The sequence below is a fragment of the Dendropsophus ebraccatus genome, chromosome 4, assembly GCF_027789765.1.
Source record: "Dendropsophus ebraccatus isolate aDenEbr1 chromosome 4, aDenEbr1.pat, whole genome shotgun sequence".
In the NCBI taxonomy this organism is placed as follows: Eukaryota; Metazoa; Chordata; class Amphibia; order Anura; family Hylidae; genus Dendropsophus; species Dendropsophus ebraccatus.
The window spans coordinates 165,194,761-165,429,129 of NC_091457.1; the positions used below are offsets into that span (position 1 = coordinate 165,194,761).

At 45.0% G+C, this 234,369-nt stretch overlaps 2 protein-coding genes across 7 annotated transcripts; one reads left to right on the top strand and one right to left on the bottom strand.

Annotated features, from left to right (window-relative positions):
* Positions 1 to 65,442: 65,442 nt before the first annotated feature.
* On the bottom strand, positions 65,443 to 167,117 carry HFM1 (helicase for meiosis 1). 4 transcript variants are annotated; one of them, XM_069967653.1, is made up of 41 exons: positions 167,015 to 167,072; positions 164,120 to 164,207; positions 161,240 to 161,362; positions 146,132 to 146,206; positions 143,606 to 143,712; positions 136,007 to 136,283; positions 131,896 to 132,122; positions 129,519 to 129,560; positions 128,188 to 128,258; positions 125,534 to 125,666; positions 123,770 to 123,921; positions 122,268 to 122,345; positions 120,093 to 120,236; positions 119,446 to 119,646; positions 119,271 to 119,359; positions 117,441 to 117,484; positions 116,212 to 116,313; positions 113,159 to 113,304; positions 112,485 to 112,579; positions 111,187 to 111,320; positions 110,905 to 110,952; positions 109,323 to 109,403; positions 108,554 to 108,645; positions 106,995 to 107,101; positions 103,085 to 103,132; positions 99,130 to 99,227; positions 98,525 to 98,656; positions 96,948 to 97,033; positions 96,786 to 96,869; positions 95,889 to 96,046; positions 95,677 to 95,780; positions 93,875 to 93,994; positions 92,679 to 92,762; positions 90,731 to 90,849; positions 88,788 to 88,870; positions 87,272 to 87,360; positions 81,420 to 81,632; positions 76,090 to 76,183; positions 69,104 to 69,203; positions 68,370 to 68,485; positions 65,443 to 66,424 (listed from the first exon to the last, which is right to left on the bottom strand). In XM_069967653.1, exons 4-41 carry the CDS (start codon positions 146,191 to 146,193, stop codon positions 66,367 to 66,369), a joined length of 4,218 nt encoding a protein of 1,405 aa, XP_069823754.1. In that variant the 5' UTR covers positions 146,194 to 146,206; positions 161,240 to 161,362; positions 164,120 to 164,207; positions 167,015 to 167,072; the 3' UTR covers positions 65,443 to 66,366. The 4 variants fall into 4 exon arrangements, with proteins under 4 accessions (XP_069823754.1, XP_069823753.1, XP_069823756.1 ...); XM_069967652.1 differs by lacking the exon at positions 164,120 to 164,207 and having other exon boundaries at positions 167,015 to 167,117; XM_069967655.1 differs by lacking the exon at positions 164,120 to 164,207 and having other exon boundaries at positions 166,977 to 167,043.
* A 41-nt stretch (positions 167,118 to 167,158) lies between these two features.
* Positions 167,159 to 198,562, top strand: CDC7 (cell division cycle 7). 3 transcript variants are annotated; one of them, XM_069967657.1, is made up of 11 exons: positions 167,159 to 167,325; positions 173,823 to 173,897; positions 174,890 to 175,025; positions 176,789 to 176,882; positions 178,615 to 178,757; positions 181,089 to 181,314; positions 181,781 to 181,873; positions 190,616 to 190,791; positions 191,582 to 191,664; positions 193,566 to 193,715; positions 198,086 to 198,562. In XM_069967657.1, the coding sequence occupies exons 1-11, from the start codon at positions 167,301 to 167,303 to the stop codon at positions 198,475 to 198,477; spliced, it is 1,593 nt and encodes a 530-aa protein (XP_069823758.1). In that variant the 5' UTR covers positions 167,159 to 167,300; the 3' UTR covers positions 198,478 to 198,562. The 3 variants fall into 3 exon arrangements, with proteins under 3 accessions (XP_069823758.1, XP_069823760.1, XP_069823759.1); XM_069967659.1 differs by lacking the exons at positions 167,159 to 167,325; positions 174,890 to 175,025 and having other exon boundaries at positions 173,820 to 173,897; XM_069967658.1 differs by lacking the exons at positions 167,159 to 167,325; positions 173,823 to 173,897; positions 174,890 to 175,025 and adding an exon at positions 175,638 to 176,169.
* The last annotated feature ends 35,807 nt before the right edge of the window (positions 198,563 to 234,369 follow it).

Consider the following 234,369-nt stretch of genomic DNA (forward strand, 5'->3'; position numbering starts at 1 on the left):
GTATAATAACCCTCTGGTGCACCTCAACACTAACAAACTGGGCGCCTTAGAACAGAGATGGGCCTCGTGTCTGGCGAACTTCAGCTTCACCATCAAGTACCGCAGTGGCAAGGCCAACGTGAATGGTGATGCACTATCCCGTTTACAAAACGGCGAAGAGCCGTCATCTGAAGATCAGTAGGAAGTTGTTGAGATGCCACCCTTCTATGACTGCTTCGCTTGCCAACAGGTTGTAACTCTGGTCAAACAAGAGAAAGAAGGTCCTAGACTTAACCCTCGTCGTGACCTGCCCAAATAGAAGCTACTCCAGGCAGAGAGCCGTATGCTTGGGGAACTCCAGGATAACCTGCTTACAGGCAAGGTACCTGTCCGATTGCGCAAAACTCACCCAGACATTAAGATACAGAGACTCTGGCAACAAAGAAAACTTCTCTTTTTGCAGAGAGGCCTACTTCTCAGGAACTCCTTAGATCCTGCCACAGGAGAAAGAGTTCAACAGATCCTTATTCCCAGGCGAGATGCCAAGATGTTTTTAGATGCCTGATCAATTTGGCCACTTTGGAGTCCACAAAACAGAAGCTACTATCTGGAGAAGGTTCTATTGGGTCGGTATGAAGACTGACATTGAAGGTTGGTGTCAAAATTGCCCTGATTGCAGCATTGCCAAACGAGGGAAGACAGATGCCAGAGCCCCTCTACATCCCCTCAGCACCTCAAGACCAGAAGAAATCGTGGCCATAGACCATGTGAAGTTGGCCCCTACCAGATCCGGCTATAGCTACGCCCTGACCATGATTGACCACTACAGTAAGTGGGCAGTAGTTGTCCCAGTAAAGGACTTGACAGCAAGAACCACAGTTGCTATGCTTTATCATCGGGAAAGCAGAACAATCACTGGCACTGCTACCATATAACCCTTAATAGGCCTTGGATAGACTGTGGAATTGCAGTCAAATCGCACCGGGGTGCACCTCTTAAAGTATACGTAATGCAAATGAAGTAAGTAAATGAAAGCCGAGGGCACTCACCGGATCGTTGCGATACTTCTTTATTTCAACACGGTTAAAACCTTTCGTCACAGGACGGCAGACTCCACAATCCTGACATGTACAACACACACATGACGGCCATTTCACGCGCATGCGCACTTCATTAGATTAAGCCCTTCCCGCAGGTCACAGGTAAATACCTTCAGTGACGTGTACAGAATGGGCATTACTAAAACCGGGTCATAGACCCCTAGATATATCAAAAACAAAGTTAGTTAGTTGTATACACTTAAATTCTGTGACTCTTGAACTGTAACCATTTTCTTTATTGCACAAACATGCCTAATTCTATTTTATCGTTAAGGCCAAAGTTTCCCTGTGCTTATGTAGCCAGTATAAGACGTGCTTCTGTTTTTAACAATTGTGCATTTACATCTTGTCCTGCTACGTTATAAATTCTTTTTAAACCTATGAATTTAAGGCAACCGGCATCAGCATTGTGATCGGCATTAATGTGTTCTATAATTTTAGTTGCGGCTTTTTTATTTTTTATGGCATAGACATGTTCATAGAACCTGCGATTTAATGGTCGTAGCGTCTTACCTATTTAAAATAGGCCGCATACACATATGATGGCATAGACTACGCCTTTTGTTTTACAAACTTCTGATTTTTGGACAACGGAATCAGATTTGTCGTCAACAGATGAAAAAATTGGAAATACACAACAGCGACAAACTTAGAACAAGCAACAAGGGGACAGACTTAAAGAAAAATGCAAATACTTACCAGATAACTCCACAGGAATATCGGGGAGAAGTGCGATAAAAGGTAGCCAGCCTAAAAGCAACACAAGAGAATTTGATGTCACAGAACAAAATAACCCTTTAGGAAGCAAACAAGAAGAGGAAGAGGGAGAAAAAACAAAAGAACAAAGAGAAGGTGCCAGGAGGAAACAAGTTACATGGAAACAACCATAGACAATAGCAATGCCACACAAGATCCAACGATAGAGATCAACTTGACAGGTTTAGGGTTTATTTTAGCGACATCAGAGATAGAACCTGTCTAACTACCTTATTAGAACTGACCGAAGAAAGAAGTGATGGTTATGGTGATGATTTTTCTTTTCCCTCCCCTTCCCCCTCGCTGTCTTTTTTTTACAGGAGGTGTGAAGTCCACGTTTACCCCCCTGTCGTGCCAGGTAGTAATATTGACCTTTTCCAATTTAAAGTTATGGAAGATATGAGGGCACTGCTTTATCCGGAACCCCCGTGTAACCTTACCCCTGAAGAAAAAAAGGCACTACGCTTGTCAGACTAACACAGACACAACCAGACAGTGGGCCCTATCTGAACCACCCACTGTCCCTGCCTAATTGCCTCAGCCGACCCTAGGCGGTCGCGGACAACCACGGAGACGTTCCCTGCGCTATATACGTGATATACAAAACAATACGGACAGACAAACAAAATAAGGAATAGTAAACCAGGCCGGGTCAAACCACACGGGCAACGCAGTACAAAATCAGCAATCCAAAAGAGTAGTCACAAGTCAGACGGGAGGTCAGAATAACGAGTCGAGCAGTAGGAGGGATAGGACGGGGAACGCAGGAATATACAAGGGAGAGCTGGGACCAGGAATACACCTAATAGCCAGCGATCAGTGAATGACCGCTGGCTCTTTAAATACAGGACCAGGAGCCCAGACCAGGATGTGATTGGTCCGGACTCCTGAGTCCTGATCAATTCACATGTGTAGGCTTCAAGCCGGGTGGCAGAGGCGTCTGCCACTCAGCTTGAGCCTAATACTACTCAGCTGAGCATACAACGCGCGTCATCGGAGCCTGCGGCGTCCCTGGTAACCAAGGACGCCGTCGGGTCTCCCTGACGTCACCCGGCCCAGGAGAGGAAGGCGGCGCTGCGCGGTTCCTGACAACGCTGGTTACAAAATAATAAAAATATTCAAGTAAAAAGTGGAATGTGGAAAGTGGAGTGGAAGTGATAGGGTCAATGTTGAAAAAAAAGTGATGACCTTGTGAATTTCATTTGTGAATTTATTTTAGAAAACAACGCTTTTGTTTTTGATGACGTGAGGGACCAACAATAAAATGGTACAGCGATGGGTACTCTGGTCGCATGTACCCTAGAGAATTTATTTTTGGGAGAGTTTGAGAGTAATATGATTTTCAGTACTAGGAACCCGTTCACATTAGCGATAAGTGCTTGTTATCGCTATGTGGACAATATTTTTATATGGAATGACACTCCTGAGGATTTTGGAGATTTTGTTAAATATCTAAATAACAATGAATTTAACATGTCCTTTACAAGCAAAATTAGAGTTTTTGGATACAACTGTAAAAATAATAAATAATAATCTTCTAGTTACCGAAAACCAACACCATGTAACTCCGTCTTGCACCACACAAGTTATCATCCCCCACATGTCAAAAAGGCTATGCCGTATGGACAGTTCTTGCGCCTAAAACACATAAATAGTTCAGATGCTGCATATAAGGAAAAAACAAGAGAACTCATGTGCCGCCAGTTACAGCGTAGTTACCCACAACATGAACTTCGGAAAGCAGAGGAAAAAGCTTTTAAAAAAGATCAAAAATCATTACTGTATAACAAAAATAAAAACCATCGTAAAAAACAACAAAAACAAATTTACTTTTTCGTTCAAATATAGTCTCATGGCGGAAAAAATAAAAGTAATCACTACAAATTGGCATCTGATCAATAACGATTCAATATTGTCCCAACACTTTACTGAAAGACCAACAATAACGTATAGAAGGTGTAAAAATCTAAAAGACATGTTCGTTCATAGCAAATTCAAAAATAAAAAAAACATCCCAAGAACTTAACTGGCTTAACTCTGTAGCACCAACTTGGATGTTTAGATGTGGAGGTTGTTTGTTCTTGGTGCGAAGAAGCACTGGTCACTAAAACAATAACATTAGGGGGCATAAGATGTGACATAAACGACTTCATATGTTGTAAAACAAAAGGTGTAGTCTATGCCATCGTATGTGTATGCGGCCTATTTTATATAGGGAAGACACTATGACCATTAAATCACAGGTTCTATGAACATGTCTACGCCATAAAAAGCCGCAACTAAAATGATAGAACATGTTAATGCCCATCACAATGCTGACACTAATTGCCTTTAATTCACAGGTTTAAAAAAGAATTTATAACGTAGCAGATGTAAATGCACAATTGTTAAAAACAGAAGCACGTCTTATACTGGCTACAGGAGCACAGGGAAACGGTGGCCTTTAAGTGGTCCTGCGTTTGAGTCTCAGCTCTTCCAAGAACTCTGCCACTACCACGAGTGCAAGAAACTCAGAACCACAGTGTATCACCCCCAGATTGTGTGAACGCATGAATCAAGTGGTCATCAAAATGCTGAGAACAGCTGCAGTATCCAAGCCAGGTGAATGGTCTGATCTTCTTGGACAATTAGTTGTAATCTACAACAACATTACTCATTGTTCTACTGGCTATACCCCTTTCTACTTAATGTTTGTGCGACAAGGTCAACTACCTAAGGACCGAGCCTTAGGCATCCAATTTACAGATTCTCCTAACCTGCTACCACAGGCAGACTGGGTTCAAGAACACCAGCAGAGAATCCAAGAAGCCCACAATATAGTCAACTGTAGAATGAAAGAAGTTCATCACCGCCAAGAGGAAGAATATAACCGGCGTGCCAACGCCCTACCTCTAAAAATAGGTGATAGAGTCTTGGTTGCAAGATGGTCATCGTTCTGGTAAACTTGATCCACTATAGGAGGAAGATCCCTATACTATCATCGCTATTCCCCATTAAACTACTGGTGTATACCAGATCCAAAAAACTGTGATATTGCCTATGCATGTCCATTGCAACAGGCTGAAACTGCAGCAACAGAGATTTACCCGTTAAATCCTTGGCTGCTGAACCTGCAGAAAAACATCCTATTCCGGCTCGCCTGCCTTTAATAGGAGAAGTGCTTCTGAACACAGAGCCCCTCTATCTGCCTTGCAGTCTAACTACTGGTCCGGTTCCAGCAAAGATTCCATATGGTTAGTCAAGAAGCCCAGATCACCTCCCTTCCTATGATCCGGCAGACAACCACCAAACAACTAAGAAGATCCACAAGATCAACCAAAGGTCAACCTCCTGCTCGCTACCATGGTTTATATTTAGTTTTGCCCCTCGATTTATTCTTTCCTTTATAGTTGTTAGTAGTGTAGTTAACTTTAGCCTAGTTAGTTAGGGATTTGGAAAAGAAACAAACAAGCCATGGACTAAATGCTCTCAAGGACTCTTGATGACCAGTTATTTGCACTATGGCCAATTGAATTATTGCCGTTGCACTGCTGTTATTGTTGTTGGTGTGAAACTGTTGTTATATATGCTTGTATTTTATAACCCATGCTGTGCCTTAACCAAACGTCCAGTCTTTTTCTCAAGGTGTTACGCTGTGGATGGTTTTTCTCAAGTGGGAGAGTATGTGGTATCCCACCACGGGTGTTTCTAATGGTTAAACCCTTTGCAAAAGCATGTACCTTCTTGTAAGTGGTGATGTAGTAGTGATAATGTTTTGCCACAGGATGTCACTATTGTAAGTATATGTACTTAGATGCTGCACAGCTGAAGGATGGAAAGGGTATTGTTTGCTTGTATGTTACATGGTTCTATGAAGCAATGAGAGTGTCTTCTTCTGTCCTATCATCCTCTATTTTACCTCTTCTATATGCACTCTTCACCCATTCACAGCACACCTTACAGGGGCTGTAGATAGGAAATCACGTGGGTAGAAGAAGTGTAGAGTAGTCTTAGTCTAGTTCCTGCACAGTGAGGAGGCAAGACAAGATGCACCTGACGGTTTACTCTCATCATAGATCTGGATGCTGAACTGTTACGTGTCCTAAGTATAAAGTACTCTGTCAATGTAAAGCTGTATGTTCTGCTGCACACCAGTACTTCCAAAGTAAACAAGCTTTTATTTATGGTAAAAAGACTCTGTGATCCTTCGTCCTGCACCAACACAGCATACACATATTCCTTGGGTCATTTCCCCTTTCTATGGGTGGCAAATAGTCCGGGTGGGTCACTTCTCCACTCCGGGCCACCATGATAACTACCCAAGGGACCTCGTAGCGACCTGGAAGGTCACTGACCACAGGAGAACATGGTGTAACCGACCCTTTAAAATAAAAGCAGGTGTGCCATCATACCTGTGTGCCCAACCGGCTCTGGCATCACAACTTAACACCTTAGGGTCCGACTAAATCTCGGCCAACCACCATAGAGCTGGTGTCACACTCCACCACCTAGCAAGTGACCGGCTGTACCTCCGCCATAACACCACGGGGCACACCACACTGTGATGTCCTGTCTGTATACTCTGTCCGGTCCTGTCTGTATACTCTGTGATGTCCGGTCCTGTCTGTATACTCTGTCCGGTCCTCTCAGGTCCCCGTCAGCTATGAATGAACAGTCCTGGCAGATCACAGATCCCCAGCACTGGGGACATATGGGGCCCTATATAAGAGGCTCACACATACAGACTCATGGTTAATCCTCTTTGGTGTTAGTATTTTCCCTTCTCATCTGGTGTAAAGTAATGGTAGCATGTATATACTAGAAAATGTACCCGGCGCTGCCCGGGTATAAAGTGTCAGTGTGTTAATTACATTTGTTCCAATCTATGCCCTTGTTTTTTTGTTGTTTTTTTGTTTAAGGGGAAATCACCAGGAGCCATATATAGCCCTTTATACACTATATACCCCAACAGTTCTGCACTGTTTATGTAAATTGTAGCGTATGCACATTAGAAATTAAAAACTTTAAACATCCTAAATACCTAATAGCCAAACTGAGATGTCATGTGATCAGACTGAATACAGAGCCTGGTTATATAAAACATTGTCAGTGTAATATACAGCCTGGTTATATGCAACATTGGCAGTGTTATACAGTATACAGCCTGGTTATGTACAACATTGGTAGTGTTATACAGTATACAGCCTGGTTATGTACAACATTGGTAGTGTTATACAGTATACGGCTGGGTTCACACTACGTATATTTCAGTCAGTATTGCAACCAAAACCAGGAGTGGATTGAAAACACAGAAAGGCTCTGTTCATACAATGTTGAAATTGAGTGGATGGCCGTCATATAACAGTAAATAACGGCCATTATTTCAATATAACAGCCGTTGTTTTAAAATAACAGCAAATATTTGCCATCAAATGGCGGCTATCCACTCAATTTCAACATTGTGTGAACAGATCCTTTCTGTGTTTTTAATCCACTCCTGCTCTGTATACATTACCTGTCCTCGCTCCACGGGGTCCCGGCGTCCTGCTCTCCCGCCCGGCCAATCAGTGGCTGCGGCTGGGCAACACACTGATTGGCTGGGCGGGAGAGCAGGACGCCGGGACCCCGTGGAGCGAGGACAGGTAATGTATACAGAGCGGAGCGGGAGGTGGCCGGCATCAGAAGGGGTTAAGCGGCCGGCAGATTTACATACACGCAGCGTTCGTTCGTTATTAACTCTGCGAGTCGGTAGGTGTGAAGGCACCCTAACAGTGTTATACTGAGCCTGGTTATATACAACATTGGCAGTGCTATATGCAGCCTGGTTTTCACAACATTGGCAGTGTTATATACAGCCTGGTTATATACAACATTGGCAGTGTTATATACAGCCTGGTTATGTATAACATTGGTAGTGTTATATACAGCCTTGTTATATACAACATCGACAGTATTAGTGGAGGTCCTGTATACCTGTAGTATATACTTGGTGGAGGTCCTTTATACCAGTAGTGTATAGTTCTGGGGTCCTGTATACCGGTAGTGGATAGTTTGCCCCCCCCCCCCCCCCGCTGACTGCAGACCATAAGTGTGTGTGTGTGTGTGTGTGTGTGTGTGTGCAGAAAACCTGCAGCTTATAATAAGTGCATACATCATCCTGTATCATAATCTGGCCTTCTTGGGCACTACCTTTCATCCTTGGTGAGGACAACACAGAAGAGGTTTCAAAGTTTCTAATATTGTATACACCCCCCTTGCAGGTAGCCCCCATACTGTATACACTCCCAACTCACCCCCCCTTGCAGGTACTTCTATACAATATACACTCCCTCTCTGCAGGTAGCGCCCATATTGTATACATTCCCCACTGCAGGTAGCCCCCATACTGTATACACCCCACCCCTGCGGGTAGCCCCCATACTCTATAGACCCCCTCCCCCTTGCAGGTAGTCCCTATACTGTATACACTCCACCCCCGCAGGTAGCCCCCATACTCTATACTCTCCCCCCTTCTTGCAAGTTGCCCCTATACTGTATACACTCCCCCTCTTCTTGCAGGTTGCCCCCATATTGTATACACTCCCCTCCCTTGCAGGTGGCCCCCATACTGTATACACCCCCCTTCTTGCAGGTTTCCCCCATACTGTATACACCCCCCCCCCTTGCAGGTAGTCCCCATACTGTATACACTCCCCCCCTTCTTGCAGGTAGTTCCCATACTGTATACACTCCCCCCCTTCTTGCAGGTTGCCCCTATACTGTATATACTCCACCCCGCAGGTTGCCCCATACTGTATACACTCCCCCCCCTGCAGGTAGCCCCCATACTATATACACTCCCCCTTGCAGGTAGCCCCCATGCTGTATACACTCCCCCCTTCAAGTAGCCCCCATGCTGTATACACTCCCCCCTGCTGTATACACCCTCCCCTTCAGGTAGACCCACATGGTGTATACACTCCCCCCTTCAAGTATCCCCTATGCTGTTTCCCCCCCCCCCCCCCAGGTAGCCCCTATGCTGTATGCATTCCCTAACACCCCCTTACTGTATACATTCCCCAACACCACCACCCGGCAGGTAAGCCCCTTACTGTATACACAATGGGGGAGATTTATCAAACATGGTGTAATGTGAAACTGGCTCAGTTGCCCCTAGCAACCAATCAGATTCCACCTCTCATTCCTCACAGACTCTTTCAAAAATGAAAGGTGGAATCTGATTGGTTGCTGGGGGCAACTGAGCCAGTTTCACTTTACACCATGTTTGATAAATCTCCACCTGTATATACACTGTTAAGCTATGTTCACACAATGTTTTCATAAATGTACAGCCGTTGTTAAAATTGGCAACAACGGCCATACTTTGTACGGAAACATACGTTGTCCTTTCTCCTATGGGACCCCGGTTGGAGTGTATACACATAGTATACATTCCGTCCGGGATCCCTTGCGGCGCCGCAAAGAACTGACATGTCAGTTTTCTGCGGCTGCTATTTAGTGAATAGCGGCCGTAGAAAACCCTGTCAGTTCACACAATTCAATTCAAAAAGTGACCTTGTATATTCTATTACCTCGTATAGTCATTACATACAGAGAGAACTTTTTCTAGCGTTTGTTTCTGTTAAAAAGTCTGTACAGTAAATGCCCCCAATACTTGATCGGGCACCTTCTGCATGAATGACACCATCAATGCGGCATTGTGGCATGGAGGCGATCAGCTAATCACTGCAGAGGGGTTAGTGAAGCCCAGGTTGCTGTGATAGCGGCCTTCAGCTCGTCTGCATTGTTGGCTTTGGTGTCTTCCATCTTCCTGACAATACCCCATAAATTCTCTATGGGGTGAAGGTCTGGCGAGTTTGCTGGCCAATCAAGCCCAGTGATGCTGCGGTTAGTAAACCAGGTATTGGTACTTTTGGCCGTGTGGACAGGTGCCAAATCCTGCTGGAAGATGAAAATTCCATCTCCAAAAATCTTTCCAGCACAGGGAAGCATGAAGAGCTCTAAGATGTCCTGGTAGACGGCAGCGGTGACTTTGGTGTTGATGAAACCCAGTGAAGCTCCACCAGCAGATGACATGGCTCCCCAAACCATCACTGATTGTGGAAACGTCACACTAGACCTCAAGCAGCTTGGATTGTGTACAGCCTCTCCACTCTTCCTCCAGACTCTGGGACCGAGATTTCCAAATTAAATGCAAAATTTACTTTCATCTGAAATCAGCCGCTTGGACCACTGATCAGCAGTCCAGTTCTTCTTTTCCTTGGCCCAGATAAGACGCTTCTGGCCTTGTTTCTTGGTCAGGAGTGACACATGGGATGTAACGCTTGTAGCCCATGTCCTGCAGACGTCTGGATGTGACGTCCACTCAACTTTCCATTAATATTAGTGATGAGCGAGCATGCTCGTCCGAGCTTGGTACTCGATCGAGTATTAGGGTACTCGATGGTACTCGTTACTCGAGAAAATCTCATCATCCGTTTCCTGTAAGTTTGGGCGCTATTTCTCAGCCAATAAAGATGCAGGAGACTTTTCGGTACATCCTGCGATGACGTGGGACCCATACATGTCGATAGCAGCGATTGGTTGGCCAGATCAGATGACCCTGCCATATAAAAAGCGCGGCCGGTAGTGCTGGCTTCAGACGTATGCTGGAAGAGATTAGGGACAGAGCTGCTGCTGGTCAGGGAGAGTGTCAGTGTAGGATTTAGCGTTCCAGTAGGCAGGGTATATACTAGCAATATAAACAAAATTTTTTTTAATAATATTACTACAGACTGCTGGCTGGGTCTTGCAGTGCTGCTACCACGATTTAACCAGCACACTGTGGTGATCGGCTGCTGGCAGAAAGGGGACATTAGGTGTTGCCGCAGCTCCGACTCCTGAATTTTATCAGGACCGACTCCGACTCCAACTCCTGCTCCTTCATAAATGGCCGGTCATATACCAGGGGAGTTATTTATCACACTGGCTCAGCAGCTTCTCCCTAATGTCCTACATGATCCTGGGGCGACTTCTGAGTGAATAAAGAAATACTGTATATAAAGCAGCTTCTCCTGTGTGTGCAGTGGGTGCAGCCAGGCTCCAGCCTCTATGTCCTGAACTACTCACAACTAGACTAGATGGAGCAGGTGGTCTTTTCCTGCTGACAGTCTTCTATGTTTCTAACTAAATATTCACCATACACACAGAAACACTGCTAACAATGCCAGATACCTGTAATATAGAGGTCAGCCATAGTGATATACAGGGGGTCACACATAGTGATATAGAGAGGTCACACATAGTGATATAGGAAGGGGTCACACATAGTGATATAGAGAGGGGTCACACATAGTGATATAGAGAGGGGTCACACATAGTGATATAGAGAGGGGTCACACATAGTGATATAGAGAGGGGTCACAAATAGTGATATAGAGAGGTAGAGGCGGATTATAATAAGGGCAATCTGGGCAACCGCCAGGGGCCCGAGCTCCAGGGGGGCCCAGAGAGATTGCCCCCATTATAATCCGCGCAGGCCAGCAGCATCGCTGCTGCTGGTGGCCTGCACCAGTCCCCTCCCCCCCCCCCCCCCCCCCCACACACAGTGCTGTTATTATTAAGGGGCCCTGTGGCGAGCTTCCGGCACAGACAAACAGTTACACACCGTGTCAGGAGCTCACTGATGCAGTCCTAGTGCCCGCACTCAGCAGCTTCTCCCTAATGTCCTACATGATCCTGGGGCGACTTCTGAGTGAATAAAGAAATACTGTATATAAAGCAGCTTCTCCTGTGTGTGCAGTGGGTGCAGCCAGTCTCCAGCCTCCATGTCCTGAACTACTCACAACTAGACTACTCTTCTATGTTTCTAGCTAAATATTCACCATACTTAAAGAAACACTGCTAACAATGCAAGATACCTGTAATATAGAGGTCAGCCATAGTGATATACAGGGGGTCACACATAGTGATATAGAGAGGGGTCTCACATAGTGATATAAAGAGGGGTCACACATAGTGATATAGAGGGGTCCCACATAGTGATATAGAGAGGGGTCACACATAGTGATATAGAGAGGGGTCACACATAGTGATATAGAGAGGCAGAGGCGGATTATAATAAGGGCAATCTGGGCAACCGCTTGGGGCCCGAGCTCCAGGGGGGCCCAGAGAGATTGCCCCCATTATAATCCGCGCAGGCCAGCAGCATCGCTGCTGCTGGTGGCCTGCACCAGTCTCCCCCCCCCCCCCCCCCCCACAGTGCTGTTATTATTAAGGGGCCCTGTGGCGAGCTTCCGGCACAGACAAACAGTTACACACCGTGCCTGAAGCTTATTGATGCAGTCCTGGTGCCCGCACTTCTCTTCTGCTCGGCAGCTTGAGGACGTCATCGCGCTGTCGAGCAGATGAGAAGTGCGGGCACCAGGACTGCATCAGTGAGCTTCAGGCACGGTGTGTAACTGTTTGTCTGTGCCGGAAGCCCCAGGGCCCCTTAATAATAACAGCACTGGGGGGGGACCGGCCTGCTGCTGCTGCAACCCCCTGGCCTTCCACCACCAGCTTCTCCCTCCTGACCCTGCCCCCCCCAGCTTCTCCCCCTGGCCCTGCCACCCCCCAGCTTCTCCCTCTGGCCCTGCCACCCCCCAGCTGCTCCCCCCTGGCCCTACCACCCCCAGCTGCTCCCCCTGGCCCAGCCACCCCCACAGTGGCTCCCCCCTGGCCCTGCCACCCCCAGCTGCTCCCCCCTGCCCCATTACCCTAGCTGCCACCCCCAGCTGCTTGCCCGTGCCACCCCCCAGCTGCTCCCCCTGTCACCATAGCTGCTCCCCCCTACCCCTGCCACACCCAGCTGCTCCCCCCTGTCACCCTAGCTGCTCCCCCATGCCCCTGCCACCCTAACTGCTCCCCCCTGCTTATGCCACCCCCAGCTGCTCCCCCGCCCTGTCACCCTAGCTGCTCCCCCTGCCCTTGCCACCTCCAGCTGCTCACCCTTCCCTGTCACCCTAGCTGCGCCCCCAGCTGCTCCTTCCTCCCCTTATCACCCTAGCTTCTCCCCCTGTAACCCTAGCTGCTCCCCCCTGCCACCCCAAGCTGCTCCCCCCTAGGTGCTCCCCCCTGCCCCTGTCACCTCCAGCTCCTCCCCCAGCCCCTGTCACCCTAGCTGCACCCCCAGCTGCTCCTTCCTCCCCCTGTCACACCAGCTGCTCCCTTAGCCCCTGTCACCCTAGCTGCACTCCCAGCTGCTCCTTCCTCCCCCGTCACCCCAGCTGCTTCCCCTGTCACCCACAGCTTCTCCCCCTGCTCATGTCACCCCAGCTGCTCCCCTTTCACCCACAGCTGCTCCCCCGGTCACCCCAGCTGCTCCCCCTGCCCATGTCACCCTAGCTTCTCCCTCTGCCACGCCCAGCTTCCCCCCCTAACACCCCCAGCTGCTCCCCCTGCCTCCCCAGATTCTCCCCCTGCCTCTCAAGATTCTCCCCTGCCCCCCAGCTGCTGCCCCTGTAATCTCAGCTGCTCCCCCTGCCATCCCCAGCTGCTGCCCTGCCCCTGCTCCCCTTCTGCCCAAGTCACCCCCAGCTGCCCGCCTACAGATGAGTTGTGGTCGTAGAAGTCTTTATGATGGCGCCAGATGGAGAAGAAACCGAAAAGTGAGCGACTGCAATCAGAGAAGCCTTCACCTGTGAGTCATTAGTAACTGCACTGTAATCACTTCTATTGGTAATATTGTTCTTGGTGTAATGGATTGAGTTTCTAAGTGTGACGGTATGGTGATAATATGGTAACAGTGTGACGATATGGTGATAATACGGTAACAGTGTGACGGTATGGTGATAATATGGTAATAGTGTGATGGTATGGTTGTAATATGGTGAGAATATGGTAGGGGGGGTAGATGTTTTTGTTCTGTCCTCTATTAGTGCTTTTGTGGGGTCACTTGCCTACACTGAGCCCCCACAGATGCACCTAGGACCCAACTACAACAGCTGCAGGCACTACAACTCCCAGCATTTACTGACAGTCTGCAGCCCTCAGGATATGCTGGGAGTTGTAGATGTGCTGCTGGACCTTCAGGGCTGATGGTTGTCACCTACAGATTGCAGCCACCAGGAGACTCTGCACACAGTGATTTATTAAAGGGTTGTCCAATCAAAGACTACAACTCCCAGCATACCCTGAAAGCTGCATAAATGTAGGGTGTTCTGAGAGTTTTAGTTTGACTGAAAATGTTATTTACAAGGGATTTGTCACAGATGCAATAAAATCCAGGAAAAGGAGCGGATTAGGATGTCGTGTCTCACTGGTCTTTTATTGGTGGACCAGTGAGACATGACATAGATATATAGATAGATAGATAGATAGATAGATAGATAGATAGATAGATAGATAGATATGAGAGAGATAATAATTAACTGCAGAGGACATTGCTCTGCCACTTTTCCTTAGTTGGAGCGTGGCTAGCAGGGGGCCCACAATTTCTGAACTGCCCTGGGGCCATGGTACCCTTAATCAGCCCCTGGGGGTCACACATAGTGACTACTTGGCAGTAAAGGCCCAGCAGTAGTCAACATGGATGCCAGTAAAGGCCCAGCAGTAGTCAACATGGATGCCAGTAAAGGCCCAGCAGTAGTCAACATGGATGCCAGTAAAGGCCCAGCAGTAGTCAACATGGATGCCAGTAAAGGCCCAGCAGTAGTCAATATGGATGTCCAATACTGCTCTGGTCAATCCTGCCTTAAAAACAGCTACAACATCGAAAAAAGGTAGAAGGTACTGGTGAAAGAATGGCAGAGGACACCCGTAAGATAAGATGACATCCACAGATAATATGGTTCGAAATGGAGAAGACAAGGAAGGTAAATTGAATGTGACTATGAATTTGACTGCAGCAGTTGGGGTAACATTCCCTGCATCATGTGACTCCCCACTTCTCTCCCCCATCGTTGTTTTGTGTTTGAATTTGACTTTGAATGTGACTGTAGCAGTTGGGGTTAGTTTAACTGGTTGACTTGCGGAAATGCGCACAGATGCGGTGCACCTTGGGGTAAGTTTTAAGGAAGCGCAGCAACACTAGGTTGAAGACGTGGGCCAGGCATGGTACATGTGTGAGGCTGCCGAGTTGCAGAGCCGCCACCAGGTTCCGCCCCTTGTCACAAGCAACCAAGCTCACTGCTAATTACATACGAACCCGGGTGCTGACAGCTAACTGGCTAGGCCAGCTGTCAGTCACCATCAAGGGTACACCTGATGCCTCTCGACCGAGGGTGGTGAAGCCACGGCTAGACCAAAAAAAAACAAAAAAACAGGTGGCTGGTTGGCGGGAACGCGATTGGCGGGCCCCCGGCAACCAGTCCCACTCCTCCGCAGATGTAGTGTGTGACGTCAGAGCATGGCAGTGAGGACACAGAGAACAATACAGTCTTCTTTAGAGGCCCGGGAATTAAAACTAATACACTTTCAATCCTTTAAAGCAGGGGTGGGGAACCTTTTCCATGTCGAGGGCCGGTCGGGCATTAATAAAATCATTCGAGGGCCGCATACCGTGCGCGGCAGTTAGTAGCGGGGGTTTGCAGCACCCAGGGCAAGGCAAGGTATTGTTCGCCTAGTGCCCCTGCTATTGTAGTTAACCCCCAGCCATGTCCCTGGTAGCCTAGTTAACCCCCCCAGCCATGTCCCTGGTAGCCTAGTTAACCCCCATCAGGCATGTCCCTGGTAGCCTAGTTAACCCCCATCAGGCATGTCCCTGGTAGCCTAGTTAACCCCCATCAGGCATGTCCCTGGTAGCCTAGTTAACCCCCATCAGTCATGTCCCTGGTGGACTAGTTAACCCCCATCAGTCATGTCCCTGGTAGCCTAGTTAACCCGCATCAGTCTTGTCCCTGGTGGACTAGTTAACCCCCATCAGGCATGTCCCTGGTAGCCTAGTTAACCCCCATCAGGCATGTCCCTGGAAGCCTAGTTAACTCCCATCAGTCTTGTCCCTGGTAGCCTAGTTACCCCCCATCAGGCATGTCCCTGGTAGCCTAGTTAACCCCCATCAGGCATGTCCCTGGTGGCCTAGTTAACCCCATCAGGCATGTCCCTGGTAGCCTAATTAACCCACATCAGTCATGTCCCTGGTAGCCTAGTTAACCCCCCATCAGGCCTGTCCCTGGTAGCCTAGTTAACCCCCATTAGTCATGTCCCTGGTGGCCTAGTTAACCCCCAACAGTCATGTCCCTGGTGGCCTAGCTAACCCCCACCAGGCCTGTCCCTGGTGGACCAGTTAACCCCCATCAGGCATGTCCCTGGTAGCCTAGTTAACCCACATCAGGCATGTCCCTGGTAGCCTAGTTAACCCGCATCAGTCTTGTCCCTGGTGGACTAGTTAACCCCCATCAGGCATGTCCCTGGTAGCCTAGTTAACCCCCATCAGGCATGTCCCTGGTAGCCTAGTTAACTCCCATTAGTCTTGTCCCTGGTAGCCTAGTTACCCCCCATCAGGCATGTCCCTGGTAGCCTAGTTAACCCCCATCAGGCATGTCCCTGGTGGCCTAGTTAACCCCCATCAGGCATGTCCCTGGTAGCCTAATTAACCCACATCAGTCATGTCCCTGGTAGCCTAGTTAACCCCCCATCAGGCCTGTCCCTGGTAGCCTAGTTAACCCCCATTAGTCATGTCCCTGGTGGCCTAGTTAACCCCCAACAGTCATGTCCCTGGTGGCCTAGCTAACCCCCATCAGGCCTGTCCCTGGTGGACCAGTTAACCCCCGTCAGGCATGTCCCTGGTAGCCTAGTTAACCCACATCAGTCATGTCCCTGGTAGCCTAGTTAACCCTCATCAGGCATGTCCCTGGTGGCCTATTTAACCCCCATCAGGCATATCCCTGATAGCCTAGTTAACCCACATCAGTCATGTCCCTGGTAGCCTAGTTAATCCCTCAGTCATGTCCCTGGTAGCCTAGTTAACCCCCCATCAGGCATGCCCCTGGTAGCCTAGTTAACCCCCCATCAGGCCTGGCCCTGGTGGCCTAGTTAACCCCCATTAGTCATGTCCCTGGTGGCCTAGTTAACCCCCAACAGTCATGTCCCTGGTAGCCTAGTTAACCCCCAACAGTCATGTCCCTGGTAGCCTAGTTAACCCCCAACAGTCATGTCCCTGGTGGACCAGTTAACCCCCAACAGTCATATGCCTGGTGGACCAGTAAACACCCAACAGTCATGTCCCTGGTGGACCAGTTAACCCCCAACAGTCATGTCCCTGGTGGACCAGTTAACCCCCAACAGTCTTGTCCCTGGTGGCCTAGTTATCCCCCCCCCCCCCCAACAGTCATGTCCCTGGTGGACCAGTTAACCCCCAACAGTCATATGCCTGGTGGACCAGTAAACACCCAACAGTCATGTCCCTGGTGGACCAGTTAACCCCCAACAGTCTTGTCCCTAGTAGCCTAGTTATCCCCCCCCCCCCATCACTCATGTCCCTGGTGGACTAGTTAACCCCCATCAGTCATGTCCCTGGTAGCCTAGTTATCCCCCCCCCATCAGTCATGTCCCTGGTAGCCTAGTTATCCCCCCCCCATCAGTCATGTCCCTGGTAGCCTAGTTATCCCCCCCATCAGGCATGTCCCTGGTAGCCTATTTAACCCCCAAATAAAAAAAAATAAACATCCCTCTCACCTTTCCTCCGTTCCCACGCAGTCCAGGTCCTCTTCTCTCCCAGGTCCTCTGTGCCGGTCTTCTCCTGCAGGCGGCGCGCGATGAAATGACGTCATCGCGCGCGGCCCGCAGGAGACTGAAGACACGCGCCGCTTTGGAGGAGGAAGGAGCCGACACAGACAGCACGGCAGCTGTCACAGAGGATGCTGTGTGCGCCAGCTCCTTCCTTCCTCCAGAGCAGCGCGTGTCACAGGGGAGCCGCGGGCCGCGGGCCGCATCGGGAGGTCTCAGGGGCCGGATGCGGCCCGCGGGCCGGAGGTTCCCCACCCCTGCTTTAAAGAGTCTCTAAGAGAGGGCAAGTGCGTTAGCCTGTGTATTAAAAAGACCTGGTCAATCCTGCCTTCAAAAAGGCTACTACAACATCCAAGGAAGGAAAGAAGCTACTGGTAAAAGGCCTGGTCAATCCTGCCTTCAAAACGGCTAAAACATCCAAGGAAGGTAGAAGGTGCTGTTAAGCAGTTTGAGCACCGCCTGTTGGCGCTTACCCACAGCAGTGCTGCTGCGCCTAAAACTAAAATAGCCGTATTATGGCTAGATTTAGCCTCACACCCTCATGCAGTTGTGCGTGAGAGGCATCTCTTTGGAGGTAGGGACGAAGAATAACAATACAGTCTTCTTAAGAGGCCCCGAGCAAAAAAATGAAAGGACAGCAGAGAACACCCGCAAGTTGACATCCACAGATTATATGGTTTGAAATGGATAACACAAGGATGCTAAATTAGGATCCACCATTATCACTGTCTGTTCCTCTGAACAGTGGTGTGTATCTTAGAGATACAATAGATGACCAGACAGCCCTGCAAAATTGCACTTGAATTGAAGTTGATTTGATTTTAAAATTTAAAGTGAAGGTTAGAAAATAAAAAAACATTAAGTGGCCATTACCGGCCTTTAGATAACGCAGGCGTGGAACCTCTCCAAAATTAGGCCTGACACTGTAGAGTAAGAGTAAAAAAAAAAAAAAATAAAACAGCTGGCTGGTTGGCAGGGGCACGATCGGCAGGCCCCCGGCAACCAGTCACGCTCCTCCGCAGACGTAGTGTAACGTCAGAGCATGGCAGTGAGGACACAGAGAACCATTAAAAGTGAGGTAGCAAGTGAGCCTCCCAAAAATTAGGCCTGACACAGCATGGCGGTGAGGACACAGAGTTTCATTAAAGCAGAGTTAGCATTTGAACCAACCCAAAATTTTGCCTGACACAGCGTGGCGGTGAGAACACATGAAACCATTCAAACACCGGTAGCATATGGATTACCCAAAAACTCACACCACAGACCCGGACCAAGATGGCCAATATAATTATGGCTAGATTTAGCCTCACACCCACAAGCAGTTGTGCGTAAGAGGCATATCTTTGGAGGTAGGGACGAAGAATAACAACACAGTCTTCTTAAGAGGAATTTGATTTGAACGAATGAATACACTTTCAATCCTTTAAAGAGTCTCTAAGAGAGGGCAAGTGTCTATTAAAAACACCTGGTCAATCCTGCCTTTGAAAAGGCTACAACATCCAAGGAAGGTAGACGCAACTGGTGAAAGGCCCGGTCAATCCTGCCTTCAAAACGGCTACAACATCGAAAAAAAGGTAGAAAGTACTGGTGAAAGAATGGCAGAGGACGACCCTAAGATAAGATAACATCCACAGATAATATGGTTCGAAATGGAGAAGACAAGGAAGGTAAATTGAATTTGACTATGAAATTGACTCTAGCAGTTGGGGTAACATTCCTTGCATCATGTAAATCCCCACTTCTCCCCCCACTGTTGTTTTGAGTTTTACCTCGTCCTTGACCCTTACCCCTGGGGTTCACCATTTTATGGACACTGCACAGTATGGAACTTAGATAGGCCCTGCGTATGAAATACAGAAATCAGGAAAAATACTTGTGCTCCCACAAGTTTTGGGGGGGCTGTACGGTACAATCTGGTACTGGCTGGACCTAGATACACGCTGTGATACCCCCTTACAATGAGCAGTGAAGTGCGATGCAAGATGTACTACAAATCCCAGCAGTACAGTGTAGTCCCCACGAGTTTAGGGGGTGCTGTATGGTACAATCTGGTATTGGCCGGAACTATACACACACTCTCTGACACCCCCTTACAATGAGCAGTGAAGTTCTATGCAGGATGTACTACAAATCCCAGCAACACAGTGTCGTACCCTCAAGTTTAGGGGGGCTGTACGGTACAATCTGGTACTGGCTGGACCTAGATACACGCTGTGATACCCCCTTACAATGAGCAGTGAAGTGCTATGCAGGATGTACTACAAATCCCAGCAATACAGTGTAGTACACCAGGACCACCAGCCACAAAATCATATAATAGTACTGAGCACTTCTTATGGGTGTGTATGCAACACCTAATGCCCCCTTTCTGCCAGCAGCCGATCACCACAGTGTGCTGCTGAAATCGTGGTAACAGCACTGCAACTCCCAGCCAGCAGTCTAGTAATACTATTAAAAAACGATTTGAAGCCCTGAAAAGGGCTGTTTGTTTATATTGCTTGTATATACCCTGCCTACTGAAACGCTAAATCCTACACTGACATTCTCCTTGACCAGCAGCAGCTCTGCCCCTGATCTCTCACAGCATGCGTCTGAAGCCAGCACTACCGGCTGCGCTTTTTATATGGCAGGGTCATCTGATCTGGCCAACCATACGCTGCTATCGACATGTATGGGTCCCACATCATCGCAGGATGTACCAAAGAGTCTCCTGCATGTTTATTGGCTGAGAAATAGCGCCCAAACTTACAGGAAACGGATGATGAGATTTTCTCGACTCAGACTCCAGCCCAAACTAGCTCCGACTCCAGCCAAAACTAGCTCCGACTCCGACTCCAGCCAAAACTAGCTCCGACTCCGACTCCAGCCAAAACTAGCTCCGACTCCACAGCCCTGCTAAGAAGTGCTCAGTAGTCTTTTAGTTTTTTGTGGCTGGTGGTGCTGCTGTACTACATTGTATTGCTGGGATTTGTAGTACACCTGCATAGAACTTAACTGCTCATTGTAAGGGGGTATCACAGAGTGTGTATAGGTGCAGCCACTAGCGGATTGTATCCCATAGCCCCCCAAAACTAGTGGGACCACAAGTATTTTTCCTGATTTCTGTATTTCATATGCAAGGTCTATCTAAGTTCCATACTGTGCAGTGTCCATAAAATGGTGAACCCCAGGGGTAAGGGTCAAGGATGAGGGCGTGGGGTTCCAAGCGGTGCAGTTAGCGTGGTTCAGGGCAGGGTGACACAGCAGCACCTGTTGAGGAGGTAGCAGTGGCACACCGCAGACGTCCACTCCATAGCTTCTTTGCCCAACTTACGGGGTCTCATGGTAGGCCGATATTGAAACCGCAGCAGTGTGAACAGGTGATCACGTGGATAGTGGATAACTGGATAATGTGTGGATAATGTGTCCAATAACTTATCCACCACCCAGTCTTCCACCCACGCTACCCAAGGGAGTGTAACCCTTGCTCCAGTAGCTCAGCCTCCTTCCCCACAGCCTGGCCCCTCCAGGGAAAGGAGGGATTCAGATCCACAACCATGCTCCCAGGAACTCTTTTTTGGACCCTTCCCTGAGTCTGAGCAACCGGAGCAGTCGATCTGTCCCGATGCCCAAACTATGCAGCTCACGCAGTCAGTGGGTGATGAGAGTGGGTACTTGTAAGCGGGGTTGGAAGAGGTGTCTGATGATGACGATGAGACCCGGTTGTCAGACAGTGAGGTTGTTGTCATAGATGTAACTCAAAGTGAGGAGGAGAGTAAGGAGCTGATGGATGAGGACGAGGTGACTGACCCGAGCTGGGTGGATAAGCCTAGTGAAGACCGTGCTTCTGAGGGGGGGGGCAAGCTCACCCGCAGGACCGGTTAGAAGAAGAAGAGGGGTGGGCAGAGGGAGAGGCAGGGGCAGAGCGAGTAGATCAGCAACTGTTTCACGGAGTCAAACTCCCATGGCCAGGCCTAGATGTTCCCAAGTCTGGAGGTTTTTTAAAGAAAGTGCGGATGACCGACGGACTGTAGTGTGCAACGTGTGCCATGCCAGGATCAGCAGGGGAGCCACCACTACCAGCCTAACCACTAACACCCCACTCAGTGGAACTAAGGCCGTTCAATGACTGCAAGTCGCACCCCTGCTCTTTCCCCTGTGTCACGTACTGGCTCTGTCAGTCCCCCCGCCCAGGCCCCAGGCACAAGCGCCTCCCTTCCCTACACGCACCCCTTTACCTCCACTATGCTCCACACCCTCCAGCAAGGTGTCCAAGCGCAGCGTTCAACTGTCCCTGCAGCAGACCTTTGAACGGAAGCGCACTGTACACTGCCACTCACCCGCATGCACAAGCCCTAAATGTGCACATAGGAAAACTGCTGAGCTTGGAGATGCTGCCCTATCGGCTGGTAGAAACAGAGGCTTTTAGGAACCCCATGGGGGTGGCTGTCCCTCGGTACTCTGTCCCCAGCCGCCACTACTTTTCACGGTGTGCCGTCCCAGCCCTACACCAGCACGTGACGGATAACATCATCCGTGCCCTGACCAACACGGTCAGCGACAAGGTCCACCTAACCACAGACACGTGGACAAGTGCTGGCGGGCAGGGACACTATATCTCCCTGACGGCACATTGGGTCAACTTGGTGGAGGCTGGGACAGAGTCTGACCCTGGTTCTGCTCATGTGCTGCCCACACCGAGGATTGCGCGGCCTACATCGGTCGCGGTCTCTCATGATTTGTATACCTCTTTCTCCTCCTCTTCTTCCTCCTCCTCTCTATTACCCTCCACGAGCACGTCGCCTTCATTTCGTAGCGCTAGCTGCATCAGCACTGCGGTGGGTAAACGCCAACAGGTGGTGTTGAAATTGCTGAGCTTAGGCGACAAGAGGCACACGGCCCAGGAGCTGTTGTAGGGCATCACGGCGCAGTCAGATTATTGGCTTGCGCCACGGAGCCTCAAATCAGGAATGGTTGTGTGTGACAACGGGCGAAACCTGGTGGCGGCTCTGCAACTCGGCAGCCTCACACATGTACCATGCCTGGCCCACGTGTTCAACTTAGTGGTGCAGCGGTTCCTTAAGACCTACCCCAATTTGGCTGACTTGCTCACCAAGGTGTGGTGCATCTGTGCGCATTTCCACAAGTCAACCACGGATGCTGCCACCCTTAGGGCAGTGCAAAGGCGCTTGCAACTGCCGGCTCACAGACTGCTGTGCGACGTGCCCAGGAGGTGGAATTCCACCTTCCAGATGGTAGCCAGGGTTTACCAGCAACGCAGAGCCATTGTGGAATGCCAGATGTCAACCTCTGTGCGAAGCGGTAGTCAGGTCAGTCAGCTACCTCAAATCTACAATGAGGAGTGGACGTGGATGTCTGCTATCTGTCAGGTACTGGGCCCCTTTGAGGAGTCAACACAGATGGTCAGCGGCGATGCCGCTATCATCAGCCTCACCATCCCGCTGCTGTGTCTGCTTCAAAGCTCCCTGCTCAGCCTGAAGTCTGAGACTTTGCCTTCGTCTCAGGAGACGGGTGAAGAACATCCGCCGCTAGATAGCCAGACCACCCTGTCCCTGACTTCAGTTTCTCACCACAGAGTAGAGGATGAGGAGGATGAAGAAGAGGAAGAAGAGGAGCAGACTGCTGCCGCCACTAAAGAGGGAACCCATGCTCAATGCTTAGTTGTTGAGCATGTGTGGTCTGAAGAGGAGGAATTGGTGGAGGAGAAGGAGGACATTGAGGCTAGTCAGAAGAAGGAGTTCTTGCGTGTTGGGACCCTGGTGCACATGGCTGACTTTATGTTAGGCTGTCTTTCCCGTGACCCTCGGGTTAAAAAATTTTTACAACACAGATTACTGGGTGTTCACCCTCCTGGACCCTCGGTACAAACAGAACTTTTCCACTCTCATTCCTGCCGAGGAACGCAGTATGAGAGTGAATCAATATCAACAGGCCCTGGTGCAGAAGCTGAAAATATACTTCCCATCTGACACCACTAGCGCCAGAGGACGTAGTTTTGTGGGCCAAAGAGCGGGGGAGAGAAGGGGTGGAGAAGACAGCTTCTCAAGGGGCAGGGGAACACTCTTCAAGGCCTTTGACAGTTTCATGGAACCCCAGCAAGACTATGCCAACCGTCCCCAGTCTAGACATAGTAGGGGGGAAGCCTTCAGGAAGAGGGTGAGGGAGTACCTTGCTGACCATACCACCGACCTTCCCGATCACTCTGCTACCTACAACTACTGGGTTGCAAAGCTGGATACGTGGCCCGAACTGGCGCTTTACGCCTTGGAGGTGCTGTGCTGCCCTGCCGCTAGCATGTTGTCAGAGAGGGTCTTCAGTGCAGCTTGTGTCATCATTACTGATAAGGGCACCCGCCTGTCAACTGACAGCACTGACAGGCTGACGTTTATAAAAATGAACAAAGCCTGGATTTCACCTGAATTCAACTGTCCACCTGGGGAAAGCAGCTCAACATGAAGATTCTTGGTATCTTCTCTCCTCCTCCTCCTCTTGCTCCTCTTCCTTCAATTCTCAGCCAACAGGCAAGTCTTCTTCCGCCATGCTGTGTCTGGCTTAATTATTGGGAGGCTCAATTGCTTCCTCACTCACTTCTAATGCTTCTCTGTGTCCTCACTGCCCTGCTCTGATGTCACACTACGTCTGTGGAGGAGCGGGACTGGTTGCCAGGGGCCCGCCGATCGTGCCCCGGCTAACCAGCCAGCTGTTTTATTTTAAATTTTTTTGTCTAGCCGTGGCCGGCACCTCACCACCCCGGTTGAGAGGCATCAGGTGTACCCTTGATGGTGACTGACAGCTGGCCTAGCCAGTTAGCTGTCAGCACCTAGGTTTGTGTCCACAAAAAATCCCAGCCCCTGGACTCACTTCCTTTATCACTCACTTTTAATGGTTCTCTGTGTGCTCAATGCCATGCTGTGTCTGGCCTAATGTTTGGGAGGCTCACTTGCGTTCTCACTTTTAATGCTTCTCTGTGTGCTTAATGCCATGCTATGTCTGGTAGAATTTTTGGAAGGCTCAATTGCTTCCTCACTCACTTTTAATGGTTCTCTGTGTGCTCAATGCCATGTTGTGTCTGGTATAATTTTTGGAAGGCTAACTGGCTACCGCTTCTACCTTGTTCACTCTGTCCTCACTGCCATGCTGTGTCAGGCAAAATTTTGGGGTGGTTCATCATATGCTACCTCTGTTTTAATGGTTCCCTGTGTTCTCACTGCCATGCTCTGTCAGTTTTTGGGTGGTCCATATGCCTACCTCTGTTTTAACCAGGCTGTTGCACAAAATTAGGCATAATAGTGCCATTAGGCAGCCTCAGAGGCATGCATACATGCTGCCCCTGCTGTTTCCTGTCCATTTTCGTTGTGTTTCCATCAATTTCTGAGGTTGACAGGTTTTTACATGACCTTCCCTCTACCGAACCTGAGTCTCCTGCAAAAATGCTCGAGTCTTCCATTGACTTCAATGGGGTTTGTTACTCGAAACGAGCACTCGAGTATCGGGAAATACTCATCTCGAGTAATGAGCACCCAAACATTTTAGTACTCGCTCATCACTAATTAATATGCTTTGTCCAGCACTCTGAGAACAGCCAGCTTCTTTAGCAATGAACTTTTGTGGCTTCCCCTACTTGTGGAGTGTGTGAATGACTGCCTTCTGGATACCTGTCAAGTCAGCAGTCTTCCCCATGATTGTGTTGCACACTGCACTAGACTAAGGTACCTTTTGTAACACTTAGGGCCCTATTCCACTGGACGATTATCGTTCAGATTATCGTTAAATCGTTCGAATCTAAACGATAATCGTTCGGTTGAAATGCAGTTAACGATTAACGACCGAACGAGAAATCGTTGATCGCTTTATAAGACCTGGACCTATTTTTATCGTTGCTCGTTCGCAAATCGTTCGCGTTGAATAAGACATCGTTCGGTCGTTCGCAATAGATACGAATGCAATAGCGAATAAATAGCGAAGAAAAAACGATCGCAATTACGATCATAAGTAACGATTATCGTTCAATGGAAATGAGTGAACGTTTTCAGGTCTTTCGCAATAGTGGTCGTTTGCGATCGTTAATCGTTAATGATATGCAAACGATAATCGTCCAGTGGAATAGGGCCCTTAGGGAGCCACTGCAGGTGTTTGGGGTTAATTAATCTAATTTTCTGAAATACTGACTTTTGTGTTTTTCTTAGCTGTAATCCATAATCATCAACTTTAACAGAGATAAACGCTTGAAAAAGTTCACTCTGTGTGTAATGTCTCTATAGAATATATCAGGTCACTCTGTATGTAATGTCTATAGAATATATCAGGTCACTCTGTATGTAATGTCTCTATAGAATATATCAGGTCACTCTGTATGTAATGTCTATAGAATATATCAGGTCACTCTGTATGTAATGTCTCTATAGAATATATCAGGTCACTGTATGTAATGTATAGAATATATCAGGTCACTGTATGTAATGTCTCTATAGAATATATCAGGTCACTGTATGTAATGTATAGAATATATCAGGTCCCTCTGTATGTAATGTATAGAATATATCAGGTCCCTCTGTATGTAATGTATAGAATATATCAGGTCACTCTGTATGTAATGTATAGAATATATCAGGTCACTCTGTATGTAATGTATATAGAATATATCAGGTCCCTCTGTATGTAATGTATAGAATATATCAGGTCACTCTGTATGTAATGTATAGAATATATCAGGTCACTCTGTATGTAATGTATAGAATATATCAGGTCACTCTGTATGTAATGTATAGAATATATCAGGTCACTCTGTATGTAATGTCTATAGAATATATCAGGTCACTCTGTATGTAATGTATAGAATATATCAGGTCACTCTGTATGTAATGTCTATAGAATATATCAGGTCCCTCTGTATGTAATGTATAGAATATATCAGGTGACTCTGTATGTATTGTATAGAATATATCAGGTCACTCTGTATGTAATCTATAGAATATATCAGGTCACTCTGTATGTAATGTATAGAATATATCAGGTCACTCTGTATGTAATGTATCTATAGAATATATCAGGTCACTCTGTATGTAATGTCTCTATAGAATATATCAGGTCACTCTGTATGTAATGTCTATAGAATATATCAGGTCATTCTGTATGTAATGTATAGAATATATCAGGTCACTCTGTATGTAATGTATAGAATATATCAGGTCACTCTGTATGTAATGTATAGAATATATCAGGTCACTCTATGTAATGTATAGAATATATCAGGTCACTCTGTATGTAATGTATAGAATATATCAGGTCACTCTATGTAATGTATAGAATATATCAGGTCACTCTGTATGTAATGTCTCTATAGAATATATCAGGTCACTCTGTATGTAATGTCTATAGAATATATCAGGTCACTCTGTATGTAATGTATATAGAATATATCAGGTCACTCTGTATGTAATGTCTCTATAGAATATATCAGGTCACTCTGTATGTAATGTCTATAGAATATATCAGGTCACTCTGTATGTAATGTCTATAGAATATATGTGGTCACTCTGTATGTAATGTATAGAATATATCAGGTCCCTCTGTATGTAATGTATAGAATATATCAGGTCACTCTGTATGTAATGTATAGAATATATCAGGTCCCTCTGTATGTAATGTATATAGAATATATCAGGTCACTCTGTATGTAATGTATAGAATATATCAGGTCACTCTGTATGTAATGTATAGAATATATCAGGTCTCTCTGTATGTAATGTATAGAATATATCAGGTCCCTCTGTATGTAATGTATATAGAATATATCAGGTCCCTCTGTATGTAATGTATAGAATATATCAGGTCACTATGTATGTAATGTATAGAATATATCAGGTCACTCTGTATGTAATGTCTATAGAATATATCAGGTCACTCTGTATGTAATGTATATAGAATATATCAGGTCACTCTGTATGTAATGTATAGAATATATCAGGTCACTCTGTATGTAATGTCTATAGAATATATCCGCATGGTGTGAACTTGTGTAAAGAAATGCTTCTGTATTACTAACTGGTGAGGGATACTTTGCCCTTTCTATATAACAGTATTGTAACCGCTATAGAGATTGTAATTACAGTAGGAAACATGTTATGGGAATTAGGTATATATTAGCATATGATATCTGTTCTTATTCCGCACAGTCCGCTGACCCTTTGGGTGGAGTTCCCCTACTAGCCCAGGTGAGTAGCCGTCTGAGTGGGGAGGAGGAGTTACATGATGTGCGCTGAGGGCCTGTGCCTATAAGATGTGACTTTCCCAGATGGAGTTTAGCCATGGTTAAGGTTGCGTTTAGCAGCTGAAACGCGTTGGCGTCTGTTTAGGGGTATGTCGCATGTTGGTAGGCTGGATAAATGCTGGAGACGGAAAACTGCACATGTTGGAGTCAGAGCCCGTGCTGTGAGGCCGAAGATCAGAGCGGTAAGCTGGCTATTTCTTCTCTTTGTACAATAATAAGTAGACGTAAATCTTTAAGAGCATGGGACAGAGTTTGCAAAATAACAAAACATTGCATGCACTGGAGCCGAAACATTATCTGATATTATGAGGATTCGAAATTCACATCTAATCCTAAATGTGTCTAGGACAGGGGTCTTCTATCTGCACACCATAGGCTCGCCAGCTCTGCTAGAGGTTTCCTTCTATCCAGTCTGTCACCAGCAGAGGGCAGCACTTCTTTCCTTTATTCCCGCAGATTTCCCTTTGTTCACCATTTACTATGTCGGAGAGCAAATAAGTGATTGAAATATTTGAGATCAATATAAATTGTTTCCTTATTGTTGCGATGTCTTGAATAATAGTATATACCTACATACAGTATATATACAGCAGTTTAGTTATGTCTTGTGTGCTCTGGTATTAGGAGCCTGTTCACATGAGATGTTTCCCCTGTATATAGAGACAATGGTGATTTTCAGCAAAATCTGAAAAATTTTAATCCAAATGATCAATCGAAATATGTGCCTGGTGTTCTCCTATGAGCTCAGCACTATTGTATATGCGGGAAGTTCAAGGGGCTGTTCACAAAAAAAAAAAAAAATCTTTTTTTTAGATCAACTGGTGTCAAAGTTACATAGATTTGTAATTTACTTTTATTAAAAAATATCCAGGTCTTCCAGTACTTATCAGCTGCTGTATGTCCTGCAGGAAGTGGTGTATTCTCTCCAGTCTGACACAGTGCTCTCTGCTGCCACCTCTGTCCATGTCAGGAACTGTCCAGAGCAGCAGCAAATCCCCATAGAAAACTTATCCTGCTCTCCAGACTAGAAAGAATACATCACTTCCTGCAGGACATGCACATAGTTGCTAACAGTCCCAGTTTTGCTGGGACTGTCCCAACTCTGGAGAGACAGCCCTGACAAAACCATGTCCTGGATGTGTCCCGCCCCCTCATGATGGAGGAACATGAGTATAAGGGGGTAGAAGTATTATGATGGAGGTGGTAGTAGTATGATGATTAAAGGGCAAGAGGATGATGAAGGGGGTAGTAGTATAATTGAGGAGCAGAAGGATGAAAGGGGTAGTAGTATGATGATGGAGGGGCATCAGGATGAGGGGGTAGTAGTATGATGATAGAGGGGCAGAAGGATGAAGGTGGTAGTAGTATGATGATATGGAGTGCAGCTGCATCATATGGGCACAAAACACTGGGGTGTGTAATATACTGAGAACCTGATACAAGGGTGTGTAATATACTGGGGACCTGATACTGGGGTGTGTAATATAAGGGGAACCTGACACTGGGGTGTGTAATATACTGGGAACCTGACACTGGGGTGTGTAATATACTGGGAACCTGATACTGGGGAGTGTAATATACTGGGGACCTAATACTAGGGTGTGTAACATACTGGGTACCTGACACTGGGGTGTGTAATATAAGGGGAACCTGACACTGGGATGTGTAATATACTGGGAACCTGACACTGGGATGTGTAATATAAGGGGAACCTGACACTGGGGTGTGTAATATACTGGGAACCTGACACTGGGATGTGTAATATACTGGGAACCTTACACTGGGGGGTGGAATATATTGGGGACCTGACACCGGGGTGTGTAATATACTGGGAACCTTACACTGGGGGGTGGAATATATTGGGGACCTAACACCGGGGTGTGTAATATACTGGTAGCCTGATACTCGGGTGTGTAATATACTGGGGGCCTGATACTCGGGTGTGTAATATACTGGGGGCCTGATACTCGGGTGTGTAATGCTCCTTTTGTGTTGTTCTTAACGTAAAATTCTAGCTGGAAAATTTTTGGGGAAGAAAAAACACTGGTGACAAGCCACACCCACAATAAGCCACACCCCTTGTTAACGCTAAAGTGTCCCTGGAAAAAAAAAATCGAATGTTGGCAACTATGCATACAGCAGCTGATAAGTACTGGAGGGCACTTTCTGGTACCAGTTGATTTGAAGGTAAAAAAATATAATAAATATAATCTTTTCTCCAGAAACAGTGCCACTCCTGGCTATAGGGATAGGCTTAGATCTGTAGTTCCGCTCAGCCCTATATACTGCAGATCCAACATATAGACAAAGGTGCCGTTGCTTTCGTCTAATCCTAGATAACCCCTCTAAAAGGGCACTCCAGCGAAAATCTTTTTCTTTCAAATCAACTGGTTTAACAATGTTATAGAGATTTTTAATTTACTTCTATTTAAATATCTTAAGTCTTCCTATACTTATCAGCTGCTGTATGTCCTGCAGGAAGTGGTGTATTCTCTTCAGTCTGACACAGTGCTCTCTGCTGCCACCTCTGTCCATGTCAGGAGCTGTCCAGAGCAGGAGAGATTTTCTATGGAAATTTGCTGAAACCAGTTGATTTGAAAGAAACAGATTTTTGCTGGAGTACCCCTTTAAGGGAGCGGCCTCCTATGTTACGGAAGTGGCCGCACAATGGGGATCGGAGCAGCATAGTGCAGGAGCCTGGGAGGTGTATATTATACAGTGTATGTTATTTTTTCACTTTATCCAGTTATCCATAAAAACACAACAGCTTTCTTTCAAAAACAGCGCCACCCCTATCCTTAGGTTGCACGTGGTATAACAATTCTTCTCCATAAACTTCAATGGAACTGAGCTGCAATACCAGACACAAACAGAGGACTGAAGTGGCGCTGTGTTTGGAAACAATCAGCAATGTCTTTCTAATCCTGGTTAACCCCTATAACCCCCAGGCAGGCATTGGTGTAGGATGTGTCTATCCTTATTTTGGTGGCTTTCCCCGCCAGCTTCCCCGCACGCTGTATGTGGCTGTCATAGACTGTGGTGTGATTGCTATGAGGCTGCCATCTCTGTACAGTGCCAGGGACTATGTCAGCACCATATAAATCATAGGGCATCTATCTCCCCAACCACCGCTGTGTATCTTGTATCAATTGTCGACGTCATCCATTAAAGCCTCCACGCGGTTCTTTATCTGATCGGACGGACACGGAACACGTTCATTATTTTTTAAGATCTTTGTTCATTTTAGCCCCATGCTCGGCGACGGACGTCGCACGGCCGGTCATATATTTCTACCTATACGGAGGGAGCATTTTATAGAGACAAGACAAACTCATTAAGAAGCTGTCATGGCGGCCGGCGGCGGTGACTGGCGTCCCTGCATAACCATCCTCCGCACCCGGATAAATCAGCTTTATGGAGGAATAACTGGGATGGCGGCAGACGCCATAAATGAGGCGTTTGTGTTTTATTCGTCGTGTCACGCTTTTCATTCTTATGCACAATTGTAATATTTAACTAAAGAGAGCGGCGTCGGCAGCAGGATGAGTCGGGGAAAGCCGCCTGCGTTCTGGGAGGAGGCGCTCTGCTCCGGTTATTAGTCTTCAGGGGTCTTGTTATAGATGAAGGGCGTCTTCACACTGAATACAGAAGGACAGCGTAACCTTTTCCACATTAATGCCAGGGTAATTAAAAGAAGAAGCGGCGGTTTTGGAGTTTTGTATATTGGCCGCGTGGAGATGCGCTGGACCAGAGCGCCGGGTCTGGGGGTTTCAGGTAACAAGCGTCCGAGTGATATTTATAGGCCGATAATTAGAGCTCAGGAAATCTGGATGGTGCCGGTAAAGGCCGAAGCGCAATGCAGATCACTCGCCTCCTCTGGATGTCACAATCCCGAAAACCTGCGAGTAACGTAGCGTAGTGTAAGGAAAGCCGAGAAGAGCCGGGATGTGCGGAGTCTGAGATACACACTGTGCCGCTCAGAGCTAATAACGCGTGGTATAATCAGAGATGAGCGAGACTGGAGCAGGATGGAGTCCGATCGGTCGGAATTAGATTACTGGAGGCTAAAGAAGTCAGATGCTGCCCTAGGGAGTCCGCTAAAACATAGCTACAGCCTATGGTGGAGTACAGTGCAACCTATGGCCTATGGCAGTGTATAGTACATCCTATGGCAGAGTACAGTACAGCCTATGGCCTATGGCAGAGTACAGTACAGGATATGGCAGAGTACAGTACAGGCTATGGCCTATGGCAGAGTACAGTACAGGCTATACTAGAGTACAGTACAGCCTATGGAAGAGTACACTACAGGCTATGGCCTATGGCAGAGTACAGTACAGCCTATGGCCTATGGAAGAGTACACTACAGGCTATGGCCTATGGCAGAGTACAGTACAGGCTATGGCCTATGGCAGAGTACAGTACAGGCTATGGCCTATGGCAGAGTACAGTACAGGCTATACTAGAGTACAGTACAGCCTATGGAAGAGTACACTACAGGCTATGGCCTATGGCAGAGTACAGTACAGCCTATGGCCTATGGAAGAGTACACTACAGGCTATGGCCTATGGCAGAGTACAGTACAGGCTATGGCCTATGGCAGAGTACAGTACAGGCTATGGCCTATGGCAGAGTACAGTACAGCCTATGGCAGAGTACAGTACAGGCTATGGCCTATGGCAGAGTATAGTATGGCCTATGGCTGTATCCATGTTTTCCAGGACTAGGGCTGCATCTGACTTCTTCAGCCAACGGTTATCAGATACCAAATGATCGGACTCCAGCGCGCTCATCTCTAATTAGAATATAAGATGCAGCTCTTGTATTCCGGATGTTTATGGATTTCTCAGGTTCCTCGTTTCCTATTCATCTTGGTCCTCTCCTTGGAGATGTACATGTTCTATTTAGACTAAGGCTGCATTCACACGCTCCGTATTCTACATGGAACACGGACGTGGAATGCCTGTAACAGACTAGCCCCCGCCCGGGCAGCATCTGTGATAAGATGCTGGGAGCGGGGGAACTGTACAGATATGCGTGGCGCTGTAATGTATCAGCCGCCCGGCTCTGTCATTACAGCACTGCGCATATCTGTCCAGTTCCCCCGCTCCCAGCATCTTATCACAGATGCTGCCCGGGCGGGGGCGAGTCTGTTACAGGCATTCCACATCCGTGTTCCGTGCGGGCCTTAGGGTCCTATTACACAGAGCAATATTCTGCTTTAGTAAAGACAACAATCATCGGCCGCGGGGTGTGCATAGTCAGGGCCGCTTCTGCCATGAGGCGGAATGAGTATTTCACCTCAGGTGGCAGATTCTGCGGTCCCTGAGGGGGCGGCAAAGTCTTTCCTGCTGCTGTCCTTTTTGTTAAGCCAGCAGCCACTCACCTCTGTCCTTGCTGTCCCGCCGCCGATGCCCACTGATGTCCGCACGTCCCGCAAGGTCCAGTCGTGATGTCACCCGCATCACGCATCTCTGCCTTTCTCCTTGTTGAGTACCCAGAGGGCAGGGCTCATGCCGGGGGGGCATTAGTGATCCGACGAGCGGTTAGATTATGGGCCGGAAAGGTGGATGAGGGGGTGATCGGGGGAAGGGGTGGGGGGTTATCTGAGGTGTGATGGGGCGGCCTCAGGCGGCAGAAAACCTGGAATCGTCCCTGTGCATAGTTACGTGTAATAGTGATGTGTGGCTGACGGCTGATGAATATGTAAACCTATGTATACATACCTGTCCACGCTTCCCAGTACTTCTGCCCACAGCTGCCGATGGAACTCCAGAATCGCTCTCTGAAGTAACACTAGCAGCTGCAGGCGGAGCAGGGAGAACACACCAGGAGCGGACAGATGCACCGGGGAGCGTGGACAGGTATCTATATATCTTTGTTAGTTTACACTTTAAGGCCTAGTTCACACACAGTAAGAAGTGAAATTCATCCCGCCAGGTACTGCATTTGTGTGTGCCCGCATCCTAGTTCACCATAGCACACAATGGAGCGTGCGGCCGGAGCTGCACTTTACATTGTGTGAACTGACAGTTCTGCGCTGCCGGAAAAGAAAAGACTTGTCAGTTTTCCATGCGGCCGGTAGGAATCCCGGCCAGAGTGTATACTATGTGTATGTATATATGTACTATGTGTATACACTCCGAACGGGATTACATTTCAATGAATGCGTATACTTTAAATTAATCACGGCCAGTGTTGCAATTTGCAACAACGGCCGTGATTAATTCAAAATATATGTTGTGTGAACATAACTTTAAAGTATATATATAGATACAGCCCTTGCTGCACGATTGTTGAGCCGTGTAATAGGCTCAGGAAACGAGCGCCGATCTAGAAGATTTACGTTACTGATCGGGCCGTGTAATAGGCTCAGTACCTTACTCATCGGGCAGTGTAATAGGCTCTGTACCTTACTCATCGGGCCGTGTAATAGGCTCAGTACCTTACTCATCGGGCAGTGTAATAGGCTCAGTACCTTACTCATCGGGCAGTGTAATAGGCTCAGTACCTTACTCATCGGGCAGTGTAATAGGCTCAGTACCTTACTCATCGGGCCGTGTAATAGGCTCAGTACCTTACTCATCGGGCAGTGTAATAGGCTCAGTACCTTACTCATCGGGCAGTGTAATAGGCTCAGTACCTTACTCATCGGGCAGTGTAATAGGCTCAGTACCTTACTCATCGGGCCATGTAATATGCTTAGTACCTTATTCATCGCACCGTGTAATAGGCTCAGTAGGGGGGCGTGGTTTGCCACTGAAGGGAGCAGTCGCACACTGCTGGAGCTCCTGCACAATCAACAGCTATCCAGTGACTCCACAGTGAAGCTGGGTTCACACTATGTATATTTCAGTCAGTATTGTGGTCCTCATATTGCAACCAAAACCAGGAGTGGATTAAAAACACAGAAAGGATCTGTCCACACAATGGTGAAATTGAGTGGATGGCCGCCATAAAACAGTAAATAACTTCCATTATTTCAATATAACAGCCGTTGTTTTAAAATAACAGCAAATATTTGCCATTATATGGCGGCCATCCACTCAATTTCAACATTGTGTGGACAGATCCTTTCTGTGTTTTTAATCCACTCCTGGTTTTGGTTGCAATATGAGGACCACAATACTGACTGAAATATACGTAGTGTGAACCCAGCCTCCAATTTGGATTTGTTTTACACTTTGGGGGTCACTCGAACTCCCCAGCTCTTCCCTCGTGATGAAGACCATCTCGAGGAGGGCTTCTGCAGCCGCCAAACGGAAGATTCTTTCATCTATGCCGTCGGCCAGAAAACAGCAAGATGGCGCCGGCTCCTACATGAGCTACCAGCGGGACCTGCTCTATACGGACATCAGAACTGCGTGGCAGGCTCCTCTGACGTCTGATTCATCAGGCCGCTGATCAAAAGCACTCAGACTCTGCAGTACAGCATCAGCAGCAACATCCTCTATCTCCGTATGCTGCCCCCTTCCCGATGCCTCCCTTTTCACCGCTTGCCGATTATAAGTGCCAACGGTCACTGTCAGACTTATGCCTGCCAGCCCTTTTCTCAGATGATGTGAGCACATCCTCTTGCCTTGCATCAGCTCCTTCATTTGCCGATAATTTCCAGGAAGCCACGCAAATGACTTTAATGCCCACACCACCTTTACAACAAGGGTCACCTACATCAGTTAAGCATGACCCTTTGGACGACATATTCTATAATATGGACCCCTCAACTATGCTCCCATTAAAAAAGATGCTGTTAGCGCTTCGAAATTCTATTCGCGCTGATTTAGACCGAGCCATCTCAGCAATTTCAGACTCAAAAAGGATCCAATGTCTGGAAGACACGCTATCCTCTGTCATAAATGAACACAACTCCCTGATTGCCTCTCACCATCTTCTAGAATCTGAACTGTCCGCTGTTAAACATAATTTGGCTGCAGTGGACAATCGTACCCGGGACCAAAATTTCAAATTGAGAGGCGTCCCTGAGGTTATCCCACCTGCTGAGCTGCCCAATTTTACACCGGGTCTTATTCAACACATGGTACCATCCCTCAAACAAGAGAAAGTACTTATTGACTGGGCGCTCCGTGTTCCCAAGCCCAATCACACCCCCTTGGAGGCTCCACGGGATGTCATCGTAAGGGTGCGCCATCTCTATGTCAAAAACCACCTCCGAGCAGCTACCAGTAAACAGACTGCTACATCCCCCAGGTACGCCCATATCTCGGTTTTCCCAGACCTTTCTGCCTTTACCTTGGCTACACGGAGGCAGTTCTCTCCAGTTACCACTGCCCTAAGAAAAAATGGGATCCTATATAGATGGGGGAAGACGAGCGGGCTTGTAGTCAATCATGAATCTTGCTCCACTTTGCTTCCCGATGTCAACGCTGGCCTCCAATTCCTAAGAGATTGCAATCTTAATCAACGAAACAAAGAAGACACCTCGATGCCATCTTACAGGGGTGCTGCAGCCTATTAAGAACCCTTCGCAACATACAGGATTGTGACTTGCCTCCTACTTCGTGCAGGACCCACAATGGCAGACTTTCAACTACAACTCCCAACTTCCATGCCTTCAGTTTAAACTGGACTAATTTCCCCTCCTGGTTTGTCGCTGCGTAAACCCCATGACACCGGACTATCCGCAGCGTTTTGTTTTATGTGCCTTGTTCTATATGCCTTATTAATGCCTATAACTACCTTGAGTGTGTTCCTTGCAGGCTATACCACAACTGTTCATAATCTATTTCATTACCTGTAGCAACAGACAGGTCTTTTCAAACACATCCTCAGTTAAAGCAACTATAACATTTTGGGATAATCCCAATTTAAGCGTGTTTCAACTCTCACAACAGCTCTATGGCATCGCACTCTTTTCTTATATCTACTATTTAACACATACATTAGGCTCTTGCGCCTCGCACAGACTGTGTTAACTCTCTAACTACATTTAAATGACACGACTGTTAACGCTACCTATTCAGTGGACAGGAATCTGTTAGAAGCATACGCACATACCTTATCTTTCTTAGCGGATTGTTAATCCTTCCACCCTACATTGTATGTCTTACTGTTTTATGCTTCTATATCTGCATTATTACTCTGTACTTTGTATCCTAGCCACATTATGCATGCAACATGTAAATAAAACTATGTTAAAAAACCCTAATAAAAAACATTGAAACGTAATAGGCTCAGTGCCTTACTCATCGGGCAGTGTAATAGGCTCAGTGCCTTACTCATCGGGCAGTGTAATAGGCTCAGTGCCTTACTGATCGGGCCGTGTAATAGGCTCAGTACCTTACACATCGGGCCGTGTAATAGGCTTAGTATCTTACTCATCGGGCTGTGTAATAGGCTTAGTATCTTACTCATCGGGCTGTGTAATAGGCTCAGTACCTTACACATCGGGCTGTGTTATAGGCTCAGTGCCTTACTCATCGGGCAGTGTAATAGGCTTAGTATCTTACTCATCGGGCTGTGTAATAGGCTTAGTATCTTACTCATCGGGCTGTGTAATAGGCTCAGTACCTTACACATCGGGCTGTGTAATAGGCTCAGTACCTTACACATCGGGCTGTGTAATAGGCTCAGTACCTTACACATCGGGCTGTGTTATAGGCTCAGTGCCTTACTCATCGGGCAGTGTAATAGGCTCAGTACCTTACTAATCAGGCTGTGTAATAGGCTCAGTACCTTACTCATCGGGCCGTGTAATAGGCTCTGTACCTTACTCATCAGGCCGTGTAATAGGCTCAGTACCTTACTCATCGGGCAGTGTAATAGGCTCAGTACCTTACTCATCGGGCAGTGTAATAGGCTCAGTACCTTACTCATCGGGCCGTGTAATAGGCTCAGTACCTTACTCATCGGGCAGTGTAATAGGCTCAGTACCTTACTCATCGGGCAGTGTAATAGGCTCAGTGCCTTACTCATCGGCCCGTGTAATAGGCTCAGTACCTTACTAATCAGGCTGTGTAATAGGCTTAGTATCTTACTCATCGGGCTGTGTAATAGGCTCAGTACCTTACACATCGGGCTGTGTTATAGGCTCAGTGCCTTACTCATCGGGCAGTGTAATAGGCTCAGTACCTTACTAATCAGGCTGTGTAATAGGCTCAGCACCTTACTCATCGGGCAGTGTAATAGGCTCAGTACCTTACTCATCGGGCCGTGTAATAGGCTCAGTACCTTACTCATCGGGCAGTGTAATAGGCTCAGTACCTTACTCATCGGGCAGTGTAATAGGCTCAGTACCTTACTCATTGGGCAGTGTAATAGGCTCAGTACCTTACTCATCGGGCCGTGTAATAGGCTCAGTACCTTACTCATCGGGCCGTGTAATAGGCTCAGTACCTTACTCATTGGGTCGTGTAATAGGCTCAGTACCTTACTCATCGGGCCGTGTAATAGGCTCAGTACCTTAGTCATTGGGTTGTGTAATAGGCTCAGTACCTTACTCATCGGGCAGTGTAATAGGCTCAGTACCTTAGTCATTGGGTCGTGTAATAGGCTCAGTACCTTACTCATTGGGTCGTGTAATAGGTTCAGTACCTTAGTCATCGGGCCGTGTAATAGGCTCAGTACCTTACTCATTGGGTCGTGTACTATGATGTAATATGACCCTTAGGCTCTTTTTACATTATGTTGATTATGGGCGGCAGGAACGCTCACTGTCAAGAATTGGCCCCAGTAAAAGGGCCAGCAACAAGGGGTCTCTTCTGTACTGGCTGATGACATCTATGTGCAGACCTTAAAATCACCTTGTGTGACCGGCTCATCTTCCTGTGGAAACGGAATATACAGTTGACTATTATCATGATAATAATAGGTCACACAAACAATGCACAAATCATTCCTGCCAAATGGCTGCACAACGGAGACTTTTGTGGCTGTGTTCACACATGCAGGAATGCACTGAAAATGGAACATGAATGCATCACTCCATTGCAGTAATAAATCATTTATTGCCGACCGTCCACCGGTCCACCCAACCTTCACTTTGTTAGCGCAACAAGACTCCAAGGTGTGTGAACATCCCCTAAAGGTTCTGCAAGCAGGTGCTGATCAGTGTATGTCCGCAGCGCGGAGATGGAGCAAGACCCCCCCCCCCCCCCCGGTGACAAATGGACCCATTAGTTGCATACTATGCAACCATCTGAGCTGATCTATTACTCTGCGCTCTATTACTTTTGGGCCACCAGGGAGTGGAGTCTAAGTGGCCTCTAGGTCTTCACCCTTTAACCACTCCTAGACTTCTGCAACTAGAGGACTCCAAATAACTGGTGTGGGTAGCAGCTGGCCCTCATTGACCAAACTGTGCCGGTGCCAAGTAAGGGTTGCCAGCAAGCCGGGGCGTTAGCAAGTGAGTCAGGGCTTTACTGGGGATGAGATGGACATTGTACACAGGCAAAGGATCAGGGCAAGTGGCTTCAGAAGCAGGTCAGGCAGTCCGAGTCGGCAACAGGAGAGGCAAATAGAAAAGACAGGGGTCATATAGGAAAGCGTAATCCGAGGAAAACCTAAGGGTCAAAATACACCTTCACTAGGAATTCAAGGTTTCAACAATGCCCAGGCAAGGAGGAACGCGAGTAGCAACCTTAAATAGGTTCAGGTGGAACAGATTTGGTAGAAGGCAGAAACAGGTGGAGACATGCTGGCCCTTCAAATCCACCGTAAGCGGCTGCACACACACACCCTAGTGGATAGAGGTGGCATTGCAGAGAATTATTACATTTAAAGAAATATTAGAAATTTAGTGAAGCACTTTCATTAAAGTAATGTTTTTTTCCCTATTATCATTGGCTGATGAGCTGGAAAACAGATTTTCTATCTATTCCATAATAATTTATAATACTACTACTTACTGTATATAATATATTAGATTGAAGGTCTACAGCTAGATACACACATTCAGTCAGTCGTTTCTCAGGATCGCCTATACAGTGGTGCCTTGGATTAGGAGCATAATTTGTTCTGGGACCGGGTCTGTAATCCAAATCCACTCTTACACTGAAGCAATTTTTCCCATAAGAAATCACTGATCTACAGACAATCTGTTCCAGACCCCCAAAAATAATGATTTTGTTTACTCTGAATAACATGTAGAAGAGATGAAACAATGAGAAAAAGCTGGATATGTGATATATAAATTACTGTACAGTATAGCAATCAGCATGTGGTGTATAATGTATAGTAACTGTATAACCCTGATAACACAGCAGCTGGATATGTGATATATAAGTTACTGTACAGTATAGCAGCATGTGGTATATAATGTATAGTAACTGTATAACCCTGATAACACAGCAGCTGGATATGTGATATATAAGTTACTGTACAGTATAGCAGCATGTGGTATATAATGTATAGTAACTGTATAACCCTGATAACACAGCAGCTGGGTATGTGATATATAAGTTACTGTATAGTATAGCAATTAGCATGTTACATAGTTACATAGTTAATACGGTTGAAAAAAGACACATGTCCATCAAGTTCAACCAAGGAGGGGATGGATACAGGGAAGGGGGAGGGGTGATAGGTTCTATACATATGCATTTATATTATTTTGGTCTAAGAACTTGTCTAGCCCTGTTTTGAAGCCCTCTACTGTTTTTGCTGTGACCAGATCCTGTAGTGATTGTTCCACAGATTCACAGTTCTCATGGTAAAGAAGACTTGTCGCCTCCGGAGATTGAACCTTTTTTTCTCCAGGCGGAGGCAGCGCCCCCTTGTCTCTCCGGGCGGAGGCAGCGCCCATTGTCTCTCCAGGCGGAGGCAGCGCCCCCTTGTCTCTCCAGGCGGAGGCAGCGCCCCCTTGTCTCTCCAGGCGGAGGCAGTGCCCTCTTGTCCTTTGATAAGGTTTTACCTGGAACATCTTTTCCCCATATTTCTTGTAGGGGCCATTTATATATTTAAATAAGTTAATCATATCTCCCCTTAAACGTCTCTTCTCCAGACTAAACAAATGTAACTCCCCTAATCTCTCCTCATAACTAAGATGCTCCATTCCCCTTATTAGTTTAGTTGCCCGTCTTTGTACCCTCTCCAGCTCTAGAACATCCTTTTTATGAATCGGGTTCCAAAACTGGACGGCATACTCCAGTTGAGGCCGCACCAAGGCTTTATAAAGCGATAATATTATATCCCTGTCCCGTGAGTCCATGCCTGTTTTAATGCATGACAATATCCTGCTGGCCTTAGAAGCAGCTGACTGACATTGTGTGCTGTTCTGTAGTCTATTATCTACAAGTACACCCAGATCCTTCTCCATCAGTGACTCTCCCAGAGTAACTCCCCCCAGGACATATGATGCTGCAGGTTATTACTCCCCCCAGGACATATGATGCATGCGGGTTATTAGTACCCAGGTGCATAACTTTACATTTATCCACATTGAACCTCATTTGCCAAGTGGACGCCCAAACACTCAGTGTGTCTAAGTCATCCTGTAACATCTGCACATCCTCCATAGACTGTACTGTACTACAAAGCTTGGTGTCATCTGCAAAGATAGAAACATTGCTGTTAATTCCATTCTCAATATCATTAATAAACAAGTTAAACAGAAGAGGGCCCAGTACTGACCCTTGGGGTACACCACTTATTACCGGGGACCATTCGGAGTAGGAATCATTGACCACCACTCTCTGGGTAGGATTATTAAGCCAGTTTTCAATCCAGTTACACATTAAATTTTCCAAACCGATAGACTTTAACTTACCCATCAGACGTCCATGAGGAACTGTGTCAAACGCTTTTGCAAAATCCAGGTACACGATATCCACAGCTGCGCCGCCATCCAGGCTTCTACTTACCTCTTCATAGAAACATATTAGGTTGGTTTGACAGCTTCTGTCCTTAGTAAAGCCATGCTGGTTATCACTTATAATACTATTAGCCACTACATATTCCTGGATGTAGTCCCTTATAAGCCCCTCAAATGGTTTCCCCACAATGGGCGTTAAGCTTACAGGTCAATAGTTACCTGGGGAAGTTCGAGAGCCCTTTTTGAAGATCGGCATTACATTTGCCTTACGCCAGTCCCTCGGCACAATACCAGTAAGCAAAGAATCACGGAATATTTCATACAAGGGTAGAGAAATTACAGAACTGAGTTCCCTAAGAACTCTGGGGTGCAATCCATCAGGCCCTGGAGCTTTGGTTACATTGAGTTTGTTTAATTTATCTTGGACCATATCTATAGTAAACCAGTTCAGTACATTACATGTGTTAGCAGCACTGGCCCCACCCACCTCAGTAGTGGCCCCACCCACCACAGCTCCATCCTCTTTTGTATATACAGAACTGAAGAACCCATTAAGTAACTCAGCTTTCTCCTGATCCCCAGTTATTAATTCCCCGTCACCATTATTTAGGGGTCCTACATGCTCTGACCTTGGTTTTTTTGCATTAATATATTTGAAGAATTTTTGGGGGTTTCTTTTGCTATCGATGGCTACCTGCCTTTCATTGTGAATTTTTGCTGCTTTTATTACATTTTTACAGGTTTTGTTGACTTCTTTGTAATGTTTAAAGGCTACAGCTGACCCCTCTAATTTGTATTTTTTGAATGCCCCTTTTTTCTCATTTATAGCCCTTCTAACCTCGGTTGTCGCCATGTGGGATTGGATTTTAACCGTTTATATTTGTTACCCATAGGAATATATTTGGCAGTACAGTTATGTAATGTGGATTTGCAGATTTTCCATTTATTAGCTGTATCCGTATGTGACAGCAGCCGCTCCCAGTCTATGCCCTGAAGTTCTGCCCTTAACCCAGGAAAATTGGCTCTTTTAAAATTAAGAGTTTTTTCCCTCCCAACATGTTTTTGTTTTCTACACTTTAAGCTAAAAGTCCCTATATTGTGGTCACTATTCCCCAGGTGTTCATGGACAGTGACATCCCCAACCAGCTCAGCGTTGTTAGAAATAACCAGATCCAACAAGGCATCACTTCTAGTTGGCTCCTCCACAAACTGGCCCAGAAAATTATCCTGCAGGAGGTTAAGAAATTCCCTCCCCTTTGTGGTTTTAGCTGAACCGTGACCCCAATCTATATCTGGGTAGTTGTCCCCCATTATCACTACTGTTCCCTCCCGGGCAGCCCGCTCTATTTGTCTATTCAACTGGCCATCTACCTCCTCAGTAATGTTGGGGGGTCTATAGATTACACCAAGAATAATTTTTTCACTCTTTACCTCCTTCTGTAGTTCTACCCATAATGCTTCCACATCATCACAGTCATCTCCCACTATTGCATATTTTACACTCACTTTAATATCATTTCTAACATACAGACATACTCCTCCTCCCCTTCTGCCCACCCGGTCCCTTCTGAACAACGTAAATCCCTGAATATTGACAGCCCAGTCATGTGAGGAGTCCAGCCATGTCTCAGTCACACCAACCACATCAATGGACTCCTCCAGAACCAAGGCCTCCAGCTCCCCCATCTTGCTGGCTAGACTTCTGGCATTAGTAACCATACACTTTATATTACCATCGAGTTTAACCGCTTCATTATAAGAAATGGGATTTATTACTGTGCTGTGGCTACAATCATCCCCACTGCTCATCCGCAACATATGTATCTCCCTATGCACTGTTTTTATCCTCCCCCCACAGGACCCTTCTCCTCCCTCCTCATTGTTCTGTCCCCTCTCTAACCTATCTGCCACTACATTACATACTACATTGTCCTCCCTCCACATCCCTAGTTTAAAAACCCCTCCACCCCTTCTAGGATTCTCTCCCCCAGCACAGCGGACCCCCTTCCATTAAGGTGCAAATTATCTGCGGAAAACAGATTGTACCCCAATGAAAAGTCAGCCCAGTGCTCTAAAAACCCAAACCCTTCTTCTCTACACCACGACTTGAGCCATGCATTTAACTCCCTAAGCTCCCGCTGTCTTTCCTGCGATGCGCATGGCACAGGCAGTATTCCAGAGAATACCACCTTGGAGGTCCTTCCCTTCAACTTAGCACCTAGTTCTCTAAAATTATTTTTAATAGACCTCCACCTACCTTGTATCCTGTCATTGGTTCCCACATGGACCACGACAGCTGGGTCATCTCCAGCCCCCCCAAGTAATTTATCCACCCTTTCCACCACATGCCGAACCCTGGCACCAGGGAGACAGCAAACCATTCGGTTGAGGCGGTCTTGGCGACAAATTATTCTATCCGTCTTCCTGATTATAGAATCCCCTACAACCACTAGCTGTCTAGGCCTACCTACAATACCATCCCGCCCACTACTAGTTGGACTGTTCCCCCGGCTGTTAGGGAGAACAGGTTCCACTAGAGCTGCCATTTCTGACACGGATGCCCTTGCATCATCACCTAACTTGGCAATTTTGCTTGGGCATATAGTAGGAGAAGTGGCCTTCCTTTTCTTGGATCCCTTACTGGTCCCTCTAACTACATTAACCCAGCTACTTACTTGGGCCTCCTGATCTATATCACCACCCTCCATCTCTAACCCACTAACTTACTGCTCAGTGAGCAGAAGTTCCCTCTCAAGGTGGCCAAGTTCCCTCAGTGTTGCAATATGCTTCTCCAGATCTCTAACTGAGCTTCTAGATGGGCAACATGCTCCCATCTGTCACAGCGGTCGTCACCCTGGAACTCCTGCTCCAGTTGTGCGTACATGCGGCAGACTGCGCACTGAATGAATCCTTCCATCTCGCCGGCCATCATCCTCAGTGCAACAAAAACAGTGAAAAAGAAAGAGATTTAGCACTTACCAGAACTTGTAACTCCTTCTTTCAACTCCTTTTTTAAACTCCACTTATTTTCAACCACTTGTCAGCAAGTACAGTGAGCAAGCAAGCATTATATACCAAGCATGTGGTATATAATGTATAGTAACTGTATAACCCTGATAACACAGCAGCAGCTGGATGTGATATATAAGTTACTGTACAGTATAGCAACATGTGGTGTATAATGTATAGTAACTGTATAACCCTGATAACACAGCAGCTGGATATGTGATATATAAGTTACTGTACAGTATAGCAGCATGTGGTGTATAATGTATAGTAACTGTATAACCCTGATAACACAGCAGCTGAATATGTGATATATAAGTTACTGTACAGTATAGCAGCATGTGGTGTATAATGTATAGTAACTGTATAACCCTCATAACACAGCAGCAGCTGGATATGTGATATATAAGTTACTGTACAGTATAGCAGCATGTGGTGTATAATGTATAGTAACTGTATAACCCTGATAACACAGCAGCTGGATATGTGATATATAAGTTACTGTACAGTATAGCAGCATGTGGTATATAATGTATAGTAACTGTATAACCCTGATAACACAGCAGCTGGATATGTGATATATAAGTTACTGTACAGTATAGCAATCAGCATGGGGTGTATAATGTATATTAACTGTATAACCCTGATAACACAGCAGCAGCAGCTTGTAGGTACAGGATGGAGCTGCAGATCCCCATAATGCAGTAGCGTAGTACAACAGGCTAGAATAGAGAAGCAGCTGTCAGAGGTCTGTCTGGTCACATGACAGCAATGGGGAAGGGGGTGTGTTCAGCTTGGACCAATCAGGAAGTGAAAAATCAGCTGTGCAGGAGGACAGTGACTGAAACTTTATATACAGCAGTGTGAATGGCTGAATGTAAGTGCAGGCACATTATAGCAGCAGTGTGTATAGCTGAGTAGGAGTGCAAGCACATTATATACAGCAGTGTGTATAGCTGAGTGTAAGTGCAATTAGGCTGGGGTCACACTGCGTTCATGGAGTCCATTTAAAGTATACGTTTTCTAGGGGGAAAAGGATGCAAAAACAGACGCAATTGTGTGCAATTTGTTTTGATCCGTTTTCCCATTGACTTCCATTATAAAAGAAAAACGGGTCAAAACGGATTTTTTTCCCTATTTTTTAGTGTACATGGTTGACCGCATTTTCATGTACATTCAAAGTAACCATTTAAAAACGGATCCATTGAACGTGCTGCAAAAATGCAGTGTGAACCCGTCCTTACAGTCTGTACAAGAGCTTGACAGTCAGTTTTGCAGATACGGACAGTGTGAACAGCCCAATAGAAATCAATGGGCTCTAATATTGTCTAACAAAGCTCGGTAGGGTGTGAATGTGGCCTTATTCCTGTTAGGAGCTGTGTGCTTTATTTCCAGGGCTATGAGTGGAATTTGCATATGACAGCGCTATTGAGTGGCATTCTTATATTTCTTCTCCGCCTCAAGATGCTAAAAAGATGTTTACCCAGGAGGATTAGAGTCGGCACCAATGTATTATTTTAATTGGATGTATGTTAAGATTTATTAGTGTCCTAATATAAAATCCGGCGAGTTGTATTTCTCTAAGACTGCACTTCATTCTCACATCAAATCCCCGCGCATTAGAATCAAAACCTATTTAATCCAAAATTACATAAAAAAAAACAACTTTTTATTTACTTGTGTCTGGCAGCCGTGACAACAATAAATTACATGAGGAGATGGGATTTACATCAGATGAATAGTGCCGGCTGCTATATTTATATGGCGTTCCCCGTCCGTCTCTGGCGCATTACTCACTGCAGTGCATCTCCGCCTCATTAATGGGGGCGACGCCATTGTAGCCGCCATCTTCTCCTCTCATCAGACCTTTCCTGAGTGACACCTGAAGAAAACGCTCAGAGAGACAGACGGGCGTTTTGTAGAGTCGCCTGAAGCTACGTGAAGAGTTAGAAGCGTGATATGACGGGGAGCGGGTCCAGACGGAGCGGGCAGGGAGGCGGCTCGGATGTGAGAACGCGCCGGGACTTCTTCTAATTGCTGATTTGCAGTTTTCCTGTGTGAATCTGAGATTTCTCTTATTAAATATTCAGCGTTCTCTTAATCTTCCACCAGTCTATTGGAGTTTTTTGTGTTTCATACGGTTTAGCAGCTTTGTATATGGAGGGAAGTGTTGGAGACCTGGCAGACGGCTTATGGGTCCTCCTGGTCACAAGTCCAGGGTGGGGTGCACAGCACGCAGCCTGTATGGCCACAACCAAGGGGCACCACAAGCACCAGCCATCTGGGCTCCGAGCTCTATCAGCTCCAGGTGTATCTGCAGACGCAGGGCAGTAGAATGGCAGAACCAGAGCCATCAGCTCACTGCTCCCTCATTAAGGGCCCTGTTACACAGGACGATTATCGTGCAAATTATCGTTATATTGTTCAAATTTCAACGATAATCATTTCATGTAAATGCAGCAACGATCAAACGACCAACAAGAAATCGTTCGTTTGTTTGTTTGGTGCCGACACCAAAATCAATGTCAGTGTAATTCCACATCGTTCCATCACTTTCTGGGATCAGATGGAGTAAATGATTACAGTAGCGATCGCAAGTGACGACTATCGTTCTGGGGAGTGCAGTGACTGATTTCAGGTTAACATTAAACAATCTCGTCTATCGTTAAAAATCGCTTTGTCTAATCTTATGCTTAGGCATCTTATGCTATGTTTACACGGAGCGATAATTCGCCCAATCGATCGTTTAACAATTTTGAAGCAACGATTTGGTTTTTATAACGATCAGCGTTTAGACAGAGAAAAATCGTTAGAAAAATCGTTATTGCGATCGTTTTTAAGATCACTTAAGCCCATCTCACACATAGGGTGAATCTTTGAAAGACTGTTTACACGAAGCGATCTGCAAATTTTTTGCGAACGACCAACGACCATTTCAGAACATGTTGATAGATCACAATGAATGACTTCTCGCTCGTCGCTTGATCGTTCGCTGTGTTTACACGTAACGATTATCGCTCAAATGCGAACGTTATCTCGACAATTAGACCGATAATCATTCCAGGTAAAAGCAGCAATAGTCCCATAGGATGCAGCGGGTTCAGGCCTACGATCCAAGCCATTGCGGGTGTAAGGATATGGGGTGTAAGGATATGGGCGTCTTCATGCCTCCCTGGGGATCTACTAGATCGGCGCTTGTTTACTGGACCTATTAGACGGCTTGATAACGGGCAGTAAGAGCTGCATGGACATTGCTAGCGATGTCCATGCAAACCCCTGATACCGTACCTCTTCCTGCTCCTGATCTTCTCTCCTGTGCTCTGCACTTTCCCGGTCCCGGCAGCAGCAGCGTCCTGTTAGCTGACAGGCCGCTCAGACACTGCAGCCGCCCTAACTGGGAAGCTGCGGAGCACAGGAGAGAAGATCAGGAGCAGGAAGAGGTATCAGGTGTTTGGGCAACCGTCAGCCATGGGACGCGCATCGCTATTACACAATTTCTGGATACATTTGGATACCTTTCCTGTTCCTATCTAAGCCTGTCCCTTTAATGCAGCCAAGAACATGTATGACGGGGCCCCTGGGTGTTTACAAGGATTCTCGGCCTGAGATCACAGGGAGAACCATCCTCCATGTGGCCAGATTGTTCAGCGTGACATTTCGCTTATACCAACATGAAAATGCGCGTACATTATAATAAATCAGAGAGCGGCGAACACATAGACCACATTTCCCATTTAGCACGGGTCATCAGTAACCATGTAAGACACAATGTGGCGCTATGGCCCAATGGAAGGCGACTGATCCGGTGGAGATGATGCGGCATTAGGCACAAAGTTTGCCTCCGGTTGCGGCATTACTTCTGCTCCATTACGTCCATTAATCACAAGCAGCGAAGTGACACGCTCTCGTCTCCCCAATCCGGGCGGATTGGCTAATTATACAATTCATAGCCGGGTTCCGTCACCTTTTCAAGCAGCGGTAATGATATTGTATTGTTAAAATCTTTCCGTCAGCCACTTTTAGCCATTTTAATTTGGAGTCTGGGAGAGGCGAGCCTTACCTGCGTCAGCCTTGATATACCTTGTTGACCTCGGTGAATGCAATTATTTAGCAGTTGTATTTCAACTTGTTTGTATTAAAATGGATCTTCTCTGAGAGTCGAACACTGAAACAGACTAAACATAATTGGATTTTGGTTATATGGCGTTGTCATTGATATGCAACATGCTTCTCAAAATGGCAATGTATAACCTTAATATTTGTGAGTCTATCAGGAGCTCGGCATAAAATGTATATTTTCTAATATTCTGTCGTGCACTGAAATGATTTCATTTATATGCAAATGAGGCGGCGCCCGGCACCTGCTTCTTGTTTCTTACAACTATGGGAATTATTTGCACTTAGTAATAAAATTCCATAAACTGAATTTGTCACCGACATCCGAGACGCCGAGGAAATACATCTTTTTTTTTTCACAGACACATTCTTATGTGTTTTTTTTTTTTTTAGTTTGAAAGATGGCGATTGTCTGCGAGTTTTGTTTAAATAACGGAGGAGATGTGTAATTTCTCGGCTTCGGATTGTGCTTTGCTCTTTGTCTGGTAGAGAGATGATGGACGCCGGTATAGAGAGTCGCACGTAAGGAAGTCGCTGTGGTGTAACCCCACGTGGAAACAAATGATGAGGGAATAGTCCTCCTCCCGCCATATACATCACTTCTCAGACCGCACATGGGAGGGGGCTGGGTAACCAATGGGAGGACTACAGGGCCCAGAAAGAGATGGCTGAAGGGCAAGCTAATAACTATGTACAGAGATCTCTCTATTTATACCCAGGACCAGGGGCGTTGCTAGGGTTCTAAAACATTCGGGGCCCGAGCCCTCTGAGTGCCGTCATAAGAGGTTAGCGAAGGAGCCCAGTGCACAAGCTAGTAACCCCAATGACCGCTATTGCCGCCACTCATAATAACTGCAACTAAGCAGACACAGGCAGTTCCTTCACAGCTCCCCCTGTGCACACAGCCTCTGGAAGGTCTGCCCTAACTTCTATCCTCTAGACCAGTGTTTCCCAACCTTCTCTACTTCAGGGAACTTATACCAGATAAGATTCTACAAAATTCAAAAACCTTTATACTGACTACAAGATGGTGGGAAAGCTGGGTGACCATATCATGCTCAGTATAAGATGCTTGGAAAGCTGGGTAACCTCCATCATACTGATAACAGGATACTGGGAAAGCTGTGTGACCTCCACCATACTGATAGCAGGATACTAGGAAAGCTGGTTGACCTCCATCATACTGATAACAGGATACTGGGAAAGCTGGGTGACCTCCAACATACTGATAACAGGATACTGGGAAAGCTGGGTGACCTCAGTTATACTATATACTGGATAGCTGGGTGATCTCAGTTATACAGTATATACTGGATAGCTGGGTGATCTCAGTTATACAGTATATACTGGATAGCTGGGGGACCTCACTTATACAGTATATACTGGATAGCTGGGTGACCTCACTTATACAGTATATACTGGATAGCTGGGGGACCTCACTTATACAGTATATACTGGATAGCTGGGGGACCTCACTTATACAGTATATACTGGATAGCTGGGGGACCTCACTTATACAGTATATACTGGATAGCTGGGTGACCTCAGTTATACTATATACTGGATAGCTGAGTGACCTCACTTATACAGTATATACTGGATAGCTGGGGGACCTCACTTATACAGTATATACTGGATAGCTGGGGGACCTCACTTATACAGTATATACTGGATAGCTGGGTGACCTCACTTATACAGTATATACTGGATAGCTGGGGGACCTCACTTATACAGTATATACTGGATAGCTGGGGGACCTCACTTATACAGTATATACTGGATAGCTGAGTGACCTCAGTTATACTATATACTGGATAGCTGGGTGACCTCACTTATACAGTATATACTGGATAGCTGGGTGACCTCACTTATACAGTATATACTGGATAGCTGGGTGACCTCACTTATACAGTATATACTGCATAGCTGGGTGACCTCACTTATACAGTATATACTGGATAGCTGGGTGACCTCACTTATACAGTATATACTGCATAGCTGGGTGACCTCACTTATACTATATACTGGATAGCTGGGTGATCTCAGTTATACAGTATATACTGGATAGCTGGGTGACCTCACTTATACAGTATATACTGGATAGCTGGGGGACCTCACTTATACAGTATATACTGGATAGCTGGGGGACCTCACTTATACAGTATATACTGGATAGCTGGGTGACCTCACTTATACAGTATATACTGGATAGCTGGGTGACCTCACTTATACAGTATATACTGGATAGCTGGGTGACCTCACTTATACAGTATATACTGGATAGCTGGGGGACCTCACTTATACAGTATATACTGCATAGCTGGGTGACCTCACTTATACAGTATATACTGGATAGCTGGGGGACCTCACTTATACAGTATATACTGGATAGCTGGGAGACCTCACTTATACTATATACTGGATAGCTGGGTGACCTCAGTTATACAGTATATACTGGATAGCTGGGTGACCTCACTTATACAGTATATACTGGATAGCTGGGGGACCTCACTTATACAGTATATACTGGATAGCTGGGTGACCTCACTTATACAGTATATACTGGATAGCTGGGTGACCTCACTTATACTATATACTGGATAGCTGGGTGACCTCACTTATACAGTATATACTGCATAGCTGGGTGACCTCACTTATACAGTATATACTGGATAGCTGGGTGACCTCAGTTATACAGTATATACTGGATAGCTGGGGGACCTCACTTATACAGTATATACTGCATAGCTGGTTGACCTCACTTATACAGTATATACTGGATAGCTGGGTGACCTCACTTATACAGTATATACTGGATAGCTGGGTGACCTCAGTTATACTATATACTGCATAGCTGGGTGACCTCACTTATACAGTATATACTGGATAGCTGGGAGACCTCACTTATACAGTATACTGTGTGACAAGCCGGTTCTGGGGGCGGGGCTTGTCATCAGGGGGCGGGGCTTGTCGGGATATCCCGGGGACCAGCCAGGGGGAAGTAAATCGTCGGTCAGTGGCCCCCCAGCATTTCAGCAACTCCCCCCCCCCCTCTTAAACCCCAACCCCACTACCTGCATCTGTGGTGGTGCTCCCTGGCCTCCTCGCTCAAGTCCAGATTCGGCCACCTGTCGGCCAGATGCTTCAGCAGCCGCTGTGCCTCCTCAGCTCCCCCACACACAGAGCCCGCAGTGCATGTACTGCAAGGTGACTGGAGCCCACAGGAAGCTGCTACAGTCTCTGCACCGCAGCACACAGCTTCCTCCTCCTTCCCGACCACCACCAGCCTCACGCTGCTGCAGCATACAGGGGAGCTGAGGCACAGTGCACAGACATGTGCGCCTTCAGACCCTTCACTGCCGCTCCCGCACTTCTCCCAGCACAGCTTCTGCGTACCCCCTCAACCTGCGCTGTACTACACCACCTGGCCCGCCCGCACACCCCGGTTACAATACTCACCAACTTGCAGTAACTGTCAGTGGCAGGAGAGAGGCTGGGCAGGAGCTTGCCGGGTGACTGTCGGGGGCAGAAGAGAGGCTGGACAGGAGCGTGGCGCCGCTGTGGACGGCCGCGGCACACGCATCCAATGATGCACAAGTGACGAGTGACGTCACTAAAGCTACGTCTCAGCGGTACCAGCGCGGCCAATCCGAGGTGCGGGTCAGGCCAGACGTCAGAGGTCACGGCTGCTGCTAGTGCTAATTCGGCGCTGGCGTAAAAAAAAACTTTCGGGGCTAGGCAAAATTCATTCGGGGCTTAGGCCCCGAATGATTATGCCTAGCGACGCCACTGCCCAGGACTGTACAAAAACATCTCTACACTATCACAGAATATTACAGATTCTTTACTGGAAGAGCAGTGAGACTATGGAGCTCTCTTTAGATTCTTTACTGTAAAAGCAGTGCGACTATGGAGCTCTGTATGGAGTCTTTACTGTAAGAGAAGTCATACTGTGGAGCTCTGTATAGATTATTTACTGTAAAAGCACTAAGACTATAGAGCTGTCTAGAGATTATTTACTGTAAGAGCAGTGAGACTATGGATTTTTTATACATATGCTTTGCTGTAAGAGCAGTGAGACTATGGAGCTCTGTATAATTCTTTGCTGTAAGAGCAGTGAGACTATGGAGCTCTGTATAATTCTTTGCTGTAAGAGCAGTGAGACTATGGAGCTCTGTATAATTCTTTACTGTTAGAGCCAGGGCAGCCATCAGGAATTTCAGGGCCCCATACAGCTGAAGTGTCTGGGCCCCCCATTAACAAAACAATCTGAGACGTATCTTTACTGACGTCTCCGGAGCGGTGTGCAGAGGCAGATGCCACTGGAAGATTGTTTTTTTTTCGGATATGTCTCACACCAGCCAATTTCCATGCACAAGCCCTATTATATAAGTACAGATATGCACATATTAGAGCTGCCAGTTTCCTGTTACCTGCATTGCATTTTCTAGGTGACTAGGAATGAGGCGGATCTATGACACTGTTCACACCCGCCCAGCTCTTGGACCACTGCTCTGCCTCCAGACCACCCTCCAAGAATGATTGGCAGCTGGCTGTGCAGGATTTCAATTTAGCCAAAGATGAGCCGGCTGTCAATCGTTTTCGGAAGCAGCAGCATAATGACAGCGCCATAGTTGAAGAGCAGGGTGGGCACAGTACCACAGACCCACCTGACACTGTCACAAACAATGATAAAGGTCCCTACACTGACCAGATATCAGACACTGCCAGTTACCATGTGACTCAGGCATCTGCAGGACAAGTACATGGAGTTACATTGCCATGAGTGGATGAGACTCCACACGTATCGTCTCACTAAGTCATAAACTAAATTGGGTCCATTATTTACACAGTACCGCAATAATAATTTACAATGATTCTACAAACCTGTGTGCGGTCAGTGTACAAGCACCATGGGGGAGATTTATCAGACATGGTGTAAAGTGAGACTGGCTCAGTCCTCCCCGGCAACCAATCAGATTCCACCTTTCATTCCTCACAGACTCTTTGGAAAATGAAAGGTGGAATCTGATTGGTTGCCGGGGGCGACTGAGCCAGTCTCACTTTACACCATGTCTGATAAATCTCCCCCAATGCTTCTAAACGTGTCATCCGTATATTCCCACAATATCGGGGAATTGGTCAATGCCCCCAAAAAAGATGGTTCTCTTCAAACTGTATATGCATGTATCAGACTCAGAGCATGTCCAAGGGCAATAATAATGATACATCAGACCAGAATATGGTGCGTATGAGAACATAAAATATAGGGAACAAACCATTCATGGCACAATTATATGTAGCAGGTAGGGATATCACCAGAATTTTGCGTTTCATACCGACACCATCTTTTTTATTTCAATGCTTGATACTAGGGATGGTCCGAACCTGAACTCTCGGCAATGATTCCCGCTGTCTGTCTACTCTGTGGAGCGGGTGGATACAGCTGGAGGACCCCCTGGAAAACTGGGATACAGTCATAGCCATAGGCTGTATCCACGGAGCAGCCAGACAGCGGGAATCATTGCCGAGAGTTCAGGTTCGTACAATCCCAAACCTCGGCAGGTTCGGACCATCCTTACTTGATACCAATTCGATACTTAATAAAGCATACCTCCTTGTGCACAACTACTCCTAGCATACCTCCTTGTGCACAACTACTCCCAGCATACCTCCTTGTGCACAACTACTCCCAGCATAGCTCCTTGTGCACAACTACTCCCAGCATAGCTCCTTGTGCACAACTACTCCCAGCATACCTCCTTGTGCACAAAAACTCTAAGCATACCTCCTTGTGCACAAGGAGCTATGCTGGGAGTTGTAGTGAACAGAAAGGTATGCTAGGAGTTGTAGTGCACAAGAGGATATGCTGGGAGTTATTGTTGTATGGGGAGGCTGCTGCTGCACAACTGCAACTCCCAGCATACCTCCTTGTGCACTACAACTCCCAGCATACCTCATTGTGCACTACAACTCCCAGCATACCTCCTTGTGCACTACAACTCCCAGCATACCTCCTTGTGCACTACAACTCCCAGCATACCCTCTTGTGCACTACAACTTCTAGCATAACTCCTTGTGCACCACAACAGTTGTAGTGCACATGAAGGTATGCTGAGAGTTGTAGTGCACAAGAAGGTATGCTGGGAGTTTTAGTGCATGTGAAGGTATGCTGGGAGTTATAGTGCACAAGGAGGTATGCTGGGAGTGGCAGTTGTGCAGCAGCAGCCGCCCGACACAACTCCTGGCATACCTCTTTGTGCACTACAACTCCCAGCATACCTCCATTATATGCTGGGAGTTGTTGTGCTGGGAGTTGTTGAGTTGTTTTTTTTGGGGGGGGGGCTGGGGGTGCGAGGGACAGCAGGCTACTGTGACGGTTCCAGGGGAGGATGGGAGTGCAAGCGATCGCTGGCTGCAGCGGCAGATCCAAGAGGGAGATGATAGGGGACGGGACTGCAATGGTTAGATGATCGTGGGCCACAGTCATCAGCAGTGGTGGGTGCTTCATATGCAGCAGACCCTTGCTGCATATGAAGCTGCTCAGGAGCGGTTAGAGGCCGCTGTCAGTTGTGATAGCCGCATGCACACTGTAAAAGGATCCTGGATGCAGAATTTGGTCATTGGGTTCTTTTGTTTGTTATGGAACCAAGTATCAGACTTATAGTGAGTTTTCTGTATGGATAATAAAGCTATACATGGTTTTGCTGAGTTTGCTTGGATGTACATTCTTTGCTGTGTGCTTATGTATACACATGTATATCATCCATCCATCATCCACACACAACACACATGTATATCATCCATCATCCACACACAACACACATGTATATCATCCATCCATCATCCACACACAACACACATGTATATCATCCATCCATCATCCACACACAACACACATGTATATCATCCACACACAACACACATGTATATCATCCATCATCCACACACAACACACATGTATATCATCCATCCATCATCCACACACAACACACATGTATATCATCCATCCATCATCCACACACAACACACATGTATATCATCCATCCATCATCCACACACAACACACATGTATATCATCCACACACAACACACATGTATATCATCCATCCATCATCCACACACAACACACATGTATATCATCCACACACAACACACATGTATATCATCCATCATCCACACACAACACACATGTATATCATCCATCATCCACACACAACACACATGTATATCATCCATCCATCATCCACACACAACACACATGTATATCATCCATCCATCATCCACACACAACACACATGTATATCATCCACACACAACACACATGTATATCATCCATCCATCATCCACACACAACACACATGTATATCATCCACACACAACACACATGTATATCATCCATCATCCACACACAACACACATGTATATCATCCATCATCCACACACAACACACATGTATATCATCCATCCATCATCCACACACAACACACATGTATATCATCCATCCATCATCCACACACAACACACATGTATATCATCCATCCATCATCCACACACAACACACATGTATATCATCCACACACAACACACATGTATATCATCCATCATCCACACACAACACACATGTATATCATCCATCCATCATCCACACACAACACACATGTATATCATCCATCCATCATCCACACACAACACACATGTATATCATCCATCCATCATCCACACACAACACACATGTATATCATCCACACACAACACACATGTATATCATCCATCCATCATCCACACATGTATATCATCCATCCATCATCCACACACAACACACATGTATATCATCCATCCATCATCCACACACAACACACATGTATATCATCCATCCATCATCCACACACAACACACATGTATATCATCCATCCATCCATCCATCCATCATCCACACACAACACACATACACATGTATATCATCCATCCATCATCCACACACAACACATACACATGTATATCATCCATCCATCATCCACACACAACACATACACATGTATATCATACATCCATCACACACACATGCACATGTATATCATACATCCATCATACCCACAAATGCACATATATATCATCCATCCTTCCATCCATCATACACACCCAACACATGCTGTATACACTACAGTCACACTTTACACAGATTTATGCACTTATGCACAATACATATCCATGATCCATACTACTGACACACACACACACACACACACACTATACTTACTCAGCAGGGAAGCTACAGGGGGTCCATGTGGTGCAGGTCTCAGCTTCAGCTCTTCTCCTCACAGCCGCTCCGGGCCCCTCCCCCTCTTCTCTCCCGGCATCATAGAGAGCAGGAAGCTAGCAGAGAAAGTAGTGAGTGTGTGGGGGAGGGGCCCGGGGGAGTGAGGAGGGGGCCCTGCTTGTGTCTACACCTCCCTGTCACCCTTCTTTCCTGTCTCTTTATAGTACGATTACTGTATAGAGACAGTGAGCAGGCTGACAGGGAGCTGCAGTGTGCGGTACAGCTGGCAGGAGTCTCTATGCAGGGAGGCTGGATGGCCGGGCCCCCCTGATTCCAGTTTTGCCTCGGGCCCCTGACAGCTGTACCGCCAATACTGCCCTGATGGCGGCCCAACTTAGAGCAATGAGACTATGGAGCTCTGTATAATTCTTTACTGTAAGAGCAGTGAGACTATGGAGCTCTGTATAATTCTTTACTGTAAGAGCAGTGAGACTATAGAGCGCTGTATAATTCTTTACTGTAAGAGCAGTGAAGCTAGGGAGCTCTGTATAATTCTTTACTGTAAGAGCAGTGAGACTATAGAGCTCTGTATAATTCTTTACTGTAAGAGCAGTGAGACTATGGAGCTCTGTATAATTCTTTACTGTAAGAGCAGTGAGACTATGGAGCTCTGTACAATTCTTTACTGTAAGAGCAGTGAGACTATGGAGCTCTGTATAATTCTTTACTGTAAGAGCAGTGAAGCTAGGGAGCTCTGTATAATTCTTTACTGTAAGAGCAGTGAGACTATGGAGCTCTGTATAATTCTTTACTGTAAGAGCAGTGAGACTATGGAGCTCTGTATAATTCTTTACTGTAAGAGCAGTGAGACTATAGAGCTCTGTATAATTCTTTACTGTAAGAGCAGTGAGACTATGGAGCTCTGTATAATTCTTTACTGTAAGAGCAGTGAAGCTAGGGAGCTCTCTGCCAGTGGAAGTGGTCACAATGAACAATAAAAGGGTCCTGGATGCATTCCCGGAGTGTAGTGATATTGCAGGTTATAGTCACTAGATTCTGGAAGTGTCGCTGATCCAGGGATTTGGCATCGGGAAGGAATAAAATGAGGAAATGTTTTGCCATTTCTCTTGTCATAACTATGAGCTGGGTGTCTGGCTTCTGTCATCCTACTAAGCTACGTAACTGTATACATCATATTTACATGGTTTCAGTGTATGTGTGGAGTCTCTTTATCCCTCTGTGTTACTCTGCCTCACACGCTCCAATCTTCTATTCAATTCCATCATCTATCTATATCACTGGCTGTTTTTGACATCCACCATAGAGCGCTGATAATGATTTTAACGGCCACACAATCGCAAGATCACCAGATGAGCAGGTATTTGCTGACTTCTGTCGGCTGAGCGCCGGCTCTTTTCCGTGCTCCGATTGGATGAATGAGCGTTCTTAGGAATTATTAGCAATAATTAGTTCATGTAAGGGGGTCACCCCAAAAAATTTCTTTCAACTCAACTGTTGCCAGTAAATGCCAGAGATTTCTAATTTACTTCTATTAAAAAAAAAAAAAAACACTCTAGCCTTTCAGTACTTATCAGCTGCTGCATGTCCTGCAGGAAGTGGTGTATTCTCTCCAGTCTGACACAGTGCTCTCTGCTGCCACCTCTGTCCATGTCAGGAACTGTAAATATTGTCTACAAAATTCCACAAAAAACACCTAAAAAGGACTCCTGTAATAAGTTTTATTTTGCTATTAATAGGATTCACAGAATGAGGAATTATGAAGAGATGTCAGCTGTGCGGGCAGACGCCATGGTACCTTACCGCCTGTCAGCCCGGACAGCTACAGCTTACTCTCAGTAACATGTGAAGCAACAGAGAGGAGAGACTCAGCGGACACTGATCTCCAGAGAAAGATCAGGCAGGAAGAATCCCTCTAAGTCAGGGGACTAGGTGGCCCCATCTATAGACTTAACTCCTTAGTGACCGAATTTCATTTTTGCACTTTTGTTATTTTCTTTCTATGTTTAAGAGGTGAGAGCGCTCTCATGTCTTCGCCTACGGACCCATCTATCGCCACACCAACTCTACTCTGTAATCACACACTTATTTCCATAATATAGAAGAAAATATTCAAGGCTTTAGCCAGCACTGCGGTATCCAACTATACGTGTCCCGGTGCATGGACCAAGCGGTGAGCGGGGAGAGGAAACCTCTGCACTCGGCCGTATATAGATGCATAGGAATGGAAACCACAAATCTCCTCAGTATAAAACATATCACAATTTTATTTCAATGCCTTTGTAATGCCGACGCGTTTCAGACCCAACGTTCCTTCATCAGGGTCCTGCGTGCAGCGCTGCGCATTTCACACAAACCATGTCAGGTACATCGGCCTAATATAGTATGGTGGAATATGTATTATTATTGATCAGCAGGTTAGACCAATCCAAGCTGCCGACATGTCCCTGCTGAGCCCAGGAGACGCTGAGGGTGAAGGGGTCTCTTACCTTAATCCTCAGCGCAGTTTCCATGTATTTAGTAGTTATATCCTTAGGCTAACACTGAGGGTAGAAGCAGCGATACTACCCTGGCTGGCCCACCCCTAATGAATATCAATGGAGCAGGCTGGCCGAGGGCCGTCCCTAGTGTACCAAAGTAACGTCCAATTAGCCTGTAGATATGGCTACTAAATACATGGAAACAGCGCTGAGGAGGAAGGTAAGAGACTATAAGACTTACCCTCATCCTCAGCACCTCCTGCACAATAGGGAGAGATCAGCAGGTTAGAATCGTCTAGAATGTTAAAAGGAAGGTGTGTTCAACTTTTAATATGGAAAGGGATTTTTTATATCTGAAAACCTTGGGCTGTCTGTGGAGCAGATCATCTCTCTGCAATAACATCACGAGAAGCCGATTGCCGAATGAACAGTGAATGACGGCCATTTACATGGTTATTAGCCCAGTATAGCCAGGAGCAGCCGTGTATAGAGTTCTGAGCATGTTCATGACGAGAAAGTGGAGTACAGGAGAACAGCGACAAGTGACACCAGTATATAGAAAACATAGACAGGAACACAGTGACAGGTGACACAAGTATATAGATAACACAAGACAAGAGGACAGAGACAGGTGACAGCAGTATATAGATAACACAAGACAAGAGGACAGAGACAGGTGACAGCAGTATATAGATAAAACAGACAGGAGAACAGTGACACCAGTATATAGATAACACTGACAGGAGGACAGTGACAGGTGACACCAGTATATAGTTAACACAGACAAGAGTACAGTGGCTGGTGACACCAGTATATAGATAACACAGATGGTAGGACAATGACAGATCACACTAATATGTAGATAACACAGACAGAGAGAGGTAACACCAGTATATAGATAACACAGACAGGAGTACAGTGACACCAGTATATAGATAACACAGACAGGAGTACAGTGACACCATTATATAGATAACACAGACAGGAGTACAGTCACAGATGATACCAGTATATAGTTAACACAAACAGGAGCACTGCTACAGGTGACACCCATATATAAATAACACAGACAGGAGTACAGAGAGAGGTAACACCAGTATATAGATAACACATACAGGAGAACAATGACACCAGTATATAGATAACACAGACAGGAGTACAGTGACACCAGTATATAGATAACACAGACAGGAGTATACTGACACCAGTATATAGATAACGCAGACAGGAGCACAATGACGCCAGTATATAAATAAAACAAACAGGAGTACAGTGACAGGTGACACCAGTATATAGGTAACACAGACAGGAGTCTAGTGAAAGGTGACACCAGAATATAGATAACACAAACAGGAGTACAGTCACAGGTGACACCAGTATATAGATAACACAAACAGGAGTATAGTGACAGGTTACACCAGTATATATATAACACAAACAGGAGTATAGTGACAGGTGACACCAGTATATAGATAACACAAACAGGAGTACAGTCACAGGTGACACCAGTATATAGATAACATAGACAGGAGCACTGCTACAGGTGACACCAGTACATAGATAACACAGACAGGAGTATACTGACACCAGTATATAGATAACGCAGACAGGAGCACAATGACACCAGTATATAAATAACACAAACAGGAGTACAGTGACAGGTGACACCAGTATATAGGTAACACAGACAGGAGTCTAGTGACAGGTGACACCAGTATATAGATAACACAAACAGGAGTACAGTGACAGGTGACACCAGTATATAGATAACACAGACAGGAGTACAGTCACAGGTGACACCAGTATATAGATAACACAAACAGGAATATAGTGACAGGTGACACCAGTATATAGATAACACAAACAGGAGTACAGTCACAGGTGACACCAGTATATAGATAACACAGACAGGAGTACAGTCACGGGTGACACCAGTATATAGATAACACAAACAGGAGTATAGTGACAGGTGACACCAGTATATAGATAACACAGACAGGAGTACAGTCACAGGTGACACCAGTATATAGATAGCACAGACAGGAGTATAGTGACAGGTGACACCAGTATATAGATAACACAGACAGGAGTACAGTCACAGGTGACACCAGTATATAGATAGCACAGACAGGAGTATAGTGACAGATGACACCAGTATATAGGTTAGGGCCCTATTGCACGTGACGATTATCATGGAAATTATTGTTTGAATTTAAACGATAATCGTTTTGTGTAAATGCAGCAACAATCAAGCGACCAAAGAGAAATTGTTCATCGTTCTTTGATGCTGAAACCAAAGTCATTGTTAATCGTTGGCTGTATTTCTGCATTCGGTCACTAGGTGTTCAGTGTAACTCCACATTGTTCCATCATTTGCTGGGATCAGATGGAATAACCCATCGCCGTAACAATGGTAACTAACGACTATCGTTCTGTATAATAGGGTAAACGATTTCAAGTTAATGATAAACAATCTCGTTTGTGGCCGTTTATTGCTAAAAATCGCTTTGTCTAATAGGACCCTAACACAGCATACACACCATAGCTGTGGCTCACAACTCCTCCCCTACAGAGCATGCTCACAATGTGTCCCATACTCCTCCCCCTACAGAGCATGCTCACAATGTGTCCCATACTCCTCCCCTACAGAGCATGCTCACAAAAGTGTCCCATACAGGAAATGGGGTGTGCAGATATTCATTGTGTCTATATCCATGAGGCGTGCCGTAAAGTATGGCACTAAATGCTGGTAAAAACAGCGTAGGCAAGATGGCTGCCCCCATAATACTGTACTACAAATAAAATGATAAAAATTATAGTCAGAGAATAAACATACATTGGAAAAAAGAACATGTTCCAGTATTGGGATCTAATTAGTAAAAGCAATTGTAGGCCGTACCGTCCCTTTAAGTCTATTGTGGGATCCTGACTACTATGGTAACCTCTTTACCTGTAGCCAATATGTCTCTTCCTGCTATTTTACCTACAGATCCCTTCATCACCTACACGAGCAATGAAATACAATTTATTCACAGTCAATTTTCTAAGCAGTTTCCCCCCCAAAAAGGAGCCCTGTGCTGGCACTTGGCATCTTATGTTATAGTAATAGGATATGATACACAGCTCCGCTCTATAAGCTCCCACCCTGGGGAATAATTCTGATGTTCTCTGCCAGAATAAGCGCGATGACACGCGGCTCTGATGTTTCCAGTTGCTTTGTGGGTTTATTTAGCAGCTCAGAAGAAGAGCGGAAACCGCCACAAAGCGTGCGGCCGAAATCCTATTGTTATAAAACAAAAAGAAATAGAAAACTATTTTTTTTCTTCTTCTTCTTTTTGTTTCTATAAATTAATACACTGGTAGAGACGGTATACAGTGCAGGATAGATGGGCAATGTGCTGCTTTATTTGCTTCCTTTCTGCTTGTATGGACAAGAGTCACTGCTGATGCCAGATTCCTACCTATTCAGTTACAGTGTATGACACCAGTATATAGATAACTCAAACAGGAGTACAGTCACAGGTGACACCAGTATATAGATAACACAGACAGGAGCACTGCTACAGGTGACACCAGTATATAGATAACACAGACAGGAACACTGCTACAGGTGACACCAGTATATAGATAACACAGACAGGAACACTGCTACAGGTGACACCAGCATATAGACAGCACAGACAGGAGCACTGCTACAGATGACACCAGTATATAGATTGCACAGACAGGAGGACAGTGACAGGTGACACCAGCATATAGATAGCACAGACAGGACGACAGTGACAGGTGACACCAGTATATAGATAACACAGACAGGAGCACTGCTACAGGTGACACCAGTATATAGATTGCACAGACAGGAGGACAGTGACAGGTGACACCAGTATATAGATAACACAGACAGGAGCACTGCTACAGGTGACACCAGTATATAGATTGCACAGACAGGAGGACAGTGACAGGTGACACCAGCATATAGATAGCACAGACAGGAGCACATCTCCACTCCAAACTGCTAAACTGGTTGTCAATAGTATTATAATAGAAGCCTATGGAACTTCCTGCAATTCTGTCTACCGGAAGTTCCATAGGTGTCCGTTATAGTTCCGCCACTGCTAGTTTGGTGCGGAGATGAAGGGGCAGAGTGCAGGCTCAACATCCGGACCCCACCGATACACACTTCTCACACCGTTGCTATAACATGTCAGAAGTTTTTTTTAAAATAATAGATACACTTTATATATTTGCTAGGGTATTTTCATTTTTTATGTCATGACAGGTACACTTTAAGGCTATGTTCACACGTTCTAATACAACGGCCGCTGTATTGTGCGTTTCTCTGGCTGATAATGCATTATCAGACGTAGAAACATTCTTTTCCCCCATAGAATCTGCTGGCTGTATGGGCATAAATAACACCAATTATTTAACCATTGACACTGCGGCCACACAGCGTATGAACAGTCTATTTTCTATACCTGTTGTTTGCGAACTGCAGCCGTAGAAAATAGACACGCACATTATTTTATATAACGGCAGTAAACAACGGCCGTAGTTGATGCACTCTGTGTTGTCCTATTGAAATCAATAGAAATGAATGAATTCAGAAACCCAGGCAGTTGTATTCAATGAGCACTCCGGCCCTGGGTTTCTGAATTCATTACAGTGTGTGAGCATAGCCTAAGTGTAAGCTGGGTGCAGCCACTGGACGCACTCGGTGTCTCTGCCCATTCGACGAGTCTCAGAAATATATTCCACCCTGGATGCCGACAAAATTTATAAGCAGGTTGTGCTGAAATGTGTGACAATAACTTAGGTGATGCAGTATAACTACCATGTAACTAGGTGCATAATCCTAATCGCCATGTAAATAGGTGGAAGACATAATCACCTCCAGAGATATTACCCTGCCAGTCAGACTCCTTATTATTATTATACACAGGTTTAAGAAAGTGTCCTTTAAAACCAAGAATCTAATAGCGGAATAAAGTGTCACCGATTTGGGGGAGGGAAGAAACGCGTCGGCTCTTTACGATTATAAATGTTACGTGATTAAATTGCGCGCTTTAAGCTAACATTTGGAACATGTTGTTAACATTGAATCCCATTGCAGAAAATGATCCCATCATTCAGAACACATTGCTCTTTGGTAACAAGAGCTTAAATATCAGCATTTACACGACTTTTCCGAGGTGCTTTCCCATTATTCAGAAGAGATTTTGTTGTTTGGGTAAATGACACACTTGGATTTATTTATACCGTGCAGTTCTCCAGGAACGGGCTTAAGCCCCCCCCCCCCCCCCCTTCCCATCCTCATTTAATGTGAATTAGATGAATACATTAAGGCTTTAAAGTTCTTTATTGAGGTTTTTGCATTGCTTACAGGCGGCCTGATGCCTCCATTTGTTTAGAAATGGCTAAAAACCCATAACGGAGAGGCTTCTATGCTAATACTAGTAATAAAGGTGCAACGCTCGCCAACACTATATAAATGAAGGGATATCGCTAATGCCGGATAAAGCTGAAGAACACATCCAAGGCGCATTAAAAATAAGATGGAAACGGCATTAAATTGATTTAATTGGATTTGTGATTTACATATAGGGATGTTATGCAGATGAGGCAACGAATGCAGCAACGTGTGAGTGTATTGTGTATACATGCTATTGTGCTAGTAAGAGCCCTAATACACAGCCCGATATTAAAGGGGAACTCCAGCAACTTTATTTTTTTTCCAAATCAACTGGTGTCAGAAAGTGTTATAGATTTGTAATTTTAAAATCCCCAGTCTTCCAGTACTTATCAGCAGCTGTATGTCCTGCAGGAAGTGGTGTGTTTTCTCCAGTCTGACACAGCGCTCTCTGCTGCCACCTCTGTCCATGTCAGGAACTGTCCAGAGCAGCAGCAAATCCCCATAGAAAACCTCTCCTGCTCTGGACAGTTCCTGACATGGACAGAGGAGGCAGCAGAGAGCACTGTGTCAGACTGGAGAGAATACACCACTTCCTGCAGAATATACAGCAGATGATAAGTACTGGAAGACGGGAGATTTTTAAATAGAAGTAAATTACAAATCTAGGTAACTTACTGAAACCAGTTGATTTGAAAAAAAGATTTTCACCAGAGTCCCCTATTACACGCACCGACAGCAAGCTGGGGGATGTAAAGATAATCCGGGTGGACCATACAAGATAGCGGCGATCTACTGCCGCCACTTCTATTAAATGGAGCAAGTAAGGCTGATAATCATTAAGTGTAATAGGGCCTTAAGTCGGGTACTAACCTCAAGCCATTCTTATGCATCTTGTGTTATGTCATAAAGAAAAGAAAATAACATTTTGAACAATGAACGTTTCTAAACCATGTAAAACTAGAACCTGTCTGCAGCAACATGCGCACTTCTTTATGAGACCTATATGGCGGTATCACAGCTTCTGTATGAGACCTATATGGCAGTATCACAGCTTCTGTATGAGACCTATATGGCGGTATCACAGCTTCTTTATGAGACCTATATGGCGGTATCACAGCTTCTGTATGAGACCTATATGGCAGTATCACAGCTTCTGTATGAGACCTATATGGCGGTATCACAGCTTCTGTATGAGACCTATATGGCGGTATCACAGCTTGTACAGACGCCCTGCTGGTTGGCAGTGATAGCATTCTGTAGAGCTCTACTCTCTACATCTCTACAGAGCGTAGACAGATGCGCTTTACTCCCCGGCTCATATTATCAGTTGCAGAAATTTCTCCGACAAATGTGACGTGTGTGATCTTATCCTAAACAGTATATACTATACAGGGGCTTTACAAGAATGGATAGAGGAGGATTCATGGCGCAATACACCGCGGCTTTTATAACACAAACCGATAACGAGAACTATAACAGCATGACGTCCGTATTCCCACATCCTCGCTGGAAGAGCTGAAGGTGCAATACTGGAGGTTAAAATATTCCATCAAATATTCCAATGAATGCCTGGGCTTCTGCATCCTGGTCTCCACTAAAAGGCAAAGCACAAGGATAAAGCACTGAAAGTAAACTACTACTACTACTACTATTATCTACTACTACTACTACTATTATCTACTACTACTACTACTATTATCTACTACTACTACTACTATTATCTACTACTACTACTACTACTACTATTATCTACTACTACTACTATCTGCTACAGGACAAGGCACATGGGTGAATATGGTGCTGCTACTGGTCTTACTGTCAGTATGGGGCTACACTCATGTGCTCAGTGGTTTTTCAGGACTGTATATGATGTCTGCAATCCGCTAAAAAAGTGCTTCATGTGTGTTAATTGCTTCACAATGTGTTATTGCAATCCATCTTTTTCATCTGTTTTAAGCAAAAAACTAATATATTTGTGTGCATCCGTTTGATCCGTTTTTTTCATTGACTGGGATGGTTGCGTTTTATCCTGTGAAAAACATTCCAGATTTAGGCCTCATTAACGTTTGGTAATTTTTCTGGACCGCAAAACCTCTCGCTATTTTCACTCCGTGGTCCGTATAAATTCATCCGTATTTGCTTCCGTTTCCGTAAAATGTGAAGAGTAATAGTTTGCATATATTTACGTATCCCATAGACTTCTATTGGTAATCTGTACCGCAATCACAATCCGCACTAGAGCATGTTTTGTTTTTGTTTTTTTTACGGAACGGATTACGGATTAAAATTAACACGGACTGAAAAGCCCAATAGAAATCAATGTGCTCTAAGTTGAACTGTGATAACAGATCCGGAAAAAGGAAAACTTTACTGAACGTGTGAATAAGGCCTTACTGAAGGCGATGGGACACAGAAGGTGTCCATGTTCAGCAGATGGACCATAGTTCCTAGTAGATTACATTTGGCCCCACTGTGAGTGTACAATATCAGTGTTGAATGATTACACTGTGCAAGATACAAAAAACCCAGCTAGACAAAGGGTAAAAGTAGGATCAGGGAGTGCTATCTAAAACTTAACTTTTGTTAGCTGGTAAAATGGGTACTCTGGGTAAAAAATAATTTCAAAGTAATTTACTCCTATTAAAAAATCTACAGTCTTCCAGTACTTATCAGCTGCTGTATATCCTGCAGGAAGTGGTGTATCCTCTCCAGTCTGACACACTGCTCTCTGCTGCCACATGTCAGTTTTTTGTGGCCGCTATTCAGGAAACCCTGTCAGTGCACACTATGGAGTGTGCGGCTCCAGCTGCTCGCTCTATTGTGTGCAGTAGGGAGTTACAATAAATGAACATACTTTATGGATTACTGTGGCCCATACTGCAAGTGTTCCACTATTTATAGCCTAGAGATGTCGATAGGACGCGCCCAACGCAGTTCTGTTGCATGTGGTAATGAACTCATCAGGGGTGATGAGCTAATATATATATATATATATATATATATATATATATATATATATATATATATATGCTAAAGACTGAGTATATACAGTATGTCCCAAAGTAAGATTAATTTAGTAATCTCATACAAAGCATATTGTATGGACATTGGATAGTATGACCCAAAAGGGGACATTATGACAGCTATACAATGATCTGTCCGCTTATGTGCCACCGTTACCCACAATACCCAGATGGCACACTACCATGAAGGTGTCCTCCTGCATACGCAGTGACAAGCAAGGGACATTATGGTGGTGCACAACAGGTAAATATGCTGCCGATGGATGTGTGCGGCCCACTGTAGTGTTGTCCTCTGCTGTTCGGAGTGATGTTTTCCCGCTGTCTGCAGTGGCAAACTGTGAGTATAAAGCTGTATACCTTTATGTTGATATGCAAATGTATACACCAAACATATGGCCTGTATCTGATGTAAATGAGGCCTATTAGGAAGTCATATAAATAAATAAATAAATAAATAAAAACACATAAAAATCAATTCTTTACTAGTAGGACGTCTGTAATGTGCAGGACATTTACCTTTCATGGTTGGCGCTAACAAAAAAGTCACCGGAGTGGTACGCTCTATAGGAGAGGGGAGAATTCAGTGCAGACTCCTGAGTCCTCGCTGAGCATTGTCCTTCATGTGCAGCTACCTACATAATAAAATGATGGTTATTTTGGTGCGCTTACACAGAGAGATTTATCTGGCAGATTTTTTAAGCCAAAGCCAAGAACAGACTATAAACAGGGAACAGGTCATAAAGGAAAGCCTGAGATTTCTTCTATTTTCAAATCCATTCCTGGTTTTGGCTTCAAAAATCTATCAGATAAATCTCTCTGTGTAAACGCGCCATTAGTATATAATAAGGGACAACAATTAAAGGAGTACTCTGGAGACTATTTATTTATTTTTGGTAATACATACAATACAATACCTTAATAAAGTTATATTACCTTGTCCTTGCGGGACCTAAAGCATCCATGCCCCAAGCCTGCAGCTCCTCTTTCTTCAGCACCTCACAGTCACAGTAATCCATCCCAGGGGTGTAGCCAAGAAGATGAAAGGTGAAGAAGAAGACAGAGGTGCTGCAGGCCTAAAGCATGAATCCTCTAGGCCCCGCCTCCTTGACACTTCTCCGCCTGGGCATGGACTGTTACTAGCAATGTAGCGCTACCGGAGGTTAGGGGGGTATGGTGTTGCCTACAGATTCTCTATAGAGAACGGACAAGTATGTGTTTATGAGTGTAAATGATACAAGACATTGACTTACTAGTTTATCTGCTTTTGGTCCATATTTTATAGTTGGAGACTCCAGAAGATCTACTTGTTTTTGAGCATTTATATTCCGATCCGTTTTAAGGTTGGGAGATCTACAAGAAGCCGTCAGAAATATTACTGAAGATCACATAATAGTACATTACTCTGTGATTTTATTTATTTTTCATGATTTATCACATTTTAGAATGAAAAAGAAGAAAAGAAAAGGAGCCAAGCGGTGTATGATAGGAGTTATACCAGTGAACATGCCGCCACGTCGAGGTGGTCAAATAAAAAGCAAAACATTTTATCTGACTATTGATCCCTGATTGTTCCCATGATCTAAACACAAACACCATACCAATATATATATATATTTTTTTAGATCCCCTCATCATGTGTAGTAGCAGAGTAGCAAGTGCAAAGTTAGCCTAGACAATCTTTAAAGGGGTTTTCCAGTGCTACAAAAACATGGACACTTTCTTCCAGAGACAGCACCACTGTAATTAAAGGAGTACTCTGGCGGCCTCGTCCCCGCCATCTTTGGCCGCCGTCCTTACTTTCGGGTCTGGGTGCAGTGAATGGGAGAGAAAAGGCTGCTGATGCACATGCGCAACGGCAGCCTTTTCATTGGCTGAAGCGCATCACATGGCCAATCAGGGCTGAGCAAGTGTGCACCAGCAGCCTTTTCCTCTCCCAGTCACTGCTGTGGAAGACAGTGAAGAGGAAGAGGACCAGGACCACCCCCTGCTGTGACGACAAGATTGCGCCCAAAAGAAGAGGACGGGGTTTACAGTGCTTTGGTATGTATACCTTATTTACCTTCGGGGGGGAGGGGCCAGACAGCTTATTGACACACGTTATATAACTTTGTAATGTGTGTTAATTAGGCAGAAAAAGAAAATTGCCGCACTACCCCTTTAACCCCTAGACGACCCTGGACGTAGGGTTACGTCATGGAAGTCTGTCCCCAGACGACCCATGACGTAACCTTACGTCATGGGTGTTATTCCCGCTATGAAGCGCGCTCCGGAGCGGAGCGCGCTTCATAGGAGGTGGGGGCCGGCTGCAGTGAGCAGCCGGGACCTCACCGGTAATGACACGCTGCAGCGATCGCGCTGCCGCGTGTCATTAACCCCTTAAACGCTGCGATCGCTGCGCGACCGCAGCGTTTAAGTGTAAGTGACAGGGGGAGTCCCCTGTCACTTACCGATCGGGACCCCCGCAGTGTGACTGCGGGGGTCCCGATCGGTAAAACGGACCGCCGGAGGTCTCTCACCTGCCTCCATGCGGTCCGATCGGCGATCTGCTACACTGAGCCTGCACAGGCAGGCTCAATGAGCAGAGCGCCGATAACACTGATCAATGCTATGCCTATGGCATAGCATTCATCAGTGTAGAAATCAGACTAATCTATGTACAAGTCCCCCAAAGGGACTTCAAAAGTGTAAAAAAAAAAAAGTTCAAAACACTAACACACTACCCCAAAACCCCTCCCCCAATAAAAGTCTAAATCACCCCCCTTTCCCATTATATAAATAAAACATATAAAAATAAATAAATAGATAAACATATAGTATACCGTAGCGTGCGTAATTGTCCGATCTATTAAAATATAACAAGCGTCATTGCGACCGGTAAACGGTGTACACGAAAAGAGGGGAAAAAGTGCGCAGATTACCGATTTTATGTTACATTATATATTTAAAAAAATCAATAAAAAGTGATCAAAACGTCCGATCTTCACAAATATGGTATTAATAAAAACTAGAGATCATGGTGGAAAAAATTACGCCCCATACAGCCTCATAGGTGAAAAAATAAAACCGTTATAAGCGTCACAATAGGCCCATTTTATTAATATTTAATTGCCAAAAAAAAGGATTTCATAAAAAAAAAATATATAACATTAGAGAATCTGTGTGACCTGCATATGGTTGTGTTCAGACTGACCTATAGAATAATGGTATCATGTCGCTGTTACCATATAGTGCATTACGTAGACACAGGAACCCCCCAAACGTTACCATATTGCATTCTTTCTTACGATTTCACCTATTTATATCTTCATAAATAATAGATTTGGAATTCCGTCATACATGTTATGGTAAAATGAAAGACGCCATTACACAGTACAACTACTCCTGTAACAAACAAGCACTTACATGGCTTGTAGATAGAAAACTGAGAGTGCTAGAGCTCTTAGAAGGGGAGGAGGGAAAAACGAAAGCACTAAGATCAAAATTTGCGCGGTCCACTGGGTCATTTTGGGCCTGGTCCTCAAAGGGTTAAGCTCCATTCACTTCAATGGAACTGACTTACTAAACCTGCACCCAAACTGGAGACAAGAGTGGGGCTGTCTCTGGAAGAGAGTGGCCATGTACAGCTGGATAACCCCTTTAAGGGTGCCTTCACACCGACCGGAGCCACAGCGGATCTCACTTCTGCGGATTCGAAGCGAGAACCGCTGCGGATCCGATACCATTCACCCCTATGATAGCACATATTCGCAGCGGGATTAACATCCCGCTGTGAATATGTGCTTTGACCCCTCGCTGTCAGCTGACTGCAGCCCCGCCGCCGCATTAGCCCATCCTCGGCCGCATCCCCCCATCCCCCGTCGCCGAGAGCATAAAGTACCTGCTCGGCGGCGCAGCTGCTGTGAGGCTCCCGGCTCCAGTCGCGCTAATGAGCAGGACCGTAGCCGGGAGCCTCACTGCAGCCCTGCCGCCGAGCAGGTACTTTATGCTCTCGGCAGCGGGCTGCAGGATGCGGCTGGGGATAGGGGATGCAGGCTGCTGGATGCGGCGGGGGATGGGGGGATGCGGCCGGAGATGGGGGATGCGGCCGAGGAAGGGCTAATGCGGCGGCGGGGCTGTGGACAGCGAAGGGGTTAAACCACATATTCACAGCGGGATGTTAATCCCGCTGGGAATATGTGCTATCATAGGGGTGAATGGTACCGGATCCGCAGCAGTTCTCGCTTCGAATCCGCAGAAGTGAGATCCGCTGCGGATCCGGTAGGTGTGAAGGCACCCTAAATGTGCCGGAGTTATCAGGCTGTTTGATAAATCTGTTGCACTTAAAGACTGTCTAGGTATGTTTGTGCATAGTTTACACCATCTATTACTTGGCTTGACGTCTGCCAGAATTTTTTGCCAGATTTAGGTGCATTTTTTGGGTGCATAATAGACCGTGCCCCTTTTTTGTACCAGGCAGACATGTGAAAGTGGTGGAAAAGTGTCTAAAATGTATAATAAATGTGGAGAAAAGTCCCCTGCGCCACTTTTTCAGCCAAAATTCTGGTGGAAACACTAAGTAAATGTGGGTGTGTGACACAAAAAAGCTGTGTAATGGAGGAAAATCTGCGGGACGCAATAGAGCTATATGAGCCTAGGCTCCAGATAAATGCACTGACTGTAGGAGACAAGGCCCATAGAATAGAGTCCTACACTCTCTGCACCTGCAGACAGTATACAGACCCTTTACTACAGTTATATGCAAGCGGCCTAAGCCTTATCCAACGCTGTTACAGGACCCCAGAACTACAAGGCTACAGTGCTAACCACTGAGAAATAAAATAAAAATGCACAATACATTTTAAACACATATTTTCATGCTGAGTAAAACGCCTAAATCTTACACTGCATGGGGGGGGGGGCTTATTCTATTATTATTTCATTCTGTTTTTTTGCACTCCTGATGCTTAGTGATACAGACTTGTACAGTCGGCGTGTCCTGGACTGTGTGATCCCGTGCCTTGTGCTGTGTTCACACTCTTACATCAGCAGTATGCAGTATATATTTTTGCAGATGTGCAGAAAAAGTGCATGTGGTGGTATATAGCAGCATGATTTACACCGCCGGCCTGTGAACATGTACTGTACATACGCTGTATTTTTTAGCGATCTGATGACAGACCTCATCCTGGTGCTGATCTGTATAACACCGCTGTACTGTTGTCACTGTGAATGCTAATGCTGACGCCTGCTCAAATTATATATATACAGTATAATGTACAGATGTATCAGAAAGCACATTACATGCAATCTATGGGGCAATGGGACATAGATTTTATATATATATATATGACCCAGTGGACCGCACCAATTATCATTTTTGCGTTTCCGTTTTTCCCTCCTCCCCTTCTAAGAGCTCCAGCACTTTCAGTTTTCTATCTACAAGCCATGTGAGGGTTGTTTTTTTCAGGACTAGGTGTACATTGTAATGGCGTCTTTCATTCTACCATAACATATATGATGGAACCCCCAAAATTTATGAAGATATAAATTGGTGAAATTGGAAAAAAGAATGCAATATGGTAACGTTTGGGGGGTTCCTGTGTCTACGCAATGCACTATATGGTAAAAGCCACATGATACCATTATTCTATAGGTCAGTCCAAACACAACCACATGCAGGTTAAGGTTATGTTCACACAACGTATATTTTCGTAAAATGACGTCCGTTGTACAATGGCCGTGATTATTACGAGAATTTTCCTTCCATTGCTGCCTATGGGATCCTGGCCGAATACACATAGTATACGCTCTGGCTGGGATCCCTCGCGGCCGCAAACAACTAACATTCATTGAATAGCGGCCGCAGAAACCCATGTCAGTGCACACTGTGGAGCGAGCGGCTCCAGCTGCTCGCTCCATAGAGTGCTGTGGGGAGTTCTGATGCGGGCAAGCACGGATGCGCCTGCATCAGAACCCTGCAGCCGAAAAGATCATCCGGCCGGTACTGCAGGGTCACTGAACAGCCGGTCTCTTACGCTATGTGAACATAGCCTTACACAGATTTTCAAATTTTTTTTTGCAATTAATTATTAATAAAACGGCCTATTGCCATAGGCATAGCATTGATCAGTGTAATAGGCGCTCTGCTAATTGAGCCTGCCTGTGGCCTGTGACAGGCTCAGTCAGCAGGGAGCTAATCGGACTGCACAGAGGAAGGTAAGAGACTTCCGGCGGTCCAACACAGTCACACTGCGGGAGTCCCGATTGGTCACTTACACTTAAAAGCTGCGATTGCAGCGTTTAAGGGGTTAATGACAGGCTACAGCGTGATGGCTGCAGCCTGTCATTACCGATGAGGGCCCGGCTGCCCCCACCTGCTATGAAGCAGAGCAGAGCGCGCTTCATAGCTCATCAGTGACTCAGGACGTACGGGCATGTCCAGGGTCGTCTGGAGACAGGCGGCCAGGGCGTACTTGTACGTCCTAGGTCGTCTAAGGGTTAAGCTTTATTAAACCTTATTTCATCAACAATTTTGTATGTATTTATTTATATATATATATATATATATATATAGAGAGAGAGAGAGAGAGAGAGAGAGAAAGAAAAAGACCAAGGGCGCCTCCATTTGCAGTTAGATTCTGCCTTTGGTCTCTTTTAAAAGGATCTATGTAAATTCCTGGCAGCTTTCATGTGTCTGTTAGCGTCCATTCACACTACAGAATTGGTGAAGAATTTCAAGGGGAGTCCGCCTGTACCATTCATTTAATAGGATGTCTCATGCGCACTCCGCCATCCGCTCAAAGAATTGACATGAGCCGTTAAAGCTGCTGTGCTCTGGGCAACTTTTGTTGCATCAGAGATGTGTTTGTCTCCATGTCCAGATCTGCTCCTCCGCACAGTCCTGTCTCTGAGCCCTACAGGCAGCTCTTTCCCCCTACACACAGTCCTGTCTCTGAGCTCTACAGGCAGCTCTTTCCTCCTACACACAGTCCTGTCTCTGAGCTCTACAGGCAGCTCTTCCCTCCTCCACACAGTCCTGTCTCTGAGCTCTACAGGCAGCTCTTTCCTCCTCCACACAATGTTGTCTCCGAGCTCTACAGGCGACTCTTTCCTCCTCCACACAGTCCTGTCTCTGAGCTCTACAGGCAGCTCTTTCCTCCTCCACATAGTCCTGTCTCTGAGCTCTACAGGCAGATCTTTCCTCCTACACACTATCCTGTCTCTGAGCTCTACAGGCGACTCTTTCCTCCTCCACACAGTCCTGTCTCTGAGCTCTACAGGCAGATCTTTCCTCCTCCACACTATCCTGTCTCTGAGCTCTACAGGCAACTCTTTCCTCCTCCACACAGTCCTGTCTCTGAGCTCTACAGGCAACTCTTTCCTCCTCCACACAGTCCTGTCTCTGAGCTCTACAGGCAGCTCTTTCCTCCTCCACACAATCCTGTTTCTGAGCTCTACAGGCAGCTCTTTCCCCCTCCACACAATCCTGTCTCTGAGCTCTCCAGGCAGATCTTTCCTCCTACACACAGTCCTGTCTCTGATCTCTACAGGCAGCTCTTTCCTCCTCCACACAGTCCTGTCTCTGAGCTCTACAGGCAGTTTTTTCCTCCTCAACACAGTCCAGTCTCTGAGCTTTACAGGCAGCTCTTTCCTCCTCCGCACAGTCCTGTCTCTGAGCTCTACAGGCAGCTCTTTCCTCCTCCACACAGTCCTGTCTCTGAGCTCTACAGGCAGCTCTTTCCTCCACACAGTCCTGTCTCTGAGCTCTACAGGCAGCTCTTTCCTCCTCCACACAGTCCTGTCTCTGGGCTCTACAGGCAGCTCTTTCCTCCGCCACACAGTCCTGTCTCTGGGCTCTACAGGCAGCTCTTTCCTCCTACACACAGTCCTGTCTCTGAGCTCTACAGGCAGCTCTTTCCTCCTACACACAATCCTGTCTCTAAACCCTACAGACAGATCTTTCCCCCTGATGGCTTGGTTGTTGCTTGGATGCATTGTCAGCTCTGAGTCCCTAAATAGACAGGAGCAGAGTACCTCCACCAGTTACTATCAATCAAGGTGCAGAAACATCTCAGAGATAAGGAGAAACGTGAGGAGCTGAATGTCATGTGTCATATTTATTTTCCATTATGGAGTAATAACTGTAGAATGATGGAGGGAACCAAATAGTGCAGAATAGGACTATGAACACTTTAAGGAAATTGCATAAAACATATTATTGCTGTAGTCGTAAGTTATAACAAATAACAATACTCACTTATAGTGATGCAGGGAGTTCACCCCAGACTCTTGTTTTCCTCCTATATCTGCACCTTTGGATTGCTTTGTGTAATATGTGGCGACAGTCAAACCTTAGGAAAAGTTATGATGAGTTACACACCCTGATAGATGATATTACATTCACCTCCACGTTACAATATAATTGTGCTAACAGTCTAAAACACTTGCACAGATACAGTGATAAGAATAACATAGGGAAGCGTCCGTCTTCATCTACTGTGTCTCCATTTCAATGAACATGCCACATCACTCATTTACTATTATTGTTTGTTCACATACTGCTATCATAGGCCTCAGTGCTTTAGGCTTGGCCTACACACACAAGGCTGCTCCATTCACTTTCTATGGGAGCTGCTGGATATAGTGGAGTACTCAGCATCTCTGGCAGCTCCCATTTAAGGGAGGAATGGACATGTTATGTTGCACACCATATTAATGGGTGACATTGGACCTTGTTCTTGAGATTATGGGTGGGGGAGGGTCTACGCACTTCTAATAGAGGGACAATCCCTTCAAAGCAGAACTCAGGAAAAAAATCTTCAAATTCAAAATCTTTCAGATTAACTGGTGTCAGAAAGTTAATTAGATTTGTAATTTACTTTTATTTAAAATTTTCTTCTCTTTCAGTACTTATCAGCTGCTGTATGTCCTGCAGAAAGTGGTGTATTCTTTCCAGTGTGACACAGTGTTCTCTGCTGCCACCTCTGTCCATGTCAGGAACTGTGCAGAGCAGCAGCAAAACCCCATAGAAAACCTCTCCTGCTCTGGACAGTTCCTGACATGGACAGAGATGGCAGCAGAGAGCACTATGTCACACTGTTAAAGGGGTACTCCAGCGGGGGGCACTTTTTTGCTGTGACTGGGGAGGAGGTGGTCCGCTCAGATCCCGCCTCTGTCACTAATCCCCGATCCCAGCAAAAAAGTCCCCCCCCGCTGGAGTACCCCTTTAAGAATACTTTACTTCCTGCAGGACATACAGCAGCTGATAAGTACTGGAAGATTGTAGATTTTTTTAAATGGAAGTAAATTACTGATCTGTATAACTTTTTGACACCAGTTGATTTAAAAGAAATATAGAAATATAGTAATAATATTATTATATGTTACAACTATCCTGAACTGGATGATATCGCAGTCGCTTTATCAGCTTAGAATTAATTATTCTGTTTGCAAACAAATAAGAATCTATACAAGATGTTTAATCAGGAATCAGATGTATAGAAAGAAAACATCCCATGTATAATTGGGAGATGTTTTATGTGGCGGCGGCGGCGGTGCATACACACCGGTGTCACTTCATAGCTGATAATTAGGCTTCAATGACATAATTCTATCCTGTATCTTACAGCCCCTTCAAAGTGACGCTTACAAAGAAACATTGTTAATGATAACGCGGCGGCCTTTGCGAGCCGGGGAGGAGATGTGACAGCCTTTATACGCACACAACACCATTGTATTTTCCTCATTGTAATCATTTCCATTTATATTTCAAAAGGAACCTTTCTCTGCCTGGAGATGGTCTTGAAGTGCGGCCCTTTTAATGTATTAATGCATCATTTAAAGCTCCTTGCTGAACACTGTGCATTGTCACTGCCTGTAATTTGGGTTACACTTTTATTTTTGCAGCAAACCCAGAAATGCATTGACGCTCGGTCCTCACCCAGCACTGAGGGATGGCAATGGCTGCTGTGCCAAACGCTGCAAAATTCTGCTCCATCCACTTTGTGAGCAGTAAAATTGCACACAACATTTAGTAAAATAGATATGTTGTTCGCCTAAATGTGGAGTTAGGTGGGATTGCGCCACACGAGAAGCTTTTCCCAAAAATTTTTTTAGAATTCTTTAGCTTTTCAGGAGGAGATAAACAATGGCGCTCACAGGACTACACTGTGTGTGCATTAGAGGCAATGGGAGTAATGCAAACTAAGGCTGGGTACACAGTACGTTTTTTGAAATCCGTTTTTCTGCAAAAAAAACATGTATTTGTGTGCATCAGTTTTGATCCGTTTTTTTTTTATTGACTTCACTTATAAAAGAAAAATGGATCGAAACGGATCAGTTTTTTTTAACATACACAAAAATGTAGTCGACCTTATTTTGTGTTCGTTCAAAAAACCGGATCCGTTTTTTCTTATAATGGAAGTCAATAGAAAAACAGATGAAAACGGATGCATCTGTTTTTTGCAAAAAACGAATGAAAAAAACGGATTGCAAAAACATAGTGTGAACCCCATTAACAATTAAGGATCACAAATTAGTTGGCTGAACCTGAAATCGTTGACCATATTACACAGAACGATAGTCGTTAGTTGCGATGGTTACTACGATCGTTTACTACGATCTCCTGTGATGTGCGCCGCTCTGGTGGGGCAGGAGCCGGCATACACAGCATCCTCCTGTGACGGCTGCCAGATACAGGAGGATGCTGTAAGTGCCTTCCCCTTCCCCACCAAAGCGGCGCACATCTTCCTTCTCCTGTGGGCCGCGCGCGATGACGTCATTTCATCATGCGCCGCCTGCAGGAGAAGACAGGAACAGGCTAGAGAGGAGAGAAGAGGACCTGGGCAGCGTGGGAGCAGAGGAAAGGTGAGTGGGATGTTTATTTTTTTTATTTGAGACAGGCACTGGGGGTTATCTAGAGCCACCAGGGGCATGACTGGGGGGGTTAACTAGAGCCACCAGGGGCATGACTGGGGGGTTAACTAGAGCCACCAGGGGCATGACTGGGGGGTTAACTAGAGCCACCAGGGGCATGACTGGGGGGTTAACTAGAGCCACCAGGGGCATGACTGGGGGGTTAACTAGAGCCACCAGGGGCATGACTGGGGGGTTAACTAGAGCCACCAGGGGCATGACTGGGGGGTTAACTAGAGCCACCAGGGGCATGACTGGGGGGGGTTAACAAGTGCTACCAGGGGCATCACTAGGGGGGTTAACATCAGCTACCAGGGGCATCATTGGGGGTTTATTAAGACTACCAGGGGCATCACTAAGGATTCACATGAGGTACTAGAGGCATTACAGAGGGTTAACTACAATAGCAGGGCCATTAGGGGAGCAATACTTTGCCGTGCCCCGGGTGCTGCTAACCCACGCTACTAACTGCTGCACACAGTATGCGGCCCTCGAATGATTTTATTAACGCCCGACTGGCCCTCGACAGGGAAAAGGTTCCCCACCTCTGGTACTTCATCTGATCCCAGCAAATGAAGGAACGATGTGGAATTACATCAATTATTTTGGTGTCAGCACAAAACAAACGATTTCTCGTTGGTTGTTTGATCGTTGCCTGCGTTTACTAGAAACGACTATCGTTGAAATTCGAATGGTATAGCGAAAATTCGCACGATAGTCATCCCGTGTAATAAGGCCTTTTAGAGCGAAAAATTTGTCAGCTGCGGTAACCGTAAACGATCGCCAGTCAGTGAGATGTAGCGTTTGCAGGCCTTTACAAATCGAGTGGCTAGGCTGCATGAACAATCCTTGTATCGTTCGTGCAGCCTTGGTAACTTCTAGCACAGATATGTATATAGGATATACTGTACATATAGGATATGTATATATCTGTGCTGTTAGTTTTCAGAACACAAGCAGCAGTGTATACTTACCATCCGTGCTGCTTGTGATCAGGCATTTGACTCTCCAGTCCTTTGACTGCATCTTCAGGCTCCGCCTCCTCCAGATGCCAGATCACAAGCAGCACAGATGGTAAGTAAAGACTGCTGCTTGTGATCTGGAAACTGACAGCACAGATATATCATATACATATCCCAGACTCCTATATATACATATCTGTGCTGTCAGTTTCCGTTTATCATTATCGGCCACACAGGACCCGATTAATACAGAAAGACGTGCGGCCGACAACAATAAATTTAAACGCCTGTTCTAAAGAAACGATCAGCCAAGGATCAGACGCGAGGCTCAGCTGATCGCTGTCACTTTTACACAGGACGATTATCAGCCGCAGGTTTGTTTCTAGCAACACTCCTGAACGATAAAGCTCAATGTAAAAGAACCTTAAAGGAGAAGTCCAGAGAAAATAGTAGTTTTCCAGCAGGCAGGGGATGGGAGGAAGATAATAAACAAGCCCTACTTACCTTTCCCTGTGCCCTACAGCGCTGCTTTAATGCTCCAGTACTCCCGCCAGGCTCCTGGATCTCCCTGTCCAGCGATGTCATGACTCGGCTAATAGATGGCCTGCTCAACCAGTCAGTGAATGGACATTACTGCAGTCATTGATTGGCTGATTTTCCACCAAGTCGTGATGACATCAGAACTCGGTGGAAAATTCTGGCTGGGGTCCTTGAGCCTGTGAAACTGCCCTGCGGAGGTATGGGGAGAGGTTATTAGCACTTGTTTAATATGCTCCCCCTGCCTGCTGACAAATCATCATTTTCTCTGGACTTTTCCTTTAACTTCCCTGGCAGCTTTTGGCTTCCTGACTACCTCCAGCTGCTGCAAACAGACCCGGACGGGACCTGGAAGCCAAGATTACGAGATGGGAATCCCCCTTTAATGGGCTAGATGAATTAATACTGTCGAGGGGCACGTTCACACCATACAGAAAATGATATCCCAGATTGAGCGCAGAGTCCACCATGCTGATACCGGTGGTGATCCATCAGTGTCCATTGTGCAGCAGAATGGCCAGACGTGTTTTCTGCTGCAGAACAGAATCTGTGAGGGGAGTCCCAAAACAAATTCTACAACTCAGATGCGGACCTAGCCTAAAATGGTGTCTTTAGTTTAGACCATCTATTAATTATCTTACGTTACACCAAAAGTTTGATTGACACACAAAGTCTCACATATAAGCCGAACCTCTTTCCATGTCAAAGTATCATAACTGCGATACAAGACACGTGAGCCAATCGTTTTGGTTTTTATTGCTCTCAATGCTCCTGACAGTGGTGTAGCTACCATGATGGCAGTATTGGGGCCCAGAAAAGTTTCTACCCTCCTGATTTCAGAACCAGTGCCCTACCTATCACCCTGGGAGGTCAAAACAAACCCGATTGCAGAACTCTCCTGGCCGCGCAGTGTTCTGGCACTCTATTAGCCTTCCTGGCACATGAATGACGTCACTTGTATGCCAGGGAGCTGTCAGAATGACGGGCCAAGTAAGTGTGAGGTTCTGAGATGTCAGGCCGACCAGATTCATGGGGCCCCATGAATTCTAGCGCCGCCCCTAGCTCCTTACATGCATTGGCCCCCTCTCTTCCTTGAAGCTATACTCCTGAGGTGGCCAGTGGGAGCTTCTCATAAATCACAAGTATGGGGATTATTTTTCTAATGTTCTTTTACCAGGAATATCGTCCTCCATCGCTGTACTACTGGCATCCAGCAAATTTTCATCATCAAAGTCATCCCAGACATCATCTTCCGAATCAAAGATGGCGTTCCCAGGTTTGTGTGCCCACGAGCTATACTTGTCAGCATCCGTCATATTGTTGTGGTATTGGCTCGTACTTGCTCTTTGCTGGATTACACCTTCCCTCTTTCCAAAGTACGAACATCCTGAATATGTAACAATGCAAAAGAATAATAGTAATATTAATAGGGACTACTAAATAGTAGTAAGGACTGGGAGTGTCACAAGAGCTTACACACTAGGAGGACTGGGAGTGTCACAAGAGCTTACACACTAGGAGGAGTGGGAGTGTCACAAGAGCTTACACACTAGGAGGAGTGGGAGTGTCACAAGAGCTTACACACTAGGAGGAGTGGGAGTGTCACAAGAGCTTACACACTAGGAGGAGTGGGAGTGTCACAAGAGTTTACACACTAGGAGGAGTGGGAGTGTCACAAGAGCTTACACACTAGGAGGAGTGGGAGTGTCACAAGAGCTTACACACTAGGAGGACTGGGGGACACACAAGAGCTTACACACTAGGAGGAGTGGGGGGGGACACAAGAGCTTACACACTAGGAGGAGTGGGGGGGGGGACACAAGAGCTTACACACTAGGAGGAGTGGGAGTGACACAAGAGCTTACACACTAGGAGGAGTGGGGGGGACACAAGAGCTTACACACTAGGAGGACTGGGGGTGACACAAGAGCTTACACACTAGGAGGACTGGGGGGACACAAGAGCTTACACACTAGGAGGAGTGGGAGTGAAACAAGAGCTTACACACTAGGAGGAGTGGGGGGGGACACAAGAGCTTACACACTAGGAGGAGTGGGAGTGACACAAGAGCTTACACACTAGGAGGAGTGGGGGGGGGGACACAAGAGCTTACACACTAGGAGGACTGGGGGACACACAAGAGCTTACACACTAGGAGGAGTGGGGGGGGACACAAGAGCTTACACACTAGGAGGAGTGGGGGGGGGGACACAAGAGCTTACACACTAGGAGGAGTGGGAGTGACACAAGAGCTTACACACTAGGAGGAGTGGGGGGGACACAAGAGCTTACACACTAGGAGGACTGGGGGGACACAAGAGCTTACACACTAGGAGGAGTGGGAGTGAAACAAGAGCTTACACACTAGGAGGAGTGGGGGGGGGACACAAGAGCTTACACACTAGGAGGAGTGGGAGTGTCACAAGAGCTTACACACTAGGAGGAGTGGGAGTGTCACAAGAGCTTACACACTAGGAGGAGTGGGAGTGTCACAAGAGTTTACACACTAGGAGGAGTGGGAGTGTCACAAGAGCTTACACACTAGGAGGAGTGGGAGTGTCACAAGAGCTTACACACTAGGAGGACTGGGGGACACACAAGAGCTTACACACTAGGAGGAGTGGGGGGGGACACAAGAGCTTACACACTAGGAGGAGTGGGGGGGGGGGACACAAGAGCTTACACACTAGGAGGAGTGGGAGTGACACAAGAGCTTACACACTAGGAGGAGTGGGGGGGACACAAGAGCTTACACACTAGGAGGACTGGGGGGACACAAGAGCTTACACACTAGGAGGAGTGGGAGTGAAACAAGAGCTTACACACTAGAAGGAGTGGGGGGGGGACACAAGAGCTTACACACTAGGAGGAGTGGGAGTGACACAAGAGCTTACACACTAGGAGGAGTGGGGGGGGGGACACAAGAGCTTACACACTAGGAGGAGTGGGAGTGACACAAGAGCTTACACACTAGGAGGACTGGGAGTGTCACAAGAGCTTACACACTAGGAGGACTGGGAGTGTCACAAGAGCTTACACACTAGGAGGAGTGGGAGTGACACAAGAGCTTACACACTAGGAGGACTGGGAGTGTCACAAGAGCTTACACACTAGGAGGACTGGGAGTGTCACAAGAGCTTACACACTAGGAGGACTGGGAGTGTCACAAGAGCTTACACACTAGGAGGACTGGGAGTGTCACAAGAGCTTACACACTAGGAGGACTGGGAGTGTCACAAGAGCTTACACACTAGGAGGAGAGGGGGGACACAAGAGCTTACACACTAGGAGGACTGGGGGTGACACAAGAGCTTACACACTAGGAGGACTGGGAGTGTCACAAGAGCTTACACACTAGGAGGAGTGGGGGGACACAAGAGCTTACACACTAGGAGGACTGGGAGTGTCACAAGAGCTTACACACTAGGAGGACTCGGGGAACACAAGAGCTTACACACTAGGAGGACTGGGGGGGACACAAGAGCTTACACACTAGGAGGATTGGGGGTGACACAAGAGGTTACACACAAGGAGGGGGACTGGGGGGACACAAGAGCTTACACACTAGGAGGACTGGGGGGACACAAGAGCTTACACACTAGGAGGACTGGGGGGACACAAGAGCTTGCACACTAGGAGGACTGGGGGTGACACAAGAGCTTACACACTAGGAGGACTGGGGGGACACAAGAGCTTACACCCTAGGAGGACTGGGGGGACACAGGAGCTTACACACTAGGACTGGGGGGGACACAAGAGCTTACACACTAGGAGGACTGGAGTGACACAAGAGCGGAGGACTGGGAGAGGATACAAGAGCTTACACACTAGGAGGACTGGGGGGGACACAAGAGCTTACACACTAGGAGGACTGGGAGTGACACAAGAGCTTACACACTAGGAGGACTGGGGGAGGATACAAGAGCTTACACACTAGGAGGACTGGGGGGGACACAAGAGCTTACACACTAGGAGGACTGGGAGTGACACAAGAGCTTACACACTAGGAGGACTGGGGGGGGACACAGGAGCTTACACACTAGGAGGACTGGGGAACACAAGAACTTACACACTAGGAGGACTGGGGGTGACAAGAGGTTACACACTAGGAGGACTGGGGGGGACACAAGAGCTTACACACTAGGAGGACTTGGGGAGGATACAAGAGCTTACACACTAGGAGCACTGGGGGGACACAAGAGCTTACACACTAGGAGGACTGGGGGTGACACAAGAGCTTACACACTAGGAGGACTGGGGACACACAAGAGCTTACACACTAGGAGGACTGGGGGACACACAAGAGCTTACACCCTAGGAGGACTGGGGGAGGATACGAAAGCTTACACACTAGGAGGACTGGGGGACACACAGGAGCTTACACACTAGGAGGACTGGGGGTGACACAAGAGCTTACACACTAGGAGGACTGGGGACACACAAGAGCTTACACACTAGGAGGACTGGGGGACACACAAGAGCTTACACCCTAGGAGGACTGGGGGAGGATACGAAAGCTTACACACTAGGAGGACTGGGGGACACACAAGAGCTTACACACTAGGAGGACTGGGGACACACAAGAGCTTACACACTAGGAGGACTGGGGGACACACAAGAGCTTACACCCTAGGAGGACTGGGGGGGACACGAGAGCTTACACACTAGGAGGACTGGGGGTGACACAAGAGCTTACACACTAGGAGGAGTGGGGGGACACGAGAGCTTACACACTAGGAGGAGTGGGGGGACACGAGAGCTTACACACTAGGAGGACTGGGGGTGACACAAGAGCTTACACACTAGGACTGGGGGGGACACAAGAGCTTACACACTAGGAGGACTGGGGGTGACACAAGAGCTTACACACTAGGAGGACTGGGGGGACACAAGAGCTTACACACTAGGAGGACTGGGGGTGACACAAGAGCTTACACACTAGGAGGACTGGGGGACACACAAGAGCTTACACACTAGGAGGATTGGGTGACACACAAGAGCTTAAACACTAGGAGGACTGGGGGGGACACAAGAGCTTACACACTAGGAGGACTGGGTGACACACAAGAGCTTACACACTAGGAGGACTGGGGGTGAAACAAGAGCTTACACACTAGTAGGACTGGAGGACACACAAGAGCTTACACACTAGGAGGACTGTGGGAGGATACAAGGGACCTCAACCAATCAAAACTTTTGACATGTTGATATGTTAAGAGGTTTTTTTTAATGACTATAGTGCCTATTTAAGGAGAAGACACATGTGTATGAGTGTCTGTATTTTGAAGTGTGTAGATTTGTGTTACTTGTTTATCTTTTTAGAGTTCTGCAGTTTTTAGCAATTTTGACAATGTGGTCTCACATGTTACAGTTATCACCAGGCTCGCTGTGTATGGGCCCCGCAGAGCTGTCAGATCACACAGGACATGGCAGCTTGCAGTGTATGGGCCCCGCAGAGCGGTCAGATCACACAGGACATGGCAGCTCGCTGTGTATAAGCCCCGCAGAACGGTCAGATCACACAGGACATGGCAGCTCGCTGTGTATGGGCCCGCAGAGTGGTCAGATCACACAGGACATGGCAGCTCGCTGTGTACGGGCCCCGCAGAGCAGTCAGATCGCACAGGACATGGCAGCTCGCTGTGTATGGGCTCCGCAGAGCGGTCAGATCACACAGGACATGGCAGCCCGCTGCGTATGGGCCCCGCAGAGCGGTCAGATCACACAGGACATGGCAGCTCGCTGTGTATGGGCCCCGCAGAGCAGTCAGATCACACAGGACATGGCAGCTGGCTGTGTATGGGCCATACAGAGCCCATGTGAGCCCCATCCAACACCAATAGCGTCTACAATGAGCACCAGTAATGGAAGAAGGTGGTGTCTGGTCTAATGGGTCACATACTCCATCATGTGGACAGCCGGGTGCGTGTGTGTCACTTACCTGGGGAGGAGATGGCACCAGGATGCACTATATTCTAGGTAGAAGACAAGATGGCGGGGGCGGTGTGATGGGCAATGTTCTGCTGGAGACCTTGTGTCCCGGCATCATGTGGATTTTACTGTGACACCGACCACCTACCTAACCATTGTACACACCAAGTCACCCCCTTAATGGCAGCAGGACCCCCTAATGGTAGCGGTCAGCAGGATAATACCCGGGGCCGCAATGCAGACATTGTCCAGGAATGAGGAACATGACAAAGCGATCAGGATGGTGACTCGTCCTCCAGATTCCCCAGATCTCAATCTGATCCATCATCTGTGGGATCCATGGAGGCCGCACCTCACACTGCACAGGATCTGCTGCTAAAGTCTTAGTGCAGATACCACAGGACAACTACAGAGATTATTTAAATTGTATGGCTATTGAGGGTATACATTTACAGGATAGATAGATAGATAGATAGATAGATAGATAGATAGATAGATAGATAGGAGATAGATAGATAGGAGATAGATAGATAGATAGATAGATAGATAGATAGATAGATAGATATAGATAGATAGATAGATAGATAGATAGATAGATAGATAGAAGAAATAATAATCATGTAAGATATTGTCCACCTGAGCATGTACAGCACCATCTTTTGCGCAGGCGGCACCTGACACATGACATATAAGAATCTGTTTTCTTGTGATTATTATTGGGATATTCTGTTGGGATGAGAGCTCTCAGCACTGGTAACGCTCGGCTGGTACTTACATATCTTATTTACAGTTTGTTAAGCTCAGTTTTATAACCACTTTATAGATTGTGTCCTTCAGGATTACTTTTTAAGAGTTAAAATTAGTTTCTTTACATTAGGCTGACAGATTCACTGACATATTAATCTTACGATCTAAGAAATGAGGAGAATAAATTAAGCGGTAAGTAACTTCCTATTGGATGAATAGCTCGTCCCGTCAAAATAAAATCAAATGTTTATAATGAAATAAATTCACAGTCAGTGGTTATTACGGCGTCATTAGCTCCTCCAATAACTCAGTGTATATGTACTGCACTCTACCATCTCCTCTACCTACCGGCGCCATCTTGTGGCTGCTGTGTGTAATCTCTGCTTTCAGGAAAATCCTGTTTTTGCAAAGGTCTTTGTACAGATATGGTTTTGGAACTGCAAAGAGGAAAATTATTGATAGATTATGTACAAGCAATATACAATATAACCCACTGCTGCAATAACAGGAATCACTGTGCTGGTCTGTATGTTCAGTAACACTAACAAAGGTGCAAAAACAGAATAACATTAATTCTTCCACTGTGTATATCAGGACATGGAAATGATGCAAATAGATGGTGCAAAAATCAGAGCCTGAAGTAATGGTATTAGGCTTTCCTCACACATAACTTTTTGGGGGCTGAAAAAAAAAAAAAAAAAAAAAAGTTTTTCTGGCATTTTCTCATTTTTGTGTAAATTACTGTAGTCGTTTTTATCTTTGTTGTTTTATCCTTTAATTTTATTTTTTTTTCTTACATTTTACCTCCACCCACTTCACAGAAGTCTATAAGGCTGGGTTATCATGTTTTTTTTTTGCATCCGTTTTTGCAAAAAACTGATGGAAAAATGGATGCATTTGTGTGTATCTGTTTTGATCCATCTTTTTAACATACACAAAAAACTGATGCGTTTTGATGCACACAAATGCCTTAGGTTAGAATCATCGGGCGCTGAGGATGAAGGTAGTTTTCTTATCTTGACACTCAGTGCCATTTTCGGGAAACTTGTAGGTTATTTTATATGTGCCTTATTGGTGCCTCATTGAATGATCCTGCCTGGCTGGCCCTCATAATGAATATAGGGGCTGTGCTTTGCTAATAATAGTTAGGAGGGGTGGGCCGACCAGGGAGGGAGGTAGTCCCGCTACCAGTGCACCAAAATGCCTAATTTGCATATAAAATCGCCTACAATATACCAAAAACGATGCTGAATATCAAGGTAAGAAACCTACCTTCATCCCCAGCACCCTATGTGCTATAGGGACATATCAGCAGGTTAGTTGCTTCTAACCTGCTTAATCTTTTTCTTTACTTTTTATGCCAGTCCCAGCTTGTAGTGAATTTTTGTAAACTGTTGGAAAACCCCTTTAAGTATGGTAATGGTGACAGCTGCTTTGGTTCTAAGGTGAGAAATTGACAGACTGTGCAAGGAACAATGCATAATGCTCTATTTTATTTGTGCACACATGGGGGGGGGGACATTTATGAATTTAATTTATCAAATTAGATTAAATTAAATTCAAGCCTCTTAGTGAATCTGGCCTGACCTGTATCTGCCGTATGGTGGGTGAAGAAATCTACACCAGCCCCTGAGCAGGTGTAGATTTCTGCCATGTGAGCAGGTGTAAATGATAGTAAATCAGGTGCAGGAGGAAGCCACGCCTTCTCCCCAGCCCCTCCCCCTGCCCTCCCAATGGGTGAGCAAGGGATACAGCTGCCGTACACGATGGAAAAAAAGCGAATCTGCACCTTCTCCCTGGCATACGCCAGAGGCACAACAATAGTAAATGTCCCTCTTAGACTTATACTATATTTTGAAATTACCTTGAAAACTCTGTTGTGGAAACTTTAGGTGTGAAGGTAAACTTTTCCAGATTCACATTTTTTGATTCATTTTGCATCAGCATCTAGGAAATATAATGGTTCATATTGTAGTGAAAGTGTTTACATCTGAAACAAGACTAACAATGTAAAATAGGAGAAGGTTAGGGATGTTAACTTGGAAAGTATAGTATAAACATTGCTGCTTTTTCTATGTTTAGTCCAGTTTCATTAGGGATATTTGCAGGGAGAGTAAAGCCCCTATTCCAGGGGCCGACAGTGAGAAGCAAACGAGCGCTATCGTTTGCTCCTCGTTCCCAGCTCGCTGCCGCCACTATTCCTTAGCAGGTGAGTGCGGGAGGGGCTGCACGAAGCTGGGGGGGCTGCCCGATTGATCGCTAGATCGTCCGGGCAGCCCATAGAGGATAGTGGCGGTCTGCTGCCGCTGCTCCTATTCCACGGAGTGATGGCAGCAGATCGCTGCTATAACAGTCGTTTGTTTTTCAACACGTTTGAAAGACAAATGACGCAACGATCAGCCGATATGAAAGATGTCGGCTGATCGTTGCCTTCTATTCCACAGGATGATTATCGGCCATAACGGCCGATATCGGCTGAATACTGCCGATAATCGTTCCGTGGAATAGGGCCTTAAAGCTTGGTGGTGTTAGATTAGCATTAAGGATTAAGGACAGCTAGCCAGGGGCAATTCCTGTTTCATGTGGTCTGCTTTGTGATCGCCATTGTCATTAATTCTTCATGTCATCATCCATCTTAAAGGGGAATTATCAGCAGGTTAGATGAATCTAACCTGCTGATATGTCCCAACTGCACCGGAGACGCTGAGGAGTAAGGTATGTCTCTTACCTTTATCCTTGGCACCTTTCCGGTGCAGTTACTCCTGTGCTCCACGGTCCAGTGAGACCATTTGGGGTACCGTTAGGAGCACTGCCCGCCCCCATAGCGCCAATCTGGCCTGCCACATGTATCATCATTAGAAAGGGAAGGGCCGGGTGGGGGCAGATTGGCGCTATGGGGGCCCCAGTGCTCCTGACGGTCTAACTGCACCGGAATGGCACAGAGGAGGAAGGTAAGGGACCTGTGCAATAGGAACATATAATCAGGTTACATTCGTCTAACCTGCTGATAGTTCCCCTTGTCATCTTCTAGCTGCCTTTCCTTTGTTTGTTACCTGCCAGTGTTGTATATGTGCTTTGTATGTTGTTCTTTTGCCACTGTCTGCTTGTCATATTATCCTGCTCTGAGATAAGTATTCGGGTATATGAGTGCTTGAAACCACTTTTAAGACCCAGGAAAGGTGCTTTTAGTCCAAGTCTACCATCTAGTGATCCGCTGTCATCACTGTAAGCATGCAGCTCTAGCACACATTGTGGCACAATGTCAATGGACTGCCTGAACTATAATATTTAATATATCATCTGAAGAATAGGATTTAGAAAAACGAAAAAACAAAAATAGCCCAGTAAAATTCCATGCGCCGCTGGAATTTTTTGGACTCATTTGTCATTGTTGTTAAAGCATTTATTATACGGAGCGTTGCCATATTTTCTTAAAATTAGGATGATGCAGCTTCAGCCTTTGTTCTTGTTTTCCATTCTTTTTATCATTCAGTGAAATTGAGTTCACAGACATGAATTAAAGGAAACAATTACCGCTCTGCCGAAAGATAGCGAGCACAGAGACATAATGTGAGAGACGTCTCCAGCTCATAAACATCAGATAGCCGACTCACGCTGTTGTGGATGCCACAGTGGGGGTCTGCTCTTCCCCATAGCACGCTAGCTGCTCTCTCTGCATGACGTTAGTTTAACTATCCCAGCTAATGTAAGATTCATTAAGTAATCCATGTGCTGATGTCGCAAAAGCCATTTTATGTAATGACATGTTCTTTGAATTTTCTCATCCTGCCTTTTTGATCATGTTACCTTTAGTCTCTTTACTGGTGGAGCTGATGAAACTGAATTTCGACTCCTTAGATCACTTAGATATGAAGAGAAGTCTGAATTAGTTTTACTGTCAGCCTTATAAGAAACTCCGGTTTTACCTGTTATTTGTAAATAAACAGATTCGATTTTTCATGTGTAAATGCCAGTCTGTCTCAGTTTGTAACCAGAATATCTAAGATGGTCTAAATAAATACACTAAATCTTATAGAACCATAAATCTCAATATTGTCTCTGCCTTACAGACTACGTTTAAGGGAAAAAGCAAACAGAGCCGGAACATTGTCAGAATGGGAGCGACGCCTTATTCCCCATTCTGTTAGAACGCACCCCCAGACATATCTGCCCTACATTCATAATACTGCAATAATAAGTCAATGAATGGGGGGGCAAATGTATAATGTAGACTCTAATGTATGAAATGCAGTTCAGAGAAAAGCTGGAACATATAGTAATTTGCGGCAACCGACCAGAATTCTGTTTCGGATCGGCCTCTTTGGGCTATGTGGCCACTTCTTTTCTGCATTTTTACCCAAGACTGTAAAATTCTAGTAAAATCACTACCGTATTTTCCGGCGTATAAGACGACCCCCAACTTTACCACTTAAAATATAGAGTTTGTGATATACTTGCTGCATAAGACTACTGCTCTTCCTACACACACCAAATAAAAACTAATAAGAACCATCAGACAGCAGCGAGATCTGAGGTACAGTAATAATGGTAGGATACAAGGGCGGCCAGACGGGTGAAAGAGCAGTGTTTTTCTGGGCACAGCACCACTCTACCGTATCACTTTTTTCCTTACCTCAGACGCCTGCAGCTCGCTCTGCCCTTCATACGGTCGCCGCATACGTCAGAGATGCGGCCGCTTTTTAGCTCCCCCACCGTATATGGCGACCGCAGATTCTCCAGTCCAGTTCCAAAGTATTTCAGCACTTGAACTATAAGATGACACCCAGTGTATAAGACTACCTCTGACGTTTTGTGAAGATTTTCCGGATTAAAAAGTAGTCTTATACGCAGGAAAATACTATGAATAAGAGACAATGAGTACACACTTGTTCTTGTTCTTACTGTAGTGAATCCTCCCCAAAAGACCACCTCTGAGAGCAGACTACCCACTTATCCAGACAGATTTTATTTAGTCAACCATACATTTTGCATTGTAGTAAACATTTTCTTTAAAGGGGTTGTTAGCCAAAATGTTCCATGTCAGGAACTGTCCAGAGCAGGAGAGGTTTTCTATGGGGATTTGTTGCTGCTCTGGACAGTTCCTGACATGGACAGAGGTGGCAGCAGAAAGTTGCACCTAAAGCAAGTCTCACTGTGACCCCAAAATAGCTGCAACCGGGATCCGGCAGTTGCAATAAATACATCTCAGATAAATTACTTACGACCCCAATGTCACATCTTGAACTTTTTTTCTGACAAAATCCTGGGTTATTTCAAATAAACGTTGAGTTACATTTTTTTTTAATGGATTTCAGTTTCTGAGCTTGTGATGCTGTTTCTACACTGAAGACTATTAAGATATTGTAATAGTAATGAACCTTTTTACAACAGGCCAAGTGCTGGAAGTGTAACTCATCTGTTATCCTAGAGTTGTGGTACAATAACACCCATTTAAAGGGTGTAATGGTACCCCAGTAACAGCAGGAAGTGGTGTATTCTTTCCAGTCTGGAGAGCAGGAGAAGTTTTCTATGGGGATTTGCTGCTGCTCTGGAGAGCACTGTGTCAGACTGGAGAGAATACACCACTTCCTGCAGGACTGGAGATTTTTCAACAGAAGTAAATTACAAATCTCTGGCACTTTTGGCACCAGTTGAATGAAAAAAAAAAAAAAAAAAAAATGTGCCTAAAAGTGACCAATATTTTTCTGTACAGGTATTAAGACATTAGATGCAATGGGTGTGATCAGAAACTTACAGCATTCATGTCCACAAGCTTCCTTGTTTTTGCAGTGATGGTTGCATTCTCTTATTCCTATTCTTCTCAATGTCTGCGAGCTTCCTACAAACATGCAGTAAAAGAAACAACAGAACTTTTTGTGAGGGACCTTTTAAACTATAGAGATTCCTGCATGCTCAGAGCTTCTATATCTATAATGAATAGATGTGTTGCATGTTAAAGGGAAATCAGCAGGTTAGAAGAATCTATGTCCCTAACGTCCCTATTGTGTACAGGGAGCTGAGGATGAAAGTACGTGTCGTACGTTTATCTTCGGGCCATTTTCACGCTATTAGTAGCTTATCTCCTATGCTAATGAGGTGTTTTGGTGCATCGTGGGACTACCACCTTCAGTGCACCGATCTGGCCCGGCCGGCCTGTCCCTTCTTTTAAATATTGCGGCAGGGCTTTGCTGATATTCATTAGAAGGGCGTGCCAGCCTGGGGGCGGATTGGTGCACTGGGGGGTGGGGGTGGTACTCTCATCCCCAGTGCACTAAATTGCTTAATTAGCATACGTATTAAACTGCTAATAACACATGCAATTCTGGAAGCCCCCATGGGAAAAATCCTGAAGGGTATCCATTCCAAATAGACCCGTATGGGTTTGGAGCAGGGGCGTAACTACCACTATAGCAGTCATAGCGGCTGCTATGGGGCCCGCCGCATCAGGGGGCCCCATGGCCTGCTCCTGCAATACACTGGGCCCCCTGAGCCGTCATCATTTGCAGCATCGGGTGGCCCTGCTGGTCTCCTGCGTTTTGCAAATGTCCCTTTAACTGCAAGCACTCCTGACCAGAGCTAGCAGTTATGTAGTTTGCTATGGGGCCCAGCAATTTGTAGTTACGCCCCTGGTTCGGAGATTCAAATTCGGATTTCCTAATAAGAAATCAAGATAAATTTACTGGGCGTGTAAAGGAGCCTAATAGGGGGTTAACTGATTTTTTTTGTCAAAGTGTTTGTGGCCCTAGAGGGAAGTCAGTGTAACACTGTATGACATAAGCTGCAGTGGTACCACAACACCCTACTAGCCTGCACTATACCATCATCTGCAGAGACCCCGGTCACCACATAATTCTAAGATGATTTGAGCAAAAAAAAACAAAACATAAAGATAATTTTGGTGATAGATAAATTTTATAAAGCTGAAAGCAAAAAGATCATTGGTGACATTACTAGGGTTAGGTCTTTCATTGCTTTCATCTGAGAATGTATCTTCCGTTTTCCACTTGTCCATGTCACTTCGCTGGGGCACGGCATAAAGAACTGTGAAGTTTTGCTGAATGTCAAGACCAACTATTCAAGACAAAAAAATACAAGAGTTTGTATTAGTAAAGTAAATGATGGCTCAGGGTTTATTTGCTTTACATAGTTCCTGAAGTTCCTGTGTTTATAGCTGGACGGGTATTAAATATACTTTTATGTTTAGAAATTTAGGATTACCGTAACTAAGAAAAAGTAAAACTTCAAGTAAGAAGGCTCTGGCGGAGTTTATTATTTACACAGTGGACTAAATGAAATGTTATATCATCTGGCCCAAACGGTGCGGTTTCTGTAAGTCGTCTTCTATTATGTGACATTGGTTTTCAGTTTGACAAATTATACGGACACTTTTTCAGATTGAATTTATATAAATTTTAAAGTTAAAGTAGACTAGAGAGAAAGTGGTCACGGCTTAGATGGAAGAGGCACAATTTAATATACGACTATATACGATTTTCAGACTATGAGTGCCTGGTCTAAGCTTCCACTTTCTATGTATTACACATGACTAGTAATTCAGGCCCAATGTCTCTGGGGCTGCATTCACATCACATTTTTAAAGAGGAACTATCAGCAGATTATCGGATTGTCCCTATGGGGGTGGGCCGTGCTCCTAACGGGTGCCCCAGTGATCCTAATGATCTCATCGGACCATAGAGCACACAACTAACTGCACCGGAATGGTGCAGAGGAGGAAGGTAAGAGACATACCGGAATGGTGCAGAGGAGGAAGGTAAGAGACATACCAGAATGGTGCAGAGGAGGAAGGTAAGAGACATACCGGAATGGTGCAGAGGAAGAAGGTAAGAGACATACCGGAATGGTGCAGAGGAGGAAGGTAAGAGACATACCGGAATAGTGCAGAGGAGGAAGGTAAGAGACATACCAGAATGGTGCAGAGGAGGAAGGTAAGAGACATACCAGAATGGTGCAGAGGAGGAAGGTAAGAGACATACCGGAATGGTGCAGAGGAGGAAGGTAAGAGACATACCGGAATGGTGCAGAGGAGGAAGGTAAGAGACATACCGGAATGGTGCAGAGGAGATTCATCTAACCTGCTGATAGTTCCCCTTTAATTTCCTTTTCACGTATATGTGAGATGTATACCATTAAAAAACATAGACAAATCTATGCACACCTTTTTTGGCATATTGATTAAACATATAGGGGGACAGTTATCATTATTGCTCCCCCAGTGTACACTATGTAGAAGGCCCAGACTCTTACCATCCCCGTGGTGTACACCAGCTGTAACAGAACGGCAAGGTGGGTAGGAGTCATGGCCTTCTCCTTGCCTAATCTCTCATGCGCACCTGCTAGCAGGCGTAAATCATGGCAGAATTCTATACCTGCTCAGGTGACTGGAGGTGGGGCCTCATTTAAGAATCAGGGTACTTAATAAATATTCCCCATAGATATACATCTCTATATTTACTTTTTTTCCTAAAGTTGTAGAATTCTGAACTGTGTTACGATGCATAAGCGCAAATTAGAAAAAGAAAAAAAAAAAGTATATGTTGGGTATACATTTTCCGTGAAGCACAGTAAAGCCTGGTATGCTCTGTTACTGTATTTCATCTTACAAAAATACATTGGCATACCATGTAAGCATCACTTTTTGTCAGAATGCCATGATATACCCTGAACATACTGTCAATGGTGATGGTGAAATGGTGAACAGCTCTCTAATGGCTTTTGGTAACATGGCGTCTTACCATATTCAGAACTTATTAGATTTACACTAAGTTGCTCTGATGTCGAAACTCTCTTGACTTCTATTTTTCTCGTCCAAATTCCTGACTTCAACAGGATAGAATCCCTGAAAAGTAATAAATTATAGTGGCTGGCACACATAGCTGAATAATGTATGTATGTAATGTATGAGGTCCAGACCAACGCTGCCATCAGAACATCTCCTATCACTCACATGATTCTCTGCTTGAACACAACTTGGTTATCCGAGTCTCCGATAATAAAAGCGACGTGATGTGAGGCCGGTGCTGTTCTTCTTTTCTGTAGCTGCTCAAAGTTTGTTAACTTAACAGTGAGGAGGATTTCGGCCGTTGTAGAGCTATATCTTCCAACCTGACAGACAATAAGGATTAGTCATAAACAATAATCAGTGATTTATATAGATGATCAATACAAGGTAGCAGAAGGTGTCACAGAGCCTGCTGCCACACACATCTATTAAAGTGCTTGTCCACGTTTTACAACCTCTTTAAAAAGAACCAGAATAAGGAAAACTGGGACAACAAAGGTCCCCAGGCGTTAATTAGTTAGAGCAATGGTCTACGTTACAAGGAAGACCTTGATGGTCGCTGTGGTTTTTGCACTCGGTTTTGCAATAAAAGCTTTCATACTACACTTACTATAGGAGGCTGCTGGACTCCGTCACCTTTGTCTACTACTAGTTCGCATTTATGATCGCTGACATTGCAGCGTGCATCCACTCCTCTACTTGCCCACCTGGACCTGGTTTCATGGTGCTGTTGGACTTTTACATTTTAGTATGTCCGAGAGACATGTCAAAAGTTTTAATTGGTCAGGATCCTGAGTGTTCAGACTGCGACCGATCTGGAGAACAAGCCAGGAGAAGTCACACTCAGCTCCTTCCTCTGTCACTATGTGAGTAGACAGCCTCATAATGTCTATGGGGCACTTCCTTCTCACATGGCTGGACAGCCAATGCCGGCCCAAGCATGATGGGATTTGTAGTTTTGTAACACCTGAACAGCCAAAGATTCCCCGTTGCTGCATTATATGGAGGAACTGTAAGGAAACAACTAACATAAATAACAAACATAAAGTGCTGATACTAGACCTGCTCCATGCTGACTCCATACTTGGGAAGATATATTACAGATTCTTTTATCTGATTTCCAAATGGAGGATGTCTGTTCACAATCTGTGAATAAAGAAAAGCAAAAATTATTTGTCAAAACTAATACATATTTGTATAAACTACTGTACAAGTGTAACATACCAACTCCAGCTCTCTGGCATTAAAATCTTCAATTTTCTTGAATGACGTTAGGCCGGCATTCACCATGGCATTAGCTAAAGTCACGCCTAAGAAAAATGTACAGAACCATTAATGGCAGAGAAGACATACCCAGGAAATGGAAGGTGTTATATGGATATAATATATATACATATACACACTGATAAACCATAGCATTAAAAACGCCTGCTTATTATTGTGTAAGTCTAATATTGTGCAAGACCTTGCCATGTCCTGTGTGGTCTGACTGCTCTGCGGAGCCTGTACACAGCGAGCTGCCATGTCCTGTGTGATCTGACCGTTCTGTGGGCCCCATACAGAGCGACCCGCCATGTCCTGTGTGATCTGACCGCTCTGCGGGGCCCATACACATCGAGCTGCCATGTCCTGTGTGATCTGACCGCTCTGCGGGGCCCATACACAGCGAGCTGCCATGTCCTGTGTGATCTGACCGCTCTGCGGAGCCTGTACACAGTGAGCTGCCATGTTCTGTGTGATCTGACCGCTCTGTGGGCCCCATACACAGCAACCCGCCATGTCCTGTGTGATCTGACCGCTCTGCGGGGCCCATACACATCGAGCTGCCATGTCCTGTGTGATCTGACTGCTCTGCAGGGCCCATACACAGCGAGCTGCCATGTCCTGTGTGATCTGACCACTCTGTGGCCCCCATAGACAGCAACCCGCCATGTCCTGTGTGATCTGACCGCTCTGCAGGGCCCATACACAGCGAGCTGCCATGTCCTGTGTGATCTGACCGCTCTGCAGGGCCCATACACAGCTCTGGAGATGATCTGACCCCGATGTCTACACATCACTATTCACCCTGGTCGCAGTCACTCATATCTTCATAGTTCCCCATTTTTGCTGCCTATGGGGATAACATAACATACAGCCAATTTTTACCTTTCCACGCTCCCCTAGTGTCCTCTCACATCATCTTCAGGTCCCTAGGTGAGAGATTCTGCCTCCACTTCCAAGACGGACTTGTCTAAGGGGGCTAGCCCACTTAGCCAATCACCAACCGAGACTGCACAGAGCCGCAGCCAGTGATTGGCTGAGCCCCCCCAACCAGTCCATCTCAGAAATGGAGGCGGGATTGGTCAGCTACAGAGCTGAAGATGATGTAGAAGGACACTAGGGGAGCGTTGAAAGGTAATAACATGCTGTTTGTTTTGTTATCGCTTATAGGTAGCAACTAGAGATGAGCAAACCGGGTTCGGTTTCGAGTCGATCCAAACCCGAACGTTCGGCATTTGATTAGCAGCGGCTGCTGAAGTTGGATAAAGCTCTAAGGTTGTCTGAAAAACATGGATACAGCCAATGACTATATCTATGTTTTCCGCATAGCCTTAGGGCTTTATCCAAGTTCAGCAGCCACTGCTAATCAAATGCCGAACGATCGGGTTCGGATCGACTCCAGCATGCTCCAGGTTCGCTCATCTCTAGTAGCAACATATGAAAAGATATTTTTGAGAGGAATATCCCAGAAACCACTTTAATTTCCAGTTCAGTTTTTTCTCTAATGCTTATCAATTCCTTATATTATATACACTTACCAATTTTATCCAGTTGTTTGGACACGTGTAATGAGTTCTCCCATAGTTTGCACCTGAAGCACTTGGTCAGAATCATTGCATTGAGAAAAGCAGTAAATTTCTTTTCTTGTAATGATAAAAATTCAGACAGACCTGTGATCACAAAATCATAAACTGGTTAAAAGCTAGACAGAGAAAACAAAAACCTCCCGGTAACACAGATAGATAGATAGATAGATAGATAGATAGATAGATAGATAGATAGATAGATAGATAGATAGGAGATAGATAGATAGATAGATAGATAGATAGATAGATAGATAGATAGATAGGAGATAGATAGATAGATAGATAGATAGATAGATAGGAGATAGATAGATAGATAGATAGAAGATAGATAGATAGATAGATAGATAGATAGATAGATAGATAGATAGATAGATAGGAGATAGATAGGAGATAGATAGATAGGAGATAGATAGATAGATAGATAGATAGATAGATAGATAGGAGATAGATAGGAGATAGATAGATAGGAGATAGATAGATAGATAGATAGATAGATAGATAGATAGATAGATTAGATTAGATTAGATTAGATTAGATATATAGATAGATAGACATACATTTAGCCACTCTTGTGCCATGTCTGAAAATCTTTGCCATATCTTGCGTCAAGGAAAAATCTTGAACAGGAAGACATCCAAGCTGAGCCTGTATGAGACTATAAAGGAAAGGATGAGAGAGAATTCTAGATGTTATATCTGTAAGAAGCTCAAGTATAACTATTGATACAATTTATCCTATAAAATCTAATAAAAAAACTCTCCTTACATCATATTATTATTTTTATATACATACACTTTAATGTTTAATGTTCAGATTTACTAATCCCACCTAATACACTAGAAAGTCTAAGGAAGTGGACAATTCTTCACAACGGCCTATGCTGTCTGATAAATCCAATGCATTTTAGGACATGTTCATACAATGTATTTTATTTGCTAAGAACGGCCATTGTTGGTGATTAAAACAACGGCTGTTCTTGTAAAAAAAAAAATCTGTATTGAACTCCATGACAACAGCGGACATTGTTCCCACTCTGTGAACACAATATATGGCCGTTCTGATGGCCGTATACTGCACAGAGTCCTATGATTAATTGGATTGCAGGCACACCCAAATGTGCCTGCAATCCAAATAGAAATGAAATTATTTTCCTGCAGCTGATATGACAGTAAGACAGCGGCCATTGCTTGTACACAGTATGAACATAGCCTTAAGGGTAAATTCATACATACATTATCCAATGCAGAGCTCACACTATGGAAAATCTGCGGCAGATTCTATCTTTTTACTTCAATGGCTCCACAGGGAGCATGGAGAAGCAAGCATAACTTCTTTACTACAGAGCCAAGACAAGGAGTTTTGGTGCCCTAGGCAGAGAAGGCAAATGGTTCCCCCCAGTGTATAGCCCCCACATACAGTATAGTCTCCTGGCTGCCCCCCACATAGTGTATAGCAAGGGTTCCTAAACTTTTTACACAGGGGGGCAGTTCACTGTCCCTCAGAGCGGTGGAGGGCCGGACTATATGCTGCTGCTATATCTGGTCCGCAGGAAGCCGTTGCCGCTGGAGGATGACACTGTCTCTGCCCATGAGGAGAAGGTGGAGTGGAAGCTCATACTGCTCATCTGTCTCTGGTCCAGGACAGGAGCATTGGGAGTGGCTTAGGATGGTGGAGTTGAAGTTCTACCACAGCCACACATGAGCATGCTGGAAGTTGTAGTTCTACCATAGCCACACAGGATCATGCTGGGAGCTGTAGTTCTACCACAGCTACAGAATCATGCTGGGAGTTGTAGTTCTACCTAAGTCACACAGGAGCATGCTGGCAGTTGTAGTTCTACCACAGCCACACAGGATAATGGTGGGAGTAGTAGTTCTAACAAAGCCACAAAGGAGCATGCTGGGAGCTGTGGTTCTACCACAGCCACTTAGATGCATGCTGGGGGTTGTTGTTCTATCCAAGCCACACAGGACCCTGCTGGTAGTTGTAGATCTACCACAGCCACACAGGATCATGCTGGAAGTAGTAGTTCTACCACAGCCACACAGGAGCATGCTGGGAGCTTTAGTATTACCACAGCCACATATGATCATGTTGGGAGTTGTAGTTCTAGTACAGCAACACAGGATCATGCTGAGAGAGTTGTAGTATTAACACAGCCACACAGGAGCATGCTGGGAGCTGTAGTATTACCAGAGCCACACAGGAAAATTTCGTGAGCTGTAGTATTTCCACAGGCACAGAGGATCGTGCTGGAAGTTGTAGTTCTCCTATAGCCACACAGGATCATGCTGGGAGTTGTAGTTCTACCTCAACCAACAGAATCATGATGGGAGTTGTAATTCTACCTCAGCCACACATGAGCACTAACACACACACACTCCATTAGCACACAAATACCACTAACACATACTCACACACTCCATTAGCGCACGCACACACATACAGATACATGCATATACATATACTCACTGACACAGCAATAGCAGTGGAAGATGACACTGTCTGAGCGGAGAATCATGCGCCTCATCTGTCTCTGCTGGGAAGGTTGCGGCATCTGTCACTACAGTTGTCCCTGCACTTCTCCCCTCTCCTGCTTGGCTCCGGATGTCATGTGACATTGGTCAGAAGTTTATCTTCAGCTTTGGAGCCAAGCAGAAGAAAGGAGGAGAGTAGGTGCCTGCCGCCGCAGGGCTGGAGGTGGAAATTGTGCCCCCTGTAATTTAGCAGGAGATGGCACCCTAGGCCAGTGATTTTCAACCTTTTTTGAACCGCGGCACACTTTTTATACTTAAAAAATCCCGGGGCACACCACCAACCAAAATGGCACAAAATGACACTAAAACAGTACATATTATACATATAGTTAATAATATAGATTCTAAATGTATGTATACTCACTCAGTGTGAAACCTGGGCCTGTTTTCTTCTCCCACCTGTGCTTCTCTCCACCATACTTCTCCCCCTACTTCTCTCCTGTGCTTCTCTCCACCATACTTCTCCCCCCTGCTTCTCTCCTGTGCTTCTCTCCACCATACTTCTCCCTCCTGCTTCTCTCCTGTGCTTCTCTCCACCATACTTCTCCCTCCTGCTTCTCTCCTGTGCTTCTCTCCCCCATGCTTCTCTCCACCAGTGTGAAACCTGGGCCTGTTTTCTTCTCCCACTTGTGCTTCTCTCCACCATACTTCTCCCCCCTACTTCTCTCCTGTGCTTCTCTCCACCATACTTCTCCCCCTGCTTCTCTCCTGTGCTTCTCTCCACCATACTTCTCCCCCTTGCTTCTCTCCTGTGCTTCTTTTCACCATACTTCTCTCCTGTGCTTCTCTCTCCCATGCTTCTCCCACTTGTGCTTCTCTCCACCATACTTCTCCCCCCTGCTTCTCTCCTGTGCTTCTCTCCCCCATGCTTCTCTCCTGTGCTTCTCTCCACCATACTTCTCCCCCCTTCTTCTCTCCTGTGCTTCTCTCCACCATACTTCTCCCCCCTGCTTCTCTCCTGTGCTTCTCTCCATCATACTTCTCCCCCCTGCTTCTCTCCTGTGCTTCTCTCCACCATAATTCTCCCCCCTGCTTCTCTCCATCATACTTCTCCCCCCTGCTTCTCTCCTGTGCTTCTCTCCACCATAATTCTCCCCCCTGCTTCTCTCCTGTGCTTCTCTCCATCATACTTCTCCCCCCTGCTTCTCTCCTGTGCTTCTCTCCACCATAATTCTCCCCCCTGCTTCTCTCCCCCATGCTTCTCTCCACCATACTTCTCCCCCTGCTTCTCTCCCCCATGGTTTTCTCCCCCATGCTTCTCTCCTGTGCTTCTCTCCACCATACTTCTCCCCCCTGCTTCTCTCCTGTGCTTCTCTCCCCCATGCTTCTCTCCTGTGCTTCTCTCCCCCATGCTTCTCTCATGTGCTTCTCTCCACCATGCTTCTCCCCCTTGCTTCTCTCCTGTGCTTCTCTCCCCCATGCTTCTCTCCTGTGCTTCTCTCCACCATACTTCTCTCCCCCCTGCTTCTCTCCACCAAACTTCTCCCCCCCTGCTTCTCTCCGCTGTTTATCTCCCCCATCCACAGGTTTCTCTCCCCCCTTCCTCCTCACCTCCTCCGAGATGGTCGCCGCTGCTGTCCACCTCACCTACTGGCCGCCCGTAGGGCCCGGACGTGCTCCTCCAATCAGCGGAGACCGGGAGTGTGGTGCACTGCTGCGGGCCGTAGCGCACACGTTGATGGGATGCGTGCATCACGGCCCGCCGCAGCGCACTACGACCATGTGTCGCGGCACACTGGTTGAAAATCACTGCTCTAGGCCATCGCCTACCCTGGCCTACCCTTTGTCCTGGCCCTGCTTTACTATTTGCTATATACCAATGTCAGAGTATCATCTATTACATGGAACGATGCATGGCAGGCGGCTGAACGAATCCGCTTTTTTAACATACACAAGAATGTGGTATAAAAAAAAATGATAGCAAAAACGTAGTGTGAACCCAGCCTGACTCAATACATAAATGAGCATCACTTACCAATTCACTTTCATCTCCCTGGATTTTATCTTCCCTTCCATTGGAAACCTACATATTTAAACAAGAAAGATAATAGTATATAATGTAATTTAACAGCAATGTTGCAATATATAATAATCATGAAAATTACTAAAAATATTTCTAATTTTTTTTTTTTGTTGATGAGGAGACAAATACATAAGACCCCATTCATACAAAATATTTGTTGTCTGCCACTGGTATACAATGGTGTCTGTAGTAGTATATAGTATATACTGGCATAAACATACCAAACATAGTCACAATTAACCTATTTAAAGTGACTCTGTACCCACAATCTGACCCCCCAAACCACTTGTACCTTTGGATAGCTGCTTTTAATCCAAGATCTGTCCTGCGGTCTGTTCGGCAGGTGATGCAGTTCTTGTCTTACAAAAATACTTTTAAACTTGAAAACCCGTGCCAAACGGGAGTATCTGTGCCCTAACTTTGCACCACCCCTCCGTCCCTCCTCCCCACCCTCTTCATCATTAGGAATGCTCCAGGCGGATTGCCTCCTATTCCTCACCTGTGGCAGCCCGGCACATGGGCTGGATCGTTAAAGGGGTAGTGCGGCGCTAAGCAATTATTCACAAAATAACACACATTACAAAGTTATACAACTTTGTAATGTATGTTGTGTATGTGAATAGCCCCCTTCCCCGTGTTCCCCCCCACCCACACGTCATCAGCTGCTCAGCCGCGATTGGCTGAGCTTAGTTATGCTCAGCCAATTGCGGCTGAGCAGCTGATGACGCGGCAGAGGGGGGCCGGCATGAAGGAGGGCTGGTGCAGTCCGGCCAGCCTCCCGAAGACGGCGTCATTGTCCAAAGATGACGGTCAGGGTCGACATGAATCAGGTATGTATAAGTGCACTACACTTCCAGGGGTGGGGGGGAGGGGGCCATTCACTAACATAACATACATTACAAAGTTGTATAACTTTTTAATGTGTGTTATTTAGTGAATAATTTTCTAATGCCGCACTACCCCTTTAAGACACCTGTGCAATGTTCAGCATGAAGAAAATTTTTCAGTGGCATTCCTAATGATGAAGAGGGTGGGGAGGAGGGACAGAGGGGTGGTGCAAAGTTATGGCACAGATACTCCCGTTTGGCACAGGGCTTCAAGTTTAAAAGTACTTTTTTAGGACAATAACTGCATCACCTGCCGAACGGACCCCAATCTATGTTTTAATACATTTACAATAAGAATCTGATGTACACTGGTGGTAGACAGTGACAGCAAGTGCAAAAACACCACAAAAAATACAACATGGACTTTTTAAATATCAACAAAAGCGAAAGGCAACAGACCGGCGTTACCCCTGTAAAAACAAAGACACAACACAGACACATGTTCTAAATGCTATTATTTATATCTACCCAGCGGTTTAGATATCAGCTAGTGATTATCACAACACAGACAGTCAATATCAGGGTTTGATCGGGTTCTTGGGACAAGGGCTGGACAGCTGTCTCACACACAGCACAGAGCTGAGACATAGGAGGGTGTTGGTAGGTAAGAGATAATTTTCTTACCTCCTTGGAGCTACAGTCTCCCCCCCACCGTATGTGTCAGGTCGGCGCCAATGGTGCTTTCATGGCGGCTGTTCATCTGGAATATTTCGCTCCTTGGCCCCCATTGGGCGACAACTGTTATGGATGCACCTCAAGAGTGCTGTCATATTGACTGTGTGTTCCAAATTACAAGTTATAAGTTTATAGTGCGCACTGAGCATCAAACACCCTGACACACTGATGGTTAAAGTGGATCTCCTTTATTCAAAGATGGCAGCCAGTTTATATATCCTGGCGGGCATGGATAGTGTTTACTAACGTTAGCTATAAGGGGTGTAGCATCTCTACCTGTAGAAGGTCAGCGCCATATTGTAATGGCTTCACTAAATATACAAAATATCCTATCCTTAACACCGTCAGTTTGGTAGGTGGTAAGGGGGTAATATACTCTCTTTCTTCTTTTTTTTTGCTGTCACAAATCCTATTATATAATTTGCAAACCACCCATTATCTGGGATATAAACAGCCCATAGCATATAAAAGATGTGAAGTTTTCTCTGGGGATAAATAGAAGTAAATTGTAAATCTACATAACTTTCTGTCACCAGGTGATTTGGGGCTAGGCGGGGGGGGGGGGGGAGGAATCACCTTTAAATCTTATTAATGTATCTTTCAATGATTTAATTTTTTTTTTGTAATGTGTGTTTTTCCAGACATTTTTCAAATCCTGTAGATGGGATTCCTATTAAAAAGTGCACGAAACAGCCAGGAAAATGCAGCGTACTCTACATCACACTACACTTGTCCAGGGTTGTATTTGGCCTTCCAGCTCAACTTTATTCACTTGAATAGGGATGCTCTGCTATGCTAGACACAGACTAAGGGCAAAAACGTCCATGTTCCAGAAAGATTCTAGGACAAAACTAATGTTTTACAAGCATATGTGCAGAATGACAAGGTGAAAATAAGCCTATGGAGGTAACATATTAGTGAGCCATGTAACAAGAAAAATAATAGTGTGAGCGACACAACCACAGGGAGTAATGGAGGAATGGACGTGGATGTAGGAAAAAGTGACAGGCGTATACTACATGTACTGACAAGAAGCTCAGAGACAGCAGTGATTGTAATCTGCAAAAGAATAGATTAACTATTACACCAAAAACAAATCTATACACTGTATATTGGGTTTAGGTCCAGGTCATCTGATGCAGCGCTCCATCTCCCTCCTCTGACATATACTGTAGCTCTGACATAGCTTGGTAGCCCTGCAGGTGAGTGCCTCTATTTAGCTTCTCCGAGAGGTTGGACAAGACAACTAGGGCATCAACTTCAGATCACAAATGTTTTTTGGTCATTATCAGTTGTGGTCATTAGACCCAAGATGGGACCAGGACTTGCGGCTGTAAATATGGAAGCAGAAATATGACTGGATTATGTTCTCCATGAACTGGCCTTAGGAATAAAGCTTTGCTAACCAGTGAAATGGCTATTACAGATAGGCCAGCAAAGCCCTGAACACATCTCTCATTGTGAAGCACACATGCCGGCGTCTCAGGTAGCTTACAAACCACTGTAAAGAACACCATCACAACACTAAATTTAGTCTTATTTAAAGGGAATCTGTCACTAGGTTGCTGGTGCCTTAAAGGGAACCTGTCACCAAGACAATGCTATATAATATATCGCGGTCATGTTATAGAGCAGGAAGAGCTGAGCAGATTGATATATCTCATTGTGGGAAAAGGTTCAGTATAACTTGCAAAATGTTGATTGAATTCCCTGATCATTCTGTGTTAAGTCCAGTGGGCGGAGTCACTCCATTGACTGGAGTCTTTAGCAGGAAAACATCATTCATAAACTACAAGGTATACTAAATTTATTCCCATAAATGCATATATCAATCCGCTCAGCTCCTTCTACTCTATAACATGATGCTGATAACTTAGGTAGCATTTTCATGGTGACGTGTTCCCTTTAAATGAGGGCAGCATAAATTAGGGACATAAATGCTGAACAGATTGGTGTAATACTCCCATCATTCTGTTCAGACGTTCTCCTAATATGCAGCAAATTGTGCTTCCTGCTTCATCACTCTCCCCACCCTCTGGCTGCTAATAGAGAGCAGGAGCTGGTGGGCAGAGGGAGCTGGTGCTCATGAATATCGAGGACTACTGAGAACACACACATAATGGAGAAGACTACGTATTGTGCATGTTATTCAGGAGGAGATCTCTGGATCAGCTGCACAGAACAATGTAAGTGATACATCATTCTGTTCAGCTTCTCTGACACTAGTTTATGATACCCTGAGATAGGACACCATAAATCTACTGACAGTCTCTTTAAATCATAAAAAATGCCAATGTTACCTGATGGTTGCTCTGTTTTTATCCTTATTCAATGAGTTTAGTATTTTCTTCTCACTGGCTCTTAGTTGCACATCTGAGAATTCTTTACATGTAGATATCAGAATGACCTATGGTCAAAAAATTATATTATTACCTTATAAATGCAGAAATGTAAAAGGAGAGCTCATATTTTTTGCATGTGGGACTTCCTATTGCTCTGGAACTATCAGCTTTATATTTCATGGCAGAAAACAGGAAAAATTGTTTGTTTTCTCACTTATGTCTCAGATATGTCGCAGACTCGCTTTTAGTGAATTAAAGGGGTTGTTCATTAAAAAAAACATTCTTTCAAATCAACTGGTGCCAGAAAGTGAGATTTGTAATTTAATTCTGTTAAAAAATCTCAAGTCTTCCAGTACTATATGTCCTACAGGAAGTGTTAATATTTCCAGTCTGGAGGGTTGGAGAGGTTTTCTATGAAGATTTGCTACTGCTCCAGACAGTTTATGACATGGACAGAGGTGGCAGCAGAGAGCACTGTGTCAGACTGGAGAGAATACACCACTTCCTGCAGTACATACAGCAGCTGATAAGTACTGGAAGACTGGAGATTTTTAAAAACAAATTACAAATATCTGGCACATTCTGGCACCAGTTGATCTGAAAGAAAAAAAAGGTGAACAACCCCTTTAAAGGGATTCTAAAGGATTAGAACACCATAGCTGGCTTTTTCCACAGACAGCTCTTCTCTTATCTACAGTTTGTATGTGGTAGTGCAACTCAATTGTATTGAAGTGAATGGGGAAGAGTTGTAACACCACACACAACCTGGAAACAACCTGGGACAAATGTGGGGCTGTTTTCCTAATCCTGCACAGCCCCTTTAAAAAGTAGATTTAGGCAGCAGAGGTTGAAGGAGAAAGTCATCATAAAAGTAATGTTATATACAGATCTAAGGGCAACATTACGATTTTATTTGTCACTGCTTTACAGACAACCAGTAATGGCGGATCTCCTAGTGTCCATAGAGCATCCTTTTCTTCACACATTAATCGGTATATTAATATATAATAGGAAAAAATACTTTTAAAATGTTGCTCTCCTTATAACTTTCAAAACCTAAATCAATAGTAGATGTGATAAAAAAAGCAGGTCTGCAATTTATATTCTTTTTTTTTTTTTTTTACTTCTCAGGTTTTAAAACAAAGCTTTAATTATCTGTATCCTGGTCCAGTTTCCTGAAGCTTTTTAGTCTTGTGCTGAATAAAAAAAAAGACTAAACACATGGGGGGACATTGTTAAAGACCAGCGTATTCTCACACCAGTCTTAAATCAGGGCCCGTCCCTGCCCCTTAGTGAATCTGGCCTGACCTGTGCCTGCGGGCGCAGATATCTCAGGAGCAGGTGTAGAGTCTTGCCATGATTTTGTAAATCATGATAAATCATGCACGTGAAAAGTGCTACACCTCCTCCCTGCCTTGCTGAATCCCACCCCCTGCCCGTCCATTGGTCTAAACACAGGGACAGGGACACTTTAAGTGTACTTTTTACATAGAATAACATATTGAAAATAAATTTACCAGCTCAGCCAGTGTTTCTTTTCCTTGAATAGTGTTAAATAGTTTTGCTGTGTCAAAGGCAATATAGTACGAGGCCATCAGTTTACCTTTTTCTAGTAAAAAAGTAAGAAAAAAAAAAGTAAATGGTATGTTTTAAAAACTAAAAGAAAAAGAAAAAAAAAGCATAAGGGTATTCCGAAGACTTTTTTTTTTTTTGCTAACAAATTGCTTTAATAAAGTTATGTTGTTTTTTTATCTGTCATGTAACTTCCATTGAGTAGCAGCAGTAAGGGGCAACACAGGCCTCTCTGTTGCCACCAATGTTCTTGTTGGGAACTGTGGGGCTGTCTAAGGGCCCTTTTACACAGAAAGATTATCTGACAGATTATCTGCCAAAGATTTGAAGCCAAAGCCAGGAATGGACTATAAACAGAGATCAGGTAATAAAGGAAAGCCTGAGATTTCTCCTCTTTTCAAATCCATTCCAGGTTTTGGCTTCAAATCTTTGGCAGATAATTTGTCAGATAATCTTTCCGTGTAAAAGAGCCCTAAGCCTTGCAGTTCCTGATCTCCTGCTTTTATCCCATCTCCCTCCCCTACCCCTCCTTGCACTGCATGATTGATGTACATGGCTCTGATTCCAGCCCTGAGCTCTATATATATCATTCAATCAAGCCACTAAAAGTGGAGAGAGGAGGCATGCATGCTGTGGCTTGGCAGCTCCCTCTTGACATTTTAGAAAGATAAAGAGCTAGCAGATTCCCCTTTATTCACCGACCAGCCATCTTACCTGTAGGCTTAAAATTGAGATCTTCATCCATTCTAATTAATCCAACAGATGATAAATCATTCAGGTTCCTCAAGCAAAGCTCTGTTACAAATACATGTGTGCACCATCAGTCAGCGGAGATAGAAAGTGTTAATGCAACTATTTGCCCACCATTGAGAATACATTATCCATTGACTCAATTTGTTAGATAGATAGATAGATAGATAGATAGATAGATAGATAGATAGATAGATAGGAGATAGATAGGAGATCGATAGATAGGAGATAGATAGGAGATAGATAGGAGATAGATAGGAGATAGATAGATAGGAGATAGATAGGAGATCGATAGATAGGAGATAGATAGATAGATAGATAGATAGATAGATAGATGATAGATAGGAGATAGATAGATAGATAGATAGATAGATAGATAGATAGGAGATAGATAGACAGATAGATAGATAGATAGATAGATAGATAGATAGATAAATAGATAGATAGGAGATAGATAGATAGATAGATAGATAGATAGATAGATAGATAGGAGATAGATAGATAGATAGATAGATAGATAGATAGATAGGAGATAGATAGATAGATAGATAGATAGATAGGAGATAGATAGATAGATAGATAGATAGGAGATAGATAGGAGATAGATAGATAGATAGATAGATAGATAGATAGATAGATAGATGATAGATAGATAGATGATAGATAGAAGATAGATAGATAGGAGATAGATAGATAGATAAATAGATAGATAGGAGATAGATAGATAGATAGATAGATAGATAGATAGATAGGAGATAGATAGATAGATAGATGATAGATAGATAGATAGATAGATAGATAGATAGATAGGAGATAGATAGATAGATAGATAGATAGATAGATAGATAGATAAATAGATATGTCATAAATATATATAGTTAAAGGACAACTCCCACAAAAATTTTTTTTTGCTCATTTAACACACATTACAAAGTTATATAACTTTGTAATGTGGTTAAATACCCGGCCTGGCCCCCTTCCCCCACTTTCGGACCCCCGACCCCCCACCCCGGAAGTTAAAGAATGTATACATTACCTATTACGATCGTCACGGTCCTCTTCTCCGGGGCGGCATCTGGTGACGACGACGTCAGAGCCGAGGGGCGGTCCGGGTCTTCTTCCTCCTCGGCGTCTTCATGCAAAGTGAATGGGGATGAAAAGGCTGCTGGTGCACATGCGCACCAGCAGCCTTTTCATTGGCTGGAGCGCATCACATGGCTTCCAGCTTGCTCAGCCCTGATTGGCTGAGCTTGCTGGAAGCCATGTGATGCGCTCTAGCCAATGAAAAGGCTGCCGGTGCGCAAGCGCACTGGCAGCCTTTTCCATCCCCTGGACCCGGAAGTCGGAGACATCGCTGGATGGCGGACGGCGGCGACGGAGAGGCGGACGGCGGGCGAATCGAGTGGCGATCGTCACCGGAGAGATGGTGAGTATGGTGTCTGTGTGTGTCTGTGTTTTGTTTTTTTTTGGGGTCCCCCGGGAGTTGTCCTTTAACTGTACAAAGTATAAAAACATAAAAATAATGCAAAGAGACTGTTTAGCATACCCTGCAATTTAGCTTCAATTCCTATTTTATCCAGTCCTTGTGGGAAACCTAAAATAATAGAAAGACTTTTTAACAAGCATATCCCCCGGAAGGCCATCAATATGAGAACAATGGCGTCTTAGGGTATGTTCATACTACAGATCAGGCAAGGAATTTCAAGCGGAATTGTCAATTCTTTGGGCGGATTGAGGATTGCGCATAAGAAATCCTATTGAATTAATGGGACAGGCAGAATTTGAAGCGGAATCTGCAGTGTGTTTCTGTACAGATACGACAACATACCATAGTGAGCAGGATTCTTTAAGGCTCTGATGTATAAGAAGGTCGATCTTATCCACTCCAAAGCAATGTTCACATCAGTTATAGTGTGCAAAGTTATTTCTGCATTTAGATGTTCCACGAGATGCTTGTGCAGGCTGAGGAAAGAAGAAACACAGAGCGGTACATTAAAGTGCACGCCGTATTACATAGGGTGGGACCTCGCGGCTCGTGAACGCTATTGAGTCACGGATTATCTGCAGAAGTTTCACTGGTAAACCTGCGTCATCAAGTCTGTCCCAAATATGTGGATTTTAAGATCAGGTCTGGTGTGGAGTTGTTGCCGCACACAACAATGAATTTAACATCATGTGGATTTTGATGCTGATTTGAAATTGCTGCTGCTATAGAATATGGTAATAGAAAAAAATATCTGTGCTTGAAATCCAGAGTTGTGGATTTTGGTATGATGCACAGTGCTGTGAATCTGCAACAAATCCTCAGAGTATCCGCAACATATACTGATATCTACACTACAGGTACATTTCTATGTGGATTGTCTGCAGATTTTTTTTCATGGCACAGAAGAGACTTCTAAGCTGTTACTATAACATGCTGTGAATTTTCTGCATAAAAATCCACTGTGGAAAATTCAAACAATATAGGGTTAGTTAACTAACATTTTTTATTTCAAATGTTAAAATTAAAAAATCTCCAGTCTTCCAGTACTTATCAGCTGCTGTATGTATGGTGACATCACCATGTTATCCAGGAAGTGACATCACCATGTTGTCCAGGAAGTGACATCACCATGCTATCCAGGAAATGACATCACCATGTTATCCAGGAAGTGACATCACCATGTTATCCAGGAAGTGACATCACCATGTTATCCAGGAAGTGACATCACCATGTTATCCAGGAAGTGACATCCCCATGCTATCCAGGAAATGACATCACCATGTTATCCAGGAAGTGACATCACCATGCTATCCAGGAAATGACATCACCATGCTATCCAGGAAATGACATTACCATGTTACCAGGAAGTGAAGCCTTGATGCAGTAGTAAGTGCAGGGAAAAAGCACTTTATAAGCATGTCCCATAATAAATGTATATTGGGGATTTGTATAACTTTTGGGGGGCAATACAATACTTTAATAAACATTTTCACCGGACTTCTCCTTTATCATACTGATCTCTTCTGCCAGAACAGAGTCAGCCCTTCATAAATATACAACAATAATAATAAGCATTTCATACATATATATTTTAACCAAGATGGGTGGATTAAGCCTACTTTGTGCCTATGATAACTGACCTGCTTTCAATGGTGTCTGCTCCATTTAGCATGTGCACATACTTCTCCTTCGTACTTAACCTTGTCATGATAACCGCTATGGCTGTCGTATCAAACTAGAGACAAACAGTGGTTTAAATATATGAACAATTATTACCTTCTATAACTATATAACTATACTATTACTATGAGAGATACTATAACTACCTCTATAGCTGGGTATACACATACAACTGTCCAGAGAAGCAGCAAATCCCCACAGAAAACCTCTCCTGCTCTGGACAGTTCCTGACATGGACAGAGGTGGCAGCAGAGAGCACTGTGTCAGACTGGAGAGAATACACCACTTTCTGCAGGACATACTGCAGCTGATAAGTACTGGAAGTTGATTTGAAACATTTTTATAATTTTACAATATTATAATATGAGGCGTTTTAAAAAGTGTACCACTTTCTTCCTCAGATCGAGGACCTGAGGAAGCATGTGGTACACTTTCAAAATGCATCATCCTATAATAAAAGCAACCATCAACCTTTACTCCCGATGTCTGTTGGAAGTCAAGAGCCTGACGCCCGATACCAGACACCGTTGCTGGGTTTGAGCGCCATTGGAACCATCTTTTTTCTCCTTCTTTAGGCTTATTATTGTTCTCCAACACTTAGGAGAGGGGGTGGCATACTGAGGGATATACTCACCTGAGGTCTTCCTGCCCTGCCTATCATCTGCAGGATGTCGGTCTCGCTGTACTCCTGAAACATTCCTGCTGCATAATGCATGGTGGACTTAATGATTACCAAATGAGCTGGAAGGTTCACACCCATAGCCAAAGTGCTAGTAGTAACTAAGGGAAAAACAAAAAAGATAAATAAATGAATAAATAAAATAATAGCAACAGCAATAATGTAAATAATATGTATTACTCCCGACCCCCAGCTTAGCTGACTATGCATGTGTGCGAGTATCGGGGAAAATAGCAAATGGCTGCGCAATCCTTCAGCCAACAGCTAACTAACGTAACATCATAAGGCATTTTCAGCTTTAGGCTATGTTCACACAAAAAAAGGCAGTCATTTAGACGTTGTGTGAATATAGCCTTAACATGTTTATCTGCTGTTACAAAAGAATACAGAATGCCGTCCAACATTTTGCTCCCAGTGCATGCCCTCATCCTTTGCTGTGTGTACTCTCCTCACTCCCCTCTTCCCTCTGTGTGTGTGCTCTCCTCACTCCCCTTATCTCTTGCTGTGTGTACTCTCCTCACTCCCCTCGCTGTGTATACTCTCCTCACTCCCCTCATCCCTCGCTGTGTGTACTCTCCTCACTCCCCTTATCCCTTACTGTGTGTACTCTCCTCACTCCTCTTGTCCCTCGCTGTGTGTACTCTCCTCACTCCCCTTATCCCTCCCTGTGTGTACTCTTCTGACTCCCCTTGTCCCTCGCTGTGTGTACTCTCCTCACTCCCCTTTTCCCTTGCTGTGTGTACTCTCCTCACTCCCCTCATCCCTCGCTGTGTACTCTCCTCACTTCCCTTGTCCCTCACTGTGTGTACTCTCCTCACTCCCCTCGTCCCACACTGTGTGTACTTTCCTCATTCCCCTTGCCCCTCACTGTGTGTACTCTCCTCACTCCCCTTTTCCCTTGCTGTGTGTACTCTCCTCACTCCCCTCATCCCTCGCTGTGTACTCTCCTCACTTCCCTTGTCCCTCACTGTGTGTACTCTCCTCACTCCCCTCGTCCCACACTGTGTGTACTTTCCTCATTCCCCTTGCCCCTCACTGTGTGTACTCTCCTCACTCCCCTCATCCCTCACTGTGTGTACTCTCCTCACTCCCATTGTCCCTCGCTGTGTGTACTTATCTCACTCCCCTTGTCCCTCGCTGTGTGTACTCTCCTCACTCCCATCATCCCTCGCTGTGTGTACTCTCCTCACTCACCTTGTCCTCACTGTGTGTACTCTCCTCACTCCCCTCATCCCTCGCTGGGTGTACTCTCCTCACTCCCCTTGTCCCTCACTGTGTGTACTCTCCTCACTCCCCTTGTCCCTCGCTGGGTGTACTCTCCTCACTCCCCTTGTCCCTCACTGTGTGTACTCTCCTCACTCCCCTCGTCCCACACTGTGTGTACTTTCCTCACTCCCCTTGTCCCTCGCTGTGTGTACTCTCCTCACTCCCCTCATCCCTCGCTGGGTGTACTCTCCTCACTCCCCTTGTCCCTCACTGCGTGTGCTCTCCTCACTCCCCTCGTCCCACACTGTGTGTACTTTCCTCACTCCCCTTGTCCCTCGCTGTGTGTACTCTCCTCACTCCCCTCATCCCTCGCTGGGTGTACTCTCCTCACTCCCCTTGTCCCTCACTGCGTGTGCTCTCCTCACTCCCCTTGTCCCTCACTGTGTGTACTTTCCTCATTCCCCTTGTCCCTCGTTGTGTGTATTCTCCTCACTCCCCTTGTCCCTCGCTGTGTGTGCTCTCCTCACTCCCCTCGTCCCTCACTGTGTGTACTTTCCTCATTCCCCTTGTCCCTCGCTGTGTGTACTTTCCTCATTCCCCTTGTCCCTCGTTGTGTGTATTCTCCTCACTCCCCTCATCGCTCGCTGGGTGTACTCTCCTCACTCCCCTTGTCCCTCACTGCGTGTGCTCTCCTCACTCCCCTCGTCCCTCACTGTGTGTACTTTCCTCATTCCCCTTGTCCTTCGTTGTGTGTATTCTCCTCACTCCCCTCATCCCTCGCTGTGTGTACTTTCCTCATTCCCCTTGTCCCTCACTGTGTGTACTTTCCTCATTCCCCTTGTCCCTCGTTGTGTGTATTCTCCTCACTCCCCTTGTCCCTCGCTGTGTGTACTTTCCTCATTCCCCTTGTCCCTCGTTGTGTGTATTTTGCTCACTCCCCTCATCCCTCGCTGGGTGTACTCTCCTCACTCCCCTTGTCCCTCACTGCGTGTGCTCTCCTCATTCCCCTCGTCCCACACTGTGTGTACTCTCCTCATTCCCCTCGTCCCACACTGTGTGTACTCTCCTCATTCCCCTCGTCCCACACTGCGTGTGCTCTCCTCATTCCCCTCGTCCCACACTGTGTGTACTCTCCTCATTCCCCTCGTCCCACACTGTGTGTACTTTCCTCATTCCCCTTGTCCCTCACTGTTTGTACTCTCCTCACTCCCCTCGTCCCTCGCTGTGTTTACAATCCTCACTTCCATAGAAGAGTGCCTTTTCAACAAAAAATACACATTTCTGGGTATAAATGCAAACTACTAATCAGGAATACGCCTTCAATAACACACTATATATTATGGATGATACTATAGTGTTCTTATTTGTTGAATTAATTCTCTCTGATTTTGAACCCCCAACTAACAGGTAACTGGGGGTCTCATATCCCCTGTAGTGTCTTTTCACCTGAATGAACACATTTTCCCACTGGATATATCATAATTGATGATGGTTGAAGAACTTCTTTATGAACCTATGACCTAAGTGCTAACCTACAGTATATTTTACCATTATCTAGGCTCACACTGCATTTTTGCATCCGTTTCACTGTATCCAGTTAATTTTAACATAGAGAAAAACATGGTCAATCATGTCTTTGTGTAAGTTAAATTTAAAAAAATGGATGTATTTCTATCAGTTTTTGGAAAATGGAAAACTGATGCTGCAAGAAGGCATTCATTTAAAAATTAAATGTTAGCAAAAAGGCAGTGTGGCCCTAGTTTAACAGAATTCAGTTTCCTGGGTGGATACAATAAACGTACAGAGTACTGGTAGCTCTCCGGCTGTGAAGGTAGCTTCAATTATTTTTCTATCAGATACATCCACACCGGCATGGTGATATCCTACACCATACAGCACGAGATCTGCAATGATATTGGGACATTAAATCACTTCAAAATATAAGAAGGCAATACAATCAAACCTAAAGGTATAGTAGGGAACTGGAGGGATCAAAAGTAACTGGATGGTATACTTTGCTGTCTCCAACAGTGCCTATGGATGATGAATAGAGCAGCAGTACACAAGCATAACCACCACTGCTCCATTCTTGAACTTCACCCAGTTCTCAAGGGGGTCCCCCCTCCCCCAACCATACACTTAATTTCATCCTGTATATACAGGATAAAGCTACACACCAATAATAACTGACAGAATTCTCTCTTCCACCCACCGCTTGTCTTCCCCAAACACAGGAACAAGGGGGACGTCCGAGCCCTCCCGTATTCTCTATGGGGAGGGGTAAGCCGCAGCCAGAGCACTCTCGCTGCGGTGTTTCTCTCAAAACAAAGAAGTCGGGAAGTGATTTTTCCATCATGCCTGACCCCTTTTTCCAATGACATCATCTGTCTTTGGATGGTCAGGGGAGCACCATACACTTTATATTGACGGCCAAATCTAAGGTGTATGGGGATCCTAAGGTTGGGTTCACATTGGGGGTGATTTCTCAAAGGGTGCAACATTTAGACTGGTGCAAACTGCTCAGAGCAACCAATTACAGCTCCACCTTCATTTTACCACAGCTGAAAGCTACACTGTGATTGGTTGCTGTGGGGAGTTTGCACCAGTCTAAATTTTACATCCTATGCCAAATCGGGGCCATTGTGTTTGTCTCTGTTTTACTGTTTCCTTTAATTTTGATGCACACAAAAACGTGGTTTACCAAACTTTTGTGTATGTAAAAAAAAAAAAAAATCATTTGTTTTTTCCTATAATGTAAGTAAATGGAAAATTTATTCTGCAGCATTTTTTTTAACCATTTTTTAACACGTAACTCATTTTTTCCTTCATAAGTATAAACCGTATATGTTAAACAGAAGGTGTATAGGCAGCATATCCTATGTTCACACAAGCATTTCCTTCTTTGTTCTCTTATATCTATATAAGAAGGGACTGATGTTCTTAGGAAAGTCTATTTAGAAATCATCTGCTCGGATAAAATGTCCATTAAAAGCAGCAGTCAATCTCGATAGCACTAGAATCAGGGACCTACCCCGCAGTTTTGCATCTTTTATAGCATTTGCCGCCTTCTGGAGCCTGGCAAGAATAGAAGCACACAAGAAAACTTCAACTACAAATGATATTAATATGTTTCCAATTATACTGAATATATTGGATGTAGAGACAACAAATCTGTGATATATTCTCACTGTTCTGTTTTTGATGCTATAATTTATTTTCGGGTTGTTTTTACTCTTTCCACTCTTATCCCTGTTATGTACATCTGTTTAGTACAGAGATATATGAAGTCCTGTCGCAAATACCCCATGGTCCATTAAGACCTCAGTACCTTGTACAACCTCACATAACATATAGTGTATATCATTGGGGGTGTAGATAGATAGATAGATATTTTTTTTCCATTCCTTGCACACTCACTATCACAAGTCCTACAGCCCCATATGCTTTAGTCCAGCACAGCTGCATCCATGTGTTGCATATGGTCATGTGATTACCAGCCTGACCCACATAAAATCACAATACTTAATGTGTCACCACTTATCCAAACTCTGGGAAAACTTCCACTGGGAAAAATTATCTGGATCCGTAAATCCACATCATATCAACTTTTGTTGCCACCATAACGTCTGTGATGCCTCCCCCCAGGTTACACTTATTTTCTCATTATGATGCCACTCCCATCCCAGTTAAAGCTCTGGTGACCTGGTCCTAATCTACAGCTTCTTTGTTGTAAACCGAAAGTTACTACAGTAAATTCATATAGCCAGACACCAAGTCACCTGGGCATGATCCAGAATAAGAACCGTATCCTGACTCTCCCCCAACAGCTGATTTATAGTGGACAATTAGGCAGGTGTCATAGTAAGTGCTCGGCTGATTGCAATTTTATGTATATGATAGGCTATTCTATATGACAAACATCCTTCTAAATAAGGCCCAACTCAGACAATAACTTTATCTGCCAATAAAGGGCACAATTTGAACTTTATCTGCCAATAAAGGGAATCTGTCAGCTGCATTTCACGTTCCAAACTGCTGACAGTGTTAGGGTGTTATTACACAGGCCGGTGGGGGCCTGATAATAACTGTAAACGAGTGCCGATCTGCTAGATCGGCGCTCGTTTACTGGGCCTATTACACGTTTAACAAGGGCTGCATCGATATTGTTACCGATGTCCTTGCAGCCCTTGCTTAAACTGTATACATTATCTATCCGGGCTGCAGGGCTCCTCTTGCACTCTGCTTCTCACCGGGTCCCACGCGCTGCAGCTTCAAAGCGGCCTGTCTCAGCTGACAGGCCGCTCAGCCAATCATTGGCCGCTGCGGTCCCAGCCAGTGATTGGCTGAGCGGCCTGTCAGCTCAGACAGGCCGCTCTGAAGTGGCAACGCGCCGGACCCGGGGAGAAGACAACTGTGAGAGGAGCCCTGCAGCATGGATAGGTAATGTATAGAGTTTGGAAATCGTCAGCCGCTGGCAGCGCACCGCTATTACATGTAGCAATGCACGATCAGTGCCCAACAATTATAGGTCCATGATCGCTGTCATCGGCTGATCGTTGTGTTTATTACACAGAGCGATTATCGGCCGGATAGGGCCGATTTGGCCGATTAACGTTCTGTGTAATAGGGCCCTTAGGTGCTGTTAGGTCAAGGAGACACATGGTGCCTTTCATATATCTGTATGTGCTTCCAGAACACAGAAAAATATTTTAATTCTCCAGTGCAAAGTGTCAGAGAGGTGTTCCCATGCTCCTCGACATAACAGCATATAACAAAGTCGGTGGTTTGAAGCGTGAATTGTAGCTGACAGAGTCCAATGCTCTATGTAGAATTGTCCACAATGAAATCAGTAAAGACAAACCTCTGTTTATGCTCAATGCTCAAGACAAAACTCGCTTCCTTTGCGAGGACAGAAGCTGCTTGTTGGACGCCTTTCCTTGTGGCACAAAACTAAGTGGAAAAAAAAACTAATTTGGAATTTATTCTATGAGAAACAAGGTTACATGTAAAATAAATGACGACATGTTTCTGCTTACAACAAGCGTTGGCTTCTGCTCTGAATAGGTCTGTATGACGCCAGCTATCTTATAGTTAAGACTTAGGTCAAATTTAAATTCAGTTTGGTTACTGCCGCTAGGAAATCCCAGAACTACTTTACAGAGTTTCACGGGTCGATGAGATTCATCCATTTTCATACATAGGGCCGGATACCTTCCATCTGAAAGCCATTCTGCAATCTAAAATGCAAGATGCTATACACAGTACTGGGCTAGAAATAAGCTTATACCATTTATATGTGATGCCATAGAGTAGCATTTATTACTTATAGACTATTACGGCATCTGTTTCACAGGTAATTTTTTTTTTTTACTCAATCACGTATACAGATTAGTGCAGTCTTTAATGGTATTCCATGCTATATGTTTTGCAGTATATTGACATTATATTGGCCACAGGCAATATGGAAACCGATTTGGTCAGAAAATCCAATGATGCTGAGGCTGCCGTACGGCAGTGGTGGACGTCTACACCATCTCTGAGCTGCTGGCAGGCATAAGTCATAATAAATCAGGAGCGGCAGGAGGCCACAAACCTCCTCCCAGACCACAGCACATAGCAAAGCATATAACACTATAGAACCTAACATTTTTCTTGGTATAAATCTATGTTGAATAAGACTTACGTCATCAGCATTAGGGATTGTTGCTGAAACTGCCACAAAGCGCATGGGCAGCGTCTCTTCACTATTTCTTGCCTGTATTGTTTTCATTCTGCTGACAACAACTTCAAGAGTTGCCCCTCGGCTTTCATCTTTTACCGTGTGCACCTACAGAAACAGAAACTTACAGATTAATATTCCGCCGACATAAAACATGAAATACATTTTAGAGCCATATATATAAAACTCTATGTAGCTAAGCCAAGCATTTTCAATAAGAAGCTGACACCTCTGTCCCCCTCCAGACTCCTTTGTCCTCCTTAAAACAATACACTGCTTTAATAAACTCATACAGCTTTGTAATATAACCCCATTAAAATAAATTATATATAGACTTTTAGTTTATACGTCAATTTATGTTAAGTGGAGGCAATATAGGGCGACACAGGCCCTTCTGCTGCCACCAACATTCATGTTGAGAACTGTAGCCCCTCACGCATCGTGCATTACTATTAGAATATACAGTGTCCTGGGGGGATCTGCCTGTTACTATCGCTGTGTGCGGCAGCCTCTGCACAACCAGTGGTGACCACTACAGCTCTCAACGTGTACACTGGTGGCAGCAGAGGGGCCTGCGTCACCCCTTACTGCTGCCACTCAACAGAAAATAATGTATAAACAAAAAGTACAAGGTAATATAACTTTAAGGTTTTTTTTAAATCAATACTCTCTAAAGTACCCCATTAAGACCACTTTTTCAACCTCCAGACTCCTCTGCCCCTTTCTGCACCTTGAGCCTCCTCCAAACACCTCTGACCCCTCTTCCAGACCCATTTGTCCACTTCCAGACCCCTCAGTATCCTCTCCACATTTCTTTCTCCCCTTGTCACCTCCAAAATCCTAAGTTTAATCTCTACACTCCTCTGTCCTTTTCTGTTCCCTTTTTGACTCCTTTGCCTCCATCAGATCTCTTCTGTCTCCACTTGGACTCCATGTCACCTCCAAACTCCTCTATCCTTTTCTGGACTCTTCTGACCCCTTTTTTGCCTCCCTCAGAACTCTTCTGTTCCCTCCAGACACTTCTGCCATGTCATGCCAAGGGAGAATGAAAGAACAAATGGATTGGGTCTTGAAATTCAACACATCCCAGGTGAGGCAGAAGGCCCTCAGGACATTACACGGTCAGCCGTTCTAACCAAATCAATGGGTTTCGCCAAGTTCCTTCTAATCTGTTCAAGAACTTAATTCTTCTATTCTTTCTATTTACCTAGCATGTTCTTAAAAAAGTAAAAGTCTTGATTACTTCACCTGAATAAGCTTAGTAATCAGTAAGTTTTGCTACTAGTTATCAATGCTCATATACAGCATAAGGCTATGTTCCCACAACGTTCAAAAAACACAAAAGGCAGCCGCTTTTTCTATTATGGGTATATTCACACGGGCGGGCTCGCAGTGAGATTTTCGCTGCGAGCCCGGCAGGTCCTGGCAGTTCCTATACACTACGGGTCCAGCGTCCTGCTCTCCCGTCCGGCCAATTAGTGTGTTGCCCAGCCGCAGCCACTGATTGGCCGGGCGGGAGAGCAGGACGCCGGACCCGTGCAGCAAGGACAGGTAAAGTATGCTTACAGCGGGGGAGCCGGCCGGGAGCAGAAGGGGTTAAGGGCGGTATAATTACATACTCGCTGCGGTCGTTTAGACCTCAGCAAGTATGTAGTGTATGGGAACTGCCAGGACCTGCCGGGCTCGCAGCGAGAATCTCGCTGCGAGCCCGTTCGTGTGAATATACCCTAAAAAAGATGTCTGTTTTTGCAGTGATTTAATAAACTTCAATGTAATGCCGTGCCTTGAAGTTGTAAAGTTAAAGGAATGATAGACAGTCCAATGCACATAATGTATAAAATGACGGACGTTGTTTGCGCGGACATCAAAATAATGATCATGTCAATTATTTTTGGACGTCTTTTGCAAACACCAGACGTTATTTCTTAATTGTTCACGCTCTGTTTTTTCCGTCATTTGACATTTTTTACTATTAAATCCTATGGACTTTTCAATTACAGAAACCCAAAGGACAATCAGTCCACCTGACCTAGAACAATGTACCAACAGCTGTTATTGCACTGACAGCCGGCCAAACAGCTAAATGACGGACGTAGTGGAAACATAGCCCATGTGTGAAAGACATAAAAATATAATTACCTCATCTATAAGAAATAGACGTACAAGTTGAACCAAGGTGTTGTCTCTCCATTTCCTGGTCATACTATCCCATTTCTCCTGAAGGACATAGGGAAATACAGAAATATATAAAATCTCAAAGGATCTGAAGTGACTTAAAGCCTTATCTCACCTCTCCTAAGCCAACTTCTAATCTAATATATGGCCAGTTGTGGTCATAAATTAGCTTAAGGGTCCTTTTACACTTCCAGATCTTTGGCCATCCACGGCCGCAGACGAGTGCGGTTTTGCAGTGTCTTTACACAGAACAATTAATTGAGCAGCCAGGCCACACGAAAGATCCTTATATAATTCGTGCAGCCATGGAAACTGACAGCACAGATTTGCATATATTGGGGTTTCCAGTCACACAAGCAATGCATACTTACAATCCACGCTGCTTGTGATCCGGCATCTCGCTCTCTGTCTCCCTTGTCCTGCTCTATGGCTGATGATATGTCTTCAGGCCGACCCGCCTCTTCCGGTTGTCAATCATCCTGGAGGTGGTGTCAGCCTGAAGATACAGTGACGACTGGAGAGCCGGACGGTAGGGCCAGAGAGTGGGATGCCGGATCACACAGCAGCTCAGGCAGAGCCGTATTAACAGCTGCTGCTGCCCTAGGCACTAAACCTGGAGGCGCCCCATCTTGGGGAGCGTGGGGGGAAGTGGTTACGGAATAGTGTTTTTCATGATTTTTAATTGCATAAAACATAAACAAATTTTCACATTGAATCAATAATTACTGCAGTCTGCATATTGTCTGAAGGAATCTATTCAAAGTTGTCCATGGTCTTTAAATTCGGATTATATTATATTATTAGAAATTAACCATGGATCAAGCGATCAATAGTGGGGATAACCTGATCAGTAGATATCAACATGTCTGACAGATTACCATCAAACATGGATCAGAGTTATTTGCAGTCTCGGAAAAACAAAGCGTTTCGGGGTACCAGACCCCTTTGTCAAGTTGAGATGTAAAAGTTCCTCACCAAAACCTGTAGAATTGCCATCTTACCATTAAAACAATTATTCTTAAAGGGGGTATCCGGTGAAAACTTTTTCTAATATACCTGCGGTTATCTAGAAAATAATAAAGAGTCTATGCTTACCTCCCCACGCCTCCTGATGTCCTGCTGCAGTGTCCCCCGCTGACCACATCCGCCACCACTTCAGGAGTGACAGCCTGCTTAGCCAATTACTGGCCGAGGAGCTGTCCTATCTCAGTCAGTGATTGGCTGTGTGAACTGTGACTCCTGAAAAGAGTCCGCCTCGGAGGTGGTGGCTGCAATCTGAGGGGACACTGCAGGAGGACACCAGGGGAGCACAGAGAGGTAAGGACTCTTCATTATTTTCTATGTAACTGCACTTATATAGCAATGGTTTTCTAACACCAGATAACCCCACAAAGCAAAGGTCTGTGCTTGATTTTAGGTTCATCAGTGTTCCCTCTGTATTCCTCTAATGCTGTTGTTATACTCACAGGCGTTGTCATTATAATGTGGGCATGCTGAATCTCAAATAAGTCCTCCACCTCCGTGTCTCCCGTCAGCTCCTTACAGACTATTCCAACAGGTTCAAATTTTTCTTTCCAGTCTTCATATCTTTGGCCGCATAAAGCTTTTATAGGAGCCACTTCAATAAAAAAGCAAACCATATGAAAAGCCCAATTACCCATTCTTTGTGGTGGAACACAGTCATCTGACTGAGGTTACCTAAAACAATCCTCAATACATTTCATAGACTCTACACCTAAAACTATGCCACTATGTGACATGTATAGGGGTGTTTTCTATAAATCTAGCACATTTGAAGAGTTTACACTGTCTAAGAAATAAAGGAGTATTCTGTCAAAAACAATATTACTTTAAATGAACTGAATTTAAGAGTAGCTTCCCACGTAACATATTCACAGTGGATTTCTCGCTGCGAATTTGCCCATTCACTTAAATGGGCTGACATACTCGCAGCAGGATTGCCATCCCACTACGAGTATGTCAAAGTCAGCGCCCTTAACCCCTGCGGCCCGGGTACATACTTTACCAGGTCCCCGCTCCGGCTTGCTTTAGGGCAGTGATGGCTAACCTTGACACTCCAGCTGTTTCAAAACTACAACTCCCATCATGCCTGGGCAGCCAAAGCCATATCTTTGGTTGTTCAGGCATGATTGGAATTGTAGTTTTGCAACAGCTGGAGTGTCAAGGTTAGCCATCACTGCTTTAGGGGCTCCCGCTGCCCGCTGCAGCGCACTAATTGGCTGACCACCGGCAAACGTCAGAAGCCCTGAAGCAAGCCGGAGTGGGGACCCTACACAGTATGTTCCCGGGCAGTGGGGGTTAATGGTGCTGAGTTTGACCTACAATCCCGCTGCGAGTATGTCAGCCCTTGAAGTAAATGGGCAAATATCCGGATTCCGCTGCAAATTTTGTGGCAAGAAATTAGCTGTGAATACGTAACATGTGACGCTATCCTAATAGAGTTATATAGATTTGTAACTAACTTCTATTTTAGAAACTAAAAATCTTACAGAGCAGCAGTAAATCCCCTTAGAAGATCTCTCCTGCTCTGGACAGTTCCTGACATGGACAGAGGTGGCAGCAGAGAACACTGTGTCAGACTGGAAAGAATACACCATTTCCTGCAGGACATACAGCAGCTGATAAGTACTGAAAGACTGGAGATTTTTAAAAGAGAAGTAAATTACAAATCTGTACAACTTTTGGAAAATCAGTTCATGTGAAGAAGTAGTTTTTGCCGAAGTACCACTTTAACCAGTATTAGTACATTTTCACCATCCTCCCTCACTATCAAACCAGTTGACAAACAGCACCATGACTTTATCTTCAAAAACATGTTTCTGCAAGTTGTAGTGTAATGTGTATTAAGTCTGAAATAAGGATCACTGTCAGCATGGGCACTTTTATACTTTATTTGCTTTGCATGAGAGGCCTTCTGCTAGAGAAGCCTGTTTAGACTGGAGAGAGCAATAAGTCTTGAGAATATTGCAGGGCAAGCGGTGATATCCCATACTTGTGATTGACCTTACTGTAATAGGCACTAAACCAAGTGCTCAACCAAAAACAAAGGCGCACTGTGTCAGGCCAGAGTCAAGTACCTGGTACAGTTACACATAATCCAGGGCGGCCTCTTCTCTGCATGACTCTGCTGGAAAATCAACTACCTGATACAAGTGTTTAGTATTCTGCAGACTCCTCGCTCTCAGCCGGACGAACAGGCCTGTACTTACTATATACAATTTTAACATTTGTCCAAGGTGCAGGAGTTTCCATCAGTAATCGCACAATTGCTATCTCAAATATCACTGTCTTTCCAGATCCGGTTGGAGCACACAAGACAAAGTTCCTATCAGTGTACAGAACCTGGATAAATAAGATTAATAAGAAGAGGCCACAACTGGCATTGCTTACAAAAACATATTCAACAGTTCAATTATAGTTTTAAAGGAATTAAATAAATTCATGTAAAATTATCATTCTATAGGGCAGGAGACGCTGAGGAAGAAGGAAGAGAACTCATATGGTAGGTGGTTAGGTACATTGAAGGCAGTTGGGTCCCATCTCCCAGCTTAGGTGACACTGTCCCCTGATGAAATGAAGCCATTTTAGAACAGAAAGAAGACACTTTAAAGTGACACTGTCGCCCCCTTTTTGCATTTTGACTTCTCTACACAGGTGTAATGGGTAAATTTAGCAGTTTTATACCTTATTTTATATCAGACGTCATGATGCTTGTTCAAGTAAAAAGTGATCTTTTATCAACTGCAAATTGTGATAAGTGGACAACAACGACTCTTAGCCCCGCCCACAGAGCCACCGTTGGCCCCGTCGCTCCGTGACGTCATCTTCACATAGGCCTGCCCCCTCGACACCCATTGGTATGAGCCGACCTAGAGGGGGTGGGGCCTAGACCTTTAGGCCAGCCTGTTCCAATGGTTAGCGAAAGGGGGCGGGGCCTATGTGCCTGTGATGTCATAGAGGGGCTGGGGCAATGGTAGCGCTGTGGGTGGGGCTAAGTGGTGCTGTTGCCGTGAAGCCCTGCCCACTTAGCACAATCTGAAGTTGATAAAAGATCACTTTTTACTTGAACAAGCACCATGACATATGATATAAAATAAGGTATGAAAACTGCTAAAGTCAGAATGAAAATAGGGGGTGACAGTGTAAATTTAACAAATTTTCTTCTAAGTGGATGAGTGCTAAGCCAAACGTGAATGTTATCGTCTGATAAAATGCTGTCTGCTGCCAGCTTTACATAATCCAGGTCATGCAATAACACTACGCTGTAAATGGACGGCCTGGGCTGATAGTTTTACAGATTTCTGCATTCCTAAAATTATTGCAACAGAAGCAAAACAAGAAAAAAAGCTTCTTCATTTATAAATATCTGTATACTTATATCTACACTCCCTGGCCACTTTATTAGGTACACCATGCTAGTAACGGGTTGGACCCCCTTTTGCCTTCAGAACTGCCTCAATTCTTGGTGGCATAGATACAACAAGGTGCTGGAAGCTTCCTCAGAGATTTTGGTCCATAGTGACATGATGACATCACACAGTTGCCGCAGATTTGTCGGCTGCACATCCATGATGCCAATCTCCCGTTCCACCACATCCCAAAGATGCTCTATTGGATTGAGATCTGGTGACTGTGGAGGCCATTGGAGTACAGTGACCTCATTGTCATGTTCAAGAAACCAGTCTGAGATGATTCTAGCTTTATGACATGGCGCATTATCCTGCTGAAAGTAGCCATCAGATGTTGGGTCCATTGTGGTCATAAAGGGATGGACATGGTCAGCAACAATACTCAGGTAGGCTGTGGCGTTGCAACCATGCTCAATTGGTACCAAGGGGCCCAAAGAGTGCCAAGAAAATATTCCCCACACCATGACACCACCACCACCAGCCTGAACCGCTGATACAAGGCAGGATGGATCCATGCTTTCATGTTGTTGGCGCCAAATTCTGACCCTACCATCCGAATGTCGCAGCAGAAATCGAGACTCATCAGACCAGGCAACGTTTTTCCAATCTTCTACTGTCCAATTTCAATGAGCTTGTGCAAATTGTAGCCTCAGTTTCCTGTTCTTAGCTGAGCGGAGTGGCCCCCGGTGTGGTCTTCTGCTGCTGTAGCCCATCTGCCTCAAAGTTGGCCGTACTGTGCGTTCAGAGATGCTCTTCTGCCTACCTTGGATGTAACAGTTGGCTATTTGAGTCACTGTTGCCTTTCTATCAGCTGGAACCAGTCTGCCCATTCTCCTCTGACCTCTGGCATCAACAAGGCATTTCCGCCCACAGAACTGCCGCTCACTGGATGTTTTTTCTTTTTCGGACCATTCTTTGTAAACCCTAGAGATGGTTGTGCGTGAAAATCCCAGTAGATCAGCAGTTTCTGAAATAGTCAGACCAGCCCTTCTGGCACCAACAACCATGCCACGTTCAAAGGCCCTCAAATCACCTTTCTTCCCCATACTGATGCTCGGTTTGAACTGCAGGAAATTGTCTTGACCATGTCTACATGCCTAAATGCACTGAGTTGCCGCCATGTGATTGGCTGATTAGAAATTAAGTGGTAACGTGCAGTTGGACAGGTGTACCTAATAAAGTGGCCGGTGAGTGTATATATATATATATATCAGAGTGCAGGGACTCTGATAAAGTAAAAAACAGCAGATACTCACCTACCTTGCTCCCTCTATGATGACTTCCGTCTCCCTGCTGCTCGCATGGGCTGACACCTCAGAGACGGTCTCGGCAGTGATGGCCGCTCAGCCAATCACTGACTGCAGTAGCGTCCCTTCTCAGTCAGTAATAAAACATAAAGGAGATAACATGGTAAGTATATCAAATATTTTTTTACAATAAGCTGCAATACTTACATCATCCAAAACTTTTGACTGTATATAATTAAAAAAGGGAAATTCCTTGAAGATATTCCTGAATTGTTTGGCTTCAGTGTTCAGGAAAATTTATATTCTAACATTTTTAGAAACATGTAAAATAGTTATTTGCAGTTATGAATTACCTCTGCTAAATTATGTTAAAGATGCACTCCTGGATGACTTTTTTTTTGCCCATATAACGCACTTTTGATCAGCCACCATCTTGATTTAAAGGCAATGTATCGCCTAGATTTTCTTTTACTAAATAGAGTCAGATACTAAAATGTGTTCTTTTATTCTAATCTGTTTCTATTTTCTGAGTATAATATTTTTTATTTCACTTTTTGTACTTATGGGGGCGGCCATATTGCCTGGGCTGTTTTTAACAGCATTTAGTGACATGCTTTACAGTCTGGCTCATGGACATAGACAACAATAGACAGACAACAATGCCACTGGAACATTTTTTTCCTGTCTGAACATTGCACAGGTGCCATAACGATCCAGCCCATGTTCAGTATTCACACAGCTCACAGCTGCGGAAAAGGAGACAATCTGCCTGGAGCATTCCTAATGATTAGGAGGGTGGGGAGGAGGGACAGAGAGGTTGTGCCAGCCTAATGCATACACAATCTAAGCTCTGGCCAATGGGTACGGGGCTGCCAGTTTAAAAGTTATTTTTTAGGACAATAACTGCATCACCTACCGAATGGACCCCAGGACAGATCTTGGATTTAAAGCAGCTATCCGAAGGTACAAGTGGTTTGTGGGGGTCAGATTGTGGGTACAGAGTCACTTTAAATATATTCTGTGCATTATTTTAATTAATACTTCTTCTTTATCAGCAAATGCACCTTGTGTACTCCATAGAGCTAAAATCAGACTCCCCTCCTCCAGGCTGTGCTGTCCTGCTCTGTGGTGATTCTATCCATAAGATGGCCGACATGGAGGAGTATGTGACCATGCCAGAGGGAGGGCCATGGTCACATGCTCCTCCATGCTTAGCCAACCTCACTGAAAAAACATACATGATCAGGTATGGGAAACCCACTGCTTTTTTTTATTAAGCTGCCAAAAATTGTGTTTAGTATTGGAACCTGAATGGCAAATCTACTGAGATGTGAACCGATAGTCGCGGGGGGTGTACTGGGGCAGAATTATCTGTCACTCAAAAGAGTGAATGTAAACTAGAACCACATTTCATTTATAAATGACATAGATGTATCATACAATCATTTTATTACAATTCTAATAGGAAAAACATCTGTAATAGAACCATGAAATGCATGGTGAGCGTTACAAGAATATAAATGGAAAAGAAAGGATACGAATCTCAGAGACAGGCTTGAGGATCCCAAATGGAGTGATGGCTAATAATACAAATACATGGCATTAGGATTGTGATACTATCGGTGTTCACTATAACATCAGACTTTAGAATAATTATCCATTGCAAAATAGTGGCGAAAAAGTCAGAGACTCTTATTTTCATGGTTGTCACGTAGTATGGGAAAACAGCACATTGGGGTATGTTCACATGTACTGCCTTTCCATTAACATAGCCCATGATTATTTTTTCAAGTTGTACTATATAGTGTCCCTGCGATATAAAAAATAAAATTGTGCAGTGAAATCTAAAAGGACCCTGTATTTATATTGTAGTTATTTTGTATTACACTTTTAAAAAAAATAAACCTCCTAATGATGGGCCTGATGTACGGTGGTCATTAGGGTCCTTATTCTAGGCTAGAATAAGGTCTAGAATAAGGTTCTGCTGCTCTCCCATGTGGCAGACGTAGGAAACCCTTTAAATGCTGCGGTCAGATCGTGACCACGACAAGTAAAGAGTCTGTAGTACTATACGTACCTATCGCAGCATAACACTGACAGGCTGAATACACTACACTAGATGATTAATACAGTGTATTACAGTAGTGATCTGATGATCAAGTCCTCTAGTGGAACATGAAAAAATAAAAATAAAAAAAGTACATAAAATATAATGTAGTAAAATAAATCCCAAAGATAAAATTGCTATGATTAATGTATTTTGTTAATCTGCCTTCCAAAAAAACTGTTAAAAAAATCAAGCAAAAAGTAATAAGTATTCTAAAATGGTACTGATAAAAAAAATACAAACTGTCCTGTAAAAAATTGTTGATCAAAAAATCAAGGGTTGGGAGAGAACCATGGAAAATATACTTGGACATTAAGACCTAGAATGTGTGATGGGGGAAGAAGGGGTTAAAGAGAAAATATAAGAAAAAATAATTGCTTGCAATTTTAATTTTGATCCTTATAATGTTTTTACTTTAAAGGGGTTGGCCACTTTATAGTAAAACTGTTTAGTGTTCAGTATTAGTATGTGTACTCACTGACAGCTGCTTCCTGTCTGCTTCATAGAGCTAACATCAGACTCCCCTACTCCAGGCGGTGCTGTCCTGCTCTGTGGCGAGTCTGTCCATAAGATAGCCGACATAGAGGAACATGTGACCATGCCCCACCCTCTCTGTCCAACACTGAGCAACTATCTGGAGGACAGTGGGGTTGGGGCATGGTCACATGTTATGGACAGAATCACCACAGAGCAGGACAGCCTGGAGGAGGGGAGTCTGATGTTAACTCTATGAGAAACACAGGGAGCTGCTGTCAGTAAGTGCAGTGAGCAAGTTTGCAGTGAAATCCGCTGCGATTCCCTTCCTGTCAATTTTAATAGGATTACATACTTGTAGCAGAATTGTCATCCAGCTGAGAGAATGTAAGCGGCAGCCCCCTTAACCCCCGCGGCCGGTACATACATTCCCTGCTCTGCGCTTCAGCTTGTTCTGTGGCCCCCGGCTGCCTCCGGCTGGACGTCAGGATGCCGGGAGCCACAAAACAAGCCAGATCGCGGACAGATTTATGTATGCACCGGGCTGCAGGGGTTAAGGGGGCTGCCGCTTACATTCTCTCAGCTGGATGACAATTCCACTCCAAATATGTAATCTTATTAAAACTGACAGGAGAGAAATCACAGCGGATTTCGCTGCAAACTTGTAGCATGAAATCCACTGCAATTCCATTAAATGTGAAGCTACCCTCAATCCATATTTTCAGGAGGTGGATAGAGCGAAAATAGCATTCCAGGGAATGGGTGTTTTTTTTTTTCCTATTACTATACAGATTTAGGCTATGTTCACACTGCGTAAAACTACGGCCGTAGTTCTCGCCGCAGAACTACGGCCGTAGTTTTGCGGGGTGGAACATTGCCTTACTGTCAGTGGGATCCCGGCCGGAGCGTACACACATCCTATGGGCTCCGGCTGGGATCCATGCTGTGCCGGAAGAAAACTGACGTCAGCTTTCTGCGGCCGGAATTCAGTGAATTCCGGCCTCAGAAAGACCTGTCAGTTCACACAGTGAAGCGAGCGGCTCCGGCCGCTTGCTTCACTCTGTGCTATGGGAAGCTCTGATGCGGGCACACGCTGAGGCGCCCGCATCAGAGCTCCGTGGCCGGACGGATCACTTAAGTACCGGCCGGGATGATCAGGGCAGAGACTGGCCATTCCGTTGTCCGGCCGGGGTCACGGAACGGCCGGTCTCATACATCGTGTGAACATAGCCTTATTGTCATCTACCTCAGAATAAAGGTAGAAAGTGAAATCACGGACTCCGATTAAGAACCCAAAACAGCACATAAGTAATAACATGTTAAGCATGCATTACCTTCTCCATTCAGAAATTTTAAAGATGAAGGACAAGAAACTCCTCCGTGATCTTCATTGTAACTTGTATGGGCATCGGCACTCTCATTGGGGCTAAATGTCAAATCTTGAGAGAAGTGACTGTCATGGTTGGGTTTCTGCGGTTCCTTGAAGGACTCTTCCTGCACCATTTTATCTGTGAGTATTCCACTGTCTCCATAAGTAAAATAATCACGTGGTCTGAATAAGCTGTGGAAAATAAATGTACATTTAAGAATAGACAGAAAACAGTGACGGCACTATCTATCGATATACACACCTGCTGTAAACTTTAGTACAAATAGTGATACAACACCAAGACAAAAGATAGTTTAAAAATAATTAAACCAATAGAATCAGAGGATCCAGGACCCCCTACAAAACACCAGGTGTCTAATCTCTTGCCCGTACCTGTCTTGAGCTTGGCATGCCCCTTGGCTCATGGGGTGCGGCCGAGACTGGGCCGGTAGTCAGGTATTTTGTGTTTCTCATGTTTTTGCATTTGTCTGAACACTGTACTACTCATTCTACCTCAGTAATTGATTTCCTTACCGCATCCATCTGTTTCCTGCATTGTTCCCTCTGGTCACTTCACAGTTCACTTTGTTTTGTGTTGGTGATTCTGTGACCTGTGGCTCTCCCTGACAGTCAGTGTGCAATGTTATCAGGCGTCAGTGGTTGGAGATCAGGGGGATGGTCCCATCACATTCTGGACCAGACTCCTGACCTTCTATAAATCATCTCCAGGCCCGTCACTGGCTGTTAAAGAAGCAGTTCACAAAAAATTATTATTTGCCCCCCAGGTAGGCACTGGTACGTATACTCACCGCAGCAGATCGGTGTCCCACGGGACGGCTTCGTTCAGATCCCGCGGCGCCGTTCAAATCTGTAACTCCTCTTCTCTGTCTTGTAGTTGAACCCCGAAATTCACACGCTTCCATAGAGAACGCATTGAAGCGTGTGAGTTCCGGCGTATAAATCACAGGACAGAGAAGAGAAGTCACAGCAGAGGCTTTATCTGACCCCGGCTTTCTGTACCCAACTTCTCTACCCAGGTTATCTGGCTTCCCTGACCTTTTGGCTTTTAAGACTTAACTGCTCCTGTTGGATTACTTTTTGTACTTTCTGTACTTTGTACTGCTGCCTGCTCGTTGTGATCACATTTTGTGTACCACTGTATCTAAGTTAGGGACTGTCACTGTTGTCAGGGGCCTCCGAAGACTGGTTGAGGCAAAAAGGCAGGGACAGTGGGAGAGGAGTGCAGGGTCCACTGTCTGTGTCTACCAAATCTCTTCCCTGACCGAGCGTTACCACCAGTCGTAACATGTATACAATGATTCTGAGGTCAATGTATGACTAGCACCATAAAAAATAATGGGTTGCACAGGATTCAATATTTGCAAATATTGATGAAAAATACTGACATGTGAATGATGCCGAAGAGATCAGCACTCAGAAATTCATGTATCTATAACGGTATATACTTTCTGATATACTGTATAATATTTTGACATGGTTAGTGAAATAAACAGAGGCTTTTATACCAAAAACTTTGTTTCCTCCATGAATGTGTTGACAGATGCCTATCGCTCCCACAGTCAAACAGGCTGCCCGTCAAAGAGATCTCCCTAACAATCATCTCACAGGACCCCCGCTGTCATGTCGCTAACAGGCAGAGCTGTATACGCTGTACATTTATATCTACAGATTTACCGCAGGCTATTCTACATAAGATAAAGGAATATAAAAAGTCGGGTACATGCTCCCTGCTGCCACTCGGCCAACCCAGGCCCCATCGCTATGTATCCAAAACTGTACAGTAATTACTCAGGCGCAGTTCCCACTCACACTTATAGTCAGTATATTGAGCCAAAACCAGGAGTAAAACCGACACAATGAAAAACTATAACTGAAAGATTTGCACCTTTTTCTGGGATCTGGACCTATTCCTGGTTTGGGTTAAAGCGCCACTATCAGCAGGTTCTTCCCAATGAATATACATAATGGGTGGCGAAGAAGGGGGCATGCTGGGTGGACCAAGGGTGGTGCTCCGGGCCTCCCACTATGCATACTCAAATATACTTATTGAGCGGCACGGGAGAGGCAGGCTGGGTTGGCCGAACTGGTGCTCCAGGCCGCCGGGTGACGCTCTAAATGCTCCTAAGCCCCTTATTAGTATAGGGGCAATTAGGGGCTATCTCCAGAATGGGGGGAGAAGAGGAGAATGATTCACAGCCCTGCAGTCATCAGGTAAAGAACTTCTGGAGCATATCAGCAGGTGCCGCTTTAAAAAAAAAACAAAAAAAAACGAAATACTTGGTGTGAACCTAGCCTTACATTTGCCTACCATTACAGTTTGAGACTATGTTCATACAACGCATAAGACCGGCCGTTCCGTGACCCCGGCTGCGTCACGGAACAGCCGGTCTCTGCCCGGAACATCCCGGCCAGTACTTAAGTACCGGCCGGATGATCTTTCCGGCCGCAGAGCTCTGATGCAGGCGCATCAGCGCGCGCCTGCATCAGAGCTTCCCATAGCACAGAGTGAAGCAAGCGGCCGGAGCCGCACGCTTCACTGTGTGAGCCGACAGGCCGCAGAAAACTGACATGTCAGTTATTTGCGGGCCCGCACGGAATCATGGCCGGAGCGTATACGATGTGTGTACGCTCCGGCCAGGATCCCACTGAAAATAAGGCATTGTTCCACCCCGCTAAAAGTACGGCCGTTGTTGCCGATGGCAACAACGGCCGTACTTTTACGTAGTGTGAACATAGCCTGAGGCTGATAGACAATATATGTATTCTCAGTTTCATTTATGACTGAAATATGTTGCCATAGGACATGGCGGTATTGAAAAGGTCCATGAGGCATCTTTCATACCCTCCTAAGTTTCATATTTCATTACAAAGTATACAGGCTTTTCTTCTCTCAAATTCCATACATATACAACTACAGTAATACCTTGGTTTCCAAACATTTTGGTATTTGAACATAATTTCCCCCTGAAGTTTTGTTCAGTACATGAACATTGTTTGGTATCCAAACAAAATCTGGGGAGATATCTGCCAGCTGAACTACTGTTATGGAGGTGTTCAGGAACACCAAGGTTACAGGAGCTGGGATTAAAATGAGGGGAATCTCTGCTCTAAATGGGTGTTCCCCGCATTGAAGGCAGAGAGAGAGAGAGGCAGGAGCAGGCAGCTGTTGTAACTTCCCGCCCTACCCTTGATTCTCCCTGCTCCGAGGAACAGCTGCTGCTGCCTGCTCCAGCTCCAAAATTTTATTAAAGTATTGTATTGCCCCCCAAAAGTTATACAAATCACCAATAAACACTTATTACTGGAAATGCTTATAAAGTGCTTTTTACCCTGCACTACTCTACTGCATCAAGGCTTCACTTCCTGGATAACATGGTGACGTCACTTCCTGGATAACATGGTGACGTCACTTCCTGGATAACATGGTGATATCACTTCCTGGATAACATGGTGACGTCACTTCCTGGATAACATGGTGACGTCACTTCCTGGATAACAGGGTGATGTCACTTCCTGGGTAACATGGTGATGTCACTTCCTGGATAACATGGGGATGTCACTTCCTGGATAACATGGGGATGTCACTTCCTGGATAACATGGTGATGTCACGACCCGACTCCCAGAGCTGTGCGGGCTGTGGCTGCTGGAGAGGATGATAGCAGAGGGATGCTCAGTGTCCTGTGTCCCTCAGTGCCCCCCTGCCATCATCCTCTCCAGCAGCCACAGCTCTGGGAGTCGGGTCGTGACATCACCATGTTATCCAGGAAGTGACATCACCATGTTTATCCAGGAAGTGACATCACCATGTTATCCAGGAAGTGAAGCCTTGATGCAGTAGTAATTGCAGGGAAAAAAGCACTTTATAAGCATTTCCTGTAATAAGTGTATATTGGGGATTTGTATAACTTTTGGGGGGCAATACAATACTTTAATAAAAATTTTCGCCAGACTTCTCCTTTAAGCGTAAAAAGTTAATCGGCACACTACCCCTTTAAATTCTTTCAACCTGCTGATAGTTTCTCTTTAACATTTCAATACCAATAAAAGTCTTTACCTTTTTCTAAACATGCTTGAGTGTTCTTTGGCTCCTTGGGTTTGTGGGAGATTTTGTTCATAAAAGTGAAAATCTTGGCTTTGCTCATCGTTGTCATCAATAGAAAAACTGGGAGGTGATAATATCATATCCGGGGTAGAAGTATTCTGGGTGTTTGGTGTCACTGCGGTGCCACAATTAATATCATGCCAAGAAGAATATAAAGCCGGAGCATTGGTGTCTAATGATTTCGTCTTTTTCAGGGGAGGTATAAATGTTTTCAGTCTCCTAATCACAGCTGTTTTTTTGTAAAAAAATAATAATAATAAGATAAATACACGGCACTAATATTTTATAGAAAATGGGTATCTTAATAAACACAATTTAAGAGATCATTAACCAATATTCTGATGTTTTAGTTAACATGTAAGCTTGAAAAGATAGAAAATAATTATATGCAGTGATAAAAGTGGATAAAGCTACGTTTGTCTTAAAGGGAACCAATCAGCACGATATGGCTGACATGGTTCCAAGCAGCACAGTACTGTATATATCTACTGTGCAGCTGGCGGAGCAGTTTTATAAGGGTATAAACCCACACACTGTATATGTAGCGTATTTACTGCTGCGATACGCAGCAAACTCGCAGCAGATTAGATCTAAATAACTGAACACAGCATCAAATCTGTACCAACAAATCTGCGTATTTGTTGCATATCTGCTGCGTATACGGTGTGTGGGTTTATACCCTAAAGGCGAAAAAGAAGTTTTATTACACCGTGAGAGGCTGCAACTAGCCATCTGGACAGGGAGGCCACGTATGGGTCTCTGCCTGTCAATCATCCCTGCACTGCGCACTGACAGGAAGAGAGCTGTGACTAGTCGCGGGTGGCTCCCTGCCCAGATGACTAGTTACCGCCCCTCTCCTGGCCTCATACGGCATAATAAAACTTCTTTTCACCCTTACAAAGCTACTGCTGCAGCCACGGCTGATGTGCTCCGCACACCACTAGATCTATACTGTGCTGCTGGGAACCATATCAGTACAATCATGCTGACTGGTTCCCTTAAAGAGGAGCGGGCGTTGGTCAATGCTGCAGTCAAGGATTTTTGAAATTGGTAGCAGAAGTAGGTGTGTATGGTATTCACTGTGTAACCAGTGTTCCTAACCCTCTGTTGTAGCTAGTATTTTGCATGCTAAGTAATAATATGATCAAAATAGCTATAAAATATTTCTACAAACTGATGTGAAATAGGGCTACTAGTATATGGAGTCTGATAAAGAGGTCAGTCCCTCCCCAACACAAATATCATCTTATTTAACACATTACCTGGTTATATTCAAAACAGGACTGGGCAGCTCTACCCAGCAAATGGAGCAGTCTGGTCTGCTGCATGGCGGACACAGATGGAGCCCAACAGGTCCAGAACCCATCAGGTGTTCCGCTGGTGTCTGTTATTTTATAGGAATTTAAAGGCAAGCAGATGCAGATCGCTCACTTTTGACATAATAGTGCACCGCCATCTCTATACGGGGGGGGGACTCTATACAGTAAAGGATGAGTGAGGAGTTGGTGATTACTGTACTATTATTGCTTTGTTTCTAGTGTATTATGTCCTGTACAGTATATAGCTCCGCTCTGTACTGTACTGCAGGGATTATACCGGGCACTTACAATGTAATAAATGATACTATAGGTAATTATTGGTGGCTGCTGGAACCAAGTAAACACATATACAGTACATTATTTCCTATAGGAAAACACTGCTCGCTTCTCAAACTGGTCGGTTCTCGAACCCCAGAACCTCAGAGGGGGCTATATACAGGGGGAGGACAATATAAGGGGGGCCTATATACAGGGGGAGGACAATATAAGGGGGGCCTATATACAGGGGGAGGACAATATAAGGGGGGCCTATATACAGGGGGAGGACAATATAAGGGGGGCTATATACAGGGGGAGGACAATATAAGGGGGGCCTATATACAGGGGGAGGACAATATAAGGGGGGCCTATATACAGGGGGAGGACAATATAAGGGGGGCTATATACAGGGGGAGGACAATATAAGGGGGGCCTATATACAGGGGGAGGACAATATAAGGGGGGCCTATATACAGGGGGAGGACAATATAAGGGGGGCCTATATACAGGGGGAGGACAATATAAGGGGGGCCTATATACAGGGGGAGGACAACATAGGGGGGCTATATACAGGGGGAGGACAACATAGGGGGGCTATATACAGGGGGAGGACAACATAGGGGGGCTATATACAGGGGGAGGACAACATAGGGGGGCTATATACAGGGGGAGGACAATATAAGGGGGGGCCTATATACAGGGGGAGGACAACATAGGGGGGCTATATACAGGGGGAGGACAACATAGGGGGGCTATATACGGGGGGAGGACAATATAAGGGAGGGCCTATATACAGGGGGAGGACAACATAAGGGGGGCCTATATACAGGGGGAGGACAATATAAGGGGGGCCTATATACAGGGGGAGGACAATATAAGGGGGGCCTATATACAGGGGGAGGACAATATAGGGGGGCTATATACAGGGGGAGGACAACATAGGGGGGCTATATACAGGGGGAGGACAATAGAAGGGGGGCCTATATACAGGGGGAGGACAATAGAAGGGGGGCCTATATACAGGGGGAGGACAACATAAGGGGGATGTATACAGGGGGAGGACAACATAGGGGGCTATATACAGGGGAAGGACAATATAAGGGGGGCTATATACAGGGGGAGGACAACATAGGGGGGCTATATACAGGGGGAGGACAACATAGGGGGGCTATATACAGGGGGAGGACAATATAAGGGGGGCTATATACAGGGGAAGGACAACATAGGGGGCTATATACAGGGGAAGGACAACATAAGGGGGGTATATACAGGGGAAGGACAACATAGGGGGGCTATATACAGGGGAAGGACAACATAAGGGCTATATACAGGGGAAGGACAACATAGGGGGGCTATATACAGGGGAAGGACAACATAAGGGCTATATACAGGGGAAGGACAACATAAGGGGGCTATATACAGGGGAAGGACAACATAAGGGGCTATATACAGGGGAAGGACAACATAAGGGGCTATATACAGGGGAAGGACAACATAAGGGGCTATATACAGGGGAGGACAATATAAGGGGGGCTATATACAGGGGAAGGACAACATAAGGGCTATATACAGGGGAAGGACAACATAAGGGGCTATATACAGGGGAAGGATAACATAAGGGCTATATACAGGGGAAGGACAACATAAGGGGGGTATATACAGGGGAAGGACAACATAGGGGGGCTATATACAGGGGAAGGACAACATAAGGGCTATATACAGGGGAAGGACAACATAGGGGGGCTATATACAGGGGAAGGACAACATAAGGGGCTATATACAGGGGAAGGATAACATAAGGGCTATATACAGGGGAAGGACAACATAAGGGGGGTATATACAGGGGAAGGACAACATAGGGGGGCTATATACAGGGGAAGGACAACATAGGGGGGCTATATACAGGGGAAGGACAACATAAGGGGGCTATATACAGGGGAAGGACAACATAAGGGCTATATACAGGGGAAGGACAACATAAGGGGGCTATATACAGGGGAAGGACAACATAAGGGGGCTATATACAGGGGAAGGACAACATAAGGGGCTATATACAGGGGAAGGACAACATAAGGGGCTATATACAGGGGAAGGACAACATAAGGGGGCTATATACAGGGGAAGGACAACATAAGGGGCTATATACAGGGGAAGGACAACATAAGGGGGCTATATACAGGGGAAGGACAACATAAGGGGGCTATATACAGCGGAAGGACAACATAAGGGGCTATATACAGGGGAGGACAATATAAGGGGGGCTATATACAGGGGAAGGACAACATAAGGGGCTATATACAGGGGAAGGACAACATAAGGGGGCTATATACAGGGGAAGGACAACATAAGGGGGCTATATACAGGGGAAGGACAACATAAGGGCTATATACAGGGGAAGGACAACATAAGGGGCTATATACAGGGGAAGGATAACATAAGGGGCTGTATACAGGGGAAGGATAACATAAGGGGGGCTATATACAGGGGAAGGACAACATAAGGGGCTATATACAGGGGGAGGACAACATAAGGGGGCTGTATTCAGGGGGAGGACAACATAAGGGGGGCTATATACAGGGAAGGACAACATAAGGGGCTGTATACAGGGAAGGACAACATAAGGGGCTGTATACAGGGAAGGACAACATAAGGGGGCTATATACAGGGGAAGGACAACATAAGGGCTATATACAGGGGAAGGACAACATAAGGGGCTATATACAGGGGAAGGATAACATAAGGGGCTATATACAGGGGGAGGACAACATAGGGGGGCTATATACAGGGGAAGGACAACATAAGGGGCTATATACAGGGGGAGGACAACATAAGGGGGGCTATATACAGGGGGAGGACAACATAAGGGGGGCTATATACAGGGGAAGGACAACATAAGGGGGCTGTATACAGGGGAAGGACAACATAAGGGGCTATATACAGGGGAAGGACAACATAAGGGGCTGTATACATGGGGAGGACAACATAAGGGGGGCTGTATACATGGGGAGGACAACATAAGGGGGGCTGTATACATGGGGAGGACAACATAAGGGGGGCTGTATACAGGGAAGGACAACATAAGGGGCTGTATACAGGGAAGGACAACATAAGGGGCTGTATACATGGAAGGACAACATAAGGGGCTGTATACAGGGAAGGATAACATAAGGGGCTGTATACAGGGAAGGACAACATAAGGGGCTATATACAGGGGGAGGACAACATAAGGGGGCTATATACAGGGGAAGGACAACATAAGGGGGCTATATACAGGGGAAGGACAACATAAGGGGCTATATACAGGGGAAGGACAACATAAGGGGCTATATACAGGGAAAGGACAACATAAGGGGCTATATACAGGGGAAGGAAAACATAAGGGGGCTATATATGGGGCAAGGACAACATAAGGGGGCTATATGGGGGAATAGACAACATAAGGGGCTATATGGTGGGTAGGGATGGACAACATAAGGGGACTATCTATATGGGGGGATGGATAACACGGGCCAGTTATAAGGGGGACAGCACAGGGAGCCATCTATAAGGGACACTGGATGGGGGCAATTTATAAGGAGGACAACACTGAGGAGGCATCTATAAAGGGCACTACACAGAGGGGGACAACAATGGGGGGCATCTATAAGGGTAACTATACTGGGTGCGGTGTGTATACAATAGGGCATGCACATAGGGGGGCGTCTACTTTAGTGGACTACACAGAGGGGTCATCTATAAGGGGACTACACAGAGGGGTCATCTATAAGGGGACTACACAGAGGGGACCATATACTTTAGGGCAGGAATAGGGAACCTTGGCTCTCCAGCTGTTGCACAACTACAGCTTTAGCTTTGGCTGTCCAGGCATGATGGAAGTTGCCGTTTTGCAACAGCTGGAGAGCCGAGGTTCCCTACCCCTGATATAGGGAATGCACAGAGGTTGTCATCTACTGTAAGGCCCCGTTCCCACTGAGCAAAAGTAGCGGAATTCCGCGGCGGAATTGTCCACCGCTGAATGCCGTTAGACTCCCACTATGAGCGGGAGGCTATGGGAGGCACGCGCTCATGCTCTATCCACGCTGAAGAATGAACATGTTCATTCTTCAGCGCGGGGAGAGCAGGAGCGTGCGCCTCCCATAGACTCCCATTATGAGAGGGAGGCTAACTGCATTCAGCGGCGGACAATTCCGCCGCGGAATTCCGCTACTTTTGCTCAGTGGGAACGGGGCCTAAGGGGATTACACAGAGGGGGATTTCTACTATAGTAGAGGCACACAGGGCCATCTATATGGAGGACTGAACAAGGGGCCATCTACAAGGTGTCTACACATAATATATATATATATATATATATATATATATATATATATATATACACACACACACACGCTACAAATAGTCAGGGCTAACCACTGAGAGAAGGTGCAAAGGGGCCAATACAGATGTGCAGTGTGTTTAGAGATGATGATGGTGACAGAGTGAGGAGCCTAATATATTTCTCTGGCAGATTCTGTGGATTCGTGGCTCAGAGAAGTTCTCATAACGGCCCAGGGCAGATGGAGAAGAAGATGAAAAGGGAAGAACTCCGATCAGAGAAGACGTCCCCTGTGAGTCACTAAATCTATGTGCACTGTAATGTATATGGAGTATAGAGCCTGTGTAGAGCTGGGGCTACCTTTATATGACTGTATGAGGGGATATTGATCTTTGTTCAGAGGATTTTATTCAGTACCAGCGGTGGTGTTAGTCAGTATGTGGACGTGTTAGTCAGTATGTGGTGATGTTAGTCAGTATGTGGTGGTATTATTTGTTACTTGTAATCTGGTGCGGTGTTCATTGGTCTTAGTATACCAGATTTGGTCAGTAACAATATGGTAGTAATGGTTGTGGTCACCGGCCAATAATTGGTAACAAGTGCTCCTAGGAAGTCTATTCAGCCGATGATCGGCCCATGTAAAAGTGCCAGAGATCTGCTGACATGAAAGCAAATGCCCCATAGTCGGCTGATTTGATCTTTTGTGCGGCTAAGGGCCCTTTTACACAGAAAGATTATCTGACAGATTATCAGCCAAAGATTTGAAGCCAAGGCCAGGACTGGATTTGAAAAGAGGAGAAATCTCAGGTTTTCCTGTATGACCTGATCTCTGTTTATAGTCTGTTCCTGGTTTTGGCTTCAAATCTTTGGCAGATAATCTGTCAGATAATCTTTCTGTCTAAAAGGGCCCTTATGGCCCTATTCCACGGAACGATTATCGTTCGTTTTCGGACGATATCGACCGCTACGGACGATAATCGTTCCGTGGAATAGAGTGCAACGATCAGCCGACATCGTTCATGTCGGCTGATCGTTGCAGTCGCTTGTTTTTCAACATATTGAAAAACAAGCGACTGATATAGCAGCGATCTGCTGCCGTCGCTCCGTTGAATAGGAGCATCGGCAGCAGACGCTGCTATATCCTATGGGCTGCCCGGACGATCAGCGATCCCCCGGGCAGCCCCCCCGCAGCTCCCCGCCGCCCCTCCCGCACTCACCCGCTCGCTGCAGCCGCGTTGAATAGCGGCGGCAGCGAGCGGGGAACGAGGAGCAAACGAGCGCTAATAGCGATCGTTTGCTCCTCTAAAACGACCCGTGGAATAGGGCCATTAGATCATTGCTGTCGGCTGCACATCACCTGCCCTGCTGATTAGCAATCATTTGCAGCCCTATGCTGCCCCATATCACGCCGTGTTATGTACCCTTATTAATGTTACCATAGATAAGTATGGTGGCAGAAGGGTGGGCCCCAAGAATGATTTCCCCTGGTGGGCCCAAGGCACTCCAGTCCGACACTGTCCTTGTGTAATTGTGCATTACAACCATAGCGTGGTGTATGTATCTGGTCTACTTAGCTATCTTGCCTATCGTGGACATTATGAGGAGTGGGTACCCTCACTTTGTATCCACAACATAAGCTTACATTACATTATCCTTTACCTGGTGGCTGTCTGCTTTCTATTTCATTTTTAAGATTTTGAATATCATTAACACAAGGAGGAGACGCATGGAGCCAGTCTCTTATGCCGTCTTTATCCAAACTGTTACTAAAAAAACATAAAACAGTATATAAAGGCACATTTAAATTAATTATATAATTATACAGCAGATAAGCATGGATACTTGACTTAAAAAAAAGCATACACAACGACTGCCCTACATATGCCCTATTAAAGGGGTACTCCGGCAAAAATATTTTTCTTTCAAATTAACTGGTTTTAGAAAGTTATATAGATTTGTAATTTACATCTATTTGAAAATCTCCAGTCCTCCAGTATGTATCAGCTGCTGTATGCCCTGCATGAAGTGGTGTATTCTCTCCAGTCTGACACAGTGTTCTCTGCTGCCACCTCTGTCCATGTCAGGAACAGTCCAGAGCAGGAGAGGTTTTCTATGGGGATTTGCTGCTGCTCTGCACAGTTCATGACAGCTGAGAGTAGTTAGTGGTGCTAAGCTGCTTCTGCATTATTACCTAATGGAATCGTGTAAATGGTGCAAAACCACTAACTCAGCTGTTTTCAGAATCCTGGCAACTTTCGGCAGCTGCAACAAGGTTGCACAGGGCCAGGGGGCCCCACTTCTACAGATGGATTTGGGTCCTTTTGGTGGGGGCTGCATCTATCAGACATTTATGGCCCACCCTTTACCAATATTTGACATAGGAATATCCCTTTTAGTGTTCTCTGAACCTGAATGCTCGGCAATTGACCACCTGGAGAACTGGGGAGTCCTGGAAAATATGAATACATCCTTTAGTCATAGGATGTATCCATGCTTTTCATAAAGTCCTCAGGCTGCATCCACCTTCTCCAGGCAGTGGGACCCAAATGCTGAGTGCTCGGCTTTGTACAATGTTACTGAACAGGAACGGTTTGGCAAGTTTGCTCACCACTAATCTCTCTATGAGAGGAAGGCTCCTCTTACACTATTGTCCCTGGTGTTGAGCAGTTTCTGAAATGTTTGGGGTCGGCAATGTTCTCCGAATGCTCGACATTTGACTCCTGGTGTCTACAGAAGTTAGATGCCGTCTTAGGGTTGGAAGGAAAACATGAATACAGTGTATGGCCTATGGCTGTATGTTTTACAGGACTCCCAGTATCTAACTTCTCCAGACGCTGGCAGATAAATGCCGAGCGTTCAGGTTTGGGGAACATTGCCAAAACCCAAACAGTTCCACAACTCTGATCAGCACTAATTGTCAGAGGTTCCATTTAGAGTCTCTGTTGGTCGTTTAGATGGGGAGAAAAGGTACAGAACTCTGCTCTATTCTTTTATTAAAAATGACAGGGACCATGACGGAACCTGGCAGACGCCATTATATGTCTATAGGTTGACAAGTCTGCTGTTATATATAACAGAAGCCATAATGTCGATGTGAACTCCGGGTCCCAATGTCTTCCGACAGCTGCAGAGTGCAAAGAACAGCACAGACTGCCATAAAAATGTCCTTAAAGGGAATGTGTCATCATCAGACAATGACTTATTGTTAAATAATGTTTTTATGTTAAGAATTTTTAGTGACATTTTTTCTAATTTTCCATTTTTCTATCAGTATTATAAAATAATCCTGATATCTTGCAGGTAAGAGGCTGCTGTAAAGTGATCTGTACAGCTTTGCTGCATCATGAGACACCAGTAGAGGAGACAATACCAGCTCCCTGTGGAATCACCTCCTCACAGGTCACAGAGCGCTCAGTAATGTCTCACGTTCATCTCAAGGGACAGAGTCTGTCTATTGTTGTCTATGTCCATGAGTCTTGATGTAAAGCATTTAAGAGAACACCAGAGACACCATCACGTGTTTCTCAATGTCAGTGAATCTAGGAGCATTGGCACCTAGGAAATCAAATATTCAAAAAATACTGCGGATACACCATCACGTGTTTCTCAACGTCAGTGAGCTAGCCAGACCTTCTTCTGTGAAGGAACAACCAAGCCAAGGGTGGTCTCCAGTCAAGGAAATCAAGAATCCTACTCCACACTGATGAGGGGAAAATACCCCAAAACAGTTGTCTGTAGATGAACACCTTGCTGAGGTGGTTTCCTTGACTGGAGACCACCTTTGGCTTGGTTTTTCCTTCCCGGAAGAAGGTCTGGCTAGCACACTGACTTTGAGAAACACGTGATGGTGTATCCGCAGTATTTTTGAATATTTGATGTAAAGCAGGTCACTAAATGCTGTTAATAACAGCCCAGGCAATATGGCCGCCCCCATTACAATGTACAAATAGTGAAATAAAACAAATTACAGTCAGAAAATAGAAAAAGATTAGAATAAAAGAACAAGTTTTAGTATGTGGCTCTGATCAGTAAAAGAAAATCTAGATGACACATTCCCTTTAATGGAACAAAACTTTCTTCACATGAAACTGGAACCTTTCTATACCTGATATAAAACCAAGAGACCCATAAAACACAGGTGTAAAATAGTTACACTAGACTTTTTACTGAAAAACATGTATTTACGCTTTTTTTTGGGACGGGCCAGTATAAAACAAGCTTTCCAGAGAGAGATCAAATTCCTCCATGATGTATCTCCAACTACAACAAAGAAAGAGATACTGCTGTTAGTATCATACGATTTACTGGCAGTATTGTCAGGTATACACACAAACATAGTTACGGTATGTGACAACTACCAGCTCACCGTCTAAGTAGTATGCAAAGTGAGCAGCGATGTTTTACAACATTAACAAAGTGTCAATCAACAATTAACGGTGATAAGCAGCGGTACTTTACCTAAGCATCTCATTCAGATGGGAGAAGTGTCTGCAGATTGCCACGGGCTTATACATTGTCAGGTAGGCTTCAATGCAGTGTGATTATAAAGGATGTGAAGAAATGCAAAAGCATCAAGTACACATAAAGCACACACAGGTTTAGGCAAGAAATAGCCTGTTTTATTTAATTATGAAGTCGCGCTATTAATATTCATTGCTTTCATTGCTACTTGGTTTGTGTTTAGTGAAAAAAAAAACATCCTCAAGTCACTGTGGGAATTCTGTAAGATTGTGTGATTCTCAGATAGTGTACACCTACACGATGTATCACAGTGATTCAGGCTGTTTGATAAATCTGGTGCTTCTGTTTGCACTTTTTTGCCTTATGTAGTCCAAGTCTGCACTGTTTCATTTAGGCCAGCTATTAAAGGGGAACTCCTGAAAAAAGAAATAGTTTTTAAATCAACTGGTGTCAAAAAGTTATATAGATTTGTAATTTACTTCTATTTAAAAATCTCTAGTCTTCCAGTACTTATCAGCTGCTATATGTCCTGCAGTAAGTGGTGTATTCTCTCTAACACGGTGCTCTCTGCTGCCACCTCTGTCCATGTCAGGAACTGTCCAGAGCAGCAGCAAATCCCCATAGAAATCCTCTCCTGCTCTGGACAGTTCCTGACATGGACAGAGGAGGCAGCAGAGAGCAGTGTCAGACTGGAGAGAATACACCACTTCCTGCAGGACATACAGCAGCTGATATGTACTGGAAGACTGGAGATTTTTACATAAAAGTAATTTATAAATCTGTATAACTTTCTGATACCAGTTGATTTAATTTTTTTTCTCCGGAGTATCCTTTTAATTCTTTTACTCCCAATGAGCCACATCCCATATGAGGGCGCAACAGCCAAAGTAAGGGCCCTATTACACAAGGCAATTAGTAGCCACACAGGCCGATGCTGCCCGGCTAAAGCCTTCTCCATTATGATGCTCACTTTGGACTTAAACACATCTTGGAAGTAAGATACAATTGTGGGGCAATATTTTATATAAAGTCTGTGTGTCCTGTGCCAGGTGTTAGTGGGTGCTTGGAAGTCTTAAAACATAAGTTATTCCTCTAATGGTCCTTACTGAAGGAACTTCCAATCCCAGCTGTTTGATTCCTTAAACAAGGGATGAGGAACCTATGACCCTCCACCTAACAAAACTACAATTCCCATCATGTTTGGAAAGCTTAACCACAGTGCAGCCGAAATTTTTTCCCAAAAAGTCAGTTTTTTGCACCACACTGTTGATTTTTGGGTAAAGCTGGGGTCACACTGCATTTTTGCAGTCCTGAAAAAAATCAGGACTGCAAATGTGTGCAATCCGTTTGGATCCGGTTTTCCATTGACTTCCATTATAAAAAAAAATAAAAAAAAAAGAGATGAAAACGGATGCAGTTTTTTTGTAAAAATTTTTATTAGCGTACACAAAAACATGGTTGACCACATTTCTTGGTAAGTTAAAAGTGACCAATGGATATGTTAAATGGACGCATAAACAGGCAGTGTGAACCCAGCCTAATGCTCTAAAACGTTGCACAATACACAAGAAAAGTGGCACATTTCTGAAAATGAAAAAAATAAATAAATAAAAGTTATGGCTCTTGGAAAGCGACAAACACAAAAACATTTTTTAGAGCATCTTTTATGTGCAAAAATAATAATAAAAAACTAGATAAATGATGTCTTACGATAATTACAGTCTATTCACCAAGACTGAAAGTTGTAAATGAAAGCTACCAAACCCATGTACAGGCTGTTACAGTGGACGAGCGACCGGTTATATATGTTATTGTATAAAAGTCATCAGGTCACAACTATACAAACCCTGGGTGGTTACAGTGATGTTCTTTGTGTTTCATTCTTGCAGGAACTCGATGAGGGAGCATAGTTTTTTTCTCTCATAAATAAGCTCAGAAGGCCATCTAGTGGTGGTTTATTTAAACTACAACACTATATCAAGTCACAATTTTATTATTTTAGTATTATTTTTTTCCATACTGACAAACTGTACAATTACAGCCAAAAGCTGAATAAAAATAATACTGTAAACATTTTTGAATGGAAAAAATGAATTCATTCCCCAAAACAAGAAAAGTTATAGCCATTACATCCACATGCACTAAAAACTATCCTTTATAAATAGAATAACTTTACAATACGCAGAACCTATATCCCTTGTGGGTCCCGACTAATCTCCCGCTCTCATTGAAGTAAAGTGGCGTAAAGTGGCAGCGCACGTTCTCATTAGTTATTTATATATGTATTACATTTGTAAATATTTTTCATCGATATGTTTTTATGGAATATAAGGGCAGTTGAAAATCATAATTTATGACTAAAAGAGATTTATTAACCCCTTAATGTTCAGTCCTGTTGGGCTGTTGTTTTCAGGGTAAAATGTATTAATAACCTATTCACAGGATAGCTTATCAATATCTGATCCAATCAACTGTTTGCCAGAGACGCAGCATTGGTATATATCGTGAAACAGAGAGAGGTGAGCTGCAATATTGGACCCCCACTGATCTGATCAATACATACAATGACTAAACTAATTTTTCATGTCATTTTTGCCTCTCTGCATGTCAGCAGCAATAACTTAGCGTAACCTTATTTTTAGTAGGAGATAGTGTATCTTGTTTTCAAAGCTGTACATATAACTGCACATAGTGTGAATAGCTCAATAGAAATCAGTGGGCCCTAAATTTGTCCTTAATTATAGACAATTATGGACAATTTAGGGAAGATGTGAATAGGGTCTTACTGTGTCCATCCATTTGCGCAGATGAAAGCAATTAATAGCAGAGCCATCAGGTCAGATCCCATTTACTGTAGGTTCACTTAAAGTGACACTGTCACCCCCTTTTTGCATTCTGACATTTCTACACAGGTGTAAAGGGTAAATTTAGCGGTTTTCATACCTTATTTTATATCATACATCATGGTGCTTGTTCAAGTAAAAAGTCACAGTTGGCCCCGCCCCCTCAACGGCAATTGGAACAGGCTGGCCGAAAGGTCTAGACTCCACCCCCTTTACGTCGGCCAACCAATGGGTGTCAAGGGGGCGGGACCAAGTGTCATTGTGGGCGGGGCTAAGTGGTGCTAATGCTGCGAGGCGACACCCACTTAATACAATCTGCACTTGATAAAAGGACCCTTTTTACTTTAACAAGCACCATGACGTATGATATGAAATAAGGTATGAAAAAAGCTAAGTTTACCCTTTACACCTGTGTAGAGATGTCAGAATGCACAAAGGGGGTGACAGTGTCACTTTAAAGTGACACTGTCGCTCCCTTTTTGCATTCTGACTTCTCTACACAGGTGTAAAGGGTAAATTTAGCAGTTTTCATAACCTTTTTTTACATCATACGTCATGGTGCTTGTTCAACTAAAAAGTGATCTTTAATCAACTTCAGATTGTGCTAAGTGGGCGGGGCTTCATGGCAACAGCGCCACTTAGCCCTGCCCACAGCACCACCATTGGCCCCGCCCCTCCGTGACATCATTGGCACATAAATCTTTAGGTCAGCCTGTTCCAATGGTCGACGAGGGTGCGGGGCCTATGTGCCTATGACATCATGGAGGGGCGGGACCAATGGTGGCGCTGTGGGCGGTGCTAAGTGGAACTGTTACCGTGAAGCCAACTTAGCACAATGTGCAGTTGATAAAAGATGACTTTTTACTGGAACAAGCACCATGACGTATGATAAAATAAGGTATGAAAAACGCAAAATTTACCCTTTACACTTGAGAAGTCAGAATGTAAAAAGGGGGCGACAGTGTCACTTTAACGCTACTTAATACCATCCATAAAGCTATAATTAATGACAGAACTAATTTAATAGGTTAGAGTCTGAAAAGTAAACGTTATGAAAAATAAGATAAAGGAAAATATTTTTTTCTAGATTCATGTCTCAGAAAATGTTATATAACTTATACAGTTACTCCATTGCTGTCGACCCTGGCTGAGCAGCTGATGATGCGGCAGAGGGGGGCAGGCATGATGGACGGCGGGAGCGGTTCGGCCGGCCTCCCGAAGATGACGTTGTTGACCCAAGATGGCGGGGAAGAGGGGTATTCACTTAAATAACATGCATTACATAGTTGTATAACTTTGTAATGTGTGTTATTTAGTGAATAAATGTTAAACGCCGCACTACCCCTTTAAGGAACCAGCATCAGAACTCGCTATATAGCCTGCCAACAGTGGTGCAATAGGCTTGATTCCCAAGCACTTAACCCTTTGGTTTTACTTTTCCATTTAAATTTTTTCCTTCTCGCCCTCTAAAACCCAATACACCTTAAAGGGGTAGTGCGGCGGTAAAAAATTATTCACAGAATAACACACATTACAAAGTTATACAACTTTGTAATGTATGTTATGTCTGTGAATGGCCCCCTTCCCCGTGTCCCACCACCCCCACCCGTGTACCCGGAAGTGTAGTGCATTATACATACCTTATCCGTGCCGACACGCGTCCGCCATCTTGTGCCAAACGTCATCTTCGGCCGGCCGGCCCGAACACCAATCGCGGCTGAGCAGCTGATGACGCGGCCGGCACTCGGGAAGATCGAAGGTGTTCGGGCCGGCCGGCCGAAGATGACGTTTGGCACAAGATGGTGGACGCGTGTCGGCACGGATAAGGTATGTATAATGCACTACACTTCCGGGTACACGGGTGGGGGTGGTGGGACACGGGGAAAGGGGCCATTCACAGACATAACATACATTACAAAGTTGTATAACTTTGTAATGTGTGTTATTCTGTGAATATTTTTTTACCGCCGCACTACCCCTTTAAGTTTTCTACATACAGAGCTAAATGATGGCTTATTTTTAGCAAGACTAATTTTACTTTCTCATGACTCCTTTGATTTTACAATAAAGTGTACAGCGAAACAGAAAGGATTATAATTGTGGGGTGAAATTGAAAAAATAAAACAGCAATTTAGCAAACTTTGGGAGATTTGGGAGTGCCATTACAGTGATACCCAATTTACCAAGCAGGATTAGGAATAGTGTATTTTAATTGAACAGACAATTCCACAGGCAGTGATACAAAATATGTTCAATTTTTTGGAAAATTGGAAAAGTGTTTTTATCTTTTTTTATGGAAGGGGTCTTTAAACCTTTTAAATAATTTTAAATATTTTTTTATACACTTTTTAAATCCCCCTAGGGACCTTTCATAAGCAATCATTAGATTGCTAATACTGATCTATGCTATGCTATAGCACTGCAAAGATCAGTGTTGTGCTAATATAGTCCAGCTGAGACTCTTTGGCAGCATTGGAAGGTAAGTATGGATCCTCTGCTTGCTAAGTAACCCATCGGCACCCCACAATCATATTGCGGGGAAACTGACAGGTGCGGCACCTGTCATTAAACCCATTCAACGCTGTGATACTGTGGTGTCCCACCAGTATTCTTCTATTTCTACCTCCGAAGTTCCGGCAGAGCACAGTACTACTTGGGTTGGGACTCTCTCGACATCCTCCTCTCTGCTCTTCTGATCCTCCCTTTTATTTCTTATCACGCAACCCAGTCAGCACGACTGTACAACTCCTTCTATTCTCAGCGCAGATCTGAACTCTAAAGTATTAAGTAGCCTATCAAGTGTGAAGTATTGTCTCAAGGCAAAGTTGTATGATCTGCTGCCTACCTCAAGTATCTTCAGAGTAAACAAGATTATATTTATGCTAAAGAGACTCTGTGATCCTTCACTAAGCACCGACACAGCACACACACACACCTTCCTTGAGTCATTTCCCCTTTGTGTGGGTTGCAGTACTAATAGTCTGGGTGGGTAACTACTCTACTCCGGACCACCGTGATAACTACCCAAGGGACCCCGCAACAACCCGGCAGGTCACTGTCCACAGGGGAACAAGGTATAGCCAGCCCATTAAAATAAAAGCAGGTGTGCCACCATACCTGTGTGCCCAACCAGCACTGGGGTCACGACACAATACCACCGGGCAAGGCTATATCTATAACCACCACAGAGCTGGCGTCACGCTTTACCATCTGACAAGTGACTGGCCGTACCCTCACACCGGGGGTCACCACAATCCCATTATATAACAACATTGAAAGGGTTAAATGGGTGCCACTGACAGGATCGCTAGATGCAGTCATTAGCTTCAGGGTTTATAGCCCCCGCTAGTAGTCAACCTCCAATGGCTATGGAGTGGGTTTAGTTCCTTAGCCCGTTTAATTCATCCCTTCATGTAAGCCGACTTATATACATGTATTGCTGACCCGAAGGGGTTCATATACACAAATATGTCTTTGTGGGTAAAGTACATAGGGTAAAAACAATTACATTTACATTTAAAGGTTTCTGTCATATTTTCTTCAACACGGAGACCCCCTGTAAGACATTTACTGCATAAAGAAAGGTATACAACTCTGCATACAGAATGTGCAGGATATAGTGCAGTTTTCTTCCAATTTTCCTCCAGCAATGGACTATAGGTCATTATCCAATGTACAAGATTGTTTCTTAACATGTCTTGGATAAGTTGAATTCCTGGTGTCCTGCTGACTCCTAGTGACAATGTTTTTCTAAGGGCTGGAAAAGATGCCTATATATCAGGGGACCCAGCTGTAAACGATGGACGATGCCTGCTGATCAATAGGTTTTTGGTACAAAGATATATGGCAAAGAAAGATACTATCGACAATTGGTGCAGAAAATCAATATCATACCAGGATGTCCCGTTTTTCAATACTTAAAGTGACACTGTCACCCCCTTGTTGCATTTTGACTGCTCTCCACAGGTGTAAAGGGTAAATGCTACAGCTTTCATTACTTATTTTATATCACACCTCATGGTGCTTGTTCTAGTAAAAAGCCATTTTTATCACCTGTGGATTGGTATATGTTGGGGCTTTGCCCTAGCACCACTTAGCCCCGCCTTCATCAGTGACGTAATCGCTGCATAGGCCCCACCCCCTCAGCTGCCATTGCAAGGGCCAGCCTAAAGTTTTAGGCCCCACCCCCCTAGATTGCCTATGCGGCGATTACATCACAGATGGGGGCGGGGCTAAGTGGCACATAGGTCGCGAGGCCCCGCCCACATATAAAAAATGACTTTTTATCAGAACAAGCACCATGAGGTGTGATAGAATAAGTAATGAAAGCTGTAACATTTACCCTTTAAACCTGTGGAGAGCAGTCAAAATGCAAATAGGGGGGGACATTGTCACTTTAACATTAAGCTGCACAATAGCGCGGCTTAAAGGGGTTTCCTAAATAAAACCTACTTGTACCCTATCCAAAGGATACAGGACAATTAAGAGATTGCAGGGGGTCCGACCTCTGTGCCTCCAGCGATCTCCAGATCGGGCCCCAGCTCCTTTGTTTTGAATAGAGCCGCAGGTCGGCATGTGACCTGCAGCTCTATTTAAAACAAAGGAGCTGGGGGCCAATCTGGAGATCGCTGGGGGCACAGAGGCTGGACCCCTGAATTTTTGATCGGAAAACCCCTTTAACATAAACTATTCTGCAAAAAACATGGAGGGAGCACTTGCCATGTTATCTGTGTGACCCACCCGCCCCCTAATGTCATCTGCTCAGCCCACAGTCACAGTACAGAGCGATAGACTGTGGCGGCTTTTTAACTGTTTTGATGCTGCAGTCAAAACTTACAGCTCCATTTAACCCCTCCTGGGTCCACTACTATGTGTAGCAGAACCCCACTGCAATGCCACTAGTGATCCTGCTGGCGGCAGTCCTTTAACCCTTTTAATGACACAATGTACAGAAATTGCAGCATTGAAATAGATTATTGACAAGACTATTGGGGGCATTATATTTTTATTTTTGTGGATTTTTAATACTTCATTAAAGGGGGACTCCAGCGAAATGTTTTTTTTCTTTCAAACCAACTGGTTTCAGAAAGTTATGTCGATTTGTAAATTACTATTAAAAAATCTCCAATCTTCCAGTACTTATCAGTTGCTGTATTTCCTGCAGGAAGTGGTGTATTCTCTCCAGTGTGACACAGTGCTCTCTGCTGCCACCTCTGTCCATGTCAGGAACTGTCCAGAGCAGCAGCAAATCCCCATAGAAAACCTCTCCTGCCCTGGACAGTTCCTGACATGGACAGAGGTGGCAGCAGAGAGCACTGTGTCAGACTGGAGAGAATACACCACTTCCTGCAAAACATACAGCAACTGATAAGTAGGGGAAGGCTTGAGATTTTTAAATAGAAGTAATTATGAATCTCTAAATATATCTATAACTTTCTGATACCAGTTCATTTGAAAGAAAAGAAAAATTGCCAGAGTGTCCCTAAGTATTGAATTGATATTGAATAAAAATTATTATTATTATTATTATTATTGAGTGTTGAGATACTAAGGTTGGTATGGGCGTCGAAAATTGGTATCGTGATCACTATAAGGCTATCAGTATTGTCAGTCTGAATTTTTAAAGTGGTGTCTAAAAACTAAAATTTGATATATAAGTAGTTCAGTGCTAGGTTAATTCCAAATTAGTTCATCTTCTATGTTGCGGAAGTAGGCCAATGTTTTGAGCAGGATGACAAAAGTCACATTTTAGTTTCACCTTTAAAATGTTGGTGTATTGTGGTGCCAATCTAATACCCATGGCACTACTCACACCGTGTGTTGTAGATTTATTGTTCAAAAGAGATATATTTATGCATATAAGGTTGTAGTACTAACACAGAAGTAATGTCTTTAGCCTTAAAGGGAATGTGTCACCTAAATTTTCTTTTCCTGATTAGAGTCAGAACAGGTCAAACTTGTTCATTTATTCAAATCTGTTTCTATTTTCTGATTGTAATTTTTATTTGTTTAACTTTTTGTACATTGTTATGGGGGTGGCATATTGCCTGAGCTCTTCTTAACAGCAGTTAGTGATATACTTTACAGCAAGCCTCATGGACATAGATGATAAAAGGCAGACTTTGTCCCCTTGAGATGAATGTGAGACATTACTGAGCGCGCTCTGTGACCATTGAGGTCATTACACAGGGAGCTGCTATTGTCTCCTCTATCTACTGGTGTCACATGACGCTGCAATGCTGTACAGATCACTTTACTGCAGACTCTTCTTATCACCACAGACACAACAGGAAGTCTCAGCTTAGTTTTAGCCCCAGTGGTGAGAATAAGAACTGCAAGATACCAGGATTATTTTATAATATAAATAGAAAAATGGACATAGGGGCAGGGGCATCATGGGCCACAACGAGTCGCTCCTCTCCCTCTCTGTTTGGTGACATGCATTATTGATTTATTTTCACTGTTCATTATTTCATAGTTTAGTCACCATTCACACTACACATGTATATTTTGGTTTTTGATTCAGACACCTTCAATTTCTGTTCATGTTGTTCATTTACTAATATTGTCTGAGGGTTGATTGAGCTACATTACAATACCGCTTGCTGGCCTGGGGGTCCCCAATACCGTGTGGGTCCCACCGTGTGTTTTCTTCGCTTTCGGGAATTTTTAAATGTTTTTAATGTGTAGTGATCTGGTTTCCTTTGCTATTGCTTGTGTTTTCTGTATTTGTGTGGTAATAATTAATAAATTCATTTTTGTATTTTCTCTATATTTTGTCGGTGTTCTCCTATATATGACATAACTTTGTTCTCTTGGTGGTTTATGCATAATTGTATACTTTGTATAACTACATTATATAATTGTATAACTACATTATCATTAAAGGAGAAGTCCGGCGAAATTTTTTACATTACCATTAAAGGAGAAGTCCGGCGAAATTTTTTATTAAAGTATTGTACTGCCCCAATATACATTTATTACGGGAAATGCTTATAAAGTGCTTTTCTCCCTGCAATTACTACTGCATCAAGGCTTCACTTCCTGGATAAAATGGTGATGTCACTTCCTGGATAACATGGTGATGTCACCTCCTGGATAATATGGTGATGTCACTTCCTGGATAACATGGTGAGGTCACTTCCTGGATAACATGGTGATGTCACTTCCTGGATAACATGGTGATGTCACTTCCTGGATAACATGGTGATGTCACTTCCTGGATAACATGGTGATGTCACTTCCTGGATAACATTGTGATGTCACTTTCTGGATAACATGGCGATGTCACTTCCTGGATAACATGGTGATGTCATGACCTGACTCCCAGAGCTGTGCGGGCTGTGGCTGCAGGAGAGGATGATGGCAGGGGGACACTGAGGGACACAGGGCACTGGGGGAACACTGAGCATCCCTCTGCCATCATCCCCTCTAGCAGCCACAGCCCGCACAACTTTGGGAGTCGGGTCGTGACATCACCATTTTATCCAGGAAGTGACATCACCATGTTATGCAAAAAGTGGATACAGCCTTGATAAAGTAGTAAGTGCAGGGAAAACGCACTTTATAAGCATTTCCCTTAATGTATAGTGTATATTGGGGATTTGTATAACTTTTGGGGGGCAAAAACATTTCGCCGGACTTCTCCTTTAAATCCGTAAGATTGGATACAGTTTGTATTTTTCCTTAAGGACTTTCACAACCCACTCTTTCTTTTTATAAGTCATTTTCAGATGTTTTGTCGTGGACATAGCTGGTCACATTTCTTACTAATAGTTTAAGGACAATCTCTTCCCATCCTAAGACTTGTTTCGCTAAGGGTTCTTACACTTGAAATACATGTCCGCCCACTATTTAACTTATAACTCTAAGATGCCTTCAAAGACAACACGCCACAAAGTAAAAAAAAACACATGGGCTCATATTGAAAGAAAACCAACCTTCACCTCCCAAAGGGAACATCTGTATAGCATCCTGTACAAACATATCCCAGAGGAGGAACAAAGCCAAAAGGAAACACAAATAATGACAAATTCAAAGATTAAAAAAAAAGAAACCTCTAATAACACTGCAGGAAATAATATAGAAAATCTCATTAATGAGGTTTAACACAAGAGCCCAGATGGAATCATTGCACAAGAAATGATTAAATGCAGCCAAAAAGACTGCGATAGCAAAATCGTATAAAACTGCTGAGTGCAAGCTACTACCCCCAGACCCAGAACCAAGGCCTCCCACCACCTGTGACAGGTAATACCCAGGAACATAGGTGTCAGCAGCAACCTGGGAAAACTCTGTAACAGCTTTGTAAACCAGAGAATTGTCAGCTTCCTCACCTCCAGCACAACGTCCTTAGGAAAAGGCAGGGTTCACGACAACGGGCTGGAATCAGGGACTGTCACTAGAGATTCCCTTTAATCTCCTTACAGATTAGAATAACTCCCCCAGATTTATTTTTATAGATTTTAAATTCAGGTCTAGTTGGCCAAAACTCATGAGTCTTATAGGGGTACTCCTATCTCAGCTAGTTATGCCTTATCCATAAAATAGGGAATAACAAGGTGCTGAGGGTCCAATCTTCGAGACCCCCACCCGACCCAAGAACGGAGAAGCAATGTATTGAGCACTCAGATACGTTCGGCGACCTTATAGAGAATGAATGGAGCGCAGCTTAATTTATTGCAGGGACGATTGTTGCAAGTTGGATCAGCTTGTTATTTATTATCCTATGAGATGGGGATGTCCTTTTAAGTCACTTTTTGTGCTTTTTACCATGCAGTAAAAATACCATTCCATCTTTATTCTGTGGATCGCTACAAATCGGCAATACCAAATACACTGGTGCCATTACGATTACAAGTATAATACGTTCTGGGACCGCCCTTGTAATCGACTCCTAAACCAAAGCAAATTTTCCCATAAGAAATCAGATAAATGCAGACAATTGGTTCTACACCCCCCAAAAAATTATTTTTTATTTTGAATATCATGTAGAACAGATAAAACAATGAGAAGCAGCAGAATATGTGATATTATAAGTTACTGTACAGTATAGCAATCAGCATGTGATATATAATGTATAGTAACTGCGTAACGCTGATAACACAGCAGCTGGATATGTTATATATAAGTTAGGCTGGGTTCACACTGCATTTGTGCAATCCGTTTTTCATCCGTTCTTTGCAAAAAACGGATGAAAGATGGATGAAAGAAACGGATGCATTTGTGTGCATCCGCTTTGATCCGTTTTTCCATTGACTTCCATTGTAAAAAAACCCCCGATCAAAACGGATCCTTTTTTTTTAAGGGACACAAAAGTAGAGTCAGCTACGTTTTTGTGTCCGTCAAAAAAAAAAGCATCCGTTTTGATCCGTTTTTAATACAATGAAAATCAATGGAAAAACGGATCAAAACGGATACACACAAATGCATCCGATTTTTTCATCCGTTTTTTGCAAAAAACTTGAATGCAGTGTGAACCCAGCCTTACTGTACAGTATAGCAGCATGTGGTGTATAATGTATAGTAACTGTATAACCCTGATAACACTGCAGCTGGATATGTGATATATAAGTTACTGTACAGTATAGCAGCATGTGGTGTATAATGTATAGTAACTGTATAACCCTGATAACACAGCAGCAGCTGGATATGTGATATATAAGTTACTGTACAGTATAGCAGCATGTGGTGTATAATGTATAGTAACTGTATAACCCTGATAACACAGCAGCTGGATATGTGATATATAAGTTACTGTACAGTATAGCAGCATGTGGTATATAATGTATAGTAACTGTATAACCCTGATAACACTGCAGCTGGATATGTGATATATAAGTTACTGTACAGTATAGCAGCATGTGGTGTATAATGTATAGTAACTGTATAACCCTGATAACACAGCAGCAGCTGGATATGTGATATATAAGTTACTGTACAGTATAGCAATCAGCATGTGGTGTATAATGTATAGTAACTGTATAACCCTGATAACACAGCAGCTGGATATGTGATATATAAGTAACTGTACAGTATAGCAATCAGCATGTGGTGTATAATGTATAGTAACTGTATAACCCTGATAACACAGCAGCTGGATATGTGATATATAAGTTACTGTACAGTATAGCAGCATGTGGTATATAATGTATAGTAACTGTATAACCCTGATAACACAGCAGCTGGATATGTGATATATAAGTTACTGTACAGTATAGCAGCATGTGGTGTATAATGTATAGTAACTGTATAACCCTGATAACACAGCAGCAGCTGGATATGTGATATATAAGTTACTGTACAGTATAGCAATCAGCATGTGGTGTATAATGTATAGTAACTGTATAACCCTGATAACACAGCAGCTGGATATGTGATATTATAAGTTACTGTACAGTATAGCAGCATGTGGTATATAATGTATAGTAACTGTATAACCCTGATAACACAGCAGCTGGATATGTGATATATAAGTTACTGTACAGTATAGCAATCAGCATGTGGTGTATAATGTATAGTAACTGTATAACCCTCATAACACAGCAGCAGCTGGATATGTGATATATAAGTTACTGTACAGTATAGCAGCATGTGGTGTATAATGTATAGTAACTGTATAACCCTGATAACACAGCAGCTGGATATGTGATATATAAGTTACTGTACAGTATAGCAATCAGAATGTGGTGTATAATGTATAGTAACTGTATAACCCTGATAACACTGCAGCAGTTTGTAGATACCGGATGGAACTGCAGATCCCCATAATACAGTAGCGTAGTACCACAGGCTAGAACAGAGGAGCGGGGCTGCTGTCAGGGGGCTGTGTGGTCACATGACAGCAATGGGGAAGGGGTGTGTTCAGCATGGACCAATCAGGAAGTGAGAATCACAGAGCTGTGCAGGCACATTATAGCAGCAGTGTGTATAGCAGAGTGTGAGTGCAGACACATTATAGCAGCAGTGTGTATAGCTGAGTGTGAGTGCAGACACATTATAGCAGCAGTGTGTATAGCTGAGTGTGAGTGCAGACACATTATAGCAGCAGTGTGTATAGCTGAGTGTAAGTGCAGGCACATTATAACAGGAATGGAGAGGTTGGGAAACACAAGGGCTGACAGAGACTGCAGGGAGCATGAAGGAATGAGCAGAAGAGATGTTGGCACATAAATACAACACTCTCTGTCTGGGGGGAGAGGGGTTATAGCTATAAAAAAAATTACCTCCACAGTCCTGTCCCCTGATGCAAGCCCCAGCCTGAAGTGGATCTGCTATGATTTGGAAGGTGAGGGAGACTACTGGGGTCAGGCCGTGCACCTCCCCCACTTCTCTTCCCACCCAGTACAGGGAGCTCTTAAAGCGACTCTGTACCCAAAATCTGTCCCCCTTCCCCCCCCAAACCGCTTGTACCTTTAGATAGCTGCTTTTAATCCAAGATCTGTCCTGGGGCTCGTTCAGCAGGTGATGCAGTTATTGTCCTAAGAAACAACTTTTAAACTGGCAGCCCTGTGTCAAACGGTCGTGGCCTAGAATATCTGTGCCCTAACTTTGCACCACCCCTCCTTCCCTCCTCCTTATTTATCTCTTTAGAAGATGTCAAAATTGGACCTTATGAACTCTCAGAATATGCCGCAGTATTATACGCAATATTATTTTCTGTCAGTGTTAGGCCTTATTCACACGTCCTGCAACGTTAATTTCTATTGGGCTACTCACACAGTCCGTTCTATTGCGGATTGGCAATCCGTACCGTAATAAAATAAGACATGTCCTAGTGCGGATTGTGATTGCTGTATGGATTACTGATAAAAGTCTAGGGGACCCATGTTTGCTGCTGACGTCATGGATGTCACATCCGTGACGTCCGTGAAAAAAAATAAACGATCAAATCTAAGCAAACTAGTTACTTTTTTTTTATCAGTTCAACATTTTTGCGGATGCAGATGCACTGGGTGGTATTGTGCTAGTACCTGTCGTGCCAACTTACTGTTTCTCTTTGCTTGTCAGGTGTCACCCAGATGGCGCAGTACTGAAATCTATTGTCAACGCCGATAACAATCTGTGGGTTTCCACATCCCTATTCACACGTGTTGCATATTTTCCAAGTGGACTGTAATAAAAACAAATACATCACCTACTTCCCTCAGATTCCACATACAAAACCAGAGAATTAGCCCCAACAATGACAATAGAGATAGCCATTTTATAACTAAAGTGCAAATCAGAATATTATCCAATGTGTAAACATACTTTAATCCATAGTATTAATGTCAAATGTCATAACTGTCTTATTATTAGATTGCAATTCTTAATTATTAAATCTTTTTTTTTTTTTCAAATGAGCTGGTGCCAGAAAGTTATATAGATTTGTAAATTACTTTTATTGTAAAATCTCTAGTTTTCCAGTACTTATCAGCTGCTGTATGTCCTGCAGGAAGTGGTGTATTCTCTCCAGTCTGACACAGTGCTCTTTGCTGCCACCTCTGTCCATGTCAGGAACTGTCCGGAGCAGCAGCAAATCCCCATGGAAAACCTCTCCTGCTCTGGACAATTCCTGACATGGACAGAGGTGGCAGCCGAGAGCACTGCGTCAGACTAGAGAGAATACACCACATCCTACAGGACATACAGCTGATGATAAGTACTGGAACAATTAAGATTTTTAAACAGAAGTAAATTACAAATTTATATAACCAGTTAAAAATTTTTTATGAAAAACCCCTTTAACCCTTAGACGACCCAGGGCGTATAGTTACGCCATGGAAGTCTGTCCCCAGACAACCTAGGGCGTAACTGTACGCCCTGGGCGTTTCTCCCGCTATGAAGCGTGCTCTGGAGCGGAGCGCGCTTCACAGCAGGTGGGGGCCGGCTGCAACCAGCAGCCGGGACCTCACTGGTAATGACACGCTGCAGCGATCGCGCTGCCGCGTGTCATTAACTCCTTAAACGGCGCGATTGCGGCGCAACCGCGGCGTGTAAGTGACAAGGGGAGTCCCCTGTCACTTACCGATCGGGACCCCCGCAGTGTGACTGCGGGGGTCCCGATCGGTAAAACGGACCGCCGGAGGTCTCTCACCTGCCTCCGTGCGGTCCGATCGGCGATCTGCTACACTGAGCCTGCACAGGCAGGCTCAATGAGCAGATCGCCGATAACACTGATCAATGCTATGCCTATGGCATAGCAATGATCAGTGTAAAAATCCAAGTACTGGATGTAAAAGTCCCCCAAAGGGACTTCAAATGTGTAAAAAAAAAAAGTTTAAAACACTAACACACAACCCCAAAACCCCTCCCCCAATAAAAGTTGAAATCACCCCCCTTTCCCATTATATAAATAAAACATATAAAAATAAATAAACAAATAAACATATAATATACCGTAGCGTGCGTAATTGTCCGATCTATTAAAATATAACAAGCGTCATTGTGATCGGTGAACGGCGTAGACGAAAAGAGGGAAAAAAGTGCGCGGATTACCGATTTCATGTTACATTATATATTTAAAAAAATCAATAAAAAGTGATCAAAACGTCCGATCTTCACAAATATGGTATTAATAAAAACTAGAGATCATGGCGGAAAAAATGACGCCCCATACAGCCCCGTAGGTGAAAAAATAAAACCGTTATAAGTGTCACAATAGGCCCATTTTATTTATAATTAATTGCCAAAAAAAAGGATTTCATTTAAAAAAATATATAACATTAGAGAATCTGTGTAACCTGCATATGGTTGTGTTCGGACTGACCTATAGAATAATAGTATCATGTCTCTGTTACCATATAGTGCATTACGTAGACACAGGAACCCCCCAAACGTTACCATATTGCATTCTTTTTGCGATTTCACCAATTTATATCTTCATAAATAATATATTTGGAATTCCATCATACATGTTATGGTAAAATGAAAGAAGCCTTTACAAAGTACAACTATTCATGTAACAAATAAGCCCTTACATGGCTCTTAGAAGGGGAGGAGGGAAAAACGAAAACACTAAGATCAAAATTTGCGCGGTCCACTGGGTCATTTTGGGCCTGGTCCTCAAAGGGTTAAAGATGTTATTATGCTACACTAGAGATGAGTGAACCTGGAGCATGCTCGAGTCCATCGGAACCCGATCGTTTGGCATTTGATTAGCTGCGGCTGCTGAAGTTGGATAAAGCCCTAAGGCTATGTGGAAATCATGGATATAGTCATTGGCTGTATCCATGTTTTCCAGACAACCTTAGAGCTTTATCCAAGTTCAGCAGCCCCAGCTAATCAAATACCGAACGTTCGGGTTTGGGTGGACTCGAGCATGCTCCAGGTTCGCTCATCTCTATGCTACATGTATACCTATTGCTATTAATGCCATATAGGACAGGTGTCAAGCTCTTGGCCCTCCTGCTGTTGAAAAACTACAATTACCATCATGCCTGGACAGCCAAAAGGCATGATGGCAATTGTAGTTTTGCAACAGCTGTAAGGCAGCGAGTTTGACCCCCCCTGCCATATAAGATACAGTAATTCCTGTGATGCCACCGCTCTATACAGTTATGGTACAGTGTATGCTGGACTATAAAGAAAGGAATCTAAACTTAGACCTTCTGGTGTGAATGATCTGTCACTCTCCTCCTAACTATTCATGCTCGGGGACCGGCATGTAATCTTTGGAAGCTACAAAGATTCGCGGCATATGGTAGATCAGGTGTTGGACTTGGGGGAAATCAAAAATTAAACTGTCTTGGAGCTGTACGGAGTCTGTGCTGTGCTGTATTTTTAATGCCTTCTTGTATATTTAATGTGTTTTTGGTGAGTGAGTCAGAGGAGGCCAGAAAAGCAAAGGAGCAATTGCCTGAAAAAATATTTCTATTAGCAGTGTCACCTTAAATTTAAAAGGCTGTTTATTTAAAAGCAGATGTTCCATGCAAACTGGAATTGCCATAGGCGAGTCGATTTGGAGTCGGCAATTTCTACAAGGGCGGAGAGAAAAAAGACAAAATGAAAAACCTGCTTAAAATCTGTAAGCGATTCACTGTTCTAGTTGGAGGGTCATATGGAAATAGGCAAAGCTTAAAGGGGTACTCAGGAGGAAAAATTATTTGAAAAAATATATTTATTCAAACCAACTGGTGTCAGAAAGTTACAATATATAGAGTTGTATATTACTTCCACTTAATCTCCAATCTTCCAGAACTTATCAGCTGCTGTATGTCCTGCAGGAGGTGGTGTATTCTCTCCAGTCTGACACAGTGCTCCTTGCTGCCACCTCTGTCCATGTCAGGAACTGTCCAGAGCAGCAGCAAATCCCCATAGAAAACCTCTCCTTACCATGTCATCACTTGTCTTCTTATGTTACAATCTCCATGTAATTTCTCTTGATTAGATGTACACCATTCTTAATGTACCAAATTAATTCTTGTACAAAAAATCTTTAAAAAAAAAAAAAAAACCTCTCCTGCGCTGGACAGTTCCTGACATGGACAGAGGTGGCAGCAGAGAGCACTGTATCAGACTGGAGAAAATACACCACTTCCTGCAGGACATACAGCAGCTGATAAGTACTGGAAGACTGGAGATTTTTTAATATAAGTACAAATCTATATAACTTTCTGACACCAGTTGATATGAAAGAAAAAGATTTTCAAGGCTGTCCAGGCATGATGGGAATTGAAGTTTAGCAACAGCAGGAGGGCTGAAGGTTCCTCATCCCTGCCATAGATTTTAATGACCCAAACTTATGTTCTGTTTACACGGAGTGATAATTCGCCCAGTCGAACGATTTCGAAGTGACAATGTGGTTTTTATAACGATCAGTGTTTAGACGGGATGATATATCGTTTGGAAAAATCGTTATTGCGATCGTTTTAAAGTGACTGTACCACCAGGCCAAGGCAGAAGCACTGGAGGCGGGTGGACCCACCCTTAGTGGGAAGAAACTCCAGCCCCTTCATGACGTGACTCCATTAGAATCAATGGAACCCTATCAAAGAGGGGCAGGGGTTTCCTCCCACTAAGGGGGGGTCTGCCCGCCTCCAGTGCTTCTGCCTTGGCCTCGTGGCTAGTCACTTTAAGATTGCTTAAAGGGGTCATCCAGCGCTACAAAAACATGGATACTTTTTCCCCTCTCTTGTCTCTAGATTAGGTGGGGTTTCAAACTCAGTTCCATTAAAGTAAATGGAGCTTAAAGGAGAAGTCCGGTGAAAATTTTTATTTTGCCCCCCAAAAGTTATACAAATCCCCAATATACACTTATTACTGGAAATGCTTATAAAGGGCTTTTTCCCCTGCACTTACTACTGCATCAAGGCTTCACTTCCTGGATAACATGGTGATGTCACTTCCTGGATAACATGGTGATGCCACTTCCTGGATAACATGATGATGTCACTTCCTGGATAACATGGTGATGTCACTTTCTGGATAACATGGTGATGTCACTTCCTGGATAACATGATGATGTCACGACCCGACTCCCAGAGCTGTGCGGGCTGTGGCTGCTGGATAGGATGATGGCAGGGGGATGCTCAGTGTCCCTCCAGTGCCCTGTGTCCCTCAGTGCCCCTCTGCCATCATCTTCTCCAGCAGCCACAGCCCACACAGCTCTGGGAGTCGTGACATCACCATGTTATCCAGGAAGTGACATCACCATGTTATCCAGGAAGTGACATCACCATGTTATCTAGGAAGTGACATCACCATGGTATCCAGGAAGTGACATCACCATGTTATCCAGGAAGTGAGGCCTTGATGCAGTAGTAAGTGCAGGGAAAAAAAATCACTTTATAAGCATTTCCCGTAATAAGTGTATATTGGGGATTTGTATAACTTTTAGGGGGCAATATAATACTTTAATAACATTTTTCACCGGACTTCTCCTTTAATTGCAAACCACATGTGAACTGGAGACAAGAGTAGGGGGAAAAGTGGCCATGTTTTTGTAGCGCTGGATAACCCCTTTAAGCCCATCTCACATAGGGTGAATCGGTGAAAGACTTTTCACACAAAGCGATCTACGAATTTTCAGTGAACGACCAACGATGATTTGAGAACCAGTTGAAAGATTACAATGAACGATTTATCGCTCATCGCTTGATCGTTCGCTGTGTTTTCACGAGCTGATTATCGCTGAAACGCGATCGTTATTGTGAAAATTCGAATGATAATCGTTTCGTGTAAGCGCAGCATCAGTCATCTGGCGACTACAGTCAGAACATATACATGTGGGGGTCGGACCCAATATCAGGGTGCATTAGGTTACATGGCCGAATGGAGTCACTGGGTAACCACATTTGGCCCATTAAAGTCTACTGGCCCCCGCCTATATAGTCATGGATACAGCGCCATCCCATCTGGCAGGAAAATGGTGTATACAAACGCGATGCAGTATACGGCTGTGTTCACACTGTGCTGTATGTGTAATAGGTGTGGTAATGTATACTGCAGTGCATATATATATATATATATATATATATATATATATATAGATAGATAGATATACGTGTGTGTGTGTGTGTGTGAGTCCATTAGGATGAATGTAGCTTAGTATATGATTCAGTTTTTACATATAATATATCTAATACAGCTATACACACATATTTGAGGGTATATGCGTGCGTGTGTGTAATATATATATATATATATATATATATATATATATTTGTATATTTACATATATCTAGTCCTCTAGTTATATTGCAGTTTCATCTCTTGTGAGTGACAATAAATAACAGAAGACGCACAACAAAGCCGCAGCCGCCTGAGGAGAAGCCGCATCTACCTGCTGCCTCCACAGCGAGAAAATCTACCACACGACGCCTCAGCGCAGGCTCCGCCCACAACGCACAACCGACCAGTCGTCTGTAGAGGAAGTGTTCACCCGCTGTCATCTATTGGACAGTAGTGACGCTTCTCAGCGTCAGTGTCCAATCAGTGAAGGGATTCCGTCAGACGCCCCGCCTCTTCAGTGAAGGCGGGATGTTTCGATCTTTCAGAGACGCGTCACACCACAAGTCGCAGTTGGCGCCATTCTGGTCTCGGTGTGATAACAGGAGGACCCGGGGAAGATGGTCGGCGGCGGGGATGTGACAGGTAACGGAGCCGAGCTGTATGAGGGATAATATGGCGGGTGGAGGTGCTTGGAGTTGTAGTACAGTTCTCTGCTTCCCCTGTGTGTAGGTTGTGATGGTCAGTGCGGGTTTCCTTCTGTGCTGCTGCAGAACCTCTTACAAGAGAGCACAGCTGCCCTATCCCTGAGTCTATGAGCCCAGATATACCAGTGTGTTATTTGTGGTGTATGTCAGTGTTCACACTGTGACCTGCGGCACATACTTCGGTTACATTGCTATGTGACGTCACTCAATAAATCCAGGACGCGGTTATTGCCATTGAAAGGGTTTGGAACTGTGACAATCTGAGGTCAGGAGTGCGACGTGGATACCCGCAAAAGGTTGCCCGCAGGTTATATGGGGGAACTCTACATATATCCTGATGTGCCCTGTTCACACCTGCGCTCTGGTGTTTAATGGGGTAGAAGAATGTTACTGCCCAGAGCAACAGTGCCCAACAGGTGCCAGTGACTTATAATGGGGTAGAAGGATGGTGCTGCCCAGACCAACAGGTGCCAGTGACTTATAATGGGGTATAAGGATGGTACTGCCCAGAGCAACAGGTGACAGTAACTTATAATGGGGTAGAAGGATGGTGCTGCCCAGACCAACAGGTGCCAGTGACTTATAATGGGGTAGAAGGATGGTACTGCCCAGACCAACAGGTGCCAGTGACTTATAATGGGGTAGAAGGATGGTGCTGCCCAGAGCAACAGTGCCCAACAGGTGCCAGTGACTTATAATGGGGTAGAGGGATGGTGCTGCCCAGACCAACAGGTGCCAGTGACTTATAATGGGGTGGAGGAATGGTGCTGCCCAGACCAACAGGTGCCAGTGACTTATAATGGGGTAGAGGGATGGTGCTGCCCAGACCAACAGGTGCCAGTGACTTATAATGGGGTAGAGGAATGGTGCTGCCCAGACCAACAGGTGCCAGTGACTTATAATGGGGTAGAAGGATGGTACTGCCCAGACCAACAGGTGCCAGTGACTTATAATGGGGTAGAAGGATGTTACTGCCCAGACCAACAGGTGCCAGTGACTTATAATGGGGTAGAAGGATGGTGCTGCCCAGACCAACAGGTGTCAGTGACTTATAATGGGGTAGAGGGATGGTGCTGCCCAGACCAACAGGTGCCAGTGACTTATAATGGGGTAGAAGGATGGTGCTGCCCAGAGCAACAGGTGCCAGTGACTTATAATGGGGTAGAAGGATGGTACTGCCCAGAGCAACAGGTGCCAGTGACTTATAATGGGGTAGAAGGATGGTGCTGCCCAGACCAACAGGTGACAGTGACTTATAATGGGGTAGAAGGATGGTGCTGCCCAGACCAACAGGTGACAGTGACTTATAATGGGGTAGAGGGATGGTGCTGCCCAGACCAACAGGTGGCAGTGACTTATAATGGGGTAGAAGGATGGTGCTGCCCAGACCAACAGGTGGCAGTGACTTATAATGGGGTAGAAGGATGTTACTGCCCAGACCAACAGGTGGCAGTGACTTATAATGGGGTAAAGGAATGGTGCTGCCCAGACCAACAGGTGCCAGTGACTTATAATGGGGTAGAGGGATGGTACTGCCCAGACCAACAGGTGCCAGTGACTTATAATGGGGTAGAGGGATGGTGCTGCCCAGACCAACAGGTGCCAGTGACTTATAATGGGGTAGAGCAGGGGTGGGGAACCTTTTCCATGTCGAGGGCCGGTCGGGCATTAATAAAATCATTTGAGGGCCGCATACCGTGCGCGGCAGTTAGTAGCGGGGGTTTGTAGCACCCAGGACAAGGCATAGTATTGTTCCCCTAGTGCCCCTGCTATTGTAGTTAACCCCTAGTGATGCCCCTTGTAGTCTAGTTAACCCCCAAGTCATGTCCCTGGTAGCCTAGTTAACCCCCATCAGGCATGTCCCTGGTAGCCTAGTTATTCCCCCCCCATCAGTCATGTCTCTGGTAGCCTAGTTGTCCCCCCCATCAGTCATGTCCCTGGTTGCCTAGTTGTCCCCCCCCCCCCATCAGTCATGTCCCTGGTAGCCTAGTTGTCCCCCCCCCCCCCATCAGTCATGTCCCTGGTAGCCTAGTTATTCCCCCCCCATCAGTCATGTCCCTGGTAGCCTAGTTATTCCCCCCCATCAGTCATGTCCCTGGTAGCCTAGTTATTCCCCCCCCATCAGTCATGTCTCTGGTAGCCTAGTTGTCTCCCCCATCAGTCATGTCCCTGGTGGCCTAGTTATTCCCCCCCCCCATCAGTCATGTCCCTGGTGGCCTAGTTATCCCCCCATCAGTCATGTCCCTGGTGGCCTAGTTATCCCCCCATCAGTCATGTCCCTGGTAGCCTAGTTGTCCCCCCCATCAGTCATGTCCCTGATAGCCTAGTTGTCCCCCCCCCCATCAGTCATGTCTCTGGTAGCCTAGTTGTCCCCCCCATCAGTCATGTCCCTGGTGGCCTAGTTGTCCCCCCCCCCCATCAGTTATGTCCCTGGTAGCCTAGTTATTTCCCCCCCCCCCCCCCCATCAGTCATGTCTCTGGTAGCCTAGTTATTCCCCCCCCCCCATCAGGCATGTCCCTGGTAGCCTAGTTATTCCCCCCCCCATCAGGCAGGTCTCTGGTAGCCTAGTTATTCCCCCCCCCCCCACATCAGTCATGTCCCTGGTAGCCTAGTTGTCCCCCCCATCAGTCATGTCCCTGGTAGCCTAGTTGTCCCCCCCCCCATCAGTCATGTCCCTGGTAGCCTAGTTGTTCCCCCCCCCCCCCCCCATCAGTCATGTCCCTGGTAGCCTAGTTGTCCCCCCATCAGTCATGTCCCTGGTAGCCTAGTTGTCCCCCCATCAGTCATGTCCCTGGTAGCCTAGTTGTCCCCCCATCAGTCATGTCCCTGGTAGCCTAGTTGTCCCCCCATCAGTCATGTCCCTGGTAGCCTAGTTGTCCCCCCATCAGTCATGTCCCTGGTTGCCTAGTTGTCCCCCCATCAGTCATGTCCCTGGTAGCCTAGTTGTCCCCCCCCCCCCCCATCAGTCATGTCCCTGGGATCCTAGTTAACCCCCCCCCCCCCCCCCCATCAGTCATGTCCCTGGGATCCTAGTTAACCCCCAAATAAAAAAATAAACATCCCACTCACCTTACCTCCGCTCCCACGCAGTCAGGTCCTCTTCTCTCCCAGGTCCTCTGTGCCGGTCTTCTCCTGCAGGCGGCGCGCGATGAAATGACGTCATCGCGCGGCCCGCAGGAGACTAAAGACACGCGCCGCTCTGCTGGGGAAGGAGCCGGCACAGACAGCATCCTCCGGTGTCCGCCAGCTGTCACAGACACCGGAGGATGCGGTGTATGCCGGCTTCTTCCCCAGCAGAGCGGCGAGCATCACAGGGGAGCTGCGGGCCGCGGGCCGCATCGGGAGGTCTCAGGGGCCGGATGCGGCCCGCGGGCCGGAGGTTCCCCACCCCTGGGGTAGAGGAATGGTGCTGCCCAGACCAACCGGTGCCAGTGACTTATAATTGGGTGGAGGAATGGTGCTGCCCAGACCAACAGGTGCCAGTGACTTATAATGGGGTAGAAGGATGGTGCTGCCCAGAGCAACAGGTGTCAGTGACTTATAATGGGGTAGAAGGATGGTGCTGCCCAGACCAACAGGTGTCAGTGACTTATAATGGGGTAGAGGGATGTTACTGCCCAGAGCAACAAGTGTCAGTGACTTATAATGGGGTAGAAGGATGGTGCTGCCCAGACCAACAGGTGCCAGTGACTTATAATGGGGTGGAAGAATGGTGCTGCCCAGACCAACAGGTGACAGTGACTTATAATGGGGTAGAAGGATGGTGCTGCCCAGAGCAACAGGTGTCAGTGACTTATAATGGGGTAGAGGGATGGTACTGCCCAGACCAACAGGTGTCAGTGACTTATAATGGGGTAGAGGGATGGTACTGCCCAGACCAACAGGTGACAGTGACTTATAATGGGGTATAAGGATGGTACTGCCCAGACCAACAGGTGACAGTGACTTATAATGGGGTAGAAGGATGTTACTGCCCAGACCAACAGGTGACAGTGACTTATAATGGGGTAGAAGGATGGTACTGCCCAGACCAACAGGTGACAGTGACTTATAATGGGGTAGGAGGATGGTACTGCCCAGACCAACAGGTGCCAGTGACTTATAATTGGGTGGAGGATGTTACTGCCCAGACCAACAGGTGACAGTGACTTATAATGGGGTAGAAGGATGGTGCTGCCCAGACCAACCGGTGCCAGTGACTTATAATGGGGTAGAAGGATGGTGCTGCCCAGACCAACAGGTGCCAGTGACTTATAATGGGGTAGAGGGATGGTGCTGCCCAGACCAACAGGTGACAGTGACTTATAATGGGGTAGAGGGATGGTGCTGCCCAGACCAACAGGTGACAGTGACTTATAATGGGGTAGAGGGATGGTGCTGCCCAGACCACCAGTGCCCAACAGGTGCCAGTGACTTATAATGGGGTAGAAGGATGGTGCTGCCCAGACCACCAGTGCCCAACAGGTGCCAGTGACTTATAATGGGGTAGAAGGATGGTGCTGCCCAGAAAAACAGTGCCCAACAGGTGCCAGTGACTTATAATGGGGTAGAGGGATGGTGCTGCCCAGACCAACAGGTGCCAGTGACTTATAATGGGGCAGAAGAATGGTGCTGCCCAGACCAACAGGTGCCAGTGACTTATAATGGGGTAGAGGGATGGTGCTGCCCAGACCAACAGGTGCCAGTGACTTATAATGGGGTAGAAGGATGGTGCTGCCCAGACCAACAGGTGCCAGTGACTTATAATGGGGTAGAAGGATGTTACTGCCCAGACCAACAGGTGCCAGTGACTTATAATGGGGCAGAAGAATGGTGCTGCCCAGACCAACAGGTGTCAGTGACTTATAATGGGGTAGAGGGATGGTGCTGCCCAGACCAACAGGTGTCAGTGACTTATAATGGGGTAGAAGGATGTTACTGCCCAGACCAACAGGTGCCAGTGACTTATAATGGGGTAGAAGGATGTTACTGCCCAGACCAACAGGTGCCAGTGACTTATCATGGGGTAGAAGGATGTTACTGCCCAGACCAACAGGTGCCAGTGACTTATAATGGGGTAGAAGGATGTTACTGCCCAGACCAACAGGTGCCAGTGACTTATAATGGGGTAGAAGGATGTTACTGCCCAGACCAACAGGTGCCAGTGACTTATAATGGGGTAGAAGGATGTTACTGCCCAGACCAACAGGTGACAGTGACTTATAATGGGGTAGAAGGATGTTACTGCCCAGACCAACAGGTGACAGTGACTTATAATGGGGTAGAAGGATGTTACTGCCCAGACCAACAGGTGACAGTGACTTATAATGGGGTAGAAGGATGTTACTGCCCAGACCAACAGGTGACAGTGACTTATAATGGGGTAGAAGGATGGTGCTGCCCAGACCAACAGGTGACAGTGACTTATAATGGGGTAGAAGGATGTTACTGCCCAGACCAACAGGTGCCAGTGACTTATAATGGGGCAGAAGGATGTTACTGCCCAGACCAACAGGTGACAGTGACTTATAATGGGGTAGAAGGATGGTGCTGCCCAGACCACCAGCGCCCAACAGGTGCCATCAACTTACAATGGGGTAGAAAGATGGTGCTGCCCAGACCACCCTATGATTGTTCATTGCTATCCCGTATCCATTGGATGAGGAGTAAGGAGCTGATCGCTGCTGGTCCGTCCACTGATCCCAGGAATAGTGACACAGTCCTCCCTGCAGTAATTGCGGTAGATATGGGGGGGGACAAGCTGTGTGCGGACATGTACAGGATCCGCCGGGGAATTCATGCTGCGAGTTCTGCAGCCATCCTCTGTCCTGTCATTTATTTTAATTGCCCCATCCCACTTAACCCACCACTGCCCGGCTAGAACATTACTTACCTGCGCTCCTGCCCAGGCTCCCTGACGTCCAGCCAGTCAGTCAGTGGGTGCCGCGGGGCAGGACACCAGGCGGGAGCGCGGATAGGTAATATCCGGGCAGCTGCCGGGTTAAGTGGGAAGGGGGCCACATCCTCGCAGCGGAATTAAAAATCCACTGCAAGTGTACAAAGCCAAAGAAATTGACAGGACCCAGGATCACAGCAGAACTTGCATCGCAGATCCTGTACTGGTCAATGTACCCTTTAAGGCACAGCCACCAGCAAGTAATGGACGGATGGTCACACGTCACTGGTAGTGTCAGAGCTTTGTACAGAACCACTTAAAGGGGTTCTCTCTGGTCGGTCATTGGCCAAGCAGCAGTCTTCTTTGTGCCCAATCCGAAGCAGGAAGCGCTGCTCTGCAGGGAACATGTGCCATCATAATGGATGCAGCCAAGGATGAGGACACGGGAGGATAACTTCTAAGCCCTAACTAAGAATCATGTGGGGTCTGACAACCCCCTTTAATTAAATGTTAGCAGAATATGAGGATTTACTCAGTAACCCTGCTTGTTTTATTTCAGGAGAGATTGAGAAGCTCTACGTGGCTGTTCCACAGGTCCGCAATATCTTCTATGTCATGGGAAAAATTGGAGAGGGTAAGGATATTGGTGTGTGTGTGAGATATCGGGGAGGAGTCTGTGTGTGTGTGTGTGTGTGTCTGTGTGTATGAGATATCGGGGAGGAGTCTGTCTGTGTGTGTGTGTGTGTGTGTGTATCAGTGATATATTTAAAGTTGAATGACGGGGCAGAAGGTCCTAGGACTGTGACCTGATGTGAATTATAAGCCGCAGAAACCACACAGCAGCATACTGCTCTCCCTATTCAGCTTTCAGATCTGGGTGACAGCAGGAGTCAGGTCCATTATAGGTCTATGGTGCCTAACTTCTGTAAGCAGTCAGGTCAGCAGGGATTGGAGCACGCTGTTATAATTCCCCCCGTCACACCTACCTACAAATCAGCCTGCTTATGTATAGGTAGGTATGACTGGCTCAGCGATCCGGCCTCCACTTCCAAAACAGGCTTGACTGACAGTGACAGCTTGCTCAGCCATTCATTGGTTGTAGTGTAGACCCGTCCCGTTCAGTCATTGACTGAGGGTGCTGTCACCGCCAGATGAGTCAGGGTTGGAAGTGCAGAATCACTCAGCCGGGGACCTGGAGATGATGAAACTGGGGGAGCAAGGAGGGAGGTAAGAATAGACTTTTAATGTTCTCTTCAAGGACTGCATCGTATAGAGAGTTTACATTGGGTGGAATACCCCTTTTAAAGCTTGGTTCACATCTGTATGTAAGAAACCACAGCACAAGCTTAGAGAGTCAATTATAAGTAAATAGGGTTCAATGTGCGAGGGTCCTGAGCTGTATTGTAAGTTTTTGTTTAGGACCTCAGCCACAAAAGCACATAGCCCATGCCTGCACACTGAGGGGGCAGCTGTCATTGCCACAACACCCACCCCACTCATTTTAGTTTTATGTTTTTTGATTTACAGCTTTGTGTATTCGTAAGTATTTGACACACTAGTGATCACTTCTGTTTACACAATTCTGTACAATAATCACAGAGCAAATAACCGGTGTTTTCTTTCCAGGTACATTTAGTTCGGTTTATTTGGCTGTAGCGAGGTTGAAGTCAGGAGAAGATAGGAAATTTGCTCTAAAACACTTAATACCTACGAGTCACCCAACCCGAATAGCGGCAGAACTGCAATGCCTTACACTGGCTGGGTACGTATGGTGGTGGAAGTACAGGGAAAATGCCTGTAAGAACCTTGTGTACTGGTTTGTATTGTACAGTTCATGACACCAACTAGCTTTTCTCTTGTATCTACAGACAGCACATGGTAGTTTCATGTCCATAGACCTATTACAGATGGTGGGTTCCAGTGCTGGGGAATCTACCCCTATCTTGCTGCAAAGAGTGGCTCTTGCACTGGCAAACCTGGCACACATGCTGTATGGTTGCCACAGTGTTAGATTTTTTTTTTTTTTATTATACTCCAGAGCTGTGTTCACTATTCTGCTGGTGTCACTTGTGTACATACACTACATATATTGCATTGATCCTAAAAGCCCTATTACATGGAGTCACTATCTGCCAAATCAGGTAGACCCAATATAACAGAGTGAGCGATCAGCTGATCAGTAGTCATTGGCTGATTGCTCACTTTCTCATTGGGCATGTCATAAAGTTATTGAGCACAGCCGGCGTCGCTGCTAAGACCTGTTATGCTCAGGAGATATAGCTGGGGAAAGAGCTCTGCATGTTCCATCAGTATTCGGCTGGCCGGGGAGTGGATTGTGCTGCTGCCTCTCTCTCCCTGGCTTTATATCCTGAGCATAGCAGGGCTCGGCAGTGACACTTGCTGTGATCAATAACTTTGGACATGCCTGATAACACGTCAAAAGTTATTTTCATGACAGTGACTGTCAAGATTTGTCAAAAAATAAATCACTAGCATTGTTTGTGCAGCCCTTGTCGCATGATTATCGAGCTATTTAATAGTCTGTGTAAATGGGCGCCAGTCTAGCAGATCAGGGCTCATTTACACCGCAGGTCCGAGCTGTAATAAAGCACTTGTTATAATCCAGAGCTGCACTCACAATTTCAGACACTTGTTGGCTTTACAGAGTTTGCTTTGGAGATTTATATTCTGGTAAGTGTCTACTAAGAATCTTGGGTTTATTCCTCTATAAGAAAATTGCTTAGCAGCATTAGGTCAGTGTAAAACTGGACGTTCTGTACATATCATAGTTTGACTTTTAATGACTCATAATTTATTTATTTTATTTTTTTTGTCCTCCTTGGGATCAGCACTCCACACTTTGTCCAGCATACGGCTTGGTTCACATTTTGAGGCTGGATGTGCAGGTTGGTTCATATTTCATACTGGCTGCAGCTAAAAGCCGTAGGATTGTTATATGAACACACTTTCATTAAAAAAATACATATATCTATATTACTTTTGACAGTCACAGGGACATGTTGAAAGGTTTGGCTGGAGGGGTCTCACTGCTGAGACCACCACGAGCCGTGAGAAATAAACGGTAGTTCATTTTACTCCCCATCTCACAGCAACTTTTTTATAGGTCTATGAAACTGCCTAGGTGGAAATGATTGACAGAGTGGAAGTGAATTGTTCTCCTGATAGGTGGTGGTCTCAGCAGTAAGGTCAGACCTGTACACATGTCAACTGTTTTTTTGATAGCAGATACGCTTTAATGGCTGCTAAATGGTATTATTACCCACAATACAATGCAGCTATCAACAAATAGACCACTTGTAGCTATAATTTGCTAGAAAAATACACCAAATTGCAGCCACTATGTGTGAACACAGCCTTGGACTTTCTGCCTATTTGCTTTTACGCCACCTCTGTGACCTGCATTTGTTAAAAGTCCATTCTTGCTTCCAAATATTCCTGTTTCTCTTTGTTCATTGGGAATGTCTGTCACTTGTGGAGCTTTAATTTTTCTTTTTTTATCTTTAGGGGTGAAGACAATGTTATGGGAGTGAAGTACTGCTTTAGGAAGAACGATCATGTGGTTATTGTGATGCCTTACTTGGAGCATGACTGTTTTGTGGTAAGATTCATTTTGTCCATGATCCTCTTTAAGTGAATACATTGATTACTTCCGAGATTTGCATTAAAATGTGGTATTTTAGGCGGTCTTTCTGAGGACCAGTATGCTTTTAGTGTTAGAAAAAGCTTTTGACATGTGACAGAGACATATCAAAAGTTTTGATCGGTCCAGGTCTGAGTGTCCAGACCTTTACTGATCGGGAGATAGAGCCAGGAGAGGACTGCTGCTGCAGCATGTTCTTTCTGCTCTGAATTTGTTTTTGTTTTTAAAAGCCTCAGGCTCCATTATAAGTGCAATAAAGTTGTTGTTTTTTTTTTTTTTTTTTAATGATTGGTATACTTTAATATAGGGTGGAACACAAAATCTTTCACATGGAGTCCGGTCTTCTGAAAACATTTCACTGTATTGCAAATGTGCATTTACAAAGGTGCTCAAAAATGAGATACTGCTTCTTAGAATGCAACCAGACATAATGCACTAAGCATATATATTCACATGGGGTGGACATGCTGCAGAAATAAAGAACTGGCAGACAGACTAAGGGTACTATTACACGGAACGATAATCGGCCCTATCCGGCCGATTATTATTCCGTGTAATAAACACAACGATCAACGGCTGATCGTTGATATAGGTTCTGACCTATAATTGTCGGCCACCGACTGCGCACCGCTACGTGTAATAGTGGTGCGCAGCCAGCCGCTGACGATTTGCAAAATAAATACATTACCTATCCATGGTCCAGGGCTTGTCTTCTCCCCGGGTCCCTGCGTGCTGCAGCTTCAGGGCGGCCTGTCAGTTAAGACTTTATACTTTGTATTTTTTCAGAAGTTGGAGGACCGCAAGTTTGACACCCCTGGTCTACATGTATGGCAGCTTCCTAGTTGGGCATGTCTGCCCAATAATCCCACTGTTCCAGAGAGAGAAGCTGCCCAGGAGCTTTCTGGCAGCAGTCTATCCCTCCACTCTTTAGCAAACCCATGAATGCCTATTCGTGTATTGGGAGATTGTGAGGTAGCTATGGAAAATGGATAGCCACCTTTTTATAGGTAACTAAGGGACTCCCATGTTGTCTCCTGATGAGTGTATGATGGTCTACTGCCTGTCATCCAAGCAGGACTGTGTGTGTACCACACCAGAAGGGCTCCTCTTAGGGTAGCAGTGGTCAGGATTGCATATCCTCTTTTCTATGTCCTTTATTCCTATGTAATACTATGGGGTTTCTGCAAAGTGCCTAACCTATTATGTGTTCCATTGTCTTAACAAAAAGTGGAAATCCACAGTGCTAGGGTTAGCGACGCTGCCTGATGTATAGTTATGCCAGTACAAATGGATAGATAAATTATAGGTGTATTCCCAGCTTATAAAGTGATGGTAGTAATTGTGATCAGAGTTCAACCTGTGGGACACCCAGTGATTGTTAGAAAGGAGCTCCAGTACTGTGTTAGTGCCATCGCCCCATCAGGCTTTCCCTTGCACAGCTCTAGTCATGGGAAGCGCTGGATTTCCAAGGTGGCTGCAACCCTAAATCCTTCCTGGGATGTGGCGGACTCCAGCTTGGTATATCCTGGCGCTATATCAGTACCTTAACATGGGAATATCCCATTAAACAAATTAATTCCTGGCTAAATTACGCATACCTAGTGTTCCCCTATAAATCAGTAGTGAATGTAAAGATTAAAAAAACACTGTAATAAATTGTTAAATTGTTTTTCTTTTTCCTCTATTGCAGGATATCTTGCATTCATTGAGCTTTCAGGAAGCAAAGGAATACATGTATAACCTGCTTAAGGCTCTGAGAAGAATCCACCAGTTCGGTATTGTTCACCGGGATGTTAAACCAAGTAACTTTTTATACAACAGACGACTAAAACAGTGAGTGCACTTCCTTTACTTCAGTCTTCAGACATGAGGCACTTTTGCCTGGTGTAGTTGATGTAAAGCAGGACAAGGACCTGGGTTCTCCAGTTGTTTGGACTTTATTTATTGGCTTCTTCTAAATGTTACGTTTGAACTGATGTGGCAGGGATTCCTAAAAATCTGTGGGTAAAAATAAGCTGGTGGGTTTTGGTATCTCTCAGGATAATTTTTTTTTAGGAATTGGTGAGGATCCCGGCAGTCGCACCACCAGCGATCAGCTAGTTATCCCTTATCCCACATTTGCTCTGGAAGAGGTGCAGCCCCTTATACATCAGTTTTATAAAATACAAGTTATGCACAAGCCAAAAAGACAGAAATGGCTGCACATCGCACCCATGGCTGACACGAAAGCTTATTCAGCTATATTTAAAACCAACATCAGAAGTTAGTATATAATTTGGCCAAACCATATTGCCTCATGTACCACGTGCAGGTCTTCTGATACACATGAGTCCCTAACCAAAAAACATCACTGTGCCGGTCACCGACCACAATCCCCGCAAAGCGTGCGCAAACAGAGAAGGGGGGCCACGGAATGGCCCTGCAACCCCATCGTCACAGGACCAGACCCTAAAGGGCCCCCCCAGACCCCGCAGGCGCCACCGGCGTAAAAAGTGGACGCCAAGCAACACATGTGTGAAAAAGCTCTTACCTCTCTCCATTCCTCTGCAGGTAGAATGGGAGAATACCAGGAGATCCTCCCCTTATGTACACAGGTGCTTCCTGCTAATTTGGATCACATGGGTCTAACAAAGCACGAGTGCTAGCCACAATGAAAAAAGGGACAGAATACATAAAATATGCACAAGCCAAAAAGACAGAAATGGCTGCACATCGCACCCATGGCTGACACGAAAGCTTATTCAGCTATATTTAAAACCAACATCAGAAGTTAGTATATAATTTGGCCAAACCATATTGCCTCATGTACCACGTGCAGGTCTTCTGATACACATGAGTCCCTAACCAAAAAACATCACTGTGCCGGTCACCGACCACAATCCCCGCAAAGCGTGCGCAAGCAGAGAAGGGGGGCCACGGAATGGCCCTGCAACCCCATCGTCACAGGACCAGACCCTAAAGGGCAAGTGACTGCTGGTCCAAAAATAATTTTACTGCAGATTCTAGATAATCTGGACTATGGGGACTCTCAGAATGTTATCAGGCCAGAAAGTCAATTGCGGTGCACTAGTTACACCCAGATCTTCCAGGTGTCATAGGATTTTTAAAGCCAAAATGAAGTCATTAGGTTTGGAAGGGCTGTTTATATAATGCAGAGGCAAAGTCTTAATTGTTTTGGGGCCCCTGGATACATATTCCTGGTCTACCTGCAAGACATCTGCTAAGAATTGTGTTTGATGAGCTGTCTATTCTCCGGATTTAGGTGCTAGGGGTCAGAAATGGAGAGCCAGACCCCCTGCTTATGATACTTCACGTAATGCACATTGTGTTCTGTAGGTCAGAATATCTTTGGAAGCTGTACTTGCAAACTTAACCCCTTAACGTTGTATATTTACATCATTGGGCCGCTAGGGGGTTTCAGAGAGGGGTCATGCTGTGACCTTACTCTGAGCCGCCACGCTCCCGGCTATACTGATCTCTATGAGAGATCAATATAGTTATAATAAGTCATGGGGAACTTAAAATTACTGTGTTAAGATAAAAAAAAAGTTATTAAAAATCCCATCCCATAATAAAAGTTTAAATTAGCCCCCCCCCCTTCCCATTTTATAAAAAAAAAAAAAAACATATTTAGCATCGTCGTGTATGAAATCACCCAAACTATTAAACCATCACATTCCTGATCTTGCACGGTAAACGGCGCAAGCGCAAAAAATCTGCAGATAACAAAGTGAAACCCCACATGTGAAATACCCAGTAAAACTGCTTTTAAATAAAAATATATTTACAGTAATTCGCAAATGACTTCAGTGTTCTACTATGCGACAGAAAATCGCAGGTTATAAGGGATGATACCGAGAGCTCACCTATAGTAAAACATTGAGGTCTAATCATGGCAGACGGACCTGCCAGCTTTCACAATGTGTGCAATACAAACTGTCAGTTCAATGCTTTGTAATTTGTGCCATTAGTCTCTTCACATCTGAAGCAAAGGGATAATGGAAGGAAATTAGTGGTATATCTGGGCCTTGAGTTCATGCAGATGTCAGATACTAGAAATGGAAGTGAACCCTTCCCCAGTTAGACACCCTCCGCCTTTAATATTTTGTAACATTATTATTCACATCTGGTTATTCTTCTAACCCCTATTCTTCTTCCCCTTAGGTATGCATTGGTAGATTTCGGACTGGCCCAAGGAACCCCGGACACGCAAATAGAACTTCTTAAAGTCCTCCAAGCCAAAAAACAGGGGAGTTGTTCACAAAGTAATCTTCACACAATGTCAGGAAATATACCAGTACCTAGAGAAGTAGTTCTACCTTCCTCAACAAAACAGTCTGTAAAAAGACATTGGTCACATTCACAGATAAATCCAGGAAACAATGGAAAGGTTCTGAGTCTTTTACTTCTCTTTCTGTCTGCTGAAAATCAAAAACGAATTGTAATCTCTCATATCTGGTTGCTAAATGTTTGCGCTTGTTTGTTGGTTGTTCCCATTTTGTCACCGCTGTCGGCTATATCTTGTTTTGGGCAGCTATGCGTTGTCCGTCATTGGGTTTTGCATGTCTGTCTTCATTTTTTCCCTCCCTTTTAACAAATCTATTGGTTTTCTTTATGATCTTTCTCTATTTGTAAGGGTACTGTATGTTCCAGCGGGTGTTTGTGAAGATGATGCTTGTTACGATGTTTATTGCTCTGTCTAGACGGTGTTATTCTTGCACATGGAAAGGGTTTATGTGCCTAAAATCATGCATGCAGCTGTTCTCATTTTATTTCACTCCCTAAGTATGTTATTATCTTCTGTAAAGTGTCATGGATATAATTCTTATTGTGCTCTATTTGGATGGGTTTTCTAGGAAGGATTGCTTGGCGGATCAACGCAAAGGTCTGTGTTTGGAGAGAGGAATTTTAATGTTCATAGTGTTGTTCCTGAAGCCAATCCTGAAAAAGTGAGTTGAACATAAACATTTAACCCCTAGACGACCCAGGACGTAGAGTTATGTCATGGAAGTCTGTCCCCAGACGACCCTGGATGTAACTCTACGTCCTTGGTGTTTCTCCCGCTATGAAGCGCGCTCCGGAGCGGAGCGAGCTTCATAGGAGGTGGGGGCCGGCTGCAGTGAGCAGCCGGGACCTCACCGGTAATGACACGCTGCAGCGATCGCGCTGCCGCGTGTCATTAACCCCTTAAACGCCGCATAAGTGTAAGTCACAGGGGGAGTTCCCTGTCACTTACCGATCAGGACCCCCGCAGTGTGACTGCGGGGGTCCCGATCGTTGAAACGGACCGCCGGAGGTCTCTCACCTGCCTCCGTGTGGTCCGATCGGCGATCTGCTACACTAAGCCTGCACAGGCAGGCTCAATGAGCAGATCGCCGATAACACTAATCAATGCTATGCCTATGGCATAGCAATCATCAGTGTAGAAATCAAACTAGTGTATGTAAAAGTCCCCCAAAGGGACTTCAAATGTGTAAAAAAAAAAAAAGTTCAAAACACTATTTCACTACCCCAAAACCCCTCCCCCAATAAAAGTTGAAATAAATTAAAAAAAATAAATAGATAAACATATAATATACCGTAGCGTGCGTAATTGTCCGATCTATTAAAAGATAACAAGCGTCATTGTGATCGGTAAACGGCGTACACGAAAAGAGGGGAAAAAAGTGCGCAGATTACCGATTTTGTTACATTATATATTAAAAAAAAATCAATAAAAAGTGATCAAAATGCCAGATCTTCACAAATATGGTATTAATAAAAACTAGAGATCATGGCGGAAAAAATGACACCCCATACAGCCCCGTAGGTGAAAAAATAAAACTGTTATAAGTGTCACAATAGGCCCATTTTAATAATATTTAATTGCCAAAAAAAGGATTTCATAAAAAAAAAATATATATAACATTAGAGAATCTGTGTAACCTGCGTATGGTTGTGTTCGGACTGACCTATAGAATAATTGTATCATGTCACTTTTACCATATAGTGCATTACGTAGACACAGGAACCCCCCAAACGTTACCATATTGCATTCTTTTTTACGATTTTACCTATTTATATCTTCATAAATAATATATTTGGGATTCCATCGTACATGTTATGGTCAAATAAATGACGCCATTACACAGTGCAACTATTCCTGTAAAAAACAAGCACTTACATGGCTTGTAGATAGAAAACTGAGAGTGCTGGAGCTCTTAGAAGGGGAGGAGGGAAAAACGAAAACACTAAGATCAAAATTTGCGCGGTCCACTGGGTCATTTTGGGCCTGGTCCTCAAAGGGTTAAAGTGACTCTACCCACAATCTGCCCCCCCCCCACACACACACAAACCACTTGTACCTTCGGATAGCTGCTTTTAATTCAAGATCTGTCCTGGGGTCTGTTCGGCAGGTGATGCAGTTATTGTCCTAAAAAATACTTTTAAACTTGAAGCCCGTGCCAAACGGGAGTATCTGTGCCCTAACTTTGCACAACCTCTGTCCCTCCTCCCCACCCTCTTCATCAATAGGAATGCTCTAGTCAGATTGCCTCCTATTCCCCACCTGTTTAGCCTGGCACATGGGCTGGATCGTTAAGGACCTGTGCAGTGTTCAGCATGGAGAAAATGTTTCAGTGGCATTCCTAATGATGAAGAGGGTGGGGAGGAGGGGTGGTGCAAAGTTAGGGCACAGATACTCCCGTTTGGCACGGGCTTCAAGTTTATAAGTATTTCCTTTAGGACAATACCTGCATCACCTGCCGAACGGACCACAGGACAGATCTTTGATTAAATATGCAAAAGAACACTGCAGAGACACAATCACATGTCTCGACGTCATTGAACTAGCCAGACCTTCCTCCGGGAAGGAACAACCAGGCCAAGGAATGTCTCCAATTAAGGAAACCACCCAAGCAAGGTATCCATCCACAGACAGCTGTTTCGGGGTATTTGCTCCCACTAGCCAGAAACCTACTCCACACTGATGAGGGACAAATACCCCGAAACAGCTGTCTGTGGATGGATACCTTGCTTGGGTGGTTTCCTTAATTGGAGACATTCCTTGGCCTGGTTGTTCCTTCCCGGAGGAAGGTCTGGCTAGTTCAATGACGTCGAGACATGTGATTGTGTCTCTGCAGTGTTCTTTTGCATATTTGATTTCCCAGGGGGCAATGCTCTAGAATACACTGACGTAGAGTTGTTGTCCCCGAGGTCAACCAGCGTCCTTTACATGCACTTACTAGTCATTGTCCCTCATCAGTGTGGAGTAGGTTTCTGGCTAGTGGGAGCAATGACTAGTAAGTGCATGTAAAGGACGCTGGTTGACCTCGGGGACAACAACTCGACGTCAGTGTATTCTAGAGCATTGCCCCCTGGGAAATCAAATTTGCAAAAGAACACTGCAGAGACACCAGATCTTGGATTAAAAGCAGCTATATGAAGGTACAAGTGGTTTGGGGGAGGGGGGGGTCAGATTATGGGTACAGAGTCGCTTTAATATCTCTTAACTGACATATGACAGACATGTGTGGATTCTGCCCTATGCCCTTTTAACTCCTTAGATGCCGTCAAGAATGGTGGTGATATCTAGGAAGTTGTCGGGGTGCCCATCAGGACCCTTGAGTCAGTCAGGGGGGGTTATCTGTTATGTAGTCAGGAGTAATCGGAAGGCCTGTGTCACTGCCATGTGAGACATTATACAGCTGGCCATATTTTAAAGTGAAAATTCAGACCCGTTTAAAAAAAAAAAATAATAATTATAAACTCCAAAACTAAGTTTCTCGTGCGTCTTATTGGGGGACACAGATACCATGGGTATAGGCTGCTGCCACTAGGAGGCGCTGACACTAAGAAAGAAACAAAGGAAGTGACTCCTCCTGAGCAGGATATACCCGCCCACAGGCACTGAGGTAAACCAGTTTAGCTTAGTGTCAGTAGGAGGCAGACACAGGTCTGGGTTCTCCAGGCCAGTTTCTTCCTTTATGTTTAGTTAGTTAGATTTTCTTTTTCCTTCTAGGTCTTATGGATTCTTGGGCACGGTGGGTAATCTAGACCCACCCTGCTCCCCTCACTATGCGACCAGGGAACAGACCATAAATATAGATGGACTGTTTACCCACGGTTGCCACCGGCCGGCAACGTGACACCATGGCACCAAATCAGTCTGACTGTCTGGTCGCCTTTCTGCGGACTCTGTATCCGCACAGCCCCTTCCCGCCTCGCCCCCCAGAGCTTGGCGCGTAAGGTGAGGCACCCACCGGCTGAAGACGGCAATGGTGAGTATGGGCTCCTACCTGGTGAGTATATTCAGTCAGTAACAGGCCAGCCCCCTCCTCCATTTTATTTTGTACTGGTGCCTCTCTGGGTGCCATGGGGTGTACAGTGAGGGATTGCCCACTCCTGTCAGTGCTGTGCAGGCTGCAGTTTCCCGCCTTTTTTCCCTATTGTGGCTATGTCTGGAGTACCTGCTCTAGAGGATGCTCCGCCTCCTCCGTTAGGCCCCGCCCCCTGTCGGCCGCAGCACCCCGCCATTTTTCTTAGGTTGCTGAGCCTGCACTACTGCACTGTGGATGCCCCGCCCCTCCCGTTAGGCTCCGCCCCCTTTCGGGTGCCGCGTGGGCCACAGCATCCAGCCCTGTATCTTATGTGGCTGATTCTGCACCCCGGGATGCTCCGCCCCCTCCCGTTAGGCCCCGCCCCCTTCGGGAGCCGCGCAGCCCGCAGCATCCTGACATTTTTCTTAAGTTGCTGGGACTTACTGTGGGATGCCCCGCCCCCTCCCGTTAGGCCCCGCCCCCTTTCGGATGCCGTAAGGGCCGCAGCATCACCATTTTTGTTATCTTTTTAACTCTGTGGAGCCTTCACTGTGATGCCCCGCCCCCTCCCGGGTTGCCCCGCCCCTTTTCGGGTGCTGCGGACTGCAGCATCCTGCCGTGTGTCTGTGTGTGTGTGTTCGTGTTCTCTCCCAGGAGAGCTACCACACACACTGTTCTATTCCCAGCAGCTTCTCCTGCCACCTACTGGTGGAAGTGGTTATTACACCATTACATATATAAGAATGGCTTGCATCATGTTTTATTATGGCCAATGTTCCATATAATGTTCCAGCAACCCTTGGTCTGCAGATCCAGCATTTTTGGTGCTGGTTGACCCCTCTGTGTCAGATTTTATATATTTAAGATTACATTAATACTTATATACACATTCTGGTTCCCCTCCAACCACATACGCACAGACACATTCCCCATCACCATACGGTGTTTCTGTGTCCTCAGTGAGATCCTTCTGCTACATGGTGTCACAAGTAGGACACTGCACCAGACACTTTAGTCACTACTAGACGGAGCTTACTGTGCTCTGAGCAGAACCCTCTGCTACATGGTGTCACAAGAAGTACATGGAACCAGACACGTTACCCACTATCCAGGTGGTGTATCTGGGCTCTGAGCAGAACCCTCTGCTACATGGTGTCACAAGAAGTACATGGAACCAGACACGTTACCCACTATCCAGGTGGTGTATCTGTACTCTGAGAACCCTCTGCTACATGGTGTCACGAGAAGTACATGGAACCAGACACGTTACCCGCTATCCAGGTGGTGTATCTGTGCTCTGAGCAGAACCCTCTGCTACATGGTGTCACGAGCAGGACACGGATCCAGACACGTTATCTGTTTCCAGGCAGTGTATCTGGGCTCTGAGCAGAACCCTCTGCTACACGGTGTCACGGTAAGTACACGGAACCAGACACGTTACCTGTTTCCAGGCGGTGTATCTGGGCTCTGAGCAGAACCCTCTGCTACACGGTTTCCCAACCAGGAGAACCGTCTGCTACATGGCTGGTCATACAGGTTATGGGACCAGACACATCACCCATTGCCAATCATTGTTCCTGTGTTACTCAGAGCTACCCCCTCTGCTACAGGATGTCACAAGCACGACACATGTCCTGTCATTCACATCACCCCTTAGCGGGCGGTGCTTCAGACCTGCCTCTCATCTTCATGACATAGATTCCTTTACTACATGATGTCAGAGACATAGAACTGGACACGTTATCACCTCCCAGGTGGTGGTACAAGGTGATTCAGAGCTCTGCCCTCTGTTGCATGATATGGCTCCAACTACATTACCTGTAGTTTGGTGTGCACAGGTTGTGGTATTCTGTTACACGATGTAATACACCTTCTTCAGGTCCACTCATTATAGTGCATTATAGTGGTGATGCTTGGCATTTCTCGTGTCCAGTTCTCGTTTACATTGGGACACAGTCCTCTTCTCTTCCCCGCTCCCAGAGCACACCCTGTAGGCTTCTGTTTGCTTGTCTAGTTTACAGGTCTGACCAGGCACATTACCTGCTTCCAGTCCAGGGATTTGTATCTCTTGAATGCTGGTCCTTGGTTACTTACTGCTTGCAGCTACTCTGCTCGTGTTACCCTGTATATTACCTTTCATCCTCGTAGGACTCCCATGATCGGTGCCTGTCACTTCAGGGGATCATCATAGGGTAACTTGTTACCACACCATTTCGTCTTCTGTATGTTTCCACTAGCAAGTCTCATTACCTGCTCTCGGGCAGTGTAACCTTGGTTTATTCCTCTCGGGCCGTATCCTTTCTAAAGCCCGAGCATCCTGCTACGTGTCCCACTACACAAGGTACAGAACCCCCTGCTTTACCTGCCTCTGGACTGTTGTACTGTCATACTCTGGTCCTCTGAGTGGCCGGCAGCATATAGGTACAGTCACTATTTCATCCTGGTACTGTCAGGGTGGTTCTTCTGTCCTTCATCTGGGCATAACTACCATGTTTTGGCATTTGTTTCACTGGCTGTTACCCAGTAGTATGGCTTAGTAACAGTAGTAGTATTGTATTGCCTAGACCGTCCCCTCTGCTATACTGCGGATGGCCCTCAGCGAGGTTTGTTCTTATTGTCTCATGGTGCTCTACTTCAGGAAGCTGTCCTTGGTCAGCACCAGCCACATTGCCTCTTCTCTTTGATCTGGGTGAAGTGAGGCCTCTCGGTTCCTCAGGTAAAACAGTAAGGGTTTCTTCTACCCCTGGTGTATATAGGACATCGACTGCCTACATGACTCACAGTGCTGCTTTAGGACTTCTCCTTCTGCATCTGCCTATGGCCAACATGGCTAGTATTTAGTCTTCTCTCTCTTAGGCAGCTGCAGTCTCACAGGGTAAGGATTCCTGTTTACTGCATGTACTGTTTCTCTACTGTCCTAAGCCTAGGTGTATGGTCCCTTTGTGGTCTAGCTTCTCCAAGTGTCCTTTTTTGGCCATATGGACTATGAAGCATTGTTGTTCTCAGTTCAGGGTTTTGCAGTGCTCCCGCATACACAGTTATTCTTACGCTCTGGAGTAGCACACTGTTGTGCATGACCCCCCTATCCTAGGTTTGGTTTTTTACTACTCAGTCAGGAAATTTTCAAGCAGTCCTTCTCTCCTCTGTGAGGATGGAATATTTAGTATAATAGGTATCCTACAGTCCTCCAGAGGACTGTTATTCCGAGATTGCTTCTTCCGACAGGCAGGTGTGGGTTTTCAGCCCTCATTGGCCTCTATGAGCACTCCTGCTTGACTTGCTTGTCCTTGGTCTTCTTGTTGACCTGCCATGCTCTCCAGATGGGACTCCCGGTCCCCCTCCCTTATCTTGTCTCCCATGTGGAGTCCTCGAGAACTTCTCCCTTAAAGATTTCCTCTACTTGCAAACAGGGTTGTTCACTGGCCCATGTCTGGCCCTACCTAAGGCTCTATCGTCTCCGAACCTATTGCATTCTGGCCAGGCTTCATTTGTTCGGCAAGTTGCCAATTCTCGATCATCTTTTCTCATTAACCATTAAAGTCCCCTTGTTTTCTGTTGCTCTGTCCACCAGAATGCATCTGGCTCTCGCCTTTCCAATTGCCTAGGGATCCGGTTGAGCTGGTTGATCCGCTAATCTCTTCAATGTGGCCATTGGATCCCGCATAAGGTTCCTTTCTCAAGCAACGTCTCTGCTCACCCTTTGAGGCGTTGGTTTCTAGATCTAGTCTACATATGGACTCTAGTCTATGTATTAACTGTTGTTCCCATTGTCCTGTGACAACTCCCGTGCCTATAAGCCTTACCTCGACCTCCCTCGACGGTTTTCTTCTTTGACTCCATGCTCTCGAGTACCTCTAGGCTTCCTTGGAGCGGAGTGTTTTATATGATCGACCTCCTTTCTGAGGCTTTAACAGCCCATGGAGTTGTTTTATTCCCGGCCTACCGGCTTCCTCTGCTCATCTTTTCTGTCGGACACTGCGGGGTACCAGGTACTACTGTACTCTTTTCAGGACAACTTGCTCAAGATTCAGATCACGGTTTTCTTTTCTCCCTCTCCTTCTTTCCCTGGACTACATTATGCTTGGAAAGCTTTATTCTTATTAACATGTATGTGTTTCTCAGATGGGGTAACTCATGTCATAGGCCATGGCTTTCTCTTCACAGTGAAGACTGTACTCCTAGGCCTATGGAGCTTCCAGCCTGGCCATTCTTCCCTGCTCCATAGTCAGGGACGCAGCTTCTCCTGCATCTCATGTAGCACCTTCTATGAGAGACTCTCAGTCCTTTCTCCTTTATTTGACGCCTTAGGCCTCTAGGTGCCACGAAACACTTTCCAGTCTCTCCCGTCATGGTTGTATTTGCCTTTTTTCTGTTCTACCTCAGAGTAAGTCCCTGCCGCCTGTGGTCGCCTACTTGGCTGGGCGTCTGCTTTTTTCCCCACATCTAGCCTACTAGTTCTGTTGGACTCAATGTTACATCATGTTGCTGGCTTCTAGGAAGGCCACAACCCACTCTGCAGTGCAGCACGTTGCTCCAGGGACTAGACCCGCTTTCCTTTGCCGCGGACCTGTCGGGGTTTTCTCTGACGCATTCAGCATCAACCCTTGCTCTATTCCTAGTTGATGGTTGTGTTGGTGCTATTTTGTGGCTTCTCGCCAAGCGCTCTTGTCTAGCGGTTATCTTTCCCACCCCATGGACTGCTTTTGGACGTCCCATGGTATCTGTGTCCCCCAATAAGACGCACGAGAAAAGAGGATTTTTTACTCACCGTAAAATCTCTTTCTCGTAGTCTTCATTGGGGGACACAGCACCCACCCATTTTTCTTTTGGGTTTTTCATCGGTATGGTAGTTTTCTCAGTTTTTGGTGTTATTCCTACTTTACCTGTTCTTGACTTCTCCTACTGCTCTGGCACAAACTGGTTTACCTCAGTGCCTGTGGGCGGGTATATCCTGCTCAGGAGGAGTCACTTCCTTTGTTTCTTTCTTAGTGTCAGCGCCTCCTAGTGGCAGCAGCCTATACCCATGGTATCTGTGTCCCCCAATGAAGACTACGAGAAAGAGATTTTACGGTGAGTAAAAAATCCTCTTTTGCATAATTGTCGTCTCATTTCTAAACCATTAAAACATTATTCATCCCATACAATGAACACTGTAAGTAAAAACAAAAACAAAAAATCTTTATGCCAGTGTTGCTGTTTTTTTTTTTTTGTTTTTTGTTTTTTTTTTGCTACACCACTTATCAGAATCATTGTTATGGTGACCGCTTACAGTTTACCCCTTTTAATTGCATTACTGTACTGTAAAATATTATTTATTTAGGTCTTAGAAATTTTAAAACTTTTGCTTCTTGCATGTGCTGCCTTGTTAACCTATGTGTCATATTAACTTTACAGAAAATAAAGCCGTCCAAAATAACAGAAGCAGCATCTAGGAAACTGCCAGCACGAAAGTCTGTTCCTGCAAAGAACACAAGTGAAGGGGTGGCCAGGAAAGCAGCCAGCACTGGCCCGACCAGCCAGACCTGTGAATGTTATGCAAGAGATCAAGTCTGCAATATTTGCCTTGCACGGTAATGTATTTTGATGTGGGCTGCAAGCTGAGACAGTTGTGTGATTATGATTAGGACTGGTTCTAATTCTACTAAGCAGAGATGGATATAAACACTGGTTTGTTGAAGTAAATATATTTTGCATTTTTTAAGTGGTACACAGCACTTTATACAAGTCTAAAACATCATTTATCTGCAGGTTGCAAAGATGCCACAATGCTAGGAGAGAGGTTACACAGGTGCAAAACACTGCTGAACATTGTACTCAACAGCTCCATACGCTGGGCAGTGCTGCAAAGTATGTTTAGTATTGTAATTCCGAACAAATAAAACTAGCCAGGTGCCAGCCATATAGTTCAGTGTAGTTCACCATTACTGGCTTACAGCTCATATATTGGCGATGCCCATTCTGTTAGGTGCAAGGCGGTCCGTCTTATCTATTACATGCATCTCCCAAATCACTGCCAAGATGCCACACTGCAAAATATGTCAACATGAAGTATTAGGTGAATACACAGGCTCTATCCCAGTGTTGAGATCTCTGTGGCCACTGTTGTGTTGTTGTAGAAAATGCTCTGTGAGCTGAACGACCTGGGCTCCAGCTTTGTCTACAGTTAATACTATTATACCCACCTCTTGCTGCAGGACTGGTAAAAAATTAAAGATTGATATATTTTTTTTTTTTTTTTACATCCCTGTTTCCCTTCTAGATATGCATTTACATGCTACCAGAATTGCTGTGTTTTGCATTCCTTCTGCATTGCTGTGTATTTGGGATTTAATCCCCCCCCCCTTTCCTCTTTTCATTAAGATCCAGACAAGTTGCCCCAAGAGCTGGCACTCCCGGCTTTCGTGCCCCAGAAGTGTTAACAAAGTGTCCCAATCAGACTACAGGTAACTATGATTCCACTTTATTTAGCAGTTCTGTGCAAAATGCTCAATGCTCATATCTATTAGAACTGTCCGATAAGTTGTAGCTGCGTGAGTGTATCCACAATTACCACTGACTCCTATATAATGGGCTATCTGAGGGTCAGCAGACACCCCTCTATCTGAGGTCCCAGCAAATCCTTTTTACAGAACCTATTTTGAGTGGTATTAATAGATTCAGTTCTCTAATGTGCTGCATTGTTCTTATCCTGCCATTGCCAAGAATTACTGGGAATCATTAATTTGCCATTTGGGCTCCTTATGGAAATTTTTAAATTCTTCATCTTGTTCCAAAAGAAAAAATATAAAGTGCATTGTCCTAAAACTGACATGATTTACTCTGTGGTGTCCCACAGCCCCCGTCATGTGAATGTCTTAAAGGGCTAACTGCTCATATTAAATATGGCTGCAAGTTCAGAAGATCGATGCCGAGATGCAAATGAACAAACCCATATTGTTGAATGGCTGCTCTAAATCGCAAATGTTCAGGAATTTTCCTGTTTAATAAAAAAAAAAAAAAAATCACCAGTAAGAGGCATATTACACATCCAGATCAGTAAAGTAAATGAGAGCTGATCTGCTTGAGCCTATTACTTACTGAGCCCATTACACGGCTCAACTATCGTGCAGCAGTCCTGGAGGTTTCCGCCAGTGTTCTCGTCTCATGACAGCTTTTTATGTTACAACCTGCTTATTATAGTTTTGTAATAAGGAATACGGTAAAGAAACTGAGCGTGTAGGAAACCAGATGTCTCTGCCTTCTTTACTGCTCCCTGCCTTCCTGTTGCATCTACGTCTGAACACCCCCCCCCCCCCCCCCCCCCCCCAATATACCTGTGCTGAATAACAGTGCTCCCCACACCTCCCCTACACCAAATATCATGACTGGAGCTGTTTTTTGTTTGTTTCTGCTGCATTTGCTTTGATAGTGGTAACTGCAGCTTTGGTGCAGCTTTTGTTACCACTAGAGATGAGCGATGTGAAGCACGCCCGAGTCCAATTGTTTGGTATTTGATTACTGGTGGCTGAAGTTGAATGCCACCCTAAGGAGTCCTGGAAAATATGGACACAGGCTATGGCCTATGGCTGTATCATGTTTTCCTTAGCTCCCTAGGGAGGCATCCAACTTTGTCAGCCGCCAGTAATCAAATGCTCCAGTTGTGCTTATCTCTAGTTATCTAATTATATGATTGAGCACTGACATGAACTGATAGGACCCCGATGTGCCTCTTTCCTTACTCAGCCAAGCACAGAGAGCGTTTGCCAATAAGGAGGGAGATGAGGTGTTGGATATGTCAGGAGCTGTCTCCTGCTTGTATTTACAGTAGATCCACTTCTTCCCCTACATTGCAGGACAGCTCCTGGCTGCTGAGTATGCCAACAAAACTGATCAGTTGTGGTAAATAACACCACATGCCTAATATTGAAGAGTCTGAGCATGAGGGAAACCACCACAGGGCCTGGACCCCGTATCCCTGTGACGCCCCCCTGTGTGGTGCGAAGTGCAGTCTCCATAAATGGGACTTGTTTCTCCAGCACATCCCACAGATCGATAGGATTAAGATCTGGGGAATCTGGAGGATGTGTCACCATCTTGATCTTTGTCCTGTTCCTCAATCCTGAACAATGTCTGCAGTGCGACCCTCGGGGCATTATCCTGCTGACCGCCGCCATGAAGGGGGGAGGTGGTAATGTGGTGATCACTTTGTAGAAACTTTCTACGTCTAATATACATGTACTGCCACATCTTCTTTCAACTATTTCTGTGTTCCTGTATATTTTTCTGCTGGGTCAGACACTTGCGGATATATCGGTGGTTGCTGATCACAATTGTTAAATGAAGATTTTCTGTCCATTTTTTTCAGCTATCGACATTTGGTCGGCAGGCATCATCTTCCTCTCCCTTCTCAGCGGAAGATATCACTTCTTCAATGCTGGAGATGATATGAACGCATTGGCTCAGATCATGACAATTCGTGGTTCACGAGAAACCGTTCAAGCTGCTAAACAATTTGGTGAGGCTGTACTGTGAAATGCCCTTAATCCAACACTTGCCAATCCACTCATTCTAATAACAGTAAAATGACAGCAAACCAGATAATCCTATTGGCTGAACTGCTGATCATTGTCCTTCTAGCAGATCTCCAGAATACCATTTAATCTGATACCCATAGAAAAATGGTGCTAATAAATGCTAATGGTGCTAATAAAGAAGACATCAAAAATTGATGTCACTACCATTAACCCCTAGACGACCTAGGACGTATCGGTACGTCCTGGAAGTCTGTGCCCAGACAACCCTGGACGATACCGATACGTCCTGAGCTATGAAGCTTGCTCCAGAGCGGAGCGCGCTGCATTGCAGGTGGGGCCGGCTGCAATCAGCAGCCGGCACCTCACTGTTAATGACAGGCTGCAGCGTGACATTAACTCCTTAAACGCCACGATCACGGGAAGTCCCCTGTCACTTACTGATCGGGACCCCCGCAGTGGGACTGCAGGGGTCCCCATCGTTAAAACGGACCACCGGAGGTCTCTCACCTGCCTCCGTGCGGGCAGGCTCAATGAGTAAAGCACTGATCAATCCTATGCCTATGGCATAGCAATGATCGGTGTATAACATGAAATTAGTCAATGTCCAAAGGGACTTAAAATGTATTAAATGTATTTTTATTTTTTTTTTTAAGTTGAAAAATTACTAACACACTACCCACAAACCCCTCCCCCAATAAAAGTTTAAATCACCCCCCTTTCCCATTATATAAATAAACATATAATATACGGTAGCGTGCGTAATTGTCCAATCTATTAAAATATAACAAGCGTCATTGCGAACGGCGTAGAAGAAAAGAGAGGAAAAAAGTGCGCGGATTACCAATTTTGTTACATTTATAATTTTTTTAAAAATTATAAAAAGTGATCAAAACGTCCGATCTTCACAATTATGGTATTAATAAAAACAAGAGATCATGGCGGAAAAAATGACACCCCATACAGCCCCGTAGGTGAAAAAATAAAACCGTTATAAGCGTCACAATAGGCCCATTTTATTAATTGCCAAAAAAAAGGATTTCATTAAAAAAGTACATATAACATTAGAGAATCTGTGTAACCTGCATATGGTTGTGTTCGGACTGACCTATAGAATAATAGTATCATGTCACTTTTACCATATAGTGCATTACGTAGACACAGGAACCCCCCAAACGTTACCATATTGCATTCTTTTTTATGATTTCACCAATTTATATCTTCATAAATAATATATTTGGGATTCCATCATACATGTTATGGTAAAATGAAAGACGCCATTACACAGTACAACTATTCCTGTAACAAACAAGCCCTTACCTGGCCTTGTAGATAGAAAACTGAAAGTGCTGGAGCTCTTAGAAGGGGAGGAGGGAAAAACGAAAGCGCAAACATCAAAATTTGCGCCGTCCACTGGGTCATTTTGGGCCTGGTCCTAAAAGGGGTTAAAGGGGTATTCTGCATACTAAGAATACATTTAAAAAAATAATAATTTATTTTTTCTATTTACATATATACATCCACTGACTGGCAGCAGGAAGAGGCGACACGGCCCCCTCTGCTGCCACTGTTTGTGTAACTGTAGGGCTAAGCCTTGCAGTTCCCATCCCTTGCGCTGTATATTCTTATATACTGTACCTGTGGGTAGGCTGTCTGACACAATTTATGTGTGCAGCAGCTTCCACACCGCTCACTATGCTAGAACCAGTAGCAGAGCATGATAGCAGTCACTGCTCCCCCTGCGGAGTCTGCTGGAGCGATCATGTCTGGCAGCCAAACATAGGCAAAGACTGGCAAGTGTCTCATCAATCATCACAAAATTTAAGAAAATGATAAAATAAAACCTAGCATGATTACCCTAATCAGGGCCCCACCCAGGGCCTTTAAAGTGTCACTGTCGTGAAATTTTTTTTTGCAGAAATCAATAGTCCATGCGATTTTAAGAAACTTTGTAATTGGGTTTATTATCCGAAAAATGCATTTTTATCATTAAAAAGCAGTTTGAAGCTCTCCCCCCTGTCTTCATTGTTCTCCTATGGAGAGAGCTAAAGAAAAGACCAAAACAGGACAACAAAGAGTTAATCTACAAATCCCTCACCCGTTATCTGTTCTGACCATCACCAGTGACCTGTCTGAGCTCAGATTACAGCTGTCACCCAGCTCCCTGCCTGTAATCCTCTGTTATCTGCTTTCTGCTGCCGGCTAACTCCCTCCTTCCTCCTCCCCCCTCCCCTCTCCCTAGAACAGACAGGGGACGTCTCCTGCAACAAGTCACAATTTTCAGATTTTTCAGAGTGGATGAAAAAGAGGAAGGAGGGGGGGACCTGGGAAAAGGCTTTTTACATACAGATAATGGCAGATTTGGCTAATAAACCCAATTACAAAGTTTCTTAAAATCGCCTGGACTATTGATTTCTGCAAAAAAAAAAAATACGACTGACTCTTTAACCTCTTAAGGACATAGGACGTACCGGTACGTCCTATGTCCTCACTTGCACTTCAAAGCGGGGCCGCGCGGCGGCCCCGCTTTGAAGTGCCGCGATCCCGGGTGCCGCGTGTAGCCCGGGACCGCCGCTATTAGCGGGCACGGTCTGATCGCCGTGCCCGCTAATTAGCTAATCGGAGGCAGCTGTCAAAGTTGACAGCTGCCTCCGATTACCGGAGGCAACGTTTCCCTGGTGTCTAGTGGGGGAGATCGCTCCTCCGGGACCTTGTCCCGGAGGAGCGATCTCCGTTACTGATGCCGGCCGGGGACGCGTCCAAGATGGCGCCGTCCTCGGCTCGGCACTCGTTTACTTCCGGCTGCAGCAGCCGAAAGCAAACGAGTGCCGATCTCATGGATCTCTGCAGCATATCTATGCTGCAGAGATCTCAATGAGAGATCCAAGTGTATATACTAGAAGTCCCCCAGGGGGGCTTCTAGTATATGTGTAAAAAAAAAAAAAAAAGTGTTGTTAATAGTAAAAAGCCCCCTCCCCTAATAAAAGTCTGAATCACCCCCCTTTTCCCAGGTTTTAAATAAAAGTAAACAAATAAATAAATAAATAAACATGTTTGCTATCGCCGCGTGCGTAATTGCCCGAACTATTAATTAATCACATTCCTGATCTCGTACGGTAAACGGCGTCAGCGCAAAAAAATCCCAAAGTGCAAAATTGCGCATTTTTGGTCGCATCAAATCCAGAAAAAATGTAATAAAAAGCGATCAAAAAGACGTATATGGGCAATCAAGGTACCGATAGAAAGATCAAATCATGGCGCAAAAAATGACACCTCGCACAGCCCCATAGACCAAAGGATAAAAGCGCTATAAGCCTGGGAATGGAGCGATTTTAAGGAACGTATATTGGTTAACAACGGTTTGAATTTTTTACAGGCCATCAGATACAATATAAGTTATACATGTTATATATCGTTTTAATCGTAACGACTTGAGGAACATGCATAACAAGTCAGTTTTACCCCAGGGTGAATGGCGTAAAAACACATTTCCCCCAAATAAAAGAAATGCGTTTTTTTTTTCAATTTCACCACACTTCGAATTTTTTTCTGGTTTCGCAGTGTACTTTATGCAAAAATTCAGCCTGTAATTGCAAAGTACAATTAGTGACGCAAAAAATAAGGGGTCATGTGGGTTTCTAGGTGGAAAAATGCAAGTGCTATGACCTTTTAAACACAAGGAGGAAAAACCGAAAACGTAAAAACGAAAATGGGCCATGTCCTTAAAGGGTTAAAGTCGCTATCTGAACTTCCACCCCCTGGACACCTAATTTGAACATAGAGCAGGTTCAGGTACTAGGCAGGCGCTGGCTGCTGTTAGCAACACACTGGTAGAGGTAACGCAGGCACTGATCACTGACAGTCATTTACTTGTGCTTTTCACATGTCCTATGAATACAACTATTTGATCTAACGGAGTGTACCATGTCGCCACAATAAGGTGTCCTCAGAGACATGGTCCTACTCTAGCATTCCCAGACTAGCAATAGCCTCATCTCTATGTATAGCACCCACAGGACAGGGGTGGAGAGCAAGGAATGCTAGAGTAGGACCCATTTTTCTATATGGAAGTTAAAAAAAAAATAACACTACATATATATTTTTTTTAATTAAAATTATATTGCTATTATACAGTAATATAGCTTTATAAAAGTAATGTATTAAAAACAATTATTTAGTCTCCAGAGTACCCCTTTAACTGCAGTCATTTCAGTTCTGGAAAGTTCTGTGTGTCTATTGCTTCACTTAATAGATAATAGGAATTGACAGTGAAAAATGATGGTACTTAAAGGGCAAAGATGCTGCATGATGAATGTGCATAATTCCATATAACCATTGCATGAATTTCCTCTAGGTAAAACTGTGCTTTGTAGCAAAGATCTGCCTGCAAAAGATTTAAGGGCCTTATGTGAAGGACTGAGACAAGTGTGCCTCACCCCTATACCTGTGCCCGAATACGATGTCCAGAAGCAGAGAACTGCATTACAAACAAGAATGTTGGAAAATCAAGATGGATGGTTCAGAGACGAGACTTGTGTAACGCCACCGGCCAATACTAGCCAAAGCTTCAACTACACGTCACCACCTGCCTACAGCATGCACCCCGGACAGTGTGCCCCAAATGGCTGGGACAAGGTGCCGGATGAGGCCTACCATCTCCTAGATAGACTCCTGGATATGAATCCCGCTACACGGATCACAGCGGAGGAGGCCTTGTCCCATCCACTTTTTATCAACCTCTCGTAATGGATTGTGTGCCAACGCTTTCTTCGTATTTTTTAGTAATTTATGATCTGTCTTTTAGAATTGTAATAAACATTGGAGCACGTTCCTCATCGCTTTCTTATTCAACTAATCAAGAACATGACACAAACAATCCAGAGAGGCTGCGGGGGAAACGTCTTACGCTGCGTCTCTTATCGCTCAGTCCATAAACATTTTTAGGAGGGAAAAAAAAGTCTTGGAGTGTAAACACTCGATGAGCGTCCAGTCCGAGATGTTTACGGCTCTGTGACTCTTGGAAAGTTTCCTTATACGGTGATAGTATAGAGAAATGGCTGTTTTATCTGCGGCGCGGATAAAGAATGATTAGCGCAGTGTAATCAGACTGGTGCAGCTTGATTTTTTTTTTTTTTTTTTTTTTTTTTTTTTTGGGAGAGAGTCCGTAATGTTAATCATGTACTTTTTCTGGCACGGGCTGCGGGAGTAAAATGATTGCAGATGTTGGAGTATTGATTGCATAAGACGTTGAAACCCACAAAACCCTGGGGCCCAGATCCTGGTAATTTCTGCTGTTTATGTAATTTCAGCGCAGCACGTCACTGAAGTGTTATTTGTCTAAAGGAGCGGAGGCCAAACTTGGCAGTGATTCTGCTCTGCCGGTGCCTACAGATGTAAGGTTTCCTCAGCACTGCTAACTCCTCAGGCATGTGGTTTTGTAAAATTCCACTTTTACTTATTGTTTCTACCGTCTCTGTCATGTGTCCTGTTTTATCAATTAGGTTTTTGTTGTTGGGATTTTTTCCTAACTTTTCTGCAAAAAAAGTGATCTTGGCGTAACTTATACAAATGGGTATCAATACGTGTATATGTATAGAAGGATTAGAGTAACATCTTCCCTTTTTTCCCTATAGAAGCTTTCACAAAACCTTGCATATGAGGCTAGTATTTGATGTTCCAATTTTACAAAATTTAGAGTAAAGTCATGTGATCTGTGCTATATAAATCTGCCTCAATAACTCACCACTGATTTTCTTGGACAGCATTTTTTCCTCTATCTAAATTAAATAGAAGCAGACTTTCATAGCTGTCTAGTGTGAAGCTTACCCTAGCTGGAAATCTCTTAATGTCTCTCTGTAAAGTATTGCTTTTATTGTCCTTTGTGGTTGGGAGTTTTTTGTTTTTTTTTAGTTTGTAACCACAGTGACAAGTCTCATGGAATAAATAAATGCACTGAAGTCTTTTACGGCAAACCAATGTCACAGCTTTAGGCTATGTTCACATGCTGGATTGAATTCAGAAGACTATGGCTGCAGTGGGCATCGAACACAACAGCCGTAGGTTCCTGAATTCATTAAGTTCTAACTATGGCCGTACAAAACAATGATAAAGTCTATTTTCTATGGCCACAGAAAATGTACAGTTCACACTGTGGCTGTCCTGTCGGCCGTAGTGTGAATACAAATCATTGGTTAATTGGTTTTCCTTTCTTCTGGCCAGGCTGTTGGTCAGCTCCGCAGTGACATCAATCCCGGCTAGGCATTTGATTACAGTGGGCTGCAACAGCCCACAATAATCCAGCACTGATCTTCGAGATCAATGCAGTACATATTTTACTGCATTGATCTCTGAGAGATCAGATCAGCGATAAATAGAAGCCCCTGGGGGACTTCAAGTTACAGTAGAATTAAAAAAAAAATTAATAAATAAATCTTTTAAATTTTAAATTATCCCCCTCCTTTCCCAGTTTATAAATAAATATTTGCTGTCGTTGTGTGTGGAATCGCTGACCTATTAAATTATGGTATTCCTGATCTTGCACAGTAATTGGTGTAAGTGCAAAAAACTGGAAGTCCAGTAAAATTGTAAAAAGTGATGAAAAAGTTGCATTTATGCAAACAAGGTACCGATAGAAAGTACAGATTAGGGCACAAAAAATGACACCTCACCCAGCCCCATAGACCAGAAAATAACAGGGTAATAGAACAATTGGAAACACATTTAGGCGTGTGTTTTGTTTTTGTTTGTTTTTTTAAAAAGGTTTACATTTTTTAAAAGCTGTCAAGTTATACAAGTTGCCTTAATTGTACTGACTTGAACATAGGTGACTTTAGTTTTAACTTATGGCGAATGGCTTAACCCATAGCTGCACCAGGACGTTACTGAACGTCCTCGTGCCGCTATAGGAGTTCAGAGGGGGTTTGCACGGCGACCCCCCTCTGAACTGCCGTGGTCCCGGTGGAATAACCCTAACCCCAGGGGGGCTTCTAGTATATGTGTAAAGTAAAAGAAAAATGTATTTTTAATAACACAAAATCCCCTCCCCTAATAAAAGTCTGAATCACCCCCCTTTCCCCATTTTACAAATAAAAATAAATAAATAAACATGTTTGCTATCGCCGCGTGCGTAATTGCCCGAACTATTAATTAATTACATTCCTGATCTCACACGGTAAATGGCGTAAGCGCAAAAAAATCCCAAGTGCAAAATTGCGCATTTTTGGTCGCATCAAATCCAGAATAATTGTAATAAAAACCGATCAAAAAGTCATATATGCGCAATCAAGGTACCGCTAGAAAGTTCACATCATGGCGCAAAAAATGACACCTGACACAGCCCCATAGACCAAAGGATAAAAGCGCTATAAGCCTGGGAATAGAGCGATTTTAAGTAACATATATTTTCTTTTAAAAGGTTTTAATTTTTTACAAACGATCAAATAAGTTATACATGTTACATATCGTTGTAATCATAACAACTTAAGGAACATATATAACAAGTCAGTTTTACCCTAGGGCGAACGGAGTAAAAAAAAAAAATTATATATATATATATATATATATATATATATATAATAAAAAATATATATTTTTTTTTCAATTTCACCACACATATAATTTTTTTCTGGTTTTCCCGCACCTTTTAAGCAAAAATTACATCTGCCATAGCAAAGTACAATTGGTTGCGCAAAAAACAAGGGCTCATTTGGGTCTCTAGGTGGAAAAATGCAGGCGCTATGGCCTTATATACATGAGGAGGGAAAAACGAAAGCGCAAAAATGAAAACTGGCTGTGTCCCCTAAGGGTTAAGCCACTTTTTTTTTTTTTCCATTTTCATCAGGTAAATAATTTTACCCAGTTTTGCTGCATATTTTTTAGAAAAATTAAGTGTCATTGCAAAGTACAATTGGTGTTGCACAAAAAGCGCTCCTATGGGTGTGTAGGTGAAAATATGCAAGTGCTACAACCTTTTTTAACATGAGGACGATAAAAGTAACAATGAAAAGTGGCTAACGAGGGGTTAATCCTCACTGGACAGATAGGAGGCGTGTCTCAACGGGGGAGGGCTCTCACAATAGGGTGGGGCTTAGACACCAGATTTACTAACAACAACCAACCAATTTTTATTTTACTATTTTTGTGCAGTATCCCAGTCTGAAGTAAAACAAGGAAACAGTATGTGACGCATGTATACCGATGCACCAGCCTTTTCCCACATATACAGTACTAAAAAATGTACCACGCTGCCCGGGTATAAAGTGTCAGTGTGTATAGAGGGTCCTGTATACCTGTAGTATCGAGTTGGTGGAGGTGCTGTATACCTGTAGTATAGAGTTGGTGGAGGTCTTGTATACCTCAAGTATATAGTTCGGGGGTCCTGTATACCTCTAGTGTATAGTTTGGGGTTCTGTATACCTGTAGTATAGAGTTGGTGGAGGTGCTGTGGCAGTGTTATCCAGTCACAGTAAGACGGTATTGGTCAGGTCTGGTATGGCGGTATTGGTCAGGTCTCGTATGGCAGATTCATCCAGTCACAGTATGGTGGTATTGGTAAGGTCTGGTATAGCGGTGTTATCCAGTCACTGTATGGCGGTATTGGTCAGGTCTGGTATGGCAGTGTTATCTAGTCACAGTGTGGCGGTGTTGTCCAGTCACAGTGTGGCTGTATTGGTCAGGTGTGGTATGGCAGTGTTATCCAGTCACAGTATGGTGGTATCAGGTCTGGTATGGCGGTGTTATCTAGTCACAGTGTGGCGGTGTTGTCCAGTCACAGTGTGGCTGTATTGGTCAGGTGTGGTATGGCAGTGTTATCCAGTCACAGTGTGGCTCTATTGGTCAGGTGTGGTATGGCAGTGTTATCCAGTCACAGTGTGGCCCTATTGGTCAGGTCTGGTATGGCAGAGTTATCCAGTCACAGTATGGTGGTATTGGTCAGGTCTGGTATGACAGTGTTATCCGATCACAGTACGGTGGTATCAGGTCTGGTATGGTGGTGTTATCCAGTCACAGTATGGCGGTATTGGTCAGGTCTGGTATGGAGTTGTTATCCAGTCACAGTATGGTGGTATTGGTCAAGTCTGCTATTACCTACCAGTCCTGATGCTAATTGGTGAGTGAGGATGGGATGTCCTCAGGTTTAGTTCTTAGGGCAGCAGCAGCTGGTAATACTGCCCTATATACCTGTATAGATGGAGTAGGGGGCCCTATATACCTGTATAGATGGAGTAGGGGGCCCTATATACCTGTATAGATGGAGTAGGGAGGTCCTGTATACATGTACAGTATAGATGGAGTATGGGGGCCTGTATATACCTGTACTGTATAGATGGAGTAGGGAGGTCCTGTATACATGTACTGTATAGATGGAGTAGGGGGTCCTGTATATACATGTACTGTATAGATGGAGTAGGGGGTCCTGTATATACATGTACTGTATAGATGGAGTAGGGGGTCCTGTATATACATGTACTGTATAGATGGAGTAGGGGGTCCTGTATACATGTACTGTATAGTTGGAGTAGGGGGTCTACCAGTTATTACTGTGGATGTTGTGAGGCAGCTTCCCTAGCAACCACAACTCCCTGTGAAAATGAAAGCAGTAATCCTATTGGTTGCTAAGGCTCCAACTGCCGTGTCTGCTGCAGCTAATTATATCACCTGTGTGTGCAGTGAGGAGATTTTCCCATTCATCTCTATGAGGCGCCTCTCTTTCCCCTCCCCCTCCCCTCCTGTACATCTGGCGGGGACGGGACCTTCGCTAAAACCTTCCCGGGCACCTAATGTATCTGTGTGCCAAATTTGGGGTCAAAACGGTTCAGGCGTTTGGAAGTCTATATGGGACAGACAGACAGACCAGACATTTTTATGATAGATATGGCACATACGTTTTCCATCTGATAATTCTGCTCCACGGTTTCCACTTGTCTCCTCATCCCTCTCTACAGATATTACACCAGTGTGATCCGCTCTGCAGCTGAACACAGAACCGTGCAACTGGGAAAGGAAAACATCTTGTTTATTGTGAAAGCGTCCCTATGGGCGATGGCGATTGTTCCTGGTGTGATTCACATGTCAGTGAGAGCACCGGGGCAGGAGGAGCGAGCGCTTTGTGGGACCATTTCCCTAGAATTTAGATTTCCAAGAATTGGTGAGAATCATGAGAATCTCATTAAAAGCCAGACACGGCCAGCTCCTTGTCAGACGCCTTATTTTTATTTATTTATTTTTAGCTTAATGCTACACGTGTCCATAATGCTTAAAACCATTAATCCCACTTCAACTCATCGATTAGGGAACAACAATTATTAGTATTTGTTCCCTTATTTATGAACCAGTATTCGACAGGGATATTTTTTTAGATGCAACTTTTTTTCATCTGCCTGCTATTTGAGTATTCACCCAAAAATTCACATCCGTGATTTGCGCCAAATTTATCACATGCAACTTTTTAAACAGTGGTGCAGGCCTACGTCTGGTCAGTACCAGGGGAATTTGCGCAATTTTTTTCTGAATATTCTATTCACAGATTTATGAATACTTTGTAAGGGTACGTTCACACTTACCGGATCCGCAGCTGATTTACTGCTGCGGATTCGCAGCAGATTTCGTTTAAATAACTGAACATAGCATCAAATCTGCTGCGGATCCTGTAGGTGTGAACGCACCCTTAAATTGGTTCTATTCAGCTGGGTAAAAAACAGACGGAAACTCTGTACAAAAATGAATAGTAAATGTCCCCCAGCGTTCGTATCTTGTCTCACGTTCTGTACGTTGCTTTGAACCTATAAGATATGTCAGGTGTGGCGCACGGCTCGTGAGCCGTCACTTTCTTACAGTCTCGGCCTATGGAAACTTCCACATTCTTATCTTTTTCTGTACAATCTGCCATATAAAGCCGGAAAAAAATCATCTATAAATATAGCGGCCCCCTTTGTTATTCTGCTTATCCCATTACTCATCCAGACGTCCATTATCACCCCATCATTACTTATCATCCCGCATCAGCCAAGCTGGACCGCGCCGCTCTCTCTGTTGCGTAACTTTTCCATACCTCAATAAATAACATATGTTTCCTTCCAGGTTAATGAAGGTAGAGAAAACCCAGATGCCAGAGTTGGTAAATAAGAAAACTTTAATCATCATCTCAAAGTCATCTCTGTAATGAACTGGTCACATTACTTCTTTAGGTCTGTAACTATACTCCATCCAGGGTCGTCTGCTTTGCTGTAGAACACCAGGAGTATGAAGAATATTGAAATGTTTTTTAACACTATGTAGGGAAATAAGTATTTCATCCATAGCAATTGATTAAAAATTTAGTTTTTGTTATGATCTATTGATGTCAGTGGTAGCGCCCCCTACAGTTCCTTGTTCTGATAATTTCTTTAGTACATAGTCTGTTCCTGTCCTCCTTACTAGCTGCATTGATACCTGTATATAAGCTCATACACTTGTCCCAGAAGGGATGAGTCTTTACTCTTTCAGCTTGTGTAGTCCGGCACTGAAAGTAAAGCCATAAGCTGTGTAAGGATGGAAGGTGTATTCTGTTTTCCCGCCACTGCTCACCATATCATGCCGAGCACAGCTGAAGGTATTGGTGCTAAAGGGTTAACTGTGTATGTCACCAAAGTCTTGTACTTTTACTTGTTTGTCACCAGCTGTGACACCAATCCCTGTGGAGAGTACTTTACCATTGTCCCTCCTTTTTCTAGTAGACCTATTATGACAAGGTAGAATTCATGGGGCCCAGTAGTGCAAAGAAAAAAAACGTACGCCCATCCCGGCCCTCTCGTGCTTTTTTTTTTTGCTATGGGGCTCCATGAACTCTCCCTGTTGTTCCTCCTTTCTTTCTTTAAGCTTTGGGAGATGGGGCAGAGAGCTGGATCCTGTGGCTGGAGGTACAATGCTGGCTTTGGCCACAAGAGAGACTGTCAGGGTGAGAAGCCAAAGGCTTTTTGTCAGTCAGATGCCGCAGTATTTACCTGTGAGGCCTAAGTCGCAGGCCTATTGTCCAAGCAGAGGTGACCCCATTGTGATAGATGTATACTGTACGCCTCTTGAGACCGAGCATTTTGTATTAAGTGAAAAAGTTGTAGGTCCCAGTGATACCAGTATCACGGGACGATGTATGAGGTGCAATGGGAAGATCGTGGCGCCATCCAATAAACCCTTTTATCTCAGCATAAACAACCCGTTTCGGGGTCTTTGCTACCCTTTATTGCTATCTCTATAACGATGTTTGGGATGACCATCAGCTGTGGAAGTCCATTGTATGTTGTAGGTGGTGAATGTAATTCTAGATGTTTTCTGGACGTTCTATGAGGCAGTGTTCTCCATTTTGTGCCCCTGCAGTATAGTCTTACAGGAGAGCGACAGGTTTGAGGCTTCCGGACCACTAGCGGTTAATGGAGGAACATCTGGATTTCGAGACTCTATTGGCAGCTCAGTAAAACGGCTTCTCAGAAGTGTGCAGCACATTCATCACGGCCGCGGCTGACAGTATTAATACGTTACAGATTTATAGCTCCAGTTTACCTGTTCCATCCTTGTATCCATGGAAGAAGTAGCAGCCACTCTCAGCGGGAGAGAAGCGTATCATAAGGAATAAGAACAGCTAAGCTCTGCTGATATTTTATAGGGGCGATGGAGTGATCTGTAACATCTGGAGAACCACAGGGTGAGGAGCACTATAGTAATGGGCTGAAGCTGTATTGTTATTGCAGTCCCTGACATGTAGAGTAGACGGTGACCGACCAATGTGTTAATAGTGTCACCGTTCCTGTGTTATTTGATGATATCAGAAATGGCGTCCCTGGAAGTGTCATAGGGGCCATTATGGTGCGATGGAAGTGATGGTGACATCATGGTACAAGACGTGCTGCACCACAACCTCTGTAGGACAGGTAGGTGGTTGTGCATAAAGGTTAGTGGTTGGGCAGGGGTCTGGGTCTAGGCAGCCCTGGGAAGCATGCCGGTGGGTGGTAGAAGGCCGGAGATTGACTGAATCCCTAAAGAAGAATGGAGATGGGTCTTAGGGTCCTATTAGACTAAGCAATTTTTAACAATAAATATTTAGTGTCATTGTCGTATTTTTTTTTTGTTTGTTTGTTTTGCAGAAATCAATAGTCCAGGCGATTTTAGGAAACTTTGTAATTGGGTTTATTAGGCAAATCTGCCATTATCTGCATTCACAAAGACTTTCCCCAGGTCCCCCCTCTCATTCACTGCTCATTATCAGGAATTCTCGACTGTTTTACATCAGTTGGGCCCTGTCTGTTCTATGGAGGGGGGAGGGGGAGATTAGTCGCCAGCAGAGAACAAAGGATTACACAGTGGGACCTGTGTGAAAGCTGATATTCAGAGTTCAGAGAGGTTAGTGCTGACTTCATAGGAGAGAGCCCAGTGATGTAGCTGTAAATTTAACTCTTTGTTGTCCTGTTTTGGTGCCTCATCTTCCTCTCCCCCTCCCCTCTCCATAGAAAATCATGAAGACCGGGGGGAGAGCTTTAAACTGCTTTTTCATGATAAAAATGCATTTTTTTGGCTAATTACAAATTTCTTAAAATCGCCTGTACTATTGATTTCTGCAAAAAAAAATTTAAACGACAGTGACACTTTAACGATTAACAATCATTTATCACTAACCTAAGATTGCCCACTGTATTACACAGAACAATAGTCGTTAGTTACAATAGTTACTATGATTGTTTGTTCCTTCATCTACTGGGATCAGATGGAGTAATGTGAAATTATGGTGCGTTTACACTGACGGATTTATCTGACAGATTTTTTAAGCCAAAGCCAGGAACAGACTATAAACAGAGATCAGGCCATAAAACGAAGACTGAGATTTCTCCTCTTTGCAAATCCATTCCTGGCTTTGGCTTCAAAAATCTGTCAGGTAAACACACTATTACCCTGAATAATTAGTGACCAAATGCGGAGTTACAGCGAATGAAGAATGACGATTTTGGTGTCAGCACCAAACGAATGATTTCTTGGTCGTTTGATTGTTGCTGCATTTACATGAAACGATAATCGCTTAAATTACCGATATAATGATAATTCACACCATAATCCTTCTGTGTAATCGGGTCCTTTAGAGAATGAAACCCAGAGGCATCACGTGGGGATGAAGAGTGACCACTTACAGGGCAACCTGTCCCATCACTGTCCATCGTAAGGGCCCAACAAGACCATCAGTAGGACTGGTTGTCTCCATCCCAGCCAAAAGCCATTAGAGACCAAGACTGGGAGAGACCATGAGCAGTGGAGGGAAGGACCATGTCTACAGGTGATCGCAATGGTGGACTATTTGTAGGAAAGGACGAGTGAGAGAGTCACCAGAGACGAGAGAACTGTATGATGCTAAACAAGAGGCGACATCCCATCTGTCAGAACAAGGGATGGTCCGAACCTGCCGAGGTTCGGGTACGTATGAACCCGAACGCTCGGTAATGATCCCCGCTGTCTGCCCGCTCCGTGGAGTGGGCAGATCTAGCGGGAGTAACACCCTGAAAACTGGGATACAGCCTATGGCTATGGCTGTATCCCAGTTTTCCAGGCGGTCCGCCCGCTCCGCGGAGCGGGCACACAGCGGGAATCATTACCGAGGGTTCGGGTTCGTACGAACCCGAACCGAACTCGGTTCGGACCATCCCTAGTCAGAACCTTCCTCTGTGTATTCCAAGGAATAACCTATACTTACCTTCCTTGCATCACTGCCGCCATTGTTATCACTGAGCTCATCACATAATTATGAAAAATATTTCCCAGAATACACCTTTAAAGGGGTCCTCCTCTGAAGAAAAAAAAATCTTCCAAATCAACTGGTGTCAGAAAGTTGTACAGATTTGTTAATTACTTCTATTTAAATAAAAATGTCCGGTCTTCCCGTACTTATCAGCTGCTGTATGTCCTGCAGGAAGCGGTGTATTCTCTCCAGTCTGACACAGTGCTCTCTGCTGCCACCTCTGTCCATGTCAGGAACTGTCCAGAGCAGCAGCAAATTCCCATAGAAAACCTCTCCTGCTCTGGACAGTTCCTGACATGGACAGAAGTGACAGCAGAGAGCACTGTGTCAGACTGGAGAGAATACACCACTTCCTGCAGGACATACAACAGCTGATAAGTACTGGAAGACTGGGGATTTTTAAATAGAAGTAAATTACAAATCTATATAACTTTCTAAGGGTGGGTTCATACTGAGGAATTCCACTGTCTGTCCGCGAGCACGGCCGCGCTCCTTTCCGCTGGCTCCATAGACACCATTCTATGGGCCGGCGTATTCCGCTATCCGCCGAAAGAAGTGACATGTTATTAACACCCTTCGCAAAAGTCTGTACTTTTTGTGGTCTTGTTATAGTTAAAGTAGTATTAAGAGTTGACCACTAGATGTTGCTGTATTATGTATTGATGTATGGAAGCTGCACAACTGAAGGATCGCAAAGGGTTATTGTGTTTGCGTGTACCAGAATCTGTGAACCAGTAGGATTTCTGCTTTCTTCTTTCCTATCACCTCTTCTCTCTATTCTTCTATTGCCCTCTTTTCACCCAATCACAGCACACCCTACACGCTGTAGAGAAAATTAGTCCCTTGGCAGGGGGAGGAGCAAGAGCTTTCCGTTTGGAGAAAGGACGCAAGCCAGATAGCTCTCCACAGCAGTCTTGCCTGGGCCCTGGCCCTCTTCCAGGTCCCCACAGTTCAGTCTTAGCCAGTGCCCCGCATGGGTAGGACGCAGGACAGCACACTGTCACCAATTTTCTGTCAAGTACCCACACAAAGCACTATGCAGTGTTAAACCTCTTAGAAGAGGACCAGCCAAAAGATAACCTCAACCTATGCCATGGATTAGGAGAAGTCACAGTGCAGGACAGTATCCACTATAGAGCCAAAAAGCCAGGAACTGATCCAGGTGGAGCAAAGTTGCAGTAAGCCTATGAACTCCATCTCGCAGCGCGGGTGTCAGCAGGAAACCCTCAGCATTCTGCTCAGCTCAGGTAACAAGGTCTGGGACCTGTGTCATCCATTAGTACGGTTTGGCCAACGCTAGTGGGCATAAGGTGGTGTGTGGGCATAAGGTGGTGTGAAGTCTAAAGTAAAGGTCAATACACAGGCACAGGTGTTCTTCTACTACAAGTATTCTTCTATTGTATCCTCCAACATCCTGGCAGAGCACATTACTATATGGGTTGAGACTCTCACAGCATCCTCCTCTCTGCTTCTCTACCTCAGTACAACTCCACCAACACAACTATCTCCTGCTCAGCACTTATCTCACAGATCTGGTCGTCCTATGTTCAAGTCTGTATCAGAGATCTTCTGTATTACCTGCTGCACATTTACAAGTAGTAACCAACTCAACGTTATCTCAGAGTCTGTGATCATTCGTCACCACCTACACAGCATACACACCGCAGCCTTGGGACATCTCCCCTCTCAGTGGGTGGCGGGTCCTACTATCCGGGAGGGTCATTACACCGCTTCGGACACCTGTGACTACATCATCTGTGACATTATCCCAAGGGACCTGGTGGCAACCCGGCAGGACACCGACCACAGGGGAGAAGGGAACACCCGGCCTTAGCAACTAAAAGCAGGCGTGCCATCACATCTGTGTGCCCACCTGGCATTGGCATCACGTGACAACATAATAAGGTCCGGCTGTGTCTCGGCCATCCATCACAAGTGTCAGTGACATCCCGGGGGGGGGGGGGGGGGGGATGGGGGGCAGCACCGCACCCCTCCGCCTGACTCAAGACAATTAACATATCTTGTCTAATGAGTTATTACAGAACAATAATACAAGAGGACATTGTCATAAAAGCGCCAGGAATTCGCCTCCATTGGACTTTGGTCTCTTGTATTCTGAACAACAATGGAAACGAGACGCCCTGTCTATGTCTATCGAGTGTTTGCTTGTGGTCTGTGTCCTCATACAAACTCTTTAGTGGTAACTTTTTGTTTCTGGCATCGTCATAAAGAAACATCGAGTCCATTGAAGTTTTATAGAGAGCTTTAAGGGGATATTTTACTTTTCCTATATTATTTGCTGTTTGGAGAGGGAGAATGCGGAGCGATCGCCGAGCTGTAGTAAGTTCTTCTTTTAGATTTATTAAAAAAATATATATATGGGGAGTAACAGTGGGCGGTAATTCTGCATCTAATTAATAACATATTTATATTATAGACGTAATGAAATAGAAATAGACTCAATGAGGGAGGGATCCATGTGCATCAGCGTTCTCATAAATACATAGGGGAACAGTTATCAAGGACTATTTTTAGGTGAATAATTGGATTTTTCAGCCAATTTTGGTCTAAGTTCTATTTATGAACCAGTATTCGACGGGTAAATATTTTTTAGATGCGATTTTTTATGAATCTGCCTGTTTTGAGTGTTCACCCAAAAGTTCCCATAATGTGGAGAGATACTCTGCTGTGTAGAGCAATATTCTGCAGTGGCCCTGGGCAAGGAGTTGGCAGGAGTGCTGGGGGAGGGGTGTAGGCAGGGTGGAAGGGCTGTGATGAAAAGCTGAAGAAAAACAACACATTCTGGAAATTTCAGACTGAGCAACTGCTCATCCAGATCACACTTGACCTCCTGCCCCTTCTCTGCTCACTTTTCAATCAGTTTATTCCGCAGTTGACGTAAACATCTGGAAATCAGTAATAGAGATTGGAGCCCGGATCCGCCCAGAACCTGTCCAATCTGTTTCCAATCATCATTAATATGAATGATGTTACATTACGCTACAGTGAATAAGGAGATACATGTAAATAGAAAACTGCTGCAGTCAGATACATCCTGTGATACGCTACATTTACCCTGGAAAATCAGGAAAAATCATCACTCCTATTATCTGCGCGGAAACTAAGTCAAAATGGCCACCTGTGCCGTCCAGAAATATCCAGTGCATATAATGATAACTGCTGTGTCTATCAGTGATATACACTGGCGTAGCTACCATGGAGGCAGACCACGCAGCTGCCACAGGGCTCTTCTCAGGTCACTTAGCATGGCCAAAACACTCTCCCCTCAAAGTCAATATGTGATGGTCACAGATCACCTCCTTCCCCACTGTGCATAGTGACTCATTCGCCAGCGACCAAACATAAATCTAAATCTACATATATTGTTTTCTCCATTAATTTCATTTAATTAAGAACAGGATCGGCCTCAGCGGAGAAGAAAAAGAAAAACTTTCCAGAACATCTGTTCTTGTTTTTTGGCAAAATACAAATAAATGGAACGCAGACCACAAGCTATGAAACCCCATACAAAGATACATTATTATCATAGAAACACATGACACAAAGTATGTATAGAGCAACAGTGCTGGAGTGCCCCCATAATGAAGGAGAAAATGGGAGCTCTGCTCTTCAGAACTGTGGACTTAGGGGACAGGAGGCGGCTGCTCCATAACAGGGTGGAGATAACAGGGACAGAGACCCACAGATGCTGTAGGGTGGATATAGTGGTGACAGAGCCCGCCCTGCAGATGCTCAAGGAGACATGCTGCCATGTCCTGTGTGATCTGACCGCTCTGCGGGGCCCATACACAGCGAGCTGCCATGTCCTGTGTGATCTGACCGCTCTGCGGGGCCCATACATAGTGAGCTGCCATGTCCTGTGTGATCTGACCGCTCTGCGGGGCCCGTACACAGCGAGCTGCCATGTCCTGTGTGATCTGACCGCTCTGCGGGGCCCATACATAGTGAGCTGCCATGTCCTGTGTGATCTGACCACTCTGCGGGGCCCATACACAGCGAGCTGCTATGTCCTCTGTGACCTGACCGCTCTGCGGTACCCATACACAGCGAGCTGCCATGTCCTGTGTGATGTGACTGCTCTGCAGGGCCCATACACAGCGAGCTGCCATGTCCTGTGTGATCTGACCGCTCTGCAGGGCCCATACATAGCGAGCTGCCATGTCCTGTGTGATCTGACCGCTCTGCGGGGCCCATACACGGCGAGCTGCCATGTCCTGTGTGATCTGGCCGCTCTGCGGGCCCATACACAGCGAGCTGCCATGTCCTGTGTGATCTGACCGCTCTGCGGGGCCCATACACAGCGAGCTGCCATGTCCTGTGTGATCTGACCGCTCTGCGGGGCCCATACACAGCGAGCTGCCATGTCCTGTGTGATCTGACCGCTCTGCAGGGCCCATACATAGCGAGCTGCCATGTCCTGTGTGATCTGACCGCTCTGCGGGGCCCATACACAGCGAGCTGCCATGTCCTGTAGGATCTGACTCTATCATAGCAGGAAGTTTTTCAGCAGTTTGCTCTACAGCAGCTCTTCTGTGGGAATAGACCGGACAGGCTAGCCTTCCCCCACACACATCAATGAGCCTTTGATGTTGGTTGGTACTGACCACTACATACCAGGACCTCACATGACTAGTCGCTCTGGAGATGCTCTGCCCCCGGCGTCTATAATATCACTATCTGCCCCCGGCGTCTATAATATCACTATCTGCCCCCGGCGTCTATAATATCTGCCCCGGTCACAGCCCCTCACATCCTTGGCCAATGGGCACGGATCATCTAGTGTAGATTTCCGGTGTCATTTTCTGAACATTTGTGAAGATTTTTGTGAGAAGTGCGCGGAGCTGTCATGTCTCCTGGCTCCTCCGTCAGACGACATTCTGCTGACAGACTCGGCCACAACATCAGCCGCTTCTTTCCAGCGCACATTTGGTTGGGGCTGTAACACATTGCAGATTGTTCAGTGATTTCTCCGGGGACGGAACATCGTCCTCCTCCAGCCAAACCCTCCTGGATACATATGGGAACATTCTCTACGGCTTCTTCTATTTATCACACAAGACGACTTCCCAAACCGGACTGGGATTAATAAGAGCTCCACCCATCGGCTGTTCTCTATGGGGAATAATAGAAGTATTGTCAGAGGAATCAAGATGGGGCGTTATGGAAGTTAGGGGCAGACCCCAACGCATTTCAGTCCCACATAACTATTATCATGATGACTGGTGTATAATAGTGTAATATAGTAATAATAGTGTATAATAGAGTAATATAGTAATAATAGTGTAATATAGTAATAATATTGTATAATAGAGTAATATTGTATAATAGTGTAATATAGCAATAATAGTGTAATATAGTAATAATATTGTATAATAGAGTAATATTGTATAATACAGTAATATAGTAATAATAGTGTATAATAGTGTAATATAGCAATAATAGTGTAATATATTAATGATAGTGTATAATAGTGTAATATAGTAATAATATTGTATAATAGAGTAATATTGTATAATAGTGTAATATAGTAATAATAGTGTATAATAGTGTGATATAGTAATAATAGTGTATAATAGAGTAATAATATTGTATAATAGTGTAATATAGTAATAATATTGTATAATAGTGTAATATAGTAATAATAGTGTATAATAGTGTGATATAGTAATAATAGTGTATAATAGTGTAATATAGTAATAATATTGTATAATAGACTAATATTGTATAATAGTGTAATATAGTAATAATAGTGTATAATAGTGTGATATAGTAATAATAGTGTATAATAGAGTAATAATATTGTATAATAGTGTAATATAGTAATAATAGTGTATAATAGTGTGATATAGTAATAATAGTGTAATATAGTAATAATAGTGTATAATAGTGTGATATAGTAATAATAGTGTATAATAGTGTAATATAGTAATAATATTGTATAATAGACTAATATTGTATAATAGTGTAATATAGTAATAATAGTGTATAATAGAGTAATAATATTGTATAATAGTGTAATATAGTAATAATAGTGTATAATAGTGTGATATAGTAATAATAGTGTAATATAGTAATAATAGTGTATAATAGTGTAATATAGTAATAATAGTATAATATAGTAATGGTGTAATTTAGTAATAACAGTTCGTCACAGAATGTCCGATGTCATACGTTGTGTGAACCCGGCCTAACAGTGTGTAATATAGTAATAATGTATGGTAGTGTAATTATAATGTAATATAGTAATAATAGTGTATAATGGTGTGATAAAGTAATAATTGTGTATAGTAGTGTAATATAATTAAAATAGTGTATGGTAGTGTAATAATAGTGTAATATAGTAATAATAGTGTGATATAGTGGTAATAGTGTATAGTAGTGTAATATAGTAATAATAGTGTATGGTAGAGCAATAATAGTGTAATATAGTAATAATAGTGTAATACAGAATAATAGTGTATGGTAGTGTAATAATAGTGTAATTTAGTATTAATAGTGTATAGTGGTGTAATATAGTAATAATAATATATAGATGTGTAATTTAGTAATAATAGTGTAATATTGTATTAATAGTGTATAGTGGTGTAATTTAGTAATAATAGGGTATAATAATATAATATAGTAATAATAGTGTAATATAGTAATAATAGAGTATAATAGTGTAATAATAGTGTGTGGTAGTGTAATATAGTAATAATATATGGTAGTGTAATAATAGTGTAATATAGTTATAATAGTGTAATATAGTTATATAGTGTAATATCGTAATAATAGTGTAATATAGTAACGATAGTGTACAGTAGTGAAATAAGGTAATAATAGTGTACAATAGTGTAATATAATAATAATAGTGTATAATATAGTAATAATAATGTACAATTGTGTAATACAGTAATAATAGTATATAATGGTGTAATATAGTTATATTAGTGTATAATAGTATAAAATAGTAATAATAAAGTCTCACAAAATCCACCTATTTCCTCCAGTAGGAATCAGATTATTGGTGCCCGGTCTCCACCAGTTTATTACTATATGGCCAGTGTCACATACTATACCACAGCGGGTTTCATGATACAAGATTCGCTGGGACCTCCGCTGCGATGCTGGGTACAGTTATGGGCTATGGCTCCGCGTAACCGACTGCCCATTAACCCACTAGCTCCCGGGCTACTATATTACTTGCTGGCACTCCCGCCTCCTGGGTCACTGATGTCCCGCCACAGCGAGAAGGCGGAGCCATAACCCATAACTTAATGTGATACTTAATACAGGTGAAGGCGCCCTAAGACAGTATATACAAGTGTCCTTGCCCCAACCCAGGACCTGTGGGGCTTCAGGCCGGGCCTAGTCAGTGGGTATAAAGGCTACAATCCCCATTCTACCCCCCCCCCCCTCCCCCTCCCAGCTCGGAGCTATAGAAGTGTGGAGGAACTACAAATAACGTAAGTCGCCTGTAAGACCTCACGATCAACATCAGGGCGTAACCAGTACGGCCGGCCAAACTGTGCATCGTATGACCCTGCTGGGGTTAGGACTGTGACAGGCCCGCCAGCCCTTCATAGTCCATCTGGGACTTCACTGTTCTGTAAGTAATTATATTATAATAACAAATATATTTTTAGTTTTGGGTTGATGCAAAGATGTGAAATCCCTCGTAATACCAAACACATCATCCACTCTAATGGAATCAATATCCCCGACCTCCGCACCCCGACCTCAGGTCTCCAACTCATTCTTAAGAAAATCGCCCAACTGGGAGCACAACGATGTAACCTAGAATGTGTGAGATCAGCAGGATCGGACTTCTCATGACATCATCGCAGCTTCGTCTCCCCGCACATCAGAGTATTATTAGATTTATTAAACCACTTAAAGGGGCACTCTGCCGAAACTCTTAGTTAGAATCAACTGGTGTCTAACAGTTATATAGATTTGTAATCCTTGGATTTATGGCAAAAAAACAATGTAAAAGATGGAAAATAAACTAATAAGATGAATCTAATAACCTTGAGGTGTAGGGTAACGTGTATTCCCCTACAGCTGATCCTGATCTTCAGCATTTAAAGGGGTACTCTGGGTAATCTTTTTCTTTCAGATTAGCTGGTGTCAGAAAGTTATATAGATTTGTAATTTACTTCTATTGAAAAATCTCCAGTCTTCCAGTACTTATCGGCTGCTGTATGTCCTGCAGGAAGTGGTGTATTCTCTCCAGTCTGACACAGTGCTCTCTGCTGCCACCTCTGTCCATGTCAGGAACTGTCCAGAGCAGCAGCAAATCCCCATAGAAAACCTCTCCTGCTCTGGACAGTTCCTGACATGGACAGAGGTGGCAGCAGAGAGCACTGTGTCAGACTGGAAATAATACACCACTTCCTGCAGGACATACAGCAGCTGATAAGTACTGGAAGACTGAAGATTTTTAAATAGAAGTAAATTACAAATCTATATAACTTTCTGACACCAGCTAATTTGAAAGAAAAAGATTACCCAGAGTACCCCTTTAAATGCTGAAGATCAGGATCAGCTGTAGGGGAATACACGTTACTCTACACCTCAAGGTTATTGGATTCATCTTATTAGTTTATTTTCCATCTTTTACATTGTTTTTTGCCATAAATCCCAGGATCAGTGAGATTTGTTTAGTTTTGCGACTGGATCACTAATCATTATGATTTACTTTATATCTGAAAGATTGTAAAAACTCCACCAAGGGCGCACACAGTGTATGAAGCGCGGGAGAGACGGATGAATATCACTGCCGCCATAGCCGCCGGCCATACATACTAAGTGACAGCAATGTGAAGCGAAAATTATTGGCAAAGAATGTGTTATTATTCACCAAGTGTTATAGAGGTGTGGAATAGAGACAGTATAGTGCTTATATGGTCCTCTGTATAGTCCTTATGCCCTCAGTGTAGTCCTTATTTCTTTAGTATATAGTCCTTATATAATCCTCAGTATAGTCCTTATTTCCTTAGTATATAGTCCTTATATAATCCTCTGTATAGTCCTTATTTCCTTAGTATATAGTCCTTATATAGTCCTCAGTATAGTCCTTATGCCCTTAGTATGTAGTCCTTATATAGTCCTAAGTACAGTCCTTATATAGTCCTCAGTATAGTCCTTATGTCCTTAGTATAGTCCTTATATAGTCCTCAGTATAGTCCTTATGCCCTTAGTATATAGTCCTTATATAGTCCTCAGTATAGTCCTTATTTCCTTAGTATATAGTCCTCAGTATAGTGCTTATTTCCTTAGTATATAGTCCTTATATAGTCCTCAGTATTGCCCTTATTTCTTTAGTATATAGTCCTTATATAGTCCTCAGTATAGTCCTTATTTCCTTAGTATATAGTCCTTAGTATAGTCCTTATTTCCTTAGTATATAGTCCTCATATAGTCCTCAGTATAGTCCTTATTTCGTACCGTAATTGTTCTTTCCTCGAGTCCAGCACAGAAGGGATATTCAGATCCTTCTGATCTCCCTCTAGGACCGCCCACCTAGAATAAGCAATTAGATACTGATCAGTAGATACTGATCCTTATGCCCTTAGTATGTAGTCCTTATATAGTCCTAAGTATAGTCCTTATATAGTCCTTATTTCCTTAGTATATAGTCCTTATATAGTCCTCAGTATAGTGCTTATTTCCTTAGTATATAGTCCTCAGTATAGTACTTATTTCCTTAGTATATAGTCCTTATATAGTCCTCAGTATTGCCATTATTTCTTTAGTATATAGTCCTTATATAGTCCTCAGTATAGTCCTTATTTCCTTAGTATATAGTCCTTAGTATAGTCCTTATTTCCTTAGCATATAGTCCTTATATAGTCCTCAGTATAGTCCTTATTTTGTACCGTAATTGTTCTTTCCTCGAGTCCGAAGGCAGCACAGAAGGGATATTCAGATCCTTCTGATCTCCCTCTAGGACCGCCCACCTAGAATAAGCAATTAGATACTGATCAGTAGCACATGATACATGGTAGTTACCTATAAACATCCACTGATACCCAAACCACTCGTGTAATAAACAGACCGAATGAATGCAAATTAATTTATTGGGAGGGTATATTGTGCTGCCTTCGGACTCGAGGAAAGAACAATTACGGTACGTATAAATTTTGTCTTTCCTCTTCGTCCTAACGGCAGCACAGAAAGGATCTAACTACAATAAGAAAAGGGGGGTTTAATTAATTTCTCCGCACAGCTGATAACACTCCCGTGCTGAAGGCCGATCTATTGGCGGCGATGTCGAGCCTGTAGTGGCGAGCAAATGTGGAGGATGATGACCAGGAAGCCGCATTACAGATGTCTTCCAATGGCACTTGCTCCCTCTCAGCCCAGGTAGTAGATGTTGATCAAGTGGAGTGAGCTTTTAACGGGTACAAAGGTTCTTTCCCATCTTTCCTGTATGCCTCAATAATAGTGGATCTTATCCAGCGGGCAAGCGTATCCTTTGAAGCCTTCAAACCTTTATTTGATTCAGAAACGAGGATGAAGAGATTCTCGTCCTTACGGAAGTGTTCTACCCGTGAAAGGTAACGTGATCGTTCTTTTAACGTCAAGCAGATGATAACGCTGTTCCTCTTCCGAAGATGAATTAGGGTAGAATTCAGGTAAGTATGTCTCTCGGTTGATGTTAGCTGCTGAGGCCACTTTTGGAAGGAATGAAGGAACTGTCCTTAGACGAACACCGTCTGGCAAGATTTTTAGATATGGCTCCCTTGCAGAGAGAGCTTGTAGCTCACCCAATCTTTTGGCTGAAGTCACAGCAACGAGAAATAGAACTTTGAATGATAACCATTTTATATCAATGTCCATGAGAGGTTCAAAGGGTGGAGCTGTGAGAATGTTAAGCACTATAGACAGATCCCATGATGCCACCGGCGGACGAACCGCAGGTGGAATATTCTTCAAAGCTTTGAAGAACCGAGAGGCTGATTAGCAAATTGTCCATTAGTTGAAGCGTTTATAGCCGTCATGTGGACTCTAAGAGTATTAGGTTTTAAACCTTTCTGCAGACCTTCTTGTAGAAACTGTAAAATTGTAGGGAGGGATAGTACTCGACCAGCTTGGAGCATCCACACTTCAAATTTCTTCCAGATCTTAGAGTATACGAAATTTGTAGACGGCCTCCTGGACGCAAGCAAGGTAGAAATCACTTCAGTAGAAAAAGCTAACTGTTCTAACCTTGATGTTTCAGGAACCAGGCTCTTAGGTGCAGGGACTTCAGATTGGGGTGAAAGAAACCTTTCTGGAGTAGAAGGTCTTCGTGGAGAGGAAACTGGAAGATTTCCTTCGCTAGCTGACACAAAGCCGGAAACCAAGCCCTACGGGGCTATAAGCATGACTGTTGGAGTTTCGGCCTGTATCTTTGCCAATACTCTATTGATCAATGGCACTGGAGGAAACAGGTATATGAACTTCTTCCTCCACGAGATGGAGAAGGCGTCCAGAATCACTGGATGGTCTGTCTTCCTCAAGGACCCGAACTGTTTCACTTTTCCGGTTCTCTCTGGTGGCCATGAGGTCCCACTGTGGCATCCCCCACCGATCTACCAGGAGATCGAAATACTTCTGTTTCAGGAACCATTCGCCAGGTAGAAGATCTTGTCGACTTAACCAGTCTGCCTGAACATTGGTGGAGGCCTTTATGTGCACTGCAGTGAGGTTGAGGACTGTTGGCTCTGCCCAAGCCATTATGTTCTTGCATAGTTTCTGCAAAGCCGGACTCCGAGTTCCTCCCTGCTTGTTGACATAGAACGCTGAAGTTGAGTTGTCTGTCTGTACAAGCACGGATTTTTCTTTCACAAAGGGCTCGAAGTGAGAAAGTGCCAGTTGAATGGCTTTCAATTCGCGGTAGTTTGAAGATCTTTGGGCTAGAGCTGACGTACATTTCCCCTGTATCCACTTTACGCCAAGATGGGCTCCCCAAGCCCTGCTGGATGCATCTGTTGTAATTACTACATGATTCAGAAAGAGAAAACTCCTTCCCTTCTGCAGATTCTCTCTTGTCCACCATAAGAGACTCCTGCGGGTGGGCAATGACAGCCTCATGCGTGAGGAGAGAGAATATGGGTTCCTGTTCCAGCAGCTTAGGATCTCCTGCTGCAGATCTCTGATGTGGGCTTTGGCCCAGGGAACAGCTTCTATGGCTGCGGTTAGGAGGCCCAATGTGCTCATCGCTGACCGGATGGAGATGCAACGAGAAGGAAGACTTTCATCTGTACAGAGTCCAAGATCAGACCCAGGAACTGGATTCTGTTGGTAGGAGTCAATTCTGATTTCTCCCAGTTGATAATAAATCCTACTTTCTCCAGCAGACAAATGGAAGTTTGAAGATGAACAGACAGTTGCCTTGGGGAGTTGGCCAACAGAAGCCAGTCGTCTAGATATGGTATAAGACGAATACCCTGCAGCCTGAGAGCTGCCACCAGGACGACAACCAACTTGGTGAATATCCTCGGTGCAGGCGAGAGCCCGAAGGGCAAGGCTTTAAACTGGAAGTGGGATCCATGATGTTTCATTCTTACTGCCAGCCTTAAGAATTTTCTTGAGTCCTTGTGTATGGGCACATGCAGGTAGGCATCCTTCAAGTCTAAGGATGCCATGACCTCTCCCCGGAGTAGTATGGGCAAGACTGACTTTATGGTGTCCATCTTGAACTTGGTTTTAACCAGAAGATTGTTGAGAAAGCGAAGATCTATAATTAGACGCCATTTGTTTTGAGGTTTTGGAACTGGAAACACTCTTGAGTATATGCCCTGAAACTTTTCCTTTTCTGGCACGGGTTCCAAGGCCCCTTTGTCGATAAATTCTGACAAGAGGTTCATCACACGACCGTCTGCTGATTTGTTTATGTAGAAACGATTTCTGGGATGACGAGCAAACTCCAGGGAATATCCTTCTTTTATTATCTTGAGTACCCAGGAATCTGAGGTAACACTTTGCCATTCTGTGTAAAAGTTTCTTAACCTGCCGCCCACAGGAATTACATGAAGTGGTAGGGTGCAGGGTCTGGCGTCATAAGTCTGGCTTTGTGGCAGTGGCATCAGATTGTTTCTTTTTATTTTTGTTTTGGTACCTTCCTTTTGAATTTTCCATCAGCTCTTCCTCCTGGCCGCTGATTTCGGTAGTAATGCTTGTTTCTATGGCCACGAAAATTTTTTGTATTCCTGCTCCTGTAACTCTGAGGCAGATAGAGGTCTTTATCTTGTTTTTTACCTTCAAGAATTTTGTCCAGTTTAGACCCCATTAATCTTCCCGGCTCAAAAGGAAGCCCACAAAAATTACTTTTGGAGGCTACGTCACCTGTCCAAGGTTTGAGCGAGACTGCTCTTCTCGTGGAATTTGCAATGGCCATGTTCTTGGAGGAAATCTTCAAAACATCTAGAGGAAAGTCACAAAGAAATTCTGATGCCATTTTCAGAGATGACACTTGATGCAACATGATGATCACGAGGTACGCCGTCATCAATGTCGCACAGTGTGACAGATCACTCAACCAACGCCCTAGGGCTCTTGCAATGGGTACTGTAGACATGGCTGCTTTATTTAATGCAGCCAGGTTGAGATGGGATCTTTTAAGGAACATATCAGTCTTACGGTCCATTGGATCCTTTAACATAGCAGATTCGTCCGTAGGGTAGAAAGTTTTCTTGGACAGTCTAGCAATGCATGCGTCAATACTTCCCGGAAAGTCCCATTGCTCTGATTCCTGTGGGTCAAGTTTATAAACCTTGAGCCTACATCTAGGCGCTTATCAGGTCTTCTCCATCATCGTTCTAAAAACTTGATGACCCGGGAGAACCATAGATTTCTTTTTAGGAAAATAATAAAGACTCTTTTTGTCTTGAACAGTCGGTTCAGGCTCTATTACCTCCATATCCTTTTTAACTTTTCTGATCAACTTATCAGCTAGTTCTTTTTTGAAAATAAAGAAATCTTCAGAGACCGTCTCAGAGTCAGAGTCTGAAGAAGAGAAACTAGAGAAGCGGGAGAAAAACGCTGTTTATGGTGATGCTTATGCTTCTTTGGCGCAGGCCCTGCCACCTGCATATTTTGTGTCACCCAGCCAAAGAAAGATTTAGCTTCCTGAATGAAACTGCCATTATCTTCAGGATCACAAGACTGACACAGATTAGAATTACATTCTGTAGATAACTGTTGCATGCAACTGATAAATCGTCTAACATATTGATGTTCTCCATGTAAATACTGACTCTGCCGTGTCTCATTTGAGCGCTGCCCTTGTGGTCTTTCATATGAGCGCTGCCCTTGTGGTCTTTCATGTGAGCGCTGTCTCTGTGATCTCTCAGGTGAGCGCTGCTCTTGTGGTCTTTCATATGAGCGCTGTCTTTGTGACTTTTCACATGAGCGCTGTCTCTGCGATCTGTCAGGTGAGCGCTGCTCTTGTGGTCTATCATAAGAGCGCTGCCTTTGTGGTCTTTCTTGTGTGCGCTGCCTTTGCGATCTGACAGGTGAGTGATGACTCTGTAGTCTTTGTGACCTCTCATGTGAGTGCCGACTGTGTGACTTCTCATGTGATTGCTGTTGATGCATTTGCTGACTTAGAGGCCGGCATAAATCACACACATCAGTAGGGTGTTCGTCTGGTAAGGGTTGTTCACAGGCCGAACTATGTTTCCTTTTATGTCCCCTCTTTCCAGAGCTGGATTGGCTCGACATCTGGAGAGAAAACATAAATAGCCCAATAACCCAACCAGGAACTAAAGAAGATAAACCATGAGAATTACCTTAACCCGCCAAGTAGTCTGCTGCTTGTCATCCTCTCCATGGATGGAAATATGACTGAAGGAGAGAGGAAGTGCGCATGCCCGCGTCACGGGCGTCTGACGTCACATGCAATCACGTGCGTACAGCGGAGTGACGTAACTGACGTCCTGACCCTATGCCGTGGCCTAATGGAACGCACGCTGCGGACTGGTGGAACGCAAGCCGGAACATACCACATAGGCGAGGACTGAAGGGTTAGACAAGCCAGGCAACAGAGACGGTAAGACATCCTACCGGAAGTCAAGACAACATAGGCCTATACCCGGACACCGCCGAGCAGACACAATATGCCAATCACAAACTGAACTAATGTATGACCAGGAACAACGCTCTTGCAACATAGTAATGTGATAAAAGGTAAACATAACCAGAACTACGCTGGCAACATACCTGCTGGAGACTCGGGAAGGCTACCTTGCCAGGAACAACGCACGGGCAATAATAAAAGGTAGCAATACCCAGCAGATTAACTGCAGTCCCAGTGCCTGTCCAGGGATTCCCCATGGCACTAATGACAACGTTGCAGCCAAGACCCCGCAAGGCCGTCTTCTCCAAGATAGGTGGGCAACACAACATGTGAAAATCCTGTTGAGGTGTGAATGAGGGCTGCAAAAAACACGAGTGGTTTGGGTATCAGTGGACGTTTATAGGTAACTACCATGTATCATGTGCTACTGATCAGTATCTAATTGCTTATTCTAGGTGGGCGGTCCTAGAGGGAGATCAGAAGGATCTGAATATCCCTTCTGTGCTGCCGTTAGGACGAAGAGGAAAGTCCTTATATAGTTCTCAGTATAGTCCTTATGTCCTTAGTATGTAGTCCTTATATAGGCCTCAGTATAGTCCTTATGTCCTTAGTATGTAGTCCTTATATAGTTCTCAGTATAGTCCTTATGTCCTTAGTATATAGTCCTTATATAATCCTCAGTATAGTCCTTATGTCCTTAGTATATAGTCCTTATATAGTCCTCAGTATAGTCCTTATGCCCTTTGTATATAGTCCTTATATAGTCCTCAGTATAGTCCTTATTTCCTTAGTATATAGTCCTTATATAGTCCTAAGTATAGTCCTCAGTATAGTCCTTATTTCCTTAGTATATAGTCCTTATATAGTCCTCAGTATAGTGCTTATTTCCTTAGTATATAGTCCTTATATAGTCCTCAGTATAGTGCTTATTTCCTTAGTATATAGTCCTTATATAGTCCTCAGTATAGTCCTTATTATATAGTCCTTATATAGTCCTCAGTATAGTCCTTATTCGTTTAGTATATAGTCCTTATATAGTCCTCAGTATAGTCCTTATTTTCTTAGTATATAGTCCCTGTTGATCTTTTAAACTAGCAGTACTGTGTCATACTGGTGTAGCCTCGAGTGTCTGTGCCCCGGGTCTGTGACGCCTCTCCTTTCTTCCTCCCCTCCCTCCCCCCCTCCTCCTTATTAGATACACCCCCAGGCAGGAGAAAGGAGAGGTTTCGCAGACCTGGGGCACAGACACTCGAGGCCACACCAGTATGACACAGCGCTGCAACTTTAAAAGATCATTTACTGTCATCAAACGGTTGGTTCTAGTGGTTTGGTAGGTTGGACCGCAGGAAGTGCGGCCACAAGAGGGAAGAGAAGAGGAACGTGAGGACCTAGGTGAGTAACAGTGTTTGTTTTTTCCAATGTTATATGGGAGGGGGAGCACATATACTATTGGGGAGCACAGGGGGCTATATACTATGGGGGAGCACAGGGGGCTATATACTATGGGGGAGCACAGGGGGCTATATACAATGGGGGAGCACAGGGGAGCTATATACTATGGGGGAGCACAGGGAAGCTATATACTGCTGGGGAGCACAGGGGGCTATATACTATGGTCGAGCACAGGGGGCTATATACTATGGGGGAGCACAGGGGGCTATATACTATGGGGGAGCACAGGGGGCTATATACTATGGGGGAGCACAGGGGGCTATATACTATGGGGGAGCACAGGGGAGCTATATACTATTGGGGAGCACAGGGGAGCTATATACTATTGGGGAGCACAGGTTGCTATATACTATTGGGGAGCACAGGGGGCTATATACTATTGGGGAGCACAGGGGGCTATATACTATTGGGGAGCACAGGGAGCTATATACTATGGGGGAGAGCACAGGGGGGCTATATACTATTGGGGAGAGCACAGGGGAGCTATATACTAATGGGGAGCACAGGGAGCTATATACTATTGGGAAGCACAGGGGGCTATATACTATGGGGGAGCACAGGGGGGCTATATACTATGGGGGAGCACAGGGGAGCTATATACTATGGGGGAGCACAGGGGAGCTATATACTATGGGGGAGCACAGGGGAGCTATATACTATTGGGGAGCACAGGGAGCTAAATACTATTGGGGAGCACAGGGGGCTATATACTATTCGGGAGCACAGGGGGCTATATACTATGGGGGAGCACAGGGGGCTATATACTATGGGGGGGCACAGGGGAGCTATATACTATGGGGGAGCACAGGGGAGCTATATACTATGGGGGAGCACAGGGGAGCTATATACTATGGGGGAGCACAGGGGAGCTATATACTACTGGGGAGCACAGGGGGCTATATACTATGGGGGAGCACAGGGGGCTATATACTATGGGGGAGCACAGGGGGCTATATACTATGGGGGAGTACAGGGGGCTATATACTATGGGGGAGCACAGGGGGCTATATACTATGTGGGAGCACAGGGGGCTATATACTATGGGGGAGCACAGGGGGGCTATATACTATGGGGGAGCACAGGGGAGCTATATGCTATGGGGGAGCACAGGGGAGCTATATACTGTGGGGGAGCACAGGGGAGCTATATACTACTGGGGAGCACAGGGGGCTATATACTATGGGAGAGCACAGGGGAGCTATATACTATTCAGGAGCACAGGGGGCTATATACTATGGGGGAGCACAGGGGGCTATATACTATGGGGGAGCACAGGGGGCTATATACTATGGGGGAGCACAGGGGGCTATATACTATGGGGGAGCACAGGGGAGCTATATACTATTGGGGAGCCCAGGGGAGCTATATACCATTGGGGAGCACAGGGGAGCTATATACTATGGGGGAGCACAGGGGAGCTATATACTATTGGGGAGCACAGGGGAGCTATATACTAATGGGGAGCACAGGGAGCTATATACTATTGGGGAGCACAGGGGTCTATATACTATTGGGGAGCACAGGGGGCTATATACTATGGGGGAGAGCACAGGGGGGGCTATATACTATTGGGGAGAGCACAGGGGGGCTATATACTAATGGGGAGCACAGGGAGCTATATACTATTGGGAAGCACAGGGGGCTATATACTATGGGGGAGCACAGGGGGGCTATATACTATTGGGGGGAGAGCACAGGGGGGCTATATACTATTGTGGGAGAGCACAGGGGGGCTGTATACTATTGTGGGAGAGCACAGGGGGGCTATATACTATTGTGGGAGAGCATAGGGGGGCTATATACTATTGGGGGAGAGCACAGGAGGGCTGTATATAACTGGAGGAGCACATGAGGGTCTATATACTACAGGGACACCTTAAAACTATGGAGGCACAGAGGGGTGTAACTATGTAGGGGTACAGAGGGGTGTAACTATGTAGGGGTACAGAGGGGTGTAACTACTGTATAGGGGTACAAGGGACCTAACTACTGTATGTGTTGGAGCCTAAAATATTTGTCTGGCAGATTCTGGAGAGAAGATTCACAGCCAGGAGAAGACTTCAAGGTGGCCCAGGCTGGATGGAGAGAAAAAGAAAAGGTGACAGACTCTGATCGGAGAAGACGCCCCCGGTGAGTCACTGGATGTAACTGCACTCTGTTATAGGGTTGTACTGATAGGGGTCATGATGTGGCGGTATTATGTAATGGTATCATTGGTGATATCTTTCTGTTTTGTTCAGTGCAGTTTTTATGTAATATGTAATCACTGTATGGTGGAAATAGTGTTATAAGGTAACTACTGTATGTATTGGGGCTCCTGATACAGTGTGGGGGCAAATTCAGTACATTATACCATGTGCCGAAAGGGAAGGGGGGGCCCACTCTTGAGGGCTGTGCACTGGGCCCACCAATGTATTAAAACGGCCCTGACTGTCTTGGGACCCTTGCCTAATCAGTGGAGTACTCTGCCGGGATGGTTGACTCTTTAAAAGGATCCCTGGTGTAGGCAAGATGGAACCAAGGTGACAGATACCCCTCCTTTGGGTCTAGTACTGCATATTACTAAGCTCCAGCAAACCAACGTCCATCTCTCTTCACCTCCATCTACTGACTAGAAGCCCAGGGCCCCGGCCTAGGCCAAGCCTGGTTGTGGCAGCAACTCTCTTTCTGTCTCTCCGGACTGCAGACAACTGACAAAAAGTCCTCCCACCAGGAACCAATATAAGGGGGACCGAAACTAACCTTCTGTGGGTGGAGAAAGTGCTAGAAAGAGGAGAAGGGAGCAGTGTAATAGGTTGACAGTGTGTGTGGTCCCTGCACCAGTGGTTGGTTAGAACAAAACCCAGAACGACACATACGGTAACCCTTTTCTCCTTCAGCTGTGATCAAAATAGGGGAGAGTGAGACACCAAGTGGTGATAGTGCAGAAAGGCACCCATCATCCCCAGTGTGACACCTGACAGAGTTACCCTTAGACTAGTGGTATACAGAGTTCAGTGGCACACCTGTGCTGGGACACTACAAATACAGCAGCTTTTTCAGACTTCCTGTGTGGAGGGAGAGATAGTCTGCTGTGTAGAGCAATGTACTGCAGCAGCTCTGGGTAGGTAGATGGCAGGAGTGCTGGGGGAGGGGAGCAGGTAGGGTGGGAGGACTGTGAAGAAGAGCAGAGGGAAAGCAATGCGCTCTAGGATTCAACCAGGAAGCAGAGTCTTTATCTGGCCCATACGGAGACAATGCACAGGGGGGGGGGGGGGATTGCAGAGTACAGAGCTATGTGCAGCTGCAGAGGATGAAGAATTCCTTGGCTCTTCTCCTGTAGTGTTGGATGGAACCTGCAGCTATTGGGAGTAATTGGGGGTTATGTAACTCACCACTAACATACCTCAGGAATAAAATAATGCTCTATTATGGACTGTGCAGTCAGCAAATGAAAATTACAGCCATGGGATATATCACTTATACATATTGTTTTTTAATGCGGAGCTGGCTTTTGCAGAATAAAAAAAAGTACAGGACAGTACATGGGGTACAGGTAGAGAGCAGTACAGGACAGGTAGAGAGCAGTACAGTACATATAGTACAGGTAGAGCGCAGTACAGTACATAGAGTACAGGGAGAGAGCAGTACAGTATATATAGTACAGATAGAGGGCAGTGCAGTACATATAGTACAGATAGAGGGCAGTATAGTACAGGTAGAGAGCAGTACAGTACATATAGTACAGTTAGAGAGCAGTACAGGACAGGTAGAGAGCAGTACATGACATGGAGTATAGGTAGAGGGCAGTACTGTACAGGTACTACATGTGGAGGGCAGTACATATAGTACAGGTAGAGAGCAGTACAGTACATGTAACACAAGTAGAGAGCAGTTCAGTGCATGTAGTATAGGTAGAGGGCAGTACAGTACATATAGTGCAGGTAGAGGGCAGTATAGTACATGTAGTACAGGTCAGGGGCTGGCTGGCAAATTTTAGCCCGGGGGGCAAGCACACAGCACTGGCCCATAAGTAGCAGGCTGGCGGCCCATCCTTTAAGGACCACTCTGGCCCTTACCTATAACATCTTCGTCATTTGTGACCAAATATCCTACTGTGCCCTGTGAAGGGATCAGAAGTCACTTTCCTGTATAAGTCTATGGGACGGCTCAGCGATTACACGGAACGTACCCATAGACAGATGCAAGGAATGCTGGGTGACCTCTATCGTACTGAGTATATGATGCTGGAAAGCTGGTTGACCTTCATCAAACTGAGTATATGATGCTGGAAAGCTGGGTGATCTCCATCATACTGAGTATAAGATGCTAGAAAGCTGGGTGACCTCCATCCGAATGACTATAAGATGCTGGGAAAGCTGGGTGACCTCTATCGTACTGAGTATATGATGCTGGAAAGCTGGGTGATCTCCATCATACTGAGTATAAGATGCTGGAAAGCTGGGTGACCTCCATCATACTGACTATAAGATGCTGGGAAAGCTGGGTGACCTCCATCATACTGAGTATAGGATGGTGAGAAAGCTGGGTAACCTCCATCCTACTGACTATAAGATGCTGGGAAAACTGGGTGACCTCCATCATACGCAGTATAAGATGGTGGAAAAGCTGGGTGATCTCCATTATACTGACTACAAATACAAGATGCTGGGAAAGCTGGGGTTTCTGTATTTTTTTTTACTGCTGTGGTCCTGTGGGTATAGGCATTCCTCTTTTTAGAACACCCCCCTCGTGTGTGCACCCCCCATTAGTAAAAATAATAATAAACAAAACAACAAACACACATACTTATATGTATCCTCTATGTACTCCTGTATATATGTATCCTCTATGTACTCCTGTATATGTCTCCTCCTGTATATATGTCCCCTCTATGTACTGCTGTGTATGTCTACTCCTGTATATATGTATCCTCTATGTACTGCTGTATATATGTATCCTCTATGTACTGCTGTGTAGGTCTCCTCCTGTGTGTGCGTATATACATATATATATATATATATATATATATATATATATTCACGAGGGAATATGCAATGCAGGAAAATTTGGATCAGTGTAACTATATATATATATATATATATATATATATATATATATATATATACACACACACAGGAGGAGACCTACACAGCAGTACATAGAGGATGCATATATACAGGAGTACATAGAGGAGACATATATACAGCAGTACATAGAGGAGACATATATACAGCAGTACAGAGGAGACATATATACAGCAGTACATAGAGGATGCATATATACAGGAGTACATAGAGGATATATGATGTATCCTCTATGTATTCCTGTATATATGTATCATCTATATACTTCTGTATATATGTCTCCTCTATACACTCCTGTATATATGCATACCCCCCAACTTTTGCTGGGGGGAAAGAGGGACATAGCCACGCTCTATGACCCCATAGCCACATCATCTATTACCATTATATAAGTAACAAATGTTATCACCACTCCTTCACCACATAGTTACTTATACCACCATACCACTGGTGCCTCCATCAAGGTAGGGTGTAGTAGTGGAGGTATAGTGAATAAGGGGTGAGGTAGTACAGGTAAAGATGAGGGGTGTATTAGTAGTACAGATGAGGGGGATTAGTAGTAGTAGTACAGGTATAGATATGGGGGGTATTAGTAATACTGATGAGGGGGATTAGTAGTACAGGTATAGATGTGGGGTGAGGTAGTACAGGTATAAATGAGGGGTGTATTAGTAGTACAGATGAGGGGGATTAGTAGTACAGGTACAGATGTGGGCTGTAGTAGTACAGGTAAAGATGAGGGGTGTAGTAGTAATACGGGTATAGCTGAGGGGTCACTGGGGGAAACTGGGGCAGCTGGGGGTGACTGGGAGAGCTGGGGGTGTACGGGGCAAACTGGAGGAGCTGGGGGTGACTGGGAGAGCTGGGGGTGTATGGGGCAAACTGGGGGAGCTGAGGGTGACTGGGAGAGCTGGGGGTGTACGGGGCAAACTGGGGGAGCTGGGGATGACTGGGAGAGCTGGGGGTGTATGGGGCAAACTGGAGGAGCTGGGGGTGACTGGGAGAGCTGGGGGTGTATGGGGCAAACTGGAGGAGCTGGGGGTGACTGGGAGAGCTGGGGGTGTACGGGGCAAACTGGGGGAGCTGGGGGTGACTGGGAGAGCTGGGGGTGTATGGGGCAAACTGGAGGAGCTGGGGGTGACTGGGAGAGCTGGGGGTGTACGGGGCAAACTGGGGGAGCTGGGGGTGACTGGGAGAGCTGGGGGTGTACGGGGCAAACTGGGGGAGCTGGGGGTGACTGGGAGAGCTGGGGGTGTATGGGGCAAACTGGGGGAGCTGGGGGTGACTGGGAGAGCTGGGGGTGTATGGGGCAAACTGGGGGAGCTGGGGGTGACTGGGAGAGCTGGGGGTGTATGGGGCAAACTGGGGGAGCTGGGGGTGACTGGAAGAGCTGGGGGTGTATGGGGCAAACTGGGGGAGCTGAGGGTGACTGGGAGAGCTGGGGGTGTATGGGGCAAACTGGGGTTGACTGAAGGGGGACTAGGGAAAGTTGGAGTTGACTGAAGGGGGACTGGGGCAGACTGGGGATGACGGAGGGGAAATGGGAAAGACTGGGGGTGACTGAGGGGGACTGGGGCAGACTGGGGGTGATTGAGGGGCACTGAGGCAGACTGGGGGTGACTCTAGGGGGACTGGGGCAGCTGGGGGTGATTGGGGCAGGAGTGCACATAGCCCTCCTCCTCTTCCTCTCACCCTGGCACACAAGTTCCCCTCCCCGCCACACATGCAGGTCCCCAGTCTTTGAAGGAGGCCGCAGGGACTGTAGTGGTGATATCACCTGCTCCAGAGACCAGGGACCTGCACGTGTGGCCAGGAGGGGAGCAGGACGTGATATTTATAGCTCAGGAAGGTCAGTCGCAGCTCTATTAGGCGGACTGCCCGACCGCCCTGCACCTCACCTCCAGCCCAACACTCCACGCACTGCCATAAGCCCGCCATGCACCTGACCTCCGGCCCGACACTCCACACACCGCCATAAGCCCGCCATGCACCTCACCTCCGAGCCGCCCGCTTGACCTGCACCTCTTGCCCGGCCGCCAACCCGACAATCCATGCTGCTCCGCCTGCAATGATTTTTTGTGAAAATTTAATTTAAGATTTTTACAAAAATCTAATCGATTCTAACCTTCTGGGCGAATTAATTTGTTTACTCACCCAGCCCTAATTCCTCTGTATGTCTCCTCTTGTATATATGTATCCTCCATGTACCCCTGTATATATGTCTCCTCCTGTATATATGTATCCTCTATATACTCCTCTGTATGTATCCTCCTGTATATATGTATCCTCTATATACTCCTCTGTATGTATCCTCCTGTATATATGTATCCTCTATATACTCCTCTGTATGTCTCCTCCTGTATATATGTATCCTCCTGTGTAGGTCTCCTGTATATATGTATCCTCCTGTGTAGGTCTCCTGTATATATGTATCCTCCTGTGTAGGTCTCCTGTATATATGTATCCTCTATGTCAGGGATAGGGAACCTTGGCTCTTCAGCTGTTGCAAAACTACAACTCCCATCATGCATGGACAGCCTATGGCTGCCCAGGTATGATGGGAGTAGTAGTTTTGCAACAGCTGGAGAGCCTTGGTCCCCTCCCCCTGCCCTATGTCCTGCTGTGTAGATGTCCTGCTGTGTAGGTACCTGGCTTCCTGCAGACACCATCTTCTCTGTCTTCAGGCTCTTCTAGCCCAGACACAGGAAAACCAGCTGGGAGGAGAGAGCGGCCTCTGGTGGCCGGAGGAAGATACTGCGTACAGCAGTTTGCTTTTTACCATAAGCCTCATAGGCTTATAGAAAGCATAATGGCCATAAAGGGGGCGGGGCTTACCGTCATGGGGGCGGGGCTTCAGCGGCCGCTTCCATCACAGTCCGGATCCACAGCACAGCCACAGGTAAATATGACAGAAGAGGGCGGGGCTGTAAGCAGGGGAGGCGGGGCACTGAGGACTCCAGCCAGCTGTCAGCAGCCATGCGGCCCTGACAGCTGGGGGAAGACCGGCCCGGGGGGCATATGCCCCCCTGCCCCCCGGCCCAGCCCGCCCCTGGTACAGGTAGAGGGCAGTACAGTACATGTAGTACAGGTAGAGGGCAGTACAGTACATATAGTACAGGTAGAGGGCAGTACAGTATATATAGTACAGGTAAAGGGGAAGTACAGTATATATAGTACAGGTAGAGGGCAGTACAGTATATATAGTACAGGTAGAGAGCAGTATAGTATATACAGTACAGGTAGAGGGCAGTATAGTACAGGTAGAGGGCAGTACAGGACATGTAGTACAGGTAGAGGGCAGTACAGTATATATAGTACAGGTAGAGGGCAGTACAGTATATATAGTACAGGTAAAGGGGAAGTACAGTATATATAGTACAGGTAGAGGGCAGTACAGTATATATAGTACAGGTAAAGGGGAAGTACAGTATATATAGTACAGGTAGAGGGCAGTACATGACATGGAGTACAGGGAGAGAACAGTACATGACATGGAGTACAGGTAGAGAGCAGTACGGGCAGGTAGAGAGCAGTACAGGACAGATAGTACAGGTAGAGAGCAGTACAGGACAGATAGTACAGGTAGAGAGCAGTACAGGCAGGTAGAGAGCAGTACAGTACATAAAGTACAGGGAGAGAGCAGTACAGTACGTGTGGTATAGGTGGAGATCAGTAAAGTACATGTACAGGTAGGGAGCAGTACAGTACATGTAACATAAGTAGAGAGCAGTACAGTACACGTATAGGTAGAGGGCAGTACAGTACATATAGTACAGGTAGAGGGCAGTACGGTACATGTAGTACAGGTAGAGAGAGTACAGTACATATAGTACAGGTAGAGAGAGTACAGTACATATAGTACAGATAGAGGTCAGTACAGGACATGTAGTACAGGTAGAGAGAGTACAGTACATGTAGTACAAGTAGAGAGCAGTACAGTACATATAGTACAGGTAGAGGGCAGTACTGTGCATGGAGTACAGGTAGGGAGCAGTACAGTACATGTAACATAAGTAGAGAGAAGTTCAGTACACGTATAGGTAGAGGGCAGTACATTATATATAGTACAGGTAGAGGGCAGTACGGTACATGTAGTACAAGTAGAGAGCAGTACAGTACATTTAGGACAGGTAGAGAGAGTACAGTAAATTTAGTACAAGTAGAGAGCAGTACAGTACATATAGTACAGGTAGAGGGCAGTACAGGACATGTAGTACAGGTAGAGAGAGTACAGTACATATAGTACAGGTAGAGGACATTATATATAGTACAGGTAGAGAGCAGTACAGTACATATAGTAC

What these genes read in the sequence shown, in the direction of transcription:
- HFM1 (XM_069967652.1), bottom strand. Translation starts at nt 146,193, where the DNA reads ATGGAGGAATTTGATCTCTCTCTGGAAAGCTTGTTTTATACTGGCCCG. An exon ending in CAAACAACTGGATAAAATTG is followed by an intron (nt 97,034 to 98,524) that starts GTAAGTGTATAT and finishes CATTTTTCTTAG; the next exon opens with GCGTGACTTTAGCTAATGCC. An exon ending in ATGCCAGAGAGCTGGAGTTG is followed by an intron (nt 96,870 to 96,947) that starts GTATGTTACACT and finishes CTTTATTCACAG; the next exon opens with ATTGTGAACAGACATCCTCC.
- CDC7 (XM_069967657.1), top strand. Translation starts at nt 167,301, where the DNA reads ATGGTCGGCGGCGGGGATGTGACAG. An exon ending in TGCAATATTTGCCTTGCACG is followed by an intron (nt 190,792 to 191,581) that starts GTAATGTATTTT and finishes CTTTTCATTAAG; the next exon opens with ATCCAGACAAGTTGCCCCAA. An exon ending in TCAAGCTGCTAAACAATTTG is followed by an intron (nt 193,716 to 198,085) that starts GTGAGGCTGTAC and finishes AATTTCCTCTAG; the next exon opens with GTAAAACTGTGCTTTGTAGC.